The sequence below is a fragment of the Alosa alosa genome, chromosome 16 (assembly GCF_017589495.1).
Source record: "Alosa alosa isolate M-15738 ecotype Scorff River chromosome 16, AALO_Geno_1.1, whole genome shotgun sequence".
Classification (NCBI taxonomy): Eukaryota; Metazoa; Chordata; class Actinopteri; order Clupeiformes; family Clupeidae; genus Alosa; species Alosa alosa.
Window position 1 is genome coordinate 21,890,971 of NC_063204.1, and position 254,300 is coordinate 22,145,270.

The window sequence follows — 254,300 nt, forward strand, 5'->3', positions numbered from 1 at the left end:
CGATGCTGAACGTGGCGCTCCGGCACTTTTTAAATCCTTGCTTCTTGGAGCTGGGCTCTGTCATCTTTCCTCCAGGCACACGGCCACTGTGCTCCATTTATCTCCTCCAGCTCACGCTAGCCCTACTTCACTAAGGAGTGCAGGGCGCAGAGTTCCGCTGTGTGTGGGTGCAAGGTGGTCTGTGTGTGTGTGTTTGTGTGTGCGGGGGTGTGCAAAGAGAAGCAACCTTGCTGTTTGATTTTGTACTCAGGGGAGGTGCCCCTCGAAGGAAGAAGACGGCTTCCCCAGAGCCTGCGTGTGTGTGTGTTTGTGTGTGTCTGTTTATCTTTCTCAGTTGTCCATCCTGGGTCCTCTCCTTAGTCGTATCCCAGGCCAAACTCCATGCCCATGTCCAGACTTGAAACACCCAGACGAAGCAGACCGCTCTCCTCCGCTCTCTTCTTCTCTCCTTCTTTCTTTGCCTCTTTTTGAATGTTAGTCTTCAAGTGCTGTAGCTCTTACAGCAGTTGATCACACTGCCTCTCTCGCTCTCTCACCCTGTTGCTCACTCTCACTGCCGACCACCCCCCTCCCTCTCCATCTCTCACGTGCTTACTCATTCAGTATCGGAGCAGAAAGCACACATCACACAGCATCTGGCTTTGGGTCTGTGTGTGTACAAGTGTGTGTTGCTCTGTAAAATACTATCTTTTTTTCCAAGAATGTGTTGTGGTCTGTTTGTAAATACATGTTTTTATCCACTTTGTTTACATGCCTGCAGGACAGTTTGCAAATGTTTGAGTGTTGAGGGTTGTTGACAGACTACTTTGTGAGTTTGTCGGTGCATCTGTATGCTCTGCTCTGTTTACTACGAGCGACACAGCAACAGTCTCTGTCTCCAGACGACAGCCTAACCAAAATATTGTACTCCGCTGAGCGCCCCTTAAGCATTAAATGGACGACCTGAGAGGGTTGACGAGTGTGTGTGCGCCCACGCACACCCACAAACACGCACCCACACACAAACACACACCCACACACACATATAAACACATGATGTTGGAAAACCCTCATAACAAATTGTTTTTATGGCAGTTCGTACACTCTAGGTGCTGGGGCACTAAAGCTGAAGAGCGGGATAGGTACAGTATATGGGTAATGGCTAACCACATCGCCATGGCAATCATGGATATGGCTGCTCGTCACGGGTGTTGCCTTACAGGATGTCACAGAAACCGCACAGCCTTATCTCTCTCACCTGAGATGCAGACCGCCATTAATTAACACGTCCATATGCTGATTAACTGCTAACCGCACCACGCCACTAACCACAGGGTCCCTGCAGAATAACACTTATATTTTAAGACTGGGTTTAAAATAGCCCAGATGTCATTATGAATCATTAAATATCTGAATCATAAGAACGGACTTATTGGCATAAAATTAAAATATAAAATTTTAATGGGAAACGTATTCTAATGCTTAACCCACTCCTAATGCTTAAACAGAAATGGAGTGAACACAGTGAACTGTGTTGTTTGGTTGCCTTTTGTCTTTTATGACTGCTTGTCCGTGTTCCAGGTTACATAAGTACAGTAACTCTCAGTGATTTGATGGATTAAACTGAAGAAAAAGCTAGAAGAAAAAGCTAAATTATTCAAGTAGGACAGTGATTTGCAGGATCAAGTCACATCTAGCAGTCTAGTGACATAGTGATTTGCTTTGAATAAATATCTGGACTATTAAGATATTTCAACTATTTAGATTATATTTCCACACCAGCCTCTCTTAATTTCTCTGATAAAACACAAAATAACAACAACAACAACAAAAAACTGCTAACAATGGTTGAGCCCCATATACAATTCTAAGGAAAAAAACACCCATCAAAGCATTGCGTTCTTATCAAAAATGTAAAAAGACCTAAGTAGCTGAAGCAGTTTTTGGTCTTTTCTTTGGGCATAAGAGGACACAGGTGTTTTTTTCCCTCTCATACCAATTATTTCTGAAGAGGGTGTTGGGCTTCTCTCAGTGACAGAGGAGCATTATCGCTTAGACTTATGAAGTGAAATGGTGTGAATATGACTCAGAAAGAACAGACTGGCTTTCACTAATGATAGGGTTGCCTGTAGTCTTGGCACATGACTGTAACAAGGAAAAAATACTGTAATTAGGGTACATGTAATTAGGGCTGTGCGATATATCGAATATACTCGATATATCTCCGAAATAGATTTGTGAGATATATAAAATTAGTAGATCGTATGTATCGAGTATTTTATTGTCATACATTTTTCAAGCGGCAGCCGAGACTTTCGTGTTTAAAACAATCTCCGGTAGCTTTCTCCCTCTCCCTCAGGCAGTAACATGACGCAAGTGTTTTTTTTTTACCCCTCAGTCACTCACAAACCAATCCCGTGCAACCTGTAGTTCTGAAAGGGAGGGAACTTCATCTTCTAGCTTCTTTCGATTTGCAGCGTGAACACCGGCGTAGACAGTGCGACCTAAAGCGACTACAAGTTGTTTGCATCTTTCCAGCGTGTGTTGCTGGCCTAGCCTATAGGGAAGAAAATATCTAAGTTATACCTGTAATATCTGTCAGCAGCTTGTTTGCCAGCGTTTCCCAGTAGGCCTACTTCGCAAAAGTTGTGAAATATAACCGCATATTTTTTGAATGTCGGCCACTGGCTAGCCTAAAAAAAAAAATGTGCGTTCATCATCCGTGCGTGCTTGAGATGAAACCAGCAGTTTTCAGCAGGATCATGCGAGGAGGACTTGTCTCTTAATTAATTTAAAACAAGTCAATGGTTTTACAATGTTTCAGTCAAGCTTTGGTTGGTTTAGATACAACTGGTATGCACAATGTAAAGTAGTGGATTAACTTTAATTTGCTGTGCTGCATATGGGACAATATATGCACATAGTAAATTATATAAAGTAGGCCTATTAAAATATTTAAATAGCTTAGTCTAACTTTGAAAAAATATTAAAGGGAATCCAGTCCAGTGCACATGTCTTTGGCAATTAGCCTAGGCTAGTACAGACACAGGTGAAGAACAGTCAGCCTCAGCCAGTAAGCACAACCAAACATGTACAGCCAGCCATGGTTCGAATTAAGGTGGGTATTGGGGGGGTCCGTACCCCCTAAATGAGACTTGGACCCTCCCAAAAGGGATGAAAATAATAGTTTGGGGGTACTGATTTTTTTTTTTTTTAAAATGTAATGTTATCCAATAATGCATGTAATTAAATGCAGTTTTACCATCACATACCAACAATTCAGGATATAATCTAATGAATAATGTATAGTATAGGCTGCAAACGCCTGATATGGCGACGGTTGGCGATGGTTGACCATACATTTGTCTAATATTTCACTGCCTTTGTAACATAGTGATAGCCAACCTTAGAAAAACATTGAGTAGCAAGATCGCTATGGTTTAACCGGAGGCAGTGTTCAAATTATACCATGAGCTTCGGGGGGTACCGCTATTTCGACTGGTGACGTCACTCTCCATTTTATATAGGCTTACACACATGATTTCACACTTGTGGTTCACAGTCAATTTTCCTTCAAAATGGTCATATGACCATGGCTGGCTGGCTGGCCGACAAGTTAAAAGAAACTAATCATACTAGCGAGGACAATTTACCTTACATGTTATGGGAAGGGTTGAATTTGGGTAAACACTGTTTCATCACTCGGATTGCTGTAACCTCCCTCCCAAACTATCTTCTGCTCAACAATTGCTCAACAAGACTCCAGTTCCCAGAAGGACTGTAGCTGTTCTGACATTTGCATGTCCCTTCCTGTGCAAATCTGCATGCATGCTGTGTCGGTTACATTGGAGGACGGCACTGGTCCCTGAACAGCCCATCCGAGGCAGCTTTCAATGGCAACTAAAGCTTCTGTTAATCTCTCAACTTTGCCAGATACTACTTGCCAATAAAAATCTGCACCGATTAGCACTCCCAACTCTGGGCTACCTGCCTTTTCTTGTGTAAAATCAGCAAGATACAAGCCCTTTCTCTGACATTCTCTTTGCACACGTTCACCAGGGACCCTGATGAGAGCAGCACACACTTGAGGGGTCTCAACTGCTTCAATCTCAATCCTCTGATGCGGGTTACTCACATTCTGCAGTAGCACCTTCACAATGTTACGCCTTGTTGTCAGTGGCTCTGTAGATCCAAAGGTATGAAGGTGTAGTGTCTCCTGTTTCACCACTAGCAGTTTAAGCATTTTGACTACCCCCGCATGAACAAAGCTTCTTTGGCTTCCTCCATCCAGCAAGCATCGCACAATTACTCTGTCCACCTGGGCCCTCTGCCTGTGCCTTGACAGTCTGAAGCAATACAGTGTTGTGGCGACGGTCGTTGCATTTCACCTCACTGGATATAGAGCACAAAACAGCATCAGAGTTGTTAATATCTGGTTGTGGTTCGGCTCGATCACAGATGGACTGGTGGTGTCTACGACTGCATATGGTGCAAGAAATGCCTTCAACTCTACAGAATTTTGCAATGTGTTTTGGGCCCAAGCATATAAAACACCTCCCTTGACTTCTGAGTTTTTCCTTTCGAGTGGTCAACGTGCTATCTGGACAGTTTTCTGGGTTGTGAGTGGGACTGTTACAGTATACACATGTCTGAGGAGCATTGCTTACTGTGTGTAATGCGGCTGCTGTGGCCAAGCTAGCTCCTTTATACTTGTCTTTAAAGGGAGCATACTTGTTGACTGTTTGGCTTCCCTGTCCACCATCTGGTCTTGTCAATTGCGATGCTCTCTCTCTGCTTTGCACCTCCTTCTGGAGAAACTGAATGAGTTCAGGCACCTTCCATTCATCAGAGTCTGTCTACCTTGTGTAATCTAAAGCAATGTCATTTGGTATCAGCTGTAGTAGCACAGGGCATAACAGTGAACCATAGGTATCACTGTGCACACCTAGGGATTCCAAACTTCGAATTTGTATTTCACATTCATCATAAAGATTTCTGAGTGCAGCCACATCGGTCGATCTTTTCACAGAATTCAAGTTCAATAGTTTGGACATGTGTGAACTGATAACAATGTCCTTTCTTCCAAAACAGTTTGAAAGCAACTGCACTGCTGCATCATAATTCTGTTCAGTCATAGTGAGTCCTGAGATGCACCTTGCTGCAGCTCCAGTTAAGTAGGATTTCAAATAACTAAATTTCTCTCTTTTGCACAGTGTATCATTCCTGTGTATGGCTGAATCCAAAATTCAAGACATTGGCTAATTTCTCCATCATATTTCTCAATCTCTAATTTAGGAAGTTTCACAGCTCTTCTGTTTTGATTAGCCGCTCCACTATTATCCCTTCGCTCATCACGTGCGCTGTCAATGAGAATCTTTGTGCGGGATCTCAGGGTAACAATGTGTTCTTCATATTCCAACATACCCTCCAATTCCGTTTCCAAATCTTCCGTTTTGGTTCTTTCTTCTATTCCGTTCGTTACCGTCTAGCTTTCCACTTACCGTCTAGCTTTCATAGATTCTTACTGTAATCTTCAGTCTGCAGTCCCGGGTTTCGGCACCAAAATGTAATGAACTTATAGTGAAAGAACAAGGCAAGTGTTTTCAACTTAACGTCTTTACTACGAATCTCACGCAGAATACAGTGGGCAAGCTTTGTGAAAGCTGTGTGAAGCTTTAGTACCACTTTCAGCCACTGTGCGTCGCTCTGCCACTGTACATCGCTCTGCCTGCCGCCCCTTCTGAACAAGCTCGATTTACCTCGATTTAGGCTACTTGGGTATGGCTTAAGGCTTGACTACACGGTGGTAACGAAAATCGAAATCGAAATTTGCTGTCTACATTATTGTCAGTGTTGGGTTAACGCAACTACGCAAATCAAAACAGTGGTGTGATAATTGAGCCAGTAGAGAAATAACTGTTCAGATTTAATCTGTAGCCTTGGGTAGACTTCTGCGACATTTTTAACAGGCTACGCTATAGAGGCTTAGACAACTATGACCCACGTTTTGGTTTCGTAAATTAATTTGCCCTACTTCTTGACTGCAATGTAGTCAATTGACTGCTTGGCATGTCATTTTTATTTTTCTGTACAATAAACAAATACATCTGCTTTATGCCGCAGAATTACATTCATATTTGGAACTTACATAGTCCAATGCATCGTTACACTAGTGTTTCCCAAAACTATAGTAGCAAAGAACGTTCGCAACCACTATCGTAAAGTTGTGTAGTTACAACTACACCTCTCAACCTGTGGTAGAATGCTAGTAGAAGCATAGTTCCAGGGATCTTCATGTCAAAGACGTCACTGACGCCAGTTATTTGTTTGCAAATTAATAATTATAAATATATTTAAGTTTCTAATGGATATTTACACTTCTAACCACCATACATCCATATTTTAAAATGCCCAAGGCAGAAAATACATAAATTAAAAGTAAATTTGCAGCCATGTGCACGTAAGTAAGTCACACACCTGCAGATAATAATAAGGTGGCGCACTTTTTGACTAAGAATATGTAGCCTTTGATTTTAATGGAGGGGGTCAGTTTACATAAAACCAAGCCAAGAAGGCTGATTCTGATTTTGATAATATGATCTGCAAAAAGATAAAACAACGATGTCAATATTGTTGTCAAAATCTAATAAGAAAGATGCAAAAGCCATTGGTCAAGTATTGAGTATAAAGCAATTAAGATAGTACCCTATACAAAAGAGTACTTCATACTATCATAAAAATTCGTTAAAGCGAATAGCATTTTGCAACTTGACAAAACACTGGATTAAAAAAATCGTGGCATGAGAAAACTTGTACAGTACATCCATTGGGCCCGTGGGGAGATCACATAGTTGCTTTTGATGGGTTTGGCCTCACAGCAGAGCTTAAAACTATATTTTTTGCCCTACTAACTATATAATTTGCCCCTAAACTGCAATGTAGTTAATTGACTGCTTGATTATTTTTATTTTCTGTCAATAAACAAATTCTGCTTGTTACAAAATAAGTTTAATTTTATGTAGTAATGATATGAAGGCACTGGCATTGTTATTTTTGAAGGCCTATAGGCCTATTCTCATGCCACACTATTTCAATACTGATTTTCAAGTAGGAGTCCTCTAGACTTCTCAGTAATTAAGATAGTTAGTTTTAAGGCAGTTAAGCAATAACCATACAAAAACAGATGACATGATCGCGCGTCACTGACATAATGCACAAAATAATATAGCCTAAGATATTCCAATATATTCGAATACATGTGTTTATTTTAGAGATATTAAGAACGTCATTTTTGAGCAATTTTGACAGCCCTAGTCCACTAAACCAAGCCAAGAAGGCTGATTCCCTGATAAACTAAGTTAGATAAACTATAGGTAAACAAAAATAAAGGATGTATTTGGTGAGGGCGTTATTGTAGGCCTATAAATTCTGAGAAATTAAATGTCAAACGATTGATCTACATAGCACAGTGTTCTGGTGAAGATAAACTACCTTCAGGAAAAGCGATAGGCTAAACAACAAGTTATGGTCTATGTGGCCTCAATATTGTTGTACAAAATCTTAACCTTAGTTAAGTTGTGTTTGTGACTTTAAATCTGGATGTGCTTATTTTATTTTATGAAGCCTACCTCACCATTTCTGTTTTCGAGGCCTTCAAATATCCTAGTGTTCTAATCCACATGCCACATTCTCACTTTCAATTTATGAGTTTGTTATACAGAAATGGCCTGTCAGATGCAAAAAATAAGCAGGTCGGATCGCCATTTTTCAAGTATTGAGTATAAAGCCCGACCGTTTAGATAGTACCCTATACAAAGAGGACTTCATACATGACCAAACCCGCGCAACACTGATAGCACCAGACCGCCATGTCTTCAAAGGGTTGAATGAAGGGAGTTTGCAAAATTAGTGTATTTTTCAAGTCAATAAACATTCTTAATTTTCGAATGTTTTTGTCAGAGAACATCTGACTTTTGAAAACCATAGGCCTGGTAGTAGCTCAGACAAGGAGTTATAAGATAAAGGCAATACCATTTGTGTCACCTAATGCAGTTCAGTGAATTAGCAAGATACCATCACCAACAATCATAAAGCACCTGAAGCTGTGAAGCTGTCTCTGTGTTGTAGGCTAGATTTGCGTGAGTTCTTTCTATCTGCTTTACTTTTGTGAGTTGCGACCACCTAGGCTATGTTATAGACGTTCTATGAGGTACCAGTGTTTAGTGTCACAAAACAATAAGCTTTGTCAGACTACTTTTAAAATGATATTCATGGCTATATACATTTTAAACATTCGGGGCTGAAGACCCGACAAAGCCTTGCGTTAATTCTTCAGATGGGAAGTGTCAGGAATTTTCATACGAGAGACCCTCTCATTGGTGGTTAGTATATGGAGTAGGGAATTGACAGCAACATATCCAATCACATTATGAGAGATGCTGAATTTAACATAAACTGCGATGTTTGATTTTAAATTAATATAAATTTACCCGGGACTGTAAGCTGGCACACGTGGGTGCTCGATGTTTTCAGTGGGTGCCCGAGAGACGGAGCACCCACGGTATCGGCGCCTATGACAAGCGTATCTCGAGGTTGCATCCATTACAAACAAACATGCAATGTGAACGTCTGTGATTGGGGAGAGCACTAAATTCTCTTCTGAATAAGCATGAAGTCAAGCCTTTAAATGAAAAACACTCTTTAATAATCAAAAAAATAAACGCTAATGAACTAAACTTGTGACCATCAAAAATCGTTTATCGCCTGTAACTCCGTGATAACAGGATGCAACAGGAAGACATTTGGCTGAGCAACGGAGGTTAATATGCTCTATATTTTGTGTAAATGATGTCTGTCTATCATCGTTGCACTCGGAGAAAACCAGAATGTTTAATTTGTCCTGCGTTTCTTCTACGGCTGCAAACGGGATTCACGCACCGTTAACCAAATATTTCTTTATTAGGGCAGGGCAGGCTTATTTCTGGCTATTAAATTATTTCTAAACCAGTCTGCTAAAGTCTGTAGTGAAGTCTGTGTAGGGTTTTCCAGCTCTATTTCTTTTTACGAGACACCCTGCTCACTTGAGACCTCTGCCGGTTGTTGCCGCGTCGTTGCAGCGTCACTGGAAAAATACAAATTAAAGTCGCGTGATGCCGCGTGATCCCGCGCGCGGACCGCGAGGGAAGCTGGCCAAGTCGAAGCACTGCCCACTGTACATTTACACAGGAACTTAAAGATTTGCGGAATCAACACACACAATTCTACTTCCTGTATTTTCAAACTAGGGGTTTACACAAAGTCCATCCATAGTACAGGACTGTAAAATAATATAAGGTCAGGGCCTAATTGGAAAATAATTCTAAATTCACAACATATATAAAACGGAGAGTGACGTCACCAGTCGAAATAGCTGTACCCCCCGAAGCTCACGGTATAATTCGAACACTGCAGCCAGCTTCAAAAGCAAGCAGCCCAGACCCTAAAATTGGGCATTTATAGCTAGCTGTAAAGGTAATTCACACACAATTATTTTTCTTTTGCAAAAATACATTTGGTAACTTCCGTAGACATCTGAAATTGGGTGGGGGTTAAAATTAGTAGAAAAAAAAACTATTGCATAACACAGTTTTAAGTTGTCGTATGTCTTTTTTGCTGTGGTATAGTCTTGATTTTTATATTTAGATGTCTTGAAAAGGTCTTAAAAGTCTTTAAATTTGCTCTTGGAAAATGTGCAGATACCCTGTAAGAACATCATGTACACCTGCCAAAACCCCTCCACCAGCAGCCCGTCAAATGACCTTAGCGACATCGTTTTCAAAACAATGAAAACGTTTGCACTTTATTGCACTTTAGTTTATTGCACTTTAAATTCTGTTCAGTTCTATTTCATATTTGTTGTAATTTTTTTCTGCTTTGTTGGAATAAAAAAAATAGTCTTATTTCAACTCAATTGTGGTTAATCACTATGCAAATATAAAATGTTTTGGATGGATACTACCTGTGAAGTTAACCAAGAATGGTATATAATGTGCAGGGATTGTAGTGAAAACAGTAAAGGGTAAAAGTGTGATTTCATGCGGTCCTTTAAAGGAGATTTCAAAATATCGAGATATGAATTGTATATCGTGAAATTGAGAAAATGTCGGGATATTCATTTTTTCCCATATCGCACAGCCCTACATGTAATACATGTAACCAGGGACAAATATCTGCATGACATATCTTAATGTCAAGTGCAACAAAGTACACCAATCCAACTCTCTTTCATAACTACGAAGATCACTAATAAATCAAACTAGGTGAATCTACCCCAATGTTTTGTGTGGAATGGTGAAGTCTAATGAAATGATTACAAATTGTTGGGGGGGGGAATTGTGCAACTGTGGTAATGTGGTAAAGACTATGATACACACAAAAACACAGAACTGACACAGACTTCTCTTCAGTCAAATGAAGCATGATCGCTGTACTCATTAAAAAATAATCATAACCATAATGTTCTATTTGCTTTTCCTTTATCCCATGGGAACAGCATGCACCACAAGCTACATGACCAGGGTAAACAGATTCTCTAAAGCCGTATTGTCCGGAATCACCTGGCCCAAAGGCACCTCAAGGCAAGGCTCTCCACTCCTGTGTCGCTTAGTGACCACACCGATAACACCTAAACTGTACAGGGAAGGAGCCTGAGGTCAGGCGTGGGGGCCTATTGAACCATGGATGTCCTATTTATGGCTGTCTGATTTGTTTACAGTAAGAAACTAATCATTAGGGCCTTTGGTTAACAGATGGCAAGAGTCGATTTAACAGGAGGAGTTTAAGGTTTAGCCTAAATAATGCAGTAAATGTAGTGTGCCTCATGCCATCTCACAGTATCTCTCAAGTATAATAAGAAAACAGTATCTCTCAGGTATAAGCATTTTATTCAGTAAAGCTAACATTTTAATGACAAAACACCTTGCATGTATAATAGCTTAGCATGCATAACAGCAATAACTTCAGAATTAATATTCTGTCTATTCGCTACTGTCAGAGACAGTGAGTCATGCTCTCACTAATGAACAGTTTGTTAAAACACACACCTTATTTACACATAACCTTATACAAACCTATCTCATCCCATCTGTCACAGAGATAGGCAAACTCACCTTTGGTCAGGCCATATTTTAAGAGAAAGGCAAAGGGGGAGAGGGTTGGTGTGTTATGAGGAAAGTGGTCAATATGACCACACACAAAGGTTTTATAGTAGATGTTTATAGAGGTGAATGACCTGCGGTGCTGAAATGACCACGACCCACACGCTTCAACAACTTAGACTTGACATCTGAAACATCTTGTTCAAATCACTTTACACAAACCTACAGGGTGAACAGGCTGTTAAGAGGCTGATCACTCAGTTGACTCATGAGAATGGCAAGAGGATTCTTTGATTAAAAGGTGAATGTCAGTGAGATGAAAAAAGCAAGGGGCTAAGTCTTTCTATTAAAACATTGTGACTAGATCAGTTTGCATTTTGTGTGTCTGACGTAGGCTATATTTTATCATCAATGCTTGTTCTTCATCTTTCTATTTCATGTACAACAGTGTTTCCCATACATTGACTTGTTTGTGGCGGCCCACCACAATATCAACATTGACCACCACACAATGTTTTTCCAGGTTGTACTAAATTGTGCTTTAATCTGGTTAGCATCATAACCATGCTGTGCTAATTTGTTAAAAACTGTTGCATTCAAGTTAATTCTGCAAACCTACCACCACAAATAGAATTACATTCTGTGGGAAACACTGTACAAATACCCAATAACCTCAACAGCAAGTACTCCAGTCTTGTCATTCTCCACATATGATTCAGTGTGTACGTTGTGGGTACTGTGAGTGAGGTGCCTGTGAGTACTGCTCTCAACTGTAAATCTACAGCAAAAGCAGCTCCATGTGAGCAAAAATAACAAGCGAGTGCTTCAGCGCGCGACTGCACCACGTGGTAGCTAGCGAACTGCGTGGAGAGCTGCGGATGCACCTTTGCCCACACACCATTCAAACGCACACAATGCCGAGTTCAACTCGGTTAGCTTCCCTCCCTCTCCCTCTCCTGCTCACCGTCCGTGAGTGGGAGTGTGTGCACTCCAAAGATTCCCATCTGCCAGTTAGCACCAATATCTCCTCGGCAGCTTGTCGATTCAAAAGGGCATTGGCCCTTCAAATTCCCTCCAGCGCTCTTATCGCCACTGGTTACCATAGCAACGGGGGCGCACGGCGCACAGGTAGTGAGAGTGTCTTTCAAAAACCCAAAGTGTAAAGCATTAGATCACTTTAGAGTGATTTACTTCTCATTTCGGGAAGTGATCTGCACAGATGAGTAAATGCTATTTATCTAGGTAATGGACACTACAATTTAAAAAAGCTCACATCAGTATTAAAGGATTTTGAGGTAACAGAGTGAATAAGAAGCCATTACTAAACATAACAACAACAAATGTGTTGTTGTGCTGTGTCTGTCACTAGTGCTTTCAAAACTACAACCAGGGTATAGTTTAATGTAAAGAATATATATAAACACCCCCGTTATGTCAAACAAAAAAGTAAGAAAGAAAGAAAGAAAGAAAAAAGAAAAGGGGAAAACCTTGAGCAGTACAACTGGAATCAGTAAAGTTCCCTTCATTGTTATACAATCAGAATAACAAGCCTCTCTGAGACTCTGAATATGTGAGACTCCCAAGCCTGGCTTTCAAAACTGTATGCCTGTCTGCACTCTGCACAATCCCTTACCAAACTGGAAACCCATTTGAGCTTGAGCACAGAGACCAATGCCATTTCACAGCTCCACACAACCACACCTCAGACACCAAGTCCACAAGCCCTGAGGCACCTGAGACACCTGAGAATGTGCAGCCCTTAACAATGTCTGGTGTTCCCTTACCTCTTTTCAAGGTGGCAGAAGCCAGGGGTGTTTCAAACCTTTACTGTAACAAAGGCCAGGTTAGTGACTGTCTTAACATACTTACTCAGCCTGGTGCAAAGTGTATCAGTTGACAGGGCAATTCCCTCTAAGTACTTCACATTGCACGCGGCATGCACTTTGCTCGCCACTAGGTTGCCATTGTTTGAGATAATGTCCAAAGGTTTTTTGTTGTGCTTGCCGCTGGGCTCAGCGCAAATTACCTATGATTTACAGTGTGCCGCGGTCACTTGCCGCGGCCACTTGCACTGCACTTTGCTCAGTACAACGGCAGACCAGTTCTTGCATGCACAAGCCATTGAAAATATTTTGTTTCATAGCACAGCACTGCCGTTTGCGCGGGTAATGTGAACCCCCTTAACGTGAAAGGAGGTGAAAAGGGACAGCAAGAGCATACTCCACAATGCCAAGTCTATTTGTACTCTACAATGCCAAGTCTATTTGTGTTTTAGATAAAACAAATACAAGTTCTTAGCATTAATCAATGTACAATAACCTCATTTGGAGTAATTTCTAACAACCCCATGTACAACATCTAACTGGCTGCATACTTATTTAACAGAGACCTTGGCCTTGCCAACAAAGTCAACTAAGTCAACAAAGTAACAAATCATGTCAACAAATGCACCCATCCATAATACATCACATCATGGACCAGATGACTGATTCCAATGACGTATGTGAGTTTGAAACAAATATTTAAAGCTGAGTAGCAAGTCTGTGGTCGTACTATAGATCCGACAAAGAGCTTACATTTTTATAAACACCGCTATTAAGTGTCAGAGTGGTGTGGCTTAATAAGGTCTTCACAACACTGCTAACAATAGGGCAGTAATGAACTGGCTTTGTCATGCTTGCATTGCCATTATTCCTATTAGCAGATAAACAAAGGATTTTCCCAAAAAAGAAGGGTTGTCAATTAAAGCTTCATCACAGTGTCAGTCCTTACACTAAATACATAATAAACACAAGCACGCACACAAACACAGAACAACAGCTTGCTTTGTCATCTTCCCACAACTTCCCCACTGTGTCTCTGTGTGTGTGTGTGTGTGTGTGTGTGTGCATGTGTGCGTGTGTGTGTGTGTGAGAGAGAGAGAGAGTTCACATTTGCACAGAGATTGGATATATTCATGTACATGTTATTTTTGTACTGACTTACTTATATAAAAGAAAGAAAGAGATGCAGTCTCACCAAGCCCTGACATACAAAGGCTAACGAAAACCTGATTGAGCCTTTCTGCAGTGTCGTCTTCATGCATGCATGAAGACAATAGTTCTTTCTTTCTTCCTTTTTCTCTGTTGCTTTATTATTGTTCTACTCCATCTGAAACATTAACCGTGACTTAATTTAATGTGATGGGAGAGCATCTCATTCTGAAGCCAGAGGGATTTTCTTTCCTTTTTGTCTTTCTTCCATTCTTTAGAACTCAGTAGAGTAAGGGTCAATAGAGCCTTATTATTGAATGACTTTTCAGCCATTTTCCTTTTGTCATACAGTATGTGATGCGATCTAGGAAAACCCTTCACATAGTGTAGGGTAGCTGCTCCACAATTTTATTCACTATTATTATTTTTATTTTTTTAATAAAACATACTTGCCAAAGCACATCAGATAATGTATGTAATACTACTGCACAAATGTAAGTACAGGTAGGCTACATGTATTGAACACATATTTTGCAATAACTGCCAATTTGCAGAATCTTATGTTACTGTTAGTTATACCAAGGAATGCCTGTTTCATAAATAATGTTTCCCTCAACAAAAGTGGTGATATATTCTTTAGCTGACAAGATAGACACCAGAGAATTTGCATAGCACTGTGCAGAGCAGGCCTGTGGCAGGAGCCAGACCCATTAGCTTTGACCTTTGACCTGGGTAATGGGAAATAAATTCAATACACCAGGACGCAAGCTGCTGCCATACTCAAGTGATCTGCACAGAGGTCCTTGGGTGTATGTCAATCAGGGCCGAGCACACTAGGCCGTCTCCAAAGGCAGCCTTGGCCTGATTGCCACTGGCCCTTAGTATGGATGGATGTAAAGCCCTGCGGAACATCCTCTCTCCTGCCATAGGTTTTACCATCCCACACAAGAGGTCACGCAGGCTAAAGACCAGGCACAGAGAAGCAACTATCACATTGCTCAGGCATTCGCCATCTGCCCACTCACAAAGGGACACAATATTCAAGTTGACTATGGTAAACCCACAACAATACATCTTGAATCTCCTTATATAGTTCCATTATGAACAAGTACCTGTTAGTATCTTATACATAAATCATATAATATAATATATAGTTTTTATATATATAGTCCTACAGCAAGTAATGGTATTGTCAGAACACAGATTGGGAATCAAGAGCAGATCCAGTCAAACTAGCAGTAGTGATGTTACCCATGAACCAGTTTGGAGTGAAGCTTTGTATCGGAGCTTGATTTGTTTTGTGATAAGCACGTGATCAGTGACGTCCAAAGCTTCGTTTCACACACACCCACGTGACTGCTTCGAAATTTAATTCAAAGCATTAAAGTTGCGCAACACGGGGAGCGCCGTTGTGGGTTGTTGAAGAAGAGCCAACAGACTCAATAGTGCTGCTGACACGAAAGCTTATAGCCCGGGCTTTTAGCTCAATTATCAGCACGCTCAACTCTCGATGTATGTGCATGTCCATTCTTTATTCATCTCCCTTCTAAATTTATGTATTGTTTACGAATACAAGAAATGTTCACAGCCAAAATACTACCTTTATTGTTTTTGTAGAGAAGGCAATTACATTTGTATTTGTGCAGGGTACAAAGTAGGCTTAGTTAGGCCTATTTATGACATTTATTTAATAATTCATGCTCAATATTTTATTCATCTTCGACATTCGACATTCATGGCTAATGTCTGAAACACTTCGTGACACAATGCTATCCTTTCAGCATTCACCAGCGAGGTCCTCAGAGTTCTGAAGCTTCGAGTACTGAACCTTTTTTCGATACAATTGGATTGAAAGCTTCACTGGTTCAGAAAGCTTCAGTTCGCCATCACTAACTGGCAGAGAACAAATCACTAAATCAACCATCAGGCAAAAACACAGTCCAGGAACAGGCAGAGTTCATAGGCAGACAGGTACAGGTAAACAATCCAAAACAACAGTCAGAAGGCTTGGTCAAAACAGGCAGGGTCCAGAACTGGAGAAAAGTTAGTCTTTTACTCACAAAGTAAGCCAGGCAACAAACATAAACTGTGACAATCCAACAAACTAAACTAAACCAGGCAGGGTTTAAATACCCAAACTGATTGACACAATAAGGGACAGGTGAACAGAAAAAATGGAGGGGAAAGAACAAGGACAGGAAGTTGCCCAAATAAGTTTATGGGAGTGGCTCTGGGCACATGACAGCACATGGTTAGATCAACAAAACAAACAAAACAAAGAACTGTCATCACATTGACAGGTAGGGGGAGCCAAAAACTAAAGTCCAGGTGAGGATCCTGACAGGTATAATGTCACAAAGCCACTAGAGTAGTAAGGTTGCAATTGTGTCTTCCCAAAATATTATTGTCACTTTGACTGCCACTTTAACTTGTTCAATTAAGTTTAGAAAATACTGTAGTTTAGCTTGGGTTAATTAGATTACAGTCTGAAAAGGCATGTGCAACCCACTTATTTGCATTGTGTCTAAAACAAATGTCAGTTAATAAATCTCACTCACAATATATTGGAATGGAACAAAAGAAAGTGATAATTGTTAAACACCATCCTGGCTTTCAAATTGTCAAAAGGGTAATCCAATGCAACATATTTTCACACACAGCCACTTTTGATGAATTTAGCATTCTGTTAGGCACTGCCAGATCCTGCTAATTCAACAATCTGTTCTTGCAGTCCCGCATTTAACCACAAGATGGTGCTTATGATCTATACTTAAAAATAGCAATACCTCATCATCATCATCGACAGCTACCTACAACAAGCACTTATGGAACACTGATGAAACAAAACAATGTTGAACACAGAGCAGAAACTATGGAGACATAATTAGAAGGCATCCACTCCCAAAACTAAGGGCTAATTAGACTGGCATTTAAAGAAATGGACCTGGAAAGAAATGGTTCAGAGCTGGGACAAGAGTAGGGGATGGATGGAAAGTGCCAAAATGAAGACTCATATTTATGGATGAGTGTGGCACTTGAAGTAGATGGACCACTGAGGAGAGCCTTCAGATGTGGATGCCTGCTGCTTGCATGTCTCTGCCATGGGGAACAGGGGGCACTCAGGTGTCAAATGCATCCTGTAATGTCCTGCTGTTTTTTAAAGAAATCATTTTTATTTTAATTGATCGGTCCAACCGACAATTTGCATGTTTGCTTCATTAGGGGCAATGAAAACACAAAGGAATGAAATAGTTGGTGGCCTCAAAAGAATGCTGAGGCACAAAACCAGGGCACAATCATTACGTGTTATTACACGGCTCTTCACAATGCTGCAGAATACTCTATTCACTTGAATGGGCCTTCCCAACGTTTGGTGGTCTGATATGTCTCGATAACAGACCATTGCTAAGTATAACAGACCGCTGTCAAGGAAAATGGGTTTTGTGCTTCTAATTCACGTCTTTCATACCACTCCGCAATTAGTCAAGTCACTTCTTGCAATGGAACTTCATTCAAAAGTGAAAGCAGACAGCTTCTGTGTTCTAAAGAATGTTTTGATTCAAGTTCAGCGTGTGTTTGAACTATTTGTTTCTGCAAAAGCCACGCTGAAACGGTAACAAATAAATGTAAAGAGTCATATCGTGTGGAGTTTATTTTTTCATTTTGGCAAGTAGCTGTGTAATAAGCAGATAATGTATAGAATGCCGGTCATTATCGAAAAATAAGTCCCGACAGGGCAAACAGAACCCTGACACGCCCAAGTAGTGGTGCTTTGCCTAGATCAGGGATGTCAAAGTCAAATACATTTAGAGGGCCAAAAAACCAAATTTGCTACAAGCCGAGGGCCGGACTGGTTCAATGTTTATTAAAACATATTAAAATGACTGCACGTAACCTATTGAACCAAGACGTGTACTGTCTTTTATTTAATGATTAAATTAATAATGACTGTGACTGAAGTGCGGGCAAAGTTTGCACAAATGTACGATTTTTCCCATCCTCACCGACCTTGTCATAAAACTTGTTTAAATGATCATATGATGCCTCCTTGTTGCTTTGTCGTCTACATCAGCCTTTCTCAAACTTCTTTGACCTGAGGCCCAGTCAAGGCATACTTTGGGGTCATAGGGCCCACCTACATGAACCCACCCCCTCCTCCCACCCCCCATTAAATTATCATAATGATATCACAATTATTATTATTTTTATACTATATTGCTATCCATGCACTTCAAAACAGTCAATGTTTAAAGTGCAAAGATTGTTCACAAAAGTTTGTGAAAACATGCACATCAGAGTACTGAAATACTTCTCAAAACAACAGCAGTTATATGAATGCCGTTGTTTTGGGATGTTTCCCTCATGCAAGCATCATACACTGATAGAATATTTATATGCTATTTAATTACATTTAATTTGAATGCCTGAATGTAAGGATTCAGGAGACAAAATACCAGCTTGTGTGAATGGTAAATGGCGGATCAGATCATGCGTAAATCACTGATCTGGAGATTTTTAGCTATCTTTAACTAAGACTAATTAATAGCTTTTGGCTGACTTTAATACTTAATGCCAAACAGTGTTTTATATAGTCTGTGCTCTGTTTTTTTATGGAAGTTGCATAAATCCACGTCGTTCTATTAAATGTCGTTTCATAATTAGCCTTCCAATAGGTTGAAGCTTAGCTTTGCTACCAACTTGCACACGCATGCATTGAATAAACGCTCATACCACAACTTAATTCTATGCCTCTATGTTTGATGACACCAAATTAACAAGTATTTCCTACTAATTGCAGAAATGTTTGTTTTCTTTTTCTGTCCGCGGCTCCTTGACCAATTGCGCAGCAAATTATCAGACGATGGCCCGGGAATAATTTCACTCTGCAGACCATTGTCCACATTGCGGACCGCGGCCCATAGTTTGACAAATGGTGACCTGCATGCTGCCATATTAAGGCCTTTTTACGGTGTGTTTTAGCCGGGTTTTCGCATGGGAGGCTCTGTAGAAATCTGGCACCCTATTCAACGAAGTTAAACTGAAAGAGTGTGCCGTTCACAGATACCAGAATGAACGAGTTCACAGTAACGTTCATCAGGCAGTAGTAGCCTAATACAGTACGTTCAGTTTACGTTCGCTCAAAATACATATGAACGAGTGACTTTCGTTCAATGAACGCGTTCAGGCACAACACTGGGGAGGGGGGTAGCTGAAAGTTGACATCTGCCCTGACTGAATACTGATGAATAATGAAGCCGAGGCCCACTTGCGGAGCCGCAGTGAGTTTGTGGGCTACCGTTGCATTGTGGGGAATGGAGTATTGATGCGCAAAACAGCAGCCGGCGGCTGTGGCCTGCGGGCCGGTTCTAATACTAATCAAATATCATCCCGGGGGCCTTGACTTTGACATATCTAGTATATACCATAGTATTTACCCCTGATTTCTAAATAAGGCCCATCAGTAAAATAACAGAGGTCATGCAGTGATGTGATAATCATGAGATGCGCAGCGAAGCGGCGGTCATATTACATTACATTACATTACATTACATTTGGCTGACGCTTTTTAGCCAAAGCGACTAACAACATAGTAAACAGTTTAAGTTTTAGAGCAGTTCTCAACAATTTTAGGACAATTTAAAAACATTAGAGTACAGTAAGAATAAGTGCATCAGTGAGTGCTGTTTTTAACAGTTACTTGTCAGTTTGAGACAGCTGGTGAGTGCTAGGATCAGTAAGACTTGTTGTAAGTGTTGCTATGAGAGGAGATGTTCTCTAAAGAGCTGGGTCTTCAGGAGTTTTCTGAAAATGGAGAAGGATGTCTCTGCCCTTGTAGGAGCTGGCAGTGTGTTCCACCAACGAGGAACAACAGATGAGAAAAAAGTTTGGATTGGCTTGAGCGTGCGGGTGGTAGAGCTAGGCGTCGTTCGTCTGAGGAGTGCAGCGGTCTGGAGGTAGCGTATGTCTGTATGAGGGGCATTCAAGTAGGTGGGAGCAGAACCGAGACTACTTTGTAGGCAAGCGTTAGAGCCTTGAATTTGATGTGGGCCGCCATAGGTAGCCAGTGTAGCTGGATGAGCAGCGGGTAACATGTGCCCTTTTGGGTTGGTTGTAGACCAGAAGCGCCGCCCGGCGTTCTGGATCATCTGAAGTGGTTTCACTCTCATGGCTAGGAGACCTGTCAGGAGGGCATTGCAGTAGTCGAGTCGCGGAGATGACTATTGCCTGAACCAGAAATTGGGTAGCATCTTAAGTCCTGATTTTCCGTATGTTGTAGAGTGCTAAACGGCATGACCGGGCGACTGAGGCAACATGATCTGAGAAGTTTAGTTGGTTGTCGAGAACAACTCCTAGATTTTTTGCAGTCCTGGTAGGTGAAACAGACAGGGAGTCAAATTTGATGTTGATGTCGTGATGTATGGTAGGTTTAGCTGGGAGGACCAGTAGTTCAGTCTTTGAGAGGTTCAACTGGAGGTGGTGTGCCTTCATCCATGTAGCTATGTCTGAGAGGCAATCCGAGATCCGTGCTGAAACCAAGGGGTCATCAGGTGGAAAGGACAGATAGAGCTGTGTGTCGTCTGCATTGCATAGCTGACCAAGCCATGATACGTTAAACGAGCGTCCTGTGAGGTAGGATTCAAACCAGGAGAGAGCAGAACCGGAGATTCCAATGTTAGCGAGTATAGAGAGAAGGATGCGGTGATTAACCGTGTCAAAGGCAGCCGATAAGTCAAGCAGAATGAGTACTGATGACCGAGCGGTCGCTCTGGCTTCTTTTAAGGCTTCTGTTACAGACAACAGAGCCGTTTCGGTAGAGTGGCCGCTTTTGAACCCAGACTGATTTGGATCCAGAAGGTTGTTCTGTGAAAGGAAGTCAGAGACCTGTTTGGAGACTGCTCGTTCAATGCCTTTGGATAGGAAAGGCAGGAGTGAGACAGGGCGGTAGTTCTCGACTTGAGCAGGGTTGAGAGAAGCTTTCTTAAGTAACGGTGTAACCCGGGCCATTTTGAACGCTGTTGGAAATGTGCAACATCATATAGGTTTAGTCAGATTTTTTTTTTTCTTTTTTGCATGTCCAAATTTCCGTCAAGGATTCTCGGGACACTGTAAGACCGGGGTACACAAAACTTGGTGGGCATGTAACCCCACATGGATAGCATGGAACCTCCTTTTTTCGTTTTGATCTGTAGCCCCCCCGCTGGACTGGACCCCCGTAAGGAGGGTAGGGCAGACACAGTTTTCTGTGAATATCTCGAGAACCGTAGGGTTTAGGAGGACCATTTTTTTTTGTATGTTGATCTCAAAGGGCCATGTAAACCCATTCCATAACCACTCATTTCATGTATAGCTCCACCTAGTTAAACACAAAAAAGTAAAAATGAGGTGTTGTAATTGCAGGTATCTGTGACCTAACATAGTCAAAACTGCACGAAAATTGGAAGTGTAGGATCATTATGACACCCTCTGAATGCACGCCAAGTTTCATGGAAATACGTTTATGGGGGGCCACACAATAAATTAATTTATGTCACTATACACCAACTGGCCTGTAGGTGGCCGGAGACAGTTTTCTGTGAATATCTCGAGAACCGTAGGGCCTAGGAGGTCCACCTTTTTTTAGTATGTTGGTCTTAAGGGGGCATGTCAACCTATCCCATTGCCACTTATTTCATGTATAGTGCCACCTAGTAAAAAGCAAAACATTAGGTGTTTTCATCACAATATCTCTGGCTGACATGGTCAAAACTGCACGAAATTGAAAGTGTAGGATCATTATGACACCCTCCAAATGCATGCCAAGTTTCGTGGACTTTCGTTCATGGGGGACCTTACAATAAAATAATTTATGTGTACATTTAGTGACCGTACACCAACAAGGATTCCCGGGACACTGAAAGACCGGGGTACACAAAATTTGGTGGGCATGTAACCCCACATGGATAGCATGGAACCATCGCTTTTCGTTTTGATCTGTAGCCCCCCCCCCCTCCCCGCTGGACTGAACCCCCCGAAAGGAGGGTAGGGCAGACACAGTTTTCTGTGAATATCTTGAGAACCGTAGGGCCTAGGATGACCAATTTTTTGCGTATGTTTGCCTCCAGGGGTCATGTAAACCCATTCCATATGCACACATGTGCATAAACAGATACACACGCACACACATACATTCACAGCAATCCTACGTATGACACATACTCATCCAGTAGACATATATACGCATGCATGCACATGCACACACACAGGCACATAAACAGGCAAACACACAAGCACATGCACTTGCACACACACATAAACATAAACATGTACACGCACACATGCACACAATTCAAGAATTTATCAGAATTATGAACAGGTAAGATGGGGGTGGGGTTGTATAAAATGAATTTTACATGTGAAATCTATGAACTAATCATGTCTTGGTACTTGTTGTCTAGCAGATACCAGTGAGAATTGATTGTGCACAATGCAATTTAGTGATAGAATCAAATATGCCTTTCAGCGAGATTTATTTTTGTGGAAAAAATGTGCTGGACTGGGCGGCGGTCATATTTTGTACCGCTCTGCGGTACATCTAGTTCAGTGTTTTTCAACCACTGTGCCGTGAGAGATCATCAGGTGTGCCGCAGAAAATTACCCAAATGTCACTCACTGGTCCAGAAAAGCAACTGTTGCATCAAAGAATTTATAACGACATGCTCTCATTGATTGTATGATTGCACTATTTGTGGTATGCAGGCATTGTTCAACGGGGGCCCCATATCCAGTATTTACAGAATCATCACATATCCAGTTCATAACAACAATTAAATTAGATATAATCGCCTACAAATGAAACAGAGGGCACTTGTTTTATTGAGCAGGTCTTGCATAGAAGCCATAATAAGGCCATATCTGTATTATTTGAAATTTTAGGCTATTGTATGTTTATTTTTTCTTCACACAGGATGTTAGTGTGCCATGGGACATTTTAAATGTCAAAAGTGTGCCGTGGCACAAAAAAGGTTGAAAAACACTGCACGAATTAGCTGATCTAGCTGGCTTAAGAATTGTGCTAATTAGATTCAGCTGATAAAGTGAAGGGTTGGAACCAAAATGTGACAGGACTTTTCCTTTCTGAAGCCGGACTTTCACATCATAATCATGTGTGATAATCATGCTTTGTAATTGCCATCTTTTTTTTTCTTAGTTGAGTTACCAACATTCTGCCATCTTGTTCAACTCTAGTTGAGTTACCAACATCTGCCATTCTTGCCATCTTTCTTTTTTTTTAGTTGAGTTACCAACATTCTGAGTTGGGCCCTCTATATTCTTCATGGGGCACAGTGGCACATGCTTGACACATCAGCTTTTTGTGTGAGGTTGGAGCCCCATGTCGTGACATCCAGTAGGTGCCCTTTTTCAAATGTAGAGTAACCAAACTCTCTTCTCAAACTGAGTGAGTGAGTGTGGTAATGCTACACACTACTATGCTATGGAACTACTTAAAGAGTGCAATCATGCAAAGAGAGTAGCCTCCTCACGTTGTTTAAATTGTTTGCTAAGTGAGTTTTTAGCAAGTGTGAAGTAAATCCATTTGTTATTTGAGTGATATACATTAACAGTCTTTGTGTACGTGTGTGTGTGTTTGTGTGTGTTTAAATACAATGGTTCAGATATGTTGCATGCTAAACTCAGTGAATGGCCATTTTACACCCTATCAACTTTAGGCTAAAGCACAGCTGGCGTGAATGGCTAGCACACTCATGGCTATGTTGAACAACTTTCAAGGATTCAGTGTTTCAAGGTAAGCCTATAGCTTTGTACGAAAAAATAACTAAAATTAAGTTAGGACCACCAAGCTTTTCCCTTGAAAAACATAGAAATCATAGGCCTACCTAACACAACTCACAACTTCTTGCTAACCTGGCGAAAAATAAGGATCTTTGCTCGAAGTCGTGGCTGCACGTGCGCAGCTTGAAAATTGAGATCGCCATAGACATGCATATCAATAACTTTTGATATAATATTAGAAGTATACTGTGTGTTGTGGATAGACTCACTCACCATTGCCCACAGTTTCATGGGCCACAGATGCCGTCTTCAGAGTTCGCGCGACTCTCCCGCATCTCGGTATATTCAGAACCTCGGAGAGCGACGGTCTCGTGCTGCCAGCATTTTGATGTGCTCCTGGGCGATGTTCCCGTCTGAGGTGGTTACTCCTTTCATGGTCCGGATTTATGTCAATCTCGACAATATTGTTCCCGGTTTGGTTCAAGGCTGATGTTACTGAACCCATCGTTAGTGACACTATAAAAGTTGGGTTAATTGCTCTGAATAACTGTAATGCTATCTTAGTGTAGCCTAGATGCTGGTTGAAACTAGCCTAAAGCATAGGCTACGACCAGCCGTGGTGGTACAAATCCAAACATTTTACCGTGTCCTTTGAAAAATCACTTCCTCTTCATTCTGATTTTTATGATTCATGTGGAAAATGCCATTTGACGTAGAGAGCGTCATCACTGTAAGCGGATTCACTTGTTTCACTTTTCCACTTAGTTAACCCAGTATATCCCCCTGGAGTAGAGTCTGATGCAAACTGGCACGCGTCTGATAAGGGCTAGACCGGTTAAAAGTGCAGGGAAACGCCGGAAACACTGGCTATTCATTATTGAGTGGCATCTTGTCAGTAACATCGCCTGTGTGTTTCATTCAGGATCTAGGATCCGGCACATTGCACTCATGACCTACGATAATAAATATTTTAGACTAGCGGGGGTTACTGATGCATGTTTGAAGTTGGGGGTTGCAGCAGATTTCTGTTTACTTGACGTAGGCATAAGCCCTATTTACATCAATCAACAACTTCAGAAAAGTGAAGTAGGCTAATCCATGCTCGTTCTCTTCCTAAACACACAATAATTATCCTTAATTTGAAAGCCATTACTAAAATAGAGTTCCTGATATTATTCTGCATTCTATTTCCATCTTCTATGCCTATTTTGCATCTAGCCTGTCTGTTTACAAATCAAATAGGCACAAAACGTCAAGTCATATTCATGCACAAGGCAACTAATGTATAACCTATAGGCTACTGAAAGACACTAAAGGGAATGAGTAGGCTAATATAGCTCTACTGTTCTAAAATGTACCAGCAATGTAGGAAGGTATAGCCAACAGGAATAAAATATTTCCAGCAACAGTTTATGTTGTTTCAGTTGTCCTATAGATAGGACAGGTATGATAAGGGATCAGATTCCAAAAGTAATTCAGTGGAAATGCATGGATTCCAGTTGCTGCTACTGGAAGAAACTGGAATCCATGCATTTCCACTGAATTATTTTTGGAATCTGATCCCTTATCATACCTGTTCATTCTTACTCGTTGCTCGACTTATCGTGACTAAATTCAAGATGGCTGCAAACGCTAAACTTCGTGAAGATACTGTCTGTATAAATCGTCTTGTAAGTAAGTCAAAGTTCTCAATGTCTCGTTTTAAATGTCAGGGCCCTCGAAAGTCTACCAATGAAGTGTGGAGATACATTGAGCCTCGTAAATGGGTGTAAAACAGTGATTTATTTGCATGGCTAGCCCGATGCCGAAGCACCACTATTGAAAAAGCTGTTGGTAGCATCGGCTAACTAGCGCCAGATTTTGGAGTGCAGGGGACAAGCCGAGATGGGCTATGAGATATACGTTCACACTCGGTATCATGTTTCAATACACTTTAGGTCAATATCACACCGGAATTCTCCTTTAAGACTGGGACTACTATCACTTGGGGGTCAAATGTGAGAAAACACTGGTAAAGAGGGTATTTTGCCTAATTTTAGGTGCTAATTCTGAATATCATATTTACTTAGCTGATTATTTAGTTTTAAACCTGCTAATTAGCATTTGCGGCCTAAAACTGGCCTCCATAGGCAACATAGAACGGGTGAATAGGGTAAAAAATGTAACTCCTTGATATTCTTATGAAACTTTACTAGTTGATTATTTATGTAGAGACAATATTTTCTTGCATTACAAGTTTTCTGAAAATATATGTTTATGGATGTTATTTAACAATATCTCATTAATTATACACTAATTTGCATACATTTCAATTACAAAAAAAGAGACATCTGAATATTGGATAGTTATCATTGAATGTAGTCAGGTTCAGGTTTGCCTTCAGAACTTTCTGGATTCAGAGCCTTAAAAAAATGGGTTGTTCAAGCGCCAGTCCCAGGTTATGCCGATTTCAGTCGTCCCTTTATCTTAGAGACGGATGCAAGCCATGCAGGATTGGGGACAGTTCTGTGACAGGAGGAGGATGGGTTACGGCGACCAATAGCCTTTGCTAGCCGGGGCTTGCGGCCAAGTGAGAGGAACATGTCAAATTATAGTGCCATGAAACTCAAACTCCTTGCAGTCAAGTGGGCAATCACAGAAAAAAAATGCAAGTATCTCCTGGGCAACAAGTTCACCATGTACACTGACAACAATCCCCTCCAATACCTGCAGTCAGCGAAACTGGGTGCTCTGGAACAGTGCTGGGTTTCTCAGCTTGCCCTCTTTGATTACAACATCAAATATCGTCCTGGGACAGCTAATCGCAATGCCGATGCCCTTTCTAGGCTTCCCAGCCCCACTAACACTGTGTCACACGGCCTGGATGTCCCCATACGGCTTGGACGTTGCCGTAGCCAACATATAAGCCTCGACTGCACCTATCCAAGACTTGGATGAAAGAATCTTGTATGGTGGACACCATCCCTGGTCGAACCAAAAGAGACCTGAAAGTCCTGAAAGGGACTGATCCCTGTATTTCCAGATACCTGTGGTTTTTGCGACAGGGACGACCACCTACCCGTTAAGACAAGTGGAGTGAACCAAGAGAAGTCCAGCAGCTGATAAAGCAGTGGCCCCAGATGCAGGAAGTGGATGGGACCTTGTCTCGAGCGATCCAGGCTGCTCCTTCCAGGGATCCAGTGCTGCAGCTTTTACTGGCCAAGGTGTTGTGAGTCGAAGTGCTCACTAGCCTACACAACAACCATGGCCATCTGGGGGTGGACAGGACCACAGATTTGATATGCCAGAGGTGCTACTGGCCCCAGATGTGGCATGAGGTGCAAAAGTGGTGTTCTGAGTGTGAGCACTGTGAGGTTGCTAAAGCAAGACAACCCAAGCCACAACCTTCTTGGGAAATCTGTTAGCCACTAAGCCTTTGTAGATAATCTTCATTGACTTTACTCTGTTGGATTGGGCTAGCACAGGACAAGAGAATGTTTTGGTAGTCACAAATGTTTTCTCAAAGTTGACCCAGGCCTTTCCCACCCCTGATCAGAGAGCTTCCACCGTAGCTAAGATTCTAACGGAGAGATGGTTTCATGTGTATGGCGTGCCAAGGAGAATCCACTCTGATCAGGGGCGCAGCTTTGAGGGGGAGCTGTTGAAGCACCTATGTGACATCTACAGCATAACAAAGAGTAGAACCACCACTTATCATCCAGAGGGGAACGGTCAATGTGAACATTTCAACATGACACTTCATGACTTGCTCAGGACCTTATCCCCTGAAAAGAAGCGTAAATGGCCCCAGTTGCTCCCTCAGCTCCTGTTCGCCTATAATACCACCATGTACCAGTCCACACAGCACTCCCCATACGAGCTGATGTTCGGTCAGAAGCCAGTTACCAGTCGACCACCTACATGGAAATACTGGAGGTACAGTATGTAAGTGACTTTGGTCAAGAAGTGTCTGCTAAATGTAATGTACATGTACACTCTTTTGCCAGAACCATTTTCATGGTCGCCACAAAATCCAGGATACATGGGTGTCCGCCAAGTATGAAATTGTGGAGTGTCTGGATGGAATTGGCACACACTATAAGATCAGGCAATATGGGGAGGAGGGCCCCCTTAAGACCATGCATCGCTCCGAGCTTAAACCTGTTCCCACCAGTCAAGATTCATCCAGCCCATCAGCACTGGCTGCTCCACAGCCTCATAGGGGTATCAGGAGGGAGCCAGGCCTCGGTAACCCTGCAGTTGGAGACCCGTTGAGGGTAGCCATAGTCCACACCAGGACTGGTGCTTAGCATCACAGTGACCAAGATGATGTTAACTTTAGCCTTGACCAACTGTCCCAGGCTCATTTGGAGGGCGTACCAGATTAAAGAGAGCAAATGCACATGGTTTAGTGTCTGACCAATGTTTTCCCTTGAGTTAGTTGTTTTTTGTATTAGTTCAGGCTGTGAGAGGGCCATCTGTCTGTTTGTAACTTATATCCGTGGTTTGTTTGTTTGTTTGTACCTCATATTCTTTTGTTTGTTAATTTTGCCTATACTGCTACTTAACTCATTGAGTGCCAAATACGTAATATTACGTTTTTCCTTCCCATGCGTTGAGTGCCAAAAACGTAATATTACGTTTTTAGCTTTTTTTTTAAATTACGAAACTAGACACTCTAACACACCTTATATGTGATTTTGGGAACTCTGTGATGAATGGAAATGAAATATATGACGATAGAAAACTCCTTTTATCATAACTCGGTTGCCGCTTTGGGTCGAATCAGTGATGCATGCACGTCAGGTCAAAACCAGGCCATTTTCGTGGGTCTATCACTAGGTGGCAGTCTCGCCAGGTCTCGCTGTAAGTAACAGGCAACACTTCATATTTCATGAATATAGTAAGTAAGTAACAGGCAACACTTCATATTTCATGAAAGACGTTATATCTCCATTTCTAGAAAAAAACAGTGATTTTGATGAAAACTAGCCACTGTTTAGCTTGGGATTTCTCAGGAACAGAGGCGTGTAGAAATACACGGTTTGCACCCACCGAGAGCTTAAAGTCTCACCTTTTAAACAAGCCATTGTATGTGTTCATAGCTATAACACAGAATATGCTGTGGCTGTACAAAAATCATCAACAGTGGTCTGGTCTAGATTGCTGGCACTCTAGGACAAAGCTCCCGAAAACAGCTTGGCATTCAATGAGTTAACTACCCATGCCTGACACCTAGTGGTGTACTGTGTTGTGTTGTTGTGTTGTGTCCAAGACAAATTTCTCTTAAAGAGGCCCTATGCAACAATTTTAGCAAAAATGACCTTAATTATGCAGGTTATGAGTCATTCTGATGGTTCTACAACACTTTTTGGGTTGTTTGGTGGGTGCTTCGTCTCCCCCTAGTGCTTCTCCGCGGAAAAAATGAATAAGCAACTTTCTGGTCGCGGTCCGAACGCATCCGGATGTAACTCGGCGGAAATACTCGAAAATGTAGTCAGATTGTAGTTTCTAAGAAGACTGCAAAACGGACTCCGACTTGGCTTTGTTGCTGTTGAAATTGTAAGTAGCCTACCCTTGGGTGTACTTCGTTTTTGTAATGTGATTTGATAGTCTCTTGAACAATATGTTTGCTCAACCGTTTTATTGTGAGCCCTATGTGTTTAGCTTGGTTTATTGATGGCTAGTTCGCTAGCTAGGGGGGTTTAGCGTAGCAGTCACTTGCTACCGAAGCTGCAGGGGGAGCTACAGTGTATGTCAGGAAAAATGGCAGCCCAAATCAGGCGAAAACCCAGAAACAGCGAAGGAATAACCAGACCTGCATAGGGCTTCTTTAAGGTAGACAACAGAATGACATGGCAGGTCAAGGAAAGCATCAAGGAAATCAAATATTAAGAAATAGTTTTTGACATAGGCAACAAGAGAGGAGGTGTTTTTACACTTTTCAGACACTCAAAGTTTGAAAACTATGGATATTGTTTTAGAACCAACAACCTTTCTACATTATCTGCGGGTTTTGTGTGCAAAAAGTGGAATTAAAAAAAATAGAAGAAAATGTGAAAATCAGTTTTTGGACTAGATATAATCGCTTATTTTAAAACATACAGATAAAAACACTAAAGATGGATTGTGAACATTTGAAGACAAAAAAATCTTGTTCCTTTAGCAAAATATGCAAAAAAAAACAATGTTTACATGAAAATCTAGCGGGAGCCTATTTTCCAAACACAACGTACTGTACTAGAGCAACTATGCTCGAACCAAAGCTGTTCGGACCAATCAAATCAGGCTTCATGATGATGGACAGGTGAGCAACAGCGCCTCGTCTATCACGTCATCTGAGCACACTTAGGTTGATTTTGTTCGCAACAAAAACGCTGTGGCTAGGAGACAGATGGCTTCTAAGACCCCAATGGAAAAATGCATATTATTTCAATGAGGTTTTATCACTGAAAACGATTATTTCTGAAAACTTTGGCCAAAGTTGAGATGTGGGAAAACTCATGGTTTCACTTTCATCAAGGGAAAACAGCGTGTTGCATTGTGACATGTTGTTGTTCAAACTTGTTCGTTTGAAATCTCTGATTGATCATCTGTTCGAGGGATTTGCGACAGCCTTCCCCAGCTGTTTATAACATGTTTGTAGCATATCGGTGTTCAACGGAATTATTTTTAAAAAACGGAAACGGAAATCCTAATTCCTAATAGCCTACCCTGCTACGTTTCGCTAACGGTTGTTGATGGCACAATAACTTTTTCAAGACCAGAAAACAATGTTAAGGTATATGTGGAGAAGAAGGATGGTTAGTGTGTTCTTCCTACATCTCACGGTAAGCTATTTCGTTGCTCTGATTGGTTACTGTAGGTCTATCCAATTGAGTGCAGAGGCATTCCCCCCCTGTATCGGTTGAAACACTCCCCATAATTACGTCCCAATTGAGCAGTATCAGACTCATATTCTGACTAGAACTTGAGTATGACAACATCAGGCTAATTCACAACTGCTGTCATTTGAAGACTTAATGATCAATAAAGACGACTGAGAATTAAGAAGTAATTTGACTGTCACTCAGTGGTGGATTGGGCTCCGAACCTGTAGTGTTGCGAAGACGGACATTGTCATCCTGATCTTCTTTTCATAGGTAGTGACGGGAGATGGGCTATTGCAGTCGTTGGTGTATAGTCTGTTGAGGAAGGGGCTGAGAACATAGCCCTGTGTTGGTGATGATGGTTGATGATGTTGTTGAGTCAATTATCACGGTCTACGGTCTGTTGCTGAGGAAGTTATGGATCCAGTGAATGAGAGGTGGGGGGATGATGAGGTGATGCAATTTCTTGATGAGCTGGTGACGATGGATTGTGTTGAAGGCGGAATTGAAGTCTATGAAAAGGTCTGAAGCAAACTTGCCAGGTGTCTGTAGGTGTTGAAGGATGGGATGGAGAAGGCATGCCACTGCGTCCTCCGTACCTCATCTGGGTCTGTATGCAAATTGATATGGGTCCAGGTGTTGTCTGACGGTTGTCAGGATGAGGTGGAGGATTAATTTTTCCAGGCATTTCATGATTATGGGTGTGAGTGCAATTGATCGATAATGGTTGGGCTCAGGGTTGGATTACTGCACGGGCCTACCGGGCCCAGGGGCCCAAGGGGTCAGGGGGCCCTGAAGCCCAAGCCTTTGCATGGAATCATTGCCTCAATATCAACAAATCAGGATGTAGGCTATGAATATGATTGAATTTAGTTTTGGCCATCCCCAAAATGCACCAGAATACAGGAAATCACATAAGTATAAGTATGTAGAAGTATATATACTTTTTTGATCCCATGAGGGAAATTTGGTTTCTGCATTTAACCCAATCGGTGAATTAGTGAAACACACTCAGCACACAGTGAGATGAAGCACACACTAATCCCAGCGCAGTGAGCTGCCTGCTTCAACGGCGGCGCTCGGGGAGCAGTGCCTTGCTCAAGGGCACTTCAGCCGCGGCCCACTGGTCGGGGCTCAAACCGGCAACCCTCCGGTTACAAGTCCAGAGTGCTAACCAGTGGGCCACGGCTGCCCACATCAAACAAATTAAAAATTTTCTGGGGGAGAACCCCCAAACCCTCCCTCCCACATATATGACAATAAGTGGGGGGCAAGGGCGTAGGTTTGGTCTCAGCTTTGGTGGGGACACATCCCCAACTCCTGTTGTCACAATACCAACATTAGTGTTTCAATACCAATACTAAGTGAAGAATCTCAATTTCGATACTTTTGCGATTTTCATCATTCATCATTCACATCAGTGGCAATCATAGAATTTGATTGTTATGTTGTTGTGGTATAACATAATGACTGAGCTAGGCTTAAGGCTAACAACAGTAGAATGCAATAGGCACAGTGATGGCTCATGATGCAATACAAGGAACAATCATAGCCAGAATTTTGTTAAAAGCAGACCAAAGGTCAAAGTCTGGTCAATTGTGATAGAAATGCTGTAACTTTATAGCCTGGGTGTTCCCATGCTGCCTTGCGCGCGATTTGATTCACGCTGCTAAGGCAGCCTGGAGACCATGGAGCAAATTTTAAAACCTGAGATAGGGAACCAATCACAGAACAGGGGGAAAGCAAGACGATGATGAGCTATGCACAGACGCATTTGATAGACATCCGTGGCACCCAATAAACGGATCTGGGCATTTTTTTCAAATACGAGAAAATGAACGTTTGGTTCCCAGACCACGTCTAATTGAGAAGTGGTGGCACTAGCCAGGCTAGTAACTTTAGGCTTAGGCCTACTCATTAAAATTAACAGAGAGCCCACTACCTGTATATTGCAACCCAAAACTTAGACATGTCAAGATTTCTGAAACATGTAATATGTATTTCAAATACAAAATAGTATTTTGTCATTTTTATTTTATTGGGTTGAAGGAAATGGCTCTGTATTTTGTATCAAAATACTTTATTGGTGTGTATTTTTGTATTTTAAAAATAGATAGGTAAAGTAGATACTACTTGATGAATAATTGGTAATTAGGCAACAATGGTTAATGTGAGATGGCTAATGTGAGAACAGCTGTGTTCAACGACATCCACAGCTTTTCAGTGACGGCCTTTGCTGAAGCATCAGCTCTGGTCTGAAGTATAAGTACTCTTTTGATCCCGTGAGGGAAATTTGGTCTCTGCATTTATCCCAATCTGTGAATTAGTGAAACACACTCAGCACACAGTGAGGTACCCACTAATCACGGCGCAGTGAGCTGCCTGCAACAACAGCGGCGCTCAGGGAGCAGTGAGGTGCCTTGCTCAAGGGAACTTCACTTCACTTCAGCCATGCCTACTGATCAGGGTTTGAACCGGCAACCCTCCAGTCACAAGTCCGAAGTGCTAACCAGTAGGCCACGGCTGTCCTGAAGCACTGAAGTCGTCCGCAAGTAAAGATGAGCAAGGTTACCTGTGCAAGTTCACATAAGGACACCGACAAAGGCAACAATGTCCTTTTGTAACCAAGCCAATTAACAGAAAAAATGTCAGATATCTCAATGAACCACAATGACATCAATAGATGGTAAAGTGTTGAGTGTGTTTGAATTCCCTGTAGCATCCTTTTCTGCATTGCACAGTGGGGAGAAGTTCACCTTGTTTAATGAAATAACAATTATATTTCCTTATTAGCTGCATACTTGAGGTTGGAGATATTAAGGCAAGCCAAGTTTCTCACATACTGGAAGTTCAAGATATACAGCCTTATGATTTTCTTATTCAGTTCTACACTGGAGTTGAATTACGAAATTCGGCACAAATACACAATTATGATTTTGGCCTATTGATTATAATGTGGTTAATTCTAAGTATAAGTATATTTTAATCTCTGCATTTATCCCAATCCGTGAATTAGTGAAACACTCAGCACACAGTGAGGTGAAGCACACACTAATCCCGGCGCAGTGAGCTGCCTGCAACAACAGCAGCGCTTGGGTAGCAATGAGGGGTCGGGGTTCGAATCGGCAACCCTCCGTTTACAAGTCCGAAGTGCTAACCAGTAGGCCACGGCTGCCGAATTGAAAGCTCTGTCAGTCAAATTCAATATCAACATTTTTTACTTTGGCCTTTTATGGGGTATGTATTGGCAGACAGCCCTGGTAACTTACCGTTGTCGTTGACACACCTGCTCGCTTGACTGCCACTGCAAAGTAGCCTGTGCATTGGCATTCTCCATGCGTGTAGCCTGCGTGTCAGATAACCCTGACGTTTCTTGTATTGTCGTGCTGGCTGTCGGAATGATCAGCAGTAGGCCTACAAATAAGTTCGCTAAAATATTGGTGGGGACAATTTTGTCATCTTAAAATTTTGATTAGGACTAGTCCTTAGCGTCCCACCCTAAATCTACGCCCATGGTGGGGGGCCCTTAATACATCTGGGCCCAGGGCCCCGAAAGTTCATAATCCGCCCATGGTTGGGCTTATTGAAGCTGTCCTATATGATTCCCAGAAGATGTTGTGGAAAAAGGGAGAGACCTGGTCTCTTAGATTTCGCTAACGGTTGTGGGACATCCTCCTCTGTGAAGGGGGGGTGTGTGGGGTCTTGGCGAGGGAGGGCACTGAGCAAGTCCTCACATTTGGCAGAGTTGTCATGGGCATACAGTACCTGTCAACACATCTCCCGCCACCCTCCCGTTTTGTTATTTCGCCCGGAAAACTCCCGTAATTTGCATGGCCATCAAACTTCATTTTTGTATTTTTGCCAGCTTGTGTATGAAATACACCCTACACATACATGTTCGATCACTTACTTTCAATTTCAACCGTGCTAAAATCTAGCAACCCAAAACCCAAATAAGGAAGCGGGTACCGACTGCGCAGGCTGAGTCTCGCAAGCAAGCGGGCTAGTGTTGAATAGCCTAGGCCTACTCCAGAACTAGCTGTTGTCAAATTGTTGGGAATTTAATTGATTAACATATAACATAAACAGTTATTGAGTGTATTGTGAGTACACAATAGGCAACTTTTTGTCCTCAAAACCAAATCTGACAGCAAGCAGCTTTGGAGTTTTGGAAGTAGGCAAGCAGGAGTTCTGGAAGTAGTTGAAACACGTGTATGAAACATGTTAAATATGCAAAGACTGATCCAGTACGAACATCCCCGCCCCCATTATACATTATGGAAGCCGCTCACATCCAAGGGTGTGTGCCTTCCTTGTAGCATTCCCTTTCACATTCCACTGTGGGGGAAAGTTCATCTTGTCTACATAACAATTATATTTCCTCATTAGCAGCATACTTGAATTTGAGGCACATCAAGTTTGTCACACACAGCAACGTCAAGATAGCCTTATGGTTCTCTTGTTCAGATCTGCACTGGACTTAATTGAATTAGGAACCGCAAGCACACATATTACAGGAAGAGGGAAAAAAGTTCCTTGCACCTGCAAACACAAGAAGTCTTTTTGTATCCTTAAATATAATATACCTGTGAACTGCCGTATTTTTCAGATGGCATATACTCTGGTTATAAATTAGTCAGTGAAACAAACAGAAAAACCTGAGTTATGGAAAATAAAGAGCTGGCAGACAGACAAATGTTTATCTGACCACAAACACTTCTTGTGTTCAGATGAACCTTCTCTGCAGAAAATACAAATTTGTCCTTTGCCCTACATTCATTTTAGGCTAAAATACTAATATTCTTACTCATTGAGGTGTTTTGTAACATATATACCAACATTCACACCGAATTTTCACACCATCTTCTGGGAATCATATAGGACAGCCTCTTCTGCTGCTCAGTAGTACATACAGTAAGACCAATATCAATACAATATCAGACTTTATGGCCACCTTCATACTAAAAGGAACACATGCATCTTATAGGGGATTTTTGGGTTATGTAAGCAAAAATCTTATGTAAAAGGTATGTGATAATTTAAATGAACACGCCACCGTATTGTAAAGTTGGGTTATTCACCGTCTCCCCTAGAGTTAGATAAGTGGGCAAAAACATTTTTGTCTCTGTGCATGCACTGTCGTAGTCTGGCAGCGTCCCCGCTAGGTTAGCTTAGCATAGTGAATGGAATCCTTTGTTGCTGGATAGCATGTTATCAGTAAAAGTAAGCGAACAAAAAAAATGATTCCTAGTTACTTCTTGTGGCCTCCGTCTTCACAATGAGTACAAATAACAATGCAGATTAAGACGAGGCGATTTCCTAGGCAGGTATTGACTTGAAGACTATCTGACTTGCCACAGCATGGACAATCTCTGCGCCAGACCTCTCAAGAGACACACGCATTTCAATGACTTCACACGCTCACACGCCACACATGGCATTTCTCACTCTCAAATTATTCTCAAATTATTAACTAATATATTTTACAAACGTCTCACACAACGTTGCTGTCTGTGCGCTCGTTCAGTTCAGAGAGCTGCTGTTCAGTTACTAACCTATCGGCCAATCAGAAAATAGGATTTCTCAACCAATCAGGAAATAGTTTTGTTTTGATGTGGGTCCGCAACGTGGAGACTGCTGGTCCGCGGAGTCGTGGAGTGAAATTAGGCCCGGTGCTTCGTCTGATAATTTGCTGCGCAGTTGATCAAGATATCGCGGACCGACAAAAAAAGAAAACAAACGTTTCTGCTATCGATATCATTAAACATGGAGCCATACAATAAAGTGGTGGTAGGCTATGAGCGTTCATTCAATGCAGGCGTCTGCGCGAGAGAAACTGATAGTCCGGCAGCCAAATGCCATAATTTAGGTGAACCTGGTTTTGTCTGTTAAAGTTTTTTTTTTTTTGCTGTTTCTTGCTGTCAAGGGGTAACTCAATAAGATATGATATCCCTTGGGCAATTCTCGATATTAAGCCTTTCTTGTCCAATGTGTTGAATATAAGGTGAGGCACCACAGGTGAATAGGGTAAAAAAATTAACTAGCAGATATCACTATGAAACTTTCCCAGTTGATTACTTACATTAATATGGAAAAGAAATGTATTACAAACTTATCTGTAATATAAAGTTTAAATATGCAAATTAAGCATAATCTAATTAAATATGTGCTGATTTGCATAAACTAAAAAAAAAACTAAATCGGAACATTGGATGATGCCAGGTTCAAAATTACTTTTTCATTGTGTTGACATATTAGATGAAAAGTCTTTTACACAGGGAATTTTAGATATCTCTTTTATTTATTCCGTAAATCAGAAAATACTGCCAATAGCCTTTAAAAAATACATTTTAAGCCATGTTTTTAGGAATAAAATGCAATATAAAAAGGCTAGGAATAACATATCAACAAACCCCTCTGTAGAAGCCTTCTAAATATAGTTAGGTATAAGACTGGAAAGTTTGGTGTATGTAGGTGCTTCTAAAGTGCCGATTTCATTTTCAGAGTGGGAGAGGAAACTAATCCACGGGTGCTACGTGCTAGCATCTCTCAATAGCACGTCTCTTTCTAAGACTTTCTAATGAGGAGTCACAACACTCAAAAAATCCTCCATAGAAATGCATGGGGTTAGTTTGTAACACCAATATGGCAGTTGTCTACACATATCCGACCCCTTTCATGTGTTGTGATCTCACTGCTGGAGCAAGGTTGGTGTTGTGAAGTCTTGCGCACGCCGAAATAGATGCCCGATAAGTGCCCAAAAAGTGCTACAATATGGCTGCTGAGTGGAAGGACTTACTGCATGTATGCTATGTACAGTAAATGAATACTGTTAGCCTAAACTGCCCTCTTTTAGCTGATTTCTACAGGGTGTCTGTTCTACTGTTCTAATCCTATGTATAAAATATACATTTATTTTTATTCTTTATTGCAGTAGTAGTCTATGCTCAGAGCCTAAACTCGTCATTCAAAAAGAGAATATTCATTTTTAAGTAGGCTATTGAAGTATATGGAGCCTGAAGCGAAGGAATACTTCAGTTGGAAATTCAACTGCCATTTGAAGAAAGATTCATTGATTCGTTACTAAGCCCAACCAGTCTACCAGAAAATGTCAAACTTGCACCAAACTACATTTTGGAGATGATCAGATGTGGCTGCAAGAGTGAAAATCCTTGTAGCTCTAACAGATGCAGTTGCCAGGTTAATGGTGCCTTGCACAATATTCTCTGCATGTTTTAGGGTGAGCCAGAACTGGACAATTATCAGAACTAATACTAGGAAAAGTGTACATATTCAGAATTATTACAGGCAATATCTGAAATTATAAATTCATTATTTGACATAGAAAAGGGTTACATTTTCCCAATTTGAATGCATGAAGTATTGTCTGAATAACTATCACACTGCAATCTGTATTTTAGTACATTCTATTTGAGTTGATTATTTGCTTTTCCTATTTTTTTTTCTTCATGATTTCGGCACATATGGCTTTAATGGTTAATGTAGGACATTGCCCAAGGGATATCACACTGGGCACCCTCCTAAATATTAAAGAGCCACCCCAAGTCAACAAGTCTAAGCAAAAATGAATAAATAAATAACCCACAAAAACAGGTCTGACTCCATGGCTCCCTGACTGGCATTATCTGAAATATAGAAATTCATTAATTCACTTAGTAAAGGGTTAAATTGTCCAAATTTGAATGTACTGTCTGTACTGTCTATCACACAGAACATTGTATTTTAGTACATTTTAATTGAGTTGATTTGCATTTAATATGAGTATGCCTACTCATCTTGAAATTAGAAGTATATCCTATTTCATGATTTTGGCACATTGGGCTTTTTCATATTTAAACATTAAATGACAGAAAACTTGTAATACAAATTTCCTGTGTAAAAGACTTTTCATCTAATATGTAAACACAATGAAAAAGTAATTTTGAACCCGGCTTCATCTAATGTTCAGATTTTTTTTTTTTTAACTTTATGCAAATCAGCACATATTTAATTAGATTGTGCCTAATTTGCATATTCAAACATTAAATTTCAGATAACTTGTAATACATTTTTTTCCATATTAATGTAAGTAATCAACTGGGGAAGTTTCATAGTGATATCTGTTAGTTATTTTTTTTACCCTATTCACCTATAGTGTCTTACCTTGTATTCAATACATTGAACAAGAAAGGGTTAATATACAAAATTGCCCAAGGGATATCACTGGGCACCCTCCTAAATCTTAGAGATACCCCTGGTCTACAAGATTCTGCAAAAAAAAAAACTTTAACCGACAAAACCAGGTCTGACCCCATGGCTGCCGGACTGTGAAACTAATCGATAACGTTGGTATCAAAGCTCCGCTTCAACCTGTTGAATGCTATTTAATTGTTTAACGACACTTAATAGAACAACGTTGATTTTTGGAACTTCCATAGAAACAGAGCAGAGACTGTATAATACACTGTATAGCACTGAGTATTGTATAGTCAAATTTGAATATAACGTTAAAGCCAAAAAAGCTAACCTTCTTTCTATCTGTTAAAGTTGTGCATAGACAGTCAATAAAAAAACTAGTGCAAAGTCAGGCCAATAAGAGGCTTGGGTAGTTCTGTTTGACCTGAGTAATAAAGAAAGTGGCATAGTGGTGCAAGTTATGTAAGAGCAGCAGAAGTGTTGTGTTTTCAGGACAACAACACCAAGTTGTAAAAAAGTGTGCAAGTGTTCAAGTGTGCAAGTGGAGTAGTGCAGAGGCGGACCATTGTGGGTCCAATGTCCAGGATGTTATGTAGCTGAGGGTGGAGGGGGGGAGAGGAGGGAGAGAGTTCAGCATCCTTACAGCTTGGTGTATGAAGCTGTTGGTGAGTCTGGTAGTCTTGGGGCGCAGGCTTCTGTACCTCTTCCCAGAGGGCAGTAGATCAAACAGATTGTGGCGGGTGACTTGCATCACTCACAATTTTGGTCGCCTTTGGCGGGTGAGGTGGGTGGTGTAAATGTCCTTCAGGGAGGGGGAGTGAAGCACCAATGACCCTTCCAGCTGTGTTCACTATGCGCCGCAGGGCTTCCTGTTGTATTCAGTGCAGCTTCCGCCCCACACAGCGATACAGCTGGAGAGGATGCTCTCAATGGTGCCTCGGTAGAATGTGGTCATGATGGCTGGTGGAGCACTTGCTTAGCCTGAGTTTCCGGAAGTACAGGCGGCTGAGCTCTCTTCGCCAGTGATGCAGTGTTGGTGGTCCAGGAGAGGTCTTCACTGATGTGCACCCCAGGAATTTGGTGCTGCTAAACTCTCTCCACCACAGCACCGCCGATGGTCAGTGGCAGGTGTTGGGTGTGACCTCTCCGAAGTCAACAACAATCTCTTTGGTCTTGCTGGACGCTCAGCAGGAGGTTGTTGTCCCTGCACCACGTGGTCAGATGGTCGACCTCCAACCTGTATTGAGTCTCGTCAGCCCTTGGTGATGAGACCCACCAGAGTTGTGTCGTCAGCAAATTTCACTATGTGATTGTTGCTGTAGGTTGCAGTGCAGTCATCGTCCAGCAGGGTGAAAGATCAACAGATCAGTGATTTATGCCTATCTGCTCGCCAAAAAAGCTGGTATTGTGTTTCCTGAATCCTTACATTCAGGCATTCAAATTAAACTTAATTAAAAAACATGGATTTTTTTTCTCCATTTCCTACCAATGTATGATGCTTGCATGAGGGAAACATCCCAAAACAATAGCACCCATATAATTCTTGCTGTTTTGAGAAGTATTTCTTTTCTTATGCAAGCATCATGCAACCATGCAAAAGCAATGAAACTAATTATATCTTACATTAGTAAAGCAGTCCTCTGATGTGCATGTCACAAAACATTTAAGTGAAAGTGCATGTATAACAATATAGGCATAATAATGATTGTGATAATGATAATGACAATTTGATTTGGAGGGAGTGGGGTTGGGTACGTGTAGATGAGCCCTATGACCCCAAAGTGTGCCATGACTGGGCCTCAGGTCAAAGAAGTTTGAGAAAGGCTGGTCTACATAACCTGTATCAGATTGAGGTTTGCAGTGATGCGCCTGAAGGCACGGGTTGAGGACCCAGTCAGTTACGTCACAATATGCACATTTGTTTAAATTCATACCTATGTAATCACCATGACCAAATTTGTACTTTTTTTTTTACTTTGAATCTTGAAAAAAAAACCTACCGACCCATTTTTTTATTTTTTTGGCTGTTACTGCAAACAAGAATATTTTTAAGGATGGCCTCATGACTGTGAAAATGGCTGACATTAAACCACAGTGCTTTAAATGGGAGCCCCCAGTATCAGTCATCAAGGCATCAAAATCTGCCACAAAAACTTACAACACACAACATCACTCATAAACACACACACACACACACACACACGGACAGAACCACCACTGTTCAAGAGACCATTTTGGGGCTAAATGTGCTTTTTCTCATTTGGTTGTTTTCTGTTTGTTTATAGAGCAGAATGAGCCACTGCTGTTCAAAGCACCCATTTGGGTTAAATTATTATTATAATTGATGTTATTATTATTTATTATTATTTACTATAGGTTTCTAGAATAAATAAAACAGTGTGTTTGAAATAATGGAATTTGTGCTCTCTCATGAAGCTGGGTCTATGGGACATGGGGAGGGTGGGTCTCTGTTGATCGGGCTGAGGGGGCGTGGCGCCACGAGTGGTTCAAGTAGACGTAGGACTTTCATGTACTTCGATCAGGGGGGGGGGCACTGTGCCAATACCACGCCCCCTCCCCCCTGAGAAACAAAGTCTCCTTCCTTGCAAACTTCAAAACTTGAGAGCCCTGCTCTGCGCCCAGTAGCAATGCTTTGCCCCAATATAGTCCCAAGTCAATATCTGCCTAGGAAATCACCTAGTCTTAATCTGCATTGGCATTTGTACTCGCTGTGAAGACAGAGGTGACAAGAAGTAATTAGGATTTTTTTCCCTGCTGTTGGCTCACTTCAGCAGGGCCACAAAAGGATGACTAAACTTATCAGGCCTAACTAATATAACAAGTTATACAGAATACAAGTATGAATTCACTAACAGCTAGTGTGGAGTTCATAAAGTATAATGTGACATGCAGGAAGCCGCTCACATCCAAGGGGGACAGAGGGTGTGTTTGTGTGTGTGTGTGCCTTCCTTGTAGCATTCCCTTTCACATTCCACTGTGGGGGAAAGTTCATCTTGTCTACATTGCAATTATATTTCCTCATTAGCAGCATACTTGAATTTGAGGCACATCAAGTTTGTCACACACAGCAACGTCAAGATAGCCTTATGGTTCTCTTGTTCAGATCTGCACTGGACTTGAATTAGGAACCACAAGCACACATTTTGTACTACAAAACACAACATAATTGACTTCCTTACAAACACTATGTGAAATTGAAGAGCCCATATGAATTTAGAGCAGTGACCCTCTGTATTTTTTTCCATGTGAAATACACACTTACAAAGCATTGACTGTGACGGTGTGATATTGGGAATCAGTTGTCACAAAAACGATTTGGAATATTTCTCACATTCATGACATTCATGCCCTGACAAACTCACCCCCAGTCCCACACTCAGAGAAGACTGTAAAGGCGATCTGGTGCTGGTTCACGTGTTGTTAATAAAGCAAAATCGCCCCTTTGTAGGCTATTTGGTTGTAATGGAGACTGAATTCTTGCTGTTAAACTGATAATGTTAGTCCATGATAATGAAACAACACACCATTCTACTTTTGAGGGCTAAATTAAATGAAATAGCTTGTTTTCCGTTTGAACACATCAATATTTAAAATGACCAATTGTTTGAATTTGCATATTGTTTCAAAACCGAAAAAATCAAATGAACGAAAAAGTAGGCTACACGGACCCAATTACAGTAACTAGCCTACATGAAAACTTCACTGTTGTTGCATGAAATGTTGTTTGTGTTTAGCCTACATCATCATCTAATATGAAACTGCTATATTAGCTTCGCTAGCTGTCTTGGTCTGTTCGAGCATATGGGGAGTGACGTAGGCAAAGAAAACATGGCTGAGTTGGACGTGGGTGGGGTTTGATGTCAAGCCCCGCCTTCCCGCAGGCTGCAGCGAGATGTTCTTGGTAAAGGCACCAACTGTGGAGTGAAGTGAACAATCACCAAATGTGGCCCCAAACCTAGGTCTAACTCTAAGGGGTGCCAAACTCATGACACGCTGTATTGGTACAAGAGAGTGGATATGTCCCCCCGGCCCCTCCTCAATTTTAGAGTCCAGACTTCAATCCATAAAAAAGTGAGCACAAGGCAAGAGTGATGGTAAAGAATCATTCCTGCCTAGGGCTGGGACAACGCGTCGACGTAATCGATGACGTTAGAATACTGTTTGGGTGTCAAGTTTAGCATGCTTACTTGCAGCTGCTTATTTGTTAGTCATGCAGGGCTCATTTTATTGACTCTGAATGTTTGCAAAATCCCGATGTAAATGGAAAAGTGTTTTCCAAGACTCAAAAGTGCTTGTCCAAAGGAGAGGTACGAACCGTTTTTTGAACTAACTACGTTATGAATTGCATCCACACATCAGCAGCCTTTTAACTGTGTTAATGTTAATTGCAAGGATTCCCACACGAACGTCTTAAAATGACAGGCACTCAATTAGACATACACTACTGAACTTTATTGAATGCTACCTCTGACTAAGAATGCATTACTTTGCACTTGTATAGTCTTTTATTTTGGAATCTTAAGAGCTTAAGAATAAACATATATTGCAATGTTAAATAATTCATGTTTTTTTCATTCAGATGTGTAAATAAACATGTATAAGTTGCTATTAGTGAATTAATGGGGAGATAATCGATAATCGAATCGAATCAAAATCGAATCGGACTGAAAAAATGAATCGTTAGATTAATCGATGCATCGAAAAAATAATCGCTAGATTAATCGTTTAAAAAATAATCGTTTATCCCAGCCCTATTCCTACCTCAAAACTTGGATTGCTGCTAAAAAGGTGTAGTCTAGAATGATTGTAGACATGCAGAAGCTTGGTACTGTAGGTATTATAAGAACAATTTTGAGAGCTGTGAATACAAATAAATGCTTCTATTTCTTATTTAAAAAGGGTATGAATACTTTCGGACATGCCATGTTTCATAAAAATGTTTAAAAAGATGAAAACGCGTCTTTTTTGATTCCATGTTTCTGCACATTGTCTTACAACCTTTTGGTATGTGGCAGCGTCATTTTCAGTCAGAACAAACATATTGGTCAAGAGAAAATTAGTAAGAGAAAGTAAGAGAAACACCGATTTCAATTTTCTGATTCCGATTTACGATTTCTTAAAGTGTTTGACCTGCCAATACCAATTTCAGTAGATTCTGATTTCATTTCTTCTAACCACTTTACAGCACACACAAAGATTTATTTTCTATCTTTTCTTTAATAGAACATAGACATTTAATAAATTTTTCAATAATGGAATGACTGCTAAAAATGTATTAGGTGAACAGATATGTGTGTGTGTGTGTGTGTGTGTGTGTGTGTGTGTGTGTGTGCATGTGTGTGAGTTTATGCATATCTGTGTGTGTGTGTGTGCCTACATGTGTGTGCATGTATCTTTATGTGTGTGTATGCATGTGTTCATGAGTGTGTGTGTGCTTGCGTAGTGTAGTCACTAAATGTACACAATGTACAGAATGTACGGAATTCTACGAAACCTGGCATGCATTCAGAGGGTGTCATAATGATCCTACACTTTCTGTGCAGTTTTGAACCTGTCAGCCAAAGATACCTGTGATTATAATGCCTTGTTTTTGCTTTTTCATTTGTAACTAGGTGGCGCTATACATCAGATGAGTGGATGGGTTGACATGGCCATCCACACAAGTCAAAAGCTAGCTAAGCATTGATGTCCTTGGTTCGTAGCTAGAGTGGGGGACCATATCAAATAACACTGAGGTCTAGCTTAAAGGAGAATTCCGGTGTGATATTGACCTAAAGTGTATTGAAACATGATACAGAGTGTGAACGTATGTCTCATAGCCCATCTCGGCGTGTCCCCTGCACTCCAAAATCTGGCTAGTTAGCCCGATGCTACCAACACCTTTTTTCAATAGTGGTGCTTGACATCGGGCTAGCCATGCAAATAAATCACTGTTTTACACCCGTTTACGAGGCTCAATGTATCTCCACACTTCATTGGTAGACTTCCGAGGGCCCTGACATTTAAAACGAGACATTGAGAACTTTGAAAAAGCACTGGTAGTTTACTTACAAGGCGATTTATACAGACAGTATCTTCTTCGAAGTTTAGCGTTTTCAGCCATCTTGATTTAGTCATTTAGTCCGAACAGGATAAATTCGATTCTGCAATTCAGTAAATGAATGAACAGGTATGATAAATTATTTTGGATCAGATTCCAAAAATAATTCAGTGGAAATGCATGGATTCCATTAGTTTCTTCCAGTTGCAGCAACTGGAATCCATGCATTTTTCACTGAATTATCATTAGACGCTTTTTTATCATTAGAATCTAAAGATCGTTTCCATTTTCAACGGCAAATATAGGCCAATTCACAAACAACTCAAATCCCTAAAGAGGGCTTTGATAAAGTCGCAATTCGACTTATAGCAAGTTGATTTATGCTGCATATTATTCTATTTCCTCATTAGTGGTATCAACTAGGGCTGTCACTTTTTGTGAAAAATTGTTGATTGAAACAGCTGTTGTTGATTTTTTGAGACATAAGTGTTCATGGAATCAAAAATCCAGATTGTAAAATCGATTTTTTCATTTGCCACCTAAAGATGTTTGACGTTATCATTAGACGTTTTTTATCATTAGACGTTTTCATGTCTAAAGACGTTTCCATTTTCAACGGCAAATCTATCCTTTTTATTTGTTTAATTCGTTTAAAATTGATAGTGTACATTTGGTTAAAATCGATTCCCTATTTTAGTTTTCGAAACTTGTGTTGTTTTGATTGTGCAAACGTAAAGTGACAGCCCTAGTATCAACTTCACGGAGATGCGGGCTTCAGAGCCCCCTGAACCTGTGGGCCTGGTAAGTTCAGTCATTTTTCCCTGGCTACAATATATGATACGTGCTTTAAGAAGACATTTAACATTAATAGATAGATAACATGTTTCTTTTGACTGTTTTGACTAAAAAAAATGATTTATGGTTCTCTACCCTGTTTCACCTAATAACATCGATATTTGTCAGCCCAGGGACCAAATCTGAGGTGCCTAACATTGTAAGTCTGATCAGACCGCCCCCCCCCCCCATGCTTTTTTATTTAAATTGTATATTTATTTAATTGAATATATTCATATAGTAATATTCTACTCCCACCATAATACTCATACTATTATTGTAATGTAGATGTGGGTGGAGTGTGGGCACACAAAAAAGGTGTTGGGTGTGTTTGAATTCCCTTCCTTGTAGCATCCCCTTCTACATTCCACAGTGGGGAAAAGTTCACCTCATCTAAATAACAAATTCTATTTCCTCATTAGTGGTATCAACTTCACGGAGATGCGGGCTTCAGGGCCCCCTGAACCTGTGGGCCTGGTAAGTTCAGTAATTCTTCCCTGGCTACAATAATGTGATACGTGCTTTAAGAAGACATTTAACATTAATATCAAGATAACATGTTTCTTTTAACTGTTTTGACAAAAAAAAAAAGATTTATGGTTCTCTACCCTTTTTCACCGAATAACATCAATATTTGTCAGCCCAGGGACCAAATCTGAGGTGCCTACCATTGTAAGTCTGATCAGACCCCCCCATGCTTTTTTATTTAAATTGTATATTTATTTAATTGAATATATTCATATAGTAATATCCTACTCCCAACATAATACTCATACTATTATTGTATGTAGATGTGGGTGGAGTGTGGGCACACAAAATAGGGGCCGGGTGTGTTTGAATTCCCTTCCTTGTAGCATCCCCTTCTACATTCCACAGTGGGGAAAAGTTCACCTCATCTAAATAACAATTTTATTTCCTCATTAGTGGCATACTTGATACTTGAGAGTTGTCACATACAGGAACGTAAAGATACATACAGTAGCCTTATGATTCTCTTGTTCACCTATGCACTGGACTTGAATTAGGAATGCAAGCACAGATATTGTACAAAACACAAAATAACTGACGTCCTAATTGAAAAGATTGTGTGAAATTAGAGTCCATATGAATTTAGAGCAGTGATCCTCAGTATTTTTCCATGTCAAATCCAACTTGGAGTTAAGTGCCTTGCTCAAGGGCACAACAGTGGAAGCTGCTAATTGAACCCACAACTTTTTCAAGCTACAACATGCTAGCCCAGCTCCTTAACCACTATGCTACCACCGTCCCAAATCCATTATGTCCAAATATGGGATCCAGAGGGACTTTCATGTCCCACCCAAGCAAGCTTTCATATCAGCAATGGTAAACTTAAGTAAAAGCAATTGGCCATTTTATGTGGAGCTTCACAACAGGCTGCTGGTTCTGTCAGTCACACCATGTCATTTGCATAGGGAGGAGTATAAATCTGTGTTGCTGGGGCAGTAGTTGATTTGTGTGCACAGAAAGCAGGTACGAGTGAAGTCTATGCAATAAAAACGTTTGAGTCCTATTACAATAAGATGGGGCAGAACCAAATTAATGAAAAGGAAGAGATGCAGCAGCTCAACAATGGGTTGGCCAGCTACATCGAGAAAGTTCAGCTCCTGGAGCAGATGAACAATGCCTGCATAGCAGAGTTGAATCAGCTAAAAGGCAATAATGGCATCAAGGACCTGCATGAGACGAGGATTAAGGAGCTGGAGGAAATGGTGGACCAGCTTAACAAAGGATATGCCGAACTTGAATGTCAGAACAAGGACCTCCAGAAAAAGTATGCATTGGCCTATGATATGTTAACACAACTAATGTGAATTAGCATTGAATGAAACTTTTACATTTCACCTCTCGTGCCCAAACTTTTCGCAGTTATTGTATTTAGTTTCTATAAGCTGCCTTAGAAATGTGGGTTCTTTGTGTAAGTCATCATATCATAGGATATATGTCTCATATCATGCAGTACAAGTCGGTGTGACTCATAGAACACATTTTCTAATGCAGTCAAATGGCTTTTGCAGGCTGAAGGTTGAGAATGAACAGAGAGAAGAAACTGAACTACTCAACAGACAGGTTTGTTATGTCTTCACTCGAAATCATGGTGGGGGAATGTAAAGTAGACAGTGGGGCACACATTTGAATAGATGTTGCTATTTGATGGTTTGATGTCTGCTTAGCTTAAATTCCAAACTCAGTCACCACTGTGAAGCCAGACAGACACTGCTCTTTTTTTATATCCCAATGTGCGGTGTCTAAATGTGTTTGTTTAGGGGGTGGAGAGGTTGGGACTGGTGAGGGCCAGTAGAACCTGATAATGTAATGATTTCCCAATAATGTAATAAAAATCCCCTCATAACTCCAAAGAACATGTAATAAAACCTGATCATGTAATAATCTCTAATGTCAAGCGCATTTCTCAAGACCAGGCGTGCTGCAGTATTCTGAATCAGTTGTAACAATCTTACTACATAAGCAGTGGTTTGCGGGTCTGGTCATAAGCGTCCCAAGCTCGCCGGATATTTTAATCAAACTGACCGCAACTCGGGCCGCAAATTTTAATTAAAACAAAATTATACCCGACCCGCGATCCGATCAAACCCGCCCGCAATTGACCCATGTGTCAAATAAGGTCTGATCTTCCTAATGTAAAGGATAAGCCGACATGACTTTGCAACTGAGGGCTGATACTGCTCCATTGGGATGTGATCATGGGGCAGGTTTCAATTGAGCCTCTGCACTCAATTGAATAGACCTAACCAATCAGAGCAACGAAATACCTTACCGTGAGCTGTAGGAAGAACACCGAAACCATCCTTGGTCCTTGGTCCATCCTTTTTTAAGTTATTGCGCTGTCAATATCTTGTACAACAACTGACAGCGAAATCTAAGACCACGTTTATAGGTAGGCTATTTGGAAGGCTGTTCGGGAAAACAGATTTCCCCTCCTTTGTTTTTAAAAATAATTCTGTTCACACCAATACTAAAAACAGCTGGGAAAGGGTGTCGCAACCCCCTCGAGCAATCAGGTGGCCAATCAGGTATTTCAAACAAATAAGGGAAAACATCACAATGCAAAAACACCATTTTCCCCTGAGTTTTTCCACATGTCCACTTTGCTCAGAATTTTCAGAAATAATTGTTTTCTGTGATAAAACCTCCATTTTCATGTAAATGAAAGGCCGAACCGCATGGAAATATATTTTTCGGTGTCTTAGAAGCCATCTGTTAAGCTTCTAGCGACAGCATTTTAGTTGCAAACAAAATCAACCGAAGCTTGCTCAGATGACGTGATAGACAAGGTACTGTTGTACTGTTGTACAAAGCCCGCCCAGACAATTTGATAGGACCGAACTCGGAACAGCTCTGGTTTGGGCATAGCTCCTCAACAGAACAATTTCAAACTGAACTTCCCAAACCTGAAATATTGTGCTTTGCCATCCGAATGTGTGAAAAACATGGATGCCACAACAAAGGTTAAAACATATGCTCACTAATATTAAATAAACAACTGTAGTTGCTTAAAATATGGTGTAAGATGCTTGTGAAAGAAAGATATGCAGCTTTCAAGTGACAAAAACGCAAATTCCCAAGTTCACATTAAAACTGTTGGACATGAAAGGCCACATGGACTACAAACGAACTACAACGTGACGGCAAAAGTGATGACGAATCTCTAACTGGGCAACTTCTAGGACAATCTAGCATCAGTTTCCCACCTCTGATTCCCACATGAAGTGATGTGAATGATGACGTTTTCACTAGGAGAAAGGTTTTTCCGACGCCCATGAATGCACCGTAAGTTCTGCTGGCTTCCAGGCTAGGCCTACGTAGCTCCGCTCATAAATAACTTTAAAACATTGAGCCCATCATTAATATACTGTTTGTAAGCATAACACCATTATAAAACAATAATCTTGTTTTCAACCATGAACAGTTTTATATACATACCCTGTCCAGAATAGACTCCACCCACCATGATCATGCCATCTTCCCCCATTCTCTCCCTGGCCCCTATCTCACCAAGGTGGCTCATAGGGCTGTGACCCTTCACAGGCGTTTTCATTGTTTATAATAACCTCTGACTCTGTCAGGATCCATTACACCATTCATTGAACTTGACCTTTTTCCCCTCTGTTATAAATACATGTTTTTTCAGGCGTAGTTACAATTTTTTTCTTTCTGATCCTTCATCATTTATGATCGCTATGCTTTATAGGAGTATCCAACCTGCACGTTGCTCTTTAAAAGAGTTTTCTTATATTGTGATCCTCCAATATTGACCTGAAGTTGGCACCAGTTAGGATGGCAGTGGTTGAAAACTGTAACTCTCTGTATGAAAAACTGTTGAAAGTTCAGCCTTAACCCTGTCTGTCTCACTTCTGTTTGTTGTACAGGATAAGGCCTCACTGGCCTACATGAAAAAGAAGGTGACATCCCTGGAGAGGCAGATTACATACCTACAGAAGATTCACAATGAGGTGAGGAAGGACACTGAGCCAACAGGCACCCTCCCCCTGCGTCGCTACAACCACCTGATGCAAACACTCTTTCTCTGCTTCTCTTGCTGGTGTGGGTCACACTCACCAAAAGCTGATAGCAGAATGGCCCAATCCCAAAGTGAGCCGTGAGGACTAAGGACTAAAGACTCACAGACTTAATTGATCTCAGGTTATAAGTGAGTGCGTGTGAGGCCACATGGAAATAGGTATAAATGGGATTGGGACAGCACTTCACAAGATCACATGTTACCTTGGCGACGTTTAACTTGCACCATGCATGTGTCATGCTGTTGTTTACTTTTGTAATTTCCGGATTTCTCTATGGTTTCTGCAGTAAACGTCACAACTCTTTGAACTGTGGGTAATTCCCTTTGGTGAAGTCTACACTGACGCGTTTTCAAAAATAACATTGTGCACACCTGTCAGCAGGGCCGGAGTGGGGCCACTTTTCAGCCCGGGAGTTTCAGGCCCAAGACCGGCCCACTTTTTTAGTGGTAGTGGAAATTGGATAAATAAGGCAACATTTCAGCTCCTACTATCCTGTAGTTTTTATTCTAGGTTAATATTCCACTATTCCACAAGGATAGGTTGATAAGTTAACAAAAACAGGAAGGAAGAAATAAAGCATTTGAAATGTATCCCACAATTCCACTAAGAGGCATATTGAACTACTGTATTGTTTACATGTTTTTTTCTGCATGGGTCAGCTATCATGTTGTTTGGTGATTTGCTCCTTTACTACATCCACTTCTGAGCAAACAAGCCATATAGGTTGATCATGTAGCCTACTGCTGTCATAGCCTACTGTTCTTTCTTCCATAAAATAACAAATTCATATGGTTAACTCTATTATCCTTTCTACTTGTCGCTATAGTCATAGTTAATTTCGGGCTCATCATTTTCAGCGGGGGACTGGCTGATCTGCTGCTCAGGCTACTTTTGTTTTTAGGCCTATAGGCTACTGCATACACAGATCAAGCTTGAGTTTTGTTATCAATATTTGCATAATATTTGCAAAGTCTATGAATAGCCATATTGGATGATACCAAAATGCTAATATTTTAATTCATTTAATATGTTACTTGCGAATAGGTTGACAATGCTATAACGTCCAGTAGGTTATTAGCCCACCACGCCGCTATAATCATGGCTATCTCTCTTTACCAGTTGCCACTTATGTCTGTTCTCTTCAAAAACAATTGGAAGCATGGCACATTTGGCAGCATTTCCCTCCAATACTTTTCGTCTTTTTTACCTGGCCTTTTCAGTCCCTCATGGCATCTTTCTACTATCCATCCTCCCTGACGCTTATCACTACGGTAGGGCCGGGCCGGCTGGTATCTGAGAAAACTTTTTAGGAAAGACGGGCTATATGGACCCAACCAATTAACTCTTCTTGGGAGGGGAGAACAACCCATGCAGAGGCTGCGGTGTTAGGCATAGAATGCGAACGTGTGTAGCCAACTTTAAGAGAAGATAGATTAACGTGACAAATGCCAATATTTTTCCCTCGACCGGCCCAAAAGTTAAGCGGCCCACCGGGAATTCTCCCGATTACCCACTCCGGGCCTGCCTGTCAGTTTGGGCCGAAGGGCACAAACAAAGGTAAATGTCTCCATTTTTAAAAATAACCATGTACGTGTAAACAGGATCGGAAAGGGCTAGGTAAGTGTACTCAAACCCTTACGCCTTTTGAAATGCGACATTGGGACAGCCCTAAGCCATTACAAATTTTGCGAGAATACGTAGCAAAGTTAGCCTAGAAATCTAGACGCACCCTAGCGGCGGCAAATTAATTAGCTCAGCCTGTACGTCTAGTATCAAACCATAGGGATTTCTATTGGCTGACGCCGTGGACCTCATCCAATCACAGCGCTCTATTTTGTTAGAGAGTCTTAAGGCGGGCTTAACAGGATAATGACAGTCCTGCGACGGTGAACAACAAGGAAGGTGGCTATGGCGAACGAAGAACGGTTGTTTGAATCGGGCGCGTCCAACTTTGGAGAAGTTGGACTTGTGCTTTTCTTTGAAAGTTGAGCAACACAATGCACTTAAGTCATTCCTTCTCGAAGAAGGATGTATTTGCCGCTTTGCCGAATCGGATAATGGATATGGTCGTGAAGCTGGCCTATTGCATGCCTAGGCAGTTTGAAAGACAATTCTCTGCCCGCCCCTTGGATTAAGCGAGGTGAATGGTTCGATGCCAGACTATACATTTCAATGATATAGGATGGCCCGCCAGGCTATAGCAAAGTCTGTGAGTCCGGACTTTGGGATTGGGTCAGTGAGATTGGTGGGTAGAGTGTGTGTTGCACCGCCATGGTGATGATACGGTCAACAGAAACGCCGGTATTATGTTACACCAGCATATCAGGGAACTTTGAATTTGCTAAACATCCCTGTCCCCCTTTTCAAAGTCAAAGTCAATTTTCAGGGAAAGCAGATCGCTTGGATTGAATGGAAACCTAAGGGCTGCTAGAAACCTACATACCGCATTGGGCTCCAGAACATACCTCAATTCACCTTATTCACCCGGCGGCCAGAACGAGGCTACAGGGTAGGCTACACTTGCCATTACACCTGGTGGTAATGCACTCTGTTTGCAAACTGCCAAAAATAAAAATCACAGAAAAAAAGGGTTCGCTGGCCCTTTTTCTGTCTTTTTGTCTATCCTTCCTTCCTTCCTTCCTCCCTTCAGTCTTAGCCCATCCTTCTAATTAATTTTGTGAAGGACATGGAAGGAGGATAGAGGAATGAAGGAGAGACCGATGTGAGAGTTGAGATGTTCTGCTCACTCAAGTATCACTTACAAGAGACGTCAATTACTGATGATGCAGCGCATCACCTCTTAGGCTAGAAGACACACACATTGCAGAGAATATGAGCTTATACAAAGCCTAAAAATGTCATATGAACATGGACTCTTTCCATGTATTGACCCTGATAATGAGGTAATGTTTGATAGTTCTCGAGACATGAATGAATACTTACGTCTGGCTTTGAAAGATTTCCAGGGCATGAGCTGGAGGACCGAGGAGTGAAGCCGTATGCAAATAGACATTTGAGAAAACAGATATTAAAAAAACTACAGTAGATACTGCATTGTCCGTCGAGTTCTATTAGGTGCCATTGTAAACGCAGCCGTCATATTGCTGGCGGCAAACACCTTTACTGTCTATGGGCAACACTTGCCGGCAATCAGAGACACCTGTCTGATTTTCAGTCAGAGTCACATGCTCTTCCATTGGCCTCCAGTGATTGTTGCCCCCACCAATGGCGTCGCTATCACATACGTTTTGGAGCCCAATGCGATACCTAGCTTTCTAATATCTATGTGAGAAAACCCCAGAGTAACCTTCTTCTTTTTCTTCTTACTGTAAGTGAGTTTTTTTTTCTGGCAGTTTGCAAACGGAGTGCATTACCACCATCTGCTGGACTGAGGTGTAATGACAAGTGTAAGTGAATAAGGCAAATAGTGCTGCCATCTTGCTGGGGGCATCGATCAAGTGGTAAATCATTGGAGGCCAATAGAGAAACAGGTGTCTCTGTTTGGAAATCAGACAGGTGTCTCTGATTGCTGACAACTGTTGCCCATAGACAATTTCCATTGACCTCTGAAGTTCGCCTTCAAAAAAGCTGCCATCTTCGAGATCCGGTACCTGGCGATTTTTCCTATGGGAAAGTAACATGGGGATTTTGAATCATAGCACCTGTTAAACTCTCGCGGGGATGGAAAAAGTCTGAAATGCAGACGTTTTCCTGAACACACTTTTGTCCTCTGCCTTCAAGTGGATAGCCTACTGTGAACTCCGGTAGCCTACGTGAAGGCGGCACACTTTGATTTTTGCTACCCCAGACCTAACTTGCTAACTAACTTAAAGGAGAATTCCGGTGTGATTAAAGTGTGTTGAAACATGATACCGAGTGTGAACGTCTCATAGCTCAACTCGGTTTGTCCCTGCACTCCGAAATCTGGCGCTAGTTAGCCGATGTTACTAACAGGTTTTCAAAGGGGACAAACGAGACATTGAGAACTTTAAATTTACAGACAATTTAAATTTAGAAAATTTACAGACAATTATTTACAGACAGTACCTTCAGGAAGTTTATCGTTCGCCGCCATCTTGAATTTAGTCACGAAAAGTCGAGCGACGAGTATGAATGAACAGGTATGATAAGGGATCAGATTCCAAAAATAGTTCTTTGGAAATGCTACTAATAGTTAGCCTAGAAATCTAGACGCACCCTAGGGCTAGTCTAGCAACTCTCCCTTGGCTTGTGAGCTAGAAAAATTAAACTTCTATCAGACCAATCAAATCGTGTATAGAGTCGTTAGGCGGGCTTAACATAATGATTGATGGCAGAGTTGCAACAGTTTGGCTTGAATTCCCTGCTACTTGAAAACAAAGAAGATGGATGTTGCTGTTGGCCAACAGTGTGACACGAGTTAAGCTTGTTTTAAGATGGCAAAAGTTTGAACTAGCCAACTAGCTCCGCTGGTGGGAAAACGCATGGGACTCAGCGCTGTCCTATTGCGTGCAGAGGGAATTTGAAAGACAACCGATTATCCCGCCCATCGGACTGAGCACTGCGAACGGTGAGTGCCCAGACCCTACATTTTAATGTGGGTCTGGCTCGTCAGGCTAACTAATAGTGCTTTTTCTAAGTTCTCAGTGTCTCGTTTTAAATGTCAGGACCCTCAGAAGTCTACCAATGAAGTGTGGAGCTACTTTGAGCCTCGTAAATGGTGTAAAACAGTGATTTATTTGCATGGCTAGGCCGATGCCCAAGGCACCCCCTTTAAAAAACCTGTTAGTAGCATCGGCTAACTAGTGGCAGATTTCAGAGTGCAGGGGACAAGCCGAGATGAGCTATGAGACATACGTTCACACTCGGTATCAGGTTTCAACACACTTTAGGTCAATATCACACCGGAATTCTCCTTTAATGGTAAGTTGCATCGCATATTATGGTTATGGTTATGGTTATGGATTTAGCAGACGCCTTTGTCCAAAGCAACACATAAATACAAAACAACATTTTAATTAAAATTGAACAGGGAACAGATTAGAATGTTGGTCAAATATAATAAGGAGAATAGTTATAATAAACAATAATATCAATTCAATCAATAGCCTAATAAAAAAAGCAATGAAAAAAGGGGAAAGGCAATAATAAAAAAATAATGTCCATTCAATCAATAATATAAAAACAATGACATGCTACGACTACATTAAGGAGAATATTAATAATAAACAATAATGTCAAATTAATTAACAGCCCAATTAAAATAAAACAACATTATACAAACCATAACACATAAGCATTTAAACAACTAAGTATATGTTGAATAGGAATGTCTTTAGACCCCTCTTAAACGACCCAAAACTACCACAGGAACGGAGAGCACTGGGCAATTCATTTCACCAACATGGAACCACTGAAGAAAAGAGTCTGGAATTAGACCCAGTTTTCATGACTGCTCGACACAACAGACGCTCACCAGAAGACCGCAGTGGGCGGTTGGGGATGTAAGGCTTGATTATTGAAACCGATACGGGGGATGCCTCTGCACTCAATTGGATAGACCTAACCAATCAGAGCAACAAATGCCTTAACATTGTTTTCTGGTCTTTTGTAAAAGTTATTGTGCCGTCAATACACACTACAATACACACTACAACACTCATTAGCGAAATCTAAGAGATATGTAGTAGGGTAGGCTATTAGGAAAAAACTGATAGCCTATCCCCTCTGTTTTTAAAAATAATTCTGTTGAACACTGATATGCTACAAACATGTTATAAAGAGCTGGGAAAGGCTGTCATAAATCCCTCAAACAGGTGGTCAATCAGAGATTTCAAACGAACGAGGGAACATCATGTCACAACGCAACACGCTGTTTTCCCTTTATGAAAGTGAAACCATGAATTTTCCCACATCTCAACTTTGGCCAAGGTTGTTTTCAGTGATAAAACCTCATTGAAATAATATGCATTTTCCATATGGGGTCTTAGAAGCCATATGTCTCCTTCTAACCACAGCGTTTTGTTGCAAACATAATCAACCTAAGCGTGTTCAGATGATGTGATAGACGAGGCGCTGTTGCTCACCTGTCCATCATTGTAAAGCCCGATTTGATTGGTCCGCCAGCTCTGGGGCGAGCATAGTTGCCGCACAATGGAGCAATGCCAGACCAAACTTCACGATCTCAAATGTTGTGGGCGGGACTAAGTTCGGCTGGCACCTAGAAAATGAGCAAATCCAAAATGCGAGAAGAGAAATGAGTAGGCCTAACATGCGAATATCGCAAGACCTCACAAATATCGCAGTTAAAAACGTTTACGCTCGCATGAGGGTTTTTTTATACATATCGAAATAGCACTAAAACCAAAAGTGCAATGGAAACACCTTTTTCACATTAAGGTGAGGCACATGACATTAAACGCATTCAAAAAGGTGGCGTGTTTTGTGCCGTCTAATGACAGGACTATTTTTAGAGTTGGTTCGAGGTGAGGCAAATCTACTCTAAGCAACAAAATGCAAGCATGTATAATGTTGAATGTAGGCTATGCCACCCCAAACTGCTAAGTTTAGATTTTGCTTTCGCTATTTTCCTCCCTTTACATTCTGACCCCCTCAGTGTACAGTAACTCACAGGTTTTTCTGGATGCAGATAACAAGAAGATACTAGAAGATAACACACATATTTTATTGCATTGCATTACTTAATGGAGACATCGACAATTCGCATTTGTGCTTTGTTGAATTTCAGCAATATAGTTTTTATTTTGTGCAACGCTGTAATGGAAACTCAGCCAGTAGGCCTAAGGTCTTGCCCCCACCAATATGGTGGACGCATTTACGTAGGCTATACCACCTAATAGAACTCAAGAATGCAGTATCTAGGTTTCTAATGTCTATGGCTACATTGATGTGGGGAGCAAAAAGGGCTTATAATCTTTGAGCAAACGTGAATAAAAGGCCCAAAATAAGGTTGGGTTAAGACTGAACATTACACATCTATATCTATTTTTAGTTATTTCCAGTTTACCAACAGGAGTGTCATGAACAAAGTCAGTCGACCTGTCTGTTTAACTAGGTTTGGCAAGTTTAGCTTTACATGTCAATTAAACTTAAGGCTAGCGGCTAAAGTGCCTACAAGTTATGAGGGCATGTACTAAACTGTGCCTTTGTGCCTCCTAACAGACTCAAAATGTCATGACAAGTGCTGTGCAACATGAACAGGGTCCTTACATGGCACCACTGCATGTTCAGCCCAGTGTGAAGTATTTTGTAGTTTATAATGTGGATGACACCTTCATGACAGTGTCATGTCACTCTTACCTAGCGTTCATGGGCTTCGGAAAAACCTTTCTCCGAGTGAAAACATTATTCCGCGTCATTCACGTCACTTGATGTGTGAGTCAGAGGTCGGAAACTGGGGCTAGATTTTGCTAACATAGTTGCCCAGTTAGGGGCTCGTCATCACTTTTTGTCGCCACGCGTTGTAGTTCGCTTTGTAGTCCATGTGGCCTTTCATGTCCAACAGTTTTAATGTGAACTTGGGAATTTGCCGTTTTTGTCTCTTGAAAACTGCATATCTTTTTTTCACGAGCATCTTACACTATATTTTAAGCAAATACAGTTGTTTGCTTAGGATTAGTAGTGTATGTTTTAAACTTTGTTGTGGCATCCGTGTTTGTCACACATTCCGATGGCAAAGCACATGAACACTTGCTGTCGGAAAAACAAAGTAGCCATGGGGGTGAGTCAAAGGAGAGCTGCAGCTGTACGCTATACTGAATGGAATATGGAGGACCAAAAATGACAGGATAAATAAATAAATGCAGAAATAAGAGATATTTTTGAAAATCAGGATTTTTTTTCTTGATATGCTTTGAAAAGCTGTACAGAAGTGGCCCATGCATGATGTGACCTCTCCTTCCCTGTCACAGCCCAGAACATGTCTTAAATCTCCGTCTCTGTGTCTTTGTCTTTGTAGGAGATAAGTGAGATTCAGGCTCAGAACCAGCATGTTCAGTTTGATAAGGTGGCCAGACCCAACTTTACTGCTGCGCTAGAAGAAGCCAGAAAGTACTATGAGGAGCTGGCTAAAAAGAACCTCCAGGGGGGCCTGTACAAAGTGAGTATGTCAGCATACACATGTGTGAGATTCACATTGCCATAGAAAGATACTGAAACAATTACAATTCCATTATTGCTTTTATTCTCTCTCTATCTCTTCCCTCACCTTTTCCTGTGCAGTCAGAGGAGGCAGCTTCTAGTGAAACCATCCGTAAGCAGAAGGAGGAAGTCATGCAATTTCACCAAAAGATGCTGACTCTCACCACAGAGGTTAGTGACCTAAACACCACGGTGAGTCAGCCACCAGTACCATTATCCAACATCCACACACATCACAACTAATGCCACCACTGGAGCAGAATGAGGGCTCCCATATGAAATGTTATAAGTTCGGACCCTGGGGGGAGCTTGCTAAATTTGAACATGGTACAAGTTGAGTCTTATGGTCAATTCAGATCGCCAATGTGGCTTGTGCCTTGCATGTCTGTTCTGTGACCACTGCGTTTCATTTGAGCATTCATACCAGAAATGAGTCTGGTGCAGTGCTGCTGCGGCCAGTCTGACTATTAAAACATTTCTTCACTGTCTCTTTTGGCTGAAAACGCTTCTTACACGCTTGCCTGTGTGTCACACAAGCAGTGTGCAAGCTCTAACCTGGTAACATAGGTGCCGAAATGAAAACGGACAGGTAACACAGCTGCCATGCACTCGCACGCATCCGTTTGAATGGGGTATTAAGCAACAGACATATTGCTTTGTCACGGTTATGAACAACAGGAGTCTCAGGAAGTTGATTCATGATTGATTCAAAGAACAGTTAAGAGCAATGAAGAAAGGAAATAAAGAAAGGAAATTAGTGCAACAAATATTGAAACATATACAGTACAGTATTTACATACAAATGCATGGCTTTGAATAGACAGTACTTTCTTTTTCTTACCTTAAGAAAGAGTCACTGGAACTTAAGATCGTGGGGGTGCAAAAGGAGTTCTCCTCCGCAAAGGCTGGTTACCAGGACCAGATTAATCTGCTTAAGGAAAGCATCAGCAAAATGAAGCGTGAGATGGACGACAACAAAGACTCGTATACTGCTCTGGTTAAAGACAAACTGGCACTGGACACAGAGATCGCTTATTACAGAAAACTGCTGGAGGCTGAAGAAAAAAGGTTAGAATCTGCTGTACCGTCTCACTGATCTTCACTACAGCGTATGAGATATCTTTGCCACTTAAAACAGGTTTTAGTTCTGTATTCCTATTTTTGACTGAGGCAATAATGATTCTCCCTTCCATGTTCTCACCTCTGCTTTTTTTTTTTCATTTTCAGAATTAAGAGTCCATTGCTTAACACCCCCGAAAAAGGTAAACCAAGAGGTACGTATTGCTGTTGATACAACAGTGCATGACACAACACCTTATTCTGTCTCTCAGATATCTTCACAGCCCTTACAGGGCAGTCTGCTCTGCTGCAGATCAGAATAGGTCAGACGCAGTTTTCAAGCCTGCACCGCTTTAACCCTCTGTTTATACTGTGATGGACAGATTAACAACGGTGCCTAGTCTATCATGTCACCTGAGTCAGTTGATTTTGTTGCCTGCCGCTAGAGAAGCGAGAAGTTTACGTGGTAGATTTACAAGATATTGATGGAGCAGATATCTAACGATCAGAAAACAGCATTAACAGTTTTCCCATGCTGCCTTGCGCGCAATTTTATTCACGCTGTTAGGCAGCCTGGATTCCATGGACTTCGTTTTCACCTCAACGAAGGAACCAATCACAGAACGGAGGAGGGACAGCAAGACAGTGATGACACACCGAAGCGGTTATGAGCTACTTACAGACGCGTTTGATAGACATTCGTAGCGCCCAATAAACGGCTCTGGGCATTCGTAAACAGTGATGCCAGTAACGCGTTACTTATTAACAAACCAGTAATCAAATTAAAGTTACTTATCTAAGTCACTGTGCGTTACTATTTTTGTCATTTTCCTTAGTAAAAAGATATATCCTTGCTTGCTATGCTCACCTTTTCAGCATGAGGACAACTCGTGTAAAACCACGCAGCGACACAAACGTAAAACAACAATGGAGGGAGGAGAGAGATGCACATTTTATCTATACAGTCATTATTTTGAGTTTGTCAGCTAAACATGACAACATTATGTACATTCTGTGCTGGCGACAAAGTACTGTCTAGCTAGACATCCCAAGTCTCCCGAAGTTTTGGGAGTCTCCCACATATTGATAGCGGCTTCCTGACGCCCGCAAATTACATAAAATCTCCCGGAACCTAGAGCGAACAAGAGCACGCAAGCCAGACCGGACTTTAAATTGCGTGTGCATCTGAGTTTAACGCGCACACAACAGAGAGGGAGAGAGAGAGGAGTGGTGCGTGTGTGCCTGAAGCGCATCCAAGACAGAGAGCATCCTGGTCTGTTTTGCTAAATCAACCAATCAGTTTTCACTGTAGGTGGGCTTATGTCTCTTTTCTCCCGAACTTAATAAATCAGTTCAGTCAGTGTATCTAGGAACAGGAGCGTCATGGCAGAGTCAGTGCCCCTCAAAAAGGAACATTTAAGACCCATTTCACATCAGACTACACAAAAGTGTACCCAATTGTCTCAGAAGAGTAAAACATAAGGATAGTCTTGCACACTGCACTGTTTGTAACAGTGACTTTAGCATTGCTCACGGTGGGTTAAATGATTGCAAAATACTTGTTGAGGTGAGTTTAACAAGTGTAATTTAATTTGCATATTACTCAGGCCTACCTATACTAGATGGCTAGTTGCCAAGGCTACATGAAAAGGCCAAACTACCAAAATCTAAATATTTTACTATTTACTACACAATTTCTATCAATAGGCCTTCCTTATTTGGTGTACTGACTAGACATTATTGAACAAACATCTGAATTTCAGTATCTAAGTAGGTTAGGTTGGGATGTCTGCTATACATTGTTGACATTACGGTTAAAATGCACTTCCAGTATAGTGAGTATTGGCAAAACCGGTTATCATTTTTATGTTGAGGCGGTGGGGGTGTTGTCGGCAGCTGCTGAAAGTAACTAATAAAGTAACTTGTAATCTAACTTAGTTACTTTTAAAATCAAGTAATCAGTTAAGTAACTAAGTTACTTTTAAAAGGAGTAACTTAGTTAGTAATCAGTAATCAGATTACTTTTTCAAGGTAACTGTGGCAACACTGTTCGTAAACCACGTTTCAAATACGAGAAAATTAACTTGTAGTTCCCAGACCCCATCTCAATGAGATGAGGTCTGACGTTAGCCAGGCTACATTAAGGCATTTGTCGAGAAGAAAGATGTTTTGGCTGTTCTCCCTACAGGATTCACAGTAGGCTATTTTGTTGCTCTGATTGGTTAGGTCTATCCAATTGAGAGGCAGAAACATTGCCCCCCCCCCCCCTATCGGCTGTAACACATCCCATAATCACATCCCAGTCATGCAGTATCACTCAAATTCTGAATAGAATTGAGTATGGCTACATCAGGCTAAAGCTAGATGTTGTATGGAACTTAGACAGCAACATCTTTTACCGTGCTGATTCGAGACTCCCTTGTGACCAGCAATTTTAGCTGGAGATCAAGGCGGCCGGTGTCTAGCTCAAGGGGGTCCTAAATAGACTGTTCCTCTTGCAGCCACTATAACTGCCCTCTCTCAATTCACTGGTAGTGTCATAGCCTCTTGGTTGAACCATGTCTGTAGCTCCACTGAAACTAGTCAAGAGTCAACAGCCTCGTAAAACTCACGTCTCCAAGTCACTGTTTGTTGCAGAATTGTTTGTTATTAGGGGTTTGCATGGCATGTCATCAGATCTGGACGTCCCCATATTGGAGATACTCGCCTCTTTAGAAATAAATCCCTAACATTGTCAAGGAAAATGGTTAATTATTGCCGTGTTTTAGGTTGTACCAATAGGTCAGACTGAGAAAAACATCTGGAGTAGGTATCGACTTCCAAGTTATTAAAAAACCAGGGAGAAAGGAGAATAATGCCAGAAGTTATCAGAGTAAGGGGGGCGCTGTGGTTGGACTTGGTACTGCATCTCCCTCACCCAACTCATATGGATCTGCGCTGCCAATAAACCGTAATTTCTCGAAATATCACGCCTTTTTTTGTGGTCCAAGTCCTTCCCTATATGCCTTAGCATCTTGGACGCCTTTTGAGGAGATTTTCTTTAGTTTTGACAGGGCTACAACCACTTAAAGTACCCACCGTGCATAATAGTATATTGCACTTCATTCACTAATTTACTTCGAGTACCACCAACATGGCCGCGCAGCTAGGTTACCGCCCAGAATGTGACATCCGTGCAAACCCCTAATTCACAAAAACTTCAAACATTCAACTCCTATAAATAACTTGTTTGTTTTAATAATGTAGTAATGTTTTAATACATGTATTTTATTTTTATTTTTTGATGTGGGGTGCTGTGATTTCTGCTTTTCTACCAGAGGGTCCTGGAGCACCCCCACCTCCCACGGCTGACCACACCAAGCAGGGTAAACGTGTGAGTATATACAGTACCCAGCACCAAGACAATAGCAGAGAACATGAACACTCAAATGAATTATACCAGCATGCACTGTCCACAATAATGTGTCTAGATTCTAAGTGTTTCTTGTGTTTAGTACATGTTTGTTGAGTTGAGTTTCAGGCTGCTAATTCCTTTCTTTTGTCTCTCCTTTGACATTGCTTTGTCCCTGTCCCCACTGAAGAACAAGCCTCTAGGCCCTGAAGGAGAAAACCAGACAAAAGACGGAACAAAATCTGTGACACGCTAGAAAGAGTGGACCAGTGTTTTGTTCAGAAAAGTACAGTAGGCACTCTACTGTAGAGCAACAAACCAAGCAGCTTTACTGAATGTTCTTGTTTACCACAGTCTTTAGTTTACCCTCCACGAGTTAAGACCACAGCAATACTTTTGAGAAACAGTTTGTTTTTTTACTGTTACCATTTACCAAAATTCTAAAAGAATGAAACAAATGTTTTGTGTGCACACCATGACTGTCAGTGCTTCTATCGATCAATAAACTTTTGAAAAAATCTTTGTTAAGAGAGCTTTCATTTGGACCATATTACAGCATAAATGCAAGTTTTGCATGTATTTTTTATTTCACTGAGTGTATCTATTGATTATTATACATCATACCAATAATTCAGGAAGATGTGGTCTACTGTATGCCCTCACACAGATGTCATACTGTTCAACTATTCGTTGTATTTTGGTAGAAAAAGTAACTTCACATGATGGGGCTTAAAGTATTTCACCCCAAAAATAAAGGGAATCATGGCTGCTTGGAGCAACAATTATAACATAAAATGCATAATAACCATTAAAAGGAAAGTGAAGGATCACCGCAAACTGGTGGATTTTCTTTGCTGGTTTACGCGTTTTCGCCAATGCCTCATCATGTTCACTCTCTCACTAAAAAATAAACCAGCAAAGAAAATCCACCAGTTTGCGGTGATCCTTCACTTTCCTTTTAATTTATTGACGACTGCACCTCACCAGCACCTGGAAGGCTGTGCATAGGAACTTTATCCTTTTTATTATGACCGCCGCGCAGCGAAGCGGCGGTCATATAGGTTTACTCAGATTTCTTTTTTTTTTTTTTTTTTTTTTCGCATGCCCAAATTTCCGTCAATGATTCCCGGGACACTGAAAGACCGGGGTACACGAAACTTGGTGGGCATGTAACCCCACATGGATAGCATGGAATCATCGTTTTTCGTTTTGATCTGTAGCCCCCCCGCTGGACTGGACCCCCTGAAAGGAGGGTAGGGCAGACACAGTTTTCTGTGAATATCTCGTAGGGTAGGGTTTAGGAGGACCATTTTTTTTTGTATGTTGATCTCAAGGGGCCATGTCAACCCATTCCATAACCACTCATTTCATGTATAGCACCACCTAGTTAAACACAAAAAAGTAAAAATGAGGTGCTGTAATTGAAGGTATCTGTGACCTAACATAGTCAAAACTGCACGAAATTGGAAGTGTAGGATCATTATGACACCCTCTGTATGCACGCCAAGTTTTGTGGAATTCCGTTCATGGGGGGCCACACAATAAATTAATTTATGTTACTATACACCAACTGGCCTGTAGGTGGCCGGAGACAGTTTTCTGTGAATATCTCGAGAACCGTAGGGCCTAGGAGGTCCACCTTTTTTTTGTATGTTGGTCTTAAGGGGGCATGTCAACCCATCCCATTACCACTTATTTCATGTATAGCGCCACCTAGTTAAAAATTAAAAAGCAAAAAATTAGGTGTTTTCATCACAATATCTCTGGCTGACAAGGTCAAAACTGCACGAAATGAAAAGTATAGGATCATTATGACACCCTCCAAATGCATGCCAAGTTTTGTGTACTTTCGGTCATGGGGGGCCTTACAATAAAATAATTTATGTGTACATTTAGTGACGTACACCAACAAGGATTCCCGACACTGAAAGACCGGGTACACAAAACTTGGTGGGCATGTACCCCCACATGGATAGCATGGAACCGTCATTTTTCGTTTTGATCTGCAGCCCCCCCGCTGGACTGGACCCCCCGAAAGGAGGGTAGGGCAGACACAGTTCTCTGTGAATCTTTTCTGGTATGTTGGTCTCAAGGGCCCACATCAACCTGGCTCATAATCACTCATTTGTGATTTGCACCCAACCCCACCCCCACCCCCACCCTCCCCGGTAAAAAATGAAAATGCAATATTATTCTGCTTTAATCGCCCCTATCTTCAGTTAAGATGTTCAGAACTGCACCAAATTTTATGTGTATGATTGACCTGGCATTCTCTGGGGGTCTGGGGGTATGCCAAGTTTCGTAGAATTTCATCCATGGGGGTCTAAAAAAAAATAGGTTATGTGTACATTTAGTGACTGTACACTCATTGGCCTGTAAATGGCGGTGCACACATATCACACAGGCACCCACATACTATCGGTATTAGAACGGCCGATACATAATTACAAATTCAGTAGGATTAAAAGAAAGCCAAAATAAATATTCATCATCATCATCATGGCTGCATTTTCAGTATTGGTGATAAGTAGTCGCTTGTCCACTAGATGATGCGATCGTTGCAGTGAGACGTAATTTTGTTGGAAGTTAAAAAGTGGGTTGGAAAACAATGGACACTTCCTACAAGGACTGTAATTTACCGCGTTTAACATCTAATAAGGACAGGACGATGTTCACATGAAGTGTAATTCCCATTTCTTCTTGAAGCCGAAATAAATCTGAGGATGTTTATCGGACATGCTTGGTTTTTACTGCAGGTACGTTAATCTTGTAATATCAATAAGGACCTAGGTAATGTTACCAAGTTAAGCGTTGGTTGAGTGATGGAGGCCCATTTGATTGATTGCATTTGTAGAAAATTATAAATGCGGTTATACCAAGCAAATTGATAGCAGCACTGTTTGTATCTTTCGACTGTCATTTATTGCACGCGCTACAAAAAATCATTCTGTGCAATGGAAGATTTACCAACGCTTTCAATCGGTCTGATACAGTTTTGCCTATACATGCGTGAGACTGAGACGCCTGTTTATTTTGTTTTAAGTGCGTGCAGGGTGTGAGAGGGGAATCGATGTGCTTTGATTCCAGCTTGGTAGTTGTAGTCTGTGAAATTAAAAAAGCAACGTGTGTGTGAAGTATCCAAACAATGACACCTTCATTTCATTATGGCTGCTTTAGCAACACACCTTAAGCTACTGTGTAGTGGGTCCCATTTAGAAGTGGCTACTTCATTCACGCTTTCCTTGACTCATGGAGCTGCCTGAATGTTATTACAACTTTTCGCCACAATATGGCAGTTTAAGTCTGCTTGATACTGTAAGTCGAAGCCATTGGTTTCCAAAGGAGATTTTATTTGTGTCGCCAGCATAGCCTGTTGTAAATAGGCCTACCTTATAATCCTACCTGTAGCTTAGAGAAGCTAACAGCTTTCTATTAGGATCTAGTTTGTTAGTTACAGTTTTGTCATAACTCCCTAATGCATTTTGCATTTAGAATAGCCAGAGCGTGTATATCTCAATCTGAAAAATTAAACAATATCGGTGCCTATGGACTAGGCTGGGTGAACCCAGCCTGATCTGCCCGCTATTTATTTTTTTGATTTCTTAAAAGATTGAGCTTGGTCTGATGAAAGCCAGACTAGCCATGGACCTCAGTTACACAAATGCAAGGGAACATGAATCAGCCTATATTTGCACAAACAATAACGGACAAAAGCTCTTCAACTTTGGCCCGTTAAAATGTGTATGAACAGTCTAGCGGCGATTTCATCAAGGCCCATTTGGACATGTCAGTTATTTGCACCACTGGTTAGATGTAAAACAGCATTTCGTTTCAGACTACTGTTACTTAATTTGTGCATTAACAATAACGTTTCAGACTACTGTTACTTAATTTGTGCATTGACAATAAAGTATTACATGAACTAAAGATGACTAAAATCTTATGTAGAAGAAGAAACATTCACAAAAATCCATCCATCCAAAAAATGACTTTTGTTTTTGATAGCTGTTGAAAAAACGCATGGAACTGACAGAGATGTTTTGTTTATAAATACATAAAAATAAATAAATAACATTATGCTGATACCTTTTGCTTTTCCCAAATACAATGTAGCCTACAGGTGTAAGTGACCTTTCATCAATCCAGTTGCAATGGATGAACTGTGATGAACTGCCCTACTTGTGATTGTTTAGAGATTTTAAAGGTTTTATAACAATGCTACATCTTCTTTGGCTATTCTACAATCTATTCACCTTTTCAGCACCAGTAGCTACTTTCTGTGCAGCCGCACACACACACTCAGGCATGCCAAACAAGCATACACAAAAGTTTCAAGAGTGGGGGATGGAGTAAAATATGGAGACAAATTGAAGTGTGATTTATTTTCACGGAATGGATGTACAGGACTGAGCGGTGGTCATATTTTGTACCGCTATGTGGTACATCTAGTTATTCATGCAGTGAGTCCCCAGTGCAGATATCTCACCTCCCAAGCAAGTGACAAAGCATCCTGAGCCTTTGCTGATGACTCAGAGGCCCAAAGACTCCGTCCCACTGACAGCTGGAGACCCCAACACTGGAGAAATGTGTTATGGCACTCAGACTCCCCTGACATCCATGACTGAATTTAGGGAGACAGATATTAACCCCTAGCCTGGCGGGCCATCCTATATCATTGAAATGTATAGTCTGGAATCTATCTAATCTACTAGACGTACTGTACAGGCTGAGCAAATTAATTTGCCGCCGCTAGGGTGCATCTAGATTTCTAGGCTAATTAACCCCCAGAGAGATGTGATGATGTTCTGTGTATAGCCTACGCAATTAAAATGCATTATTCAGTATATTGGAAAAGTATTGCTTTCTTAACTAATGTGCTATGATTACATATAGTTACAGAAGTAGAAACTGGGTAAGTTTACATCTGCTATGCTTTCCCTCCTTTCTTTCTCTCTTTCTTTTTCTGTCCCTTTCTGCTTGTCTTTACTTTCAGTTTATGCTAACTTGATCTGTCAGGGTTAAGAGATGAGCTGGACAGTTGTGACACCAGAAATAAAAAAAAATTAACAGGGGTGGCCAGATGAGGCCATTGCAAATCTTGGGGTGGCACCTTTGGCTATGTTTGTTTCTCAGATCTGCCTAAGTGTGTAACATACTTCCATCAATGTTCGGATCTTTTAATTTGCAAAATAAATAAAGGCATTAAAATGTGTGTGTGTGTGTCTCCCTTCGGGAGTGTACCTCGGGTGTATGTTCCCCGGGTCCTATGTTTCCCGCTTTGTATGGGACCGGGGAACATAGGACCCTAACCCTAACCCCGAGCGGGGAACATAGGGATGACCTAGTTTGGCTTTCACCTGACCAAGCTCAATCTTTAAAGATTTTTTCTTTTTTTGGGGAGTCCGCTATCTATTTTCTACTGCACAAGAGGCGTGATCAATGGGAATATGGTGCATTCAGGGCACTTCGGAATGACAAGGACCGCCCCCAGGGCTACTTTGTTTTTCCGACAGCAAGTGTTCATGTGCTTTGCCGTTGGAATGTGTGACAAACACGGATGCCACAACAAAGGTTAAAAAATACACTCACTAATCCTAAACAAACAACTGTATTTGCTTAAAATATAGTGTAAGATGCTTGTGAAAGAAAGATATGCAGCTTTCAAGTGACAAAAACGGCAAATTCCCAAGTTCACATTAAAACTGTTGGACATGAAAGGCCACATGGACTACAAACGAACTACAACGTGACGACAAAAGTGATGACGAGCCCCTGGGCAACTAAACTCTGTTAGCAAAATCTAGCCCCAGTTTCCGACCTCTGACTCACACATTACGTGACGTGAATGATGCGGAATGATGATGTTTTTCCAAAGCCCATGAACGCTAGGACAGTTCAAATGACTCCGTACGCAATTGGGATAGTCATTCACCAATAGAGCATCACAGTCCCGCCCCTCCTCCGAGAGAGCTTAGTTTCCGGAAGTAAATTTCCCATTCATTTCTCCCATTGACGTTTTGGAAAAATCCGTATCTAAAGAGATTTAGAGCATGTCTTAGGCTAATCCGCTACGGAGTAACTCATAAGCATACAACATATCATTTCGAGTGAAAAAACGAGGAGAAAGTCTAAAAAAAGTCAAAGGTACAAGACTGTGTACATATTTTCATTTCTGAGCGAAGGAACTAATCATCCCATAAACCACCGCGCCTCACTGAACTAGATGTACCGCAGAGCGGTACAAAATATGACCACCGCCCAGTCCAGCACATTTTTTCCACAAAAAGAAATCACGCTGAAAGGCCTATATGATTCTAACTGTCTCACTAAATTGCATTATCCACACTCAATTCTCACTGGATTCTGCTAGACAACAAGTACCAAAACATGATTAGTTCATAGATTTCACATGTAAAATTAATTTTATACAACCCCACCTTCATCTTGCCTGTTTATAATTCTGAGAAATTCTTGATTGTTTGTGTTATGTTTATGTGTGTGTGTGTGTGTGTGTGTTTGTGTGTGTGTGTGTGTGTGTGTGTGTGTTGTGTGTGTGTTTGTGCTGCGTATGTGCCTGTGCATGCAAGCCGCACATATGTCTACTGTGTGAGTATATGTCATAATGATGATTACTGTGAATGTATGTGTGTGTGTGTGTGTGTATCTGTTTGTGCACATGTGTGCACATGAAATGGGTTAACATGACCCCTGAGGCAAACATATCGAAAAAAAATGGTCATCCCAGGCCCTACAGTTCTCAAGATATTCACAGAGAACTGTGTCTGCCCTACCCTCCTTTCGGGGTCCAGTCCAGCGGGGGCTACAGATCAAAACGAAAAAATGACGGTTCCATGCTATCCATGTGGGGGTACATGCCTACCAAGTTTCGTGGTACCCCCCGGTCTTTCAGTGTCCCGAATCCTTTTGTTGGTGTACGCCACTAAATGTACACATAAATTATTTTATTGTAAGGCCCCCATGAACGAAAGTACTCAAAACTTGGCATGCATTTGGAGGGTGTCATAATGATCCTACACTTTAATTTCGTGCAGTTTTGACCTTGTCAGCCAGATATTGTGATGAAAACACCAATGTTTTTGCTTTTTAATTTTTAACTAGGTGGCGCTATACATGAAATGAGTGGTAATGGGATGGGTTGACATGCCCCTTAAGACCAACATACATAAAAAAAGATGGACCTCCTAGGCCCTACGGTTCTCGAGATATTCACAGAAAACTGTCTCCGCCACCTACAGGCCAGTTGGTGTATAGTAACATAAATTAATTTATTGTGTGGCCCCCATGAACGGAATTCCACAAAACTTGGCGTGCATACAGAGGGTGTCATAATGATCATACACTTCCAATTTCGTGCAGTTTTGACTATGTTAGGTCACAGATACCTTCAATTACAACACCTCATTTTTACTTTTTGTGTTTAACTAGGTGGCGCTTATACATGAAATGAGTGGTAATGGAATGGGTTGACATGGCCCCTTGAGATCAACATACAAAAAAAAGGTCCTCCTAAACCCCACGGTTTTCGAGATATTCACAGAAAACTGTGTTCGCCCTACCCTCCTTTCGGGGTCCAGTCAAGCTGGGGTTACAGATCAAAACGAAAAACGATGGTTCCATGCTATCCATGTGGGGTTACATGCCCACCAAGTTTCGGTACCCCGGTCTTTCAGTGTCCCGGGACTCATTGACGGAAATTTGGGCATGTGAAAAGAAAAAAAAAAAAAAAATCTGGCCATTTGGCCAAATCACATGCGCTTTCGCTGCACGGCGGTCATAATAATATATAAGCAATGCACGAACCAGCGCGAAATCATTTCCAACCGGCGACAGCACGCGAATCCTTTCCTCCAAACAGTGATTTTTATATAGTGAATGTGCAGTTAATAGCAGTTATTTCAGGAGTAATCGTGCAAATGATAGTGTTTTGGTATTGAATGTTATATTTACCCAGAGGTGGAAAAAGTACGAAAATATTGTACTCAAGTATAAGTACTAATACCTTGATGAAATATTATTCAAGTACAAGTTAAAATACCGATCTGAAAATGTACTCAAGTAAAAGTAAAAAGTAGTTCATTTAAAATGTACTTTAAGTAAAAGTTACTTTTTTGGGGGGCAGAACAACTAGTTTTACCAGAGACTTTCTAATGAGGAGATACAGCACTCAAAAAATCCTCCATAGTAAGCCTAATGCATGGGGTTAGTTTGTAACGCCAATATGGCAGTTGTCTACACATATCACAACCCTTCCATGGCAAAACATCAACATGTGAAGACATTGAGTCAATCATGTGGTGTGTTGTAAAATACATTGAGCCGATCAAGTGATGTGCTGTGAAGACATCGTGCCAATCATCTGTTGTGATCTCGCTGCTGGAGCAAGATTGGTGTCGTGCCGAAATAGATGCACGATGCAAGTAAGTGCCCAAAAAGTGTTGCAATATGGCCGCCGAAAGTGGAGGTAATTTGCCTGATAAGGACGTTGAGAAATGGAGATCTATGTGAAAAATCACCGGAGTTCTCCTTTAAGTTTGAGCAGTAGTTGATTTTCAAAGTTAGTTGCACTCATCCTTGGGTCGCTTTGCAGTGAACAGTAATCCAGCACAACAGGCTTGTGCAAAATTCCAGAATTGAATTGAAACTGGCTCTTAAATTCCAATTCAATTCTTGAATTTCTCTTGCATTTCAATTGAGGTAGCAAACAGGAAGCAGAATTGCAATTCGAATTGTGCACAACCCTGCAGCACAACTGAAAAGCCCCTCACAGGCAGCTGAGGCAGGCAGGCCAATGTTGAGTTGCAGAGAGTTATTTTTATATTTGGAAACGAGCAGAAGGTTCAGCAGATTAAAGGGTGTCGAACTGGTGGGGGGAAATGGGAAGTATAGGGCCACAATGGAGGAGAGGGCCCTTGAAAAGTGGAATACAGGGGGCACAACATTTTCACCAGGCATTAGTAATAACTCAGGTAATCCACACATAAAAAATCCAAACAACTCCATAAGTAGAGTCATGTGTAATGAAGTGGAATAACACAGGGAAAAAGTATTGAACACGCTAAGAAAAAGCACTAAGGCAAGGAAAGGGAAGGAACGAGCTGGAATCTGTAAGTAGTTAGAGAGTAGTTATCCTTTCTATCTGTGCAAATTAATATAAGCTTGGTTAGTAGCCTACATATCGATGGGCTATAAAAAGGTTTTTATTACCAAGGTGTCACACAATAAACATAAAAGCAAAAAGCTCTTCCAAGACCTTTGCAACCTTATTGTTGCAAAACATATCAATGAAACTGGTTACAGATGCATTTCAAAACTTCAGAATCTTCCAGTAAGCAGCATGGGAGCCATTATCTGCAAGTGGAAGAAACATCACTGCATCATCAACTGGCCTTGCACAGGATCTCCCTCATAATATTTCTGACCAGGGAGTCAGAAGGATAGTCAATTCCAAGAGCCAAGGACCACTCGGAGAAAGCTCCAAAAACTTGAAGGCAGCCAATTCAATTCAATTCAATTCAATTAAACAGTTCTGGAAGTAACTAAAGATCAGGATTCACAAGAGGGACCCCTGGAATCTGTTTAGAACAATGGGCCAAAATCACACCTGATACTGCAACGAACTAGATGTACCGCATAGCGGTACAAAATATGACCGCCGCTCAGTCCTGTACATCCGTTCCGCGAAAATAAATCACACTTCAATTTGTCTCCATATTTTACTCCATCCCCCACTCTTGAAACTTTTGTGTATGCTTGTTTGGCATGCCTGAGGTGTGTGTCAGGGCTGCACAGAAAGTACCCTACTGGTGCTGAAAAGGTGAATAGATTGTAGAATAGCCAAAGAAGATGTAGAATTGTTATAAAACCTTTAAAATCTCTAAACAATCACAAGTAGGGCAGTTCATCACAGTTCATCTATTGCAACTGGATTGATGAAAGGTCACTTACACCTGTAGGCTACATTGTATTTGGGAAAAGCAAAAGGTATCAGCATAATGTTATTTATTTATTTATTTTTATGTATTTATAAACAAAAACATCTCTGTCAGTTCCATGCCGTTTTCAACAGCTATCAAAAACAAAGGTCATTTTTGGATGGATGGATTTTTGTGAATGTTTTCTTCTTCTACATAAGATTTTAGTCATCTTTAGTTCATGTAATACTTTATTGTCAATGCACAAATTAAGTAACAGTAGTCTGAAACGCTATTGTTAATGCACAAATTAAGTAACAGTAGCCTAGTCTGAAACGAAGTGCTGTTTTACATCTAACCAGTGGTGCAAATAACTGACATGTCCAAATGGGCCTTGATGAAATGCGCCGCTAGACTGTTCATACACATTTTAACGGGCCAAAGTTGAAGAGCTTTTGTCCGTTATTGTTAGTGCAAATATAGGCTGATTCATGTTCCCTTGCATTGTTTAACTGAGGTCCATGGCTAGTCTGGCTTTCATCAGACCAAGCTCAATCTTTTAAGAAATCAAAAATAAATAGCGGGCAGATCAGGCTGGGTTCACCCAGCCTAGTCCATAGGCACCCGATATTGTTTAATTTTCCGATTGAGATATACACGCTCTGGCTATTCTAAATGCAAAATGCATCAGGGAGTTATGACAAAACGGTAACTAACAAACTAGATCCTAATAGAAAGTTGTTAGCTTCCCTAAGCTACAGGTAGGATTATAAGGTAGGCCTATTGACAACATAAATTGTCAATAGGCTATGCTGGCTACACAAATAAAATCTCCTTTGAAACCAATGGCTTACGCCTTACAGTATCAAGCGGACTTAAACTGTCATATCGTGGCGAAAAAGTTGTAATAACATTCACGCAGCTCCATGAGTCAAGGAAAGCGCAAATGAAGTAGCCACTTCTAAATGGGACCTACTACACAGTAGCTTAAGGTGTTTTGCTAAAACAGCCATAATGAAATGAAGGTGTCATTGTTTGGATACTTCACACACACGCTTTTTTTAATTTCACAGACTACAACTACCAAGCTGGAATCAAAGCACATCGATTCCCCTCTCACACCCCTGCACGCACTTAAAAACAAAATAAACAGGCGCCTCAGTCTCACGCGATGTATAGGCAAAACTGCATCAGACCGGTGTAACGTTGGTAAATCTTCCATTGCACAGAATGATTTTGTAGCACGTGCAATAAATGACAGTCGAAAGATACAAACAGTGCTGCTATACATTTGCTTTATATAACCGCATTTATAGTTTTCTACAAATGCAATAAATTAAATGCCTCCATCACTCAACCAACGCTTAACGGTAACATTACCTAGGTCCTTATTGATATTACAAGATTAACGCATCTGCAGTAAAACCAAGCATGTCCGATAAACATCCTCAGATTTATTTCGCTTTCAAGAAGAAATGGGAATTACACTTCATGTGAACATCGTCCTATCCTTATTAGATGTTCGCTGCGTAAATTACAGTCCTTGTATGAAGGCCCATTGTTTTTCCAACCCCTTTAACTTCCAACAAAATTACGCCTCACTGCAACGATGCGCCATCTAGTGGACAAACGACTACTTCTCGCCAATACTGAAAAATGCAGCCATGATGATGATGATGAATATTTATTTTGGCTTTCTTTTAATCCTACTGATTTTCATTTTTTACCGGGGCAAATCACAAATGAGTGATTATGAGCCAGGTTTATGTGGGCCCTTGAGACCAACATACCATAAAAAGATTCACAGAGAACTGTGTCTGCCCTACCCTCCTTTCGGGGTCCAGTCCAGCTGGGGGGCTGCAGATGAAAACGAAAAATGACGGTTCCATGCTATCCATGTGGGGGTACATGCTCACCAAGTTTTGTGTACCCCGGTCTTTCAGTGTCCCGGGAATCCTTGTTGGTGTATGCGCCACTAAATGTACACATAAATTATTTTATTGTAAGGCCCCCATGAACGAAAGTACACAAAACTTGTCATGCATTCAGAGGGTGTCATAATGATCCTACACTTTTAATTTTGTGCAGTTTTGACCTTGTCAGCCAGAGACATTGAGATGAAAACACCTAATTTTATGCTTTTTAATTTTTAACTAGGTGGCGCTATACATGAAATAAGTGGTAATGGGATGGGCTGACATGCCCCTTAAGACCAACATACAAAAAAGGTGGACCTCCTAGGCCCTACGGTTCTCGAGATATTCACAGAAAACTGTCTCCGGCCACCTACAGGCCAGTTGGTGTATAGTAACATAAATTAATTTATTGTGTGGCCCCCATGAACGGAATTCCACAAAACTTGGCGTGCATACAGAGGGTGTCATAATGATCCTACACTTCCAATTTCGTGCAGTTTTGACTATGTTAGGTCACAGATACCTTCAATTACACCACCTCATTTTTACTTTTTGTGTTTAACTAGGTGGCGCTATACATGAAATGAGTGGTTATGGAATGCGTTGACATGGCCCCTTGAGATCAACATACAAAAAATAATGGTCCTCCTAAACCTTACGGTTCTCGAGATATTCACAGAAAACTGTGTCTGCCCTACCCTCCTTTCGGGGTGCAGTCCAGCGTGGGGCTACAGATCAAAACGAAAAACGATGGTTCCATGCTATCCATATGGGGTTACATGCCCACCAAGTTTTGTCTACCCCGGTCTTTCAGTGTCCCGGGAATCATTGACGGAAATTTGGACATCGCGAAAAAAAAAAAAAAAAAAAAAAAAATCTGACTAAACCTATATGACCGCCGCTTCGCTGCGCGGCGGTCATAATAAGTTTTGTCATACAGGAAATGTCTTGAAGCTGTCATTACAAACAAAGGCTATTGAAGAAATTTCAGTAGGAACGTTCAATACTTTTTTTCCTGTGTCATTCCACTTTATTACACATAACTCTAATGTTTGGATTTTTTATATGTGTGTTAATATAATGTGTGGTGAAAATTTCGAATATACTCACTGGAAATTTAGGCTAATTACTAAAAAACAAATTAAGCGTTCAATACTTATTTCCACCATATATTTATTTTACCTGAATATTTTAACTTACAAATTAAATGTCAAAATGAATGTCAGACGAAATGTAAAGTTTGACTGACTGGATTTTGTATACAAAACATAGTGAAAACCATAGGCGTGCATACATAGACACTAGGTGGTGCTAAAGCACTAGGAAGTTTGCCCTTTATCAACGAAAATGCCCTTTTGAAACTTTTTTTTTTTAATTATTTAATATTATTAAGATTTTACTGAGGTCGGTTTTGAAATGATCTTTTGAAAACCTGAGCCATTAAAAACGACTGAAACAATGCCCCGAAATGAGACCTTCTTGCGCGACACCCTACGAGCCTTGTCACGTGAACTTCGCGATCGCACAAGAGGGCACGCCAGATGCGCAGCACCATAGCAGTTCAGTAAGCGCCTTCAGATAGCAGGCATGGTCGCTGACAGGCTGCTTCTACCGCGGCCCCATCAGCCAGGTAACATACAGATCAAGCAAAATCTTACAGTTTGCCCTCTAAAGCCCAACATGTAATAATTTTGTTGTGCAGTAAAATGTCTCACTCAGCACCAAACAAGCATTTTTGCCGACTGGTCACCCTGATAAACTAGTTAGATGAAGCTAGATAAAGTTTTACGCTGTAGCCCAAATCAATGACAGATAATGTGACGACCACATACAAATAATTTTGGTTTTGCAAATTTATGTGTTAAGAAGAACGTTTTCTGTTGTAGGCTGACTAAATGGACTCGACACGAGGCCAGAGCCACGACGAGGCGGGAGGCTATAGGACTCCTGAGCGCCCGGCATATATATGTTTTGTTAGGCAACATGTATTAACACATTCATTTGTGACAGAAGAAACGGAAGTTCCCCATTACCTGTGAAAATGCCCATCTGCATTCATGTAATGACAACAGTCAGTAGCCCACTATAACTCCTTCTCGTACTGTTTGGTCTCTTTATTGTCTTACAGATCAAGTAAAATCGCATAGTTTGCCCTCTAAGCCCAACGTGTAATCATTTTGTTGTGCAGTAAAATGTCTCATACAGCATCAAACAACTAAGCATTTTTAGCCGACTGGTCACCTGATAAAGTTTTACGCTGTAGCCCAAGTCAATGACAGATAACGTGAGGACGACCACATAGGCTACAAATAATTTCGGTAAAGTTTGCAATTGCAAATCTATGTGTTAAGACGAACGTTTTCTGTTGTATAGGTTTTGTTAGGCAACATAAATTAATACATTTTGGTCTTTTTATTGTCTTAATTGTATTTTGATTTACTAATTGCAGCACAAGTCAAATTTCATTCAACATGTGCGTGTCATTTTTTTTTATAATTAAGTGTTCCACGTGCGCTAAAAAGTGCCCCCATCAACACATCAACATGAGGGGAGAGACATCAACATGAGGGGAAACAACCATAGACAGTAAAAGAAATGGACGAACAGACTCCGTCGTTTTCAATGGGAGGGCACTGAGTCAAATAGAACGATTTTTCAGTTGGTCCCCCCAGTACTGCGCAGACTCACACTTAACTTCGTGACGTTAGCCATCGAACTGAATCTTGTAACTCATATGATAGATACACAGAAATTCTTCTCACACTTCCTTCGCCTTCAGAGTCATCAAAGTTAAACATTTAATTATGTATTATTAATATCATCCTCACCAAGTCGTGTTAATGTTGAAGCTACCATACATGATCATCTTCAAAAACAGTCAACAAAACAAAAAAGTTATAGCCTTGAAGCTAATCTTCTTTCCACTTTTCCGACCTACGGTCATTCCATCGAAAACCTCTGTAATGATTAGTGCCGTTTTAAAAAAAAATTAGGTTACTTTTTTTATTATTATTAGGTTGCCTCTGTGTAATGCTTTACCTTAACATACGGCCGTGTATGCTAGGTTTTGCTTATGAGTTACCGTCATAGACAGTAAGGTGGACTGAGCTTCTTATCCAAACAATATGGTTATCTCCCTACGGCGCGAAAGAGAGATTACGTCAAAGCTAGCTTCCCTCCAACCCGAACAAGCTAACCATTCTTCTTCACGGGTAACCAACGCTACGGACGAGGTAGTGGAGTCTGTTTTGCCTTTGTAGTGTTTATGTGGATTACACAGAAGCTACAATATCGGCACAGGATATATGTTATATGAAGTTATGGTATTTCAAAAAAATCCTAGAATGAATGGACTTCTATGGGAGTTAGCAGAGAGGTGGTCCCTCCAGCCTACGTCGATTCTTCTACTTCCGGGAATTCGCCTGCCCCCTTGGAAACAACTGCTAATAAACTTCTTTCCAAAGAATGTTGAGCACAAACGTCAAAACACGAAATCCTATGGTGTTTGCTTGAATATCTCCGCAATCATTGGTGCTAAAACGAACTGAGACAACCCATTGGAATAGCGGAAAATACACTTTCATAGGTACCGTTAGGCTAATCTGATGCATCTCGTGATCCAGCTCCATCTCCATCACTTTCAGAAAGACTGCATGGCGCCAGCTTGATTCATGTTCTGTTGTAGGCTACATGCTGATCATTAGGCTATCACTAGGCTAGTGGTTTAGGGCGCAATTTTTTTTCTCTCCCTTTCGGTTTTCGTTAGTCTTAACTTTTTTTTTTACTGAAATTTATTTTTGATGTAGCGAAGTACAATACTTCACTCAAAATGTAATCAAGTAAAATTTAAAGGGACACCAGGCAAGCCTGATGTTTTTCTCTACGAAACTCCCCCTCGCTCGTCTGAAGCTCTTTTCCTTTTCTTTGCGTCTTCCGTCAAGGGTTTTCGCTGCTTCTTCGCCGGCTCTGCCACGTTTGCAACAATCTCTAGCGTTTTGTTAGCCTGCCTCTGTGCTGTAAACTGATCCTGCTTCGGTCGGCGGGTAGGATACACCAAACTTGCAAGTGGGATATTCTTCCTACAGGCAGTAGGGGCGGGAGAGAGAGCCTTCATTCGCCCTGTAATGAGTCATTTAACCATATACCGACTTACGAAGATTAATTAACACGAAAACGTTGCCTGGTGTCCCTTTAAAATACCGATTTTATAAACTACTTAAAAAAATACAAAATACACAGAAAAACTACTCAATACAGTAACGTGAGTAAATGTATTTCGTTACTTTCCACCTCTGGCATCAGAAGCATCTCGTCTGTGCTAAAGACAAAAAGGACGGGACTGCAACTGAGTGGTCCAAAGTTAGGTTCCTTGATGAAAGTAAATTTAGCATTTCCTTTGGAAATCAAGGTCCCAGAGTCTGGAGGAAGAGAGGAGAGGCACTGAATCCACGTTGCTTGAAGTCTAGTGTAAAGTTTCCACAGTCAGCGATGATTTGGGGCGCCATGTCATCTGCTGGTTGGTCCACTGTGATTTCCGAGGTCCAAGGTCAACGCAGCCGTCTACCAGGAAGTTTTAGAACACTTCATGCTTCCTGCTGGTGACCAACTTTATGGAGATGTATATTTCATTTTCCAACAGGACTTGGCACCTGCACACATTGCCAAAACTACCAGTACCTGGTTTAAGGACCCTGGTATCCCTGATCTTAATTGGCCAGAAAACTCACCTGACCTTAACCCCATAGAAAATCTATGGTATTGTGAAGAGGAAGATGCAATATGCCAGACCCAACAATGCAGACGAGCTGAAGGACTATCAGAGCAACCTGGGCTCTCATAACACCTGAGCAATGCCACAGATTGATCAACTCCATGCCACACCGTATTTCTGCAGTAATTCAGGCAAAAGGAGCCCCAACTAAGTATTGAGTGCTGTACATGCTCATACTTGTCATGTTCATACTTTTCAGTTGGCCAACATTTCTTAAAAAAACCTTTTTTTGTATTGGTCTTAAGTAATATTCAAATTTTCCGAGATACTGAATTTGGGAATGAATATAATATACAAGTTTCACTTTTTGAATGGAATTACAGACATAAATCAACTTTCTGATGATATTCTAATTATATGACCAGCACCTGTAAATTGATGTCTATAACTGGTTATTTCGACTGGCACCAACATAAATATTGCCATAATCATTGACTACTTACTTGTGTTGTTATTTCTAAAGACGAAGCTAGCCGACCGGAAGTTTGAACACAAACTGGAAGAAAATTAATTTCTAAAATGGGTGAGGCTGAATGATGGTCAATCAGTCTACAGTTGTGAAATAGGCTATCAATACAGCGTGTCGAGTTTGGCACCCCTTAGACCAACCCCTTAAAAACAACAGTTTAATTTATTGTGTGGATGGGGCAATCTACTCGTCACACATGATTTTGGCTTATTGATTATAATGTGGTTAATTGATTGGAAGGATTGGAGTTGTAGGGAACTGATCTTCTTCATCTACTTCAAATTACAGTTCCAATGGTACCAAATATGCCATTGCTATATTTACTTCCTTCAACCCTAATTTGCTCAGACTAATCTGGCCACTGCACTTAGAACCTGGTTCTAGCACCAATGGTGCCCTCCATGCATGCACTTCTTCATATGTGCCATGACAATACATTGCCGAGCTCCTTTTTGAATGTCTGCCATTACACCACCCATATTATCAGGATGTTGTGCAGTTAAATTGGTATTGACAATGAGGTTGACGACATCCAGCCCTTTGTACCAGAGAACTAATGTGCCACCTTTATTTTCTATACATGTACATTTTTTAGCTTTTTTATCCAAAGCAGTTTATAAAAAGGGAAACCATCACTGGACATGTTAGAGCAGCAGTAAGTACTACTTGCATAGAAGTAGTGCAGCAATAAATAGTTGCTGGTATGCTAGCAGAGAAGAGCTGGGTAGCAGAGCCAGACATTGTTCATTGGAGGAGCGCAACGGTTGGGAGGTAATATGCATGTATGAGGCATTTAAGTGGGTGCAGAACCTACTTCATAGTCAAGCATTCGTGAATTTGAATTTAATTCTTAAATTTCCCCTGGGGATCAATAAAGTATCTATCTATCTATCTATCTATCTATCTATCTGGCGGCAGCAACAGGTAGCCCGTGAAACTTGCTAAGTAATGGGGTAACACGCCCTTTTAGGTTGGTTGAAGACTAGGCGTGCCACCTGAAAGGGTTTCACTATACAGTGTACATACATGAGTAGGGAGGGAGTAGCGAACCATCTGACCCATTTTATCAACTCCTTTTGTGTTCTAGTGCTATATTGTGCTATAGAACTACCGGTAGTTATAGAAGTTGTTGTTATAGAAAAAGCTGTTCTGCGACTCAGTAAAGTTATCCTGTAGGCCTACTATAAGAAAACAAAATGTGGAGTGGGCCAAATGGATGTGATAACTCACACATATTAATGTAAGTGGAGCTCACAGAGAAAGCCCATGGGCCCATAGTGCCTTTGTCCAATGTGCTGGATGTTTCCACTCTTGATGCCTACGAACATCACTGCTAATTGCACAACACCCTGATTATAAGCCTTAGGACCTGGGCAAAGAACGTGTCATGCCACATAGGAAGATGTGGCCAATTAGGTATGTGGAGAGTTCGCCCTTCTTACAAACAAATATTACTTGATATATAAAAAGTTCAAGTTGAATGAAGTTACTCAAAAGGGAAAAAAGGGAAAAGTATGTGTGATGGTAAGAAAGTTAATTGAGGAATTTAAAATGTTTTTATTGTATGGAAAATGAAAACTCGGCCGGGTCACTTTTGACCCGGGTTATGTATTAATTAACTGCAAGTAGACGTTTTAACCAAAAATAATAGAAACTCCTGATGGTCATCGTCTTGAGAGCAGATTACTCCTTTAAATCAGAGTGAGTCCTAACGCAGTAAGCCCGGTCAATGTCCCACTGGTACCCGCCACTGCTGCTGGGGCCCCAAGAGCACCTGCATACAAAAAGACACTGTTTGCAGGTTCCTTTGGACAGAATATCTTTTTAATAAAAGAAATGGTTATACATACACTTTTGTTACAATTAGTGATTAGTGATTCATTGACTTCAGTTCAACATTCAACACCATCATCCCCTGGAAACTGATCACCAAACACAGTGAACTGGGCATCAATACACCTCCTCAACCCTCACTCTGAACACTGGCGTCCCACAGGGCTGTGTGCTGAGCCCTCTCTTTTACTGCCTCTTCACCTACGTCTGCACACATGTACATGACTTTAACACCATTGTCAAGTTTGCAGACGACACTATGGTGATTGGTCTCATCAGCGACAGCGATGATATGGCCTACAGGGAGAAGGTCCAGCACCTAACATCGTGGTGCACTGACAACAACCTAGCTCTTAACACCAAGAAGACCAAAGAGCTCATTGTGGACTTCAGGAAGTTAAAAGCTAGCACACACACACCCCCATTCTCATCAACGGGTCTGAGGTGGAGTGTGTCACCAGCTTCAAGTTTCTGGCTGAATCCTGTCACCCTACTGAATCCAAATATTTTAAGGACCTCTCTTGGACCCTCAACACCTCTACCCTGATCAAGACGGCTCACCAGCCTCACCTCATCTTCTTCCTAAGGAGACTAAAGAAGGACCCATAGTGTTTTATTTATATTTATAAATGTACATACTATACTTATACATAGCCATATTCTACTGCTTTTTGTACTATTCATCCTGCATATACACTTATTATTACTACTCTTATAATGTTACTGTTACTACACTGAAATGGTACTGTTACTACACTGCACATAACTACATGCTGTACATATCTGTCTATACGGTTCATACTGAATATCCATATTTATTCTGTTTATCTTAAAATATATAAGATAAGAATATAACATATAAACTCTCCACGTTTTCATATCAATCAACCTAGATTAACGAGGTGGTTTATCAATGCAAGTGTATTACCTATGGACTGTAAGAAAGCCACAGCTGCCACACCTCCTCCACCTGCCACTGCTGTGGTTGACATCACCATGACTCCTGGGATTGACATCAATGTGATCCCTGTAATTACCATTGGTGCCGCAGCCACTCCGCCTTAGAAGAATAAATAAAGACATCTCAGGATGAAGACAAACTAAGTTATTAATGGTAATCTTAGTGGTGTACTTTTTTACAATTTTTCACACTACTTGAGCTAACTTAGACGTAAAGTTAGCTAATACTGTAGATAGCCTACCCAATTTAAAGCTGCAGTTGGCAAGTCTGACAGATTGAGGGGACTTGGGGACTTTTGTTTAAAACGATTACAACCTAATACTTTTATCAAAGTAATTGTTTTAATATATCTTGTTTTTGCTTCTAATTAAAAGTGCACACAGGGGTCACATTTGACATATGTCTGTAAACTTGATTTAGTAATAGAAAAACTATATTTGTAATTATTTGAAGTAATCAAAAATATTTTTACTGAACAACTGTAAAATGAACTGCAATATTCAATGATACAAAAATTATTTCACTAGATATAGCAAAGGAATAACCAGCCATGTATGAAAAAGCATGGGAAATTAATGCGGGTCATTTTTTACCCATGTCTGAAAACTGGACGAAGCAATGAAAAAACTGTGTTGTTGTTAATGTAAAAAAGGAAAAAGTTAAAAAATATGATTTGTAATAATCAAAAACAAGATATTACATTTATATCTGGAATATTGACTGATGAAATAAATAAATTCCTAAATGAATGCGTTTTTGACCCATGTTGCGCATTAAAGGGGTAGTGATACATAAATTACTTTTTCTAAAAATAAAGAATGGGAAAATGAAAATAGAGATATGTAATGGTTAAAAACAAGTTAATTGAGGAATTCATGGAATACTGGATGATGAAATCAATTTATGCAAACAATATTCCATTTTAAACATTTTGACCCAGGTTATGCATTAAACATGTAGGTTAATGTGAACACTTCCCATTAAACAGCAGAATCTGCATGGCCTAGAGTGCAGATTAAAAGTTTTGAAATCAAATTTGCACATGCAAACTAGTGTATATTGAATTGAATAATGTTGTCTGAAATATTGTTTGTCTCAAACAAGTTTATGGTTTGATCCAACAAAGACAATCTTAACATGGGCTCTAAAAGGCTGGTCTGTGCTAAAAGTATCAATGGCTACCATACCATTATCTGAGTAGGCTATTATGATGGCCTAAATTTGTTGACAGCCTTTAAGAGTAAGCTATCAATGCACACAAAATAAGCAATGTAACAGGGCTCAGGCATGGGCTGAACTGTTTAAGTTCTGAAAATGGGCTGGATATAGGCCAGCCATCTTCAAAAATGTCTGATAACCTTATGATACAGATTTGGTCTTTGCTTTAAGCTCTCACAATCTCACAATGTCCAAACCAAAATGTGAAAAAGAGAAAACTCATACAGCTAGCAAACACCCAAATGATCTTACTGTAATACAAATAGCAATATGTAATGTATAGAATATTCTTTACCCAACCCCCAACCCCCACTTTTGAGGCACTCACATTCATATGCGGTCTAGGGATCTGGAAGCTGGATATTATTCTGCAGATGCAGCTGCTGGTGTGCGTGTGACATGTAGGCTAAAGCACAAACGAGTGTAGGCCCTATAGACATTATAGCTGCATTAGAACTACAAAGTATCCATCCCTGGAAAAGGAGCAGAATGACGTATCAGAAAAAGAGCTGTCATGCTTGGTGCTATGAAGTGTAGTTGCTCACTTTCGCAATGATGCGTTTTTCTAGTGCTCCTTTAATTTAGGCACTGGCCGCAAATCTCAATAATTTTGACTTTCCGAATCTCGGAATCTTCGACTTTGTTTCTCATAGTTAAGCCTATGACTTTGTATCTCATTTAGCCTATCTAATATGAGATAGGCCTACATATTTTTTAAGTGGTGAATACGGGCTTCTATACAAAAAGACATAAATTAAAGGAAAATAAAGTTAAAGTTACCTGCTCCCGCAAGAATTGCTGCTGCAGCTGTCACTAGAATGTAAATAATGTCAGACTGGTTAATCAATTGAAAAGGTCCGTTAGGCCTAAGTTTTTCAATGAGTCCTTTGAAAAACACTAAAAATGAATTAGAATAAGGCTACTCACGCAGTCCCATGTTTATCCAGGAGTTTTCAGACGCCTTGAGTGTTCACGAATAGATATAGCGGTCGTTTCCAGGAAAACGAAACTGTAAGTATTAGTAACACAGAAAAAAACGCTGGGTGGGAGTGTCGATAGCTCTTCGTGGTTGGATGCAGAGTAGTTGGGTCATCTATAGCAGTTCCGTGACTGTGGAGAGCGAAGGTTCGTTTCTCACTAGATTTGTCATCTATAAAGGTTAACGAAAAAAATTAGCTTTCCCCTTACAAAAATGTGGGGACATTTTGTGAGAGCCCTATATCCAAAATGGCTGCCGTAAGCCAATGCTGGAAATTAACTTTTTAATGGTTTTGTCCACAGTGCTGCATAACACATGGTTTCTGGGACTATTTGGGTCAAGACATTCATAAATGATGTAGATTTATTGATTTGACCTAGTTTTGACCTTCAAATTCAAGATGGCCACCAATTTTTGGCTCTTTAAATGTCGATGTCTCAAAATCATCATAGAGTTGTAATATTAGGCTCAAATGGAAGCTCTGCTCAAACTGAGTTCAGTTATGGGCAGCAAAATTACAACATACACATAGGTCATCAGATGTCTGTCATTGTTTTATTATTTATTTATTATGATTTATTTATTGAATTAACTAAAAACACTCTCCATCTGAATCTGTTGAATCTCCACACTGACTCCTCTCATCATCACTGCTACTCTCATCTGAGCTTTCATGAGGTGTGAGCTGCTGGGGCAAGGGGGTGTGACGCACTGGTCGACACTGTCCGTTCACTAGATCCCAGGCGTAACCAATGGGAGAAGGATGCTTTTGAAGGTTGTAATGGAGCTGGAAATATGTTAACCTGACTCTCGCCAGATGAATTTTGTTCCGCTTAGCTCCGCCTAGCTTCACTCACATCCATCTGGGACCTCTTCCATTGAGAGTGATTTCAGCACGAGATTGTATGGTAGAGCCAATCAGGACGCAGGGCGGGAGTTTCATAGATGTGACATAGCGTAGAAGCGACTGTGAGACTGTTATCAGCGTCACGGGTTGGCTTCGATGTGAGTGGTTGAAGTAGCACGTCAATAGATGACGGACAAGTGGCTTATTCAATCATATGCAAGCATTTTTTGATTAGGCCCAGCCTTCTGAAGCAACACTCCAATGGATTGGTCCCAGATGGATGAGTGGAGCTAGGCGGAACGAAATTCATCTGGCGAGAATCAGGTTAGAAATATGTAAGGTAGTTTGTCCTTTCCATATGAAGATTCAAAGAGTCATCATCAGATGGGACATGGATTGTACACTTATTCAGCAGGCCAGGCCAGAGTTTCCAAATGGCACAAACTGAAGAATAAGAGTACAATCCGTCTCCCACCTGATGATGACTCTGAGTCACACCTCATGACTGCTCAGATGAGAGTAGCAGTGATGATAAGAGGAGTCTCTCCGAGAGTGAGATGACAGAATTCCTCTCACAGAACAACCTTCTGGATCTAAATCAATCTGGGTTCAAGAGGGGCCACTCACCCGAAACGGCTCTGCTGTCTGTAATAGAAGCCTTAAAGGAAGCCAAGGCGACTGCTCTGTCATCAGAACTCATTCTGCTTGACTTAACGGCTGCCTTTGACACTGTTAATCACCTCATCCTTCTCTCTATTGTCTCTAACATGGGAATCTCCAGTTCTGCTCTGTCCTGGTTTGAATCCTACCTCACAGAATGCTCAACGTATCATGGCTTGGACAGCTGTCCACACCTCACTATCTCACCACAGGGGTCCCCCAGGGCTCAGTGATGGGCCCTCTTCTCTTTGCTATCTACACCACCTCTTTGGGACAGATTATCCGTTCGCATTGGCTTCTCATACCACTGCTATCCAGACGACACACAGCTCTATATGTCCTTTCCACCGTATGACCCCTTGGTCTCGGCATGGATCTTGGATTGCCTCTCAGACATATCTACATGGATGAAGGCAAACCACCTCCAGCTAAACCTCTCAAAAACCAAACTGCTGGTCCTCCCAGCTAAACCATGGCATCAACATTAAAATTGACTCCCTGTCTGTTACACCTACCAGGGCTGTGGAGAGGGCTGCAAGTAATTTAGGAGTCGTTCTCGACAACCAACAAGCCGTTTCGCACTCTACAACATACAGAAAATCAAGACTTACTTGACTCAAGATGCTACCCAACTCCTGGTACAGGCGATAGTCATCTCACGACTCGACTACTGTAACACACTCCTGACAGGTCTCCCAGCCTGCACAGTGAAACCCCTTCAGATGATCCAGAATGCGGCGGTGCGCCTGGTCTACAACCAACCCAAAAGGGCACACGTTACCCCGCAACCTATGGCTGCCCACATCAAATTTGTCTCTAACGCTTGCCTACAAAGTAGTATCCGGTTCTGCTTCCACCTACTTGAATGCCCTCATACAGACATACGCTAACTCCAGACCGTTGCACTCCTCAGCCGAAAGACGTCTAGCTCTACCACCGGTACACTCAGGTCAATCCAAACTTTTTTTCATTTGTTGTTCCTTGTTGGTGGAACGCACTACCAGTTCCTACTAGAGCAGGGACATCCCTCTCCATCTTTAAAAAACTCCTGAAGACCCAGCTCTTCAGAGAATATCTCCTCTCGTAGCACTACTTAAAACTAGCTAATTCTAGCACTTACCACTGGACTAGAACTGACACTTGACTGTATAAAAACAGCACTCACTGATGCACTTTTTCTTATTGTGCTCTACCTTTTTACATTATTTTAAATTGTTCTAGTATTGTTGAGAGAATTGTTCTAAAGCTTTAAACTGTTTACCATGTTGTAAGGCACTTTGGCTAAAAAAGCGTCTGCTAAATGTAATGTAATGTAATGTAATGAGTCAGTGTGAAGATTCAACAGATTCAGATGGAGTCTGATAATATTGGAGTAATATTACAGTTCTATGACGATTTTGAAAAATTGGCATTTAAAGAGTCAAAAATAGGTCAAATCAATAAATCTACATCATTTTTGAATTTTTTGACCCAAATAGTCTCAGAAACAATGTGTAATGCAGCACTGTGGGCAGAACCATTAAAAAGTTAATTTCCAGCTTGGCTGACGGCAGCCATTTTGGATATAGGGCTCTCACAAAATTTCTCCACATTTTTGTAAGGGGCACCCCGGCAATTTTTTTTTTCTTTAACCTTTATAGATGACAAATCTAGTGAGAAACGAACCTTCGCTCTCCAAGGTCACGGAACTGCTATAGATGACCCAACTAGAGGGTGCAGATCATTTGTCTTTTTGTCCCTCCCGCGCCGAGAACGCTTGCATGCTATAGCCTACCGGCGCCTATTTTTCACATAATACGCAAGCTTGTTGGAAGCGTTTCCATTCAAAACAGTGAAGAATATGAAGAGACTTTTTTTTTAAGAGACTTTTTTAATTTAGCCTACTTGTACAGTTCATTACTCAAATACAACACAAAATACACAGAACAAATGACATACAACATTACATCAGATAGGCTAGAACATACAGGGGTACAGCCACAGTCACAATAGGCCTAGGTAGACAGGGTGGTATAGGCAGAAAAAAAGGACACATTAATAAACCTTTGAGGTCACACACGAGTTCTTACGGCCGTAGTATTTTTTGAGTAGCCTAATTGAATCAATGTAGGCCTAATCTCTAAACTCAATTATAAAACCAGAAAAGAATGGTTTAGACTGTTCTCAACCTTTTATCAGTCGCGGCACCCTTTACATGAAAGAAAAATCTCAAGGCACCCCAAACATTTAAAAAAAATGTTTTATGTAGTTTAATACACACACTGTCTCTGAAGACCAACAAATAGCCTATAACGCATGTAGCATACTACAACTCAATTGTCATCTTAGTCTTTCTTAATCTTAATCTTGCTGGAGGTCTCCACCTCCTTCACTGAATGACCACACGATGAAGAGGATTATGTTGAGGGCTCAGATTCAGATTGATTTATTTCAATTTCATTTTATTAGCCTAGTGCCAGCCACTGGTTTAGAACCACTGAATTTGCTCCTATGGATGTGGGGAAAGCACAAGGTATCAGTTTTACATTTATTTATTTATTTATTTACAAACAAAACAATCCCTGTCATTTCCATGCAGTTTTCAACAGCTAGAAGAAGAGAGGTCATGCTATGGATTTTGTGAATGTTTCTTCTTCTACATTTGCAAGATTTTAGTCATCTTTAGTTCATATGATATTCAACTTTATTGTCAATGCACATATTAAATACCAATAGTCTAAAACAAAATGCAGTTTTACATCTAACCAGTGGTACAAATAACTGACATGTCCAAAAGGGCCTTCATGAAATGCGTCGCTAGACTGTTCACATTTTAACGGGCCAAGTTGAGAGCTGCGTCCGTTATTGTTCTTGGGAAAAATACTGATTTCCACATTGCAACTAGGCTACTGAATCCATAGTCATGGACCACCAGCAATGTCCTTGGACCAGTGGTTGAAAACATCTGGCTTACAGTATCAAGCGGACTTAAGCTGCCACCTCTTGGCGAAAAGTTGTAATACATTTCACCCAGCTGCATGAATCACAGAAAGCGTGAATGAAGTGGCCACTTCTAAATGGGGCCCACTGTACGGTAGCATAGCTGAAGGTCTGTGGCTAAAGCAGCCATAATGAAAGTGATCATTTTTTGGATACTTCACAGACGGGCTTTTTAATCGCATAGACTATAACTACCAAGCTGGAATCAAAGCACACCGATTCACCTCTCACAACCTAATCACGCACTTCAAACAAACAAACAAGCGTCTCAGTCTCACGCATGTATAGCCATAAAACTGTATCAGACGTAACGTTGGTAAATCATCCATTGCACAGAATGATTTTTGTAGCACGTGCAACAGCCCTGCCCTGGATATGTCTCTCAAAGTGCGCTCTAAAACATTTGGTTTGAATGGAGATGTAGATCATCACGGGTGCGTTAATAAATCTACATTGTGACGAGTTGACACAAATGATTCACTTTGATGAATTTATGTCTAGTCAATTACGTCGTCTCAGCCCTAGTTACTTTAGGCCTACTTTGAGCCATGCTCTTCCTTAATGTTTGAAAATAGAGGATTGAAGTAGCGGTGTTTGGGAATGAACGTCAGCTCAGATGCTTGAGACTTTTTGTGGACTTAATGCAACACTTGCACTGACAGGGCCACCAAGGACTGTGAGCGAATCAACAGCAGGAAAACCTATTTAGCAAGCAGAAATGTCCCAGCCTGTTTAGGATGCTTCATAGACAGGTTATCTTTCAGGTAGGCCTATATTTTCCATTAGAAAACCATCACGTTAGCGAACGGGTTGTGGCTAACTCACTTAGCTGCTGTAGACTATATGGTCAGAAAAGAAGATGACAGTCGAAAGATACAATTTACAGCGCTGATATCAATTTGCTTGGTAACAGCATTTATGGTTTTCTACAAATACACCAATAGCCTAATCAAACTGGCCTTCATCACTCAACCAATGCTAACAGCAGGGCCGTAGTCACCATAGACATTGAGGGGGACGTGTCCCCCCCAATATTCAAATATGACCAAAATGTCCCCCCCAATATACGGACATAGAAAAATAAATAAAGAAAAAATACTCTAGAGGAAACTAACAACCACCACCATCTGAAATGTAATCAAACATAAATAACGCACAAATTAGTGACCTAGTGATGGCTCCAGAGTAGCCTGCAGCCCTGAGTGGTTTGACCTGGTCGTTTTCCTTTTCGTTAGTGGCGTCAAAAGCTTCCATTTACTGCACCCTACCAAAGATCCTTGATTACTGTACTAGCTCCGCTTTAACCCTCTCTGACCCTACTGCGGTGAGGTAGGGCTGGCAACAATATCGCAAAAGCTCACAATTTTCACAAAACTTGTTGGAAAGGTGTAGCACAGGCTAAGGAAATCCCATACATTTTTGGAGCCGATCAGACTCAAAGGGAACTTTGAAACATTTTCCATATTGTAACCTATTGTCGCAATGATAGCGAAAGTGAAATTTTTTTTTTTAAATGATGAATTTGTGCAAGCCTGTGTCATTCATTTCTTTCACATGTCTTACAACATAAATAATGCATTCATATGCTACTACAAATGCCAGGAATTACCCTGTTTATAGGCCTCTTAGAAATGGTTGTTGCATCTTCCATATTATTTAGATGCGAACTCAATCACGCATCCATGCAGGCAAAACGTAGAAATCAAATGTGGCGACGGCACACAAGTTGGAAAAAACGTCGTAACGACTTGTTTGTGATTTTTAATAATATTTTTTGCATGGCCCTCAGACCCCACCACAGATTTGGTCCCCCCCAATGTTGACATCATGACTACGGCCTTGGCTAACAGTAGGCCTAACATTATTTTACCTAGGTCGTAGGCTATTGATACAACTTGTATAAGATTAACGTACCTGCAGTTAAAACCAAGCATGTCTGATAAACATTCTCAGATTTATTTTGGCTTCAAGAAGAAATGGGAATTACATTTCATGTGAAAATCATCCTACCCTTATTAGACGTTCTCTGCGGTAAACTACAGTGTTGTCCTTGTAGGCTAGGAAGCGTGTCTTTCCAACCCACTTTAGATTAACTTCCAACAAAATTATGTCTCACTGCAACGATGCGCCATCTGGTGGACAAACGACTAAAATGCAGCCAAATAATGATTTTTGGTTTTTGGTTTTCCTTTAATCCTACTGAATTTGTAATTATGTATCGGCCGTTCTAATTGCCGATACTGATAGTATGTGCGTGCCTGTGTGTGTGTGCATGTGTATATGTGTGCACCACCATCTACAGCCCAATGAGTGTACAGTCACTAAATGTACACATAACTTAATTTTTTAGACCTCCCCCCCCCCATGGATGAAATTCTACGAAACTATATGGGGTATACCCCCAGATAATGTCAGGTTAATCATACACATAAAATTTGGTGCAGTTCTGAACATCTTAGCTGAAGAGAGAGGCGATGAAAGCAGAATGATATTGCATTTTCCTTTTTACCGGGGGGTGTAAATCACAAATGAGTGATTATGGGCTAGGTTGATGTGGGCCCTTGAGACCAACATACCATAAAAAATTCTTCATCCTCGGTGCCACAGTTCAGGTAGTTATTTAGGAAAAACTGCATTTTTTGCGGTTCCTGGGGCCCAGCGTGGGGGGGAAGTGGCCCCCGGGGACCAAACTAAATTTTTCCGTAAAAGTCTAGTGGGTATCGGGTATCGTTGACCAAAAATTCAGGAAGTAGATGACGGGAAAAAAAAAAAAACTTTAACAATCACTATATGACTGCTTTGCTAGCTTCGCTGGCGGCGGTCATAATAAGGAGATGGGGCGGAGACAAAGACAGGTGCCAGGCAGGTAACACAAAGCACATGGGGAACCAGGCAAACACAGCACACACAGGACACTACACAAAGTTGCCACCAGGGTGGCACAAAGTCACTCCATCCAGGCAGGATCCTAACAGACAAACATGGATGCCACTACATAGGTTAAAACATACGCTCTCATATTGGGGGTATATGTGTGGGAGGGCTAAATGAGTGTTTGGGGGAGGAGGTTTATCTGTGTATGTGTTAGAGTGTGGCTACCCGACCCGAGCCCGACGGGACCCGATGGGTCGGGTCGGGTTTGGACAAAATTTAGAAATGATGCTCGTGTTCGGACACATGGGGCCGATATGCATTGGATGCTTTACATTTAAAATGGTTTATTATGTTGTAACCAACAGGTCTGCTTCACATGATGCAAAGAACATTTTATTTTATTTACAAGAATAAAATAAAATGTAAAAAAAGACCTAACAGCTTTCTTCCTGTGTGCAAGACTTGTTTATGTAGCCGTGCATTTCAGGCGGCACATCTTGGGCATGGATGTAGTGGAGGCTAAACGTAAGTAAACACAGTTTATTCAGTCCCTGAATTCATCACAGTTTCCAACCAAAATCACCAGGTTTGCAGGCTGACTTTCAACTGCCATGCTTGCATTGCCGATGTCAATAAGACACAATGGGGTGTCCCCATAATGTAGCCTATAATACAATAGGGCTTCAGGGACATTTTAATTATTTACTTGTAGTGTGGTTAATAATACTGAATAATGAATTGCGTACATACAGCACATCATCACCTCTCTCTGACGGTTAATATCTTTCTCCCTAAATTCAGTCATGGATGTCATGGGAGTCTAAATGCTATTCGCCTTATTCACCCGGCGGCCAGAACGAGGCTAAAGGGTAGACTTGCCATTACACCTAAGTCCAGCAGATGGTGGTAATGCACTCTGTTTGCAAACTGCCAAAAACTCACTGAAGAACAGGCCAGTGAACCCCACCTTCTTTTTGGTGAGCTTTTTTTTGGCAGTTTGCAAACAGAGTACATTACCACCACCATCTGCTGGACTGAGGTGTAATGGCTAGTGTACCCCTTAGCCTCGTGCTGGCCACCCGGTGAATAAGGCGAATAGCACATTTCTCCAGAGTTGGGGTCTCCAGCTGTCGTGGGACGGAGCCTCTGGAACCATGTGACATGTGACAGCTACTGCAATGGCTGCACACTTCACCGTTCCTGTTGCATTCACCTTTACCTAGCCAGTGCATCTTTGTTTTTGTGGGTATTCAAGATGGTCATTATGCATTTTATGTCATGAATTGTTGCTCCAAAACAGCCATTAATCCCTTTATTGTGGGGGCGAAATAAAATACTTTAAGCCCCTTCATATGACAATGGTGCATGCTGAAACTGTGTGGTCATTCACTTGTTTCCCTTTGAGAGGCTTTGGCTGGAAGAAAGCAATTTTAAACCTGGAATGCCAGTTTGGATGCTGGTCAAGAAAAACGATTTAAAGGTTTTTCTTCAGTGCCCCTGGTAGATGCATGGCATGCACTTGTGAAGAGGCATCATCACCTCTCCCACAGCCTCATAAATGTTTTCTGTCTTTGAAGCATGAAAAAATTAACTTTGACTTGTCTACCAAAAGACAATGAATAGTTAAAAGTGTAACATCTAGACCACATCTTCCTGAATTATTAGACGGATGTATAATGAATTATTACAGATGCACTCAGGGTATTACACTGAAGTAATAAAGAAAACATGCAAAACATGCATTTATGCTGTATTACGGTCCAAATGAAAGCTCTCTTAACATTGTTTTTTTTTCAAAAGTTTATTGACTGGTAGAAGCACAGACAGTCGTGGTGTGCACACAAAACATTTGTTTCATTCATTTAGAATTTTGGTAAATGGTAACAGTAAAAAAACAAACTGTTTCTCAAAAGTATTGCTGTGGCCTTAACTCGTGGAGGGTAAACTAGAGACTGCGTGGTAAACAAGAACATTCAGTAAAGCTGCTTGGTTTGCTGCTCTAGAGTGCCTACTTTGCTCTACCCTAACAAAACACTGGTCCAATCTTTCTAGCGTGTCAAAAAAGGCACTTTTAAAGCTGTTTTTTTCTTATTTTTTGTCTTTTTTTGTTGACTTTTAAGTGAAAGTTTCACATGAACAACATATGTATTGACGTTCCTTGATCCCTCTATTTTCCCTCAGTTTCTGCCTCCTCATGCACCCCCCTCCCCAACCCTATTCAGACTCTCCATCCTCCTCTTCATCACAGGTGACACATGCGGCTCATTCCAGGTCATCGTGGTTCTGGGTTGACTCATTGATCACCTGTGGGGATTGAGGGGATTCCGACATAGAGAGACGTGTGATGATTAGCAGGGACAAATGTCAACAGAGAGACAAAAGAAGGAAAATAGCAGCCTGAAACTCAACTCACTGGCACAGAACATGCACCAAACTCAAGCAACATTACTTAGACTCTAGACACATTATTTTGGACAGTAAATGCTAGTGTAATGGATTTGAATGTCATGTCCTCTGCTATTGTCTTGGTGCTGGGTACTGTATCCACTCACTTCTCCATCTCTGGTCTCAATAGTCTTAATCAGCACCTTCTTATGCATGGTGTCCATCATTGGTCTTCCATGGACTTCCATCATGGATTCTAAAAATGAAAGGAATGAGATGTTTTTTGTGTAGAACCTATGATAATACAAAAGGCTGTAAGTAAGAGAGTAAGCGGCCCAATCACTGGTCCATTTCTGAGTTACATCACTCTGGGTGCAGACTTCTGTTACTCATTTATAATTCAGGAGATTTTAAGAGCAGAGGCTTGAAAACTGTGTCTGACCTATTCTGGTATGCAGTAGAGCAGACTGCCCTATAAGGGCTGTGAAGATCTCTGAGAGGAAGAATAAGGTGTTGTGTCATGTATGCACTATTGTGTCAATAACAATACCTACCTCTCAAGTTAAAAGAAGAGAAGTTGGGCAATGGAGTGGTGATTCTGAAAAGGAAAAAAAGAGCAAAGGTGAGAACATGGAAGAGAGAATCATAATTGTGTCAAAATAGGATAGTCAAAAATAGGCAAATAGTCAAAAGGGATATGGACATGCCTGAATTCACTGAATTCACAGTCTTAAAACTTGTTTCAAGTGGCAAAGATGGCATCTCATACGGTCACGGTGTAATGCAGATCAGAGAGACGCTGTGGCAGATTCTCACCTGCTCTCTTCACCCTCCAGCAGTTTTCTGTAAGTGGCGATCTCAATGTCCAGCGCCATTTTGACATTAAGCAGATCCTGGTACTCGCGCAGGTGGCGTGCCATCTCATCCTTCATGTTACGGATGTCTTCCTCCAGGCGGACAATGTTGTCCTGGTAACCAGCCGCCTCGTTGGAGAAGCAGTCCTCTGTCTCCCTCATCTGTCGTTCCAGTGACTCATTCTGAAGGTAAAGAAAAGAAAGTACAGTTCAAACTAACATTATTTTTTATATAAATATTTGTTTCAATATTTGTAGCACTAATAGAATTTCCTTTCTTATTTGCTCTTAACTGATCTGCACTATTCAACTTCATCCGACTCACGTTGTTCATGACCGTGACAAAGCAAAATGTCGGTTGCATAAGAGTCTTGTACCATGTTCAATTTTAGCAAGCCCCCCCCCAACCTCCAAACTTACATCTCTTTTGGGAGCCCTCTTTCCGCTCCAATGGTGGCACTAGTTGTCATGAGTGAGGATAAAGGATGCTGGTGGTGGTGGTGGCACTAGTTGTCATGTGTGAGGATAAAGGATGCTGATGGTGGTGGTGGCACTAGTTGTCATGTGTGAGGATAAAGGATGCTGATGGTGGTGGCACTAGTTGTCATGTGTGAGGATAAAGGATACTGGTGGTGGCGGCACTAGTTGTCATGTGTGAGGATAAAGGATGCTGATGGTGGTGGTGGCACTAGTTGTCATGTGTGAGGATAAAGGATGCTGATGGTGGTGGCACTAGTTGTCATGTGTGAGGATAAAGGATGCTGATGGTGGTGGGATAAAGGATACTGGTGGTGGTGGCACTAGTTGTCATGCGTGAGGATAAAGGATGCTGATGGTGGTGGTGGCACTAGTTGTCATGCGTGAGGATAAAGGATGCTGATGGTGGTGGTGGCTGACTCACCATGCCTTTCAGGGCATCGACCTCACAAGTGAGAGCCTGCACCTGTCGGCGATAGTCATTGGCTTCCTGCTTAGCCTGACGGATGGCATCAGTATTACGAGCAGCTGCTTCAGACAGGTCCGCAAACTGCACAGAAAGAGGTCAGAAGAGAGACAGAGAGAGATAGAGAGAGCATTAAAGCAATAATGTAATGTATGTGTTTCTGTATCTTCTTATGGCAATATAAAACGCTGTGGATGAAGAAAATACTTCATAGTGTATGTCCATAATAATATCTAGTCTTTACAGTAAAATGACACTTATTCTATTCATGCTCCTTATTCTTCTTCTACACACAATATATAAGTAGAAAGACAGAGCACAGTACTAAAGGACAGAGCATCATGAGAGAATAGACAGACACACACACACACAGAATGAGAGAGAGAGATACACGCTCCCTGGATTACACATGCTAAAAAGGGTTTGATCTCCTTTGGAAAAATGCCACCATTTAATTCCTTTGAACCACCTCGCAGACAAAAGATCATGGCAGCAGACTCTTCCCAGGTCACACTTTCACCTCTCATTGTGATCTGAGACTGAAATAGCAAATCAATGGAGCCGGTCAATAACCTAATTAGGCTATGCTTTTTAAGGATGGGGGTAGGAAACGTCTTTTGTTCTCGCAGAGTGTCCAGATGTCCTTCAGGGCCTGATGGTGGCCCAAGCACACCATCTGCTCCGCACTTAAGGACACATCCTCTAGAGAAGGCCACTTGAATGTATCCACACTGCCTCTAGAGAGACAGATCATCCCCACGGTCTTACACATGTGTATGCTGACACACTCACTTTGGATTTGTACCAGTCCTCGGACTCCTGGAGGTTCTTGGTAGCCAGTGACTCGTACTGCAGTCTGACGTCCCGCAGCGCAGCGGTCAGGTCGGGTTTGGCCACATCCATATCAATCTGAACATGCTGCTGCTGGATTTGAGCCTGAAGGTCACACATCTCCTGCAGAGACAGAGAGAAAGAGATGGATTATTAAGACATGGTCTGGGTTGTGGGTATGTGGGGTATTATGACAGGGAATGAGAGGTCACATGCCTGGTTCACTCATGCATATTCAAGAAAATGTTTCCTGATTTTGTCCTACGTTTTTCTACAGAGATTTGATTTTCAGTAAGGTTTTATCTTGTGGATTTACAAACAACAGTGATACTGTAAGACAAAACAATGTAACTTGGTGACTGACTGTCCTCATAATGTCCAATGGCTTTTTAGCCCATTAAATTAAATTAATTGGTCTTCTATCCCGTGCATTTCCTGGGTAGGATGTTTAAACATGAACAGTCTCCTCTCGGGAAGACAGCTGCTTTCCTTCCTTATCCCTCTGACATAATACTGCCGCTTCCGTTGAGCGTATAATCACCATGGCGGTGCCCCACCCACTCTACCCGCCAATCTCATTATGCTCTCAACTCCCGGTGAGATTGTCAGCCATTGGCTGACCTAAGGCAGCCTGCTCCAGGAGAGACAGAGACAGGGTGTTTGGGTCAGGTGGTTGGAGCGGCGCAGGGGGAGGCTGCCTGCCGGCTCTGTGTCCTTCCTCACCTCATCATGAAGCTTCTTCAGGAAGATGATCTCCTCTTGCAGGGACTCCACCTTCCTCTCCAGGTCAAGACGGGCCAGGGCCGCATTATCCACATCCTGCAACCAAACACACACACACACACGCACACCACACACACAGAGACAAGTGTAACACAAACAGAATATACAAGTGAGACAGATAGTCCAAAACCCAGGGTTAAGGCTGAACTTTACAGTCTTTCATCCAGAGTTCAATTTATCAACCACTACAGTACCACCCTGAATTGAATAACTCTGTTGGTCGTAAAAAAATTGATAGGTAATATGTAATGTTGCATGTAGAGAAAACCAAAAGGGATAGGGCATTTTTTTTTCCCTTTCACAGAAGAATCTCTGTTGGTCGTAAAAAAATTGATAGGTAATATGTAATGTTGCATGTAGAGAAAACCAAAAGGGATAGGGCATTTTTTTCCCTTTCACAGAAGAATGGCCAAGATAAGGGTAGGTTTAAGCACCATCTCTGTGACTTTCTGTTATTATTCACAGGAAGTCACAGCCACAGGAAGCGCCACATTTGTACAACAGTACAGCACAGATCTGGGGATGACAATCTGCTAAGTGTGACTGGTATGTAGAAACAAAATAAAAACTTGGCTATTTGCTGATGTGGAGTCCTAGTTAACTAGAAGCCAGTACATCTCCTCACAAAGTCAGCAGCTTGCCCTACACAGTAGGCCCTCTTGACAGACAATGGTTGAGGCCTTTAGTTCACTGTTTCTGCTCTTCAGTCCCAACCTCTCCACCCCTAGACACACACACACACGCACACACACACACACAAACACACACACAACACACACACACACACACACACACACACACACACACACACACACAGAACAACAGCTTGCCTTGTCATCTTCCCACAACCCCCCTCTCCTCATCAGCTCTGAAACAATGCCGACGGAGAAGCCGCTTTCCTGCTGCCACAAAGCAGCCCTTTTAAATGGCGCTGGCCAAACCAACACTGGGTGGCAGCCTGACCAGATCCTGCCAGTTTCCTAGGTGCTGGGCGTCGTCCTCAGTTGAACAGCTTCCAACAGATGTTTGCACTTTGTACATTCTTTCAGGATCTACATCAACGCTCAGTACACTTAAAAATATGGCAAGCAGTACCCTTAAACTTTGGTTTGGTTTTTACATTTTCATTCATTCTGTGCTTTCTCAAAAAATGCATTGTGGGAAAATAATGTTGTTATAGGAATTCAGCCAATTAAATCAAAAGTTATGGGAATGACTTAATGTAATTAACTGACTGATCTGGGCTCAAATTGGGCCACAGTGTCTGCCTGGCTTGACAGCGGTGACTGAGATGGATGGAATTTGAACTAAGCTGACTTCAAGCCAGCAGAATAACAGCAACTATTCAAAGGTGTGCCTTGCTGTCAACCTAACTAGATAATTTTACATCCCCCCCACCATGCTTTGGAGTGAACACATACTGTAACACACCTGTCTGAAGCCTTGGAGGTTGTTTTCAGCATCTTCTCTCTGAAGCATCTCATCCTGCAGCCTGCAAATGACATCTGACAGTGTTAGAACTGTTTGTTGTATGAGCCACACCCACTTCTGCATGTGTTTAACAGACTAGCCTATATTCCTATGGTAGGGACCTACACAAATAACCCACGTTTCTATAGGACGTTCATGGAAACGAAATACAATAAATGTAAAAGCTTCGGGCACTAGGAGTAAAATGTAAAGGTTTCATTCAATGCTAATTCACACAATCCTAATTTCTCTATCAGAGCAGAACTTGAACCAGGTAGCAAAACCAAGCCAGGCTCCAGTATGTGATTTAAAACAAAATAGCCTGCTTTCTTCTTTCAAATACCAGGCTCCAGTATGTGATTTAAAACAAAATAGCCTGCTTTCTTCTTTCATATACCTTTGAGATACAGAATACTGGACTACATCTTAGGCAGCGATTATTTTGATGAACATAACCAACGACATCCAATAGATTACATTAGGTTACTACACTACAGTCTTTTGTCGACAGGACAAAATGTACTTTCCAGTGCGCATACTTTCACGCTTCCTATAGTTGTGTTAAAATATTAGGCCTATAGATAGAACCATGCATACTTCTCACGAAGCTTCTGGATGTCATCTCCCAAGTTGTCCCGGTCCAACTCGACTCTGGATTTCTCGTTGGTAAGCTGGTCCACCTGACGGCGCAGCTCCCTCATCTCCTCCTCATACAGGTCCCCGACGCGGGACATACCTTTGCCCCTAAGCTGATCCAACTCTGCGATGAGAATTTTGTTCTGCTGCTCCAAGAACCGAACTTTATCGATGTAGCTGGCAAACCTGTCGTTGAGGTGCTGCATCTCTGCCTTTTCATTAGTCCGGTTCGCTTTGAAGTCCGCTGTGATGGCATCGGAGAGAGCAAAGTCCACATTATCGCTGCTGAGTTTGATCATGGCACTGCTGCGGAGCCTGCTGGTCTTGCTGGCAAAGATGCTAGGGGGAGCGGACGACACGCTGTAGGATGTCCGGGAAGAGCGTACTGGACTGGAGTACTGGCGACTTGAGTAAGTAGAACGAGTCATGGAGGGCCGCTGCTCGGTCCTACCGAACATCCTATTGTAAGAGGACTGGACCGTGGATCTTGACATTTTGTAATCCTTCAGTGCTTGAGTTACTTCTCTTTTTTATCGCGTATACTTCCCTCCTACCAGCTTTCCGTGCGCACAAATCAACTACTGCCCCAGCAACACTGATGCTGAGTGTGAGAGCGGATTTATACTCCCCTCCCTATGCAAATAACATAACGGTGCAGAGAGAGTGACTGACAGAACCAGCAGCCTGTGGTTAAGCTCCACACAACAAATGGCCAACTGCATTTACGTAAGTTAACCACAGCTGATACGAAGGCTTGGGTGGGGCATGAAACTCTCGATCCCATATTGGGACAAAGGCAGGTGGAGTCTATCTTTAATAAATAAAAAGTATTTGATTTTTCACTGCGCATTCGTTGTTGACATTTGCATTTGACATTTTGCATAGGCATTCAAGTCATTAAATGACAATGTGGTGTAGCAGATTTGCGATCTAACTAAGGCCTATATCTTGTTTAGTTTTCTGAGCACATTAAATTGCATTGCTTGTTTCCTGTGTGAAATCTGATTTTAGCATGATCTAATTAAGGTAAACGAAAAAAACACAAAAAAACACCAGTCTACATTTCTTGCTTCGAGAGGAGACTTATGACTGTGGAAACTTGCTTGGGGCACATCCAAATTAGCCTAGAAGGACAGACGTCTCACAAAACAAGACTTATGCAAAGCCTCAACCTGAAAAATCATCAGACTAATACATTCTAGGCCTATCACTTAATATTAATAATAAAGATTGACATAGCCTTATATTATAATAAGTATCTAACAAATTAACGGGCAAGCATTTGGCGGTGCGTAATTCAATCCGGAACCATTCATGTGGCTCTTGTATCCAGACGGAAGTATAGCTTGAAGCGTACCCACGTGTGACTGTTTACAAGTAGGCTAGTTTGAGCTGTAGGAGGAGGACCCTAGCGCTTCAGACTGTTTGGATTGTGAAATGGATGGTTTGCGTGTATTAGAATTATACAGTGGGATAGGTGGAATGCACTACGCATTGAAAGGCAAGCTTCTTTTACCACTATCAAACATACAACAGCTTTAAGTTAGCAACGCGGAGAAGCCGTATCTGAGCATGAACTTCGAGTCTAGCCAGCGAGCCAGCCAGCCAGCTAACTAGCTAACTAACAAACCTGACAAGACTTGATGATTAGCTTTTTCGTGTGGGTCATGGCCACATTGGAATAGGGCTCTGTGTTGAGAGTAGAATCGAAAAGCGATGCATGTTTGGTGCAATGTCACGCGATGGGAATGTCGTCGGAAAGTGTCTCAGTAAAGTCAGCTGCGGAAGCAGGCAAAGCATACTGTGTAACTTTAGGCTATATTGACCTGTCACTTCACACCTGGGGTAGAGTTACAACAGGTGTCACTGTTTCCTTTAAGGAAGAATGCAAGTTACTCAGCGAGAGGACATTGGCATTTTATGGAAATCATTTGCTCGTTTTAGTACTTGTTTATGGACAAAATCCACAGCAACATTTGTCATCTTACTTCCACCCAATATGGCACATCAGATAGTATACTTTTAGATCTCTTGGGAATATGAATTAACTTTACATTGGGTAGATGTATGCATTATATACATTTATGTAATGTGTTGATCAAATGTTCAAAGTACTGAGTGACCCTTCCACTTATGGTTATTCTGGTTTGCTCAAACTTTTCAGAGAGTGGAGTGATGGCTGAAGTGGTGGCTGCTGTGGACGTCAATACAACAGCCAATCACATTTACAAACACAATTTCCCCAACACCACTTTATTGCCCAAGACCATCGAGGTGAGTCAGTCATCAGTTTCCATCAGTACTAAAATGAGTATTAGGCCTCATTTTGACCTCTCTGATCCTGGACTCCTTATGGAAGTTAGAGTGGTCATGTAAAGAATAATAAAACAGTGAGTTGTAAAAATATCTCTGAGAAAATGTCTCTGTCTAGCTAAGTATGGGATTATGTTACCTAGAAAGACTTAGTCAGATATGATGTGGATGTGATATGACCTTAAAAATATAATTCTCTGTGTGGGTGTATGTTTAACAAGATGATCTACTGCTGGTATATTGCAAAACATAAACTTTTCCTGTTTTACCTATCCCAATACATCCCATGACACACACTGTAATTGGATGTTTTGAGTAAAAGAATAACTTTGGATGTTTAGTGTTGGGTAAAGGTTCCTTGTTGTTGCATGGTCAGCTGAAGGATAATTACACCACCAAAAGCTTCTTACACAAACTCTCTCGCTCTCTCTCTCTATCTCTCTCTCTCACACACACACACACTCACACACACTCTCTTTTTCCACACAGAGAGGAAGAACGTTGCTCACATGTAGCTCTATAGCTCTATATGTAATTGTATTGTAAATTGAGGGAAGGAGAAAATACCATCCATTTAAATAGTAGAAAGTGATTCATAGGTCTCATGGACTTTGCTTGCTAACTGTTTTTACTGAACTACTTGACTGCATCTCATGACAGTCTCGTAATTGCAGAGTTCATTAAGGTGACAGTTGTACAAGGTCCTTCTCAGGATTCTTTTACAGATATGTAGGCCACTGAACACAGCAGACATTATCACCCAACTTGTATAATACATTGTACACCTAGACTAGAATTGGCAGACAGGCTAATCATCAATAAGGTGATCTGGCAGTGGAAGGCCTGACATGTCTCCTGTTGTTGTTCATAGGGAATCACTATAAACGAGTTTGACAAATTGGGATTTGACATGATTTTGATGAGTCCCCCATGTCAACCCTTCACACGGTAGGTTATGTGACAGAGAGGTAGATACATGTATATCATATATGTGATGCAAGTGCTTTTGTAATAACTGATTATATAATTTATGGTCTAAGCGCTATAAGATAAGGCTGAAAGGTTTCTAGCCCAAATCTGTAATCAATCATATGCTTCAGCATAACAGGTCTAAAAGATAAAGAAACTAGATTGTGTTTATTAATTTATTTCTTCCACAGTATTGGACTGCAAGGTGATGTATCTGACCCAAGGGCTAAAAGCTTCCTGTACATCCTTGACCTCCTGCCAAGGTCAGCCAGATCAATCTCTCCTCTCGTATTTACTTCCACCTAGTCTAAAGATAAAGCTTATATGTAGCTCCTCTCCTAGCTATTTCTCATCAGCATGGTAAACCACATTTACAATCCCATATTGGGAAAAAAATTGAATGCTGTGTAAAATGTAAATGAAAACAGAATGTGATAATCCGCAAATCCTGTAAACCTATATTTAGTTGCAAAAAGGACATGGACATCAGATGTTTAAACTGACAAATTTGACTATGTCTGTGTTATCCTGGCCTTGTTTGGCTATATGTACACAATTCAAAAGCCAGCATCCATCTATCTATCTATCTATCTATCTATCTATCTATCTATCTATCTATCTATCTATCTATCTATCTATCTATGGCATGGGCAGTTTGCACATTTTGAAAAGCACAATTAATGCTGAATGAGTATTACAGGAAAACCTTGAGTATTACAGGAAAACAATGGCAAACTGTATTTTGCACATATTACAACAGTATGCCTTCATAGTAGAAGAGTACATTTACTAAAATGACCTGCCTGCAGTCGAGACCTGTTCCACTGTGTGCATCAAGGAAAGAAAAATGAAAAACAATTACAAAGACCCCAAACTGTTGAGCTGCTGAAATCCTATACTGGGCAAGAATATGACAGCAGATAGATAGATAGATAGATAGATAGATAGATACTTTATTGATCCCCAGGGGAAATTCAAGAATTCAAAAATTTTGCTATTTCATTGCCAAAACTCTAGCAACTGGTCTCCTTAGTTTGCAGACGTGTGAAGGTGATGAGGTGAAGCAACACAGTCCCTGTCCAAACTTTTTTGAGAGGTGTTGCTGACATCAAATTCAAAATGAGCATACGTTTTTCAGAAAAGCAATACAGTTTATGTATGTCAACAATTGATATGTAGTCTTTTTTCAATTGAAAATAGGGTTTGTATGATCTACAAATGATAGCTTTACAGTTTACACAGCATCCGAACTTTATTGGAAATAGGGTCTTTTGAATATATCTATATGACTGTGCACATATCTTTTTTTTTTACTTAAAACTAAAAGGAATGTATCTGACCTTGAAAGAATGGTGGGGAAAATTGACCAGGCTGCCTCTTTACAGGCTAAGTAAACTGCCACGCTTCATTCTGCTGGAGAACGTGAAAGGCTTTGAGACATCCAGTGCAAGGTAACCACGGGAGACTGGGCTGTTTCCTTCCTTCCTTTACTTAGGCAGGGGAAAGGGGAGGGTGAGAGAATGTGGTTACCATGGAAACTCAGATGTCAGCCAGTGGGGTCCTAGGACAGGATGTTCTCTTCTTAGATTCTTTTGTCATTGTGCACTTGTGTAAATAAATGTGGTTGTTCCCGGACATCTTAAATTGAATCAACTCATTAAAAGTGTAATTTCACCATTAGAATTAGATTCGTTTGGAACTTTTATTACAGTTAGCCTTTATGGAACAGTTAGGCTGATTAGAATGCATACTGTACCCTTTCCCTTCATTTACACATTTGGTAGACATTTAATAAAAATGTCAGTGAAGTCGTTTTCTTTGGTCTCTGATGTCCCATACTGAGATGGTGTTTTTGGTGACTTTGGTTTTATTGCTCAATTCATCATTTGCCTCGTGAACTTGTTCTTAGAGATGCTCTGCTGAAGACACTCAGGGATTGTGGCTACAGCTTCCAGGAGTTGCTGCTCACACCCACTTGTGTAAGCAGCACAGTTCTATTTCTTTTCAAGTCATGTGATATATCAGGGTAATTAACAGAATCACATTTTTCTATTCGGGTCTAAGGGGACCAAGGGTTGAGTCTGGCCTGAGGTCATTTCCGGAACCCACACCTCATCTCTGGCGAAAAAGCCCAAAAATATAACTTAAGGAATCTTTTTTTCATACTTTGTTAATGAAACTTATCTAAAGTTGTTTCATTACATTAATTGTGTGTGTTTGAGGTCACTTGGCTGTACATCAAGTGCTGTACATCAAGTGCTGATGTTTGACTGGTTCACAGCTTGGAATACCAAACTCAAGACTGCGCTATTTCCTGATAGCAAAAGCACCTCCAGATTCCTTCACATTCCAGATAAGCTCAGAGGTACTGTTAAATTGTCTTCTATCATGATGTTTGAATAATAATTGACAAATATTTCACATATTTCAGCATTTATAGATCAATTTTGTGATCATAATAAAAAATATGCTTAGTATGACTTAAGCAGCCCTATGTTTGGTCATTCAGTAAAGTGACATGTTTTCCCATGCAGATTTTGGAAAGTTTTCCATCGTCTTCTGGTAATGATGCTTCTTCAGAGACCACCATGGTGCCAGATTGTCCCTCTGAGTGTCTAGACAGTACAAATGGAGAGGATGGGACCATCTTGTACAAGCTGGAGACAGCCCAGGACGCCCATAGGAAGATGGGTCAGAACAGCGATGAGTCAGTCAGGAGGATACAGGAGTTCCTGGAGGTCCAGGAAGAAGATGGAGGAGACATGGAGCAGTATCTGCTCCCCCCTAAAACCCTTCTGCGCTATGCCTTGCTCATGGACATTGTGCGGCCTACATGTAGACGATCTGTGTGCTTCACAAAAGGGTACGGTTACCCTATATAGCCTTTTTGATTGGGATTATGCACTATATATGATTCTTATGACTGATGGAAACACAGGCTTTACTTGTTGAAGTTGAAGGGTATCAGGAAGGTGTCCTCAATGACCATTGTGAATACAATCAGATCCTTCCATGCTAGCTTTCCTAGAGCCTCACAGGTCTTCTTATTGATTTTCATAAAGTCATGGATTTTCATGTGAACCTCAAGGTGAAAAGGGGCGAAGCAATTACATTTCATCTTCTCAATTTTGTGCAAATATCTGAATCGGTGAAAAGGTTATATATTCGCATTAGACGGCCAACCAATCAGAGGATTTCTAGCCAATATGATTTTCTTGGCTCTCACAGGTATGGCTACTATGTTGAGGGCACTGGCTCAGTGCTGCATTCCTGTGTGGAGGAGGATATGGAGGAGGCTTTCCGCTCACTGGAGCTGCAGCCAGAGGAGGAGAAGCTGAGGCGGCTGAAGAGACTGAAGCTGCGCTACTTCACTCCCAGAGAGATTGCTAATCTCATGGGCTTTCCCGCTTACTTCAGTGAGTCTCACCACACACACACACACACACACACACAGAGAATCCTAGTGCAGAGATGAAAGTCCATGAACAAAATGAAACCTTAGATATTGGGAAAGCACAACTGAATCAACTGCCTTTTCAAAGTCAATTCGTTGGTCTGAGGTGTTTGGCCTTCACTGATTCTGGTCATCTCATGCATGGAGTGCACACACAGTAGCCTGACCCTTTCACATCTGTTCTGGCTATGTTTTAGCTTTAATACGGTTGTTTGAAGAGTTAGAACAACTAGTTGTTTTAGTGGAGTAGCGTTGCCAGTGTTGATGCCTTTTTCTAGTTTTCTCACTTTGTGTGAGTTAAAAAGTAACCAGGTGTAATATGACCTCTGCGGAATTTGCAAGAGAGGCATAGCAGGTCAGATGATGGGTGAAAACAGATCCTTATACACCTATCGTAGAAGTACCGCCCCTTCTGTCGGAAAATTAGAAAAAAAAGATATTTTTTTATACTCCAAAATAATATTTGATGAACCTTACATTTTTCAGTAGCGAGAAAAATTTAGATGTGGACAAAATCTGGTTTGGCTTGGTACCATTTACTGCCTACAATACCTGATTTTGTTTACCATGGTCGGAGTTTGGTACAGGGCTGGCGTCTCTATTTCCATCCACTCAAGGTGCTTTGATGGACATTAAAATGTAGTGGTGAATTAAAAACCACATTCAGACTCATTTTATCCTCCCGAGACCCCTTTCTCACTGGGTAATCAGTGCATTAGCCTTTAAATACCCTTAGGGGGTGGACTGTGTGACTGTCTGATAATGTGGTATAGTAGCAGAGACTGTCACCTTTCCTCCCAAACCTGCTAATTCTTCTTTTGTGACACCACAAACCCAGCAATCCAAATATGGGATAATATTATTTTGGGCCACAATTAGGCCCAGTTGAATTGAAGGGGTTGTGAGGAAAAGACATTTAATTGTTTAAGTGGATCTGGAGTTACCGCAGGAAAACGCATTGTCTCTGGTGTGGTGAATGGGGATATCGAGTTCTTTCTTAGCCAGGCCAGGTTGTAGTCTCTGGGGAGGGGTTCAAAAAGCTCTTGTGTGTAGAGACTTCTACAGAGGAGGAAGGGGAAGAGGAATCTGAGCAGTGCATTGAGGACCGCTGCATTGATTATCTATGAGGGAGCTGCCCATCTGCATCCACGTCTCTCCTCTTTCTCTCCATCCATCTTAGTTCCTGAAATGATTTCTGACCACATCCTTCAGATCAGACAGCACAAACCCAGTTTACTTGTTTGATAACAGGTTTTGCATTATAGTGTGTGTGTGTGTGTGTGTGATTGTGTTTTGTCAGCTTTTCCAGAGGATGTCTCGGTGAAACAGTGTTACCGGGTGCTGGGGAACAGTCTGAATGTCCATGTGGTGGCCCAACTCATCAAAGTGATGCTGTCTTGACCAGAACTGAGCTTGTGGGATCAGTAGAAGTAACAACAATATCATGGATTTGGACACTCTTTTTATGGCAGTGGTTGGAAAGCATAAAGGACATTTTATTTTCCATTTCTTTTCTAATGTATGTCCAGAGTCTATTACAATATATTGCACCTTTTGTATACTGTACAGATATGGCTGGTCTGACGAATATGAATGAACTATTTAATTAAAACGTTTTTAATGAAATGTTTTACAATTGTGATCAGTTCATTTTTATACATGGAAAGAGAAGAGTACCAAGCAACAACAGAAAACAAATGTGTAAGTAACCTCTCCCGGTTAGTGTCAGTGTCACCCTCTGGTACAGGCCTCGGGCCTTCATGCTGGTTACTCATCTCTAAAATCATGTGATGGACTGCAGACAGTAACCCAATAAAGTAAAATAGCAGCTCTGCAAATCTAAGGGCCCTCTCACCCCCTCCCATTTCACTATTATGGGATGTTTGTGACAGGTAGAAGGGCGTTTGAGGGGGCAAAGGGCATTGTGCAGCGTGAGGGGCATTAGATCGTGGTTTGGGGACCAGTCTGCAGAAGTTTCTGATGAGCTTCCTGGGACCAGCTCTCTCAGCATGGCTCAGACACACCGGCTAGCATGGCTTCTTTTCGCCCTGCTCTTCCTCACTGGACTCCAGTGTGAGCAGGGGGAACAGACGAGGAGCCGCAGCAAGAGGGACATCAGCAGTGACCAGTGAGTTGGCAGCATTACGCTTCCAGTTTCTTTTAATAGGTTTGGAAACAGAGTGAAGTGACCAGTTTGCCAGGACTCATCAATCAATCAATCAATCAATGAGGAGATGGAAATGATCAATTTAGTTTTCTAATATAATTTTAGAGATTTAGAGCATGTGTTATTAGGTGCTATTAGGTTTCTGTTTCTATTATCAGAGTGTTTATTGTTCTTATTCAAATTGGATAAATTGGCAGAGCAATGTTGAAATTGGGGCATGCCATATTCCACGAAAAATTATAGCTTCTTTTTTAGCCAGTTAAGTTAAATAACAGGATGTGTAAGTAACTGATACTGTTAAAATCTATACCACTATGGAAGAATGCTGATTTAGTTGTTTGGTGAACCATTTTAGAAGTACCTGGTGAACTTTGTACCAATGGAATTCATTATTTTCTCATTAATTTGTGATTGAAGAAAATAATAATTTGCAAAACCAAAATTTGAAATGATTGTTGCTGATTTTATTTTATTTTTTGTATGTGGTGGAAATAGAGTGGGCCGGCCTCAGAACCAGCATCATCACATTGGTATCATGCCTTAGCCATAAACCCATAACTTGCACAAGTGTTTTACTGCATGCAAGGGGCAAACTGCATTTATAATGGTATAACTGTGGTATACCAGTGGTATAGCATAGCATCATACTGTATTGTAATCCCATTATGTTTTCATCATTCGCAAGCATAGTAAGTCATGATAGCTGCAATGATTGATTAACACTCAGGACATCAGATATTTCATGTGAACTCTTGTTTGACCTGTGTCTTGATTTAATCTGTTTTTATTACTTTCATGTATGTTTATGTTGTGTGGAATGTGTTCTGTAATGGTTTCATGTCCTGTAGGCCGCGTATGGTGTCAGAAAGTGGCCATCTCATATTCTCCACTGGAGATCATAAAGACATCCGCTTCCAGACAGGCGGCTCAGGAAGTGTCAAAGTTGGGACTGAGGACCTGACGCAGGTCTTGAATCAGGTAAGACCTGCCTCACCTTTCCCCTTTTCACACTAAAAGCCAACCATGTGGAATATGCACATACTCAGTTCACTATTTTTCTACTTAAAAAAAATACTTGAAGCTCTGGGCTGTTGTCCGCGTGGTGTCAAGAAAAATAACACTGCTTTGTAATTTTTTTTTTTGGATTACGCATATCTTTCCAGCAGCGATGTTCAGTCTTTATTATTCAGTACCTAGTGTGTTCAATATCACACATTCTTTTTAGTATAATGTGCCATAGACTCAGCAACATTTATCCCAGAATTCCTCTGCTGCTTCCAGGTTAAAACAAATAAACAAGACATAGATGACTTAAAGACCAACGGTCCCGGAGGGGATATAACTAACCAGCTAAATCAAGTCAAAGAAAGGGTAAGATGCCACCACCTCCATTTTTAATTGTTTGTCCTTTTAGAATTTAAATGCCCTATTCACTTTGCCATCGCCATTATTAACCCTTAAAGGAGTACCGTCACACGTGACGGGAATGTTGAGAAATGAACGTTCTAAAGAATATCTGGGTTCATTGAATTCAACATAGAATTGTAGAACCTTCAATTGTTGCAGAACTTAGAACGTTCAAAAACCTACTCCTTTAAGGGTTAACACTGCTGTTTCCACGCTTGTTGTGATTCCAGGTTACAACTCTTGAAACTAAGGTGCAGACAATTGAACAGGTAAATACTTTAGATATTTTGATATTTGGACAAGCAAAATTTTTGATGGCCTCAAACCCAAGTTGAATGACAGTAAGAGGCATTTTCCGTTTTGATCACTGAGCTCTCTTTTCTCTTTCATTCAAATGAACAGACAGTACAGAGGAAGACCTGTACTAGTAACCCATGTCAGAATGCAGGCACGTGCCTAAACCTGCTGGACTCATTTTATTGCATTTGTCCAGAGAACTGGCAGGTAAGTGACTGACTCATGCAATGTACTCTGACAGAATTGACCATAATCAAAGTAATCACCCAAGGTTTTTTTCTTTGGTAAAAACAGGTTGGCCCTTTGATGTGAATTTATGACTGTGTTTTAATTACACAAATAATGTCATTTGTGTACTTATGTTTATCCAGGGTCCCAACTGTAATGTTGATGTGAATGAATGTCAGATCTATGTTGGAACCACGCAAGGGTGTCAGAACGGCGCCACTTGTGTCAACACACCAGGATCTTACACGTATGTTCATCTTCATGCAACATTTTCATTACATTTACATTTATTCATTTGGCAGACACATTTATCCAAAGCGACTTAGCAATAGAATAACATTTAACTCTACCAGTTGGAAATATATCTTCTTAGTGGTCTACAGATTCAATTCAGGGTTCTGCTTGTGCAATGTGAGTGCCTTCTGTTTCAGTAAAAACTCTCTTTTGGGAGCTCTTAGTGGCTAGCTCTCAGCCCTCTGTCCACTCTTTCCACTTGTTACTGAGCAGATTAAGAGGTGTATGCTACCGTCTCACTGTTATTTTCTGTGCAGTTGCACCTGTCCAGCAGAATGGTACGGGCCACACTGCACATCCCGCTATGATGACTGTGCAGGAGGAAGCCAGGACTTATGTGAGCACGGGGTGTGCATCGACTCTGACCGTGTCACACCAAACCAGGTAGAACAACCAACAGAGCAAACCAACTGATTATGTTTTAGGGCACTAGACTCCCCTGAGAAGAAAATGTTGATTCACAGTACAAGTTGGTCTTTTGAATCCATTTCTCTGTAGATTTAATGAAGGCATATTATCCCTGTAGCTGCTTACACTTTAGATTTTCCTTTTGGGAAAGCAAACAACTTAAAACATGAAGTGAAATGATCTCCTGTGAGCCCACTGGCATTAGAATAATTTGGATTTGCGAAACCTCTTTGATGAAAGTCACTGCCAAAGGTCAGTTGCCTGAGGCTTTTAAGTGCTTAGCTAATCGTGAGGTCTCTTTGTGCAGCCACCATATTAAATTGGGCTCTAGATATGCACCTTAACGATTTAGGCACTTATTCATGCAGACACATAATATTGCTTTTACTGCAGCTAAATGCATAATTGAAGGAAAGAAAACTGCTCTCATGCAATAAATTGAAGGTCCCTGAGCACTGCTGGTGCAACACCCTTACCTACTCTGGCAATCTCTGTGACATGTGGAATAGCTAATGAATGTCACTGTGTGTAATTGATGACTCATTCCCATTACACCAAAATGGATGGAATGCCCTAATGAATGGCAAACCTATTACTCACATATTTCTAAATTAAATGATTAGCAATATATGTGAAGGTCCTATCCATAGACCAGTATAAGATCATTCAGAATTCTTTTACAATTGCTATGCATGGCTATATGACTGAAGTGATGCAGATTAATGTTTTAATCCAGTGGCATTATATATAGGGTAATGGTGAGTAGTTGCACTGTATATGTACCCAACAATAGAAATAAAGTGAGTTATTCTGTCTCTCTAATTTAGCCTGGGAGAACCCAAATAAACCTGTAAGCAAATTTGCAGTCTGGCAAGGAGGTCTGGCAAGGAGGCTATTGACACCCAATCACAATCGCTTTTCCGGCATGGGATTATTTGATAACGGATAGAGCAATGCATTCAACACACCCAATGGCTGCACTGATCGTGACAGGGTTAAACAGATATGGATGTTTATTTTCTTTGGAATTGAAATTAGACGTTTCCATACTCACATACTTTCAATTTCACTTGAAATTTGAGAAGCGGTCTGGTTTTAACCAGGTTATCTCTAATTTGGATGAGAAATGAGGAAAAAAAGATAAGATAATGATGGAGCCTGAAATGAGAGGTGTGATGAAAGAAAAGGGAAGTCAGTCTTCACATACCTCTGTGTTTCTCCTAAGCCCAAGTACAAGTGTATCTTACATTCATACCTCTGTGTTTCTCCTAAGCCCAAGTACAAGTGTATCTTACATTCATACCTCTGTGTTTCTCCTAAGCCCAAGTACAAGTGTATCTTACATTCATACCTCTGTGTTTCTCCTAAGCCCAAGTACAAGTGTATCTTACATTCATACCTCTGTGTTTCTCCTAAGCCCAAGTACAAGTGTATCTTACATTCATACCTCTGTGTTTCTCCTAAGCCCAAGTACAAGTGTATCTTACATTCATACCTCTGTGTTTCTCCTAAGCCCAAGTACAAGTGTATCTTACATTCATACCTCTGTGTTTCTCCTAAGCCCAAGTGCAAGTGTATCTTACATTCATACCTCTGCGTTTCTCCTAAGCCCAAGTGCAAGTGTATCTTACATTCATACCTCTGTGTTTCTCCTAAGCCCAAGTACAAGTGTATCTTACATTCATACCTCTGTGTTTCTCCTAAGCCCAAGTACAAGTGTATCTTACATTCATACCTCTGTGTATCTCCTAAGCCCAAGTACAAGTGTATCTTACATTCATACCTCTGTGTTTCTCCTAAGCCCAAGTACAAGTGTATCTTACATTCATACCTCTGTGTTTCTCCTAAGCCCAAGTACAAGTGTATCTTACATTCATTACCTCTGTGTTTCTCCTAAGCCCAAGTACAAGTGTATCTTACATTCATTACCTCTGTGTTTCTCCTAAGCCCAAGTACAAGTGTATCTTACATTCATACCTCTGTGTTTCTCCTAAGCCCAAGTACAAGTGTATCTTACATTCATACCTTTGTGTTTCTCCTAAGCCCAAGTACAAGTGTATCTTACATTCATACCTCTGTGTTTCTCCTAAACCTCTGTGTTTTTCCTAAGCCCAAGTACAAGTGTATCTGCGATGCTGGGTGGATGTCTCCGCCGGGCACCCCCGCCTGCACAGCAGACGTGGATGAGTGCAACCTGCCCAACAAGCCCTGCTCCAGCAACCCTATAGTGCAGTGCTTCAACACTATGGGCTCGTACTACTGCGGGGCCTGCCCAGCAGGTACTGCCTGATCCACACACACACACACCACAGCAGCAGCAGAGCTTTCTCCCCAACACACTCACCCTGTCCTCAGATCTCAATATTGTCACAAGGCATCGGGGACACACATTGTAATCCGACGGTCCCCTGTAGACTGCAGACGTTCTAATTAGAAACAAACTACTGCATCTGTTGAAACTCTTTCAACTACAATCATTTTCTGTGTATTAGACGCATTGTGTATAAGCTGCAAGACAGTATATTTTATGCAAGTTAAAAGAAACAAAACCATATTAATACCATATTAACTGCCCCCGTGTATTAACCTCATAGCCAAAGAAATTTAGCAAAATCAATGTAAAAGCCGCGGCTAATAGTTGGGAAATCACGGTACAGTGTATGGATAAGGTTAGGGCCAGGTGTTAGATTTGCCAATGGTAATGTTCAGTGAACAATTAGAAAGACTGGGCTTCACCATCTGTGCCATCCGTAAAGTCTCTAGGACACACATTTAGTGTATAATCAAGTCTGTACTGAGGCTATTTCTCTTTCTTAGTATGGCATGGCATGTTACAGTTTATTGTGTGTGTGTGTAACAGGCTGGCAAGGCAACGGCTACAGTTGCCAGGACGTTAACGAGTGTGACACCAACAACGGCGGCTGCTCCACCTCCCCCATGGTGCAGTGTCTTAACACCATGGGCTCCTTTCACTGTGGCCAGTGTCCTCCAGGTACAGTACTGTCTCGCGCTACTTCTACCTGAATCCCCTCTTCTCTCTCCATCATTTCCATCATCAACACACCTCTGTCGTTTTCCTTCTGTCTGCCCAGCTCTCATAATCTGTTCTCTTTTTCTCTATCCTTCTCTTCTCTCTCACTTGGTCTCTCACTCTTTGTATGTGTAGAGGCCTCTATCCAGGACCATCGCTTTTGTCTTTTGTCATCATTCACGTTTGGGTGTATTTACCTTTGCTTGGGATCAGCCTGACTATCCCTGATGGAGTCAGAAGTTTTCTCCTTTGTGGTACTGCTATAGGGATTAAAGGTTTGAAGCAGAAACAACTGCTGTTCTGTCCTGGTGTGGTCGAATGCCAGTTGGCGCTGGGCAGAGTGCTGACTCATCCCCACCATATGAATGTAATGACAAGCAGATGTCCAGCCTCCAGTTCACCCAATCATGAACCCATCCTTTCCCTTCCTCCTTCACTCTGTCTCTCTCCATCTCATCTATTTTTATCTCATTTCTCTTACGTGCTTTGTCTCAATCTTTGCTACATCTTTCTCTAACTACTCTCCCCTCCTCTCTCTTTCCCTTTCTCTCTCTCTGTCTTTCTCTCTCCATTTCATTCTTTGTCTGTCCCACCCACTACACTCATTACTCGAAAACCACCCCCCTTAGGGAGTTCAGACACCATCCCAGTGCTTTGATATGTATCCTCTACTGTCACTGCTGTGATTGACTGCACATTGACGTTATTGATTTGTGCTCAGGCTATGAGGGAGATGGCAGGACCTGCACGCAGACCAACATATGTGCCACCAACAATGGAGGCTGCTATCCTTTGGCCACCTGCACTGCAGTTCCAGGTATACAGTACACACACACACACACACACACACACACACTGTGCATGGGTGTGATAAGGTCTAATGTCTGTCCTGTTTTTCTTCTTTTTGCGCTCTCTCTCTCTCTCTCTCTCTCTCTCTCTCTCTCTCTCACACTCACACACACACACACACACACACACACACACACACACACACACACACACACACACACACACAGCCTCAGTCATTTGCACAAACACTGGCACCACTTACAGTAGCGTTTTTCTCTTTTACGAGGGCGCGTGACCGGTGGTAATCTGGATAAGGGAGAGCTATTAAGACACTAACACTGGCATTTACAGCTTAACTGACCCTCCATCTTATTTATTGTCTGTTGTTGCCACACACACACACACACACACACACACACACACACACACACACACACACACACACACACACACATAAACACACATACACAATACACACAGAGTAAACGTGAAATTTTAATTGCTTTCAAATTAATTTCTTGTCAAAAAAGAAGTCGCTTTTTCCCCTGGCTGTATCATGTTTCAGTGGCCAATTTTAAAAGTACCCCGGTCCTTTCTCCCCTACTCTAGGAAGTACCACCCCTGTCTGCACCTGCCCCCCGGGGTACCAGGGTAATGGCTATGGGCCCACAGGATGCACTCAAGTCAGTGACATCTGTCAGACCAACAACCCATGTGTCAATGGACAGTGTGTGGTGAGTGTGCGTCTGCCTCAGCAGCAGCTGCTTCCTCAGATATCATATGTGAGCACATATGTGTGGATGCTTACACCATAGATCTTATAAGAATGCTTACAGATCAGTGGTTTACACAAGCAGACAGATAGACACGCATACACACACACACACGCATACACACACACACACACACACACACACACACAAACACACACCAACACACTCACAGCATTCTTGGTGTGGCATACGATCACACAATCCCAAATTCAAATTATATATGCTTTTTGATCTTTTTATTTTTTTTACACTTACATTTTTACAGTATCAGCGCACAGGCCTTTGACCCTTATTACAAGGGACATGTAATTAGCATAGTGTGCAGTGTGTGTATTCTTCCTATGTTCCTATGTTTATTCTTTCCCTTTGTTTGTAGAGCACCACTACTGGATACAGATGTGACTGTGACCCAGGCTGGTCGGGCACCAACTGTGACCAGAATGTGAATGAGTGTGCCAGCAACCCGTGTCAGAACGGGGGCACCTGCACAGATGGCATCAACGGCTACACCTGCACCTGCACCAATCAGTGGACAGGGCCACAGTGCCAGACACCCCAACAAGGTGTGTGTGTGTGTGTGTGTGTGTGTGTGTGTGTGTGTGTGTGTGTGTGTGTGTGTGTGTGTGTGTGTGTGTGTTCAGTACTCAAGTAAAAGTACCAATACTTTGATGAAATATTACTCAAGTACAAATTAAAATACCGATCTGAAAATGTACTCAAGTAAAAGTAAAAAGTAGTTAATTTAAAATGTACTTTAAGTAAAAGTTACTTAGTTTTGGGGGGGGGGGGGGTACCAGAACAACCAGTTTTACCAGAGACTTTCTAATGAGGAGATACAGCACTCAAAAAATCCTCCATAGTAATTCATGGGGTTAGTTTGTAACGCAGTTGTCTACACATATCACAACCCTTCCGCGGCAAAACGTCGACATGTGAATACATTGAGCCAATCATGTGGTGTGTTGTGAATACATTGAGCCAATCATGTGGTGTGCTGTGAAGACATCGTGCCAATCATCTGTTGTGATCTCGCCGCTGGAGCAAGATTGGTGTCGTGAAGCCTTACGCACACGCATTTCTGCCAAAATAGATGCCCGATAAGTGCCCAAAAAGCGTTGCAATATGGCCGCCAAGTGGAGGTACTTGCCTTAAAGGACTTTGGTCCTAGCTCAAGTTGCTGCAGCCAGCAGCTAAGGCAGCCATGTTCATGCTCCCAGTGTTTAGCGCTGTAGCTGCAGCACCTCGAGCTAGGTAAAACCGATTGTTTCAGTTTTGTTCATACCGACAGTACTCGGTGACGTTGAGAAATGTCAAAAATGTGAAAAAAATGAGTTCTCCTTTAAGTTTGAGCAGTAGTTGATTGTCAAAGTTAGTTGCACTCATCCTTGGTCAATTTGCAGTGAACAGTAATCCAGCACAACTGAAAAGCCCCTCACAGGCAGCTGAGGCAGGCAGGCCAATGTTGAGTTGCAGAGAGTTTTTTTTATATTTGGAAACGAGCAGAAGGTTCAGGAGATTAAAGGGCGTCGAACTGGGGGGGAGAGTGGGAAGTATAGGGCCCCAATGGAGGAGAGGGCCCGTGAAAAGTGGAATACGGGGGGCACAACATTTTCACCAGGCATTAGTAATAACTCAGGTAATCCACACATAAAAAATCCAAACAACTCCATAAGTAGAGTCATGTGTAATGAAGTGGAATAACACAGGGAAAAAGTATTGAACAAAGAAGAAAAAGCACTAAGGCAAGGAAAGGGAAGGAGCGAGCTGAAATCTGTAAGTAGTTAGAGAGTAGTTATCCTTTCTATCTGTGCAAATTAATATAAGCTTGGTTAGGAGCCTACATATTGATGGGCTATAAAAAGGTTTTTCATTACCAAGGTGTCACACAAAAAAACATTTCATGATGGATAAAAGCAAAAAGCTCTCCCAAGACCTTTGCAACCTTATTGTTGCAAAACATATCAATGAAACTGGTTACAGATGCATTTTAAAACTTCAGAATCTTCCAGTAAGCAGCATGGGAGCCATTATCTGCAAGTGGAAGGAACATCACTGCATCATCAACTGGCCATGCACGGGATCTCCTCGCAATATTTCTGACCAGTGAGTCAGAAGGATAGTCAATTCCAAGAGCCAAGGACCACTCAGAGAAAGCTCCAGAAAGACTTGAAGGCAGGCAATTCAATTAAATTCAATTAGAAGTAACTAAAGATCAGGATTCACAAGACCCCTGGAATCTGTTCAGAACAATGGGCCAAAATCACACCTGATACTGCGACTAATACACGGGTTTCCCGTTTACCAACAAAACTAGATGCGCGCGCAGCCGTGAGGCAGAAGACGCTTGGTGGCCGTCCACAACGTTATAAACTTAACCTAAATAGTCGGCTGCTGTAAGCTACAATCGGATTTTATTGTATACCCCTGTTGTCTCAATGATAATAACATCTCATTTCAGACTATATTTCAAAGTTTGCTGTTCATTTGCATTATTATTATAACATCGTATTTTGTCATTTTTGGCGAAGACATGCATTCCCTTAGGGATATTGAACATATTTAACATTCTCTAACCATTGGTGCAGTTTTCAGCACAAAAACTAATTTTATTCTTTTGCTCTTTTGCATTGCTCTATGCTGTTCTATGGTGCTTTCTGCCTCTTGGTTGCGCACGCATGTTTTCGTGACGTTGCATAGAAATCCATGTATGGTGCTTTCTGCCTCTTGGTTGCGCACGCATGTTTTCGTGACGTTGCATAGAAATCCATGTATAAGTTTTGTCATACAGGAAATGTCTTGAAGCTGGAAAGGCTTTTCCACAAAGTAGTTTTCAGTAATTTCAGTAGGCACGTTCAACACGCTCACTTGCCTGATGAAGCAACTGGCGAAATGCGTTGCTCAATAAAAATCACTAAGAAATATAACAGTGTGCGGTGGCCACCTCTTTTTATATATGAACTTTAAAACCTGCAATCCACCAGCACCTTTTTAAGTTGGCTGTGCAAAGGGATCTCTTCTATTTTTCAAGTACAATATTTGCCTCTCAAATGTACTTGAGTAAATTCATGAGTACTCCCCAAAATGATACTCAAGTAAACTACAGATCCCTCAAAATTGTACTCAAGTACTGTACTCAAGTAAATGTGCTCCGTTACTGTCCGGCTCTGCTTTTATTCCCAGTCATTATCATGAAAAATATAATGTTCTGATATGCGACAAATTATTCTAATGGCATTGTATAACAACCCTCATAGTAAAAGGTATATTTTACATTTTTCAAATGTATTTATTTTTTGTTTCTTTTATTTTTCCTTCCAACTTGCTGAGGCCCCCCTGGCACCGGCTCACGGCCCACCAGGGGGCCCCGGCCCCCACTTTGAAAACCACTGGGCTAGGCTACATGCTGATCATTATCACTAGGCTAGTGGTTTAGGGCGCAATTTTTTTCTCTCTCCCTTTCTGTTTTCGTTAGTCTTAACTTTTTTTTACGGATGGGATTTTTGATGTAGCGAAGTACAATATTTCACTCAAAATGTAATCAAGTAAAATTTAAAATATAGATTTTATAAACTGCTTAAAAAATACAAAATACACAGAAAAACTACTCAATACAGTAATGTGAGTAAATGTATTTCGTTACTTTCCACCTGTGATGTTCTGTTTATTCTGAGTATATTATGTTGCCTGTAATTATGCAGCAATTGCACGTTTACTGTATGCTGTATCCATCTACTGTTTTGTGTTGCAGCGTGTGGTGGGGTCCTCACTGGTCCTGCTGGGACCTTTAGCTACCCCACAAACCCTGGCCATGATCAGTACCCACACCAGGTCAGCTGTGCCTGGGTCATCAGGGTGGACTCAAGCAAGGTTTGCATACCCCGCCCACACTTCAAGGTTTACAGTGTCACTTTCATGTCATGGTAAAAGCTGTTAATTGCTACGGTATATTGATATTGTGCATTGTTGTTTGTATTCTCAGATTATTAGGATCACATTCCCCTATTTCAGTCTGGAGAACAGCGCCACCTGCCAGTTTGACTTCCTGCAGATCCATGATGGTGAAAGTGCCTCTGCCCACATGCTCGGGAAATACTGTGGCAGCGCCGCTCCTGCAGAGCTCTTCAGCTCCCACAACTCCCTCTACTTCTGGTTCCGTGCCGACAGCTCCATTAATGCTGGAGGTTTCACTGTTTCCTGGGAGTCTAAAACACCTGGTAGGGACCATTTTTTTGTAACATTATTGGTATGAGACAGGGATGTCATTTTATACTAATGCAGAAATGTAATCGTTAAATCGTTGGTTGTGTCTTTCTTCCTCAGTTTGTGGTGGGGAGCTGACTGAAACCTATGGTTCCATCAATTCACCTGGTTACCCTGGCAACTATCCACCCAACAGAGACTGCTATTGGACAGTGAATGTGAACCCAGGGCTTCTCATCACATTTGCCTTCGGGACGCTCAGTATAGAGCAACATCCTGACTGCAATTTTGACTTCTTGGAGGTGAGAGTCAGCATGAGTTTGTGGCAGACTCTACTACATCTACTGTTCCCAGATCAGTGTGTGCTGGGATGTGACATCTACAAACCTAAAAAAAAAACCTTAGTTAAAAGGGTTATATATTCGAAATCACTTTCTATAAAAAATTACTAAGGAGTAAGCTTAACCCTTTGCTTAAAATAGGGGAGAGCTGGGAGGAGAGAATTTAATCTAATTTAACATAATAACAAAAAAGCATAATCAAGATTGAAAGCCATTATTCTGTGTATCGGTGTTGCGTTAATCCCACACATGTCGTTTGGCCGTCCCTTTTCCATTTACATCACTATACAATCCCATAAAAACGGGAAAAAAATCACGGCTTCCAATGCATTTCTATGGAGCCGTGGGTGAAGCTGTCGGACTTTATCTACATAATGCGGAGCTACTGGACTGCCATTGGCTCATCCGCGTTCGATGGGCGGGGCTTGCGATAGGCAGAGGTGGAAAGTAACGAAATACATTTACTCACGTTACTGTATTGAGTAGTTTTTCTGTGTATTTTGTATTTTTTAAGTAGTTTATAAAATTGGTATTTTAAATTTTACTTGATTACATTTTGAGTGAAGTATTGTACCCGCTACATCAAAAATCCCATCCGTTACTTGAGTAAAAAAAGTTAAGACTAATTAAAACAGAAAGGAGAGAAAAAAATCAGCCCTAAACCACTAGCCTAGTGATAATGATCAGCATGTAGCCTACAACAGAACATGAATCAAGCTGAAGCCATGCAGTCTTTCTGAAAGTGATGGAGATGGACCTGGATCACGAGATGCCTCAGATTACATGTGTAGCCTAACCTATGAAAGTGTACAGTATTTTCCGCTATTTCAATGGGTTGTCTCAGTTCGTTTTACCACTAATGATTGGGAGATAGCCTATTCAAGCAAACACCATGGGATTTAGTGTTTTGGCGTTTGTGCTCACCCTTTCTTTGGAAAAGAAGTTTATTAGTTGTTTCCCCTTATTTTGATGTCTATTTTTCCTGTTTTGACCTTTGTTTTGGTAACCTGACTTGGCTTTCTTGGAAAAGACATTGCACCAACAACACAACAATTAGCGGTCCACTACTAGCGATGCTCAACTAAATAAACAAAAGATAGACTATCGTGCAGGCCGGACTAAACCATTTAGCTCTTTAGCAAGGGAGAGTGTGAGTGACCTTAGACAGTTTTCACTATGTTTTGTATACAAAATCCAGGCAGTCCTGTCATTTTTACATTTAATTTGGAAGTTAAAATATTCAGGTAAAAAAATATATGGTGGAAATAAGTATTGAACACTTAATTTTTTTTTTTCAGTAATTAGCTTGAACTTCCTAGGGTTAGGGTTAGTGAGTCTATTCAACTTTTTTCACCACATTATATTAACACACATAAAAATCCAAACATAACAGTTATGTGTAATAAAGTGGAATGACACAGGAAAAAAGTATTGAACGTGCCTACTGAAATTTCTTCAATACTTTGTGGAAAAGCCTTTGTTTGTAATGACAGCTTCAAGACATTTACTGTATACAAAACTTATTAGTCGCAGTATCAGGTGTGATTTTGGCCCATTGTTCTAAACAGATTCCAGGGGTCCCTCTTGTGAATCCTGATCTTTAGTTACTTCCAGAACTGTTTAATTTAATTTAATTGAATTGGCTGCCTTCAAGTCTTTCTGGAGCTTTCTCAGAGTGGTCCTTGGCCCTTGAATTGACTATCCTTCTGACTTCCTGGTCAGAAATATTGCGAGAGATCCTGTGCATGGCGGTTGATGATGCAGTGATGTTCCTTCCACTTGCAGATAATGGCTCCCATGCTGCTTACTGGAAGATTCTGAAGTTTTGAAATGCATCTGTAACCAGTTTCATTGATATGTTTTGCAACAATAAGGTTGCAAAGGTCTTGGGAGAGCTTTTGCTTTTATCCATCATGAAATGTTTCTTGTGTGACACCTTGGTAATGAAAAACCTTTTATAGCCCATCAATATGTAAGCTACTAACCAAGCTTATTAATTTGCACAGATAGAAAGAATAACTACTCTCTAACTTTACAGATTCCAGCTCGTTCCTTCCCTTTCCTTGCCTTAGTGCTTTTTCTTATAGCGTGTTCAATACTTTTTCCCTGTGTTATTCCACTTCATTACACATGACTCTACTTATGGAGTTGTTTGGATTTTTATGTGTGGATTACCTGAGTTATTACTAATGCCTGGTGAAAATGTTGTGCCCCCGCTTTCCACTTTTCAAGGGCCCCTCTCCTCCATTGGGGCCCTATACTTACGCCCTTTAATGTGCTGAACCTTCTGCTCGTTTCCAAATCTAAAACTGTCTGCAACTCAACATTGGCCTGCCTGCCTCAGCTGCCTGTGAGGGGCATTTCAGTTGTGCTGGATTACTGTTCACTGCAAAGCGATCAAGGATGAGTGCAACTAACTTTGAAAATCAACTACTGCTCAAACTTAAAGGAGAACTCTTTCACATTTTTCACATAGATCTCCATTTCTCAACGTCACTGAGTACTGTCGGTATGAACAAAACTGAAACAATCGGTTTTACCTATAGCTCGAGTTGCTGCAGCTACAGCGCTACACACTGGGAGCATGAACATTGCTGTCTTAGCTGCTGGCTGCAGCAACTTCGAAGCTAGGACCAAAGTCCTTTAGGCAAGTCCCTCCACTTTCGGCAGGCCATATTGCCACGCTTTTGGGCACTTATCGTGCATCTATTTCAGCAGAAATGCGTTGCGTGGGCTTCACGACACCAATCTTGCTCCAGCGGCAAGATCACAACAGATGATTGGCACGATGTCTTCACAGCACACCACATGATTGGCTCAATGTATTTTACAACACACCACATGATTGGCTCAATGTATTCACATGTCAACGTTTTGCCGTGGAAGGGTTGTGATATGTGTAGACAACTGCCATATTGGCGTTACAAACTAACCCCATGCATTACTATGGGGATTTTTGAGTGCTGAGTCTCCCTCATTAGAAAGTCTGGTTTCTGTAACCCCAAAAAAGGAACTAAGTAACTTTTACTTAAAGTACATTTTAAATGAACTACTTTTACTTTTACTTTAGTACAGTTTCAGATCAGTATTTTAACTTGTACTTGAGTAATATTTAATCAAAGTATTGGTACTTTTACTTGAGTACAATATTTTCATACTTTTTCCACCTCTGGCGATAGGTCAATTATCTTATGAGGGGACCAAACCTAGTAGTCCAGAGTTACCATGGGAACTTGATGCCATTGTGTCAAAGCTATAGCAACAAGTTTCATTGAATAATACAAAAAGAAAGAATCACAATGGGTTCACTGCTTGGCCCTTAGAAAAGGCGATGCAAAATAAGTGAGGGTAGAAACACAATGCGGGCCTACAAAGCTTTGCTGCTGCTAATTAAAGAATCTAATGCAATTAGTCTGATTAGAATTTAAAGAAAAAATCTTATCTTGTGTATCTAAACGTATTGAATATACAATCAACTGAGTATCTTTTTTTCTGTTTCCAAACATTCTCACCTCGCTGGTGTATGCTGTGGACTGAACTAGATAAGAGACGGGCTGCTTCCTGATGATCCGGTGCTGGGGAAGCACTGTACCACGGGTTCTCCACCCCCTCTGCAGACCACAGGCCCAGCAGCATGGATCCACTTCCACACCGACTTCAGCATCAGCGACCGCGGCTTCCACATCACCTACACCACCTCACCATGTGAGTACTGCAGCTCTCTGATGCGTATGTCCTGAATATCCTGCTAATATCACTCCCCTAGTTTGACTATCATTTTTTGTTTAATTCATTGGTGATTGTTTACTTGTTGACCATCTTTATTTGTTGTTTTTGTTGGGGTTTTTTTGTTTGATTAATTGTTGCCCTCATCAAGTCCCTGAGTGTTTGAACCGAGTGTTGTTTGTTACCCCAGAATGTTAATTGGTGGTGTTAATTGTCTATGAAATGTAGATTTTAAAAGATTATTTCACTCAATGAACTGTTAAATGAAGTTTAAAGAAGTTTGTCACTCTCCTTTGAGTGAAGCTACAGTAATGTATGGAAAGGTGTATTGCTTTCACATCCTGCGAATATTGGAGTCATTTCAGAATGATATTAGGGTCTACAGGGGATTCTACCACATGTCCAGCTAATGTGCAGTAAATTTTAGCCTTAGGGCATAACAGTATTAGGATAGGCATCCATGCTAGTTTTCAGTGTCTGCTCACGGTAGTGACTCTCCCAACAGAGCTGTGTAACGTCTTGCTTTAGTTTACAGCTGAGAGCCATAAACATAACAACCAGTCAATGTCCTTATCTAGCTAACCTGACAATGAAGAAAGAAGATGTCTTACTATGCTGTTTTTTTTGTGGAAGGATGGTGTCTTATCTTTCACAGAAGTCTGTTTGTATTGCAATAATTGCAGTGTGACCTGAGTGACACTTTAAACACAGAACTAGGCACACGCACCAGTGGATACAGATCAGATGCAGGACATGCAATTTCCTTCCTAGCCTGATAATAAAAAAGAACACTGTAGATGTTGTCTGTGATTTTACAACGGAACAACTGTACAACTGAGTAATACTTCACTGCAAAAAATGAATTCTAACCAAGTGTTATTAATCTTATATTAAGATTAAAAAATCTATTTGGTATTGTTTTTAGTATGAAAAGACTTACCTAGCGCCCTCTCAAAAGAACATTTTGACTTAATTTAAGAAGACTTTGACTTATTTTAAGGAGTCTTATCAAGACAAATTTGCTCAACGCACTGGCAGACAAATTTGCTTGTTTTTAGGACAAATTTGCTTAACGCACTGGCAAACAAATTTGCTTGTTTTCAGGATGAGATGTCTTAAAATAAGTCAATCTTTTTTTAAATTAAGTCAAATGTTTTCACAAGAAAGCGCTAGGTAAGTCTCTTTATACTGAAAACAATACCAACTAGTCTTTTTTATCTTGATATAAGATTAATAACACTTGGTTAGATTTTGTTAGATAAGCAGTTTTTGCAGTGTTGAAAGCATGTTTAGGTGTGCTTTGAAATAAATGCAGTGTTTAGTCTCCAGTTTACTACCTGTTATGGGTCAACGAACAGCCATGGGTCATCTGTGGATGCTAGTGTAGGGACAAATGTGCAGAGGTGGAAAAAGTACGAAAATATTGTACTCAAGTAAAAGTACCAATACCTTGATGAAATATTACTTAAGTACAAGTTAAAATACCGATCTGAAAATGTACTTAAGGAAAAGTAAAAAGTAGTTTGTTTAAAATGTAAGTAACTAAAAAAGTTACTTAGTTACCTTTTGGGGCAGGGGTACCAGAACAACCAGTTTTACCAGAGACTTTCTAATGAGGAGATACAGAACTCAAAAAATCCTCCATAGTAATGCAGGGGGTTAGTCAGTTGTCTACAAATATCACAACCGCGGCAAAACGTTGACATGTGAATACATTGAGCCAATCATGTGGTGTGTTGTAAAATACATTGAGCCAATCATGTGATGTGCTGTGAAGACATCATGCCAATCATCTGTTGTGATCTCGCTGCTGGAGCAAGATTGGTGTCGTGAAGCCTTACGCACACGCATTTCTGCCGAAATAGATGCACGATAAGTGCCCAAAAAGTGTTGCAATATGGCCGCCGAGTGGAGGTACTTGCCTGAAAAGGACTTTGGTCCTAGCTCGAGTTGCTGCAGCCAGCAGCTAAGGCAGCCATGTTCATGTTCCCAGTGTGTAGCGCTGTAGCTGCAGCAACTCGAGCTAGGTAAAACCGATTGTTTCAGTTTTGTTTATACCGACAGTACTCGGTGACGTTGAGAAATGGAGTTCTCCTTTAAGTTTGAGCAGTAGTTGATTTTCAAAGTTAGTTGCACTCATCCTTGCGTCGCTTTGCAGTGAACAGTAATCCAGCACAACTGAAAAGCCCCTCACAGGCAGCTGAGGCAGGCAGGCTAATGTTGAGTTGCAGAGAGTTTTTTTTTTTATATTTGGAAACGAGCAGAAGGTTCAGCAGATTAAAGGGCGTCGAACTGGGGGGGAGAGTGGGAAGTATAGGGCCCCAATGGAGGAGAGGGCCCTTGAAAAGTGGAATACGGGGGATACAACATTTTCACCAGGCATTAGTAATAACTCAGGTAATCCACACATAAAAAATCCAAACAACTCATGTGTAATGAAGTGGAATAATACAGGGAAAAAGTATTGAACAAGCTAAGAAAAAGCACTAAGGCAAGGGAAAGGGAAGGAACGAGCTGGAATCTGTAAGTAGTTAGAGTAGTTATCCTTTCTATCTGTGCAAATTAATATAAGCTTGGTTAGTATATTGATGGGCTATAAAAAGGTTTTTCATTACCAAGGTGTCACACAAGAAATATTTCATGATGGATAAAAGCAAAAAGCTCTCCCAAGACCTTTGCAACCTTATTGTTGCAAAACATATCAATGAAACTGGTTACAGATGCATTTCAAAACTTCAGAATCTTCAGTAAGCAGCATGGGAGCCATTATCTGCAAGTGGAAGAAACATCACTGCCATGCAGGATCTCTTCGCAATATTTCTGACCAGGGAGTCAGAAGGATAGTCAATTCCAAGAGCCAAGGACCACTCGGAGAAAGCTCCAGAAAGACTTGATGGCAGCCAATTCAATTAAATTCAATTAAACAGTTCTGGAAGTAACTAAAGATCAGGATTCACAAGAGGGACCCCTGGAATCTGTTTAGAACAATGGGCCAAAATCACACCTGATACTGTGACTAATAAGTTTTGTCATACAAGAAATGTCTTGAAGCTGTCTTTACAAAGGCTTTTCCACAAAGTAGGCTATTGAAGAAATTTCAGTAGGCACGTTCAATACTTTTTTCCTGTGTCATTCCACTTTAATACACATAACTCTTATGTTTGGATTTTTTTATATGTGTGTTAATATAATGTGTGGTGAAAATTTCGAATAGACTCACAGGACGTTTAAGCTAATTACTGAAAATATATATATGTCCACCATATATTTATTTTACCTGAATATTTTAACTTCCAAATTAAATGTCAAAATGAATGTCAGACGAAATTTAAAGTTTGACTGACTGGATTTTGTATACAAAACATAGTGAAAACTGTCTAAGGTCACTCTCACTCTCCCTTGCTAAAGAGCTAAATGGTTTAGTCCGCCTGCACGATTCATAAGGTAGTCTATCTTTTGTTTATTTAGTTGAGCATCGCGAGTCGCAAGTCAGGTTACTAAAAAGAGAGACATCAAAATGAGGGGAAACAACTGCTAATAAACTTCTTTCCAAAGAAAGTTGAGCACAAACGTAAAAACACGAAATCCCATGGTGTTTGCTTGAATATCTCCGCTATCATTAGTGCAAAAACGAACTGAGACAACCCATTGAAATAGCGGAAAATACACTTTCATAGGTTAGGCTACACATGTAATCTGATGCATCTCGTGATCCATCTCCATCTCCATCACTTTCAGAAAGACTGCATGGCGCCAGCTTGATTCATGTCCTGTTGTAGGCTACATGCTGATCATTTTCACTAGGCTAGTGGTTTAGGGCGCGATTGCTTTTCTCTCCCTTTCTGTTTTCGTTAGTCTTAACTTTTTTTTTTTACTCAAGTAACGGATGGGATTTTTTATGTAGCGAAGTACAATACTTCACTCAAAATGTAATCAAGTAAAATTTAAAATACCGATTTTATAAACTACTTAAAAAATACAAAATACACAGAAAAAATACTCAATACAGTAACGTGAGTAAATGTATTTCGTTACTTTCTACCTCTGCAAATTTGTATTTGACTGACAAGATTGTATTCATGATGAAGAACATTGCACTGAGGTCATCCTCAGGAAACGTAGTTATCTGAAGAGATGTGTCCCACCATTGTCTATGATACTTGGTGGGACATTTAAACATCTGCTTGCATACAAAATATGTCTCTCATTGTATTTGTGTGTGTTTTTTGGTACTTAAATGTTCATGTGAGACCATACAAATTAATATGTATGGATTTTTAGTAAATCAATTATTTGTTAGTAACATCATTGTATTTGTGTGTGTTTGTGTGTGCATGAATATTTCAGCTGACCCGGGATGCGGGGGCATATTCACAGACAGTGAGGGCATCATCATCTCGCCCAACTGGCCCAACGACTATGCCCACAACCGCCAGTGCATTTACATCATCAGGATGCCCCCCAGCGACACTGTGGCCCTCAACTTCACACACATGAACCTGGAGAGCCACAGCACCTGCACCTTTGACTATGTAGAGGTAGGGTGTGTGTGTGTGTGTGTGTGTGTGTGTGTGTGTGTGTGTGGTGTGTGTGTGTGGGTGTGTGGGTGTGGTTTGAGTTGTTTGAATAGCTGGGTAGTGTGTTTCAATATGTCTGTGTATGTGTGTATTAGGCTATTAATCATTCATTGGTGTTTGCTTGAGAGAGACAGATGGAGGGACTTGTGTAATCTCAGAGGGTACAGATATTTGTTGATGCGCTGCTGCTTTACATTCGTGTGTGCCCTCTAGGTCCGTGATGGTACAGGGGAGACAGACCCCCTCATAGGAAAGTACTGTGGCTCCACCCTGCCTGCCCCCATCACCTCCATCACCAACAGCCTCTGGATCCGCTTCAAGTCTGACGCTTCCGTCTCCCTGGCTGGCTTCAGGGCCATGTATGAAGTCGGTGAGCAACTCGAACCCACTTATGGGACCCGTTTCCCAAATATGGATTAAGCCTAGACTAAGACTAGAGGAACTTCAAAGAAAATATCCACTGAAAATAAGATTTTAGTAGATTTTTGCAAAGGATAATTTAGTGCCATAGATACAGTACATTTTTTTACATTGAAGTGAATCACATATGCAAACAATGTAGAAATAGTGCTGGCCAATGCAGCATAAAGAAGTGCATATTTAATGAGGGAAATCTCTCTGTAAGATCGATGTCACTTTACTTTTTGCTATGAAATGACTGACAGACTGAATCAACATCTAACTGACTGCATTGCAAAAAACATTGGTTCTTGGTTAAATGTATGTTCAATAGTATTGCAATTCTCTTTCATGCATATCGGATACCACAGTTTCATCAACTATTTGACTGGGAAAATAGTATCTGCAATTACATGTACAGATACCATTTCAGTGAATAAGAAATTTTTATTGTAATAACATTTTGAAAGTACAATAACTATACCCTGATGGGTAGCCTATGTGAGAGTAACCACTTTGCCATTTCTATTTTTACCACATTACCTTTTCCCGTCATATTGAAGTGTTTGGAGTGTGTGAGATTTAGATTATGGATCTGTCTACCACATCAGGTTGGAAAGAGCTGGAAAATCTAGCCAACCCCTCAATTTTTCTCTCTGTCTGCATTTTTTGTGTGTGTTTGCCTGTGTGAGTCTAGTCTATGTTTGTGTGTGTGTGTGTGTGTGTGTGTGTGTGTGTGTGTGTGTGTGTGTGTGTGTGTGTGTGTGTAAAGCTACCACTCCCAGTGCAAGGTAGATTAACCACCTCTCTTGAATTAATAGAGGCTTTTTCTGCTTGGCCAGCACTTCTGCTCTTCTGCTCTGTTCCTCAGCAACAGAGGACAACCAGAGCTGGTCTGCTTAAAAATCCCCCCAACCATTAAATCCCCCTATCCATCTCTCAAGTGGCCCATGCCTCATAGCTCCACACTCCACTCTCTTCTCTCCCTCCTCCCTACACTGCACTCACGGGCTCTCTCTCCCACATTCTGTCCCCACCTCCCCTTATGCCTCCGCTGCCGAGACCTCACCTTTTCTGACACCCATGCTGACACGCCTGGGGTCCTGCATGTGTGATTAACAGGGGCACGGTTCAGAGCAGCATGCATATACATGAAATCATCCATATTCATCACGCAGCCAAGCAAAAAACAGGGAGAGAAAGAGAAAGAGAGAGAGAGGCCGAAAGAGAGAAAGAATTGAGAGCAACAGAAAAAAAGGAAAAATGAGCGCACAGGCATGACGTGGTAGTGACTAACAAATGTCACCATTGCTAATGCTATTAAAGTGGTGTTTGAATTTAGATAGTAGTTCTATTGTATTGTGTATGTCTGTGTTTCACATGCACTCATAAATGGTAACTTTTTTTTTAATAATGTGTCCTCCCTCAGCCTGTGGTGGCACCCTCTCAGGCACTGGTCAGATCCGGACCCCATTCCACCCTGACGCGTACCCCCACAATAAGGAGTGCGAGTGGGTCATCAACCAGCCTCCGGGCTATGCCGTCACCCTTAGTTTCCTCACATTTGATGTTGAGGGAAACAGCTGTCAGTACGACTTTGTTGAGGTATGACCAATGTAGAAATCTATTCCCATCACTTCATTTGTCCTTGTTATTACTGGTCTTGCAAACAGATGGTTAATGAGGCAAGAGTTATTGCATCACTAATCACTAATAAAAACAACTGCTTACGGTCACTTGATTTCATGTAAAATGAATGATATTGCCCAAACTCATGGGTTGTGTCCTGTGTAACAAAAAGATGCTTTGTTTCCCTTACAAAGTTGAATGAAAATATATGGAATAAAGAAAGGGAGTGCAAAAGGTCTCGTCACATAGCAATTAAATATTAAGTGTTTGTGTTTTTTTTCTTTGTCTGTGCCTGTGTGCAGCGCACTGTGTGGCCATTGCGCCGTAAAATGTGCCATTCAAATAAAAACTTCCTTGCTTACTATCTGCTCAACATTTATAATAATCAATAACATAACAATCCCATTTTACCCACAGGTCAGAGATGGGCCCTCAGCCAGCTCTCCGCTCATTGGCCAATACTGTGGAGACCAGATGCCTCCAATGCTCCAGTCCACTCAGAGGTCAATGTACATCCGCTTCAAAACAGACTCGTCCGTTTCCAACCATGGCTTTACTGCTGCATACACCTCCATTATAGAAGGTACTGAGCTGGGTCCCATCCACATATCTGTACGCACCTCTCACAAGATGCATTTCTCACATACACTGTACAGGTCACTGAAGAAATGTTTTAGGCTTGGACAGTCCCTTTCACATGATGTGTAGGTCACTGTAAGGACACTTACAGTTGTTGTGTGGGATAAAGGATATTTTGGTAACACTTTAATTGAAGTGCTGTGCATAAGACTGACACTGATATTTCCACTGTCAAAGCCATGACATGACACCTGTCATGACATGAAGTCTTTATAAATGTTTATGACTTTTGTCATTAGTGTTTTTTATTTTATTTTATTTTCATGACAGGTGTCATGTCATGGTTATGACAGTGGCATGTCAGTCTTATGCACGCCCCTTCAAATAAAGTGTCACCATTATTTGTTGCTCATGCAATTATATACGAATACCTCTGCCAGGTTGTGGAGACACATTAACAGATCCCAGTGGCTCCTTCACCAGTCCTGGTCACCCCACCAGTTATCCACACGGAGCCAATTGCTCCTGGTACATCTCCGTCACCCCCGGCAACCTCGTCCGCCTGTCCTTCTCCTCCTTCAACCTGGAGTACAACACGGACTGCAGATACGACTATGTGGAGGTGTACGACAACGGTACAGCGCAGACCGGGACGTTGCTCGGGAGGTAGGCAGCCGCCATCATGTCAAGCAACGTTTGTTGGCTGATCAAAATCATCTTCCTCTTCCTTTTCGATTTCTGTGTGGTTCTTATACTTCCAGTTTAGCCATCAGTGGTCATTTCCTCTCTGTCTGCTGTCCTATGCAGAACAGCCAACTCAAGACCTTTTTCCCCCCTCAGGTACTGTGGCCGGTCCGTACCTCCATCTCTGACCAGCACAGACAACATATTGACTGTCCTGTTTGTCTCAGACTCAAGCCAGGCGGTAGAAGGCTTCGCTGCCAGCTATGTGTCAATCAACGCCACCACAGGTACCACGACTTCACAGCTGCCCAGTATCAGAGCGCCAGAAGATTTATCCCATGAATGGAGCTGGCAGATGTTGGTGTCATTTAGCCTTAGCAGTGGAAAAGCCATAGCATTGCACACAATGTTCCCGTCTTTATTAAAATTCTAATCACTGACGTTATTTTTGTTATAATTTTAACCACTGATGATTTCTGGTAAAATCCAGAATTAACATACCCCCCATATCAGTGTAAGTGGACAACCTTGTAGCCTAGAGTTTTACACTCCTAATCTTCATCCATTGCCTCCCCCTGTAGACTGTAGTGAGGTGTTCACCAGCCCCACAGGGGAGCTGTTCTCCCCCAACTTCCCAAGTAATTACCCCCTGAACCGGGAGTGTGTGTTCAAGATCATCGTGGGGGTCAACATGCAGATCATGCTCAACTTCACAGACTTTCTGCTTGAGGGTTCTACACCAAACTGCCTCTTTGACTATGTGGAGATCAGGTAGGTGATTGAATAATGGATAGTATAGAAGAGTTTTGTAAATAGCTTAGTAATATGCCTACACATACAAATTTGCATTTACTAATAGAAGCATGGACACAAAAGTTATTATCTTAATAGGGAACACCATGTAATGCAGATATGTTCTGTATACCATACCATGTATGATACATGGAATGGAATAAAATAATCCAGGGGCTTTCACACTAAAATTATCTGCTCTTTGCAGGGATGGAGGCTATGAAACGTCCCCTCTGATTGGAAAATACTGTGCAAGCAGCAAGCCACCCTTAATGTTCTCTCACAGCAACCGGCTGTGGATCAAGTTTCGATCTGACTCCTCCCACACCTTTATGGGGTTCCGTGCTCATTGGGATGGCACACAGACAGGTGTGTGAGTGTGTGTGTGAGTGTGTACAGTGTGTGTACAGTGTGCGTTTGTGGAAGCAGACATTTATATACAGGTCTTTATACATAGGTCTGATGTGGAACATGTGTGTGTGGGTGTTTGTTTGTCAAAGTCAACATATACCACTTTTGTGTACAGGTTTTTATACAAAGGCCTGATGTGAAACCTGTGTGTGTGTGTGTGTGTGTTTTTGTGAAAACATGACACTCTCTGTGGTGCCTGATCTCTCTATGTCCATCTCTGCATCCTCTCCCAGGCTGTGGAGGCACTCTGACCACCAGCAGCGGAGGCTTCTCCTCGCCGAACTACCCGCTGCCCTACCACCCCAACGCTGAGTGCTACTGGCTCATCAAGACCAGCGCCGGCAGCCGCCTCACCCTCAATCTCGTGGACTTCCACCTGGAGAGCAGCACCTCCTGCCTTTACGACTACCTGGCAGTGAGTGCAGCTGCACCTGCTTTGGGTCTAGGGTGGAGGATGGCAGTCTAGGGAGCTCTGTAGTCTCCTATTTCTTACCTCTTACTGACTGTTTCTATCTGCATGTGTCTACCCACTTTCTATAAATTCATTCATCCATCCATCCATCCATCCATTCATTCATTCATTCATTCATTTATTCTTTTATCCTTTCTTCCTCCTCCAGGTGTATGATGGAAACAGCACTAATGCTCCTCAGCTGGCTCAGCTGTGTGGGACTCAGCTGCCTGCTCCCATCGACTCCACCAAGGAGTATCTCTATGTGAAGCTTCGGACAGACAGCAGCGTCAATGCAGGGGGCTTCATCGCCTCATACACCACCAGTAAGCACACACACACTCTCTCTCACACACACACACACACTCACACACATATACACACACACACACACACACTCTCTCTCTCTCTCTCACACACACACACACACACACACACACACACACACACACACACACACACACATTGTGTTGAGTTGAAAGACACACTGTGACAGCGTGTGAGCATGCATTGTAATGGCCCAGACACCAGCGGCCATTCTCCCACAGCTTGTGATGTTTTCTTCTCATTCAGATTAAAAGCTCTTTATTTAAACGCCTGATTTATTGTTGGCCACATTACTGCAGAACAATGGTCGCTCATGCACTGTTGGGTCTATTCAAAGGATTTTGGCGAGAAATACACGAGTGAAAACACATAAAGCTGTGTACAGGGCATTTACGCATGAGCTTTGTCACACATTTTAGATGTAAAATTTAAAAGATGGAAATCATAGGTAAGCAACATTTCAACAGTGTATTTAGTATGGGGTACCATTTCTTATACTCCTTTCATGCCTTCACTAACTCTGCACCCACCTTCCTGGTGAAAAGGAGCCTGTTATTTACGATGACGGGGTGAACCCAGCTGACAGTGTAGTGCCTGTGAGATAGATTGGTTTCATTAAACCGAGGCAGAGCATTGCATCACGTCATGAATGCTGCATCCTGCTGCTCCACTGGCTCCTCTTGGTCGCTGAGGTGTTGAGGGTCGACTGTAATACATCTCTTTAGCCTATAGACTCTTTGATGAGATGGTGTGGTGAGTGCATGAGAGAGAGACAGAAGGGCTGGGAGAAAAACAGTGTAAGAGGACAAAGGTTGAGCCCCCAATGTAGTGGCCTTGGGAGCGGCCCTAACACATAGGTTTCTCAACATACAAATGAAGTACAAATGAGTTCAGTCATTCTATCAGAGATAGCAGAAAGTTTCCCCTGAACAGAATGCTCCATGCTTCACCTCTGTAGTGCACCGTGGCTTCCCAGAGGCTCAGGCAAAGCTGTGTGGCCCTGGCCTGTTTGGTGTCGAAGCTGGCAGTGAGGCGAACCCCTCTTTAAAATGACAAACAGTAGGCAGTGTGCAGCCTTTGTGCTCTTTAGAGCCCTCTCAAATGGAACTTTCTGGAAGTAGTGGCTCCGAGGCTACAAGGTCAGTCCGGGAATGTCCGTCTTCCTTTGTTCCCCAGAGGTGCTTTTGCCAACTTGGCTCCAGCTTCATACTCCACTGGCATTTGCTGTTCTCAAATCAAAGCACTTAAGAGGGGTTTGCGGCAGGGTCAATACCACTTAGCAAACAAACACACTGCACTGGCCCAAAGAAGGTACTTAGTGTATGTGTGTGTTTTTGGGACATTTTAAAAACTGTGAAAATCAATAGATAAACTGAGCAGCTAAAACGTTAAAATATAAGTTTTGGAGAATATTGTTGCATTAATTAAGATACTTCATGAATCTCTTTTGAAGTATTTTTATAGTGGGGAAAATAATATTCTTCCTGCAATCTTTTGGTTGGACAATAACTATCTGTTTGATTTTTCTTTCTTCATAGGATGCCAGGGTGTTGTCGTAGCCAACCGAAGCCAGGGCTACATAGAGTCTATGAACTACCCCAACAATTACGATCACAACTCCTTCTGCAACTGGACCGTCCAGACCACCATGGGAAACACCATCAACTACACCTTTATGGCCTTCGACCTGGAGCCCACCTCTACCTGTCAGTATGACTATGTGAAGGTGAGATTCAACCCTCAACTGTGAACATGAGCTAGTGTTACAGACCAAGCTCCCAAATTCCACCCACCCACCCACCCCAAGATTTTAAGTTAGATTCTACAATTTAGTTTTAAAGTTTATGGAGGGGAAAAGTAAAACTCAGCAGCAGCATTCTTTATTGAAAACAAAGTCCTGAAGGATAAAGAGTAACTTTCTCGCAGACCATTTGTGGGCCCTCACCGGGGCCTTTGTGAGGCCTGTATTGTGATGAGGGACTGAATCATTCCCCAAGGCTTTTATAGACTTTTCTCTCTTTTATACCGTCGGGATTCCAGAGCAGAGCTCTTGTCTTAGGCCACTGCTCTAATGAAAGGCCCTGAGACGCTCACATCGCCACTGTTCTTTTTGTGCACTCATGGAATTACAGTTTATCCCCTCTTCGGAAGGCTCTTTTAGTCCCCCTCCGCACAGACAAACTCAGTCCACAATAGTGCCTGAGAGTTGTTCCTTGTCTTGCCAGTCTCCATGGTTACTCCAACACAAATGACATCATAGGGCCCCTGGATGAGGGTAACTTAAGACCACGGTTTTTGGAAACATGTGCAGACTTCCTTTCTCTCTCTATTTGTGTGTATATATGTGCGTGCTCTCTCGCGTGTGTGTGTGTGTGTGTCTGTGTGTACTAGAGTACACTGAAAGCTTTTGGCTATAGCTGTAGCCTCTCTACCCCACACACTTTCCCACCCCTGTGATGATGTCATGCAGTGTGGTGCAACAGGATGACTATCTGTGCTTGGAATGTGTTCTGCCCTCTGCACGTCTTGCACTGCTTTATCAACAAGATATGCTAAAGCTTCTTCCTATTTGGTCACAAGAAGTCATTTCATTATGTTCCTTATCTGCTTTAGCTTTTCTTCTGGACTTCATCAGCATGTGAGGGCCATTTCACATTCACTGTCAGACAAATGAAATATCAAATAGAGTAGAGGGTTTACGCCCCATATATATAGAAGCGATGTGCAGTGACCTTATGTAGCTTTCCCCTTCCTATCTTGTGATGAATATGATGTTCTCTGTTCATGGCAGCCATCAAGTCTCTCATTTGGCTGCATTAATCAAAGGGATTAATAACCCCACTGATAGGAGAGCATCTGCCTCAGTAGCCAGCCCCCACTGTACTGCCCTGCATCTTAATGGGGGTTTGGGACATTGGGAGCTCTGAGCTCTGCAAAGCTTTTTCCTAATATAGCTCATTTTACCTCAGAGGCCGAAAGAGAGATGGTAATCATTTTGTGTTCATATCCTCTCACTTAATTCTCTGCTCCCTCTTCTATTAAATCTGCCCTTTGGGGGGGGCTTTAAAGTATTTAAATTGCACAGAGAAATGTTGCGGTTATGGCAAAACAGTCATGCTTTGTATTTAATATTGTAAAATGAAGCATGAATTAAAAAGATAAGAACAGGTTGTTTATGTTTATGCACTGTTGCCCTCACTCAGAGGTTTTGTTTCCCATAGTGTCATGCCTGATATTCGTGCTGTCACTTGTCTGGAGTGGAAAGAAGTGTGTCATGGCTGTAAAGAGTCTGTGCACTCTCTTCTGGAGAACATGACTTCACAGCTCAGACATACTCTGTACTGTGGAAAGATAGCCATCTCTTATCAGGCACACTTTGTTGTACAGGGCTGACAACTGTCAGCGGATGTGAAATGGAGTTGATGGAATTGTCACCTCTTTTGTGTGCCTGTCTTCCCCTGCAACTACTGTGTCCACACAAGAATGAATGCACACTCTGTCTTACCTTCTCTGTCTATTCAACTCTCTCTCTCCCTCTCTGTCTTCATCTCTCTCTCTCCCTCTGTCACACACTCTCTCTCACACACACACACACACATACACACACACAGAATGAGATATTGTCTCCATTTCCTCTGTCTCGTGTGAGTGTCAGAGGTAAAAGAGCATCTCTCCCCTCTCCACTCCTCACACTGACCTCTGTTATGTAAGATCCCCGTAGAAAACCCAGATGAAGAGGCTCATTGTTATCATCTCTACACCATGGGCACAGTTATGCCATTTTAATCCATCTTAAAATAAGCTACAGTAGTTATTGTTTATCTGGCCTGAGATGTAACCAAACATATTTTGTTTAGTTTGATCTTGGTCATTTTGAAAGTCATTTTGAAAATGATTACATCTTTCAGTCTTACCTTAGGTCATATCCTCTTTCAACACAAGAATTTACCAGTAGTATGAATTCAGGAAGCATGTAACTCTGTCATTGCCATTGTCATTTACATCTCACAATCTGTCGTGTTTGTGGCTGGTTTCAAACTTAACCCTTTAATCCACATGACTTCTTCTCAAGGTAAACTTGATGTAGCTCTGACCTGCCTCCTCTCTGTCTCTGCAGCTTTACAATGGGCCCAATGCCACGTTTCCTCTGATTGGCACCTACTGCGGTAACACCCCGCCTCCTGCCAGTATGACCACTGGCACAAGCCTGCACGTGGTCTTCCAGTCCGACTCCTCTGTGTCCTACACGGGCTTCCGGATGCTCTGGTACCAGAATGGTAAGACCCTCATAACCTCTATACCAGGATCCAGCTTTCATCGTTGATATAGAGGCTTTTGTTTAAAAAAGGAAAATTAAACACCATTTGTTTTTGTTTTTTTGCCCTTCTGAAACATTCCAATGCAGCCTCAATGTTCCAGACATGCAAACCTTTTCCATAACATTCAGAGGGTTTTCCCTTTTTAAAGCAACACCAAAGATCTTTCCCTCTGTCGCACGCATGCTATTTGTTTATCCAGCACCGGCTTTGCAAATAACGATGTCCATAGACAAGGTAGAATATTTGCGCGATTTATGAATGTATTGCGACATCAGATGCAAGTCAAATTTGTAGTTTCTTATGTCTCATTCCATCGAACTACAGATCCGCTACCCGATCTGGCAAACTTACATAGTGCGGTTATAGCCGATAGAGGGCTGTGAAGCGAATGCAGAAGTGCCGTTCACCCTGTTTCAAGTTGATGAACCACTGAAACGATTTTGGAAACATTATTTTAAGGTACAAAAAACTCTTTGGTGTTGCTTTAATGTTACCCAATCACCGATTGCTAAAGAGAGGCGCGGTCCACACTGCCAATGGCAATGCACCTTCTGTGCTGGAACAGATGGTGGCAGAGGCTGAGGTCAAGGACTAGCATTCCGTCTCAGGATGATGTCATACGATATGTGGGGATATGGCCACTTATGTCCCAGAGGAGGCAGAGAAAGCAGTGACCAGTTACGTCATACAGGAAAACCAGCAGTCACACAAACATAGGCCACTACATCTGCCTTGTTCTCCTCTTTCTCTCTCTCTCTCTCTGTCTCTCTTTCTCTCTCTCTCTCACACACACACTCATCAAGTTTCATACTCTCTGTCTATAACGCACACCATGGCCTCCAGTAGTCATTCACTGCCAGCTGGTCCCTGTTCAGGATGTATTTTTTTGTGGCGTTTGGACTTTCTTAAAAAAGAAACCCTAATTTGGAGGAAATGTATGACCTATGAGGAGTTGGGCTCTTTCCCTCCCAGATCATGTTTTCCAGAAATGGACAGTGGAAAATCTGAAACCAAAGGCTTCATCAGAAGAAAATTAACTCCTCACTGAAGCTAGAGTGCTGTGTTTAACTGATATTGTAGTCTAAGTTTACAAAACTCACAGACCTGTAACAGCTATTGTTGATTTGTCCATTTTATGATATACAGATTAATCACTATGAAACTATGCCATCAGTGGACAGATTGAAAGTGTTACTTGTGCACGATGCAGGTGCGGGGCTTTTTTGTTTCCCTTTCTGCCCCGTAGATATGTGTGGAATATGGTGTAGACTTGTGTTTAGGAACATTAGTGTGTTTATTTGAGCACTGAGGATTGGCATTGAGTAAAGGTGTCCAAACACTGAGTCACAGTGCTTCATGTGGGTGTGGTGGCTGTTGTTTGTACTTAAGGCTTGTTGTAGAGTACTGCTACCCGGCCCGATATGACCACTGAGACGTGTGAGAGTAATGTCTTGAGGATAATATGCAAGAAACTTAATTTATAATGAACAGTGGTCATCCTGACTAACAGAAGGGTTCTGTTTAGTGTGTGTGTGTGTGTGTGTGTGTGTGTGTGTGTGTGTGTGTGTGTGTGTGTGTGTGTGTGTGTGTGTGTGTGTGTGTGTATGTGTGTGTCTCTTTGTATCTAAAGTTTGTAAATGTACGAGAGACACATCTTCCCCTGAATAGGTTTGTGATTTGTTGTTGGTGGAGTATGATAGCACATTTCACACTATCCTTCCACTGTCCCAAACCGTGAAGAGTAGCATTGGAAAGGTTGCAAAAAGGAGAAAATGTTTTCCGTAGACTCACGGGAGAGCCGTGAGGAGGGTATTTATGCCACCACGGTTTGTTTTGCTCCTAGTGGAATGTGACAAGAACTCACTGTCAGAGATGGTGCTGACTGGAAAAAACAACAACAATTTCACTTTTCTGAGTGGTGTCAAGGTTGACCGGTTTTGTGCTCCTAAGAATTCCTTCTGAGGAGAGCTGAGTTGATATTGCTTGTCATGTGCATCTGACTGCAGTAAGGAGGAATACAGTAGGCCTCCCTAGATCATTGTAAAACAAGCTGCCCAGACTGCTCCCTGGGGTGTGGTGTGTGTGTGTGCGTGTGTGGATGTTTTCACATCTGTTTTCATAAGTCCCATATACAAGACTCTGAATGAATCATGATGTACACATTTACGTATTTTAATGTGTCTTTTATTGGATGCATTAAACTTTCTCCAACAAGATTTGATCACTTGGGGAAATGGACCACCAATGAATTATCAATGATGTGGGATTATATTTGGCCAGACAGGGAATTGATCGGAATTTCTTAATCTGAATTTCAATTTCCACGCAAACAGAATGTGACTCGCATGAAATATTTGTCAATATTCTTCTAGCATAAAAATGTGGAGGAATGGGTAATACCTGCTTGTGTCATTGACCCAACCCTACCCCCTGCAGGTTGTGGTGGGGACCTCCTTGGACCACATGGGAACTTCACCAGTCCAGGCTACCCTGACAAGTACCCAGAGAACCGGGAGTGCCTTTGGTACATCCAGACCGCCGCTGGCACCAGCATCACCCTTACCATCTATGAGTTTGATGTGGAGTACCACCCTGACTGCAACTACGACCTGCTGGAGGTACGGCCAAGCCGAGGGAGTTACCGGCCTCTGTCTAATGTCATTTAGTACTTGTGGACCCAAGTAACACACACACACACACACACACACACACGCTAAGTGTAAGTGATAACATGAAGATAATATGTACACATGCAGTCTGATGGAAATATATGAATTTAGCATCAGAGAAGACAACTTTTCAAACTGTCATCAATGTGACACAATCATATGAAAATGAATTAAAATGGTGGTTATAGCATTTTGGAACCAAACTCTTCATATTTGGGTACATTATGTGCAATAATTATTCACTAATATAATCAGGACAAAGTAAGAGGTGGCTTGCAAAAGCCTCTGAAACCAAGGAACTTTGGTAATCAGAGGTAATCCGAAATGAAAGCCTTACTGGCTGCTGTTGAATTTAATTATCAAATTACATAGAGAGAGAGAGAGAGAAGAGGGAGAAACAAAATCCATTCATCAACAGCTTTGTGTGTGTGTGTGCACCTTTGTGTTTCTCTTATTCTAGATATGAATAAGTTTGTATTTCAAATATTTTTAAGACAAAAATTAAATAATACGTGTGCTGCATTGTGTTTGACTGTCTCCTGTGTGTGAGGGTGAGAATGTTTATGAATGTGTTATCATATCCGATCAGGTACGGTATCTGATTGTGTGTGTGTGTGTGTGTGTGTGTGTGTGTGTGTGTGTGTGTGTGTGTGTGTGTGTGTGTGAGAGCGAGAGAGAGAGAGAGAGAGAGAGAGAGAGAGAGAGAGAGAGAGAGAGCTACTGTGCTGCTCAGCCCTGTGGAATGCTGACTGCCACCGGAACACTGACTGAAGCTGGCGGGGCAGAAAGTGGAGCTTAGAGATCCTGCTTTACCAGCGGCTCAGTCCACAGCCACACCACGGGCCTGCAGACACACCACCTTCCACAGAAACTACCCACAATCCTTCACTGACTAACCAGCCACTTCCTGTTTCCTCAGAGATATGGGTGTTGGTTTTTGGGGGAATTGAGGCAGTGTTCTCCATCCCCTAATGTCCACATGTCTCTGTAGTGGCCATTTTAAAAAATAGTTTAAAGTTTTGTACTCTGGTAACAGACAGGCATTCTGCATTGCTCTTGCAGTTTTTTTACATACATTTAATAGCTGTGCTGTATCAGTCTCCATATTAGTATTTTTGAAAATATGTTTATTATGTATGTAAGCTATTATGTCACCAAAAAATTACTGACCTTTGAACCTTGACCCTTAGGTATATGGTGGACCTGACCAGTCGGCCCCACGTCTGGCCCAACTCTGCACCACACGTCCCCCTGGAAACCCCTTAGTGGTGTCCAGCACAGGCAATCTAATGACTGTCCGCTTCAAGAGTGATGCATACGTCAGCGGTCGTGGGTTCAGTGCAAAATATGAGGAAATCCATGGAGGTGCTCACTACACACACATTCAATGACACATGCTTAAACACACATGCTATTTTTCAACTGGGAATAGAGCACAGGCAATATTCAGTTCTAGCAACATATGCACTATACACACTATGCATACACACACACACACACACACACACACACACACACACACACACACACACCTAAAACAGATGCTAGATCAGCCCACTTAAGTAGTCCTCATAGATTTACTACAAAAACAGTAACACATACATATACCCCTGTGGACTTCCTCAGGCTGTGGTGGTGCCGTGAACGCTCCCAGTGGAGAGATCCACTCCCCATCGTACCCCAACAACTACCCCAACAACGTGGACTGCTCCTGGGTCATCACCGTGGATGAAGGCCACCGGGTCCTTTTCAACTTCTCAGACCTGGACATTGAGAACCAATCCAACTGCACCTGGGACTATGTAGCAGTGAGTGGCTATGTCTCTCATGTCCACATAAATATATGAATGACACCTAGATATTGCTTCAAGTATAGCTATATATATAGCTATAGTATGTCTTTAACTATAAAGACAGCTTTAACTAGAATTATATGAACGTCTACACTTCTCATTATAGTTAACGATGGAAGTGTAGACAGGCCTTTAGTCCTTTCAAACCAGGGCCCTCTGTGAGTAGCAGAAAAAGCATGATGTGAACTGAACAGATAAAGGGGTCCTTGTTGATTGCGGTTACAATTTTTAATAGCCTCACGTCACTGCATTTTGCACGGTCATGGTCCTGGCATTTTTTTGGCAGTCGTACTCTAACCACAGACAGCCATAGTCTTAGATGACACTAATGTACTCATCTTCCAGAACAGCAACTGGCATAGTAGTTGATGTCTGTCACCACTTATCAGTTTTGACCACAGTCTCCTCATCTGTCTGAGCACTGGCCGGTTATCTATGTTTTTTTTCTCCAACTAATAAGTCACCTCATTTCATGTTAATTTTATACACCATCCATTTTATTTAGACTCTTTATTTTTCAATTCTATTTGATGAATTAAAGTTTTTATCCAATGACACAGTGCATGCTTTTAATTTTATTGTTCCCCACCAATCCACATTGCTTGAGTATCCTCTTGTTCCTCTGCTTTTTGTCTTCTACTGTGCACTGGGTCACATCCTGTGGTCTGGTATGAACAGTAGTCCAGTCGGTCGTTGACCGCGTGGTCAGTGGTGCGTTTGATTAACGCTGTGTCATGGAAGGCCCTGCAGTGAGGCTCTGCACGACTAGGTCTGATCTAGAGAAAAATAAAAAGACAGGGATTGGTATTCATGTCCGTCTTGTACCATTTGAACTGAATTTTAAATGTTTTAAAAGGCATGCATCATGACCAAACCCTGCATTTTCTTTCTTTCTTTCTTTCTTTCTTTCTCTCTCTCTCTCCCCTCTGTGTTCCTGTCTCCTCTCCTCTTCCATTTCATACGTTTTTCCTCTGTGACACAGATCCATGATGGCCCCAGTGCTGAGTTCCCTCTCTTGGCGGTGGTCTGTGGCTCGGTGCTTCCAGCTGCCATCCGTTCCACAGGAAGAGTCATCCATGTGCGCTTCCGATCCGACAACAGTTTAACCCACCGCGGCTTCAGTGCCCAGTTCTCCGAGGGTGAGGAGGAGGAGAAGGCCTGCTCAATCAAATGAGCTTTCTCTTCGCTTGCCCTGGGCAGACAAACATGCTATGTTCTTGTTTACTAATGTAAAGGGGGGAAATAACCTATTTCTTGCAACTCATTGTTTTTTTACTCAAACAGAAGACCATGTGATAATTAAGTTTCATATTTACATACTTACACTTGTATAAAGAATTAATCTGGCTACAGTGGATAAATGCTGTTACCTGATGCCAGATACCAGATAGAACTACTATATATGCTGGATATATATGCAATATATGTTGGTCTCTCATCATTACAGTGCTGTTACTGGTGTGGACATTCTGAATGTCTGTGTTTTGTTGCAGTGTGTGGATCCACTATTACAACTGATGACGTTGGTGGAGCCATCGCTTCCCCTCGCTATCCATACCCTTATCCAGCCAATCAGATGTGCAGTTGGATCATCAAAGCCCAAGAACCATGTAAGTAGCCATTGATATTGGTGCACTTCACTTTTCACATCCATTCTATCTGTTTTAGTCTGATTCTGATATTCATGTGTGTCTGTTCTTTTTAACTTTGACTCTACGTAGTTAACCATGTGACCTTGTCATTCACTGACTTTGAGTTGGAGATGATCAATGGTAACTGCTCCCATGACTTTGTGGAGGTCTTGGATGGGGATAACGCCCAGGCACCAACAGTTGGTAAAAAGACTTTCAGACTTCTCATCATAACAAGGAGGCCACAATATTCAAGACTGTGCTTTCGTATTATTTCAAATGTTATTGTTATCGAGTTGAATTTGTAGAAGCCTGTTGTGATACCAGAACTCAATCTATCTTGAATTTGTCCCTCAGGAACATTCTGTGGAGTACAGGTCCCTCACCCAATCACATCATTCAGCAATGCACTGGTCGTCAACTTCATCTCTGACTCTTCTGTCGCAAAGAAGGGATTCAGAGCCACATACTCTGGCTCTACTTCAAGTAGGAGACCAAGAACATTTTTCAAACCAAAATTAGAAATGTGATCTGAGTTCAACATACCCTGGACAAGGCTAGAATCATTTTTTGGTATATCCCGTCTTCCCTTGCTCTCTTCTCTTCTCTTCTCTTCTCTTCTCTTCTCTTCTCTTCTCTTCTCTTCTCTTCTCTTCTCTTCTCTTCTCTTCTCTTCTCTTCTCTCTATCTCAATCTGTCTCTCAGGTTGTGGTGGAAACTTCCACATGGAGTCTGGTGCCTTCAACAGTCCCAATTTCCCTGACGCTTATCCTACCAACATCGAGTGTGTGTGGAAAATAATCAGCTCTCCTGGCAACAGACTGCAACTGTCTTTCACGTGAGCTTACTTGATTCTTCTCATCATATAATTGCATTGTTGCCTGACGAGCCAGACCCACATCAAGATGTAGGGTCTGGGAACTCACTATTGGCAGTGCTCCATCCAAGGGGCCTGATAAATGGTTATCTTTCAAATTACCTACAACCAATGAGTCCCATGCGTTTTCCCACCAGCGGAGCTAGTTGGTAGATCAAACTTTTGCCAACTTAAAAAAGCTTAACTCGAGTCGCGGCCAAAGCCGATTCAAAGAGCGCTGTTCGCCAGCAGCAGCATCCATCTTCTTTATTCTCAAGTAGCAGGGAATTCATGTGGAACTGTAGCAACTCTGCCATCATTATGTTAAGCCCGCCCACCAACTGTCTACACGATGTGATTGGCCTGACTAGAATTTGGTTTTTCCAGCTCGCAAGCCAACGGAGAGTTGCTAGACGACCCTGGCTGCAAATTACATTTGCTGCTGCTAGGGTGCGTCTAGATTTCTAGGCTAATTGCATTGCGTACTGTGATTCTGCTGTACATGAGAGCTTGCTTTTTTCGTCTCTTTTTGATAGAATGTTCCAGCTCCAGGCAAGTTCCAACTGCAACAATGACTATGTGGAGATCCGTGAGGGAAACTCCACCGGACCTCTGATTGGCCGCTTCTGTGGAAGCTCCCTCCCCTCCAACTACACTTCTTTAATGGGCCACATCCTCTGGGTCAAGTTTGTTTCTGATGCCTCGGTCAGTGGAGCTGGCTTCAGAGCCACCTTTTCTCTCTGTGAGTACTTCTATTAAAGGCATGCTCATGTGGTCTGACTTCAAATGGTTGTCTACGAATATAGTTTAACGCTGGTGCTAAACTGTATTTATTGTTCAGTTACGGCTCCTACACACAGTTGGGTGCGTTGCAGTGTTGGAGACGCATCTCATTCACTTTACATGGGCTCACGTCATCCGTTGCCGAACTGAATTGTGGGTCCATTGCGTTTCTTCCGCCGCTCGCGTTGAGAAGTTCAGCTGTTGCTGCACCGACAGACGGCACCGGCCAATCAAGCGAATCGACGGACGGCACCAACCAATCAAATTACAGTTATACTTCAAGTAATTTGCATAGCTACCGTCGGGAACACCCACTGGCATGCGTTGGCGGAACGCAACTATGTGTAGGAGCCCTTAGAGAGCATAAGACTGGCATCTTTTGTTTTAATGGCTGATGGACTTCCTTATCCATCTGAAAAAGCAATCACCACCACAGTGATTATAGTGGACATACTACTGTGTGACAAACACTCTCTATACTCTGTTAACACTTCATAATGCCTTTGGTTAAGGCTTACAAACACAAAAAACAGATCTGGTCTTTCAGATCAATGCCTATACCCCCACACAAGAATCAACCCTTAACCATTTAAACCTCTTCTGTAAAATAGGGACCATATCATCATTCATGGCCACCAGCAGGCAAAGTGCAAAGTTCTTGACAGCCCATCATGTTGCATGTGGGAGCATTGAGCTGACTCATCAATACTTTACTTTTAATGTGTTACTCATGGTACATTTGTGCCTAGTTATTAAATTAAATTTTGTTAGACTTGGCACATGCACTTTGCCAATCATTCAAATTAGGCATCTCAGTTTCTGGAAATCTTGGGGACCTTGGTCCTTTACCTGCATTTATCTTTTCAACTTCCCATAACATCGTCTTTTCTAGTGTTCGGGAATGATCTCACTGGCTCCACGGGTCAGATAGCCTCGCCGCTGTGGCCGAACGCCTATTATCCCAACAACGCAGACTACCGCTGGACCATCTCTGTGGACTCTGACTACTACATCAACATCCGCTTCCTGGATATTGATATCGAGGATCTTTATGATTGCTACTATGACAACCTCAGGGTATACTTTTCTGAGCTTTTCTTTGCCAAGCTTAGGTGCTTTCTCAATAGGCCAGGACTTGCATGATCTCATATAAAATTCCTATGCAAAATCCAATATTAACTGAGAGTATTTCATTACTTAGTCAATACAAAGCTTTCATGGCCAGAAAATATATAGCTTTTCACTCAAGACTGTTATCATGGTTAGTTACACTTCAACTGCTGTTCTGCACTAACCAGCAGTCCTGAGTTGTTTCCTTAAATGGGCATATAGCAAAAATTCAAATTCATGTTTCTGCCTCTGTGTACCTCTCAGATATTTGATGGACCCAACGTGCATGCCATACCCCTGGGCACGTTCTGTGGCCTGTCCCTGCCTGATCCAGTGAGGAGCTCCGGAAGCGTAGTGACACTGGAGTTCAGGTCGGACACCGTTATCGGGGGCAGAGGATTCCTCGTCGAGTGGACGGCTGTCCAGAACACAGGGCCCATTCCAACTATTGCTCCAGGTAGGGTAATCATACCTGGCAATGTTTCAACAGTGAAGGTGGTGTCTTACCAATGACTGTAGTGCTGCTTGATAGGTATGTGTATGTGTTTGTTTCTCTCTGTTTCTGTGTTTGTGTTTGTGTTTGTGTTTGTGTGTGTGTGTGTGTGTGTGTGTGTGTGTGTGTGTGTGTGTGTGTGTGTGTGTGTGTGTGTACTTACTTACATCTACCTACATCTAAGTAATTACATCTTATGGTTGTTTGTGTTTCCAGGAGCTTGTGGTGGAGCCCTTATACCACAGGACACACCCAGTTTCTTATTCTCTCCCAACTGGCCAAGCTCCTATGATAATAACCTTGAGTGCTCATGGGTAATCCGTTCGCCGGACTCCATAGTGGAGCTGAACCTACTGTTTATGGACATAGAGTCTTCAATCTCATGTCTCTTCGATAGCCTGGTCATCAGAGATGGTAAGAGAGATGAGGCCAGAATAGATAGAATATTTCTTTCTTTCTTTCTTTCTTTTCTTTTTTTCTTTCTATAGGGACAGTGGTCTTTGGGACAGTGCTTATTGATCAACAGACATAGACTTTAAATGAGCCAGAGTTAGCTGTATTGTCGTCTGTTGTCTTTAGCCAGTAATAATAACAATACAATGACCCATCACATTTGTTAAATTGATCAACTGTGTGTTTTCTCAGGTGAGACCAACCTGTCACCCCTGTTGGCAAACCTATGTGGCCGAGAGCTGCCCGGATCGATCCACTCCACAGGGGACGCCATGTTTATCCGCTTCACCACTGACAGCAGTGTCATGAGGCAGGGCTTCAATGCCTCTTACTCTAGAGGTGATGGTTCAGCCCATGCCAGATTCAAGAAAGATGTCACACACTATGAATGCTTTACATAATGATATACTGTACATACCTGTAGGCGTATGCATTGTTTTTGTTCAAAATGTCCTGCCTGACTAGAATATAATTCCCATATTCAGCTGTGAACAAAAGAATGTATACATTTTAAAGCAACTTTGCGCTTATAAGCCGAAAATAAGCTGAAAAGTCGAGGTTTTGACATCTGTATCAATGAAATTGAGTGGGAACCCTGAGACATGCCTCAGTTATTAGTTATGCACTCCACTTTATCCAGTTCATTATGTTTACGTTACCTATATTTTTATGGACAGGGTGTGGTGGGCTAATCCACACAGATCGTGGGGTGATCAGCACCCCTCGCTACCCCGAGAACTACCCATCCAACCAGGACTGCAGCTGGCACGTGATGGTCACCCCTGGCTTCAGGGTGTTTGTCAACTTCCAGAGCCCCTTCCAGGTGCAGGGCTTCAGTACCGGCTGCACCTCTGGGGACTATGTGGAGGTGAGTAAATCGTATTAGAGAGTAAAAGAAAGTAAGTTGTGTATGATTATAGGATGGTCGCCTGCCAACAAGTTGTTCTCCTAATCAGGAAGTAGTGTTACTCCTGGACAGTAATGTTTTACAATGGAGAGTGCTGAAAGCCAAATCAGTGCACTCGTGTACTGCCAAGCATCATGCTGTATTGACTATTTATGTGATATGGGTATCATCCAGCGGTGTGCCTGTGTCAGATTCACATTGTCAGGTGTAATGTTGGGTATTTATAAAGCATATCTCTGTGACACTGACATAATTCCAGATGAAGCCGATAGTAGAGGTTGTACATTATGAAGTGTAGACAGTGTGGGGTGACTGGGCTCATTACAAGTCGTTGGTGTGTGTCCCAGCTGAGGAACGGGCCGGACGCATCAGCTCCTCCTCTCGGTAGCCGTCTATGTGGATCCAATCCCCCGTCCTTCGTCCAGACCACTGACAACAACCTCCATGTGCGCTTCGTCTCGGACGGCTCAAATGAAGGTCAAGGCTTCAAGCTGACCTTTGAGGCGCACAGTCAGGGTGAGGGTTTTGTCACTTTGTGACCTTTTTCCACTCGACCAGTGGTACTCATTGGTGAAATTTGTTCATTTTTTTACTGTATGAATCTGTCTGGTTTAGCAATCTCCCCTACAATAAACAGATTAGTTCTACTTCTACTATCACCAGGGTCGATTTTCTTCTGTTCCTTCAGATATGTAAAGTGAGTGACCATTTGTGTTTCTGACAGCTTGTGGAGGACACATACCGTTGGGAGACTCAGATCCACCAGGCTACATCACCTCACCCAACTACCCCTCCAACTACCCACAGAACATCGACTGCATCTGGGTCATCTCGGTGTCCAACGGGGAGGCGGTGCAGCTGGACTTTGAGGATGACTTTTACATTGAGCCTAATACAGAGTATGACGCTAAGGAGACACACTAATTGACATTGTGAAGGATGTGTGAAGTGATGTTTCTGCCAAATGTGGAGATGTTTCTGGTGCCAATTTTTGATGTAACTCCGCCACCTGACTGATCCATCATCTCTCACAGCTGTATGTATGACTACCTGGAGGTCCGCGACGGCCCTAGCTCTGATTCAGGCTTCATCGCCAGGCTTTGCGGAAACACACGGCCATCTACCCAGCATTCCACAGGCGCTGCCATGTATGTGAGGTTCCGCACCGACACCAGTATCACGCACAAGGGCTTCAAGGTCAAGTACTCCATCGGTGAGTGTGCGCTCAAGAAATCTACCTCACTGAATTTCTCATGTGTACAAAGAATGCACAGATAGAGACATAGGGTAGACATACCAGACATACATACAAAGTTAGATTTTGTGAATTGCAAGTGGCATTTACTTACAGTATACAGTAGTACCTGAAGGCCTCCTTAATATATCTGTATACCTGTATACTGGTAGTTTTATGAGTTGTATTTGCACCTGATACAACAGAGAGTAGATGTGAATAAATGAAATTAAACTCAAGATGTTTTAGCATGGTTGATATAACTGTCCCTTTTGACTCCCAGCCACCTGTACTGGCACATACATTGGCCAGCATGGGACAGTTCGAAGCCCAGGCTTTCCAAATGCCAACTACCCTGACGGGTCCAACTGTGAGTGGTACCTGCACGGTCCTACTGGCCACTACCTCACCCTCAGCTACACTTCCTTCAACCTGACCAGCTCCTCTGATTGCTCCAGTGACTATGTGGAGATCCGCGAGTACAACGCCTCGGGTGAGCGCACAATAACAAACATCTCCCAGAGATAGGAAGAGACAACACCCACATCTTTTATTTACTACACCACCTGCCTCATCAACAAATCTATAATATTTTAATGTTATATTACCACTATACTGTACAATATGACATTATGCATATTGTTCCTTCAACATAGTAGTGTTTGTAACAAAGTATTATTTCAGTCAGGACCACTTTTTCAAGATATAGCTTTATTTACCATTTGCATAATATTACATTTGGCGGTATGCTCTGTTCTGGGAGCCCCCTGCTCCTTCCATGTGAAAACATAGAAAGCCTATGGGAAGGCAGGGAGAGCAGCAAAGATAAACCTCCCATAGGGTACAGAACAGAGCAGACATCAATGACAAAATTGATAAGTCAGAAGTATGAGGAGGAGATAGGTTGGAGGTGGGTTGCAAAAGGCTTGTAGAGAAGCGGCAGGCAGAGGGTAGACTAAGGCAGCTTAAAGGCGCTCTGAATGATCTCTGCCAGCTGGTAATCAGCTGAGCCAGACAGGGAACTGGCAAGACTCTGTGGCAAGACTCTGTGGCCTGCCTGAACTAACGCTATGCTCCATATATGCATTGAATCTTTTTTTGTCCTTTATATGAGCTCCTTGCTGATCGTTTCTCCATTGTTTCTCTCCAGGCCGACTGTTGGGGAGGCACTGTGGTAACAGCCTGCCCACTCCCGTGGACACTGGCGACAGCTTTGCTTATGTGAAGTTTGTCAGCGACAGCAGTGGCAATGCACCAGGCTTCAGTCTCTCATTCGAGGCTAGCGTGGAGGGTGGGTGGCCTTCCTAATAAAAACTCTTTCTTCTTGCTTACTTCCTTCCTCCCCCTGATTTCTCACACTTCCTGTTCCCTGTGTCCCATTTCATTTCACACGTTTGTCCAGCTATGTCATAGATCCATACTGGCAGGTGCAGTGGCACAGAGTCCCCTCTGTTCTCTTTCTCTGTCTGTCTCAGTGTGGTCAGTTTTTGCAAAAGCAGTTTTGTTCCTTGTTCTCTGACGGACAGAATGTGGAGGGGACCTCAACCTCCCCTCGGGCACCATCTCCTCGCCCAACTACCCCAACCTGTACCCCCACAGCCGCATCTGTCACTGGGAGATCACCGCACCCCATGGCCGCAGGGTCACCCTCACCATCACCGACCTCCGGCTCGAGGGCGAGGGCTCCAGCTCCTGCAACTATGACTATGTGGATGTAAGGCCTTTTCCTGCGTGTCCATGCACCTCTACAAAAGCATGCTATGAGGGTTTTTGGTTATGGTTCTACACAGTTTTCTGGGTTCTGGAATATCCTGTGAGTAATGATCTTTATCTTTACAGGTAGCATAAGAGGGGACAAATAGATTTAGTTTTTAGGATATTGCAGGGCTTTTTCTTGTATTAGTCAATATAAGAACACAGCATACCTCAGTGCTATAGACAGGTGAGAGATAGATTTAATTTAGTATTGGTCAGGGAACAGTGTTTCAGAATGTTGGACAGATTTTTGTTGCACCACTGATGCTGCAGTAATGTAATCAAAAAAGTTTAAGGAAGAGCCGGTCTCTAGTGCAATAAAATATTCTGTAATGGTAATGCTGTGGGTCTCTGCTTTTTAAAGGTCTTCAATGGTGTTGTGTCTAATGCCCCGCACCTGGAGCGACTGTGTGGCACTGTTCCCGCTGGTTTTCAGATCAAATCCACCGGGAACACCATGACTGTTGTGTTCCGCACGGACTCCTCCGTTTCCAATGGCGGCTTCAGTGCTGACTACTCGTCCGAGGAGGAAGCAGGTGAGGGGAGCGTTTTCTTTGGAGCACCACAATGTAAAACAGAAACATGAATAATGCAGAGTGTTTATATGGCTTTTAAAATTTTCATGTGATTTTAGTGTAGTGACAGATGAATGGGGCTTTGCATTGTCTTGCTTGTATGGGTTGCTTGCTCTTGAATGTGAAATTTGGACCAGGTTTTAACTTTTCACTTTTTTCCTCTTTCTGGGTTGTACTCACATGTTTGCACATCATGTTTAATTTTTCCCATAGTGTGTGGAGATCTGATCATAGGCCCAGATGGAGGAAACTTCACATCACCAAACTATGGCGTGGGCAACTACACCAACAAGCTGAACTGCGAGTGGCTGCTTCAGAATCCCCAGCATGTGAATTCCTCCATCGTAATTATAATAAATGACCTACACTTGGAACATCATCAAACCTGTGATTACGACTATATCGAATTCCGCCTGGGTAAGTCAAATTGCAGTTTCATCTCCAAGACAAAGAGGGCACTGTGATATTATTAGGGGACAACAGATGAAGATACTAAAATGTTTTGTTTTCTACTTGTTCCTCTAGGAAACTCAGATGGGGAGCTTTTGACTCGCTTCTGTGGTCAATCAGTTCCTGCTGTGCCAATAGTGGTCTTCACTCCAGAGCTTTGGGTTCACTTCCTCACTGACAGTGCTACAGTAGACTTGGGCTTTAAGGCAACATATTACTTCTCAGGTAGGCGGGTATCTCAGGAATTTCTTATTTTTCTAAATTGTATGATATCCCACAACTGTGTTCTGACTAACTGCACAGACAGTTTGACCATTGGTTGATGTGTTTGTTCTTTCCACTCGTCCAGAATGTGGTGGTTTGCAAACCGGAGAGGGTGGAACGATCACCAGTCCTGATTATCCAAACAGTTACCCCGGGCCCAGCCGCTGTGCCTGGCTCTTAGAGGCACCTCAGGGCCACACCATCACTGTGAGTGGCACACTCAACATTGAAAGCATTACCCCCAAAAACATTCATTAATGTCCTGAAACTGAATCATTTATGTTTTAATTGAGCTACTGTATCTGCAAGTGGCCAAGACTTCATTATTTGTCAGTGTTGTCTTCAATGTGTACAGTATGTGCAGAACCTGTTATTTTTGTCCTTATGCATACAGCATTAAAACTTATGTTTTTCCGTGCAGCTCACTTTCAGCTACTTCCATGTGGAAGAACATAGCACATGTCACTGGGACTCTGTCACCATTTTCAATGGAGGATCCCCAGGCTCACCCATTATTGGACAGTACTGTGGAGAGAACTCTCCTGGAACAGTCCGATCAGGGTCCAACAAGCTAGCCATAGTCTTCCTGGCTGACAGCGTAGTTAACCGTGGAGGCTTCATTGCCACTTGGTCTGCAGACTCCTCAGGTACAAAAGGATTCAGCATTCAGTGCAGGGCTTCTCAAACTGGAGTTTATCTGCAGGTTATCTTAAAAGTCCTCTGAACTCTTTTGGTCTCTAGGTTGTGGTGGCATTATTCATGCGGACACTGGCATCATCAAATCCCCCAACTACCCGCAGAACTTCCCAACTAATGTTGAGTGCTCCTGGACTGTCATCGCTCATGAAGGGAACCACTTGGAGATGAGTTTCAACAGCGAGTTCCAGATCCCAGACTCCAGTGGACAGTGCCAGAATAGCTTTATTAAGGTAGGTAATGGAGACCACTTTGCCACTTCCCAGAGAGTGTAATAGCACAGGACTATATTATCTGACTAAAACTAAGACTGGCTCTTGGTGAATTGTCTCAAGTAAGAATGCAACATAGCTTAGTGTTATTGGGCAGTTCCAGCGTTATGGATGTGACAATTGGACTCATATTGGTAAACAAAATGCCTTAGAGTGGGGGCAAAATTAGTATCAGTGAATTAATTTGCATAACTTTTAATGTAACCTCTGTCCTCTGAATACTGAGAAATCCTCAAATTTTATATAATAATTTTCATCCTAAGAATACTAGGCATTTTATCAGCGTTATGGATGTGACATGAAATATACACACTTTTGTGAGAGATAACAGGTTTTCTACAAACTCTGTGAATTTTGAAGGAAACTGCCGAAACTATGATATATGTAGCATGAAGGAGACTTAAATGAACACAAAAAGTGTGTTTTTTAAACTATGCATCATTTTCGTAATGCATTATGTAGAAAAAACTGGCGTTATGGATCTGACGGTTTCACGTTATGGATGTGACGTGTCTCAACCAGTCCTCGACAAACTACATAAAACACATAATTAAGTGCTGAATTTTGATATGAAACAATTGAAATAGTAATCATGAAAAACTAGCGATAAAATTATTGCTTCCTCAGCGCCCACTAAGATCCACAGGAAGAATCAGGACAAGTCAATTAAAATATAAAAAAGAAATAATTTTTTTTCTTTTACCATCATCAATTTTGTGACAATTTTGTCAGTGATTCCCGGGTTACTGAAACACCAGGGAACATGAATGCATGCAAACACACAATACACACACACACGCACACACACACATAAACACACACACACAGGCACGCACATGCACACACACAGACAGACACACACACACACACACATACACTCTTATAAACAAAAGCAAACTCACATATGCACACACTCATTTACATGCACATGAGTTGCAGGAGTAGGAGATGGAGACAAATTGACAAGCGTGATTTATTTTTGAGAAGAGAATATACAGGACTGAGAGGCGGTCATATTTTGTACGCTATGCGGTACATCTAGTTTATTTCTGCCGTTACTCATGTTACTCTGTGGGTATTAGCAACAGTGGACCTGACACTTCAAATGCTGGCATATCGCGTCACATTTAAAATTAAACTATGTTAAGCAGACGTGACCAGCAGGCTGAACAAATCTGCAACAGAAGGAGGTTGCTATGTTAACTCCAGCTGCAAAGTCAGCCATCTTCACCAGCTAACACAATAATCCAGTTACTGTACAACAACAGTATGACAGTTACGGGGAGATAATCGCTCAGATTTTCGTTATTAGGCCACTTGAAAATAGGCTATGGCTAGGCTAATCACTGGAGGTATTTCAATATTATGTTTGTTTTGCCAATGCTTAGGCGAGGCCTCCCTGTGGTTTTGATCAACCTAATAATCTTGAAATGTCAATTGTAAACACTAAGGTGAAATGCGTTGAAACTGACATGCAAGTCTCCAGTCTTGTAAAGTCACATTATGTAACATCCATAACGTCACATCCATAACGCACCATTAAAGGTTTTAAAAGTAAGAAAGGGGCACACTTTTCATTGATATAGTTCATCACACTTTACATTGATATAAATCAGCTTTCCACAGACACTATGGACATTGTCGCATCAACACTGTATGTGTAGCATAAACTTTTCCTATAAAATGTTATGGATGTGACATGGCCATGGAACTTGTTGACTTAAAAACAAAAGCCTTACAAATGTAAGGAGTCGTGCTCTTAAAGGCAAGCTGAGCATACACATTTCTCTACCATTCCCTTGTCAATCTAGAATTTGTCAAAGGATACAATTTGTTTGAACCTTGAGTCCATTTATCCACTTTTTAAATATGTATAATATTACCATGTGAAAAATGTTGTTTCTGTATAGTTGTGCACCATATTTATGATGTAAAAAGAGTGTAATTCTCCATCAAATTCAATCAGATCAGTTACAAACAATAAAATATAGACCTAAATGAAGATTTTAACAACAGTTCTATTTGCGTATGCACAACTTTTTTTTTCCATGGTAAGGATGACCTTTGCATGGAATTGCCCTATTCCTAAACTAGAAATGTAAACTATAGTAACAGAAATGAGATTGGCTAAAAAGGTATGAGTTATTCAGCTGTTTTTAAAGGGGAAAATTGCTAGCATTGTTAGAAATCATGCCATTAAGTTTGGAAATACTCAAACTGTCTATGGAAAGGCACTTGACACATGACAGATGTTTTCAAACATTAGAGATTTTGCATTAAATAAATACAAATTCTTATATCATCCAATTCATTTCTTTCTAGGTATGGTCTGGTGATGAGGAGACGAACACTGGGCTTTTGGCCACTGGTTGTGGCAACACCGCACCACCTAGCATCATCGCTCCCTTCAATGTCATCACAGCTCGCTTCCAGTCCTCAGAAAGTGCTGGCAAGGGCTTCAGCTTCTCTTACATCACACGTGAGTGCCGCTTCACACGTTTCCTCTCAGAGCTCAATCACTGGACTAAAGAGGAAGAATCAGAAGAGGAATTGTGGCAAAATGTGACAAGAGAATAGTAAAACCTTCTAACCTATGGATGTTAATGTTCTTCGTTGTTTGAACAGTATACATAATAGGCTTAGTAAAATGAACTTTTACTGTATGCAGCAAATAGCATAATACTATGTATTTACTAGTCCATCCATTCTCCATGGGCCCCTTTAACCCTTTTATACCTCATTTTCTCAGGCTGTGGAGCGAACTTCTCTGCATCCCAGGGTCGTGTTGTTTCTCCTAACTACCCTGAGAACTACCCCTCCCATTCCAACTGCAGTTACCTGCTTAACGCTGGAGAGCAGACCGTCATTGTGCTGTCATTCCAGACCTTCCAAATAGAATGTAGGAGAGTCCTTTAGTTCGGCTAACACTGTCATATTAATCGAATTTTGATAATGAAGTGCATTTTCTTCACAAACTGTTATGTTTCCTTGTCATTATAATGTTCTGTTTGATGTTTCTAGCTCACTCCACATGTCTGTATGATGGAGTGAAGATCTTTGGCGGTGTCTCCATGTCTGGAAACCCCATGGCCACTCTTTGCGGCAACACCATCCCAGGAAGATTCTCCACGTTTGGCCCAATGCTAGTCAACTTCTACTCGGATTCCATCGTCCAGGACAAGGGTTTCCTGGCAGAATACGTAGCCATCCGTGAGTGTTGCCTGACACCACCCATCCAAATTAAACAAAAGACAGGCCTTCTTTTTAGTTGTGGTGATAAGTATTTTGTCAAATGACCAAAAGAGGTTTCTAGTGTTTAACTGTTTTATGTATTGGTATACACGTATGAAGCATTAGTATTGTGCATGCAGTTGAACAGACTAGTGTTCTTTAGAGACCACACATGGAGATACAGTATTCTTAGGTGCTGTCATGGTGTGACCTCACTCACTGCCACTCACTCACACCTTATGCAAGAGTCCTGAGGTTTGTCAGTCTTACATTCAGTGATCTAAAAGGGTTTTGCATTAACCAGAGACCTAGAGACCAGCTCGGATGTGTCAGCAGTTATTTGGGGCTCGAGGGTCAGGCTATCAGCTCTGGTGATGGACCTCTCACCACAGCTTTAGCTGCTGGTGCTCTCTGGGCACAGCCCTTGGCACTGATGGCCAGGGCTTGGGCATGGGGGTGTTTACGATGGGGAGGAATGCTGGCGGGCTGTGCTGAGCCCCTGCAATGGGGGAATGTGCGGAATGGGAAGACGCTGCGCTTTTGGAACAATCAGAGGGGATTTGAGAGAGAGGACCCCGCACATGGGGAATATGTGGATACGTGGGGGAATGCCAGTGTCACACTCACACACACACACACACACAAACACAAATACACACACATATACCCAAATACACATAGCTTCACACAAACATTTGTGCATTTTCAAACACAAGTTTTTGAAAGGTTTGCAAAAAGACCCCCACACCACACACAGCCTACACAAAGACAATTTCATCTCACATTCGCATCTTTCATTTCCACTTTTGAACTCTGACCATTTTAATTGTGGTGACACTAATAGAGTTGGCCACATTCCTCTCAAAACGCCATCAGCACCCTTTCAGCCATCAAACAAAGCAACCATTATGGCCGTCTGAAAGCGCAGCTCATCGAACATGGCTGGGTTTGAAGATGAAGATAGGGGATCAGGGGAGCAGGGTCTCTGAGGCACTGGGATCAAATACACAATATAAAAACCCAGGGGTCTGAATGTCATTGTTTGCTGTTGGTGACCATTTATTGCTTCACAAACACTTCAAAATGAATGCCTTTATTAAACAGTACAAAACGGTACATTAATGTGTGGTTTATAATGAAACGGGACATGTCTAGTCTGTAAATTATGAAACCAGTCGATGACTATGTCATTCTTTTGCTCCAGCTTGTGGGGGGATCTTTAATGGTACTGCTGGGACTGTCCAGAGCCCCACCCTCTCCCTCTCTGACTACCATCACAACATCAACTGCACCTACCACATCATGGTCCGCAACAACCGTGTCATTGACCTCAAGTGAGTGAGACATGCAATAAAAACAGCAATGCTGAGATGGGCATGAAAGAAAACAAATTGTTTCATATTTTACTTTTTTTAGTTCTACCATATCAGTGAATCTAGTCACACCCTACATTGAAGGGCTATAAAGCCTAACTGTAAATAAACAGTATATTTAAAAGAATATACTGAACATACTTAGCTTCTGGGAGAGTTGGAAGTCTAAGCTGTTAAGCTGCTACTTTGGCATTTTAATACAATTAGATTATATGTTTTTGTCCCCTGTGTTTTTGACTTCACTTCCCATAAGCAGACAGGCAACAACAGCTGTTTTCCTCAGCAGATGGACATTTTTTGTGCAGTCCAGGGAAATACAGCTTGGCCATTGTGCATTGCGTCTGTGGCAGTGGGAGAGAGGAAGCACTTCCTCTATGGCCTTATTCACCTTACTAATCAAACACTGTGGAACACTGTTATATTTAGACACAGTTCTTTGGTGCAATCTGTATTATACCTTTTACAGTGTAACTCTATGTATGGTAGTTGGCATGTTTGGTATGCCTGTCAGAAACTGGCAATTTATCTTTAGCTCCACATTTCTAAACAATTTCCCGTAATCAGTCTAAAAATTGAGGGCTTCATTGTTAAAGTTGAAAGTTTGCGCAAGTTAGGTACCATATCTGGTGTTATTGTCCTTTAAGATGTTGTGCTGTTCTTTCACTTCCCTGTTCTGAAGGTTCAACACATTCCATCTGGAGGCCTCGTCCAACTGTCGCTATGACTATGTGGCGGTGTATGATGGAGAGAACACCTTGGCTCCATTGTTGGGGCAGTTCTGTGGGAGCGTGCTTCCGCCAAGACTCCGCTCCTCCTCCAATCAGATGTTCATCGTCTTCAGGACTGACATATCAGTCTCAGGACGTGGTTGGAGAGCAACCTATGCCGAGACGTTAGGTACAATTCATGATGCCACACTCCTATATTCCCTCCATCTTTATCTCAACACCTAGAATATCAATATGTCTAATATAACTTTCTTATGATCAATGCTATGTTAGTATCTCTCATGTCAAGTCAAGTCAAGTCAACTTTATTTTTATAGTGCATTTCATACACAGAGGTCATTCAATGTGCTTTACATAAACAATAGCAAACAGAAATAGCTGATAAAAGCATAGAAGGGCAATAGTCAAAGAATAGTTTAAAAAGTAAAGAATAATAATAAACTAATAAGAAGAAGAAGAAGAAGAAAACATAAAACACACAAGGTGATAGTACATAAAAGCATAAAAGGACAATCATTTAAAAGTGTTTAAAAAGTAATAATTAAATCATGGTTATCATGACGGACTACCAACTTCTCACTGACAGCATTATACTCACAGCTCACAATCTGACTGATGCCATTGTAGGATTACAAATAAGGTCGCAGCCTACAGCGTGATCTCTCTTGCTTTATCCCTCTATGTCAAGAACAGATATTACAGGGCAATTACCCATACTTCCAGCGGCCTGCCAAAGCACTACCAGGCCACCCAGTCCAAATTGTATTACGGTTATTATCTGAGAGCGACCCTTGTTCGCAGTCCTTGTCCACTCAGATCTCCTTCACACACATGCTGACGCAGTGCCAATGTGTGACAACTTGTCTACTCATTCCTGATGGGTACTGGCCGTAAAATCAGGGGCAGGAGGGCATATTTGGAGAGTTAGTCACACTTGCTGGTGCCCAGCAATTGCCCCCCTCTCCCTCTGTACTAGGGAGGGACCCAAGGTCTGGATCATGGATGTGTGTGCCCATTGCTGTCATAGCTTATGCCCCCCCCTCTCTAACAGAAGCATCTTTTGTATGCATGAAGCTGCTTTCTCTCTCTCTCTCTCTCTCTCTCTCTCTCTCTCTCTCTCTCTTCTTCTTCACTCCCTCTCTCCTTCCCTTCCTCTCTCTGTTTCTCTTTCTCTCTCTCTATGTGTGTGTGTGTGTGCGTGTGTGCGTGTGGGTGTGTGTGTGTGTGTGTGTGTGTGTGTGTGTGTGTGTGTGTGTGTGTGTGTGTGTGTGCGCGTCATAACCTCAGCGGAAGCAGATGGAGCGGCGATGGTGCCCAGAGCCCTCTGCTCTCAGCCACTGGGCTCTTGCACTCATCTGTGTTAGCCGGAGACAGACGGCCCCCGCCCGACTCTCGCACGCTGCTTCACAGGAGCCCTGCCCCGCGGGCACAATGGCACACATTCACAGGCCCCCGCCAGCGCCCCCGGTGCTTCAGCAGGGTGACACAAAGGCTCCAGCCCCCTCACAGGCAGGCTTTGTCAGAGGCCAGGCAGAGAGATGGCCAGGGCCGACTGGGAGTGGTTTCCAGTGCTCATAGATCTCCGCTCCGCTTAACTCCCCTTCACCTAACATTTTAGCACTTTCAGCAGCACTTTTAGCCATCCCTGTAGGTTTAGCAACTTCTGTGTAAAAAGTGTAAAGTGGTAACACTTTAGTTTGAAATAGCTCTAAACTTTCTTGCACTTTGATAATATTTAGTAGGATCTCATTAGAGACCTTTGTTATAAATGGCACTGTTTTTGCTTCAGAATTAATAACTATTTTAAGTACTCTTTCTAACTAAAGAGTTGCTATATTAAAAATGTTTATTTTGTTTGCATCATGGTCCCACTGGGACTCCACCCCTGCCTTTCCCAGGCATCAGGAATTCACTTTCCTCAGGAGGCTTGTCCTCTGACAGCAGTGAGCTGACTGGATTGCATAACATAGGCTTCGGAAGTTAGATTTACAACAGTAAATGTCAGTAGTATTGAATGACCGCTTGGTCATGGCATGGGCAGCCTCAGTGTTTGCATGGTTATGTTTTGTGCATATTTTGTTTCATGCTTTGTGTTAGGTATAAACCTATTTTGTAATGTGTAGTGCGTGCAATCTATGAACTAAGAGTTATATGTACTGTAGTACCGATGCAATTTGTCAACATCCTATAATTTTTGAGAGAGACGATTCGATGATAAAATGAGTCTAGTGCCACCTGGTGTTAAAAAATAGAAGCTGATGTCCCATTAATGTGAAGGGGGAGCATATCATTCCTCTCCTAATTTTCATGGTCATGGCATGGACTGTAGTGCGTGCAAAGAGTTATATGTACTACAGTAACGACGCAATCTATGAACTAAGAGTTATATGTACTGTATGTACTGTAGTGACAATGTACTTTGTCAACTCCCTATAATTTTTAAGAGAGACAAATCGATGCAAACATGTGTCTCTAGTGCCATCTGGTGTTCGAGAGTAGAAGCTAATGTCCCATTAATGTGAAGGGGGAGCATATCCTCTCATAATTTCCTTTGTGCGTGACACCATCTTTGACACTCCCAATGTCTCTGTCTTTCTCTTTCTCTGCTCTTTCTCTGTGTGTCTCCCCCAGGTCCTCAGCAGGGATGTGGAGGGTACCTGTCATCCGCCCAGGGCATGTTTGGCTCTCCAGACATCAACATGGATGGAATGTACGAGTATAATTTGAACTGCGTGTGGACCATTGCAGCAGCTACCAATAAAGTTCTCAACCTGACATTCAGTACTTTCGAACTCGAGTCAGACAGCACTTGCAGATATGACTATGTCAAGGTAAAACTTCTACTTTATAAAGGATAAATGGATCTGAAAAACTATGGTCTCATTAGTGTTGACAGTGCTGTTCTATTACAGTAGATAATTTAAACATTTTATATCAGTGTAGTATACCCAAAGACACAACACAATTGCAGCAGAGTATATGTTTGTATAGTGTGTTGCCCCCTGCAGGTAACCCCCAGAACCTAGTCAACGTCAGCCGTTTCTCAGATGTAACCCCAGGCCTAGGCAGTTAAGACCCACGATACCCCCAAGAGGTTATTGCAGGTTGCAGCATTTAATAAGCATAATTTATTGCAGTAATTTTACCTACCACCAAATGATGGACAGAACTCATAATGGTCCTCAACAGTACGGCAGTCAACAACATAACAGTAGCCTAGCCCTACAGTATGTGTGGCTCCTTTAAGTGAACCTGACGTCAGTGAATTGCGAGTGAGTGGCTAGAGCAGTGGTCCCCAAACTTTTTCTTCCGAGGGCCAGCTCAATATGCCTGGCTCAAAGAGAGGGCAAGAGACTCGGAGTAGTTGTATATCAGTAACCATAAATAGCTTAGTGCTGTGAACAACAGCAGTCTACCTTAGTTGAATATTCTATTACATTTAATCATAGGCTATTGCAATTTAATACCATTGTTAGCTGTGTTTATATTGTCATCATGCCATATCAGTGTAAAATTAAATAATAATAATAATAATAATAATAATAATAATAATAATAATAATAATAATAATAAAAACAGTTGCATTCCCAAAAGTATTAGCAGGGAGTCCCAAAAGTATATTTTATTAAAAATGTGTGAACTCTGAATTCTGTGTCTTTGCATACACAGCTCAAGTTGTGAATATCCTACAAATAATTTAAAGTTATCAAACTATGAGAATTTTATGAAGTGCTGAAGTGGTCTGAAATGACCACCATTCTAACTTTCAGTCACCTGATGAGAACTTTGTGAACTCTTTGTATGAACATTTGAACGAGTGAATAAAAAATAGAAATAATTATCCCAGAAAGTCCCAGAAATATGACTTGAATAGAAGTTAGTTAGTTATTAACAATTAATAGATAAACTTTTAAAATACTTTGAGCACTGATGCAGTCAGCATAGGCCTCTTAAGGCCCATTCACACCAAAAACGATAACGATAACTATAACTATAAATAAATATCGTTCTCGTTAATATGAATTACGACGTTCACACATAAACTATAACGATAACGACATGAAGAACGATATTGTCGGGATCACTTTCAGAGCGATTTTCACAACGATAAAATGCTAATAGCCAATCAGAACCCATCGAATTTTAGCCCTCACATTTATTAACACAATGAGAGACTTTGTTTATCGTTGTTCAGTGTGAACGCTTTTATCGTTATGGTTATAGTTATCGTTATCGTTCTTGGTGTGAATGGGCCTTTACATTGTTTGCAGGTAGGCCTACATTTCATTCCGTTTTCGATGGCAAACGCAAAACAGCGCCAAAACAACCACCGGTGGACAGAAAGAGTATTACATGTGTACTGTTAAGACTCGCCATAGAGAATGAATGGGGGAAATTGCGAAGGTTTTAGTTTGACGATGTTGTACTCCCGTGCGGGCCGGATGCTATATACTACGGACATGTTTTGGGGGGCCACCCAAAATGAGGTGCCATCCGTAGTTTGGGGGACCACTGGGCTAGAGAGTTTGAATCGTTTTCATTTAGGACTAAACGCTCATAAACGGCTCAGCTTGGAATAAGCTACAGTATAGCGACCAAATCAGAGTTTGTGAGGGAAACTTAGGTTTAGTTTCAACTGTGGGTAACTGAATAAAGCTGCAACTCCTCAGACTGTATCTTATGTCCGTCTACTCTGTTGCGCACAACCTGCTGCAGCAGAAATGAAAGGAGTTAGCCCCGAAGGTTTTAATAACTTATTATGATAACCTGTCTGGAACTGAAGCACGAATGGTTAGCATATTTCTAGGTAATAATACAAAACCCAAGCTAAAGTAATGCAAATATAATACTAAAACACAACTTAGAACTAGGCCTACTTATGTACTCGTCCCTCTAACGAGTTTGTTTATTTGTTTCCCCGACCAGCGCGGTAAAGTGAAAACACACCAGCACAAGACGGCTCTAGATAGGACTGAGCTCCGCTCTGTTAAGGTTAAATGGCGGATCATTCACGAGAGGATTTTGAGATGCACAGATTCCCAAATGAACGCATATCCACAGATTTTGTTAAGAGTGGTGAAATACATTCACACCGCTGACATTATATTGAGGAAAAAGTATAGCCAACCAAGCTCAAGCAGCTCAGTGTAGCCAGACGGACCTTACGTAGGCCTAAATTAGGACTTTAAAAAATATCGGCGCAAATTTTCGGCCAGAATTCTGTTATCGGACTGATAATAATATTTTCATTTTTTCACTTATCTAATAATATATCGGCCCCCGATATATCGTGCATCCCTACCTATTTATACTAGTTAGACTTGTCCTCCCCCACACATTCCTAAGACAAATCAATCCTACTTTTCCACGACAGTTAAGAACCTTCTAGAAGGTTCACAATAGCTGGGAATATTCCCACGGTAGCTGATACATTCTAGAAGTCACTGATCTTACCCAACAATATAAAATGACACACATTACTTCTCCGGGTTACATTTCGGAGATGCTACCATTACATTCAGCACTGTAGGTTTACAGATAGTTTCACAAACAGTTTACATTCAACAATTATAACAATGTGACACATTACATTTAACAATGTACACTTTTACAGTCATCACAAAAGAGATCGGTTGCATTCTAACAAGTTACAAACATGTATTGCATTAACTCTTCACACAATGTAATCTGAATACAATCATTTAAACAGTTTAAGGCACTTTACCCATTTCACAGTTTTGAGACATAGGCTACAATTCCTTATAGTACATAATTCCCTAAACTTTACAATGTCAGACTACTAAAGTACTTGTATTGTTACATTTCATTCATCGCACGTTATTATTTATTATGAGGTCATTGTTTGCAGTCATGGTTCATTTTCCATTCTTTTATTCACATTCAATAATCATCAAGTATTTCTGAGGTCAGGGCAATCTGGTTTAGTAATCCAGCTCATTGTTCAACATCTGTTAGCCTACAGCACATTCATTCACTTCCACACTTTCAGGTGAAGTTAATTCAAGAATAGGTTGCAAGGCCACTGGTTTAACATTACGATTTAATTCCTGGGCCCAGTTTCCCGATAACGACGGAGACACGCTCTTAAGAGGGTTTTCTACGATTCATCTTACGATCGTTCGTTTGGTTTTTCCGAACATGTTTCCTGCACTGCTTTTAAGAACTGTTTCTCGAACATGCTCATAGCGTGAACGCGCGTGCACTGCTCTTAAGATGCTCTTAAGGGGAGCTGTCTAAGTTAATAGTTCTGAAATATCCTCTGATTTGATGGTGACGTCAGGTGACTGCACGTTACAGCTATAGGCCTACTGTTTAAACTTCGGATCTAGGCCTACACATTAATTCACATCAATACGAAAATAGAAACACTTTGACATCTGCATGTAAGCATCCCAAGTAGGTTATATACCATACACAGACATAAATAATTGTAATTATTTAAGATTAGATTGTTGCACCATGCAATAATTTTTCGCTGTGTCACTTAAGAACATGTTTGAAGATAAGAAAGAAGTTGAGTAAGAAAGTGAGGAAATGTAGGCTTAGATTTTGATGCAGTACTAGGCCTACAGACTAAACCACATGTTCCTTTCTCTGATTTTACCTCATAGGCCTAATAAAATATATCCCTCACTTAGCAAAGATAATGGCAAACTATTCTGGCAACGTCTCGTTTCATAACTGGATTGCATTTTTGTCCGCTTTTCATCACATTATTATGACCATTAAATGTAGGCTATACTATTTTGCACGCTAAAATCTGATTCATCAGGTAAACACAATAAAGAATGGTAACATACATTGGATTATGTATTCTAAGTTGTAATTCCTCTGTATGTCCTATTGGTGACCTCAGTGAGAAGTACTGTTAAGACGCTCTTAGCCGGTAACGAGAACTCTGGAGAGTTCGTAAGAGGGACTTTACGACGCTCTTAGGCTTAAGATGCTTTCTGGAAACTGGGCCCAGATCAGTTTCTTTCCTAATTTGCCTAATCATATTTTCTAGGTCAGACAGATTGATAGCTAGCGCTGAATCTAGCCTTTCTGTGTTTTCGCCTTGGAAGACGTATTGGTTTTGTGCTACCGCTCTGTGGTCCATACGGTTGGTGTTCAGGCAACACGTCAATAGGCATGTGTATGTTTGTAAAGACAAACATACATAAATTAGATATTTGAGTCTATCTATACCGTTGAATTGATTGATTGAGTGATTGATTGATTTGAATGATCGGTCTTGATGCACAGTCATATAGCCTATGTATGATTCACTTTTTTAATTCTACAAGTTCATCTTTTTTTCCCTATGCTGCATTTTGTGAGTCTGAAATAAATATCGAATTGGAATTGAATCAGAATACGATGTGATTACTCTAATTTCTGATGATTGTGAAAAATTATACTTGCTTATCTCTGCCTGGCTAGCTAGCTACTTCCTATTGTACCAGTATTCAACACTGGCCTTTTCCTCCAGGTGTACGATGGTGACAGTGTGAGCTACCCTCTTGTGGGCACCTTCTGTGGAAACATCATTCCAGCTTCCTTTGCCTCATCCGGGAACTTCCTGACCATTCACTTTGTGTCGGACGGCTCAGTGAATAGACGCGGCTTTAATGCCACCTACACTGCTGTGGACCGTACGTTCTTCCCCCTAATCTTGGACCTGTGCTCACAGCAAATAGTCCCTTCCTTATCTATATACAATCATGTAAATTTGTCTCAGATTTTGTGGATTGTGTGAGTCACACTGTTTAGGCCAGGACCAAAATTGAGTGTGTTCTTTTTTCTCTCCAGTCCTGTGCGGTGGGGTCTTCAATGCCACCAGCTCCCCACAGACAACCATGTCCCCGATGTACCCCAATGCCTACCCGCCCTTCACCAGCTGTCGCTGGGTACTGGACGCACCCTCCATGGAGACCATCAAACTGGTCGTGCAGCAATTCCGCCTACAGGCCAGCCAGACCTGCGACCGCAACTACCTGGAGTTCAAGGACTGGCCCCAGGTGAGGAATGTCGGCCTGGGAACAGAACCATCTGAGCTCTCTGTGACAGAAGGGAAAGGGGGAATAAAGAGCATAGATGGTGGTTAACTATACTTGCAATGTACCACTGTTCTCTTTGGGTTTTTACAATTCATTCAAGTCACAAAGGGGAGTACTCCATCTAGTGGTTATAGAGAAAAGTATACAAATATATATAGGGGTGAATAGTTTCTGTTGTATAGAGTTACGAAGTGATGTGTTTTAATTTTGTTGTTTCCTTAGGGAGATTATGGACAGGCACATAAGTTCTGTGGTTCAGACAATTCTGTCCCAGATTTCTATAGCTATGGACGTTCCATGTTTGTCACCTTCAAATCAGATGCTTTCATGACTGGGAATGGCTTCAGTCTCACCTACCAGGTGGCAGGTAAAGATGAACATTTTGGTATAGTCTGAACCATTAAGAGTAGAACCCTTTGGTGAGTGGTAGATTGAATTACTACTGTCCTGCTCTGGTTCTTCCCTGTGTGTGTGTGTGTGTGTGTGTGTGTGTGTGTGTGTGTGTGTGTGTGTGTGTGTGTGTGTGTGTGTGTGTGTGTGTGTGTTCTCCAGGATGCAGTAGGACATATAATCAGTCGTATGGTTATCTGAAGAGTCCCGGCTGGCCAGATGTCTACCCACACAACCTTGACTGCAGCATCGTCCTCCTGGCCCCACAGAACAACTCCATCTCTCTGTTCTTCAGCAGTTTCGACCTGGAGCCTCACACCTCCTGCAACTTTGACTTCCTCGAGGTTAGCCCACGAGCTCACTCTTCTCCTGGCCAGGCTGACACCAAACCATTCTGATCCATGGATTTGCCAAAGCAAATTCAAATGCGCTTTAAAATGCTTTCAAATGTGTCTGGTCTCCAGACTGCTTTTGTACATATCTCTTTCCCAATCTTAACCTCTCTTTCCCACTTCATCTTTGGGGGTCGGGCAATCCTCCCTGCTCTCTGCTCATCTGTCTGTCTTGTTTGCCAGGTGCGTAATGGCAGTACAGCCAGTGGCCCACTGCTAGGCAAGTACTGTGGCTCCACGCTGCCCAATCCAGTCTTCCCTGGGACGAATCAGCTCTTCCTGCACTTCAAGAGTGACTTTTCTTCAGCCCGCAATGGTTTTGAGATCACCTGGACATCCTCCCCTCAGGGTACACCCAAGATTGTTGTCCTATAATGTATACTGTAACTACTGGGTAGTGTCATCCTGTTAAATGTGTGAATGATTTATGACTTGCGTCATAATTTATGAGTAAATTTGTGAATTATTTATGAATTGCGCCAGTTATGATTGTTGGTGTTTGTGTGAATCAATTCATTGGAAGATGAACACCTCAAAAAAAAATGTAACCCTAAAAAGGAAATGCCTGATTCAGTTGTGCTCTTCCAACACAACTGTGTGTACAAGCATGTCTCTGGATAAATTGATGCATGTCTAACCTTTGATCAGGCTGCGGTGGTGTACTGTATGGAGATCACGGCGCCTTCACCAGTCCCAACTTCCCTGGCACCTATGTCAACGGCACCCACTGTGAATGGGGCATCAAGGCACCCAGCGGCCGTGTAGTGACCGTCACCTTTGCCCAGATCAGCATCGACGACCCAGGCAGCTGCGAGAGCAACTATCTGAAGCTGTACGACGGGCCGGATACCAACAGCCCTCCAGTGGGCCCTTACTGTGGAGCGGTGCGTAACCAATGAGACTCTTTAAAAGAAAATAACTACATATGAGGCCAAAGTCATGTTTTAAAAGCACACTTCCTATAAAATGGCTACCTATTTTAGAACCTGTTATGCAAATAGAATATTCTTAGAGCTAAAATAGATGCGTCTGGACCTCACAGTAGAGTTAATTACGCTTAAGACAAGAAGACAACCTCTGGCTCCTCTGTGTGTGTTTTTTTTGTTTTCTGAGGTCAGTTCCAGATTAAACAGTGCGGCGTATCAATAGTGTTTCCTGGAAATGAAATGGAAATGGCTGCCCTGAATGGGCATGTGGGGGTATGTTGGGCAATTTGGCATAAAGAGTAACAGGCCGTCGTGTGTGTGTGTGTGTGTTTGTGTGTGTGTTTCCTCTGTAGGAGACGAACATTGCGCCGTTCACCGCCTCCTCACATCATGTCTATGTCCAGTTCCACGCCGAGTACGCTACACTGCCGTCTGGATTCAGGCTCACATGGAGCAGCTGAGGACACTGTATCCAATATACACTCACCCACACACACTCAGTAACACACTGTACATCCATTAGCTGTTGATGGCAAAAATCGTATTTTATGTGATTTGTCAGCCTTTTTTGCTAAGATGAGAAGAGAAGATGTTAACAGAGATATGTAAGTGACATTCCCCACCCATACACACACAAACACAAACATACACACAGACACATACACACATTCAAATGAATCTTTTTAATGTACAGAGAATTCAGTTATTCCAGCCATACAGAATACACTGACCACAATTTTCACTCACCTCACTCACCTATACCATTATAATAAGCAAAATCAAACTCCAAATACATGTAGCCTCTAAAATTGTGTGTAAATAATGATGATTGCAAATATACATGTAAAATGTTTTTGTTTTTAAAAATAAAATTGGAAAAAGTTGCTTGGTCTGCATTGTGCATAGTATTGTCTGCATAGTATTTTTTTAATTAGTAAAAAAGCTCTTTGATCTAATGAATTAAGACAGAGCCTCTCCAGCTTGTTTACACAGAAAAAGCTAATAATGAAAGGACTCAACATTTCACAGATCTTCTCACAGTCATCAAACTGTTCTCAGTACATCGAAAACCTTTGAGCCAAAAGCCACTAAATAGCACAAATCATCTGTGAAATGTTTCAAACATCTAAAATATTTTCCAAACAAGAAGCCATAATTGGTCTAGAACTGTGAATATCATTAATTATAACTCACTAAATCACAATTGGGGGAAAAATTATCCAATTAGCACCCTGGCATATGTGCCTGACCCTGCTGAGGCTTTCATGCATTCTCATCGCGTTTGAGAGGTTCTCGACAGAATGGCTAATTCCTGGCGTTGCTGGCAGGGATAATTTGGGCATTGTGTCTGAGCAGCTCTCCCAGACCTCCGCCTCAGAGCGCATTCTGACAGCTCTGACTGCTCCACAGACAGCCTGATCAGACCACTGTGTGGCTGGAGGATAGGAGAATGTGGAGGGAAGAGATGGGGAATGGGTGAAGTGGGTGGGAGAGCTTGGAGGTTGGGGGCGGGGGGTGGGGGTCCATCAAACTGAAAAGTGAGATTGACGCTAAAACGGACGTCTGCAGAATGCTGCCAAGACAGAAGCTGCTAATGTATCCGTGACGTCCAGTGTGTGTGTTTGGGATGTGGGCAGGTGTTTGAAAGGTGGCAGGATTGTGTGTGTGTGTGTGTGCAGCTCTGTGTGGTTTAAGGTGCCTCTGACCTAAGGTAGCCTGGGTGTTCCCATGCTGCCTTGTGCGCGATTTGATTCACGCTGCTAAGGCAGCCTGGAGACCATGGAGCAAATTTTCGCCTGAGATAGGGAACCAATCACAGAACAGGGGGGAAAGCAAGGCGATGATGAGCTATGCACAGACTCATTTGATAGACATCCGTGGCACCCAATAAACGGATCTGGGCATTTTTTTCAAATACGAGAAAATGAACGTTTGGTTCCCAGACCACGTCTCATTGAGAAGTGGTGGTGCTAGCCAGGCTAGACCTAAGGCTGGGTGATAAAACGATAGCGATATGTATCACAATCTATGATCACCGTTCACAGTGCTCAGTCCGAGGGGCGGGATAATCGGTTGTCTTTCAAATTCCCTCTGCACGCAATAGGACAGCGCTGAGTGGTTATCTCTTTTGGATACCTACAGCCTGTCAAAGAAATTGGTCCTTGTCTCCTTAGAACCAATTATTCTAGGAGGTCGGTTCTGGATTTTGCCATGGCAAGTTTAGATTTATGCTGCCCATGCCCTAAAATCTGCACCCTGATCACATCTAAAGACAATGCACAAATTTGACTGTCACAGACTATGATTTTATAAAGACTGGGAATCTTACAGGCTCGTTATTTACAAGACTGTAACTAGAATCCTTTTGAATTATTTCCCATTGTGCACCAGATATCAACAGGAACTCAACGAAGCTTGTATGAACGATCCACAGCCTACACGTTTCAAAGTCATACAGTATTTTCATGCTTCTTCAGCATTGCTGCATGTGGGACATCTGCAACCTGCTGTGTTATACATAGCAACATTAAATTAGCTCATGTTACCTCTCCATACATGCTTGAGTAGGTAAAGGTCAAGTTTATAAGTATTTAGATGCATAAAAGTATATTTGGGCTTGACGGGCTACAGAGATCAAAATAACAACAAAATCACAAATAATCCTGTATGGCTATAACCCCCTTGCCCCCCTCCTGGTTGGTGCTGAAGAGAGCTCACTTAGAGAGAAGAGAGCTCACTTTTTATAATGTCCACATCAGTATTTGTATGAGCCATTAGGGGTATTCCACGGAAACATCATGTACTGGTTCTACCAGATGGGCACAGGCTTTACACAGATTAGAACATTGGGTTGGGTTGCCAGATATATTCATCAAGTATGGCTCATCATCATACTTGACAGACAGAAGCTTCTTTGTTGCCATCAGCAACTCAACACCAACAGCCTTGACCTTTGGTGTCCCCCAGGAGTCGATCTTAGGGCAGCTATTATTCAACCTTTATACCACCTCAACAACATTGCCAAACTAAGATCTCTTATGTGAAAACATGAATTAGAAAAAAAATAAGTGAATTATCTCCAGTAGGGCTGATTACTGCAATAGGCTTTTCACAGGCCTTCATAAAAATGAAAATAAAATAGCTTCAAGTCATACAAAATGCAGCAAGTAAAGTTCTTACAAGAAAATAAAAGAACTGACCACATTACTCCAATACTCAAGTCTCTACTGGGATCCAGTGAATTGACTTTTACATGTAAGCACTCCTGCTTGTTTATAAATCTCTAAATGAGACAGGATCAAACTGTATATCAGATATGGTTCAGAAATACACACCTGTCAGACCTCTCAGATCACAGGAGAAACATACACTATCAGAACTAAACATGGTGAAGCAAAAAGCTGCAATGCGGTTCGGTTTTGGAACCAACTTCCAGACATTGAAAATGCCCCAACTGTTTCCAGTTTCAAATCTAGACCAAATTATTCTCAAATGCTTTCTGCTAACTGATCAAATGCATATAATTTGAATCAGCTGCACTATATGTTCATGTCTAATACTTATAGACTTTACTTTTTATTTACCTTTGATGTCTTTTCAAACAATTTTATATTGTTGTTTTATGCTTTTATTTACTATAATTTACTGGTGGCATATAAATAAACTTGCCTTGCCTACATTACTGTCACAGACTGCTATACTCACCGCCTTGACTATATCTGGAACATGAACAACAGGGGTTCAGACTGTGCAAGCTCAGTTTGACCATCTGGTCCAGCGGTGATGCTGATAAAATGAACACCGCTATATATAATGTGTCAGTTATGCAGCAGCTTGCCCACCCCAGGTGATTAGCCTCAAGCCTTTTTTATGGTATTCAAACTAATGGAATTGTTGTAACACCATTACCTAGTACAACCATGTTATAATTGCAGCAGAGGCTAATGTAGATCAGAGTATCACAATGTATTTGTCAGATGCAAATTACCAATTTACACGTAACTTAATTTACATTTGTTCATTTAGCAGACACTTTTATCTAAAATAACTTACTTACAAAATGAGGAATAACATTCAAACTGCAATGTGTATGTTACACAGACAAAGTTACACACACAGATCAATGTAAAATTAATCATCTAAAGTTACAAGCAAGAGAATATGTAAAAAACATACAAACATTGAAAATACAGAATATTCAGAGTGTTGATAGGGATCAAACAATAGAGATTATCTGTAGGACAGAAACCATTTTACCACACACATTGAGACCAATCTAATGAAATCAAACATAGCCTCACTTCCTTCATTTATCCATGTGTAGAAAGACCATAGGAAGGGAAGCAGAGGGTAAGGACAAGAGAGCCATCATGAGGAGTGTGAGATGAGTCAATCAAGTGAAACAATTAACACTTAATCACCATTAAGTCATCAAACGTATACAGTCCATCTGTGAATATGAATATCCCTTTCTGAAGATCAAGACCCTAACAGTAGTTACACACTCCCCCACCCCCTCTAGGAATGCCAGCGCACGGACCACTTTTACTCCCCATTCACACTCATCTATCCTGGATGGCAGCTGTCCAAGATGGCTGCTAAACCAGGTCAGAGAGAAAAGCAAGTGGGACAAAAGCGTGTCTAAATCTTTCCAGCAATCAATGCCCTGCCCAACCCCACTCTGGAGGATAAATCTTATCGAGAGCAAAGGATGGATTTTAAAGCAGGTTTGTGTAGACTTGCCCTATTCTATTCTTCTCCCCTCCTTTAAATGCGAGGTCAAATACTATGTAGAAGGCTGGTGCTGCTAAGTTGATGGCAAATGGGCAAGCGGCGAGGATTTCTGAAGGCAGCTGAAGAAAGTGGTGTTGTGTTATCTTTTAACTGAGCAGGGTCAGAGGGCGTGAGAAGCCCCCTTGTTGTAACAGTCTGCTGGAGAAGCCGGGTTAATGACCTTGGGAATAGAGCAAAACAAACAAGCTAGGTTCTGGGTATTTCTTAAATGTGTTTCAATGTAGTCGGACCACTGTCATTGGATGAGACATGAGGCGCAGCGGTGGCACAGCAAGCTTGGCATGGCATTCACTGTCATACTAACAAGCATTTCAGACTTGGAATGTGAGGTGCATTCCAAGCATGGTGTGGAAGAATTATTGTCCCTTTTTTTCCACACAAGATAAATTGTGTTGTATTTCCTGGGTGACATTGCCAATGGTTCTAACCACACCCCATAAACTCACACACTTTAAAGAGTGCGTGAGAGAGAAATCCACTACCAAATAACCAATCAGGATAATACTTTTTTCCCACAATGTGCAGCAGTTGAATATATTCATGGTGGGCTTCTTCTGGCACAAGCTCTGAAACTAGCCCATAAATCAGAACAGAGGAGACACCATGCACGGATGAATGCTTGTGGCATCCCAGTGAACACTGTTTACAGTTTGGGACACGGTCAGTGTCACTACACAGTGATCCCCACAAATACCCTCCGATCCTCTGCAGGCTTAAAGCATGCAGGCACACACTACACACACACACACACACACACACACACATACACACATTCAAAGACACAGATGCACACACAAACACAGGTGCTCTATGAAATAGAGCTCCATCTTTAATTTTATTAGCTGCAATGGGTCTTGCCTTAGTTAACGATTTTACAGTGCAAACAAAACACAGACCTGAATTCACTGAAGCAAAGTTCACCTGTTCTGGGAGCATCTGTTGCCACTCACCAAATATAATCACTCCTAAAAATAGGACCCTCTGTTTTTCAGGGCTCTTACAGTAATAACTGACCCTCCTGTAAGAACAAAGGGATGGTTAGCATGTTTGTCTATCGTGCTTGCATGAGTGAGAGAACGCAAGTGAATCATAAACAAGGGGTACAAAGGGAAAAGAAAGAAAGAGAGAGAGAGACAGAGAGAGAGGAGAGGGAGAGGGGGTGGGGAGACAGGGCTAGTGTTATTTAGAGTTGCATGAATAGGTGAGTGAGAGGAAAGAGAGAGACAGAGAGAGAGAGAGAGAGAGAGAGAGAGAGAGAAACAACTTTGTAAAATAGGCAGAAGACAGAGAGTGGGAGGGAAACACAATCTAGGGATCCAGCACCAAGACAGCCCAGCCTAGCCCAACCCAGCCCAGAGGGACCTCACTCTGCTGGGAGAGCCGTGTTGATTTGCCTCTCTACTACGCGCTCGAGTTTTATGCACGACAAGGGAGAGGAGGAGTAGGAGGAAGAGGCTCAGGTTGCCTTGGTTGGATTTGGAGACGGCAGGACTCAGGCCAAAGAATGTGTCTTCCACGGAAGGTGAGTACCTGTAGGCTAACCAGATGGGGGATTAAACGACTGCTGGGGTACACCTATGCAGTTATTTGATGGTGAGCTGAGCTCTTTCCATTTTTGTCCAGAGGATTTATTTCTGACTTTTGTTTAGGGCTACACTATCAAGGATTCTGTAAAAATCTGTTATAAAATGAGGGAATGATTTCATCTCCCTGACAGTTAATGTCACCTGTTTCTGTAGGGAAATTCACTTTCACACAATACTTTACTCTTTTCTGTGTGTAATAGGCTATAAGCTATGAAACTGTCAGGCGATAGGCTATTTCATGTCCGAATATTCTTGTAACATATTTTACTTTGGCAAAGCAATGGGATTATGAAGGAGTAGGCTATGTTATGAACTACATGTTGACAAGATACTAAAATCCACAAAAATCCGTCTTTGAACCATTGCACAATAACACTTTCCAGCCACAATAAAGCCATGCTTCAACCGCCCATACAATTAAGTGTGTCCACTTCCTAGTCTAATATAAAAAAAAAACATAAAACATAAACCTGTCCACATTGTTTCACCGCCGAGCATATTTCTGTGACAACTTTTTAATCTTGTCATTGGCCGAGTGAAGTACAACAACGCGCTCGCATGGCACAACGCGCCTTCTGATAGGATACGGCCATCACACTAACCCCGCCACGCGCGCTACGACATGGATGTAGCCAAGATGATTGGATGCTGAGCCTTCTTGCTCTGTGGATGTAGGAAGTGCCCTTTTATGGAATGTGGAGAATTTTAATGCAGTCATATCAACTTCCGGTTGGGTGTGAGTCTCGCCGAAAGGACCGTCTAGGAAATAGAGAAAATAGTTTTGGGGGACCTTTCCTTTTTCCTTTTTGTAACCCAAGGTGTTGTTGTATCCATTCCAATCGACAAGGTAAATATTAGCTACGGGTTTCGTTTCGAACTACACTCATGTCCATCCAAATATCCTCTCCCAAATAGCCACCAAGCTAACTTCCCCACCATGTTACATTGTATACTATGGATAGCATTTTATTTACACTGCTGTTGCATGTCTTAACGCGTGTCCTCGCAGTTGCACTAAATGTTGTTTTGTTTGCTTCTTTCAAGAAAATGTCCAAATCTTTAAAGAAGATCGTGGAGGAGAGTCGGGAAAAAAATCTGCCCGAGGTGGATATGTGTGACAGGGGAATATCAAACATGTTGGACGTCCCAGGACTGTGTAAGTGAATACACAAATCGACATCTAAATCTATTTTCAAACTACAACTGAACTAGTGTAGGCCTAGAACATTAAACTGCATGAACACCCAACACCGTGACCACTTGTGAAATGTAAATCCAAGGAAGAAGTTAGTAACTCAATCAAGTAGCCAAGGCTAAGGAATGAGCAAGTGACTCACTCCATTGCTTTAGGTTACTTTTTTCTTTATTCATAAAGTTACCATTGACTTACATTTTCCATGTCAGAATACACTAGACAGTCGTTTTTTGTCAACAGTTTAGGGTTAGGTTTAGGGTTAGAGTTAGGGTTAGGGTTCATGTGTCATGACAGTGTCATGTCACTGTTACAGTATGTCGATACTGTCAAGTAAAGTGTTACCGAAAAATGTATATCACCAGTTTAGGACATGGTTTTGATCTAGTCTACTTGTGCATTTCATGTTGAGATGTCAGAATGTTATCTGAGAAAGGAATGTCAGTGTTATTGTTGTAAATACATGAGTGTCTATGAATGTGGACTCATACCTGTCCTGCACACATGTTTTGGCTTGCATTTTCTCTTCCAGTTACTCTGTCCAACATCACTCAGTTGGTGCTAAGTCACAACAAGCTAACAAGTAAGTAATTGATGTGTTTTGAAGCAGTTAATTGACATTATACAGTCACAGTACTAACTTGTAGTTGAATTTTGATAATATATAAAGTAATTTAGTTTGTACACTGGATGTTGCTTTTATGTTGTGCTGATATGGTGGAGAAATGGGCCTCCATGGTGAAAACACATCTTTTCTTATCAAGAGATATTTTTGAGAGAGCCGAGAGGACATGATAATAGAAAGGGGATCTTAGAGGAACATGACCGATAAACAATGCATTTGAACATTGTGGACAGAACTCTCCTATGCACTGAGCTAAAAGAAAAAAAAGTTAGATTGAAGTTGAAAGGACTCATGGCATTTTTTGTCATGAGAAATACCGATTTTCTTCTTTCTGTGCTCCTTATTATTCCAATCTTGACCACAGGAGGGCAGACACACTCTAAGTAGGCAGGCCCTCCAACTGTTGTTACCTGCGACTAAGCAGTTTAACAACTTGAACAACTTCAAGCAGTAGTTTTACCTGATAACATCCTGACGGTGTACAGCTTAAAGCAGGGTCATTAGATAGTCCCAGCTTGAAGCAGGGTCAATTAGATAAGTCTGTTGCTGCACTGTGTCAGATTTTGTTCAATCATTGTCTATAATATATCATGTATGTTCAAATTCTGCGTCTTCATATTTTTTCAGCCCTTGATATTCTGTTTGACAAACACATTGTCTGGGAAGGAAGGGTTGGCCATCTTGAACAGCATTGTTCATAGACAGCCTAGACTTTGGATGGAAGACAAACTTATTCTCAGTATGACTGAACCATTGAAAGTGTGCATGGCATACTCACTGATTTTGTACAAGGCCCTAAAGTTGGAAAAATGTGTAAAAAGAGTGACATTGAGGGAATTATAAACATTTCTGATATTTTTGCATTTGATATCAGTAGTTATTCTTTCTTTAAATGCAACATTTTATTAATGTTTATATTTGAGTGAATATATTTGTTTATTTATATTTGAACATTTGAGTTCTAAGCATATAACGGGCATGGATAGAAGTATAGTATAGTATAGTGTATATATACTCTTTTGATCCTGTGAGGGAAATTTGGTCTCTGCATTTATCCCAATCCGTGAATTAGTGAAACACACTCAGCACACAGTGAGGTGAAGCACACACTAATCCCGACGCAGTGAGCTACCTGCTACAGCGGCGCTCGGGGAGCAGTGAGGGGTTAGGTGTCTTGCTAAAGGGCACTGGACTGGTCGGGGCTTGCAGGCAACCCTCCGGTTACAAGTCCGAAGCGCTAACCAGTAGGCCACGGCTGCCCCGGATGGAGTTATTAAGGATAAAACAATGGAAGGTTGCATATTTTGCTTATTTTTAAAAGACTAAAATCATGTGAGGTAGTTCGTAGGAACTTGAAAATCTGTGTGGAAGTAGCTCAATTTATGGCCATTGTGGATGCTTCTAATATTGGCACACCATTAACAAAATATTGTATTTCAAGACAAAATAATACCATGTGGGTATAGAAAATGAAATTATAATACCCTCAGCATTGCTCATTTTTGCATATTGTTCCAAACCTGACAGCCTTATATGAAATCAACGAGCATTCAGTAGATATTTATAATGGTCCTGTCAGACTGAGAATATGTTTGTCTTTCATCCTACAAAGTTTGGGTAGGCATGAATAATGCTTTTATGATATTAATGTCCAAACATGGCTCCCAAGATAGAGTGTAAAAATCCAAGGGCAAAGAAAATATGAAAACATTGGAATTGAACAAAAATATTTCACAGGTTTTGGGACCTTAGCATTATGTAGGAAACCCTTGAGCCAAATCTGAGACTATGCAGCAGCCATTTTTCTGGATTCTATCTTACTTGACAGATAATGACCAATGACCCACCCTTGTTCTTTTGGGAACACATATCTCTCTCAGCTATGCACACCGAGACAGTTTGGGTGTCTAAATAGTTTGCCTTGATATTTTTTTCCCCCCTATTTCTGTTTGTTTTTCTACTGGAATAGTCTCCTAATCAGATCTCGGTGGCGATCTATGGGTGCGATAGCGTTTGCTATCCTGTCAGGTGCTATTTTCAGAGATGATCAAAGCGTTTTAATGAGATTGAGGTTCATCCATGGCGATCACCTGCAGGAGTTTTTTTTTTCTTGAATTTGGAGTTCAGCGGAATAGACGAACCAAAGAAAAAAAAACCATTTCTTTGTTGTTCGAAATGTTATCTTTGTGTGTATCAGAGAGTTGTGGATTACGCATTTAGTCACAACACAACGGTGCAGAATGTGAATTAGTGAGTTTTGTATCATTTCCTTTTTTTCCCCCTCCCTCAGCACCCCCTCCAACATGTGCTCGTGCTCTTCCTCAAGGTCAGCTCCTCTTGTCCCTCCTGCGTTTAAAAAAAGTGTGGGGGTGAGCTGGAGAGGAGGCTGAAGTGTCGTCTTTTTGAACTTTTCAAGGTAGTCAGGAATTACATTGACATTTGGAACCCTTTCATTAAAGAAAGGAGCGAGAGGAGAGAGCGGGCTCACAGGCCACATGATCCGCTAACACACCCAACCACGGTAATGAGAGAGAGAGAGAGAGAGGAAGAGGGCGATGGAGCGATATCAGCTCGGCAAAGGTTGGGGTTTCTCGCTGCTCTCCAGTCTTTAGCCAGATCCCTCTTATTACCATCCATCTCTTTGACCATTAAAGAGCACAGACTGTCATGGGAGCACACCTTCCACAGGTTCTTTCTTTCTTTCTTTCTTTCTTTCTGCTTGACTTTCTGTCTTTCTTCCTGTCTGTCTGTCTGTCTGTCTGTCTGTCTGTCTGTCTGTCTCCTACATTGTTTGCCTTTTTCACCAGGCTCTTGCCTTTACCTTTTCGACATATTGTGCAAACCACACAGACAGATTTCCATAATCAATATCCCACACATGTGCAAAACATTTATTATTGCTTTGTATTTATAAATGAAAAACTGAGAGGGAAGAGTTTGATCAATAGTGTGTGTTATTAATTGCTGGAAACTTCAGTAACTGTATCTATTTATGTTTGTTTGTTTACATTGGGCAAGAATACATTTGGTGTGTGTGTGTGTGTGTGTGTGTGTGTGTGTGTGTGTGTGTGTGTGTGTGTGTGTGTGTGTGTGTGTCCCGAAGTACTAACATATCTGCATGTTTGTGCATTTTTGTGTGTGTGAGAGAGAGAGATCGTCAGAGAGGGAGATTTGGGACACCAGCTTTGGGGACTTCACTCGCCTTACTCCGCATTGATTCCGAGCGCATTTACAGTTCCGTTGTGACCACTAAAGAAATGGCATTGATTTTTATAAATCCTGGATGAAGTGCAGCGATAGAGGAAGAGGTTTGTCTCTCTGATGTTACCCCAGTGTGCCACTAGTGCAAAGCCCAAAGCCCCTAAATGCTGGTTGGGCTCTTCTGCTGAGAAGAAGCTCATTAGGAGACAACATGTGTGTTTGTTTTCATAAAATTGACTTCCTTTGTCTGTAAAACTGTATATATCTGTATATTTCTGCTTAATGCTGAAACAGTTTTATTTTAGATGTATTTTTTTATTAGATGAAAGAAGCAATATTTTACATTTAAAGCAGCTGGGATAGTGTTGGTGTGTGTGTGTGTGTGTGTGTTTGTGTGTGTGTGTGTGTGTGTGTGTGTGTGTGTGTGCGTGTATAAAATTTTTTGTATGCTGTGCGTTCTGGCCTGTGTGTGTTTTTCTGTTAATCTGTTGAATATTATTGTGTTTTTGATGATAGAAGGCTGAATGTGAAGGTAGATGAGTTTCTGTAGGATTAACCTGCTAATGTGATATCAGTATGCACTGGGTGTGGTGACATGTACTGATCTCAGGGGAGAAGGCCCGTGTCATGCACTGTGTGTGTGTGTGTGTGTGTGTGTGTGTGTGTGTGTGTGTGTGTGTGTGTGTGTGTGGCTGTGTTTTGTGTGTATAGTCACGGCATTGGTGTCCTGATTCGGACCCCATTGATCAAGCCTCTAATCGGATGGAGGGACTGTTATCCCCATTGATCCCTGTCTCCACCCGAACACACACCCCTCCCCTCCACCTCTCCCCTCCTTCCATACTCCACGCCCATCGCACCCACCCACCCACGCACCCACCCTTCTAACTCCCCATCCCCACCCCCAGGAAAGACACAGCCTCCTGGAGAGTCTCCATGCTAAACACCTCCATCATTAAAATGTCAAATCGCTGTCCAGCCCAGCAACCCATAATTGAGCCATCAAAGACAGGTCGTCTGTCCACCTCCAGCTGATAATTAGCTCGTTAAGCCCTGTGAGGTCACACACACACACATGTGTGTGTGTGTGTGTGTGTCCGGCCATCCGCCCGCCAGGCCTCGTCTCTCATGTTGGGACCAAAATGAGAGGAGAGGGAAGGAGGGAGCGAGCGGGCAAGTGAGCGAGGAGAGGGTGGGAACGATTGATTCTGTCGTTGTCGATAACAAAAGCAAAGCAGCCAGTGATGGATTGTGGATGCCCGTCTGGACGAGGCGAATTAATCCTGTTGTTGGGAGAAAAGGGTTTCAATATTTGTCTTTAACGTCTTTTGGTCTGTTGCTATCTTCATCATTTTTTTTTCTCTCTCTCTTTCCCCCACCCTCCCTTATGCCATTTCTCCCTCCCTCCCTCCCTCCCTCTCTCTCTCTGTCTGTTGCAGCTGTGCCCCCGAACGTTGCGGACCTGAAGAACCTGGAGGTGCTCAACATGTTCAACAACCAGATCGAGGAGCTTCCCACCCAGATTAGCAGCCTGCAGAAGCTCAAGCACCTCAACCTGGGGTGGGTGGCACGCCTCCGTCAACCCCCCACCTCTCCACCTCCCTGTCTCTCTTTCTCATGCACTCTCTCATTTTCCGTCTTGCTTTTTATGATTTTGAACTACTTGTTTACCCCCTACCCTCTCTCTTAACACTCGCTCTCCTCCTGTGCCCATCACTCTCTGTGTTCTCTCTCTCTCTCTCTTTCACTTATTTTCCTCCTCTGTTTGTTCTTCTCCTCTTCTCTCCCTCCACATCAATCCTGTCTTTCCTCCTCCCTTACTCTCTTCCTTTCCTCGCCTCTCTCCTACACTCAAATTATCATCCAGGCCCCGTTCTGAACACTAATGGAGCAGCGCCTCTGTACAACATCCCTGTCTTAGCCACTCGGCAGCCAGCCTTATCGGATCCCCGTGTTATTTTCTTGTCGGCGCCTGTGTCACTAATCACTTAACACTACAATTAAGTGTCTCTCTCGCGGGGCGGAAGCTTGTCTACGTCTCCAGTACACGGCAGCTTTATCTCCGGGGCATCCTTCAATTGGCGTGGCGGAATTAACTCCCGCTAAACGGGGGCCGTGTGGATGCGAAAAGCCTGTTTGACGGAGTCCACATGTGCCGAGTTATCAGCGTGGCGATGTTATCACACCGCTCCCCCTGGAGCTGGAGGGATAATGTTGCAGTGCAGGGAAATGAGGACGCCGCACCTTGCTCCTCGGAATCAACAAATCCAAACTGTGCAATGTGAAAAACATTGCAGGATTTATGTGGAGGAGGAGGATTTCACTACATCTAATGCTAGATCACCTCAGTTAATTGCAGTTATTTTATTATCTTTTGATCAGATGATTAAGGTGATTAACAGTTGATTTTGGGGGTAATTTAGTGCTAACACGAACCATCCAGTGCATACCTTTTGCTTGGATAAGCTAACTTTTTAAAGAAGGGAAGAACCTGCAGTGGACTGAGGTTTTTGTCCAGCACTCTTTGACTCGTCCTTATTATCCCTTCAGTGGCCATAAGAGCAGGGTGACTGTCAGTGTTGTTAACACTGGAACGACAAACCCATTGTTTCCCAAACACTGTTGGTGCCCCTCAGAGGTGTGTGTGTGTGTGTGTGTGTGTGTGTGTGTGTGTGTGTGTGTGTGTGTGTGTGTGTGTCTGGCCGCTGGCCTATTGTTCTGTTGCTGTGCCGAGCGGCCTGCAGCTGTCCTTTGTGCCCAACGTCTTTGTAGGGTCTCGGAGTCCCAGGTGTCCGCGCAGTAAGGACACACACAAACAGATGGAATGGTGCCCTGCTCAATGTCACGCGGGATTAAGACTCGGGGCCAATCTCCCGCCGCCTTTCACAGTCTCATACTCCCCATCGATTTACTGTCACCTGCCTCATATCCAGCTGTAATCTCAAAAACATAAGCTGGCCTGTCATATTCCTGCCAGCACCCCGCATTCCTCTTAATGTGTGTGTGTGTGTTTGTGCAATTGGCCGTGTGTTTGTACCTGATCTCGTTTGTCAAAAACAATTCCCCCGCCCTGTAATTACTCCGCAAACACACACTGGAATCAATTTGTGCGTGTTGTTTATTTTATTTATTTTCCTCCTTCTCCAACCAAACATGCACCTCAAGATTGTGCTCCCAACTTCACCTCCTTCGTGTCATCCCTACACACAGGTGAAGACCTGATAATGGAATTAAGGAAAATAGAGAGGAAGAGAGAGAAAGAATAAGTGAGGAATGATAGAGGAAGTGATTGAGAGAGAGAGGGAGAGAGAAAAGACAGGGTAGATGGCAAGAGAGGGAAATTAAAAGGGTGAGGGGGAATGGGAGAGGAGTTGGAGCGTTGCTGGTTAATCAGGGGGGGTGATTTGTGGGAGAAGTGGTGGTGTCTTCATTCACAGCCTCTTTGCACTGTGTGCAGACAGCCCTCTTCCACTACTCCACTCACTTCAGCTCCCTGTGTCACTCAGAGTGTGTGTGTGTGTGTGTGTGTGTGTGTGTGTTCATTGTGACCTCTGCAGGGGTCAGATGAACCCAATAGCAGAACTGGTAATTGAGTATGTGTTTAGCCCCTCTATGAAATGGGCACTGGTGGGCCTGGGGTTTAGGAGGATAAAAATACAGTATTTCATTAATCGTGGTAGTGTTAATCTAGTGTTAACATAGTGAGGCTTTTTTCTGAACTTTATCAGTGCTTCTTTTGCCTTGCTCCTCTTATATCTTATCTTTCTTCACCTGCTCTCTTTATCTCCTTCTCCCTCCTCACCTCTCTTTCTTTCTCTCTCTCTCTGTTTCTCTTGTTCTTTCTGTCCTCTTTTCTCTCCCTTTCATGTATGCAGTTTTTGCATCTCATCTGTGCATCTCTTCCCATTTCTCTTTCTCTGTGTGTGTGTGTGTGTGTGTGTGTGTGTGTGTGTGTGTGTGTGTGTGTGTGTGTGTGTGTGTGTGTGTGTGTGTGTGTGCGACCAGCGTGGTGCCGCTATCTGTTCTCCATCAATCTTTACTGTGTTTATTGATTGCAGGCATTTTAACCTGTCTGTCTCTGATTGTGTGTTCAGCGGAGGGCCAGGCGGCCTGTGTGTGTCTGCTATCGATCCTTATTGTGATTGCACACGTGTGTGTGTGTGACCGAATGAAAATATAACACAATGTGAACAATTGGATTGTTTTTAACCTTTGATTGAAAATGGTTAGTTTTTAATCATTTTCATTGTCAAAACTTAGCATACAGTAAGTTGATGATGATTTTGATTGATGAGATTCATTTAGATTTTTTGGTCAAAAGGGAAATGTATCTGAAGGTTGAATGTAAAGAGCTGTATACATACTGTGCATTCATCAATTCAACTCTATTAAGCTGAAACTGTATGTGAAAAACCAGACCTGCATTCTTCTTTTCACAAATTGTAAATCACAGTTTGCGTTTTTCAAACCTTTTTGGCCTGTTATGTTGGCCTTGTAATGTGAGCCTTAGGAGAACCTTAAAAAGTTAGCATGCTTGTGAGAGTGATCGTTAATATTTGTGTGTGTGTGTGTGTGTGTGTGTGTGTGTGTGTGTGTGTGTGTGTGTGTGTGTGTGTGTGTGTGCAGGATGAACAGGTTGAGCACTCTGCCCCGTGGCTTTGGCTCTCTGCCAGCGCTGGAAGTGCTGGACATCACCTACAACAACCTGAATGAGTCCTCTCTGCCTGGGAACTTCTTCTACCTCAGTGAGTACACACACACACACACACACAGACACACAGACACACACTATCACTCTCTCTCCCTCCCTCTTACACACACACACACACACACACACACACACACACACACACACACACACACACACACACACACACACACACACACAGAGAGACACACACTATCACTCTCTCTCCCTCCCTCTACACACACACACACACACACACACACAGAGACACACACTATCTTTCTCTCTCCCTCCCTCCCTCTTACACACACACAGACACAGACACAGACACACACTCATCTCTCTCTCTCTTCCCTCTCCCTGTTATGCACATACTCTCTTTCAGCAGAGAATCCAAGTCTCCTTACACTGGCTACATAATTATAAGAAATTGGGTGTCACGTTCACCAGTTGTTGTTACCTGGAGAAAAGGAATTGTGGGGCTTCACTTTCTGCATTCCTTTCACTAATGATTCTTCAATGAGTGTACCCTCTGCTAAAGGAGGTTTAAATGGATGTACTGATGCAACTTTCCTAAGCAATTTAAGATCACAAAATATTTCCAGAGCATTTTACTCTGATCGGAACCTTCCTAAGCAAAAAGACTATCTGAATGCAGTCTTAGTCTCTCTCTCTCTCTCTCTCTCATTCCCTCCTTCCCTGTCAAAGACATGTCATTTGTTTCTGCCTCTCACATGTTTTCTTCATACGCATAGACTCTGACGCTCGCTCACCGTCACACACACTGATAAATTCTCACACACGCTCAGTGGCTAGCTCCATCCCTCTTGCCATCATTCTCTCTCAGCCCTAGCGTACTTTATTCTCCATATTGATACACATCGTTACCCTCTTTGACATTACCCGCATCATCGTCGACATCATCATCAGCATCATGAGCATGATCATAATTATAGATGTGCTCCTTATCTTCATCACTGTGCCATTAAGTGCTGCAGGTGTGTGTGTGTGTGTGTGTGTGTGTGTGTGTGTGTGTGTGTGTGTGTGTGTGTGTGTGTGTGTGTGTGTGTGTGTGTGTGTGTGTGTGTGTGTGTGTGTGTGTGTGTGTGTGTGTGTGTGTGTGTGTGTGTGAGAGAAGGAAGAGAGAAATTGTGTGTGTGGGTGTGAGAGAGAGAGAGAGAGAGAGAGAGAGAGAGACTGCTGCTAATGGGCTGTTAGTTTAATCCAGCTACTGTGATTGCAGAGGGACAGAGGCTAGGCCATGGTCCTCGTTAATCTCCCCCTTACTAGCCACACACACACACACTCTCTCTGTCTCTCTCTCTCTCTTGATTTATCACCCCTCGGTCTGGACAAGCAGCAGTAGATACCAGCGGTGATGCACAAAGCAAATTAAAAACACATCTGATTAATGAAATGAATGAGCTTGGGGTGATTAAAGACAATCTGCTGTGTATGTGTGTGTGTTGATAAGTATGTTGGTAAGTGGTCTGTGTGTGTGTGTGTGTGTCTCTGTGTGTGTGTGTGTGTGTTTATGCATGCTCTGTAAGGGAATGGTCTGTGTAGGGCATAGATGAATGGGACTGAATGATGGATGAAGGTCAGTTGACCTATAATCAGGTGTAGGAGAGGAATGAGTCTGGCTTGTTTAGACAGTCTAAACAGCCTTCACTACTGCATTGACCATCAGCTCTCAAGGTTTACATAGAGCGTCAGCCAGGTCTGAAAGTGGTCCTGCCACCTCTTCCGATGTAGTTAAGATGTACAGGCCAGTAAAAGCCTTCAGGGAAGAATCCGTCAGCGGTGCTTTGTGGACAATCCACTGGATGGCTATTGAAAGCCTAAAGGTTTGTATAAAGATTCAGTCACTGAACTGGCAAGTTCCACCAGACCTAGGTCATTACCATTGACTGAAGATTAACTACATGTGGCAGTTAAGAGACTTCTCTGTGGAGGCTTGTAGACATTTATATTTTCTGTCACCTGTGTGTGTGTGTGTCTGTGTGTGTGTGTGTTCTGTGTGTGTGTTTTCCTTTTCCTCAGCAACAAAATATAAATCCATATTGCCTTTTTATTAATTTGAGCACTCTTGACATCCTTATGCATGAGTGCTACAATCCTTCCTGTAAGCCATCATCCATTGACAAAATGCAAGCACCCCCATCAGCTTCACCTAAATTTCCTACTCTCCCCTCTCATGTGTGTGATGGTATTGCAATGTTCATTACATTGATTTAAAACAATACATGTATGCATGTGTATGTTCGGGTGTGTTTATGTCAACTACTCCTCAATCGCCTCACGCCACTCTACGTAGATCAGAGCTGAACAGCATTATTGACCAGGCAGTGGCGAAGGCAGGCCTGTAGGACCCGTGTGTGGCTCACCTGCGGCTCTCTCATTTTCAGCCACCCTGCGTGCACTCTATCTAAGTGACAATGACTTCGAGGTCCTGCCCGCCGACATCGGCAAACTGGCCAAGCTGCAGATTGTGAGTAATTCATCTAAATTCACCCCAAAATCAATGCCTTTGTTTTTGTGTGTGTCTGTGTCTGTGTGTGTGTGTGTGTCTGTGTACGTCTCTGTGTTAGACATGTGAATGTGTGTGTGGCTGTATTCATGTGTGTCTGTGTGTTGGTAGTGCCTCAGTGTTTCAATGCAGTGTGTGTGTGTGTTGTTCATCAGTGCTGTTTTGGGCTTGATTTAAGGCCTCATCTGTAGCTGGTTAAGAGGCTGCGCCTGCACCGCTCTCGATGGGGACAATACAAGATAAATCACACTTGTGTTTTATGAAAAATTACATTCAGCCGCTTTAGGGACCTTTTTATCTGTGAAAGTTATGTTTGTGTAAGGCTGTGCTACTTAGTCTTTCTGCATTTTCTTCTACTGTGTGTATGTCTGTGTGTGATAGCTACAGTAATGTTCTGTATAGTTCTCAAAAGCACAAATACATGGCTTTGTGTTTGTGTGGTATTCATACTTCTGTCTTTATCTTTCTCTTCTCCCCCTCCTCTTTCCCTTATTCTGTTTCTCTTCCTTGTCCTCTTCCTCTTTGCTTTCCCCTTTGTATTCCCTCTCTCTTTCTCTCGCTCTCTCTCCCTCTCTCTCTTTCTCTCACTCTCTCTCTCTCCTCTCTTTCTCTCTGCAGTTGAGTCTGAGGGATAATGACCTCATCTCTCTCCCAAAAGAGATTGGAGATCTGGCCCAGCTCAAGGAGCTGCACATCCAGGGCAACCGCCTCACAGTCCTGCCCCCTGAGCTGGGTAAGACACACACACACACACACACACACACACACACACACACACACACACACACAGGCACACACACACACACACACATACGCACACACAAGCACACGGACACACAGGCACAAGCACACACAGGCACAGGAAAACACTCACACACACACACACACACACACACACACACACACACATAAACAGATACACTAATACTTGTACACTCTATTTTGTCTGGATTGGGTAATACTTACAGTACACACACACACACACACACACACACACACACACACACACACACATGCACATCCACTTACATCTTAAGTATATATATAAGTATATACTCTTTTGATCCCGTGAGGGAAATTTGGTCTCTGCATTTATCCCAATCCGTGAATTAGTGAAAGACACTCAGCACACAGTGAACACACAGTGAGGTGAAGGACACATTAATCCCGGCCGCAGTGAGCTGCCTGCTACAACAGCGGCGCTCGGGGAGCAGTGAGGGGTTAGGTGCCTTGGTCAAGGGCACTTCAGCCGTTCCCACTGGTCAGGGCTCGACCCGGCAACCCTCCGGTTACAGGTCCAGAGTGCTAACCACGGCAACCACGGCTGCCCACACACACACACACACAACATATCTACACAACTCAGTGTCACTTAAAAAATAGTATGAAATATATGACATAAGTATGGGGAACAGAACAGAAAAAAACTTTCATAAGTAGCACTAGTTGGCCAAGTAGTGGTTGTCATCTGTGCTCTTTGATAATAAATGGAGCACGTGAGAGTGATGGAAAGACCAGTATAAAGTGTGTGAGTTAGATAGGCAGAGCTGGGAGGAAGGGCAGGGAGGATATGTGAGGTGTAGAAGTCATGCTGCTGTGTTGCATTTTCCTCTCTTTCAAGGTAACACATCTCTGAGGCTGCACAGACTAGAGTATACACACTCACTCACTCACTCAAAGTCTCCACTGCGCCATAAAATTTTACTCTACATCCTCTGTACAGTTTCAGCTTCTATTTGCACCAACACATCACTGTTTTTTTTTTTTAAAGCACTATGTATATTGATGACTTCATGGATATGGAGGTGCATGTGGAGAAAGTTGTACTTTGGCCCTGAAAGTGCACTGATATTCTGAAGAGACCAAATTTTAAGCGCGTTTTTGGATCATTGCACATGCAGACAGTCTGAAGACTCATCTCTAGACACTTGGGATTCTGTACATGGATAAATGGATTAAGTGTAGTCTTAGATTGAAAGAGAAATTCCATAAAAAATCTCCTTTGAAAAAAAAAAAAAAAAAAAAAAAAATTTTTTAGTTTAACACTAGGCTTAATCCATGAATGGGAAATTGGCCCTGGTTGTCTAGCCCCAATTCTCATCCACAACCAGCATAAAGTCCCACCTTCACATAACCCACCGACAGGTCTAACCACGGCTATACTGTACACTCACACACACACACACACACACACACACACACACACACTATTTGATTTGTTTGTGGACACCATGTTTGTGAAATAAGATGGATCCCAAGTTGATAAGGCTATTCCTGCATGGTTGTTTACAATGAATCCATTTGACGCACCATCAGTATGTCCAACCTCTTACGTGTATGTGTCACTTAATATTCATTTCTATACAAACCAAGATGGCAGATTCCTAAAGAAACGTAAGCACCCACACCATAAGTGTATCTAAATTAGCTATGTACCAAAAATTAAATTTTACCGTGACTCGAAGAGCTGTAAACAGCCTTGTAAGGCTGCGTGTACAAATCCGCTTGGAGCTCCAGTGGAATTTTGAATTGTGACGAGAATTCTCGGGCTAACAATTGATGTGCCGTGGAGAGGTTGGGTATAGGCACCCACCAGCCCAGCACTAAACTCTGGTACACAAAATCGGATATATCAGGCAGTAAAAGCCTAGATTTTGTGTAGAAATCTATACACCTATGGCTACTGAAAAATGTACGGTTCATTTATCAAACTAGTGCAGTGCCCGTTCAAACATGCTATTCCTGTAGCCCAATTACATGCCTGCAGGTAGGCCTGCTTTAAGAATAGGTTGCTAGGGAAAAACATAATTCCAGGTAAGCATTCAATAATGAATAGGCCTACAGATAATATAATTATCTGTAATAAATATAATATAATAAATGTGAAGTGAGCAGAATTTAAGCATGGCTGCATGTGACATTTTTTACAAATCAAAATGACATAATCCTAACAGCTGTTTTGAGTCAAGGCTATATGCTTAGCCTATTGAATAACTTGATGATAGAGAAAACAAACCATTTTGTGGAATGATGCATCATATGAAATTTGCAACGGTGTGACTCAAAAACAGTCTCTGGTGGCCTATAAGTGACACTGTGACTCTTAAGTGACTCTGTCTGCCACTCATTGCTTGTCGCTTATGCTTTGCATGTGTGGCATTCTGAGACATTCTTTAATTCGGGACCATCATCGCTCGTTTCAATTTAGGACCTTGCAGTTGGAATTGTCGTTTGCTTATTCAAAGTCCAAAGACAGTCCAAAGTAGCCTGGGCTATTCAAAGTGTCTATTTGAAGAGCCACTGCATACCTGTGTGTGTGGCGTTTGTTGTAATTGCTGATTTACATGGACACTACATCTTAAACATGTATAGCGTCATATAGGACATGGTGCTTTAGGATTTATTGAACAAAGGGGAAAAAAGATTCTGTCTTGCTTCCTAGTGTGTTGTTCTGTCAGGCTTCACATCTTGTTGAACATGCTGGCAAGTCAGTGGTCAGGCTGCCATGCCACAGAGAGCCAATGGACATGGTTAACAAACACAAACAAAGATATGTGTGTCTGTGTGTTTGTTTATTTTGTTGGGGAGACAGGCTGGATGAGGGGTCATGATGATTGGCTGGCTCCCAGAGGTGTGTGTGTGTGTGTGTGTGTGTGTGTGTGTGTGTGTGTGTGTGTGTGTGTGTGTGTGTGTAAAGAGACACGAAGCCTCTGACAGAGAAAAACATATCCCCTAGCCTCTGCCTGCTCAGACGGCTAGAGTTCAGATGTCTGGCAGTGCAGCGGAGCAGGCAGAGCAGACAAACACACACACACACACAAAAATTAGCCATCTATTAATTTCATATATGTCAGACCAGCTTGCCCATGTTTTTCCTTTTTTTGCCATTTATACTGTTTGGCATATTCGGATAGATGGAGATAAAGGCAGTGGTGCTAGCAGATATATAGCCAGATGGGCAGCCAAGGTTTAGATGGACTAATAAAGTGGAAGAGAGTGAGTGTGACAGACTTGTAGATAGACAGACGTGGAAATACAGACAGTCGGGTGAAGACCGATCTGAACGTAGACAGTCAACGAGACACCTCTCCAGTCTGAGGGTTAGACAGCTGAGCGGGAGACAGGTGTGACCCCGAGGCCTCATCTCCTCACCTGAAGCAGTAGGACTCACCTGCTCCTCTGTCCACGCTTCAACGAACCCATAAGGGGTCACCAGAGGTCATATTCTCTCTCTTTCTGGCTAACACACACACACACACACACACATGCATACACACTCACATACTCATGGCTCAAAGTATGGCTTATAACTCAAACTCCCCAACCACACACACACACACACACACATACACACCCTTGTATACACCCCATTATTACCATGAAATTAATCTTATGTTGATTTACATTATGATGACCACATCATGATCAACATTTAGTCATTTTCTCACTATGAATGCTCCCTGATTAGCTCTTTGTGTTAGCATTTGAGTGCAGGAACAGACAACTATCACCAATAAGCATCATCTAAAGCCATCAACGACCAAAGAATAGATTACCCAGAGCATGGTTGATATGTTGACATTAACCTCCTAGAGCATCTTGATGTGACCATTATTTTTTGGTAACAACATATATTGATGATAGTGACCATTATGGTATAAGCTGTTCATAAATGCTCAATTAATGGTGTTAACCTGTTGTTAAGTGCTTATGAATAATTGAGTAAATAGTAATTGAGCCCCCCACCACCACAGCCAGCGTGTGTGTGTGTGTGTGTGTGTGTGTGTGTGTGTGTGTGTGTGTGTGTGTGTGCGGCTGCCCCTGCTAATAACTGCATGTCTGCTGGTTGGGTTGATGAGGATCATGTGACTAAATGGATTTGGCCTGGTGCTTCAGGTCAGCTAAGTCAGATATATACCCGGTTCATGCCGCAGGGGGCCGTGTGTGTGTGTGTGTGTGTGTGGTTATGTCTGGGAGCTTATTAGGACCCCTTCTGTCATGTCTGCCTAATCCCAATCTCTCAGCCCAGCCTCGTTAGACCTGCCACTGAAACCTCTGAGAGGGAGAGAGGGGGAGAGAGGGAGAGAGAGAGGAGAGAGAGAGAGAGAGAGAGAGAGAGAGAGAGAGAGAGAGAGAGAGAGAGAGAGAGAGAGAGGGAGAGGGAGGGAGGGAGAGGGAAGAGGGTAGTGAGCAAGAAAGGGAAGAGGAAAAGAGAGAGAATCAGAGAGTGAGGACACTGACAATGTGCAGTGATGCGCACAGACCAAGGCACAGGGAACAGAACGAGGTGAAGGGGAACTTAGAGAGAGAAAAGAGAGAGGGTGGCAGAAGAGGAGAGGAGAGGAAAAAGTAGGAGGGAGGGAGCAGAAAAAGGAAGGAAAGTGTGGGTAGGATACCAAGAAAAGTGGGAGCAGAAAAAGGAACCCAAGGAGAAGGCAGGGAGATGTTGTCAGGATTCTTGAGGTTAATTAAGACCTCTCCTGTTATTTTTGTCCTCCAACCCCACTTGCCCCCCTTTTTAAAGGAGGGAGGTGAGAGAAAAGAGACGCAGAAAAGAAGGGATGATGGAGAGCAAACAGGTGGTGTCCAAAGAAAAGGACCGGTGTAGCCAAAACTCTGGGGATACCACTGGGTCGCTTAATGCTCTTGTTCCTGAAGAGAAGTGACTGTGGACCATGCTGTCTATTTACCTTGTCTCAGCAGGAGCCCCGAACTAAAATGAACATCTCTTGATTCAAATTCACATGCATTGTTACAGCTTGGGCTTAGCAGCAGATGCTGTGTCCTCACACTAGCCATAAAATCAAAACTACTTCCTCTGAAGAACTTTCTCTGTGGAAAAACTGTGTTCTGCATGCAGCGCTCTGAGCAGAGAGACAGTCAAGAACAAAAGGAAAGAACAGGAGGAAAGAGGCGTGAGTCGAGCCGAACTCAACTGAACTGTAGGAGGGCCGATTAGCGGGCAAATGACTGTCGGCCCTCTTTCGCCAGAGTTCCGTGAGGCGTGGTGCCGGCATTTAACTCCAGCGTCCACTATGACAGCTCCTCCAGCAGCCGCTAATCAGCAGCTATTTAATTAGCCCCCCTGTGTGCTACAATTCACCATATTAGGACTGCAAACCGGGCTGCTAACGTTGTCAAAATGTTCGTTTTGCCCCCCATCCCCCCCTCCACCTCCACCCCCACCCCTTTCACCACCTCGACCGTCCCGGTCTTATTATAATTTCTCTCGTTCTTTTTCTCCCTCTTTCATAGTGCCTTGCTCCTGCACTCTCTCTGCTGTCAACACAGTTTCTGTTTTTTATTCGGTCCAAATCTTGCTCACCATGGGCTACATGTACTTTTTTGGTAAATGTTATGATCTTTCTCTCCTTCCCTGTATCTCACTCTCTTCCTCTGCCCCTCTCCCTCTCTCTCTCTCTCTCTCTCTCTCTCTCTCTCTCTCTGTCTTTCTCTTACAGGTAACCTGGACCTGACAGGACCCAAGCAGGTGTTCAAGGCGGAGAATAACCCCTGGGTGACCCCCATTGCTGACCAGTTCCAACTGGGTGTGTCCCATGTGTTTGAATATGTCCGCTCCGAGACCTACAAGTAGTAAGTCTTCCACCCCCTCCTCTTCCAATTACAGCACACATACTACTGCAAATATTAAAGTGATGGAGCACAACATGAAAAATCATATTTGTGTGTGTGTGTACACCACACATGTGTCAGGCATAATGTTACACAAGCAAGCATAAGAAAACAAGTGTGTGTATGTGGGTGTGAGTTGTCATCATTTTATGTATTCATTTATTCATTTAGACTAATAAATACTGACTCCAGTGACTGTGGATGTCATCTTAAATTAAGTGGACTCAGAACATCATCAAGACCTTGTCTTTTCTGTCACAAAATGGCCTGCTCATTGCAAGCCTCTGGTATGCTCTTCCTGATAGCACACTTCGGAAACCCTAACTCCCTTAAAATCATTTTGCTTTATAAATATTGTGTTTGCCTGCGTGTGTAAAAGTAAATTACAGAATTGAATTTTGTATGCTTGTTTTTTTTGTTGTGAAATGCACTTGGGGTGTATAGTTAGAGACATTTTATTGAGTGAGAGCTTTTCTTTTCCTCCCCTCCCCAAACCATTGTGCCCTTAAGCCCTGACCTGACTGACGGGCAAATGATTATATAACATCTGGCCTCTGGTGGCGGCGCCTGCCTATGGCTGTGACCCCCGCGCCCACCCAGCTTGCACTCATGCATCCCACAATCCCCCTCTCCTCCAGGGGGGTCGGCCGCAGGATATGATGGATAGGCTAATATGGCTTCAGTCAGTAATGCCAGTGACATGGCAGTCTAGCTAGCCAGTGGGGATACACATTAGATTGCAAAGCACTGACTCGCACGCACGCACGCACGCACGCACACACACACGTTAATACACATTCTCACTACTGTTCTACTGTTCTCTGTCATATATACGCACACTCCCTTTGGGAAGGTGGGAGGACATGGCTCTGTAAATGGCTGACTGACTGTCCGAAGATATTTGAATTTTAGACGAACATTAACACTAAATTTAGTCCCCTTCATGCAGGCCACATTTATTTTGGTCCCCACTTTTTTTCTGGACCAATCCAGGAAGTCGATCCGCTGTCAGTTAAAGAACCATGGCAAAAAAGAAAAGAAAAACAAAATGAGAAGAGAGCAGATTTTTAACCAGAACTGGACCAATTAGTGTCCTACAGCCTGAGGCTGGCGTCTCGTCGAAGTGACAGAAGAATTCAGTCATGGGTCCCCCAAGCTTCCATCAAACACCGCGCGGGGCTCTCCGACGTGTAAGTCCAGAGCTTTGGCGGTTTGAGCAAATAGGCTACGTGATTAGCTTGTTATGAAGGCTCCCAGCTTCAGAAGCACCACATTTACAAATGCTGGTCCCCTTGGAACGCATTATGGCCCCCTTTCTTAGTGAGAAGAGGCCTCACGTTAAAAAAAAGTAGGCCTTGTATATATCTATGTGTGTGTGTGTGTGTGCACACGTACCATTAAGGACAAGGAAGTTTGTGAACAAATTGTAGTGTTTCTTTTGGCAATCCCTTCCCAACCCCCCCCCAACCCCCAGCACCAGGAGAGGAAAATCCTTGTGTTTGATCATTTAGCTGTCCGCTGAGCTGCCCGTGTGTTTGGGTGCCGCACAGGAACCACTCGCTGGAACTGATCTTTCCCTGAGCTGCGCCGCTGCAGCCTGTCTGCCCGTACACACAAGGCACCCGATCTGGATTCCGCACCACAGCAGAGCTGTGTGTGTGTGTGTGTGTGTGTGTGTGTGTGTGTGTGTGTGTGTGTGTGTGTGTGTGTGTTCATGCCAGAAAGGAGTGTGTGTGTGAGTGGTTGGATTGTTGTCATACCATGTTGGGTTGTTGTTTGTGGTTTTATCTGACTGTGTGTGTGTGTGTGTGTGTGTGCCTGCAGTTACTTGGCTTCCCTCATCTCCTCTGTCGTTTGTTACCCATACTGTCTGCTACTTCCAACTCTCTACTGCTTCAAATCAGCAAATACAGGTGGACATAGTACAGAACAGTAGCTGTCCTCCAGACATACCAACAGGCAGACACTGCCATTAGCAGCATAAAGCACAGTTGCCAGCAGTCCATTGGTAATGATGCCTAGTTATTCAGCTTTATTGACACGCAGTTGTGCATTCTGAGAGGTTTGTTCATTGATTTCCACTCAGATGTGTTTATGACAGTAGGAGCATCAGCCCTAAGGTGTGTGTGTGTGTGTGTGTGTGTGTGTGTGTGTGTGTGTGTGTGTGTGTGTGCGCGCGCTACAGCTGTTCTAGCTGATCCAGCAGTGGGGCCTCTCTGCCTTTTGATGAATGGCCATTCTGCCGTTTAGTCAATCCCGTCTGCGTCGCCAATCTATCTAATAGCAGGTTGTCATGGACACGATGCAAGGCGATAAATCGCTCATTCACCGGCCGGCAAGCGTCTGTTTGACGATGACGATCTTTCATTTGGCTCATTACTCATAAACCTTGATCGATGGCTGGCTGAGAGAGGCCTTCTTTCTCAGTGCTTCAGTCTTTGGCAAGACCAGCTACTTGTGTCTTTAAAAGACAAAGATGGTGGCCCCGGCTGTGGTGCGACTGGCTGGGGGCACCGTACGTCGGCGGCCCGGGTTCGATTCCCGCCCCGTGGTCCTTTCCGGATCCCACCCCGACTCTCTCTCCCACTCACTTCCTGTCATTCTCCACTGTCCTATCTCATTAAAAAAGGCATAAAAAGACCCAAAAATATATATTTAAAAAAAAAAGACAAAGATGGTATTATAATAGACTCTAACTTTAAAGAAAGCAAGTTACCTCTCAGTTGTTGATGTAAAACCTGTTTCTGTTGGCAAGCATGCTCTTCCGCCAACACAACAACAGCATGGCAGCAGTTCTATATGAAGACGGATATGTCTACTCTTCATTCCTCATGGTTAGTCCTGGTGAAAGGTTGCGTCTCCAGTGAATTTGAATAATAAATGGCCTAAAAAAGTCCTCCTTTGTTCAGTTTTGAAAAAAAGAAATATGGTTCAAGTAGTGATTTAATAGCAAAAACGAAGAAATTTCATAGCCTGTGTATTTTCTTGGCGTAGTGGGTTGCTTGGATCCACTGAAGTAAAGCCTTAGAGCTTAATGACTCTGAAATGTCAGCTTGACCGGTCTATTCTAACACATGATGCAACACTCAAAATGATATTCCATTCAGATGGTCTTGCATTAAATTCTGTGACTCTCTAACTCGCAATGGGGGCTAAGCTATACTGTGGTTTAAAGAACAGTCTGTGTTTTTTTACATTCTTTTGTGCATTTGTATTCTGCAGCTCACCACAGCAAAAAGATGGGGTGAAAGCCTCCACTGTTTGTTTGGCGGACCCTTTTCTATGCGTCATAGTGTAGTGTCTGTGTGTGTGTTTGTGGGTGGGTAGGTAGGTGTGTGTGTGTGTGTTTGTGTGTGGGTGGGTAGGTGTGTGTGTGTGTGTGTGTGTGTGTGTGTGTGTGTTTCTGTGTGGGTGGGTAGGTACTGTAGGTGTGTGTGTGTGGGGGGATGTGTGTTTGTGTGTGGGTGGGTGGGTAGGTAGGTGTGGATGTGTGTTCTCCAACATAAGGTGTGAGCTTACGTTCAGCACGCACCAACGGTTTCATTCACACCTTAATGTCCTTCAACTCCAAGAACTCATCACTCTTGCGCTTTCCCCTTCCCTCCCTCTCTCTCTCACTGTCACTTTCTCTCTCTCTCTCTCTCTCTCTCTCTCCCCCTCTGTCACATGCATACACACATACACACACACACACACACACACACACACCTACCTACCCACCCACACAGAAACACAGAGTAACACTCTATATTCCCTTCTTTCATGTATTCTTTATCCTTCACTCTCATTTAGTCTCTATTATTTTTACCCTCTCTCTCTTTCTCTCTTTCTTTCTCTCTCTCCCTCTCTCTCCTAAATCACTAAATCACTGCCCCCCCGGAAGGCTGTCTCCTTTCTGAGCCTTTATGAGGAATGTTGGTCATTTGTGACACACGCTGGACTACAGAGTCACCAGGTGGACCAGTGGGCTTTCAGCCAAAGCCTCTTCCAGTACATCAAAGGCATCCGTTTAATCAGTGCCCTGGCCAGTCTAATACTCTAACAGGTGAGCCACAGTACCACCTGTGCAGATCTCATCCTCCAAGCGCCCCATGTTTGCTTTGGCACTTGTTCGCTTATTTTCTCAAGACTACAGACTCCAGGACTGCAACTCTGATAAACGGAGCAAGTCGGCGGTAACCTAAAAATGATTTTTCCCTGTCTGTGGGAATAACACCCGGCATTCCGGGTGCTCCGCTCTGGCCTAATGGCTTTTCCCGAGGAGATTTGTGTCTCGTAGCCCGCAGCCTAGTGGCCGGGGGAAATGTGCTCTCTCATCCGTTGAGCAGTTTTGAGACGGAGCAATGAGAAAATGCACTGATAAATCTCTCTCTCTCTCTTTCTTTCTCTCTCTCTCTCTCTCTCTCTCTCTCTCTCTCTCTCTCTCTTTCTTGCTCTACAGCGGAGAATGCTGATCTCTGAAAGAGAGAGAGAAGGAATAAGAATGAGAGAGAGAGAGGGGAAAATGAGGAGACAGCTGCCATGCATATTTCATGCAGCAGCTTGTTAACCTGACAGGAGGATCTTTGGGCTGACGGACAGCGGCGAGAGAAGCCACTGCGTGCTCATAATGCATTAACATGTCGTAAACCCCTTCCTCCCCTTCTCCTCCTCTTCTACACTCCAGTCTTCCTCTTACAACCCCCAACCATACACACAGACACACACACTCTCACTGACTCACTCACTCACTCATACACACACGCACACACACACACACACACACACACACACACACACTCTTACGCACACACGCACACACAACTCCCCCTTCCTCATTGGCCATCTTTTATTCATCGCTACGCTAAACGCTGGTTGATACCCAGCAGTCAAAGCGGTTGCCACGCATTACCCTACCACTTTTACACACTTTTGCCACACGCACATCGTCTTGGCGTCACAGCTGTCGGTGGACAACTGAAAAACCAGCTCCGTAATTAAACGCCTCTCTCTCTTTCTCTCTTTTCATCTCTTTCCTCCATCCCTCCATGTCATCCTCACCCTTTGCCACTCCTTCTCTCCAGGCATTTCCCCACATGGCATCTCTTTGCCATGTACACCACCTCCTTGGGCCCTATCATCCACTAAGATGGCTTCTCACATCACTTCTACGCAGATTACACCCAACTCTACTTGTCTCAGTTTGACTGTCTGACATAGCCACATAGATGCAGGAACACAACCTCCAGCTAAACCTTTTTAAGACTGAACTGCTGGTCTTCCCAACTAAACAAACTATACAGCACAACATAAAAATTGGAGTGAGAAAATCGGAAAGTACAGTAGGTGGCTGGCAGAGAGCTCAGACTTATTTTTTGGTCACAAAACCTGGGTTTTTAGATTTAATTGTGCTAGTTTTTCGCTATGTATTACAAAATATAAGGGCACAAACACTGAACTTATTTGTTAATACAGAACTACTGCCGTTTTAGAGTTAGCTCTGCCATGTTGAATCTTTTTTTTCGAGTTCACTTTCAAGCAACGTACGTGTCGACTGGTGTTACGTTGCTTGGCAATGGTAAACGAAAAGGCTAAAGATTAGAACTATTTGTGTGGGTGGAGGATGAACAAACAATTTTGTGTCTTAAAACTAAATGAATTGGTAATGGAACTCTTGTAGAGACCCTTTCAAGAGAGTTCCATTATCAGCATCATAGTTGGCCCCACAAGACTTCCTTTTTAACATTCCATATGTTATCTTAATGCAGAGGAAGTAGATTGGGGCCCAAATAGAACGTTCAAGCATTGTTTTTGTTTTTATTGTTGAAAGGGTCTATAAAAGCAATATGACACAAGTGGGAGTGGGGATAGTAAAGGATATCCCCACAGCTCTAATTGCCTTCGGTACTCGTCCTTCGGCCTCGTACCTACAGCCGAATTACAACCGTGCCGATATCCATTACCATCGCCACTCCCACTCCCACTGTTATATTGCTTAAATATCTTATGCTTGCCTACAAGTGATTGCTGGGTCTGCTCCCACTTACTTAAATGTTCTCAGGAAGGCTTACGGTATGTTACTCCTCAGCCACTGCATTTCTCCAAGGAATGTTGTCTGGCACTGACACACTGCAATCCAGACTATTCTCATTTGTAGTTCCCAGATGGTGGAATGAGCTACAAAGTGCCACCAGAGTAGGGCCGTCCCACTCTATCGTCAAGAAGCTCTTGAAGAACCTATTATTTTGCCAATACCTCCTATCCTAACACATCTCCACACATGTAACAACCCAACACTCCTAACATGCACTTGCCATGCACTACCTTTCTCCTTTCTTCTTCCTTCTACCTCCTACTACTATCTCCTTTAATCACACTTTGACTAGAAAAATGTAAATGTTATCCATCCTCTTTTCTTTCTCCTCCCCTATAGTTGTTCCTCTCCTTTTTGTATTCTATCTCTTTTTTCTCTCTCTTCTAACCTGGGTCTCTTCCCTGCCTCCGGTACCTTCCTCCTAGTCCGCCCTCTTGTAGTGTGTGTTTCCTATTCTTCCTCCTGTCTTCTGTCTCTCCCACGCTTTTCGAGGGTGTGGGGGTAGGAGTTACATCTTATCAGCTTCATATGTACTACATGTCATGTAAAACAACCTTTCTTTGTGCTAGTCAGCTTTGTTCACATAGATCTCAGGCATATTTCACCTTGGCATTGTAGAAAAAAAAAAGATTTATTTGGATGCTCATATGCCCATCATTCTAGCTTGGAATGTGTGATTGTGAATGCATGAGAGCTTGTGTGTGTTTGTTGACCAAAGCTCTATATATTGGGAAAAGGAGTGTGTGTGTGTGTGTGTGTGTGTGTCCTAGAATGTTTCTGAGAAAAAGACTGGGTGCTGGTGTGTGTTTTCTGTTCTGCCTGACTCATCGTCCGTGTCAGCCATCCAGACAGGTTTGGTCTCCTCGTCAGTGTCTCAGAGGGCTGCGTGTCCCCTGTGTGGGGCTGGGTGCACCCCTGGAGAACAGCCTGGGCAACCCCTCTGTCAGCCCAGCTGTCTGCGGCCTCACCCTATCACAGAGAGAGAATCAGAGGGTGGGACAAAAAAAGTGAAAGAGACAGGAACCAGGGAAGGATGGGGACACGACAGAGGAGAGAAGGGGTGGAAAGCACATAGACTTTGAGAAGACGCAGCAGGCAGGCAGTCGAGTAAGCAAACAGGTAGACACGTGTGTGAAGAGTAGGGGAAAGAGGTAGAGAATGAGCTGTAGGGGAGAGAAGAGGAACCAGTGGCAAGAAAACAGACAGATAGAAAGAACTGTGCATGCAGGCCATGAAGGAGAGAGAGAGAGCGAGAGAGAGAGAAAGAGAGAGATGGAGGTGAGAAAAACAGAGTGAATAGAACAGACGGTCAGAGGAAAGAGTAGAGCGGAGTGCGGAGACCTGTGGGACTATGTGAGAAATGGAGAGAGTGGAGACAATATGCTGAGTGCTACAATGGGAATCACAGACGAACAAAGACGGCTGATGCAGTCAATGGCTGTTTAGTGTGCAATCGTGGCAGGGGACACAATGCAAGTGTCTGCGCACAAGAACCCTACTCTGTTTTGGCATCAGTGTAGCAGCAGAGATGGCTCACAAAGTATGTGAACTGGATATTTAGACATCAGATTTTACTGCAGATAACAGAATGTATCAGAGTAAAAGAGGGGAGGTGGGCGGCGTTGTTGCCAGTGATGAGCGACCAATTTGTGACTTTTCCTAGTGTGCATTTGGCTTACAGTACATACTACATACAGGTACATACAATAGAATTGCTGTCTCTGTGTTTCTTTAGGAAGAGTTGCCGTCTTCAGGAGTATTAGATAGAGCTATTGTACACCAGTTATTCAAAGGAGACTCCTCCATTTACCCTCTTTTTCCAAACCTCATTGCCCTCATTACAGATCATTGCCATGCTTAGGCTATGATGTCTAACTTCCTGATCTATATATCCTGATATACGTGATCTCTATATATGTATTATTCTGCACAAAGGACAAAAGGGAGCGATGACTGCTCTTGCATGGACTGCGTTTACATTTGCATGTAGAGCAAGCAGCAATGCAAGATGCCTAAAACTCTGAAGTATCAAAGAACCAAATGAAATTCCTCTATTAAAAACCATCCATATATTCAGAGCGAAAGAAGGAGGGTGAGAGGAGAAAAGAGAGTGAGAGTGGTGGACACGCTGAGAGAGCGAGAGAGAGGCTTTAAGATTTCTTGATATATTTTTTTTTTCTCTTCAAATGTCTCTTCGCTCAAGCATGCGGTGACAGGAGAAAGGCTTTTGGGGGCACTTGAGTGTGCCAGCGTTAAACTGAATTACATTTCATGAAGGCCTCCCATGCAGGACCAGTGGACAAGGTGCTGTCGGTCAATTAGCATCTGTTGATAACTCAGCGCAACCCACTCAGAAGAAAGGGAGGGAGAAAGAGAAGGAGAGAGAGGGAGGAAGAGAGAGACCCAGAATAAGAGGTAGAGGGGAAGGAGAGGAAGAGACACCCAAAGGAAAGGGGGAAAGAGAGAGACAGAATGAGAGAGAGACAGACAGAGGGGGGGGTGTAGATGGGTGATCTCTCACCCTTCAACACTAGCTGAATTGGGTCTCTCCTCGTTGCTCAGTCCTAACTCTCCGGGGCTTGTGTGCATTTGTGCATGGCCAGCCTGCATGTGTTAGCTGTACTGGGAGCGCTGAGCCTCTCCGGGCCTCGCTAATGAGACTCCAGCACAGCTGAGAGACGAAGGCTCCAGGAGACAGCAGCCACACGCCGCAAGGGAAAGAGCCCCACCCAGGAAAGGTGTGTGTGTGTGTGTGTGGTGTGTGGTACACTTGTTGGATGACTTGAACTCAAATTCTGTATGTGTGTGTGAGAGAGAGAAAGAGATTGTATTTGGGTCTTCAAATACACTTGTTGTGTTTGATACCGTTGGTGTGAGTTTACAATTAAAGTTATAACTATATTCTGAGAAGAAGATGCACTAGGGAAGGGTTGAAATGAGAGAGAGAGAGAGAGAGAGAATTCATCACTTCTCATTAGTCCAAGCCCTGGCAGCCTGCCCCCTCTCTGCAGTGCTGGCTTCCTATAGGTTATCAATCAGACGGCTCATTAGAGGGGGGTGAGCACGTGGCATGTCGCAGAGAGAGAGAGTCAACAACCAGTGGCCCCCGTATGGGGAAGAACCACAATCCACTCCCTAACCAGCACCCCCCCCCCCTCCACCCCCTGCCAGGCACTTCGCCACTGTGTTAAATGTCACCCACAGGTCCCCCCATTGCAGATATATTAGTCTGCTGGTCTTGGAGACCATTGCAGTTAGTTCTCCTCATACCCAACTCCTGAATGGTTTCTAGGCACAATGCACAATGCACTGAACCTCCGATTGGGGTCGTCAACTGTGATTCTCTTGCCGGCTCGGTAGTTGTGTAGCTGTGCTCCTTCTCTCTATTCTGGTGAAGTTGGTTTGGTTGGTGGTGGCAGAGGCGGGCTCTTTTGTGGACGTCCACGTGCTACTAGAGGCTCATGTTCCATCATCCCCTAAGGCAGGGGTCTCAAACTCAAATAAGCCGGGGCCCACGTTTGCCAATGTCATCTGATTGGAGGGCCATGTCAGTGTTAAAGAATAATAATAAAAAAAAAGAACAGCTATTTCCTAAAATGCAATGTTTTTCTCAAATACTGTATTTTCAAACACAAAACTACAAACTGAAAGTGCAAGTCTTTTTGTCTATTTTTAGACACCTGTGCTAGCAACCTTAGCTTATAAATAAAATAATGATAAAATAAATATTACAAACAAACAAAAAAGCATAAAAACAGGTAAGCCTATGTGTGTGTTTCACATCAAGTAAAAATATTTTCCTCTTATAACTTTTTTAAACCTGGCAAACTAGGCGTCAGGGTTAAGAAAGCAACACCATTGGATTTTTATATAAAAATTTCAAAAGGCCATGGCTTGAAAGTGGTCAGAGATAAAGACCTAATGTAAAATCTTTGAGTATAAACAAAAGTTTATGAAGGGGTAAATTTACCCATCTAATTTGCCACTGGATGGCAAGCACCTCAAATTATGCACCTTTCAGTAAATACTGAATGTTGAACATATTTGAGCAGGTTTACTTTCTTTTTTTGTCATATTACCCACATAACAAATGAGCATGAAAACAGTAGGTCGGTCGGGGATAGTTGTGTGTGTGAGTCATGTGAGTGTGTTATCATCATTGAATCTTTTCAAGCAGGGCCATGGATTTTTACTTGCCCTGTCCAAGATGTGCTGGACGCTGTAGTTTATTTTTGTCTGTACACAACTGTGGAAACAAAAAGCTCCAAAGACATTGCTAGTTACAAAAGACATTGCTAGTACACAACTAAATGTTTGTGCAGTGTACACTGTACAAATAATATTGTTTTCCACATTTGCCTATTTATGGGCTTAGTACTGCCCTTGTTCAGGGTCACACAAGCACTCATGGCCATGGATAATTCTAAGCACACCCTCAAGGGCCTGTAATAGCTTGTATTGTTCTCAGAAAGAGAAAAAAAAATTACTTTATCTTATTTCACATTAACATTAGCATTGTAAATTAACATATCTTCTTGCCTCTGCTGCACTATGATTGACCTTTAAATATAAAGGACCTTGCCGTGCCTGATTAATTTAAAGGTAACAGGGATGTTGTCATCCACTCAGAGATGCTCAAGGTTTGCGTCTGCGGCAGCCTCGCATCTGGGGCACACCGAGCCCTTCTGGAAACCTTGGGATTTTCATTCCAGTCCCGGATATTGATTTTGTTTTTTCTTATTTCTCCTCCAGTGCCTACATTTTATCACATCTCTACTGAAAGCCCTTAAAGGAGGACATCTTTATTTATTTTATTTTTTTTTGTAAATCCTCATCATATCTTGTAAATGAGCAAATCAATAAGTTCACTTGAGGTAATCGGCATAAGTGATGAATGGGAGGATAACGACTAACACACAGAAATAACGGCGTCATGGGGATAATTACCAGCATTGGCTGTATGTAACATGAGTAATAGCTGCTTTGTTTGAGGGCTGGGTCATAGACTAGAAGCTAGTACAGTATACGTCCTTCTATATATACACTGTATGTGCATGCACATACATTTTGTCTTGATATATGGTGGTAGTTATCATATGTACTCTGGCAGTGGAGTCCCTGGGGTGAGAAAATGCTTAGAAAGCTTGACTATGCTTTAGTGGCCCTGCAATGGACAGGAGAAGCTCATTAAGGAAGAACTTAGGGTTGGATGATCGGAATTTTCCGGAAAGATTTTGGGAAATGGGGGAAGCACATGCTAGGCTGATACCTGATCAGTGTTCATCCATTCTCTGTCACATGTATCATGTGAGTAGCACACACACACACACACACACACTCATTTAAACTGCAATTACACTTAAAATATAACTCTTAAGCAGATACAGCAGAGAGGTGGATATTGCATGTCCTAAGTGTACAGTACATGTGTGAGTGTATGCGCTCCCAGTTAGCGCAGTTTGCTATCTTGTCGATATCACACAAGTGGATTTCTAAATGCTCTGTGGTTTAGGCTTGAATAAGGTGTCTGCATGTGTGGGCACTCAGACACTCTTGCAGGCCTCGCTGTCTGTAACAGAGATTAATTAACCCGAGTGGAATTGCTGGAGGAGGTAAAGAGCTGCAAGGCCACATCAGGAATCAGATTCCATTAACTGGGCTGCTCCAGTCGCTCGCTTTAATTGGCCCTAAGTGCTCGTCGGGGCGTTAGTCAGGCGAATGGGAAATCTTTTTAGCTCGTGCTGGGGACGAAGGACTGGTGGCATAACAACGCTACTGTGACCACATCAACCCAGGGCAAACATACAGACACTGACACACACACACACACACAAGCATACCCACACACACACACACACACACACACTCTCTCTCTCTCTCTCTCTCTCTCTCTCTTGCTCTAGATCCCTGTCTCTATTTCTTATCGAGTGCTTGGTGGAAAATCATCTGAAGGAGAGGCACTGGGAACAAATATTTAGAGGAGTTAAAGACACTTTTGCTCATCAAGTGAAAGGGGTCCACTGTGATATAATTGTGAGTGATAAAAGTGCTCGGGGAGGAGGGCTTTTGCTGCTTTCTGAAGAGCAGTTTTCCTCCCCAATCCATCCACGGCTTTCTGGCTCCACCGATTATCTTGACTAGCCCGGCTCTTGGCATGTGCTTTCCGAGCTTCTTCAGTATTCCCAGCATGTTCCTCAGCCATGTCAGTCCGCCGGGACTCTGTCAGAGAAAAAAACGCTTCAGTGATCCCACCCTCCACACACACACACACACACAGACACACGTACGTATCAGCTTGATGTAAAACAGGGCCAATTTACTCCCGGCCGGGGCGCACAAATCTACGTGCATCTGTCAGCACTGATCCCTCCCGGCGCATTTAGCCCGAGCAGCCCCTGAGGCAGAAGAGCACCTCGGGGGCAGAGCACAGTCACTCCTGTCATGGCCGCAAATAAACCCTCACAAACACTTACAAATAAATATGCCCCGCACCAACATCAACCCCCACACACACACACACAACTCCCCCAAAAAAACAACACAACAAAACACAAGTACACCGGTCAGCCCTGTCACGCTCCCAAATAAACCCGTCCACCTTCTTGAATGAATACTCTGGTGGAGACATTAACACAGCAATACAGCAGGGTCAATCCTATCACAGATAAAGAATGCTTACAGATATAAAACCCTATACTCAAATCTAACAAAGTTAACATAAACAACACACCCAGTGCTTTATGTACAGTATGATCTCCACAACATCCCATCACTTCCAATTAAATGTCATTATTGATTTAAAAGAAACTGCAGTATTACATAAACATTCTTCATAACAGTTCTAATTCACACATTTAAGAAATTAATACATTTATCAGTAATTTCCAGCCATCTTAACCCAGAGATCCCCTACTCACAATAGAATGGTCATCCCAACTATTCTCCTGGACAACTCCCACTCTCATACAGCTGTTTATGTGCAACTCTTGAAGAAACCTTGTAAGAAGCCCATAGACCTTCAGCTCTCTTGTGAGTGTAGCCTCTCTATCCTTTAGGTTGGTAGTACCATGACCAAATATTTGAAGTAGAAGTAAAGATTACCATAGCAACGGCTCAGGTGTATTGGTGTGCGTGTGTGAATACAAACACCAAATCAAATGTACACAAACACACCAAAACGTGTGTACACACACACACACACACACACACACAAACACACACCCCAGTTTTCCCCATCATCAAATCACATTTATCGAGGAGAGTCGTGGTGTTGGCACGTGATCAATCAGTTTAGAGAGGTGATCCATCTTTTGCTGATTGATCTCTGTTGCTGGATGGACCATTTTCTTTTGTGGTGATGAAGTTGTGCAAACAAACTTGGATTGTTGTGACACATGTACATTATTCTGTTATTCTGTCTGCACACTGGACACTGACACGGCCCTGCTTTGCCAAGATGGATTTTGGCATCTTTCTCTTCGGCCCCTCCCTTCTCTTCTCTTTCATTTCTCTTTTCTCTCATTCTTTCTTTTCTCATTCTACCTCATTCTCTCCATTTCGGTCTCATGTCCCATGTGAAAGGAAAGATGACGTGCACTGAGCCTCTGCATCAGCATCTTCCATGAAACGCAACTTGATTTGAACCACGCTGAATTAAACATTTTTCTGCCATGCCTGGAAACCAAGAATCTGCTTAATCCTATTAAATATATCTAAAAAAAAAAAAAAAAAAATTGCATAGCTTGCATCGTGACAGAGAATTTTTGGCGTGTGTGTGTGTGTGTGCGCGTGTTCTGGCAGGCCGAGATGGAGAGCTGTCTGTCAAACGGTTGGCTCTCTCAGTCTTGAGAGGTCCCTGTGGGGTCTGCTGTAGTGCCTGCCCCTTGGGGGTGGTCCTCTCTCTGTGCCTCGCTGCCCTGCACTGTGAGGGGCACTAGGCCGGCAGACAGGCGTAGGGAGAGGGGAGGAGGGTGGGGCACTAAGGCCCCAGCGGGCCCCAGGGGAGAGCTCTGAAGCTGGGTCATGACAAGCAGCCAAGCAGCCCTGGAGAGAAAGAGCAGCCAGCCTCTCCAGCGCACTTCAGCAGACATTTAACACTGCCTGCCCATCGTCACTGGTGCACAGGGAAAGCTGCCCATGTCTGCCGGAAGGCTGCGTGTGTGTGTGTGTGTGTGTGTGTGTGTGTGTGTGTGTGTGTGTGTGTGTGTGTCATTTTCAAAATGATGGCAAAATGCTCATGATAGTTTTCTCTAAACATGCACTTGATATAGTCAATATACATAGGCCTATACACATACCGTGTTTGAGAGGAGTATATTTTAGTGAGGAAGATTCAAACAGTAAGAAGTTTGTATGGTTACTTCGGTCTGCCTTTCTGAATTCTAAAGTTGAAAAGATTAGAACTTGAGCGGTTTTATGGCTTTTTGAGTGAAATTGGATGCATTGGTTTAAGATGAGAGTACCTCTGCGGACACGGTCTGCATATGGTCTCTGCACACAAGTTAGTTATCCGCACGGTCTGTATGCAATGAAATGTTCATTAACTCCTGCTTCAGCAAATTATTTACTAGATTACTAGCAATGATAATCAAAGCTACTGTAGGTATCTATCTATCTATCTAGATGGAGGAATAAAAGTCTATGAAGAGAAAGTGTAGAGAAAATAGAGACCTGTAAAACAAATGTAGCTTGTTCAGTAGCTGTTTGCTGTAGATTCACATGACGTAGAGATGTGCAGCTTGTGTGTGAGAGGGCAATTTGCAACAGTAAAATGACAATACTTTTGAAACACCAATGTGCATATGTCCATATCCGTGTCCACCAAAGTATATCTGAGCCTGAAGTGGAGGGAATGTCTGTGCGAATTGCTCTATCAGTTCCTCTGCATTACTTGGTGTGTTAAAGACAAATAAGATGTTTGTGTGTGTAATTATGGATCTCTTTCCTCAGTCTACAAACACACACACACACACACACACACACACACACACACACACACACACACACACACACACACACACCTCCATGCTGTGGTAAATATTTGATATGAACTCACTAGGCACACTAGGAGGTGCTACTTGACCTTTCCCTGTGCTGCAATTAGATTTATTTGCCCCCCCTGTTTAATGGCAGTTTTTAATTACGCGGAAGGGCCATCCCTGACGGGGCCTGTGCTTGCTCCAGAGCCACTCTAATTATACGCCACTTTGTCAACATCCAATCAGTGCCACTTATTACCGGGGCCCGGAGTGGGGCGTGGCGGTGTGGCGCATCAATCAGTGCCCTCTACAGCCAGCACATGGACTCTGCCACCAGGCCCCCCTCGCCACGAATCACAACCCTCTTGGCTAGTTCAGTTGTCCCTCTCTGATCCGCTCTGTGGTTTGTGAGTGTGCACACGTGCAGCACACTCATTATTTGATGCTCCGCGCTCTTTATTTCCCTGTTTTCTGACCGTGTTTGCACCAGCTTTCGTTTTACTGACCCTCTCAGGCTTATGTCTGCTCTCTCTCTCTCTCTCTCCCTCTCTCTCTCTCTCCATCCCTCCTTCCCCTCCCTCTCTCCCTCCCTCTATCTCTATCTCTCCCTCTCTCCCTCCCCCCCTCTGTCTTTCTCTGTCTTGCTCGCTCGGTTCTCCTCTTTGTCACTGTTACAGAAGCCATGAGTGGCTCTCGCAACGAGAGGCGCAGTGGACTGGAAATGGCTCGTAGCCTCCTTCACCCGTTTCAGTCTCTCTGTCCTCTTGTTTGCCTGTCTCCTCTCTTTCACTCTCTCTGTGTCTCCTTCTTTCCCTCTGCTCTCTCTTTTGACCCCCCCTCGCCCTCTCTCTCTTTCTCTCTCTACATCTCTTCTGTCTTCTCTCTCTTCTCCTCTCCCCTTGGCCTCTTAGGTCGTATGTGCTGGGGCCTTATATCAGTATAATGGCAGCTCTGTGCTCGGAGCGGTTCTCTGCTGCAGGATAGCACACAGCTGGCTCTGTTGAGCCCTGAACTGAACAGGCAGGCTGTGGAGGATGAATCTGCCTGCGCTGCATCATCAATGAGATCTTGTTTGGTTTCCACGCCTCGAACAGCATTTGATGTAGCATCACGATGGAAATATGATGGTGGCCCATGGGCGTTTTCACTCCCAACTGTTCATTTATATTGATGTGCATCAATTCTAATTCCAATCCTAAAAGGTGATAGGATGACTGTATTCATGCTTTTCAGAATTCATTTCATAATTATTTGCAACAAAGTGTATGCTAAATCAAAGAAAAATATTTTCGAAATGCTAGAAATTGGTCAGATGTTAATATTTTTTTACATGACTGTATCACAGCATATTGGCCTTTAGTTCTTGTACTTTTTGTACTGTTAATGCATTGTCTCATTCAATCAATTTGATTTCTGATACAATCCGAAGTACATTTTACTACAGCCAGGCAGCTACAGCATTACACTCTGGGAGCACTGTAGCTGCCTGGCTACATTAGCTGCTGGCTCTAGCAATTTAATTGTAATGTTAATGTACTGCTTTAATTGTAATGTTAATGTACTGCTTTAATAGCAAGAGCAAGATATATCAGATCTCCACATACCTGTTTGTTAGTTTGTGATTTATAGCCAGATGTCAGATGATTGTGGATATGGTCCTGATCTGTTGTGGATCCAGTAGAGCGGTGCGAGATCACGGGCACTTCCTCTCCCACATTGTTAGCTTCAGTTTAGCTTTTCAATAATATACCCCTTTCTCCCAGCTGAGGTGTGGACCCTGAAACGTGTGCGTTCTTCTCTCCACAGTCTCTACGGCCGACACATGCAGGCCAACCCAGAACCCCCCAAGAAGAACAACGACAAGACCAAGAAGATCAGCCGCAAGCCGCTGGCCGCCAAGAACAAGTGAGGGGGACCGACGAATGGCCAAGACGAACGCCGGAGCCTGTCCTCGCTGGACCTCACTGCATGTGCCTTCCCCATTATTTTTTCTATTTATTTATCCAACAAACACAGAGAAAAAAAACGACATTTTGTACGGCTTGTATGTGTTGTATTAATCATGTTACACTTTATTGTGTTTTTTTAACTGCCGCTCACTGTGTCACTCAAAGCTTCAAGCAGTCCTTTATTTTTCAAATGTCTGTATATTTACAAAAGAACCTTCTTATTCAACCCCTATTGTAACGAGTGGCCTTCAGCTGAATGCAAGCAATCGCAAGTCTAAACGTCTGTAAATGAAGCCAAAGCAATTTGTGCAGAGATTAACCTCCACGCACCATGAAACAAGTCCTGCAATTCCTTATGTTGCTGATGCTGTAAAAGTTGAGCAAACTTTCATTTTTCTGTTCCAAGATCTTGTTTTGCTCTTGGAGGTGCTAATTATTTGGTATCCATTGCATATGCCACACAAGAGCATCTCTCCTAGGCCTCTCTGGAGAGGTGGAGGGTATTATCTGATTCCCCACCCCGGCCTGATCCGAGCCCCACACAAACAAGGCCATCAGAAAAGCCATCTTCTCACTAGAGCAGTCTCCAACACCACCACCACCGTCACTGCCTCCGTCTCGCCGCACCCGGGCTTTGCTCGGCAAGGCTGTTGCATAAGCAGAGGGGGATTTTGGTCGGGGTTTAGGGGATCTTAACTCCGTCTGCGAAGAGGTTTTTGTGTGCAGTCTCCCAAGAGGGTGGGAGGTTTTTTTTGGGGAGGGGGGGGTTTGGATAGGGCCGGGTTGGGGGGGCTTGCCTCCTGCCCATTCCCCTGCTTGGTGTTGTCAGCCATTACAGACAGATCGGAATGGTTTCGCTTGATGGAATGTTGAAAATTGCTTGTTTTCTGCATACTCCCAGCTCCACCGTTTTGTTTTGGATGGCAGACATGTTGCTCCAACAATGGACTGGTCATGTCCATTGGCCAAGTTCAACAGAGGGGTAAGCCCTTCGGGACATGGGTGTAGTCATTATATTCTCGTTGGGCCACTACTTTCTGAATGTGTCTGAGTTGAGACAACAGTAAGACTTTGTGTTTATTCCAGACTTCAAATGATTTAATCAGGTCAGGTTACACTTATTTTACAATAAATATTTGCCTTCTGAAAAGGGTCCGGAAACATTTCATCAACACTCTGATGACCGAATGTAATCATTTTTAACTCTGTTCCATTGAACTTTGTGCCACCCACGTATGTATTTGTACATGTCTACTTTTTAGCTGCCTTTCAAGTAAAGCAATCATTTTTGTGCAATCCACATGGAAGATTGTCTCCTTTTCTCTGTTCTCAATGTTTCATTTCTGTTTTGTATAAGCAATCTTGATGAATACGAACAGTGTTTGGATAATGTTATTCTACCCCATAGAGTGAAATAGGCCAAGGCAGCATTGAACACTTCCTGATACAAATGTTTTTCTTTATGAGGTGTTTGAAAGGAAGTGCAGGATAGCATATCGGTCTGTCACATAGCATGACCTATCGCAGTGGGGGGAGGATATCAAAGACTAAGCATCAAAGACTGGGGAAAAGGAGGAAGTTCTGGGGTCTAAAGAGCATCACGTTTACCTTCAGACCTGTGACGAGTGACTCAGCACAATGCCATATTTCTGCAGACAAAATAATAAAGACAAAATGTTTTGGCTCTTTTTATGATACCATACAGGTTATTCCTTAGAAAAATACAGAAATACTACTAGGACAACAATACATATAGAACAGGATGAATGATGATGTATATAAAAATAGAATCCCACCATATACTGTACCTCTATGACTCTTAGTCATATTGTGTTAAACTCAACAATGATTCAAGAATTGTAAGTTCAAATTGTTTCCCCCCATCAATTACATCACCTTGGGAGCCCCCCAAAACTAATAGATATTTAGTAGAAAGGAGTTTTACGATATCTACTTCCCCTGTTGCTACCTAGTCCCCTCTTGGAACATTGCAATGTAGCATCCCTAAGCGTTTTGAGATCATTTTGGATAACAGTTTTATAGCACAGAACTCTCAGGGAAGCAAAGCACAAGCAAAGAGAAAAAAAATCGAATGATTGAGAGTGTGCACAAACTGGAGTAAGGAGAGGGAGAAAGGAGGACAAAAGTTCTGAGAAATACGAGGGGATGAAGGGTGAAGAGGAAGAAGAAAGACAGGAGCGAGTGGCGAGGTGGGAGGAGAGCTAAGCAGCGGAAGAGAGGCCCGTGAGGTGAAACGGGGATGAGGGATCTAACACCTCCAGAAGTGATCCCACCACAGGACGCCATGCCATGGACCTCTCAGGCTATGACGGGAGATTAGATGTGTGAGGGCTGACCTTTGAGCACTCTGTCTCCACTCAAGTGTGCATCCGTGTGTGTGTGTGTGTGTGTTCACAGGGATGGAGAAGGGTGGTGCGCCTAAGTTAGGTGTCGTCACAAACACCTTCGTCCCTCATGGCTCCTCTGAATTTTTATTAATCTGTCTAAGACACGGTGAGGGGCCCTGTCTATCCTCCACATTCTCTCTCTCTCTCTCTCTCCATACGCACACACACACACAGCAGGCACATCTGTCCACATTTCCAGGCCCAATTTGGAAGCACAGAGGATGAAGCAGGGGGTGCCTCACACATTTTCCTGCACATATTTAGGTGTTCTCTCTCTTTCTCTCCTTCACTTTGTCTCTGTCTCTTGCTCCCTGCCTCCCTCTATTCTTCAGCATACTTGAGCTTTCCAACAGTTGACTGTTACTTGTACACATCATGTTCTTTTAGGGCGAAGACAAAAGCACATGCACACGCATATGGACACACACACACACACACACACACACACACTTTGTACTACAACCCTAGGATATAAAGGCATTGAGGATCAAGTTTCACAGTGAAAATATAAACAGGCTGTTCATTTGTAACCAAAATTCAAACATTTTCTCTTTGAATCAATGTATTTTATCTTCTTCCTAAGGTTCAAATGGATGCCAGTCCTAATGCAATGGCTCATTATGGAAGATCACTCACAACAATTACTAACTGACCTTTTCAGAAAAGCACTGTTTCACCTCCACTCAAAAATGTGATAATGCAGTCTGTATAGTTTTTCTTGGTCACTCTGATTACTTTTTAGCCTTTTGTTTCACTTTCCCGTGCAGATGTGTTTTTTTCTCTTTCTTTCGCTTTTGATTGCATCTTTTCTCTATGCAACTCACTGTCTCAAGGACACAATGGTTCCCTTGCTAACGAAATCCATTGATTTTTCGCGCTTGATTTATGGGACCGAGGGAGACTTGGAGCGGTTGCGATCGGCTGGGGAGCATGCTCCATGCCACCTAATGGGCAGTGAGACTAGGTGGGCATTACATGGGTGTCCAGGGCATACAAGGGGGCTATGCCTAGCTTACATGTAATGTGATGCCCCACCCCATTAAAAGGCTCTGCAAATGTAACGGGTTCATATCGTTCTTAACAAAATAACAACTTTGCGAAATTCAGTGAATATCAGGAGTCGAAATCAGTTTTCAGAGATAAAAGCCAGAAAGCCACACAGATTTTTTGTACTGACTCACTCACGGTAATCCTATGGCCCACAAACAATGCAACTAAAAATGCCCTGACACGTCACCGACTTTAACTATAACGACTTCTTCAGATCTGTGAAGAATACACACTGTTCAAGTTAGTGAGCAATGGTTTTAAATTATTTGTGTGTGTGGACAAAATTATCTGTGTGTGCGCGCCGGCGGGGCTATAAATCTTTGTAAAGTTTGATATTGGCAGAAATGTCATTTTAATGATCCGTCCCTACCTTCAGAACTCATTTTCAGGGACTTGTACAATGCTATAGAGAAACATTTCCGATATTTTCTAAGTGCGCTGACCTAGAACACAGGTTTGATTAATGTGTCATCAATAACTAGTCTGACTTCCTTCTGCACTTTCCACACACACAAAAAAACGATGACTGATGTAACCTTTCCAGACGAATTATCGGTCCCTTTAGTCTTTGTGATGTGTTTGTCGGTTCTTTTCATAACTCTCTTCATAAGCACATGGTTATAATCACGATTCTAATATAACTAATCACAAAAGGCGTTTAAATTGCTCGTGATGCATGCCTCTGCCTAATAGTGAAGCGTTCGCCTTGATACTGATTCCACAGCTGTCAGGCAGGGAAATGTGTCAAAATAGCGGCAAGGGTGGCAGTGGGCAGGCAGCATTTCCATCTCTTAAAAGACTGCGCGCCTCGGTCTCTCCCTCCCTCCCTCTCCCTTCTGCTCAGGCGCTGCGCTCACAACTCTAAACAGGCAGAGACATCCAGCTCTCCAGATCTCGATGACATCTACCTCCGCCTGAAAGCAAACTAACGCCTTTCCCTTGTGTTATTCCCCAGCTATCCAACTCGGTATTTGTACGCAGTGGTACACTTTAAAAAGGCTAAGGGGGATTCTGTCTGACTCCAGAATTAGTGGATTTGGGATAGCGCGCTTTTCCGGCGCTGAAGTTTGTGTTATTTTCTTAATCTTTACAAGGCGCACCCACACGTGGTTGGAGAGCTTTGGCGCCGAGACACGGAGAGATGCTGAAGGCAGTGTTTTTTCTTAAATCACTGACGACTGGATCGCGACAAGCCTGAAGAGGGCTGAACTTTCAGATTTGGTGAGACTTGAATAAGCAAACATCAGCACAAAAAGTGAGGAGGAGGAAAAAAACGATTGGGGCTTGGCCCAAAAAGGGTGATTAACATTAACGCCAAAGCAAATTGGGTCTCTTTTTTTTCTTAGAAGGGTCCCCATCAACCAGCAAAATTTCGCCCAAAAGTAGACAAGAGGACCGCCCTGCGCTGACCAGGTTAGTCGGCAGGAAGCGACTGATCGCTGCAGGGGTGCTAGGAGTCGTCATGGTCCTGGTGCTGGTGATCCTAATCCCGGTCTTGGTCAACTCAGCTGGAACTTCGGCGCACTATGAGATGCTTGGCACCTGCAGGATGGTGTGCGATCCATACGGCACCAAGTCTCCGACAAGCACGGCAGCTGCAGACACCGTACGAGACAACAACCTCATGCAGTCTTTACCTACTTTTATACAAGGTCCGAAAGGGGAACCGGGGCGGCCGGGAAAGGTGGGACCTCGGGGTCCACCTGGTGAACCGGGACCACCTGGTCCACCAGGTCCACCCGGAGAAAAGGGAGATCCGGGGCGCCCCGGAATACCTGGGCCACCAGGACCGAATGTCGCGGCGGGGGCGATCAGCGCAGCGACTTACAGTACTGTTCCAAAAATCGCCTTTTACGCAGGCCTTAAGAAGCAACACGAGGGCTATGAGGTGTTAAAATTCGACGACGTGGTCACGAACCTGGGCAACCATTACGATCCAACAACTGGGAAATTCACCTGTTCTATTCCGGGAATATATTTCTTCACCTATCATGTACTGATGCGCGGCGGGGATGGCACCAGCATGTGGGCAGACCTTTGTAAGAACACACAGGTAAGTTATCTTGCAAGGCTGTACACATTTATATATCTGTTTTCTGTTGTTCGACAGCCCACTTTCGATCCTAAAAAAATATTTTGAAAGCACAGGCCTACTTTAAATTAATCATTTATTTACCCGTGCTGCGCAGAGATGTAGGCTACCCAAGTGTGCGCAAATGTTTTGTTAGAAACCGAGATCAAAAAAGTATATGTCATTCCCACATGAAAGGGTGTTTTGGTCAATAATTGTTGGTTTTACAGTTGTCATGGCATGTGACAATGGTGTAATTTCTCATCTGTGGCGAATGGAACTGTACAGCATATTTCATTCCCCTCTTGTGACTTCTTTCTGTAACGGGCAAATCGGCTTAACCAGGAGTGTTTTTGTATGTAGATATAGGCTAATGCTGAGGATATACATTTCTTGTTCTACAGAAGCGTGGCGGGACATTTTGAGAGTGAAAGTCCTTTTCGTTCCCGACCCACGTGTCACTATCCACCTTTTTTAAGTCTATGTTAAGCATAAGTTGGCTATCCTGACTTATTATGAGTGTCCTAATTCTATATATAAAAAATAGGTCTTTAGCAGTAAGGGTATGGCGAAGTGAGAGGAAAGTCTCTTTTTGGCCACTGTTACTACAGGTGTCATTTGCAACCCACCACCCCCACCCCATGAATGAAAATAACATTGAATTAAAACATGGTAATAAATAACTATAATACTTATAATAATAATGATAATACTAATGTGTTGTACAGACATGAGTCAAACCATCTGTGGAGAAACTGTTTATAGTAGGCTAACCTTTAAAGCAGCCTTTAAAACTTCTCAGAATGCCACGGTGCTGTTTTTCAATGCACACACAACTGCCTGAAGGCATGTCTAATCCACACACTCAGAGGGGACACCCGGCGTCACTATGGGACTGTTTCTGTCTACGATTCAAGAAGCGACCCCGTCAAGCGTTCCCTCTCAGCGCCCTCCTCCCTGTCAGCCTTATGACCGCTTCGCTGCACAAGGGACTCTGCTCCGTCTGTGGAGGGCTAAATCTAATTTCCTTTACACCCTGCTAATGTGACAGGCAAAGCCTGTGGTTAAACGTGTCTAATTTAGGGAGATATTTCTATGGACGTTTTGTTTATTTTGATGTAATCACATATATGCCTTTAAAAACCCAGTGGTTCTAGCATTTCCTATTACTAATTACTGTACAAAAAAAATCGATTAATCCACAGGTCGACTAGCCTATTACAGTAAGTGTCGCAATTAGGATATTTTGTCGGTTTTTAAAAAGCAAAACACAACTGAAATAAAACCACTCTAGGCCTATTGTCTTATTTTAATTTTGAGTTTCCAAGAACCACACAAAAGCAAAGTACAAGGGTTTTCTCACACAAACAGTTTTAGACTCCCTACACTTGCAATCTAAGCCTGAAAGCGACATTTTACCTCCCGAAAGTCTGGGACGCAACTTTGGAAATGCTTTCTAGTGATGAAATACTGTCTGTTACGTTACATATTGAATAAATTAATCAGCAAGGATCGCACTCTAATTCATATTTCCCAAACTTGATGATGTGAAATCTCCTCATCAACGTTTCCTTTAGCATATGCGTTGATGGCAAAGACCTTATCAATTTCAAGATACCGCTGCCTGCTTTATTTCTAATGTAAATCAATTCGAGGAATTTGTGGAGGCCTATAGCTACAAAGTAGCCAATACCTCTCAGTAACCAATAACTGAACAAACAATTAGTTTAAGTACCTCTCTGTTTTGAAGGCATGTATTAAACTGAACAAAAAAAAATCATGGCGCTGGCCATGGTGCTGAAATGGTTTCTTCAACCTCCATTGGACATTCGGGAGGATATCCTCCTAAAATTACAGATCTTTCATGGGTCACTTGGATTTTGAATCAGTCTGTTGCAAGTATATTTATGAATGTATTTTAAAATTAAGGAATGTGAATGGAGCATTTTATTCAATTCATATGTCCATTCACAGGTGCGAGCCAGTGCCATCGCTCAAGATGCTGATCAGAACTATGACTACGCCAGCAACAGTGCCGTCCTTCACTTGGAGCCGGGGGATGAGGTCTACGTTAAACTGGATGGCGGCAAGGCCCATGGAGGCAACAATAATAAATACAGCACCTTCTCCGGTTTCATCATCTACGCTGATTAAGAGACGTGTCACATGCTTCAGCCCCCATGGACCTCTCTCTCCCCCTCCCCCCCTCTCTTTCAGTTTCCCCCTCTTTCTGTCTTTCTCTCCCTTGGCCTATAGCCCCACTACCACCCCTTCCACTATGCAGTGGAGTTAGTGAGCAGGGGTGGGTGGGGCAGAGCATCCTCAGGCGGACAGAAAAGCTATGAGAGTTGAGGGCGGGACAGAAGCATTCTACTCGAGGGGCTCATAGTCGCACTGTTTATATTGGGGAGAACATATCTACCGGCAGAAATGTCAAAACAAGTGTTTGCAAGTCAAGCAGATATTGTTGGCCGTCAGTCACCAAAACAAGTCAATGGTGAGTGAACAGGCCTCTCTGATCCTGTAGATGAATTGACAAAAAAATGAACCAGAATGACCATTTTTTTAAATCATATATGAGTCTAAAATTAATATGTGCAATAATGTTGACAGTGAAGGCAACCATAACTTGAATATACCCATTATTTGTCATAACAGGATATGATGTTTTCACACCTGGCAACTCTGACATCGTTCTGAGGAGTTTGAGGAGACTCCTATGTAACCTTTCAAACATTAAATATTAGTGAACCTCAACAATAGGCTGCTCATTATAGATGAGGTTACTATTGATTCTGTCCTTTTTCTCCTTTTATTTTTTATTGAAAATATTTTAAACCAACATTTTGAAAGCTACGAAGAGGAATTTGTTCAACACAATTGGAACACTAATGAAATAGCTACTAATACATGCTGTTAAATAACACTTATAATAGAGGTGCACTAATGATCTGTATTATGAATATGTGCAATTGGGATGGGCCCCTAAAAGAGAATAATTATAGTCTTGTATACTTGGGAAAAACAAATCAACACAGTACATCACAATCAGATGTGTCTGTGTTGCCAGGTGTTAAAGCACAACCATCATTTTCCCTGTTTTACCTGCAGTAGACCTACAGTATCTAGTTCAGAATGTGCTGAAAGTTCCAATCCCCTTTTTGGGGTAAAGACCAAGTCCTCGTGCCCCCTTTGCCACCAACATATCTACGCTATACAATGGGAAAAAACAGTTCAAGTGATCTTGAAAGCCCTATGCAGAAACTGAGTGCTTGGATATGTAAATGTGTATGTATCTTACTGAGAGTTGAAGAATTACAGTGACTGTTGATATTGCTACTTATTTTATATGTAAATAGTGTAGTGATTATTTTTCTCTCCCCTTCAATGTACAAATGTTCAAAGAGCACAGTGCTACAGCAATGTATGTAGAGTATATTACGCTATAATAAAAAAACGTCACACTCAAAACTCTGTCGAGGTGGAAAAGTTGTTCTGGTGGGTGTAGAATTGTTTCACACAATAGAAAGTGCATCAGAATTTTGGGAAATGCAAATCACGGCTCTTCCTTAACAGGCATGTTATATTGCCTGTGACTTGGTATGTAGGAGGTGTATAGGATGTGTATAGTGGTAGGTTTATAGACAGTATTTTTAGTAATTTATTCACAACTGACGAATCTTAAGTTGGTAGAGGTACCTGGGACTTCCCAGTTTTTATTGATGGTTTATAAAGCAACTGTTTGTGCGACATTATTTGGCAAATGAGGTTGGCACATTTTTACAGGAATAAAAAACAATATGCCTGTTATATCTATCAATTCAATGTATTTAGAACAGGCTTGCATGTTGCAGTGTTCTCTCTCTCTCTCTCTCTCTCTCTCTCTCTCTCTGTGTTTTTATTTTATTTTCCTCTGTGTTTTATTTATTTGCCTAGTTCACTGTTTTCCTGAGACTGTCCTCCTTTAAAACAGAGCAGTACTTGAGACTGTATGCCATCTCAGTGGCTGATTTGCTTTCCCTCCTCAGTTCAAAACAATTTTGAAGAGCCATAAAATGGCGAGGATAGCCGACTGAAACTCACGAGAGAGAGAGAGCAAGAGAGAGAAACAGAGAGAGAGAGAGAGAGCAAAAGAGAGAAGTGTTAGGGAGGAGGACAAAGGAGACATAAGATTCACACCTCCACATCTTCGTTAGCAGCCCAGATGGTTGACCAGTCTGGCCTGGGATGTCTCGGGGTCCAGGCTGGGATTGGGACTGGGACTCCTTTAAAAAATGAGAAGTCATTCTTTTGATTTGAGGAACAGAACAGCAGGTCATATGTCCAACATTCGTAGTCCCTTGGAGAATAATTTCCCAGTGCAAAGAGGCTTAGCATTTTAATTTATACCATTAAAATATGTGTGTGTGTGTGTCAGCATCTTCAGTGAGTTGAGAGTGTGCATTAGTTTGTGTTAGTGTGTATGAATGAACAGTATGCTGTATGTAGATGCCTGTGTGTGTATCTGTCTGCATTGTAAATGAATTATCATGCTTCTGTATGTGTATATGTGCATGCATGCCATTGTATGAGCATATATGTGTTTTAGGTGTGTGCTTAATTTTGTGAGTGGGTTGTTTCATGTTTGCATGTGCCTGTGCTTGTGCCTATGTGTGTGTGTGTGTGTGTGTGTGTGTGTGTGTGTGTGTGTGTGTGTGTGTGTGTGTGTGTGTGTGTGTGTGTGTGTATGTATGTGTGTGTGCATGTGTGTGTGTGTGTGTGTGTGTGTGTGTGTGTGTGTGTGTGTGTGTGTGTGTGTGTGTGCATGTGTGTGGGTGCATGTGTGTATGCGTGTGTGTGTGTATGTGTGTGTGTTTGTGTGTGTGTGTGTTACTCCAAATGACCCTGCAGATATACAGAGCCATTCTGATCCCCTTGCCCAAGCCCAGACCCACTAATGAGGTGCCGGCTGTTCCTCCTGTTACTCCTCCTCCCTCCACGGGTGCTCCACTTGAGCTGGAATATCCTCCCCTTAAACTCTTCCCCATCTCTTCCTCCTTTGGCTCTTTCCAGCCCAACTCTTGCTCACACACCACACACACACACACACACACACACACACACACACACACACACACACACACACACACACGGTCAGATACATTTACAGATGACACACACTGCCCAAAAAGGCTCCATCATGTGTATCCAAATTGACAATGAAATGGTATATTCCTGTAATACCATCAGTAACTTTTGACTCCATTTTCTGATGATTACAGTGACTTTATTAATAGTGTCAAGTTGCTTCCTTTGATCATGCAGGCCAGCTGTGAGGTAATAAGAGAAATCACAGCAGACGTTTCTTTGGAAAAGGACTGGCCTTTTCCTCCAATTATCCAGCCCTCGCCATTTAACCTCAGATATGTCAACAAATTGCCTGTGGTCAGTACCAGTGGGAAGGCATCGGAAAGATTCTTAGCTATGGTTAGACTACCTTACCATTAATGAACCCATTTCATAGCCATTAAAGGTAAAACACTTGGTGCAAGCATGCACTTGGTACAGTAAGAACATCAATTATAAGTTTTAACTTAGATAATAACACAGTATGTGCTAGTAGATTATTGATAAAATGTTTTGTGTTGTAGATGGTTGTTGTTGGCATGATGTGATTTTGTGGGCCATAAATAGCTGATGTTTGTGATGGATCAAGGGCCTGAGTTAGATTTTTGCATTCACAACACAGTGGTCAACAAACTAATGATTTATCAATACTGAGATCTGACTATTTTTTGTGTCAAGCAAACCTATAGGTTGCTCATTCCACTTAGACAAAAGTTGTTTAAGACCCAATTTGACAAGTATCAACTTTTACCTTTTTTTAACATGTCCATTAGGTGTTTTTTTTATGTTTTACAAGACTTATCACAAGAGTATAAACACTAAGGCTAAGGCAGTTGATGTTTCAAAATAATGTATCAGAACAGTCCCTAATTGTCTGGGTGACAACATTTTCACAAATAATTTCTGGAGAAATTGTTTTCTGAGGACACGTATCTGCTCTTTAGCTTTACAAGATAAGTAAGCTAGAATGTCAGAGTTACTTACATTAGCATTACATTGTTAGCCTTTGGTTACATCAAACTGTGTTGTCCAGCAAGCAGAGTTGTATACAGTGTTGGGCGGGTTAGTTCCCCACATCTGAGATGAGGCAGAGTGGTAAAGATGCATAGCCTTTTCTCATCCATGAAGAGATTATTTTACAAAAAAACATATGAATATGTGTCTTTCAGGAACTAAGATGTGTTTTTAGGGATTAATTGATAGCTGGAGTGCATCTTTAATTCTATGGGCATTTATCTTTCATTATCAAAACAAGGATACATCTTTAAAACTATAGAAATTCACTGATAAACAATGGAAATGGGAACAATCACTTAAGGTCAGTCTGTGATTTGAGGAAATTAATTATATTGTTAATTGACTGTTATAACAACAAATATAGTACTACTCTGCCCAGCTATATCAGGATTTATACCATTACGATATGTGCTCAAAAACGACACAAAAAGGCACCCCTCAGTTTGTATCCCATAAGCAGAGGATGTCAAGCAGAGGGAAAGGACATGAGATGGAAACAGAAAGATTTATGCAAAAGAAAGGAAGAGGGTCATCAGTGTCTGGGCCTTCCATTACTTTTATTGTTTGTGGACAGAAAATGATCAGAACGTGTGAAACAGTGCAACTCAGTGCAATTACACCGTCATAAGGCCATAACCTGACTCTCGCCAGATGAATTTCGTTCCGCTTAGCTCCGCCTAGCTTCACTCACATCCATCTGGGACCTCTATAAAATATATCTTGCCAATCAGTGGTGACACTAGTCATTTTTTGTTCATAGATAGTGAATCTAGACCAGGATGTTTAGTGTTATTAGTATTACTTACTTTATAGGCCCTAACCAATGTTTTGAACTTAATGACTTGTGAGTGATGTGAGAGTGATAAATAGAATTCAGACATACCCCATTCTGATTATGATACATTACAGAATATTCAGCCAAAGCTTGGGGCTTGACCTCCACTTACAACCAGAGAAACACTAACCAGTGCTTTTATCCAACACACCTCATTCTTCTTGTAGCATTCACAAGAACTGTAATATTCACGATAACAAAGTTTATGTTGGTAATTGCTCCAGCGTGGCACGTCATCCATCACCCAGAATCCTCTCTGAGAGGCCACCTGTTCAGACGCCCTTGTTGCACCTTTCATTAGCAGCGTCCCGCGTCCCTGAGCACTCATTAATAAAGCAACAGGCCCCGTTAGGGCGTCTGTCTCCGCCAGCACGGCTCTGCACAGACGCCGCCCCCACCTCAAACATACATCTACCCCCATCCCACACACACACACACACCCACTGAGTCTGGAGATCTTATACTGAATAACTGAGAGGTGCAACCCATCAGCCTAACTCGTTTGGCCCTAGTGGAGTACCCACAGATGTTCAGGTAGTCAGTGTTATTGCACATTTATATTCATATTATGCAGTTAGTCGTCAAAAAAAGGTGTCTTTTTGTCTTAAGTGACTGACAAGCGTGGTGCAACACAAGCCAAAGCTTGATCATGGACAGTGAAACATGTGCAGCAGCTACACTTCATCTGGACTTAATAGAGAGACTGCTGGAGGAGAGCGAGGACAATCTTTTTAAAGGCAAATTTAAACACAGGAGGCGTGGAGTAGGTAAACATGCAGGAAGAGAAATGAAAAGACATCCTTATTATTTCTCAAAGTGCACACTTCGATTTGTCTCATCCAGATGTGCAGTGGATAACATTATTGTCTGTTTTCAACCTTGATAGACCATCCTGTTGAGCTGATGAAACACTTAAATGTTACATGCCTTTCAATATATAGCTTTAATAAAAACAAATAAAATAGTCTTTTTTGTTTCTATCACCCAGAACAGAAAGGAACAAAAAGGATATATTTCAGACTAGCTAACCTCAGTTAAAGCCTCTTTATGGGCTAATGGAGAGCAGGTCTTGTGAAAATGTCACATATTAAAAGGTCACCCTTAATCTGAAAATGAAAGCCACTCCTGCTCATCTGCACTCTTAATCCAGTGCCCTGATATGAAACATGAATCCCATTAAGGGCTGCTGCCATATCACCATATCAGTTACCTTAATGCAGATCATTCAGTGATTACAACCAGCCAGGTCCATGTCAGTGGAAACGTAATTAAGCTCTGTACGCGTACAAATTCTCAACTGAGGTTTATACAATCGCAAACAACAAAGTTGAACCCAGAGTTGGATGCTTCAGAATCCACAATGCATTGAAGAGAGAGGACATACGGCTGGCAATAGTCATAATATTGTTCACTCATACAGACTCAACATCATGAATGAAGGACTGCGGCTGACCCATACCTGGGTTTTTTCCATGTGTTGGATTCTCCCTGCGATTGCGGGTAGAACCCCCCTGCTACACCAATCACATTTCTCCTTTCTCAGTTCTGTGCCTCCTTCTGTCCTGCTTGGCTAACTAGCAGTCCATCACATTCAAATGGGACCCATTCCGCCTCCTACACCACCCCAATTAGCATTGAAGAGGAAGAGCTTGTTGAGAGAGTTTCTGTCCTCTCTCTCTCTCTCTGGCACACCCAAACTAGACTCTCTCTGGTACACCCAAACTAGACTCACAGAGCATCTCTCACACCTCATTTGAACAAATTTAGCACTAAAAGGTAAAACAATCAACTCAAATTCCCTGTTCCCATTTTTCCCACTTTGTCTTGGGCCTGTCACGTTGGCCCAGAAAAGCCCTATCCTACTTCTTCTCCTTCTTCATCTCTCTCTCTCTCTCTCTCTCTCTCTCTCTCTCTCTTTCTCTGCTTCCACATGCTTTCTCTCTTTACCTCACCCTTTTTTCTTTTCAAGTGAATTAGACCCAGAGCAATGCACTAAAAATACCTCTGTCAACAATGTTTGTGGGAAAGAAAAATAGAGACGATGTAACCAGTAGGATTTTCCCGCTCTAGAGTCGACTGCCCTATGATGAGCTGTGGATGAATGAATGATGTAAAAAAATAGTCAGCTGATTTCAATGGGAAGATATAAGTATAACAGTATGCATAATGTCTGTGTATGATAGAAACAGACACAGAGAGAAGAGAGAGAGACAGAGAGAGAGAGAGAATTAGATGGGGTGAAAGAGTGAGAGGGATGGGACCCCTTGGTGCCATTACTGAGAAAGGGGTCTCAAAGACAAAAACCGATACAAATTGATCAAAGTGCCATGGGAATATGTTGTGTATCATTTATCTAACAGGAGAAGCAAAAAGGCATCGAAAGATTCTAGGTCTGAAATCCAGGGAAGAAGGGCAAAATCAATCCATATGGTTATTTCTGAGTGCTATTATATCTGAGGGGCATTTATAAAAGCTGACATGTTGTGCTACTTACTGAGGGTGCCAAACAAGAATCACTACAGTTAGAGTCTATAGGCACTCCAGGCACTCAATAAAAAAATGCTCACTCTATAACTTCTCAGGGTTGCGAATAAAGACATACCGTAGTTTATTAAATCTGTGATCAGAGATCATAGGCAGCTATTATCAAAACACAGCTAGTTGCAAATTAAGGGGTGACAGAAAGAGAGAGAGAGAGAAAGAGAGAGAGAGAAAGAGAGAAAGAGAGAGAGGTGTGTGTGTGTGTGTGGGGGGGTGAGGTAAGACATGAAAAGACTAATCAGTGGAAAGATCAACGATTGTGCCCCACAGTCACATATGGAACTAATCTGTAAGTGTCTTTTCAAACAAGGTATCTTGTGTGAAGAGTTGACACCCTCTAACAGAAAACTTAAACATGTGTGCGCACACACACACTCACACACACACAATATTTTTTCCACCTGCCACTGTGGCTGGTGGATTCCAAAATCTACCAGCCACTCAACTTTTTTACCAGCCACTAGAGAAACGGCATGAAAATGTGATATCATGATTATAGTAGGCTACCCAAAATGATCACGAATATCAGCATTATTGCGATACGACTAAAATGTGCTGAATTTTGCCCTAAACCTACCAGCTGTCCTCCAAACACAGTAGCAACAAAACTAAACATCAACAGAACCACTTTCATATGCCATAGTGGCTTGTCAAAGAAGTGGTGTGGCTCCTTTAAGACTCCGTTTGTGTGAGTTCTGGAGCATCCTATAATCCAACTCTCCAATTTGATCTAAACTGTACATCATTACAGGTAAGGCTATATTTAACATTTAGCATTTATTTGCTACTGTATTGGTCTGTTATGAAATCATGCATTGAATAATTTAAGCACAGCTCAGCTTTAAGAAACTTAATATGCATGCTTAACATTTTGTAAAACTGCATTGAAAAACTCTGGTTTTAATATTTACAGTTATCTACTGCGATATTGTTAACATTTATTTTGTATTTGGCCTTATTGTGTATTACAAAAGCCCAAAGTTGGAGACCTTAGACACACACACAGAGAGAGAGAGAGAGAGAGAGAGAGAGAGAGAAAAACTTATAAACACACAAAGACTGCAGACACAGCTGTTCTTAATAGGAAATGGCTAGGCAAAATTATTTCACAATTATTTTGTTGAAATAATGAATAAATATAATAAGAATTTTATGACCACCATGTGATCTCATTATGGCTACCCTAACCGATAAGGGATCTCTCATTTGCACTGGGGGCAGGGGATGAAATGTCACTGAGCCTTCCACCTAATGTCATGTCCCTCTAGCTCCAGGGCCCTCAACCATAAACCCATTTAACTACAGTTCAAGTCTCCTCTTTATTGGTGTCCCTCAGAACATGTTTCCTCCGCAACAATTAATTATTCAAAATAAAATCTTAATATGTATTATGGGCTCTGAGATTAAAAGTGTCTTTCCTTAAATTGTTTTATAGTATAGTATAGTATAAGTATATATACTGTTTTGATCCGGTGAGGGAAATTTGGTCTCTGCATTTATTCCAATCCGTGAATTAGTGAAACACACTCAGCACACAGTAAACACACAGTGAGGTGAAGCACACACTAATCCCGGCGCAGTGAGCTGCCTGCATCAACAGCGGTGCTCGGGGAGCAGTGAGGGGTTAAGTGCCTTGCTCAAGGGCACTTCAGCCGTGCCTACTGGTCGGGGTTTGAACCGGCAACCCTCCGGTTACAGGTCCAAAGCGCTAACCAGTAGGCCACGGCTGCCCCATATATTATTATTATATATTTTATAGGGTGCTCTGGCCTTGAAGACAGAACTACATAAAGTGCAAATGCTGGATTTCTGTCCATCACATGGTCATATGCCATCATAATGAATTTGAAGATTCTAAAATTCTAAAATATTATATTAGAGATATTAAAAAGAAAATGTTGCATAGTGCTAATCAGGGCTGTTAAATAGATGATTTTTCACTGATATGACTGATCTTGCTCACAAGTCAAATGGGTCTGCCATATCCATCATCATAACAGTCTCATTGGGGTGTCCAGCTGCTGGTTTTCTGATTTTGGAAATCTTGAGTGGATAAAAAGCAGTAGCAGTCCTCACCAGCCTGAATAAGATTAAAGCAACACTATATGCACCAATTTGCCACTTTGAGGTATGATTTGTCAGGCAACTAGGTGGTATCTTTTTGCAAATTAATTTTGATGGTATGGTATATGGTCAAGTGAAGGACAGATAAACACATATGAAGGACATGTGCTATGCAGTTCTTTGTTCCGGACTAGAATGAAAAAGATGTTGTGAAATGGTGACACTAGTTTTAACAAGCTGTTCACAAAGAATGATTAAAACTCAACAGAGAGCAGGCTCTGGTAGGCCCCAAGCCTCCTGGATTTCGATTGATCCCACAAAAAAGAATTGTGTGCGGAGAGCATGTCCAGATCATCCCTGGTCCACCTTCTCCCTTGTTACATGAGATCAACAGTGAGTGAGAGATATATATATAGAGAGAAAGATAGAGGGAGGGGGTACAATAGGTTAGATTGACTGTAAGTCAATTTATCAGGTGTTGCAATTCAGAGAAGAGAAGCAAACCACCTCCCAGACATCACAGACATTTCACTCTTCTACTTTCCCCCTTTCCAAAAAATCATGAACAAGGACATGCATACAAGAAATCTCTCTCTCTCTCTCTCTCTCTCACACACACACACACACACACACACACACACACACACACACACACACACACACACACACACACTCACACACACACACCACAAACCTCTTTCCCTGAGCACTGAGTTGATCAAATGTGACAAGTGCTGTGGAACTATTTGGACGGGGATGTGATTCACTTCACTCCGTGCTTATCAAATCTCTAGCAGCAGAGACTATTAACTCAAAGCAAATTGTGCCAAGTAGCTTAAAGCAGCTCTTGTCTGTTCTAATATCGCTGATATCTCCATTTGTTGTCAGGGTGTAAAAGAGGCTGCTGTGCTCAGTTACGGAGGACTTGATGGCAGAAGAACATTTGTCATAGTGTCCCCCTCCCCCCTCCCCTCCACCCCACCCCACCCCACTCATATCGATTCTCCTATCCCGATCTCATTTATTCCTTGTGAGAGATATTGTTGTACCTTTGGAATCCAATCCAATTTTATGAAAAACATTTCGTCCACATTTTAGCCATTCACACATGTCCCCAAAATGCCCCAATAGTCTTTAGAGTCCTTTTATGACAGGCTTAAGAACTAGCTCTGTCATCCACAAACATCTAGTCACAACCTGTCAATAGGTGGCTTAAGCAATAGAACAATATACAGTTACACTTTACTTGACAATATCGACATCAGAGTGACATAAAGTCATAAACAAGTCATAAATGTTTATGACATAACGCTTCTGTCATTAAGCATCATTCGTTTTTTGTCATTACAAGTTAGGGTTAGGTTTAGGGTTAGGGATGGGGTTAGAGGTTAGGGTTAGGTTTTGGGTTAGGGTTCATGTGTCATGACACTGTCGGTTGATTGGTATGAATCCCCCCTCCCCACCACATTCTTTCCAAACCAAAGTCCCTTTAACATGCCTTTATGGACCTTGCTTTGTGCGCTATGTACAGTCGTAGTGCTGCAGGGATGATGGCACAATGGAGGTTTTTCAGGGGTTGGGCTTACCAGTTTTCTATTGTACATGTAACTGGGCAGACATGTAACTGGCTTACCATATTACCATACTGTATGTGTAGGTGTTCCTTCATTAACCATTCATGTAACTCCTTTTGTGCCATACCATTACATAAAAAACGGTTTATATACTGCTTGGTAATATTGTAGGTCTGCTTGGTAATATTGAGTGTTTTTAACCCTTCGCTACATATTGGCTGACTGTACAGTCCTTCAGCATTTCCTGTAAGGAAGCTAAAAAAAGATTAATCGGTTTCACTTCCATCATGTGACCTCCGCATAGGCTTTCTATTTGTGAGTAAGAAGTTCCAAGAAGTGCTTTGGGCTTCTTTTCTGAAAATCACTATTTGCTCAAAATACAAGTGAAAATTAAAAACATTTAACTGTCTCTGTGTAAATAGCTTTTAAGTAAATAAATCATTTTATTTCAACTGTTTGGTAACCCCAGAACCTCAAATTGCAATATTACGGTTGTTTGTGAAGCTTAAAAAGTTCTTAGTTAGACTTTGTGGTCTGGGTAAGGCAAAAAAGAACATAGAAAATGTTCTCAGTATCACTTCTGCTTTTCCCCTCTATTTAGATCAGAGATATTAACAAGGAAGTGTGAAATAATTGTGATCTGCTGGTTAAGCTCCAATACTGACAACTCAGCTTAGTTAGATCCTAATTGATGTGACTGCCTATCATGATAGTATTCCTAAACACTGCAATGACACTACAAAATATCTGAAAACTGTTTATTTCAGCTTAAGCGTTTAAGATATGGAAACTAATGCAAATACATTTATATAATGTTAAGTTAAATGTTATAGAACATGTTGATTGCAGCAGAGGAGAGGGATGGTGTGATAACCACAAGAATTGCAACAGAAAAAAAAAACATTGGCTGACATTACACTGTAAAAAAGAAGTTACTTACATATAGGCTCAAAAAGCACTGGTGCAAATGGATTGTATGATAATATGTTAAATATATATGCTTGCACACACAAAATAAATGTACACTCTTAAAACAAATGTGTTGAAAACAACACAACTTGTGTAGTTTTTAACACATCTCTGTGTCCAGATAGGGACAACACATTCCTTTTAAGAGTGTACATAAATCCATACATTCTCCATTCTAGAAATTTAAAACTTGAACAAAAAGTTGAATACAACATTCAGTATACCATTTTAAATATTATATTATCACCACACATTTACCCAAAAGTTTAAGTATTGCCTACAGCTTTATCTCAAAGTGCATCAAATATGGCATCGTGTACGTTTTTGATAAGAAAAAAACATTTCAAAGGACATTACATTTATTTAACTGACATTTTTACAGGTGCAACTAGCTAATTGTTGTTATGTTTGCCACTAGGAGAACGCCTCTAAGCACACCGATATCCGCACATAAAGTCAAATATAATTTAATGTTAACAGTTAGCATAAATGTCCTCATCCTGACATCCTGTATCAAGTTCCTCCACACCCATGTAGTCCTCTGCATTTTCATAATCATCCTGGTCTTCCACTTCTCCTTGTTCATGGACATCTTGATCTTCCACTTCTACATTTTCATAGTCATCCTGGTCTTCCATTTCTACATTTTCATAGTCATCCTCTTCTGCGTTCGGATCTAGGTAAATCTCTTCATCTTCTTCACCTTTCTTGTCTTCATTCTGTTTTGATTTACTGCTCCCATAGGTGTTCATTTTTGCTGTGACATAATAAACAGAAAACAAAAAGGACACATTTCAAATGTGAACATTAATAATGACTGTTTTTTCAGTGGAAAAGGCTATAACTACTAGAACAGTTTATACACCCTGATGTTTCTTTCTCCACAAATGCATTTCAAAAGTACAGAACAGACTCGTATGAAGGTCTTAGTGAATGAAACAAGTTTATCAATGAATGTAGCATGAGTCAGCAGCGTAGCATTATTGCTCTCTTTTAAACTGAACCACTATTCCAATGAGTCTGGATTATGCTGACACACTTCTAAAACAATTAGAAACTTACTCTTTCCTTTAGTGTCCTTCCAATATGCTTCCTTTGTTTTGCTCTGTCCCTTCTTAGCCAAAAAGATGCACACCAAGGCAAAGATCAGAAGTAAAACTACACCACCAGTCACTCCAGCAGCAATGAATGGGACCATAAACTCTGTGGAGTGCAATCATACATATACGCATTATGAGCTACAACAGGCTATGTTATAAAATCAAACTACATCACATTTTCTGAGTGTAGGCTTCATGATTATTATTATTATACAATATACTGTAATATAAAAAAAACATTTGTCTTTCACAAAATACATACAGTAATAATCTCATGTTCGTATGTTTGATCATGTTTTTGCTGTACCTCTGATGGTGACAGTTAGCCTGTCTGTCTCTGTGGAGTAGAACTGACGAGACGATAAGTCCACCTGATACACACAGCTGTAGTTACCCTGGTGGGAATAATCTGCAGCTGGAAAATAGAAGGAAGCGGAGTGGTTGATGGCAGGCTGAGACATGGTGAGACATGGTGCGATGAGACATGGTGCGGTTGGATCCGGAGAAACTCAGATGGAAAACTCCGCCAGGGTACTGTGGTTGGGTGGAACAGGCGATGGAGAAGTTGTGGCCCTTAGTGATCTCTGGCCCCTGAGGACCCCAAGAGAGCCCTCCATCTGCAGCAGTGCAGTTGATCCGAGGTCGATGCAGGTTCACTAGAAATAAGCAGAATATGCAAATACTTTAAAATGGCACTAAGAAGTTTTTGTAACTCTGGCAATCAGGTGTGATCACTAAACCCCTCCCACCAAAGAGTGCGACTTTCCTTACGGCATGCGTCACACAATGGCTTGTAGGTGGAGTTAGCGGTAGGTGATGAAGATAAGATTGAGTTATCATAGTATTCTCAGAATGGCCTATAACTATTCTGAGTTGAGTGCAGTGATTGAGTGCAAAAAAGTGCATTATTGAGTGCAAAAGATGACAATAAATGTCATGTAAAAAATGCAAATAATAAATGTAAAAAATGATTCTTGTTGATTCCTCAGTTTATATTCATAAGCCAAGTTATTCAAGTTAGTCATTAGCTATACTACTACTATAAGGTAGGTTAGCTAATGTTAAGCCCATACTACCTTCGACAGCTTTCATTCTAGTTACTATTCTTATTCCAAGTCAAGTGCAGTAATCACAAACAATGACTGTCAAATCACAGTCATTGTGATTTGACACAATCTTGGATAATGAATGTGTAACTCAAGTTTCAAAGATATGTCACCATTTTTATAACGGGAATGCACATACTATTCCAGTTATCAAAAGTGGCAAGTAACATCGACCCCTAGCAAGAGATACACTCAACCTTCACTGCCACAATAAATGCAAATGTATTGTGCATTGAGTTTCTGGTGAGCATGGGTAGGCTCTGGTGCATGAAACATTTCAGGTGCACACAGCATATAGCCTAAAGTAAACATCAAAAATATGAAAGCAGTTTGTGCATACCTGCAACAGAAATACTAACAATGTTGCTTTGAGGGGACCACCCTTAACACTTAGAAACTGAATTAAACAGTAAACACATCAAGTCAACTTGTGCTGTGATAGCAGTTTGTGAGTGATTACTGACCTACTACAGAAATGCTGACGGTGTTGCTTTGTGGGGAAGTAAAGGTTCGGCTTGATACTGTTGTCTGATACTGGCAGTAGTATGAGCCTTCATGAGAGAGGTCTGCTTGAGGAATGGTGAAGGTGACAGAGTTGACACTGGTTCTCTTTGTTTCTATCAATGATCCTGAGACTTTGTTCAAAGTGAACACTCCACCCAAGTGCTGTGTTGAGATGGAGCAAGTCATCTGAACTGCTTGACCCCAGGTGATGCCTCTTGCAGACGCAATAATGTTTGGACTGGAAAGTGAAACTGCCAATGCAGATATTCATATTAATGAACCACCCCCAGAGTAAATAGATATTCCACATGAACGCTGTGTTGACATGAAGCAGATAATGCGTAATGTTTGACCCCTGATAACTTATCTTGTATGTGAAGATACACCGTATTAATAAGAAAAACAAGAAAACAAAAGGCCTCAGATGTCGACTCCATATACTCAATGAATGGTGCTTAACCTTTGGCCAATAATCATGCGATAGTATATGATTTGGTATACACTTACCAACTGTAATTGTGATCGCATTGCTCTTGGAGCTGGCAGTGAGTGTACTCTGGTAATAGTAATCACACGTGTAGCTGCCTTGGTGTGAAGAAGATAAACTAGGAAGACTGAAAGTGATCGTCTGCTTATCTGCTGTCTCAGTCTGTGTAGATATTTCATTTCTATACAGTCGGAAGTTTGCAGTCATCGGCCTATGGGACGTTATGGCACATCTGAACTCTGCTGACTCCCCAGGTAAAACAGCTGTGTTTGTGGTATGGAGGGTAAGAGTTGGTGTCTTCATAATTCCTATAAGGCAGATTAAAATAAAGACCAGGAATAAAACGGTTTAAGTCTTCTTGTTCTAAATGTTCTAAAAGATCAGTATGATCAGTTCAAATCAGACTCACTAGTTGTGACTCACCTACACACACCACACCTGCATCTTCATTGGGCTTGCAATCTTCTACTTCAAACCCATTGTGTGAGCACTCTGTTATAGAGCTCTCTGTACCAAAGCACCCAACATTATCCAGCCAGGTCTTCCCACTTCCCTGACCAAAGTAGGCATTCCCAGGGGCAAGGGCTGCTTTTCCACACCCCAGCTGCTTGCACACAACTTGAGCATCATCTAGGCCCCAGGAATCATCACACACTGTTCCCCATGCACCATTATGGTAGACTTCCACTCTGCCAGAGCAGTAGCCACTGCTATTGGCAAGCCTGATGTTGGAACCAACTGCATATTGAGGAAATGCAAATGTGAACAAATCCACCTACTCTGAACATTGATTCAATATTTGGGGTTCAACTTTTTTATATACACATAATAAAATGGACATGGGCATTCTTAACATTAAATTGAATAAGTAGTGTTTTATCAAAACTATGGAGGTTTAAATAGCCAAGGTGTTACTTAAGTTCTTGTGTATGATTTTTCCCAAAATCACAGAGGACTGTCAGTACCAGCAGGTATTTAGTATAGTTCATACTGTACCTGAACACACCACAGCTGCATCTTCACTGGGACTGCAATCTTCTACTCCAAACCCATTGTGCGGGCACCCTGTTATAGAGCTCTCTGTACCAGAGCAACCGACACCATCCAGCCAAGTCTTCCCACTTCCTTGACCAAAGTAGGCATTCCCAGGGGCAAAGACCGCTTTTTCACACCCCAGCTGCTTGCATACCACGTCAGCATCTCTCAGGTCCCAAGAATCATCACACACTGTTCCCCATTCACCATTATGGTAGACCTCAACTCTACCAGAGCAGCCATTGTCCCCATTGACTACCCTTAGCACAGGTACATCACCTTGAAATAAAAAAAAATATATATTGTTTAAATCATAATTCACAATCACTACTCTGTCCAAACATGCCATGATTGCGAAAAGCCCTAAACATGATATTCCAATTGGCATGAGTTCAACTGGTTTAAAAGCTATACCAGGCTTTTTAAAAGTATTTTGTTTGTGCAGTACAGATGTGAATCTATGTAATGATATTTCAACGAACGTCTTTAACAATTTTGTGCAATCTATAAGCATATACTATAAAATGACACACATATGGCAAATCATATATTTGAGATGGAAATGCAGTAACTGTTCCTGGTAGGCTCTGATTACCAAACCATTCAACATCATTTAGCCAGGAGTAAACATGGAGAAACTTGAGAAAGCACAACCTAAATTTCATCCATGAACCATTGTCTTTTGTACACTCTGCACTATATATATACATACACATATGTACACATAATGCCAATTTTAACTTTACAATCACATTTTGCCACGGTGTTATATCAGTTCTTGTGTATGACTTTTCCTAAGATCACAGAGGACTGTCAGTACCAGCAGGTATTTAGTATAGTTCATACTGTACCTGAACACACTACACCTGCATCTTCAATGGCACTGCAATCTTCTACTCCAAACCCCCTGTGTCTGCACTCGGTTATAGAGCTCTCACTACCAGAGCACCCAACATCATCCAGCCAAGTCTTCCCACTTCCCTGACCAAAGTAGGCACCCACAGGGGCAGAGACTGCTCTTCCACACCCCAGCTGCCTGCACACAACTCGAGCATCATCTAGGCCCCAGGAGTCATCACAAACGGTTCCCCATTCACCATTATGGTAGACCTCAACTCTACCAGAGCAGCCGTTGTTCCCGTTGACCACCCTGATTTGTGTACCACCTAGTAACATAAATAAATAAATAAATAAAGAAATAAATTTGACATTTTAAATGCATTGCAGTTGATATAAAAAAATCTTCAAATGTTTCTGAAGACATTTACGTAGACTACAAATACTACAGAATGTTATGTTGAAGTAACCTGAGCAACAGCTCATTTGTCCTTTTTGGTTGAGAAATAAATTTGATTTGTATATTTATCCTTGATGGTGATAAGCCTGCAACCATTGTTGAGGTAAGGCCAAAGTATTTTGTCATATAATCATAAAACTCATTGTGAATTATACAATTTTTATTAAAAAATTGTATTACCCTTGAAATTAAATTACTAATGGGTCAACATGAAGAAGACAGAGCTTCTTTATCTGCCCCATTTGAATGAAGATCAAGAGTCAGACAATACGCCTTCAACCAATGGAAAGAGGAACTAGATTTGTCTTGTTTGTCTTGAGCCAATTATACATCAAACAATAACCCCTTTTAAGAGAAATTATGAGCTAAAGAATACACCAATCAGATCAGTGCAGTGAAAGAAGAAAACAGTAAAACTTAAGATGAAGTTGAACTTAAATTGGATTTCATAGGCTGAGACAATAGGAAGGCTATTTCTTAAAGGAGATTTTTTTTCACATACATGTAGATCTCTGTTTCTCTAGGTCACTGAGTACTGTCGATACGAAAATAAACAAAACAAATTGGTTCTACCAAGCTTGAGTTGCTGCAACAGTAGACAGCTATGGTGCTACACTGGGGGCATGTTCATGATCCCCATGTTCATACCCCCAGAGTGTAGCACTGTAACTGACTGGCTGCTGTAGCTGTTAGCTGCAGCAACTCAAACTAGGTAGCACCGACAGTACTCAGTGACCTTGAGAAACAGAGATCAATGTGAAAATCGCCGGAATTCTCCTTTAAGTTGAAAGAAAGAGATATGAGAGAACGATCCAAAGCTTATATTGGTGTTAATTGAGCTCAAATAGGTGAACCAGGCTGATTGCTCTGAGAACAGCAAATGGCAAGTCCTTCTGACTGACCCTATTTATGAAACACCCTTCTTCAGTTTAAAACCTAAACTAAGAATTCTGTTTTATATATGATCTTTTGTCTCTGTCCTAGGGGCCATGTTTTTTTAATTGTGGAAAAATAACATTCAAACAAAGATTTTAATCACTGGCTAATGTCAGTTTTTACAGTAGGTTAGTCATACCAAAATATATAGAGAAATACTTACTTGTTGTGCCTGATAATTTCAGTAAGTAACCTGTCAAAAGTGTTTTAAAATAAAAAAATATTAATGTACATCATTAGTTACCTGATAGGTTTGGATTTACTGATTTCATCACAAGGCCAACTTGTTTTTAACACATGAATGAATACTCTGAATACACTTTAAAATAACATGAAAAATACTGCAGAGGCTTCCTGTTTCGCTTTCTATCAATAACGTTATGTATAAAATAAAAACCTCATATACAAGACAACCAATGCATATGCGGCACATGCCTGCCAGTGTGCCTTACCTATCAGGGTGAGAGCAAAACTCCACATCTTGTGTATTGAAGCTCCCTTCAGTGCGAATGCATGCATTTTTGGCAGTAGCCTACTTTTGTCAGTGAAGTAGCTGACTGAATCAACACTGACCTAATGCTACATTTATATATTTATATACATGTAACTGTGTAGTGTGTGTCTTTCTGTGAGTGATTTCACTTCTGCTTTGGTTTTTGTGGCTTTCCTGTTAGCAAAACAAGAAAGACAAACTGTTTTCATTTGCCATAGTGGAGTGAGTAAGAGATAAGCTCTCTTAAGATCAGAGAAATTAACAAAAAGGAAAACATAAAAAGGGAATTGCAATTCTTAAAGCCTTTTAATGAACCATTTTTGATTAAAAAAAATGCTACTAAGTGTGGGGTAGAAAAGTCTACTCAGATGTAAATGCAGACTGATGAAAGTCTGAGGCTAGGTTCACATTAACAGGCCAAATCAGTTTTTTATTTTGTATTTGATGTGACATATCTCATGTCAGAAAAGTATGAACAGTGCAGGTTTCAATTCTGATTTGGGCCACTTCCATATATGGCCCTGAATCAGACAGTCACAGAAAGCCACTTTCGTGGACAAAATTTGTTCTACTGGCTGACAGGATGCATTAGCCTGGTTAATACCAGACCATTCTCAGTTTAGATAGAGAAGTGGTATGGTTCAATGCACTGCTAACTGCAAGCCTCTCTCTGTCATCATGTAAAGCCCACCCAATGCCAGATAAGTGGATGTGATTGGTTCCTGTGAGTTGCTCACAGATTTGTTTGGGTTCACCCATGCTAATAATCTATCGGACCACTTGATAAAAGCTTGACTGAACAATTAACAGAACCACAGATTTTGAGGACACCATGAATGATCCATTTTAATTTCTTTGTTTGACTGAATGGGTGCAGTCTTCATGCTATATTTTTGTGGATACAGTGTTATTTTGTTTTTGTTTGCAAAATAGTAGACTGTTCCATGGTTCCTATATATATATTCTTTTTGAAAGAAAGAGGAAATAGGGTAAGAGCAAGTAAAACATTAGTGGGACCTAACTCGCGTTATGCTGCTGGTGGTTAATGCCAGCTACAAAGCTATGCAAATCAAGTTAGATTGACACCATGATCTAGACTGGAGTGAGGTTTAGGGGAGGAGTGCAATGGTAGCCAGCAGGTAGGGTTGTGCAGTATGTGCAAACCATTCTCCTGTGCAGTTAACACAGCCCAGGAACACAACAGGAAAGCTGCTAGCAGGCAGGCCAACGTGTCTGCAGGACATCCAGGGGACCTTTTTGTCTTCCATGTAGCAGGGCTGTATGGGACTGTCACTGGCCTCAGCAGGGTTTGAGAGGCTCAACAGTGATACTTCTATCCAGATCCCTCACCCTCCTATGAAGCCATCTGCTACACATTACAGTGCTCTTGTTATCAAAGATGCCTAGTCATCTCCCAGTAGAGCATAAAGATTATTTTCTTCTCAGATTTGGGGCCAGTTTCCTGTACAATAATTAAATGAAACATGACCTTTTCTTCTATGAAGCTCCATTATAGTTCAGAACTGGCATATTGCATGGAAGTTGACCCTCAACATCATGCTGTGATGTGTACAGAATTGTCTGCACCTCTGAAACATGTTAGTGAAGTTAGTTTGCCATAACCATTTTTATTTCATGGAGTGTGCTTGGACAAAAAGTCTCTTCTTTGGCAGATTCTCTTTATCACCCTTTAATGCTATTATGACCACCTTTGCTTCAGACGTGCCCCATACTTCAGACTTGCCCCACAGTGGGCACTGACACAAGTAGGTAACAAATCTAGTTTGGTGATATACAGTATATCTGACCCAGAGCACAAACCTATAGCGAACACTCTTAGGGGTATTGTCTGGTGTGTTAATATCTCCTGTGTTTACATGACCAGAAATAAGTTGGCACAGGATATGAAAGAATTCTATCAATAAAAAAACATAAATAGCCATGTGGTCCTGATGAAAAGTCAACAGGGGCTGCATGAAATCCCAAACATCACTTCTCAAGTGGACTCACTCTTGAATTTGTTGCCATGACCACCATGTGGCGAGTCGAAAGCAACACTGACATGGTGTTCCGACTGATCAGTCTTCAGGTACTGTAGATAGACAGCAGAATGGAAGAAGAGATGAACAAGATCTTGAAAAAGGATGATATTCTGTTTTCTTGCTACTCTTTTAAAAGAGTAAGATGTCGCTTGTGACATTGACTGGCTTTGTTGAATGTGAACTTAAATCTTCAATTATCTCTGAGCTGTGAAATGTATGAATGGATGTATTTTTTCTTCATTTGGCTTAAATCTGAAAATCAGTGACCTAAAATACACTCCACTTTAGCCTATAGACAGGATCAAATGGTTCATCATGGTCTGAGATTGGTCATGCCCATTGCTTGCACTGAGGTAGAACATTCAGTTACCCAGTGACTGTTGGCTGTTCTGAGGATTTGTTGTTCTGTGGACACACACAAGAATACACACATGCACACACGTTCACACACAGTACAGTCCAGCAAGTGCAGTGTGACTAGTGAAGAAACACTCTTTACACAACACTGTACACATTGATCAGAAGGATAAGCAGGAAAGAGTGCAGGTTAACTGCAAAGAAGCAATGTCAAGGTGTAATGAGACTACACCTGCCTACTACAATCCCTCCTGCGAAAAAACAAGGGTGGAAAAAAGAAAATCTACCCATACCCCCTCCACAAACGCACACACACACTCTTTTTTTCCTGTGATTCTCATCTTCCCCGCGTGAAGATTGAAATAAAGTCACTGCTCACCAAAGACAAATCAATTGTGACATTTGTGGATGGAGTGCGATGCATTTAATTAGCCCAGGACATACTGGTGAAAGCTGAATTACCCGATAAATCAGAGGCAGCCGCTGGCAACGCGGACAGGGCGAATCAGGTTGTCTGTCGAGATGCGTCGAGCAGAGCTCGCGGGAGCGCTGTCCATTTATTTGGCACTTTCCCCTAATTTTTCACAACAGACTGCTCGTAAGTCCTGACATCAGACTGTTGCTAATTATACCGCTGCCTTTGATGGAATTGCTAAAATCGCCTCAGGCTAGGAGTGGATCTCGTGCTTAACAGAGAGGGCTGAAATCCCTCACCTTGTATAAGTGAACAAGGCATACAAATCCCATGCTAGAGATTTAAACTCAAGTAGAATGAAAAAGGTGGGGTGAATGTGTGTGGCTACACAAGCAGAGCGAAGGAAGCATTGTAAACCATCTCACAATTAGCAGCTTTGTTGTGTCACTTGACAAAACACAGCGCTGGAAAGCAAAGTATTGAACCTGCTTGGCCAAGTGGCCCCACTGAACTACCTGGTCAGCCACAGAGATAAACCCTTTGGGGAGGCAGATAATTGGGGTTCCTCGCTTTCGCACAAAGGACTGCCTATTGATTAAGACTGTGGCCAGCCACCGCACTTGTCCAGGCTATATTAATGTCACGCCTCTTTTATTTACCCACAGAGGTTGTTCAGGACCGGCACAGGAGCAGCTTTGACTCGTGTTTGTGTGTCTGAGGTGCTGAGGGGCTAGTTGGGTAATTGTTCGCTTCTCGGTGGGTTGTTTGCACACCGTCTCTTCACCCCACCTAACAGACACACACACCATGTCCAATATCTGTAGATCTAATAAAGTGGAAGATGTGGACTAGTACATGAGGGAGATGGAGAAAATGATCTCTACATTACCTTTATATTTTGTGGGATGCTATTTCCCTGAAAAGAGAGATGCTGGTTCCTCCTCTTACTCTAAGACTGTAGTCCTTCAGACTCTATGGTTATAGGCATACAGAGGGTTGGATTATGGCCTAGTACACTGAGTGTCACCATAACAGTTTCCTTTTATATATCTTCTTAGTGCTCTTTCAGCATATTGTATGGTATTGAGTTAGGGCTCTGAATGAAGCGCTCTGAAAATGAGGTTGAGGGCGCTGACAGCGTTAGAAATGTGGTTGATGGACACAGACCCTAAAGATTACTCCCAATGTCACCTGTGTCTGGATATATGAGTTACCTGCTGCCAGAGACATAATTGTCCTGCGTCCTTAGGGTAACACACATGTGGGTTATGTTATGTAGGCCTGAGGTGAGTGGCTAACATCACCCAATGCCTGGAGATTGTCATGTCAGGTGCCAAACAGGTGATATGGTACCCTGGGAGGGGTGCATGGATGGCGCATAAGAGCAGAAATGTGCAACATACCTGGAGCTGGCAGCAGGCTGGAATGCATGGCTGGAAAACATGCTGAGAGCTACATCGATTCTGCTGAGTCACAACCGGACCCAAGAAGAACCAGCCATCTGACCAATCACTGATGCTGCAGACAGAGCCTTCATGTGCCCATGGTCATCTGCTGCTGAGATGACTAGGGTAAAGAAGGACAAGATTCAGTGTTTCAACTCTCAAAATCGCCTCATCATAATGTTAAGATTTTCACACATCGCCACAACAAATCTGTCTCAGAGGCCCTCACGCTTCTTTCAAAACATACACTCACAAGTCTTTTGATTCCTCTTGTTCAGAGATACAGACAAATCAAACCTAGATAAGTGTATGACATACAGTCAAACTTCAACTACTTCAAATTCATCAAGGCAAGAACGTGCATGTAATGTGTACATTATGTCCAGGAGCGAAGACTTTGTCGACATTCGTTGTAAGCAACTCTAATTTAATGAAGCATCTCACATACGCATCTAAAGCTATAGTGGCCAAAAACACTGATACCTCCACCACAGATGATAGCTTGCCATCCACTAGCTAAGAAGGACTCAGAGCAAAGTCCTCAGCAAAAGCTAGATCTTTCCTATGACGGAGGCTGAGGTCAACTAGGTCTGTCGATCTGCAATATCTTGAATTTCCCCTTGGGGATCAATAAAGTATCTATCTATCTATCTATCTATTTTTTGTAACAGTAACGCAAATAGTTACTTTCCCTGGTAACGAGTTACTCTGACCCCCCCCCCCTGACGAGTTACTCTGACCCCCCCATTATACTGAAGCAAATACATGGGACTGCTGAGAGTATCTGCCCAGCATGTGCAACTCCAGTAGGCTAATAACGCGCTATGTAGGCTAATCGCTTCTTCTCTTTTTCTTTATTCAAGAAGAAATGGCAGCAGGATCGGACTGGGAACAAAAATCGGCCCTAGCAATTTTCTCCTGGACCGGCCCACCACTGGACAGACGACCCCACCCCACCGATACCAAAAATACTGATTCCCCCCATACATAACAAACAGTATTATGCTGTAGCAACACTTCATAAACTGAACCCAAACAGATTTGGACCTATAGATTAGATTAGATTCAACTTTATTGTAATTTAACAGAGTACAGGTAGCCTACAGAGCCAATGAAATGCAGAAGGCATCCAACCAGAAGTGCAAAGAAGCATTATTAAGTGCAGGTAGAGTATGGTTGTATACCCTAATCACAATAACACAGGGGTCCGGGGGTGTCTCTGAGAGGTACAGGATTCACGAATAAGATACTAAAGACAGGCTCATCTTCTGTCTGACTCACGTCATGTTACCATGCATTAAACCACATGTCACTGCTTGATTAATTATGAAAAACATACTAAACATGCCATGGACGTCATAGTTGATAAAAATTACGTTTTGTGCTAACATGTTGTAGAAACACAACCACAGCCTTTATTTGGTGCAAATCATCTCCTTTACTTTCTTTGGTTAGTCCGCAATTCACATTAATGTAGGCTATCACCACAAGCCTACTAAACGTTTTTGCACAAGTTTGTGTGCTGTCGCCACATTTGCAAAATTATCTTCGTTACTGACCTAGTTGATAGTAACTTTTTACCTGCATCGAATCGCGATTGATTGTGCATCTAATGTAGCCTAAGTATCAATCGGTGGAGAGACTTCCACTTTCCAAGTTTCACTTTCACTGTGTTGTGAGCTAAAAGGCTAGCCCTGGAAGCAAATGTAATTTGCGGCCGCTAGGGTGCGTCTAGATTAGCTACTAAAAGGCTACTATATGGGAAATACTTTGAAGTTCCTTGAGTAGGACTCGGAAATTCTAATCAAAACACAACCATATTTTTATTGCTAACATAGTGAGTCACTCATGGTGTTTAATGCATTTCATCACAATAACAAATTGCACAGATAACCTTTAACTCAGAATATATCCTACAGTACATATGAACTTAGATAGCGGGAATAAGCCTAATGCAGAACTGCATCTACCGTCAGCAACAACCGTCAAGTAAAAAACATTTTACTTCTAGTAACACTGGATTTGGTATGTGTGCGTGCCTCCATACTAGAGCTTGATAATGTGCTCTTCTAATATGCCATTGAGCAGCTTCACTTGTTGGTGGTAGAGCCTCCGATCCTCGACATCTAGAAAACAGAGTGGCTCTGGCATAGTGTTGTCACAATACCAAAAATATGACTTTGATACAATACCTGCCATAAATATCTTGATACTCGATACTGAAGCGATATCCAAATCCTAAAATATCTGGAAAAGAAAGGACGCAGGCCTCCTCCAAGTGTAGTCATTTGTGTTGAATTTGGTGCACTTTTGGTCAATTCAAACTTCTAAACTTCCTATACATAATTATTATTTTTGTAGTCAGTAAAATAGTAGTTTGTGTGTGATTAAGTCCTTTATTGTTTGTTATAGCTCATTTATATTGTGTGATGTTTTGGCAATAAATTACCTTTAAATAGCCAAAGTAGGCTAGATCAAGGTCAGTGTTCAAATTACTGCATGCAACATCACTTAATGCTATGCAGAAGAGCCTACTCTTTAGGCCATCTGATATAGGCTACCCTAGGCCTTCCTGTGTTTATGGGATTTCTTTGACAGTTGCAAAGGGAAAAAAGTGAAGATAGTCTTCTTTGCTCCCAGTGTAATTTAATAAGTACATTTCAACCACTCTTTGGGTCTTAATCAGATAGGCCTACACCATTATTACATTACATTACATTTGGCTGACACATTTTTAATCAAAGCGACTAACAACATGGTAACAGTTAAGTTTTAAAGCAATTCTCTCAACAATTTTAGGACAATTTAAAAACGTTAGAGTACAGTAAGAATAAGTGGATCAGTGAGTGTTGTTTTTAAACAGTTAAGTGTCAGTTCAAGATGGGTGGTAAGTGCTAGGATCAGCAAGACTTGTTGTAAGTGGTGCTATGAGAGGATATGTTCTCTAAAGAGCTGGGTCTTCAGGAGTTTTTTGAAAATGGAGAGGGATGACCCTGCCCAGTGTGTTCCACCAACGAGGAACAACAGATGAGAAAAGTTTGAATTGGCCTGAGCGTATCTGTTGCAATATCTGTGTGCATTCCTACATTAGGTCTATTTCTTTGATAGTCAACATCATTTGCTACCACATAACAAATACTAAATAACAATACAAAAGTTTCTTACAAACTTTCCGGCATACTTCTTAAATGTGCTGCAGTCAGATGGGTGCCCTAAAGACATAACTAGATCTTGAGCATCTATTACCAGTGTTGAATGAGCAGTTTTTGCAGTGATCACTACTGGACATTCCACATTGCTAGACAGCACTTGAGTGAGGAGGACTTATTTCCATTTCACAAATAACCATCGCTATCTGCAATAGCTACAGTACAGGGGCATTAATCAGTTCATAGCTGAGGATTTGTCCTAAGCCCTTTCAGCATCATATGCAGTAATGATGCACTGGAGAATGTTTCTTTTTGTTGCATTATAATGGATATCTAGTCTAAATTTGTTGCAAATAATGCAATCTCCATAGCACTCTTCAGCAACCCTCAAACATGCACACTCTTCCATTTTTTGCATGGCTGGGATTTGAATGATAGGAAAGAGCACTAGTGAGATGTTTTAACTAGGCAAGCACAGTCGCCTTTACAGTAAAAAAAAAATACAGTGTAAATCCTCTGTAAAGACTGACAACTGTTCATAATAGTTAGTGACAAAATACTTTCTACAGAAAAATGAGCAGTCACCTACTATTCTATCAATTTATTATCAAGGAATCTACCATATTTTGCTTCTAAACATCATACTGAATTTTAGCTATTATTTCAATTTATATTTTAATTTGAGCTTATTTTCATTTGCTACTTGAGGGTCATTGGGGTAATTCCTGTCCTGTCCCACAACATATCTGATACATAAAGAGTATATATCTGATGGCAAAACCAAAAAGTATGTGAATTATGCTAATTATACTAATTAGCAAGCTTAAAACTCAAAATTGAGCTTGGTAAACAAAATATTTGAATTCAGCACCCTCAAATTGTGTGAAATAGCCCCTTTACCGACTTTTCCTCAAATTTGCCAACAGGACTTTTTCTGAACGTTTGTTAGCTATCTGCTCTCCCTCTACATAGGCCTATTTCCAGATCATGAACGCACCAAAAGTTCAATCAATTAATGTGACGCAAACTGAATTATTATTTCATAAATTATCATAAAATGTTGATGGCTAATTGTACTAATTGTTAAATTATTAAAAGGCCACGGGTAGGCCTTCTCAAAGGGGCACTTTGGATAAGGGGTTAAGAACAGGTTCTCGCGTGCTGCACCTGGGCTTCTCCCGAGACCTGGCAGCCCTCCCCACAAGTGTTTAATGATGGTCGCACGGTGTCATTCTCATTTTTCACCTGCCTCAGCTTCCTGGAAAACCTTGGTTCCCCCCTTCATATTTCTTCATTTTTAAGCTTAAACTATGACTAGCACAACTCTTTTGTTGCCATAGAAACACAGCAGTGCTTAGATATTTCAGCAGAAGAGGCTGATCTCCCCTACAGCTCCCCAACCACTTAAAAAAAAAGAATCCTAAAGGAATGTTCTGGCATGTGCAGTAGACTGTCTTAGTGTGTGTCTGTCTATCAGTGTGTGTGCTTGATAGATGAATGTAACACAGTGCAATGCAACATCATCTTTGCTGTCTTTTTCTTATCTCTCAATTCACAATAGCAATTGGATGAAAAACTAACATGGGAGGATGTTTTTTGCTGCTTGTTTGGCACTCACTGTTGCTCCACAGGGGTCTGTCTCTGACCTAAGAGAGTCTTAAGCACAAACATAAAGACATAATACCACCCAAGCCTTCTGCACTTGCACTTGACTGATTCAATGAGGGGGATTTTATTTTAATGAGCCAACCTCATAAAAGTTACTAAATGAGATACTTTCCCAAATGAGCAGAGATTTGAATATTTCTTCTTTCCCCTCTCTGTCTCCCTCTATCTTTCTGGTCTTCTAATTCTCTCTCTTTGCCCTGTGTGCAGACATGCACATGTTATGTGTGTTTTGATAAGCTGTCAGGACTGAGCAGAGGACAGTGGTGATGTCCCCCAAGGTTAATGAGATCTTTACAGTGGCAGGTGTGAAGAGGTAACAGGGGCTTGTCTGCTGCTTTAATCGGACCAGAGAGGGGAGGAGGGGACGCTTGGTTTATTAGAAAAAGGGGGTTCCCAAGGGCTGTGGAGTCTTAGTCAAAGGACGAATGAGATTAGTCTCGGGCTATTATATGGGCTATAATGCCCTTTAAGCGAGGCATGATGCAATGGATTGAGGGTACTGTGTCTCTGATGTGTTGATGGTGATATCTGATTCATTCATCTGATTTGGGGGGTGATGTTATCATGCTGAGAAATTGTAGCCACACGGACTGTTGTTTCATTGTATCGTGATATTACAACATTAGAACATAAAGTACATTAATTAAACATTAAGAACCTGTTCTTCCTATCCTTCCTTTCATTGTTATGATTATGCCATTCATCAGAACTAATAAGTCTGCCATATCTTTACTTTCTCTGTATCTGTCTCTCTCTCTCTCTCTCTCTCTCTCACCCTCTCTCTCTCTGTCTCTCTCATACTCACTCTTTTTGATACATACACAAACAAGCCCACTGCATTTATGTGTCTTAAAATCTGAGAATGCAATGTTGAAATTGTTGTCTTACCATTGTTAGTTATTATTACTATGTGTTCCTTTATCAATTGTATCTAACCTCTGAGCATTTGTGTTTGCTTGTTTCCTTTTCTGTGTGTGTATGTATTTGTTTATATGTTTGTGTGTTCATGTGTATATGTGGATCAGTCTGTGTTTATCTTTATCTGTGAGGGAGCCTGGGCATAGGAGCCTGAGCATCAGAAGGCACTCAGCGCCAGAGAATGTTAGAGAGAACTGACCTTATGATTCCCAACTGTATCTCACCCACTAATAGTTGTCAGTTCAATGTCCACTGAACCAAATTTCACCAGAAAATTTAGCAGCAGTCCCCACTCTATCAGCGCTTGTCAGCCAGCATCATCAAAAGAACCACACACATCCACTGCCCTGCATTTCCCCCATTTGCGGGGTCTTGACCCCATAGATATAAGATAAAAATTCATAACCCCATAGAGGACCTTACAGAGAGCATATCAATTGAGAATGGACTCTGCGGAATGAGATGTGCTTCTGATGGTTCCCTCGTCTCCCGCCATGCACAAATACAGACATAGATCACACCTTATAGTCTGGAAGGCTTAGGGGCCAAATCAAATCTGCATGCTAAAGTGGAATGGAGTGGGGGACAGTTACTGTGATGAATAGTGGGGACGTCAGAGAGGGCCAAATCTGTTGACGTCCAGCTGACCCTCAGGGGGAAGGAAATGAAAGGAAAGAACATTCCGGAAAACAGCCTGAAATGCAACAGAGGGGATGGGGTGAAGCAGAGTGTCAGTTTCAAGAGAAAAGAGAGGGATGGAGAAGGGAAAACTGGAGAAAAGGTAAACAAAGGTAGTGTCTGTCAGCAAGCCATCAGCGGATTCTCTCTTTGTTTTTTCTTCTTCTATTCAACTGACAAAGCAAAGTGTGTATCAAAAGAAAGTAACTAAGCTCTCTCCAGTCCAAAATTCACCCGAGTCACATATCCCTCCAAAAGCTTGTGGATTTAGACTCTGCTGAAGAACATCACCATGGTGGTTTTAGCCAGATAACTTTTCATGATGTTCCAGGACTTTGTTTTATCAAGCCAGGCTTTCCTGTGTAAGCTTGGGGTTGTTTATCTCTGCCATTACAGCAAAGCAAGTAAAGCACTGTGGACCGTCTTTGGTGGACGCTTCTCATTCCCCTCGGTGAGAAATCTGATAAATCCATTCAATGCTGTATACACTGACACAATCCTTGGGATTTCAAAGCATATGGGCTTATCTGCACCAAAGCTTTCACAGACTAGATATAGACATGCTGTCACAGAAACTGATACTGAGCAGCAAAGTTTCAATACATGGACACCAGGCCTCTTTCTTTGTGACATTACACTCACATGGAGATATGCCATAAAGACATAACAAACAAAAACAAAAGAAAAACAAATATGTAAACTTAAACAAGCCATTGCCTGTTTTGTTGCCTCTTGAATTTCCCCTGGGGATCAATAAAGTATCTATCTATCTATCTATCTATCTATCTATCTATCTATCTATCTATCTATCTATCTATCTATCCTTAATACATTTATTTGAGGTATATTCTGAAGCTCTCTGCACAGCTTTTCATTTTAGCATTAATACAGTTTACAATCACAGACCAAATAGCCATCCCACTTGATGATGCATGATATTTTAGACTTTGAGCCAATACAGTCCTCATCTCCTGGAGGTTACCGATACTGAAGAAAATGTGTATGATCTGTTTCTCTGGTAAACTTTTGCCATTGACCACACCTCCTTACTTGGTCAGACTAAGGAGGTGTTAATCCTCTCTCGGCCACACCCTGCTCTCCACACTCTCTCTCTCTCTCTCTCTCTCTCTCTCTCTCTCTCTCTCTCTCTATCAGACTCTCTCAACACACACTCCTGGTCAAACTCGAAACCAGAAGGAAGCTACGCCCACTTCAGATCATCTGGGCTGTCATTCAAAACCTGATAATAGTATCCACTATGATAATGATCTAAGAGGGTGTGTTAATGTGCATGGGAGAGTGTGTGTGTGTGTGTGTGTGTGTGTGTGTTCGTGTGACTGTGGTTGTATGTGAGCACTCTTTGAAAGTGAACACAGAAGAAGGAAACCAATTGAATTAGTATCAGCTGAGGTGAGTAGAAGGCTTTATTTCTATTGAGTCTTAGAATTAAAAGAAAAATAAAGATATTTAAAAGTTATTCTTCTTTTGACTTTGAGTTGCTCTCCCTTTCTCTTTCTCCTTGATTTATGGGTGAAGACAAGTAACTTTGGTCACTCCAATCTAGAAGACCATGGGTACTGCCCAGAGCAAGGACAAGATGCATTGCACCCGCTATGTCGATGGCAAGGGCCCTCTGTCAGTCGAGCAGCAAGGTAAAGTAACCACATGTCTCGCTAACTTTATTTCTCATGTCATGAAGTTGCTTTGTTGTTCGGATGTTCATACACTGTTTGTTTACAGTGGAGAAGGACCTTGAGGGACGGTATGGAACTCAACTTGTGGGGGACCAACCAGAGGGTGAGATGACCCTACAACATGAGAGAAAGAGTCTGCCAGGCTACCCTAAAGACGACACTATAAAGATCAACTTTGCATTTGCGGATGGAATACAAACAGTACGTTTAAAAATGTTATGTGATTATCTACATGATTTGATACTATAGTTTTGTATGTGTGACATGAAGCACGCAGGGAAATGACTGCATATTTCCGCCCACATCTTGAGCAAAACACTAGAAGGCATGGGTACATTCCATACCATCCTAACTTGTGGTTTGTCTGGTTACTCCAGTTGGCTCTTTTGCCATCGGCCAAAAGGAAACAAAGACAGATGACATTAGGAATACTTATAAAATGATGTAACTGAAGCAGCATACCTCGAAGCTGAATAAAGAAGTCAGAGTAGTCAGGTTAATGTCCCGATGGTTTGCCAGATTGGTTTGCCTACTGTTAACAAAACAGAGAGTTAGTTCATGATATTGCCTGATTGTCTGTGAACATATTTCCACATGCTACAGGAGAAACATCCCAGGCCAGGAGAGAAGTATCATGGGCTGAAGACAGTGACCTTCTTGCCTCAGAATATTAAAGGGGCCGCGGTGGTGCGACTACTGGAGAAAGCTTTTCAGCAGAAGCTGCTGTTTACGGTAGCAACTGACAGCAGTGGGGAGGAGGCTGTGGTTCCCACAGACATTCCACTCAAGACCAGCTGTGATGAGTCAGGACCAGAGAGGTAAATAAGAGCTCATATTGTTTATATTATTATTTTTTTATAGTGTTATATAATTGAAGGTGCTATGTGTGGAGTGAGTTGTTTTGAATGGATCATTACATCCGCAACCACTTGTTGCCATTGACTTGCATGTATTCAATATTGTGCTAAGTGAAGAGGTATTAGGGGTATATTAGTGTACTATCCGAAGCTAGCTGATTGGCATACAAACTATAGTTGATATCTACTGTAGGTATATCTTTTGTTACATTAGAGCTTTTGTAGTGTTTCTCTACATCTCAGAGGATGTTGCCCACAAATATGTCTGATCTAACAAATGAATGAAAAAGCATTTAAATTGTGAGGAATGACTTGGTTATTAATTTATGCACATTTATTTTTCTGCCTAGCCTTCGCTATCCAGATCCAGACTACCTCACCAAAGTGGTTAAACTCTTGAAAGACAAGGGGATCAAGTGAGAGCCTTCAGACAGATGACAACCCTAACCTTTACACAGAACACACAGGAAGGAATGTGACTAAGTGACGCAGTTTCATTAAACAATGCCCATTTCATTAAACAGTGCCCATTAAACAAAGGACCTCATAATCTATTGGCTTGTCTAGAGGAGTCTCAGAAACAACAATCAGCCTGAGGTATGTCAGGAAACAAGTGTTCCTCTGTTGTATTAAAATACAATTGCTGTTTAATCCATATTAGAGCAGTTGTATGTGTTGCTACTTTGTAAATATATATGTAAATATTGAACTAATTGCTGATTAGTTGTTTGTATTTATGAGAGAGAGAGAAAAGAGAGAGAGAGAGGTGTGAATTTTGTACCTGGATGACTATGTAGATTCTACAGGCTCTTTGGTTATTGGTCTGCTTTGAAGCAAAGTAAGGTTTTTACAAAGCTATTCAATGTCCTCTGAGATCAGACAAGATGCCATTGGCCGAAATGTAGTGAATAAATGTCTTTTGCATTAGGGATTACTCTGATGTAAGTCAAAATTCAAAACATGTTCACATGCAGGTCGTACCAAACACTGAAATAAAGTCAGCCTCTGCAAAACTGATGCACCAATGTACTCTCTTGTCATGAACTGTTTATTAACTTCTTCAGCACTTCGGTATGTTCCTCTGGGAAGTTTCAGTCTTCTGAAGCTTCGACAGCTGCTTGGTCACTCCCTCTAGTGGTGTCACCAATCATGGCCGCCATCATTCTCTGTGTTAGGTTGTCACCTGTGCTTGTCCCTGTGCCTGTCAAGAGTGAACACACTCACGACTCTTAAGATCTTGACACCAGGACATTTAGTATGAGGTGGTACTGCTTTTGAATGTTTCAAGGCAGGACATGCTTGGGTGACATGGTAGACAGAGTGAATTATTTAATTTTCATAATCAACAAATCATAGATGTTACTTGCCAACCTCTGTTATTACTGAAGCAATTGACAGTGCACCCTGTAACTTTAAGACAAATGAAAGAGCAAATCATTTTGTGTGAAGGTCACGACTTTCTCTCAAACTTGCCAGAGAATTGTGTTGCTATAGTATGATTACAATTACACATAATGCACAATATTCCTCTTGATTTTTAAGTGCCATATTAATTAAATGCCATACAGTATCTCCTTTCAATGTGAAAAGTCGTCATTGTAAAAACAACCAGGATTAAGATGTTTCATTGTCAGCAGACTTATGATTTCTGCACTTCTTTTCTGTGAGACTGGCTCTTTGCCTCAGTCCCAGTCTCTTTCTGCCTGTATAGCTTTGTGCTTATTGTTATTTTTCCCCATATGGCCGTTATGCGTCCAGATTGCAGAGTGTGAACTTTCCTGTCGATGACGGAAGCCTTTCTGTTCTCCTCAAACTGAATTACTGCCTGGGCTTCACACAGACAATAAAGTCTAATCGGATTCCCGGGGCCCATTACAGAGGCCTTTGTCATCTCCACGGACGCCCTTAAACCACTTTCTCCTGGACGCGCCGCACCAACTCATCAGTCCAGACTGTCAGGCCCGTTGGTGCTGTGACAGCTATCCAATCCCCCCCAACACCCTCCCTGTTGCCCCCATCCACTCAGCCAAACCCCTCTCCCAACTACTACCACCTGCCACCATTCGAATCCCAACACTCCTCAGCCTTCATCCAAGCTCCCTTGTCTCCCTCCCTGCTCTCTGTCACTGTCCTCTTGCTTCACTAAAGACCCAGAGGAGTGACTGGAGCTTTGCCTTGTGGGGGGTGGGTATTGACCGGCAGGCTGTGTAGGATGAAGTCTTCAAGTGTAAATATGCTTTCTAGTGCTCTGCAAATCCTGTCTTACTACTCTGGCTTTTGTC

The 254,300-nt window shown here is 42.0% G+C and overlaps 9 protein-coding genes across 13 annotated transcripts in view; 6 read left to right on the forward strand and 3 right to left on the reverse strand.

Annotated features, from left to right (window-relative positions):
* Positions 1 to 634, reverse strand: part of LOC125309145 (calcium/calmodulin-dependent 3',5'-cyclic nucleotide phosphodiesterase 1C-like) — a 13,621-nt gene extending 12,987 nt beyond the window's left edge. Inside the window, exon 1 of the mRNA XM_048265876.1 lies at positions 1 to 634. This exon is cut by the window's left edge and continues 33 nt beyond it. Within this exon, the coding sequence (XP_048121833.1) occupies positions 1 to 97 (97 nt within the window). The 5' untranslated portion in view covers positions 98 to 634.
* Positions 635 to 59,441: 58,807 nt separating this feature from the next.
* On the forward strand, positions 59,442 to 63,427 carry LOC125309002 (vimentin A1-like). 2 transcript variants are annotated; one of them, XM_048265645.1, is made up of 4 exons: positions 59,442 to 59,565; positions 59,725 to 59,771; positions 62,874 to 62,929; positions 63,138 to 63,427. In XM_048265645.1, exons 1-4 carry the CDS (start codon positions 59,450 to 59,452, stop codon positions 63,201 to 63,203), a joined length of 285 nt encoding a protein of 94 aa, XP_048121602.1. In that variant the 5' UTR covers positions 59,442 to 59,449; the 3' UTR covers positions 63,204 to 63,427. The 2 variants fall into 2 exon arrangements, with proteins under 2 accessions (XP_048121602.1, XP_048121603.1); XM_048265646.1 differs by having other exon boundaries at positions 62,874 to 62,921; positions 63,138 to 63,172.
* A 30,745-nt stretch (positions 63,428 to 94,172) lies between these two features.
* Positions 94,173 to 100,957, reverse strand: vim (vimentin). Its single transcript, XM_048266067.1, has 9 exons — positions 100,250 to 100,957; positions 99,614 to 99,674; positions 98,123 to 98,218; positions 97,361 to 97,522; positions 96,527 to 96,652; positions 95,588 to 95,808; positions 95,326 to 95,369; positions 94,939 to 95,027; positions 94,173 to 94,690 (listed from the first exon to the last, which is right to left on the reverse strand). The coding sequence occupies exons 1-9, from the start codon at positions 100,780 to 100,782 to the stop codon at positions 94,649 to 94,651; spliced, it is 1,374 nt and encodes a 457-aa protein (XP_048122024.1). The 5' UTR covers positions 100,783 to 100,957; the 3' UTR covers positions 94,173 to 94,648.
* A 677-nt stretch (positions 100,958 to 101,634) lies between these two features.
* trdmt1 (tRNA aspartic acid methyltransferase 1) lies at positions 101,635 to 108,650 on the forward strand. Its single transcript, XM_048266068.1, has 10 exons — positions 101,635 to 101,789; positions 102,453 to 102,562; positions 103,473 to 103,549; positions 103,762 to 103,833; positions 104,956 to 105,021; positions 105,480 to 105,549; positions 105,852 to 105,935; positions 106,105 to 106,433; positions 106,799 to 106,986; positions 108,325 to 108,650. Exons 1-10 carry the CDS (start codon positions 101,726 to 101,728, stop codon positions 108,423 to 108,425), a joined length of 1,161 nt encoding a protein of 386 aa, XP_048122025.1. The 5' UTR covers positions 101,635 to 101,725; the 3' UTR covers positions 108,426 to 108,650.
* A 344-nt stretch (positions 108,651 to 108,994) lies between these two features.
* cubn (cubilin (intrinsic factor-cobalamin receptor)) lies at positions 108,995 to 170,838 on the forward strand. The gene is made up of 67 exons (XM_048266104.1): positions 108,995 to 109,152; positions 110,040 to 110,169; positions 110,473 to 110,562; positions 110,829 to 110,867; positions 111,001 to 111,102; positions 111,267 to 111,370; positions 111,675 to 111,801; positions 113,936 to 114,104; positions 114,686 to 114,817; positions 115,578 to 115,673; positions 116,255 to 116,379; positions 116,795 to 116,981; positions 120,167 to 120,285; positions 120,398 to 120,632; positions 120,739 to 120,920; positions 124,502 to 124,664; positions 129,033 to 129,223; positions 129,476 to 129,632; positions 131,091 to 131,266; positions 131,708 to 131,873; positions 132,310 to 132,535; positions 132,710 to 132,840; positions 133,135 to 133,324; positions 133,554 to 133,714; positions 133,990 to 134,171; positions 134,377 to 134,533; positions 136,073 to 136,260; positions 138,652 to 138,811; positions 141,290 to 141,471; positions 142,713 to 142,887; positions 143,149 to 143,330; positions 144,358 to 144,514; positions 144,869 to 144,985; positions 145,097 to 145,210; positions 145,364 to 145,492; positions 145,712 to 145,844; positions 146,399 to 146,604; positions 147,538 to 147,722; positions 148,020 to 148,212; positions 148,465 to 148,662; positions 148,894 to 149,040; positions 149,379 to 149,569; positions 149,956 to 150,124; positions 150,333 to 150,507; positions 150,643 to 150,821; positions 151,126 to 151,335; positions 151,993 to 152,133; positions 152,369 to 152,556; positions 152,962 to 153,133; positions 153,386 to 153,589; positions 153,698 to 153,847; positions 153,972 to 154,093; positions 154,308 to 154,533; positions 154,628 to 154,815; positions 157,177 to 157,333; positions 157,604 to 157,753; positions 157,876 to 158,064; positions 159,290 to 159,419; positions 160,138 to 160,355; positions 162,818 to 163,017; positions 167,679 to 167,841; positions 167,999 to 168,207; positions 168,469 to 168,613; positions 168,799 to 168,980; positions 169,212 to 169,377; positions 169,677 to 169,912; positions 170,308 to 170,838. The coding sequence occupies exons 1-67, from the start codon at positions 109,034 to 109,036 to the stop codon at positions 170,413 to 170,415; spliced, it is 10,890 nt and encodes a 3,629-aa protein (XP_048122061.1). The 5' UTR covers positions 108,995 to 109,033; the 3' UTR covers positions 170,416 to 170,838.
* Positions 170,839 to 176,049: 5,211 nt separating this feature from the next.
* On the forward strand, positions 176,050 to 213,502 carry rsu1 (Ras suppressor protein 1). 3 transcript variants are annotated; one of them, XM_048266401.1, is made up of 9 exons: positions 176,050 to 176,270; positions 177,379 to 177,490; positions 178,059 to 178,109; positions 182,792 to 182,912; positions 185,979 to 186,097; positions 188,448 to 188,530; positions 189,188 to 189,302; positions 195,031 to 195,163; positions 212,060 to 213,502. In XM_048266401.1, the coding sequence occupies exons 1-9, from the start codon at positions 176,253 to 176,255 to the stop codon at positions 212,160 to 212,162; spliced, it is 855 nt and encodes a 284-aa protein (XP_048122358.1). In that variant the 5' UTR covers positions 176,050 to 176,252; the 3' UTR covers positions 212,163 to 213,502. The 3 variants fall into 3 exon arrangements, with proteins under 3 accessions (XP_048122358.1, XP_048122359.1, XP_048122360.1); XM_048266402.1 differs by lacking the exon at positions 176,050 to 176,270 and adding an exon at positions 177,036 to 177,181; XM_048266403.1 differs by lacking the exons at positions 176,050 to 176,270; positions 177,379 to 177,490 and adding an exon at positions 180,611 to 181,459.
* A 2,941-nt stretch (positions 213,503 to 216,443) lies between these two features.
* Positions 216,444 to 221,188, forward strand: c1ql3a (complement component 1, q subcomponent-like 3a). Its single transcript, XM_048265706.1, has 2 exons — positions 216,444 to 217,713; positions 219,706 to 221,188. The coding sequence occupies exons 1-2, from the start codon at positions 217,123 to 217,125 to the stop codon at positions 219,883 to 219,885; spliced, it is 771 nt and encodes a 256-aa protein (XP_048121663.1). The 5' UTR covers positions 216,444 to 217,122; the 3' UTR covers positions 219,886 to 221,188.
* Positions 221,189 to 231,650: 10,462 nt separating this feature from the next.
* On the reverse strand, positions 231,651 to 238,831 carry LOC125309572 (deleted in malignant brain tumors 1 protein-like). Its single transcript, XM_048266591.1, is given in 11 exon segments — positions 231,651 to 232,594; positions 232,900 to 233,040; positions 233,245 to 233,401; positions 233,403 to 233,593; positions 234,508 to 234,798; positions 235,055 to 235,342; positions 235,458 to 235,772; positions 236,031 to 236,348; positions 236,921 to 237,235; positions 238,466 to 238,495; positions 238,755 to 238,831. Coding segments are annotated over 11 exon segments (2,397 nt in total). The 5' UTR covers positions 238,822 to 238,831; the 3' UTR covers positions 231,651 to 232,310.
* An 11,936-nt stretch (positions 238,832 to 250,767) lies between these two features.
* On the forward strand, positions 250,768 to 253,035 carry dtx3la (deltex E3 ubiquitin ligase 3L a). 2 transcript variants are annotated; one of them, XM_048266416.1, is made up of 5 exons: positions 250,768 to 250,877; positions 251,004 to 251,119; positions 251,208 to 251,362; positions 251,765 to 251,979; positions 252,369 to 253,035. In XM_048266416.1, exons 2-5 carry the CDS (start codon positions 251,038 to 251,040, stop codon positions 252,436 to 252,438), a joined length of 522 nt encoding a protein of 173 aa, XP_048122373.1. In that variant the 5' UTR covers positions 250,768 to 250,877; positions 251,004 to 251,037; the 3' UTR covers positions 252,439 to 253,035. The 2 variants fall into 2 exon arrangements, with proteins under 2 accessions (XP_048122373.1, XP_048122374.1); XM_048266417.1 differs by having other exon boundaries at positions 250,776 to 250,877; positions 251,032 to 251,119.
* The last annotated feature ends 1,265 nt before the right edge of the window (positions 253,036 to 254,300 follow it).

Coding starts and splice junctions, on each gene's coding strand:
- rsu1 (XM_048266401.1), top strand. Junction 189,303..195,030: donor AGTCCTGCCCCCTGAGCTGG/GTAAGACACACA, acceptor TTTCTCTTACAG/GTAACCTGGACCTGACAGGA. Junction 195,164..212,059: donor CGCTCCGAGACCTACAAGTA/GTAAGTCTTCCA, acceptor TTCTCTCCACAG/TCTCTACGGCCGACACATGC.
- LOC125309002 (XM_048265645.1), top strand. CDS start 59,450: ATGAAGCGTGAGATGGACGACAACAAAGACTCGTATACTGCTCTGGTT. Junction 59,772..62,873: donor CGAAAAAGGTAAACCAAGAG/GTACGTATTGCT, acceptor CTTTTCTACCAG/AGGGTCCTGGAGCACCCCCA. Junction 62,930..63,137: donor ACACCAAGCAGGGTAAACGT/GTGAGTATATAC, acceptor TCCCCACTGAAG/AACAAGCCTCTAGGCCCTGA.
- trdmt1 (XM_048266068.1), top strand. CDS start 101,726: ATGGATGGTTTGCGTGTATTAGAATTATACAGTGGGATAGGTGGAATG. Junction 105,022..105,479: donor TTTGAGACATCCAGTGCAAG/GTAACCACGGGA, acceptor ACTTGTTCTTAG/AGATGCTCTGCTGAAGACAC. Junction 105,936..106,104: donor CATTCCAGATAAGCTCAGAG/GTACTGTTAAAT, acceptor TTTCCCATGCAG/ATTTTGGAAAGTTTTCCATC.
- vim (XM_048266067.1), bottom strand. CDS start 100,782: ATGTCAAGATCCACGGTCCAGTCCTCTTACAATAGGATGTTCGGTAGG. Junction 98,219..99,613: donor ACCTCCAAGGCTTCAGACAG/GTGTGTTACAGT, acceptor GTTTGGTTGCAG/GATGTGGATAATGCGGCCCT. Junction 96,653..97,360: donor AGGACTGGTACAAATCCAAA/GTGAGTGTGTCA, acceptor CTTTCTGTGCAG/TTTGCGGACCTGTCTGAAGC.
- dtx3la (XM_048266416.1), top strand. CDS start 251,038: ATGGGTACTGCCCAGAGCAAGGACAAGATGCATTGCACCCGCTATGTC. Junction 251,120..251,207: donor TCTGTCAGTCGAGCAGCAAG/GTAAAGTAACCA, acceptor GTTTGTTTACAG/TGGAGAAGGACCTTGAGGGA. Junction 251,363..251,764: donor TTGCGGATGGAATACAAACA/GTACGTTTAAAA, acceptor CACATGCTACAG/GAGAAACATCCCAGGCCAGG.
- c1ql3a (XM_048265706.1), top strand. CDS start 217,123: ATGGTCCTGGTGCTGGTGATCCTAATCCCGGTCTTGGTCAACTCAGCT. Junction 217,714..219,705: donor ACCTTTGTAAGAACACACAG/GTAAGTTATCTT, acceptor GTCCATTCACAG/GTGCGAGCCAGTGCCATCGC.
- cubn (XM_048266104.1), top strand. CDS start 109,034: ATGGCTCAGACACACCGGCTAGCATGGCTTCTTTTCGCCCTGCTCTTC. Junction 138,812..141,289: donor GATGCTCTGGTACCAGAATG/GTAAGACCCTCA, acceptor TACCCCCTGCAG/GTTGTGGTGGGGACCTCCTT. Junction 154,534..154,627: donor TTGGTCTGCAGACTCCTCAG/GTACAAAAGGAT, acceptor TTTGGTCTCTAG/GTTGTGGTGGCATTATTCAT.